The 288,358-nt window shown below is 45.5% G+C and overlaps 1 protein-coding gene across 1 annotated transcript; it reads right to left on the reverse strand.

Moving 5' to 3' along the window:
* Positions 1–44,340: 44,340 nt before the first annotated feature.
* Positions 44,341–210,852, reverse strand: GRIN2B (glutamate ionotropic receptor NMDA type subunit 2B). Its single transcript, XM_059816544.1, has 12 exons — positions 210,442–210,852; positions 160,493–161,091; positions 120,090–120,204; positions 74,312–74,520; positions 73,827–73,998; positions 73,002–73,155; positions 71,335–71,460; positions 68,110–68,339; positions 52,419–52,579; positions 50,124–50,311; positions 48,109–48,347; positions 44,341–46,248 (listed from the first exon to the last, which is right to left on the reverse strand). Exons 1-12 carry the CDS (start codon positions 210,850–210,852, stop codon positions 44,341–44,343), a joined length of 4,512 nt encoding a protein of 1,503 aa, XP_059672527.1.
* Positions 210,853–288,358: the final 77,506 nt, after the last annotated feature.

Below are 288,358 nucleotides of genomic sequence, written 5' to 3' on the forward strand. Positions count from 1 at the left end.
ATAAGTCTGCACACTGTGTTTGCTGCAGGTGCAGGACCACTCCCACGCCAGGGGGAGCCCATGGGTCTGCCTTGGCCTTTGTCCAAGAGTCCAAGTGCTCCCGTCCCAAGGCCCAGCATGGCCCCAGCAAGTGGACAGATGTGGAAAGCAGGGGCTCATCACCCCCCACTCTGCAGACAGAGCCCCGACAACTCAGGGCCACCACAACCTTCAGTGGAAGTGGGAAGAAACAGGCAGTTGTCATTTCCTCCATGAGACAAATGAGCTCGTCTATCCCATTGCTTAAGGGAGCCTCAGTGACAAGCAGGAGGTACTGCTCTGACCAGCCCGTTTTGTCATTTCTCTGTTCTTATGGGTCTACCAACCTCGGTCCAGGAAGGCCACAGCACAGTTGCTGGGGAATATAGCCCAACAGCACAGCCTGAAGAAAGGGCGATTAAAGTGATCATTTGCCTTTTCTCTGTTTGATTGGCAGCTAGGTGCAGGCAAGGAGAGCTGGGCCACAAACAGTGCCCAAGAAGTACTTCACAGAGAAACTGAGAAGATGCTCTTAAAAACAACTCCTGTTCTGGGGGACCCAAAAAGAGGTCTCTGTTTAACAGGCACCACACACAAGCAAACAGTGACAGCTCAGGAGCCCTCTCCCTCCTCTACATATGAATGATTCCTTCTGGTTTCCAGGGGTGAATATTTGTATCTTGATGTTGGAAAATGACATTCTGTTTTGCAGCGAGGTACAAAGCAGCTTCCTCCCACCAGTTCTTCAGCATCGCTGTCTGAGGGAAGGAGCCGGCCTGCTCCACCTCTGGCATCTTCTCAGAGATCACTGACAATGCAATTGGTTCCAGCTATAGAAGTCTGTTAGTTTTGTATGTGCATGAGTGCATGTGCTGACCACCTAAAAATGAGCTTACAGAGCTGGAAAACAATAATTACCCTCTTGCATAGATTTCTTCTCCATCTTCTGTGCAGCCATAGCAGCCTGGGCAGTGGCCACAAGCAAGATCATCTGTTCAGGAACTGGACAGCTCCACTGAGGTCCATTGAGGTTTTACTGCTAGGCAAGGATGGGGGGGAGATACTGCCTTTCAGGAGGAGAGACATAAGCCAGGTTTCTTTGCATTAAGGCATCCATGGGGATTCTCCACAAATGGCACACACTATCCAAACTCTGGCCACATGCCAGCCTGATTTATTGCATCTCAGCTCCCCTTCCAGCTCATGTATTCTCACTTGTGCAGGGACATACATGTGATAGGAGTAGATTGTAGATGCTCTATTTCTGCCCCTAGACCATTCAGAAAAAAGTCATGGTCCCATGTTGTTTGCACTGTAATCACAACAGCCATCCACTGAACCAAGGCAGGTTGATGCCATTCATTCAGGATGTGCTTTGGGAAGTTTTCCTTCTTGTTTTGCAACCACCAGGTCTAGATGCTTACTTTCTAAAAGCCCCCTGAGATTTCATGAAATCACCAAAGTCCAAGCCTGGCACTTTCATAAAATCCTACGCAAAGGTAGGAAACTTACTTCAACAACTTTCTCTGGGGTTACTGCTAGCTGTAAGGTCCTAGTTGCATTCTCTAACTTCTACCCCCAAAAAATTGTGCTTCTCACACTACTTTGTTTCTCTGTCTCATCATCTTTCAGCTGTTTACTTCTGTAAGCACAAGCTGTCTTTGGAGGCACCTCACCTACAGCACCTGGATTAAGGGCACAAACACAACACAAGCAATTCTAATTGGCCCCACAAACCAGCTCCATCCCCCAAAGGGACTCGAGAAGATGGCAGCAGAAATATAAATCATGACTGACATTAAACCCCAGATGCATCACTTCACCAAGTCCCAGGGACTGGTGCAGAGAAATTAGTGAGTTTAGTTTGGAAGCAAGAGGCAGAAGACTTAGCACCAGACAGCCTGAAGGATGTTAAGTACATTCATCTTGTCCACAGATGAATGAAATGTTATCAGTAGAGCCAGAGAGGATAATCTGACCTTTCTGTCTGTCTCTCTCTGTCCCCTTCCCTGCAGCTCAAGGAGAGAAAAAGAAATCCTTCACTAGTTCTATCAATAAACTTCAGTTCCCTATTTGTTCCCCAGGGCCTGAAAGCATCGGGCATACCAAAATGCCCCTTGCACACAGGAGAGTCTCAGGTTGAAGCAAAGGGAGAAGTGGAGGAACAGAGCTGGCAGAGGGTTGAGCCTACTGGAGCTCACAGTAAGAAAGGGATTTTGCTGGAACTCATTGTGGGATACCCAGGGAAAGAGCAAAGGAACTGTTGTGCTCACTGAAGAGCCTGTGCATGGAAAGGCTGGAGAGGGGGTTGTACAATGGGCCTGGGATTCAGGGGTCCTCATATTCAAGCACCTCCTCTCATGCCAAGTGCCTTCCAGTGTTAGAGACATACCAGCAACATGCTGCAGAAATCACAGCACTGGCTGCATCCACCCAGAAGAGCAGGGAAACCAGAGCACCATTGGGACTGGCTATTTCCTCAGCATTGGGAATCCTGTTTGAAGACGTTCCCCCATCCATTCCTAACAGAACCAGACACTCTGAAACATCAGAAAAGGGGGTGTACAGTTCACACAATGAGATGAGGAGCCTGTTGTAGGAATGAAGAGCAAGGGGACCCAAGGACAGCGACAATGGCCAGGCACAGAATCACAGAATAATTAAGGTTGGAAAAGACCTGTAAGATCATCAAGTCCAACCATCAACCCAATACCACCATGCCCATTAAAGCATGTCACACAATGCCACGTCCACACATTTCTTGAACACCTCCAGGGAGGGTGACTCCACCACCTCCCTGGGGAGCCTGTTCTGAGCCTGTTCTGAAGCTCCCTGGGGAGCTTCACCACCCTCTCAGTAAAGAATACCAGTAAAGAATTCCTAATACCCAGCATAAACCTCCCCTGGTGCAACTTGAGGCCATTTCCTCTTGTCCTGTCGCTAGTCACTTGGGGGAAGAGACCAACACCCACCTCACTGCAACCTCCTTTCAGGTAACTGTAGAGAGCAATAAGGTCTCCCCTCAGCCTCCTCTTCTCCAGACTGAACAACCCCAGATCCCTCAGCCACTCCTCATAAGACTTGTGCTCCAGACCCCTCACCAGCTTTGTTGCCCTTCTCTGGACACGCTCCAGCACCTCAATGTCCTTCTTGTAGTGAGGGGCACAAAAGTGAACACAGTATTCGAGGTGCGGCCTCACCAGTGCCGAGTACGGGGGGCACAATCACCTCCCTACTCCTGCTTGCCACACTATTTCTGATACAGGTCAGGATGCCATTGGCCTTCTTGGCCACCTGGGCACACTGCTGGCTCATATTCAGCTGGCTGTCAATCAACACCCCCAGGTCCTTTTCCGATGGGCAGCTTTCCATCCACTCGTCCCCAAGCCTGTAGCGTTGCATGGGGTTGTTGTGGCCAAAGTGCAGGACCCAACACTTGGCCTTGTCGAATCTCACACAATTAGCTTCGGCCCATCGATCCAGCCTGTCCAGATCCCTCTGCAGAGCCTTCTGACCCTTGAGCAGATCAAAACACCTGCCCAACTTGGTGTCGTCTTCAAATGACGTCTGAGCCACCCAGCCCCTTTCCAATTCTTCAGCACCTTGTAAACGTCACCGCTTGTGACCAGCCACCAACTGGATTTCACTCCATTCACCCCAACTCTCTGGGCTCGGCCATCCAGCCAGGTTTTTACCCAGCGAAGAGTGCACCTGTCTAAGCCACGATTCACCAGCTTCTCCAGGAGAATACTATGGGAGACAGTGTCGAAGGCTTTACTAAAGTCCAGGTAGACAACATCCACAGCCTTTCCCTCATCCACTAGGCGGGTCACCTGGTCATAGAAGGAGATTAGGTTGGTCAAGCAGGACCTGCCTTTCATGAACCTGTGCTGGCTGGGCCTGATCTCTTGGTTGTTCTGCGCGTGCCCTATGAGCGCCCTCAGGATGAACCTCTCCATAAACTTCCCCGGCACCGAGTTCAGGCTGACAGGCCTGTAGTTCCCCAGATCATCCTTCTGGCCCTTCTTGTAGATGGGCGTCACATTGGCAAGCCTCCAGTCGTCCGGGACCTCCCCTGTTAACCAGGACTGTTGATAAATGATGGAGAGTGGCTTGGCAAGCTCCTCCACAAGCTCCCTCAGTACCCTTGGGTGGATGCCATCGGGCCCCATAGACTTGTGAGTGTCCAGGTGGCATAGCAGGTCGTTAACTGCTTCCTCCTGGATCATGGGGAGTTTATTCTGCTCTCCATCCTTGTCTTCCAGCTCAGGGAGCTGAATACCCTGAGGATACCTGTTTTGGCTATTAAAGACTGAGGCAAAGAAGGCATTAAGTACCTCAGCCTTTTCCTCATCCTTGGTGACAACGTTCCCCCCGCATCCAGTAAAGGATGGAGATTCTCCTTGGCTCTCTTTTTGTTGTTAATGTATTTGTAAAAACATTTTTTGTTATCCCTTACGATGGTGGCCAGATTGAGCTCTAGCTGGGCTTTGGCCTTTCTAATTCCCTCTCTGCATGACCTAGCGAGATCCTTGTACTCCTCTTCACTTGCCTGCCCCTACTTCCAGAGGTCATAAACTCTCCTTTTTTTCCTGAGTCCCAGCAAAAGCTCTCCATTCAGCCAGGCCGGTCGTCTTCCCCGACGGCTCTTCTTAAGGCACATGGGGACTGCCTGCTCCTGCGCCTTTAAGATTTCCTTCTTGAAGAACGTCCAGCCTTCCTGGACCCCTTTGCCCTTCAGGACTGTCATTTTTCATGGTCGCTAAGCCCAAGACGACCTACGATCATCACTTCTGTTCGTAAACAGCAGGTCAAGCAGGGCACCTCCCCGGTAGGCTCACTTACCAGCTGTGTCAGGAAGTTATCACCTTCCACACATGCCAGGAACCTCTGGGACTGTTTTCTCTCGGCTGTGTTATATTTCCAGCAGACGTCCGGTAAGGTGAAGTTCCCCACAAGAACAAGGGCCTGCAATTGCAAGACTTCTGCCAGTCGCTTGCAGAATGCTTCGTCCCCCTCTTCATCCTGGTTGGGTGGCCTATTACAGACACCCAGCAGGATATCTGCCTTGTTTGCCTTCCCCCTCACCCTTACCCATAAGCACCTGACCTTGTCATCCCAATCATTGAGCTCTATACAATCAAAACACTCCCTAACATACAGAGCCACCCCACCGCCTCTCCTTCCTTGCCTATCTCTCCCGAACAGCCTATATCCATCCATCGCAGCACTCCCGTCTTGCGAGTCATCCCACCATGTTTCTGTGATGGCGACTACGTCATAGCTGTCCTGCTGCACAATGGCTTCCAGCTCCTCCTGTTTGCTGCCCATGCTGTGTGTGTTGGAGAAGATGCACTTGAGCTGGGCTATCGATTTCTCCCACAACATCAGCACGCCACCCCTAGGCTCATCTCTAGGCAGCCTGGTTTCATCTCCTTCCCCCTTCAAATCTAGTTTAAAGCCCTCTTGATGAGGGTCACCAACTTATAAGCAAGAATCCTTTTCCCCCTTGGGGATAGCTGAACTCCATCTGCTGCCAGCAGGCCCGGTGCCATGTAGACCACCCCATGGTCAAAAAACCCAAAATTCCTCTGATGGCACCAGTCTCTGAGCCATGTGTTACCAGTGTACATTGCACCTTGAAAGTCCCACAAGGGTCTGTCAACCAGAATCTCCCACCTCTTCCCCCGCAGCAAACCTGAGAGAGACGCGGCTTCTTCCCTTCCTCCTAGCTTCACCTCACATCTGCCCCCATCCTGGGATCTCCTGTACCTGACACAGCTGATTGCGTGGTCTGGGACCCGCCATGGGGGCCCACAAAGCATGAGCAAGGCTCCAAGGCTGTGCTGTGGGAAAGGGACCCCTGCCCTGGCACAGCATCCCTATCCCTGTCTGCCACGTACCTCTTCTTTGAAGATCCAGCTGTTGCCTTCACAAGTCTGGAACATGGCCATGATTCCAAGTGCTGGAGGAGAAGCCGTTCCTCAGCTGGGTGGTGAAGTGCTCTGCACAAGCTTAACAAAAGCCTCAGCAATGAACCTGAAACACAGCCCAGCCTGAAAGAGGTGGAGGAGGAGGCGAAGTCTCCCCTAGCCGTAGGCGCTGCTCAGTTGTGAAGTACTATTGGTCTGGCCTGAGAAGCATAAGGCAGGACCTCCATCTGTATGGGTCCTGGTCAGACCACAACATACTCTGGTAAAAGTTTTATTCTAAAAGTTATGGCTTCATTTTCTTTTTCTGATTTTGGGGAGGGGGGAGGCTCCAAAATGCAAGGAAAGAGAAGAAAATTGCAAAGCTTCTGTGAAGTTCAAGAGTGGGAAAACGTGTTTAGCAGGAACAGTAGAAGCACTGCATAAGTGTGTCCCAGGAGCACTAAGGTAGAAGAAAGCAAAACCTGACACATCATCTCTTCCATCAAGATCCAACTCACTGTCCCTCCAGTGCCAGCACTGAATGCAAAATCCACTTTTCCTCCAAAAAGCAGCCTAATTGATGGACACAAGCGTGAGCACATTACCAGGAGAGGGGAACGCTGTGGGTCCGTGTGCACACAGGCAGGAAGACAGTCTGTGGAAATGGGGGCAGGAGGCATTGGGAAGTGGGCAGGGATCAATGCCCTCCAGCAGGGCATTGGAGGGGAGCAGGGGGCAGCAGGGTTGGTACAGGGGCTGCAGAGAGAAGCACCCTTAAGGCACTGCACAACAGCCCAGAGAGCACTCAAGTTTCCCAGTGCTCAGAAAAGTGCACAGCCAAAGCAGTTGATGAGAGCTGTTATTTAAACAAGGCAGTTGTTAATAAATGGAGCCTTTTAGTCCTAATTGGTGAAGAACCACAAGCCTGCAAAGCTCCCGGAGCTCTTCAATTATAGATACTGCCTCAGAACTGCTGGGAACAGCTGAGCTGTTTCATGAGTTGCCACAGAGCTGCTCCTGCCCTTCACTGTGCACAGCTCTGACACCACTCTGGCATGTCAAAGCTGCCATGACATGGACCTTTCTTTATATACCCCCCAGAGGCAGATTCACCTCCAGCCAGTCAAAGGCTCTGGATTCTGAAGGAGAATGGCTTTCGGTGCAACTGTTTGCACCTATTCTGCATCCTGTCCACTGCTGGCTTCCTCCTTACATCCCACCAGTCAGCTCACTGGCTCTGATGAGGCCTGTCTGACTCACACAGGTTTTGTAGCCAAACAACCATCAAGTGTTTCCAGTGATAGCCTTTTTTCCTGTCTCCTACACCTCCTGTGACTTCATAGGTCCTCTCCCATGTGTGGAGTGGTGAACAAACCCAGAGGTGCTTTGTTTCCACACCCAAGCAGAACCAGCTGAGCACGGTCAGAGCCCAGGTACTGCCTTATTCCTAAATTATTGCCATTTCCATACCTTCATTCAGAATAAGGAATCTTTTCCCCCTTGGTCTTGCTCACTGCTGCAAGATACCATCTGTGTTAACTACCGTCCCTTGTGTAACCATGAATACAAAGCATGCAGACAGGGACCACTGACAGAGGTGTGAGTGAAATCTTCCTACCCTGCATCACATCAGATGAGGAGCCAGCACACAGCTAGTTACAGGGATTCATCTACGAGGTACCAACATCCACCGAAGGCACTGCAATCCCTCTGGTTTCACCATTTGGAGCCCCTCTGGCTCCACCAGATGAAACACTGAACATGTTTCATTTCGAAAATGTCTAAGGGATAGCTACCATTTGGTTATCAACAAAAGAAGTTTCCTAGCCTGGCTACAGCTCCTGGTCTCCAAGGCAGGAGGCTGGGAGCCAAGGCGAGGGGCAACACAGCAGCTGCTAACTGTTTTCCTGTCCTACCAAACAAATATTTAACATGCCCAAGTCCCATCCATGGATTTATTCAATTGAGTATACTCCTGCCAAACAACAAGAGCCTCATGAATCAGCATTTTCTAACAGAAACACACTGTCAAAGAAATTCTTCACCAAGCCCCAAAGCCCTGCACACCCTGGGAGAGCCTACAATACAAGCAAAGTCTCAGGGGTGGAAATCAACTCATGGTTTTAAATCCGTGACTTGGACCCTCGTCTTTCTCCATAAGGAATTAAGTTTCCTCTCTTCTGGTACAGCTGTGTGCCTTCATTTTCAGAGGTCTCAGTTGTAACTCATGAAGATAAATGAAGGAGTAGAGGGAAGAGGGAGCTCTGAGGTAGTACAACAGGGTCTGGACTGCTTTTCTACAGTCAACCTATTTGTTCTGCTGCCAGTGTCTTGCAAGGACCTTAACTGGCTGCTCCTGAAGGTACCTAGATGTTAATAAGCAGAGTGGGGAAGGGGATGCTATTTATTAATGCTTAATTATGCATTTTTAGACTCAAAGGTAAGCCACACTCTGGATGGGAGCCAAAATCACTCTTCCAGAGCAATCTTTGTGTATATGAGCTGCCTGCCCAACCCAACTGGCAGGACCCCTCAAGGTAAAGGCGTGCTGGCAGGAGGCATCATGCAAGCCACTGCATGGGGAGGGCTGAGCTCTGCAGGTCACAGCTGCTGCATATATGGAGGGCAGAGGGATCTTAAATGCTACTGGTCACCTCCTTTCCTGCTCCTCAGAGCAGTGGAGAAGAGCTCACCTTTGAGACATGTTCAAATGTCACATGGGCACACACATGAGCTAGGGTCAGTTACCCCTTCTCTGCTAGTCTCAGACCTTTTCTCCACAGACACAACTGGTTTACCTACTCCAGTCTCTGTTCATAACCCTTCAGTAAAGCCTTTCTCTCTCCTGCAATCCCTTTCCTCCTAGGCTTGGGCTCTCTTCTCTGACTTTCAAGCTTTCCTTTCTGTGAGATCGGTTCAGGATAGCTCTTCTGCCATTGGCAATGGTGGTGTTAGTGGCTTCAACAGAATTAATCAATCACTAACAGCATTCAGGGCAGATTGCAAAAAGACTCTTGCAGGTGTTCATGCCAGGGCCTTCCTGGTGTTTGCCATATGCCAGGCATATGCCACAACATGGTCTTACTGGCACAGCAGGATGACATGCTAAATGAAATCCACGCACACTCTCCCATGCTCAGAGGTTTACCTCTTGGGTCCTGCTGCGATGTGCTGTTCCAGTTCCCCTCATGTTTGTAGGTCATGGGAATACCAGGCTGGAGAACACAGTGGTGCATCCCCTGCTATTAATATGTTGCCTCCAGCATAGCATCCCTCAGGTTGGGCTTCTCCACATCTGCTCCTTCCTAACCAGGAATCAGCCTTTGTAGCTAAGCAGTGCTGAGGAATGAAGAAGAAAAATCAAGCCAAAACATGGAAACCCTTTCGAACAAATACTTTGGTTTTTAACGAAGAAGCCTTTCAGGCTGCTTTGAAGCGGTTGTGCCAGAAGACTGTGTGCGGTAGCTTTTTGCCCTTGGGCTATCACCTTACTCAACCTCCAAAGAAAGCAGGAAACATTGGGTTGGGCTCATGGAGGAGACTGTACAGAAAACCTTGGGTGCTGCAGAAGGCAGGAGGCTAGGGCCTAAGATGTGGGCCTGCCTCACCTTGTTTCTCCACAGCTTAGCCCCTGGAGGATTTGCCCCATACCTACTGCTGTGGGGTCAGTCTACAGCAGCACCACAGATCGAGTATAACAGGTGAAGTAAAGGCCAGCTCTCCAGATGTGTGGGTGAGAGAGGTCTGTAAAAGCTACTGGGAGTTGCCTGTAAAAGCATGGTTGCCAGGGGCCAAGAGGATGTCCATCCTCAAAAGCCTTTCGTTCAGAGAAGGCTGTCAATGGAGACAGATAGCACAGGTACTGCTGCAGCAGAGGGTTGGTGGCACCACAGCGGGGTGGCTAGGAGAGCCCCAGCATTGTGGTGTCCAGGTAAGGGCTCTGGAAGCCCACCCATCTGTCCACTGTATCCACTTTGCTATTCAGCCCCTCCACAGATGGTTCATCCTGCTTGGGATTTTCACTGCCCACCCTGCCAGCATTCCCTTTCCTGCCAAGAGACCATAAATTTCTTCTCCTTTTTAACCCTTGAGCTCCCTTTTTTGTTGGGTTGGGGTTTTTTTTCCCCCCTTTTTTGCTGTCTTCACCACAACAGGACCTTCTCCCTGCAAGCAGCACTGACCTGCTCAGCAGAACCAGGGCTCCATGCAGGAATGGGGCAACAATGGTATGAAGAGAACCTCAGGCCGAAGCAGGCTTTGTGTTCCTGCAATCAGTCCAACCTGAAAAAGAGCCTCTGCAGCCCTGCCCCACCTCCACCAGCACTGAATCAGTGCTCCCATATGCCAGCATGTACAGCGATACAAGGAAGCAGGTCAACTAGGGACTTGTTCCTTCAGAGGCTGCATTTGTTTTCACATCCTTCATCTCGTTCAGGGATCGCCTGCCCTGGTGCTCTGCGCCTCTGGCACTGCTCACGCTGCTGCTGGTAGCACTGTGTGCTGTAACACAGCAGAGCAGCCATGTCCCAAGCTTGTCCACACAACTGCAGCCTGCAAAGCTGCAGACAGCGGAACTGCCCTTACTTGATACTTTGCGGCTTTGAAATCTACCAGCAGAGGAGATTTGTGTGGTGTCACAGCTATAGCAGCTTGTTGTGCAAGCAGATAATTAGATTCTGCCTTCTCCATCTCTGACTCCTGCAGCCAGCTGCAGAGGCTACAGCCCACAAACTGCCCTCAGGAGTTTCAGAGAGCGGAGAGACACTCACTGTGAGGGGGATGTAGGTCTACATGGATGCTGAAGGGCTCAGAAGCTGGGAAGGTCATGTAATAGGTGAGGTCAGGAAAGAGTTGGGCTTTTAGATGGTTCAAACTGTGTGGGTGGTGATTTGGCAGCAATGATAGGTGTGTCAGCTGGGTGCAGAGGCAGGTCAGAGCCTGTGCGGTTATAGTGGCATGCAGCAGTGAGATGAAAAGAGAAAGAATTTCTGTGTGCACCTGGGGAGCTCCAGATGCTTGTGAGATATGGGGAAGGAAGAAAGAAGCTGTAGAGATGTGCGCGCAGGGATAGGTCCAGTTCTCAACACACCCAGTCATTCACTGTGCTCCAAAAGTCATGCATCAGAGATTTCCTCTAATCTAGGAAGACACTGGTGAGTGATTCCCCATGCCCAGCCAGGATCTGGGAGAGGGAGAGGCAGGTCTCTGTCTTCTGCCTCTGTCACAAACATTAATTTCCTTGAGGAAAGGTGGACACAGACATTTGTAATGCTGCTGTGCCTTCAAAATTTGCAGTTCTGTTTCTGGTGATGGAAATGTGCTTGGGGTACTCAGCAGGCATGTCAGTGACATGAGACCCTGGGCTGTGAGTAACACACAATAGGAAGAAATCAGTGTTCAGCAACAGAAAAATCAGTGTTCAGGCTACCGACAGAGGAAACTGATGCCCAGTCTTGCAAATGGGGTTTACACATTTGTATTCCCAATTCCCATCACATGAGGGGGACCATTTCAAAATGTGCAGACAGTGACACAGACAAGCTCTCATCATTGCAATGCCACATGGAGGACAGGTCACCTGAATCTCTCTTCCAGGAAGAGTGGACAGATGGGGGAGATAGTGTAAAGTGCTGGCAAGTTAGAAATCACCAGTCTCTATGTGCCACTGTGCAGTAGACACCACTTATTACAGCCTCCTGCAACTCTGCAGCTCATGGAAACAGTTCTGGAGGGCTCACATTTGATCCTTGCACTGTTGGTTGTGATAGGAAAGTTGCCCCATTTACAGTTTCTCCTTGCATCGTGGAGATGACATGTGTGTAACTACATGGACAGAGGTGAGACCTGGCATGTTGAGAGGCGGCAGAGGCCTACAAAACAGATCTTGCCTAAAAATGCAGAGGCACTGCAAAACACTGTAAGCTAGGGGTGAATGCAAGCGTGTGCATCAGCAGGATTGCTGTTCGCCAGCGGCTGCAAACAGCAAAACAAAAGTAAGTTACTCAAGAATTTTCTGGTCTGGATGAGAATGCCATTTGGGAAAGATGCCCTGTTTCTACCAGAAACTAGCTGGCAGACTACAACATTCATCATCCTGTTAGAGAGAGAGAAATGTTCATCTCCTGTTAGAGAAGGGAAATAAAACAACGTTATACAAATCTGAAGTATTTTAAAAAGTGGACTATTTGTGATATAATTAATGCTCAAAAATAGCAGTTATTTCAAGAAGGGGACTTGACCACTTGACCTTGGAATGACCACGAGTACTTGTAATGGCAGTGAGAGCTGCGCCTTCGATGGGCAGGATCAGATGACTGCCAGGCCTGAGCTGGCTTGCTTTTTAACATTACCTCTCTCAGCTGAGATGTGTTTGCAGCAGTGGCCACAACAGCACTTGTGAGAAATAAATGTTTATAATGCTCTAGCTGACAACTGCTTGAGGCTGCTTACTGCCCAGACTGAAGCACAAGCAAACACTGCAGGAACAAATATACATCTCATTAAAAAACCCGTGCTATATAAGGCAGGCAAACAGCAGTGACTAGACTGACTTGCACTAAAGCAGAGACAATCTCAGCACAGCGAAACGGCATCCAGGCACAACGACTCTGCGCCGTGCATGCTAGAAAACCATTGGAGAGAAATGTTGTTCTCAGCAGAAGGAAATGTAAAATGAATTAACGAAATGTCTCTGAAGGACAAAAACCTGCTGACAATTTAAATAACTGTTTTGAAACCAGCCTTTACCACAAACTGGTTTGTGATCGACAGAAAGAAATGAACAAAAAGGCAAAGGAAAAATGACAAAGATCAAGCCAAGCGCAGCTACATCACAGCAAGAACCTCTTCTGGTACAAATTATTTTCTGAAATAGACATCAAGGGGGTCCATGTGGCAAAATGAAGTCTGACATCTTTGCATTACCAAGACCGATTACAGAAGTAGAGTTTGTAGTAGGAAACCTACCTGGGCCTAGTTTACAGAATGACGTGCCAGTGAAGACGTTACTGCTCTACCTGGAATATTACACAGAGGAAGAGAGCTCCCTTCGGCACCTACCAAAAGGATCATTGCTTTGTTTTCTCAAAACTCTATTTTTCCCTTTTTTTTTTCAATCAACAGAAATGTATGCATTTTCCTCTGCTGCATGCCAAGAAAAGGCTATTTAGTAGAGCACAAACAAACAACTGAAGGAGATTAGTTACATAGAATCTCTGTGAAAAAGTCAGTTGATAAAAATCCAGGGAAGTTTCTACTAATAGGAAAAAAAAATCTGCTAAAAATGCAGGACTTAAAATAATGGATACAATAATACTTATACAAAGTCTTTCTGCTTTGTTGCAGCTGAGTTGCTGCAATTGAGTTCCTCATATGAAGAAAGGCTGAGAGAGCTGTGACTGCTCTGCCTGGAGAAGAGAAGGCTCAGAGGGGATCTCCGCAGTGTGTACAAATGCCTGAAGGGAGAGTGCAAAGAAGACGGAGCCAGGCTCTTCTCACTGGTGCCCAGTAACAGGACCAGAGGCAATGGGCACAAACTGAAACACACCACAAGGTTCCCTCTGAACATCAGGAAACACTTTTTTACTGTGAGGGTGACTGAGCATTGGCACAGGTTGGCCAGAGAGACTGCAGAGTCTCCCACCTTGGAGATACTCAAAAGCCATCTGGACATGGTCCTGGGCAACCAGATCTAGGTGGTCCTGCTTGAGCAGCAGGGGTTGGACAAGATGATCTCCAGAAGTCCCTTCCTACCTCAGCCCTTCTGTGATTCTGTGAACTCAACGGGCAAGAGGAAAAGCTTTGGGGAAGTAAAATAAGTTGTCAGAGACCACTATTTCAAGATTACAATCCAAGATGTTAGCCAGTGTGAGATCACAGAGAAGGGGCTGTTGGAAAGGCTGTCAGACTATGGCATCTACAAAAAGTCGAAAGAGAAATTGAGAAAGGGTCCATGAATTTCCCAGAGATTACTGGTTGTCCATGGTCCAGACACTGTTGAGACTGAATGAGATGGGAAAAAATCATTTTCATTTCTATGAAGTGACCTGTTAAATGACAAGGAGTGCAAGTAATAAAAGTAAAAAATCATGAGGGTTTTGTACCAAGAAGTTTTGGGTGCATTCCTAGTAAGTAGTGATTCATCTGTGTGTTTCTCTTGGATGTGTCATTTCAAGCATATCCATCAATGCAGAGTCAAATAGGGTAAAAGAGAAATCCATACAAGTGACAGAGTACAGGATAGATGAAGCCCTACCTGATTCATGTGGTCTGTCTTAGCATAGACCAAGATATTTGGCAGCACTTTATGAGATTCACCATTTCAGAGATTTTTGAACAGGAACTCTGCCATCATCTAAAAAGTTTCTGGATCCAAGGTTAATTAATACTAAATTTGCCACAAAAAACCTATGTGCCAGGAGACACAGAAGACCTCTCTAAAAAGAGGGTCAAACTGTTCGTTGCTAGAGAAATGAGAAAGAATTAGATGTGTCATAACCACTAAATGAGACCATGCAGCAAAAGTGACCATGACATGTTTGTATAAAGACAAATCACATCCACAGAGTTTGAAATAGAAGGCTGAGCATGAGTCTGGCTTAAAACACAGCCTGCCAGTGAAGAAATCACAGCATGATCAAGGGTCCAAGGCAGTGCAAATAGATTTGGAAAGGAACTGGAAAGGCTGACTGGTAAAACACGTCTGCTGCCCGCATCCAGGTTAGATGTCTGTGATACCCTTCAGAGGTACCCACCTAAGAGAAACAGAAGATTGCACCTCCTTTTCCAGGACACACAATGTTGCTAATGCTGCTCTGTGTCTGCAGAAGTAACTCGGTCCCTCATGGCATGAAACAAGATTCTCCACCTACTGGAAACGGCCCAGTGGCCAAAGTGGCCAGAAAGGACATATTTGGTGAACCAGGAATAGTTTGGTGATCAGAATAACCCCCTTTTCCCATTATCTGACTTTTGTTTGCTAGCCTGACTTTATCTCTAGTTGTATTTTTGTTTACAGGCTCAACGTGCTCCCAAGTCTTTTAATAAATTAATAGAATGTCACATTAACAAAGAGGGACCAGAATATGTTTCACTGAGGAGTCACTTGTACTTCCACATTACAGTGCCTTCTTCTTTGGTGAATACAGAGAGATTTTCAGGCACACAGGTAACTTCTTTGGGTTTGAAAGCAGCAATGTTGAAGGGTGTGTGTGTCTCAAGGCCCCTCTGCACCCCTTCTACAGGATTAAGAAAAAATGAGACCTCCCCACCCACCAGCTTTGCCTCCTGCACATCCATAGACCCCTCACTTTTATACCTGAAGCACCATCTACGGCATTCGTGTACATGGCAGATAAAACCAGCCATCAGGCTGGGTCTGTTTGCACTGGGCCTGCTGCAGCTCTCCATGAGCATACACGCAAACCTGCTTTCACATCCTTGCAGCCACAAGGACATAGAAGACCATGGAAATGGCTCATGTTCCCTCTGTGCCTGTCACAAGAAAAGCAGTGCCATAGGATGTGATGCCAGGTGACAGTTCCCTGTGAAATATTCTTCTCTCCCAGTGTTTCTGTTCAGGATGCTTCAGAAAAGCAAAACAGTTGAACTCTAGGTGTAAGAACAGTACAGGAGTCCCAGCAAAATTTCTAAATCCTTCCAAAGAGGAAAACCAGCTCTGGTGCTCACCAGCTGATCACATTTATATCCTTCCAGCAGGATGGATCCCATGTTACTCCCAAGAGCAGGGAATTCCCATGCAGAGATGCCTCTATTTGCTAACCCACTCCACAAGTTTGCTTTTGATTTGGGATTAATTTCCAAGAGTACCCATGTGGTTTTGCATGGCTGTTTGTTCATAAAAGCATTCTGCCTGCCCTCTTGAGTTCTGCTTTTCTTCCACTGGAAGATAGAAGCCTCACCAGGGACTGAGTCCCCCCTCAAGTATTTACAGATGTGATGTAGGTGGCTAAAACACATTGCTTTATTTGAGAGGCTCCCACTGTGTTTGTACTATGGCACACCTTTGGAGGTGACCTCACTACAGACCAAGGTCCCCACCTTCTACATCCTGCACAAACACAGGCAAGAGCTGGTCCCTGCCCTATGAAGTCTGCATACCAGAGAGCAGACATGGTGAAAAGCTGCTAGCACAAGAAGACTGCCAGAGGAACATGGCCCACCAGCTGGAGAAGAGCCAGGAGAGCCATCTTAGGGGCCCAGAGTGGAGATCCCCTTCTCAAGCCCTGCACCTGTGCCCTGGCAGCTGACCACTCAGCAGCAGGATAATCTGTGGTCACGTCACACCCACTGTCTAACCCCTGTCAAGGACTTACTTAACCATCACAGTAAGGAGAAGTCTGAGCCTAGAGAGAGTCTTACAGTGAGATGGAAGGGAGAAGGAGCAGACATGTTCCCCTGCTCCAGCTACCTTTCCTCCCTCTTCATGGCTGGTGTAACCATGGAGAGTCCTTGCTGGGTCCAGCACCCAAGGGTACCCACAGCATCCCCTTGCTAATGTCAACAGTGGCAAATCTCATCACAGACACTGGCTGTCTCCACTCAGGGACTTTGTGGTGAAAAAGCAATAACAGAGATGCTGTTGTTTATGTTGTGTGCAGCTACCAGAAGCCAGCCTGCTTTAGAAGGCTGCTTTCGGCTCATCCACCTCACCTCAACACACCTGAGCAATTCCTCAGAGCAGAGACCCTCCTTCTCCTGCAGCTTGCCTTTGCCATGGCCTAAGATGAACCAATAGGAGATGTAATAGTTTCTCTCCCCTACCTGAGCCCTACACTACCCATAATTGCATAATCCTCTAATGTCCTCCTGTCCCTGCTAGAGATTAATTCATGTTTTTAATCATGCTCTTGGTAAATTTCAACCAAGTTCAAACTACTTGTTGGGTCACGGCATTCCTATATAAATCTCTAATCCATAAATTTACTAGCCCTTGTGCTGGTCTGTGACAGAGGTTTGGGTCTGGACAGGTGGAAATTGATGAATTTGTTCCTCTCTGAGGGATGTTTTGAGCAACGAGAACTCCAGCCAGCTCGAGCAATGAGGTGAAGAGCTGTAAGTCTCTCTAAGGACATTGCCCAGGAGCCTTGCTGTGAATAAACACCTGCCTGATTTTCCACAAAATCTGTTGCATTATATTTATTTGATGTATGCAACAAGAGCAAATCCTGGGGACTGATTAATTGCAGGGTGAGAAATGTAAGTGCCTTTAATCTATAAAAAGGAAAAGCATGTAGCCTTTAAGACTTCCTTTTTTGTACCAGCCTGACTTGGAGTGTCTGTTGGCCTGTTCTTGATCATTCATCATGTGCCTGTTTATTACCTTTGTTTTGGTCTCCAGCATCCCTAGTCTCTCTATGCATCAGATCCTTGCTCACCCTCTGACAGCTCCCCAGCCCCTCTTGCTTTGGATCATTTGAATTGCCCTTCACTGGACCTTTATGATTTCTGCACTCCTCATTAACTACACTGTTCCTTTTTTCCCTCCTCATGTTTATCCTTCTGTTTGTATTGGCACACCTCTGCTTGTTTTACAACCACCTGGCAACACATGATGACAGGGTGTTGAAACAGCTTAGCTGCTAAGGGCTGGATAGCCATCAAAATGCCATGTTAGTTACACAGGTGCTGCTGACTGAGGAATTGCCTCAGACATCCAGTCACCTAGAACAACACACATTCAGATTGCCGTATTACTGAGCTGAAGGAGCAGGGAGACCCGACTGGCCACAAGCATCACTACCTCCCATCTGTGTGGATGCAAGCAGAGCAGCAGAAACATTGGAGAGGTGAAAAGCTACAGCCTCCTTCCCAACGTGATGCACACAGAGGAGGAGACAGGGCTTGGAAGAGATGCTTAAAGCTGTTTGTTTCCCGCACCAGCAATGATATCACCATGAGGCTGTGATCTCAATGCCATGCACATGCTAAGGAAGCTGAACATAGAGACTATATTTGCACTCCACAGCTGTACTGAACAACCCTCCCACCCACAGCTGCCTGGTGGCGGGAGCTGCTGTGTCATTGGAAATACCCTCCGTCAGCTGAGCAGCAAGCCTAAGCACCTACTGTCCTTGCAAAAGGGTCGCTGGCAATTCTACTAGCTCAAACTCAAATCCTATGCAACAGGACATACATGTAGAGACCACTTTACTCACCACTAAAATGCACTAACCTCCCACAGTCACTGGTACCCAGGTACTCAGGTTATCACAGCCTGGTATCAGAGGTGGAAGAAGGATATACAGGAGGATACATCTAATTGCTCTGGGAGAGCAGCCTCACAGCTCAAGCAAACACCGCTTTCGGGGCACATGTCATCTTGCAGTCAAACAAGGCTTCTCTTCACTAGAAAATGTTTAACACTATCGCTCACAAAGAAAATGTGCTAATGTAAACAGTTTCAGTGTTGGCTAGATTAACTACACAGCACATCACTGCACTGAGCTGGGCAGAGTACCTGTGCCATGTCTGGGCTTCTGAGTTCATCCACACTTATGAATGGGCTACAGCAGGCAGTTCCCCTGGGCAGGGTTCAAGTAAGAAAATCTGCACAGCAGCCCTTCAATCAAGCACTAAAACAAGGATTGTGCAGTAACTTTTTGGTAATTTTGGAACAGACGTTTTCCTCCTCATTGTTAATTAGAGAATATATCTGCAAAGAATAGGTATCGTCTCACAGAATACTCTTTTGCTGATTGCATCTCCTGAGCTCAGACATATCCAAATGCGCATGCAGTGCTGAGCATGTGGCTGATTACTGAATAAAGAGCAGCATTCAGATAGCTGGTGCAAGGAACGCTATGCAGTAATAAGCAGTCAGTCTTTGGGACATTTGGATAGTTCAGAGTGTTTTCAATATATGGATGTGCAATCTTTCTTTTACATTTTCTTAGCAGGATGTTATTGCGTATAGCCCTGTATAGTACATCGCACAGTCACACAATAATTTAAGCGAAGTGAATTACAGCTTTTGTTGCTGGAACAATGCAAAAGATAAAAAGAGGAATATAAATATGCAGGCATACATGTATATAAAGGAGCCACAAGATACTTAAGAAAAAAAGAAGTTGGTGGTTTGAAGACATTCTTGGAAAAAGATTAAAAAATCCAGCCATACCCATTCAAAATTATAGGTAGAATTTTTAGATAAGGAGAAATTAATTATACAAGCTGAAACTGGGCCAGGACACTGTCCTTTTCTATACTACACAACGTTATCATGTTTGAACATGCTTGTAGCTAATTGAGCGAGAGGACACAATGCTGAGCACAACTTTCCTCTGAGAGAAGGAGCAAGCCAGCACAGCCCCCTTCAGGTCACTCTGGTCCTGTTGTTATGGGACATCATGCTCTTGAATGCAATTTTTCTAGGGCCCCATTGATCACTAAATTAGTTAAGATACAGCCTCTGACTGAACATAACCATATTCAAGCACAAGGCACTACTGTCCTTCATGCTCTTGCAGACGTTTGTGCTAATGTTACAGCAGCTGAGAAGATGGCTTACCAGGATTTAGATATGGAAAACACCTCTGTGCAGCTGACATTGCTGAGCAATGCGCGGGGAGCTGTAAGCCCTCAACTTGTACAGTGCTTTATTTACATCTCATGTGGCAGAAAATGGGGGAAAGGGAGGGGAAACACAACAGCGCAGCGGTCTGCCAAGACTTATTCAGCTTTTTCAGTCCTGACTCAAAGCAGTGAGTACTTCTTATACCAGCTGATCTTCCTGCAGAATCCTAGTTTCCCTCTCCCATTAAGACTTTATCCTATGCAGGACACCACAGCGATGACTTTTGCTTTAGGGTGCCCTAATAAGTCTTCCTAATTTGAGAATAATGAAGACTGAAGGGTTCACATCATGCAGGTCAGTCAAGGAAGAGGGCAGCCCAGGATAGTAGAGGTTGGGAGAACACTAATATGTTTTAATTGCTTGCTAAACTTTTGCTTGTTCTCCTGGGACAGACAGGGGCCTTCTTGCTCCATGATTTTCACTGACAGCGCATGACTGAGTGGTTTCATACCCCACACAGGAGAACGTGGCATCTGGCGCAGGACCTTTACTGGAGCAACCGGATTTCTGCATACCTTGGGATTAATGTTGAAAAGATCTGAGTAGATAGCACTTATGGAAGGCAGTGCACCCAGCTGCACTGAGGGAAGGAGTCAGGAAACCTGCCCACTCCTGCTGGGTTGAGTCCATTTGCCAGTGTTTTCTGAGGGACACCCCCAAGACGTAGTGCAGCCAGCAGAGGAGAGCTGGTCCCCGAGGCAGGAGCAGGAGCAAAGCTCCTTCTCAGCTACAGCTGCACTGACAGTGCTGCAGGGAGTGTCAGGAAACAGGTCCTGAAACATGGCAGAGTGGCCATGGTTGGAACAGACGTGCAGGGATCGCCTTGCTGTATTGAAGGTAACATCAGCCACTGCACTCATAAGTACCTTTGATTCCAGCTACAGTTTTTCCCCAAACACACACATTATTTCTTGACTCCTTTTGCTGCTTATTGATCTGCCATTAAGTGCAGGTTGCCAAGAGATGCCTCAGCCAGTAGAGCTCATTACACTTCATTCTGCTGCCATTTTACAACACTCAGCCCTCCCTCCCCTGTGCCTGACATTTTGAGCTACCCTGCAGCAGAGAACTTGGCCCAGAAGGGAATCCCAATCCCACCTCTGTCCTCAGGGCCTGGCACTCGGTGTAACTCACCAGTAAGGGAGGCATCTATCCCCCAATCACCCCTGCCATCTTAAACACAAGCAGTGGGCTTTGGTTGGCCTGCCCTTAGCTGTCTTCCAGTGAAGATGTTCATGGGTCCAGAATCCCAGCAGAGACCTGCCGAGGCAATGAATTTGGTGGAAGAATTGTCTGAGCCTAAACAGGTATTTGTTTTTAGATTATGTAAATCCTTCTCTAGAGTCCATTGAGTGGACTGAGTCTAGATGCCAATTGGTTTCAGTGAAAACCTAAGCATATAGCTGAGATTTCAACCCCTAAAGCTTAGGTGAGCCACTACACACACACACACACACGTACACCGGTGCCAATCATCTGGGAAATCATCAGGAGAAATGCTCATCCAAGGGCAGTTGTGCCTCAGACGCTGGCTTTAGGCCAGCATAGTTTATGTTTGAGAAATGTCTCCTGCTGTGCTATTACCAAGGAAAGAGGCTTGGAGATGTCCCCTGTTAGACACCTAATGTTAGGGAGGTGCATCCCCACATACGTGGCAAGGGTAGCAGACCCTGGATGGAGCAGTACATAGCTCTTTTCTATCATTGTCTTCCTGTGCTGTGTTTGAGAGCTTTTCTGTAAACCTTGGCTCTTCAAAGAACCAAAGGGGTCAGTGAGTACTGATAACATCAGAATAAACCTATACTTGTCAAACTTGAGTATCATAAGGATAGTGATAATGTGGTTATCTCCCCCCATATTTTTACCCATTTTTTCATAGCTAGTCCTGGGCCACCAGATTCTGGCTGAGGTGAAAGTAAAAAAAAATCTACAGATGAAAGCTAATAAATCTCTTTCTAGTTCCAGCCCATTATTATGTATCTGGGAGATTCAGAGAGAAAACCTGATTTTTCGGTCGCTATCTATCTCATTCACTGATAGCATCTCCAGACTTCTTAAAAATCATTCGCTTCAGCTAAAGCACTGTCAGTTGAGCCATTTGAAAAGTTCTGGTTGGATTTTATGTCAGTGAAATTTACAAAAATAAAAACCTCCTGAGAAATATTTTTCTACTGTTTGAATGCTTTTTCAATCCCATAACAAAAAAAAAGGAGAAAATGCTATGAATGGCATTGGAGAGGTGGAAAGTCTTCCTGTTTGAAAAGATAAAAGCATGAAACTTTGTGAAACTTTCAAACTGTTCACATTTCCCCTGCACCTCCAGCCAAGACTTAGTTCTGGCTAGCAAGTGAAACCTAGTGAAATACCCCACTTTTGACTGGGGTTTGAATGACCTATACAATATTTCAACTATGTGTTGCAAGTTAGTCAGTTTTGATGACAGTGACCTGCATTTGAGTGGGAATTAGTGCAGCTCTGTCCCAAACCTGGAAAACAGATTTTTGTTTTCTTAACAAAAAATATCATGTTCTGTCAGAATTGGCCCAAAACAATCACATTTCATTTTTGCAGTGAGCCACTGTCAAAAAAAAAAAATTATTCCCCATCAAAATGGTGCTGTTTTGAACTCAGAAATACAAAGGTGAGCACCTCTGCCTTAATAGCTAAAGCACATGGGTTGAGACTGAAAAACAAAACCCCAATACTCACCCCTTTTTTTGCCTTCTGGTATCACTAAGGTCACTAAGGTCACTATTGTATTGGTGAATTTTGAGGATGGGAAGAACCACTGTCACAAGACCATTGACACGAGCAGCTGAATCATTTCACGGCAGCAAGCCCAGTGACTTACACCTGATAAGAGCATGGGGCAGGTACGGCAAAGGATGCAGAGCTGTGACAGTGGAGGCCTGGAGCTGAGCCCCCAAGCTGCACCCCTCAGAAAGGCACCCAGTTGGGTCTTAGATAATGTCCCACTTCCTTTGGTGATGAACGGCACTGCTGACATTACCCACTGTCTCCCCAGCTTTGTATCAAAACAGTATTGAGCCTTCCAGTCTCTCCTGTGCTATTATTCACTTACTTTTCACAGTTAGTACTTAACATCTATTTTTAGGGTTCTCAATAAGCTCATATTTATGTGTTTATGTATGTATAATGTATATACAATCCTCTTTACGTTTACATTTTCAACAAGGCCAAGTGTTGGGTCCTGTACTTTGATCACAACAACCCCATGAAACGCTACAGGCTTGGGGACGAGTGGCTGGAAAGCTGCCCTGCAGAAAAGGACCTGGGGGTGTTGATTGACAGCCGGCTGAATATGAGCCAGCAGTGTGCCCAGGTGGCCAAGAAGGCCAACGGCATCCTGGCTTGTATCAGAAATGGTGTGGCCAGCAGGAGCAGGGAGGTGATCGTGCCCCTGTACTCAGCACTGGTGAGGCCGCACCTATAATCCTGTGTTCAGTTTTGGGCCCCTCACTACAAGAAGGACGTTGAGGTGCTGGAGCGTGTCCAGAGAAGGGCGACGAAGCTGGTGAGGGGTCTGGAGCACAAGTCTTATGAGGAGCTGCTGAGGGAACTGGGGTTGTTCAGCCTGGAGAAGAGGAGGCTGAGAGGAGACCTTATCGCTCTCTACAACTACCTGAAAGGGGGTTGCAGAGAGGTGGGTGTTGGCCTCTTCTCCCAAGTGACGAGTGACAGGACAAGAGGAAATGGCCTCAAGTTGCGCCAGGGGAGGTTTAGGCTGGGTATTAGGAAATATTTCTTTACTGAGAGAGTGGTGAAACACTGGAACAGGCTGCCCAGGGAAGTGGTGGAGTCACCCTCACTGGAGGTGTTCAAGAAATGTATGGACGTGGCATTGTGGGACATGGATTAGTGGGCATGGTGGTGTTGGTTGATGGTTGGACTTGATGATCTTACAGGTCTTTTCCAACCATAGTGATTCTGTGATTCTGTGATCTACTAGCCACGGATTTTCTTTCCCTGACTCATAATTTTGCTCCCTTATCAATTATCTGCATTTACTAATGTTTTATTTCTGTCAGCTCTTATGAGCTTCCTTGACTGAACACTGCTTTTCCTGTTCTGAATCTGGCTTGCTGCATCCGAGTGTTTCTGCTGTGTTCCACCCTTTTAATTGCACCCCACAGGTAGTCTAGCATCCTCTGACTAGCTCAGCTAGTCCATTTTTAGCTGCCCTAAAAATAGCTGACTGCCCTCTCACCATTAAATGTGACCTACTGCTCCTTGTTTCCAAAACCTGCCACTTCTTAGCACTTCTTTATAAATAACCTCTTTGGCTTTTTCTGTTGGTTGGACCAGGGTAACCTCTGCAAAGATCCACTCTTACTTCTTCCCCCAACTTCCCTGTAGTCATGGGGGTCATGATTAATGGTTGGTGCCAAGATGAACTGACATAATTGGAGTCTTCCGTACCATCTTTGCCACCTGTCCTCCTCTATAGCCCCAACCTGGGCTTTGTTTTATGAAGACAATGTGCTAATGCCTTTTCACTTGCTGGCCTGACAGGAGGGGTTCAAGACAGCTCCAAAATCCTACAGGTTGTTTAGCAGTGTTATCAGCAGCTTTGTGGTGGACTTCAGCATGCAGCCCCCAGCCAGTTTCCAGGTGGTGTAAGAGGAGATTCAACCCACAGAGACAGTCTCTCATCCATGCCTCTGCCTCAGCATGTGTTTGTGCTTCTTGAATGTGAAAAGTGTTAGAAGCTATTCCTTCACCCACTCTCACCAGGTAACCCCAAGACACCAGGCTCAACACACAGCTACTAGTGAATGCCAGAGGAAGAGCCCCTCACAAATGACATCATCGTATTCCCAATTTCAACTCATCCCCATTTCAGGCTTTTAAAACACAACAGATACAGCAAAATTCCCAGGCATTCTCCAAGTTAAGAAAAAAATGAACAAAGGCAACCAAGAAAATGTTCTGATTATGGGTTCCAATTTTTTTTAAACCCTGATATTCTGTGGTACGTTTCTTTATTTTTGAATATAAAGTGAGAGAAATAATTTGTTGTTAGAAAAGAGAAAGAATCTTTGACTATTTACAGATTTTGTACATCACAAAGATTTTCATGGTTTTTGTTGATTTTTCTCCTTGTTTTTTCTTTTTTTTCCCTCCAGATCCTTTAAACAATGCTGAACTGGAAATCTCAACAGTTCACAAAAAAACCTCTCCCCGGAAAACAAACCCCAATGAGAAACAAGAGAAATCAAAGGGGAAAAAAATCAACTCCTTTTATAGTTCGCCAGGAAATCCATTTGCTTAAATATATATATTTATATATTTATATATATTATTTTTCCCAAGTTCGAACACCAAAATTCAAGAGAGAAAGGAAAAAAACAAATCAAAACAAGTGTCTTCCCCGCCCCCCTCCAGAATCTGTTGATCCCTGCTTGTCCAAAATCAGAAAGAGTTATTTACAGAAAGAAGAACCAGAGGGGGGGTGAGGGTGAAGGGAAGAGGACGATGAGGCAGTGACTGGTGGAGGAAAGATAGTAGGATTTGGGCCTCGGAGAGATGAGGCAAGCCTGAGTTCAACCGCGCTTTCCCTTAGGAAGACGCTACACTGGGGAAGTATCCACAGTGTCCCCTTGCCCCCATGTTCAGTGCAAGGGTGCTGCCTTTCTGGGTCCCCGTCTCAGCCCCACACTAGGTGCTGGGTGGTCATCACTGCCCTTCTCCCCACACCCTCCACTGGTCCTCCCCATGCCAGCCAGCCAGCCCTGAACATCCCCAGACAAAGGTACTACAGGGAGCAGAGCAGAGCATCTCAAGGGTCTTCACTGCACCCAGCTGAGCCCCTTCATGAGGATCAGTGCCAAGGTAACCAGGCCATGACTGCCAGCAATGTTTGCTAGCCCTTTCCCTCCCACTGGTTCTTTTTGCTGCTCACCCATTACACTCCAAGCCTGAAGTCACTGAGCATGCAACTCAGTTCACGGGAGCCCGACCCCAGGGCCACAGCATTACATGAAACTCATCCTGTTGCCAGCTATCCTTGGAATCCTCTTCTTCTGTTTCATGACTGTGGAGTATCAGCAAGTAACAGGTGCTAAGGAAAGACTTCTCCACAGAAAATCCACCTTTGATCCCTATTCCTCCTTCTCTCCCTGTCATATCCTGACTCCAGCTGCAACCTGCTGGAAAAGTTCTGCCAGACAAGTCAAATACTACATTGCACAAAATGAAGCTTATGTTGCAGATGTAAGCCTGCAATTTACACATGATTTGTGTGTATTATAATGAATTAATCAGGAAACACTATGTAAACGTGTGTAAATGCAAACCATGATCTTAAATCAGTTTTGCATGATACAAGTAAGCAAATTAATCTCCCAATGCACTTGTAAATGTTAATAAAAACTTGACATTAACCATTAAGTTTAGATAATGTTACTGGATGAGAAAGCAGTGTTTTATGTCACATGTGCCCTTGAAATGCAGATGAGTAAAATTTACATGTCCAAGACATGCATGTTCTTGAGAGTTCAAATTGCTGTTTGCTGCAAGTCATGTAAGCTCAACTTTTTCTGTCAGCAATTTCTTTTTAAAACACTGCCTCCTCCCAGGAGAGAGTAAACCATCCAAAATTAAATGTAAGGAACCCTTGAATATTTGAAGAGTGGCAGTGACTTTGTAAGCAGGAGTATGCATCATTTAAAGGGGTACTGGCAAGACAGACCTAAAATTTTGGAGCAATTATGAGGCTGAAACTTGAACTAAGCTGAACTGTAACCCTAGGAAAACTGGTTTTATCATCTTAGCCTTTTGAAGACAAAAGGAAGCTAGGTCAGCATCTGTCTGGTTGCATGTTTGTTTGCACTTCAAAGCATCCTGCAAGGTCTGGAAGCAAAGCCCAAGAAGAAGCTGGCCAGGAAGTTCAGTCACTATTTAAACAGACCAGGATGTTTTGGACAAACTTCATCAAGAGATGCCAAGTTGGATGAACATTTTGCATGGTACAAAGAGGTTCTTGATGAAACCTCTCCGATGTGACAGCCCTGATGTGTTACTGCACACTGGTGGAACTGAAAAAGGAAATTATTTTTTATACAATGTTTTGACAGCTTCTCTGTAAACGCTGAAAGTTTGTAGCAGCCTGACAAAAGCAGCAGAGGGATGCTCAAGACTACTTGTGAGAAGTACACTAGGACCTTGATGTGCAAGTTTCCAAGGAAGGAAAATGAGTTGTATTTTGAATCCTAGTAGAGCCTCCATGATCAGCTCAGAGAATTCAGGTCAGGGTGGCAGCAGAGGCTGAGCCCCATGCACTGCATGCATCCTGAGAGAGCCTGTAGAGCCCAGCACCTCTCTGGATCAGCCCCACACATGCACTTCCTCATGCTACCTGTAAAAGCAGAGCTAATTAAAAATACACAGAGAAAATTACCACAGTTCAGGTTCTCTTTGTCCAAGGCTAGGATGAGGTACAGCATCCTCAAGGTTCTGCCCAATGGAAGAAGTGAAATGAAGCTGGACAACCAGAGCACTGTCAGAATAGTGAGACTTCTCACCAAACTCACCTGAAGCAGAAGCTGATTGCCCTGGGCATGGCTTTGCAAATAACTGTCATCCCTTCATGACCTCCAGAGGGGTAAGAAGAAGAAGACATCCTGCCAGATACTGAAGTGGTGACAGGCAAGTCTGGAGTCTGGTGGCCTGCTCCCGTATGGATCATAGACTCACCTCCTCACTGTTCCCCTGCCTGTGTAGGAAATTCTCATCCCCTTACTGGGTGGGGGGAGCTCAATTGGGTGATATTTGCACAGTGCTTCAAAGAGGGAGGTTTTTTCCTCAAATCTCAAAAAAATAACAGGCTGAGACCCTGACTGGCCCTTCAGGTTGAGGTCCAAACATCCCAAATCATGTCTCCCAGCACAAGCCTCCTGCACTTCTGACCACATCCCAGAGATATTCCTGCACTGCTTTCTCTGAAAAGCAGCCATGAACACAATGTTTTTGCTTACAAGAATGCCAAATGTCCTTTCCCTCTGCCCCTTGGCTTTACCATAGTTCATACAACAAGCCACATCAAGTCACCTAGCTTATCATATGTCTGGATGCCTCAATTATTTCCCCTATAAAGTGTACATGTCTCATTTAATCTCAAGAAAATTAGATGCAAATGCATGCAACATTTCAGGATATTTGCATAATATATGTAAACTGTGGCATCTGTCAATTTGCTCGTTAATGTAAATGCTAGTATTAATGCATTTCAGTTTAGCATCAAAATTGCTAACTCTTTGAAGTAAGGACTATGGCAATGCAAAGCATTGACTGGACAAATCTTGTTTGAAAACAGGACCTAAATGTTTCTGATCAATTTTATGTCAGGGTTTCACCCTACTGGCAAAGCATTTCACTTTACTCACTGCTTCCCAGATTAATGACTGATACTGACACTGTCCAACTCTGCAGCAATAGTGGTGGTGTTAGGAGAGATGTAGTCGTTTTGACCAAAACAAAATTATCCCTGAAGCCACCAGTCACTGCTTGTATTCAATGTGCATCCCCAAGCATACCTTTCTGACAAAATCCTGCCCAATGTGCTACCCACTTCCCCCTCTCTGGCAGGTGCTATCAAGGAGGGAGCTCCTGCACCCTCTGAAGGTAGCTTCACATCCTCAGTCAACACAGGGCATCCTCCAGGAGTAGTTGCTAGTTGAGATTACTATCACAATACTTTAGACTCAGGAGAGCTCAACTAGTTTACTTCACTATCAAATACTCCAGCCCCTTCATAAAAAGATTTTTAAAAAGAATAAACATTCTTTGCTTTTGTAGTGAAAATTTCTAAAAGTACCTGAGCAGCTAAGCACTATTGGCTTTCAATGAGTTGCGTTTTGTTTTAATAAATCTCTCAGGTGCTTCTAAAAATCCTTCCCTACTTGACACAAACATGGCACAAGCATTAACTAATTATTTCTTCCCAACACTCTGTGCTGCTGGGCCCCAGGCACCTCCAGCTATCCAGGATGCGTAGTAGAGTGACTTGGACAGAGCCATGCAAGCATCAAGTGCTTGAGACTCTGGACTCATGGTTCATCCCTTGAGACAAGGTGGCAGAGAAAGTACCCCCCCTGTCCTTTGTAGCAGAAGATATGTTATTCCCTCAGTAAAAGTATGTAGAAACACACCCGGAGCCTGTGTCTGGGCACCAGCCAAAGATCTGTCTTATTCTACCGCTGCAAAACAATACTCTACACAGACAGACAATAGTCTGAGTTTCAAGCGAGGGAGGAACCTTCCCTTTCCCCTTTTTCAGGAAATTTTCCCTTGGGGAAATAGATAAGGAGAAAATCAATCCCTTCTTTTCTGCTTACATGTGAGTCTACACACCAATCTTGAAAGACTGGTGAGTGCGTGGTGTAAGTCACTTAGCATTCCAGTGCATGTCCCCTCTGCTAACAGCTCAGCAGCAACCCGTAGCTGAAGGACAGTCACTTACCCAAAGCTTAACCTTGCAGCTGGCAGGCCTCGGTCTCTTGCCTCCTCAGAGACGATAACTAATCAGAGAGCCACAGAGACAGGTCCGAAGCGTCATGCTTCTCCAATTTTAATCTAACGCCTCAGATAAGAAAGCGGCCATGAAGCCCTTACTCTCTGCATATAAAGAAGGGGAAGGTCAGCAGGGACAGCAAACCGGGCTGCCACTGCAGCACAGAGAGAGCCCTGAGGTGGCTTGGGGAGGAAGGAGAACATATGAACAGTTAGTCCCTAAGCAATATGAAGCTGCAAAGCTAGGAGAAGCAGATGGCTCATCACAACTAGCTCTCTTTGGTCCCAAACAGGATGCTTTCACCTGTATCTTAGCACAGCAAGGTGCAGCTCCCAGAGCTGAAAAAATAGCATCTGTGCACAGAAAAGGGCCACCAGAGCCAGTGGAAATGCATTTATCACTTGGAAAAGTCCCTACATGTGGGAAGCCAAAGAGGAGCCCCGAAAATGTTTTCTCCAAGAAGTGAAGAACGTCAGCTAATATCCCCCAGATATGGGATATGCATCTTTGCAGATGCCTTTTCTGTAACTACAATTCTAATACCTTGTTCAAATGTCGAAAAGCCACATTGAATAGCTCTTCTTCACTGACATAATCTTGGCTTCCTGATGGACCATGCAAATCATCTGTGAGGGCAAACAAACCCATCAGCACTCACGTTAACAAAGACACAGAGGTGTTTCAAGGAGAGCGTCTAAGGTTTGTGTGCTCAAAAACTCCAGACTCCTGCCCTTGCTGTACATGTGTACTGGAAGGACTTCTGCCCTCCCTCTGGCCTGGTTGAACGTCTACCTTGAAAGATCTGAAATCTGAGCAGTAAGGTGCAGAGGCAAGGTGGGCAAAATGCAATTTGTTCCACTTCATCATTAGGCCCTCTGGGTCTAAGGTAAGAGATGAGCCTGCTGCTTCACTCCTGTGAAGGGAAGGTGAGTGAGCACGGTGGCTGGAGTAGAAGAATGGCCGCTGGCTGAACTTCCAGCTAGCATGACACATGGCCAAAGCCCAGGTTCCAGACTCTGAGACGTTATGCTTGGAAATCTGAATTTTCAGAGCATTTGCCAAGTTTCTGCTTTAGCTCTGTTCCCCTCTACCTCCAGGGAGTTGCTTTCAAAATGTATTCCATCCAGCCCCATAATTTCAGGCCATGTTTTTCCTCCTCCTAACACCTTGTGCAGTTATCTATTCTTCTCCACTACACTCATTCCTCTGCAGACATTTTCTGGAGAGAGGCAAAGCCCCCAGAGCTGAGGTTTTTGTTGTGACTTTTCCTTGCCTGCTGCCAGAGCCAGCACTTGTGCTGTCACGTCAGCAGCCTGGGCTCTGATGTGCATGATACACTTTCAGCACTGAAGCTGAGGTCCCTGAAGGTGCTCAGTCCCTTGCCCTGTCCCCTGCCTCACATCCTCCATAGGACATCCTCTGCCCAGAGAAGACAAAGAGAGACCACCTGTCAGATGGATTAGAGAAGAAGACCTGGGGGTCATAAAGACACAGTGCTGCTCTCACTTCATGCCACATTCTTTAGCTGGTGAGCACACACCACACACCAGCACAGCATCACATGGTCACCCACACATCACCCTCTCCCTGATTCCCCTTTTCCTACCCTTCTCTGCTGCTACTGCCTTGATCCGTGACTCTGCTAAGGGGATGTGTATAAATAGGAGGCTGCTGGTAGAGCACCAGTCACAGGGTGATTGTCCAGGCTAAAAGCCTAGTAGTCTAGGCTGATCTTTAGTCTTTACTGATTTTCATTCTTCTCGGTCAGTGCTGGACCATATTTTAAGCTATATGGTGTGTTATCTGCCTCCTCCCTTTCAGCTTAGGATGTAGAAGACACTCAGACAGCAAGGACAGGAGCAACAGAGAAGATCCCTTGCTAGCTTATGGGACAGTGTTTTAATGATTGTGTGGGAGATGAGAGTATGAGGGAGGGAAGATGAAATTCATATGCAGGAGACCTGATTCACTCAGGCACAAGCAATATTTTCAAGACAGAACTGACAGAGCAACCTACCAACTTGCCTGGGACAATCCGGAAACCAGCATCTCCTATCCTCTGACAATTCAAAGGAGCAACACCTTGATCCACAGCAGGGTGGGATGGGTGCTACCACCTCCTTGAAGACAATCTAGTGCTCCAGCACCTAGCGTCAGAGCCCCCAAAGAAGGCAAAGGACACTGACACCCCACTTCATTCAGGGAAGCAGACAATTGCCACCATCATTTCTAAATGGGACTTGAGTGCTGAGATGACATACTGTTTTGTCTGGAATTGGGAGAGGTAGTCTGTTTCCTTTAAGAAACCTGTAACTTTTCTTTTTTTTTTTTATAAAGGAATGAAGAATGATGCCAATATATCCTGCAAAAGTACACTACCTTGTTCCCTTACTCAGGAGGAAATGTGAAGAGACCCTGGTCTAACTCCTATCTCCTATGCCTCACATAACAAAACCCAGAACTTTGTCAGCCCTTCATTAATATCTTATGTCCTTCACACCTGCCTCCCCAGAACTGCAACCTCTACTACTCAAAAATCATAAATCAAGCAGACAAAATTCATGATTGCTGTTAACACTCAAACGCAATTCATGGCCATTTTTAATTTGCCTTTTCGTTTTTGAGTCTTTGGGATTCATTCTGTTCTTATTTTCAAGATTTTCTCCACAGCAGAGTTAAAAACATATTTTCATATAAACTATGAGTTGTGGTTTTTCTTTCTTTTTTTTTATATAATCACAAGACTCTGGTTACCAAGATTGAAGAAAAACATCATGTATTGTGAAACTCACAGTAAAAGCCATGGCAGTAGCATCCCTCTCTCATACACCACTGCTTCTCTATCCCTTCTTTTCCCTCAATAGCTAAACAAAAACACCCTCTGCACAGCTTTTATTCTTGATCATTTTATTTTGGTGGTTTTCATGCTACATAAAAATTAGTTTTTATATCAAAAATTATTCACAATATTTCCAAAATAGTTCAAGGGTTTTTTTTCCTTTTTGTGTTTTTTAAATATTTTTAATGTATTTTTTTATTTCTTTTTTTTTTACTGCAGCTAGGGTTACAAAACATCCCATTTCCTCTCGCCACCACCAATTCGCTGTCAGTTCCCTTTTACATTTGCAGATGTAAAAAAAAAAACAACCCAAAACTTTTTTTATCATTTACTTGAGAAATAAAAAGTCAGTTGGCACTCATGTCTCTGTGACTCTGATTTTCACCAGTGGAGTGGCTGGAAGTGGGCGCGTGTGTGTGTGCGCGCGCACGCGCACGTGCACACGCATGTGTGTGCATAAAGGGGATGAGGAGGAGAAAAAATTTAGGCAAAGATGGTCTCAGAAGCGGATAGGGTATATCTGCTGTGTGCAACAGCCTGATGGGTGGCCAGGTTCACCACAAGATACCAACAGCTCAAGAGAAGAGGAGGTAGCAGTGTTGGGCAGTAGAAGACTTATACTAGAGGTGAGTATTTCTTTTTCTTTTGGTTGATAGACTGAGCTCATCAAACATGGTCTCCAAAGTAAATGTACATTAGTTAGAAAGCAAATACAGCTGAAGCTGACCTGTGCCAGCTCTAGAGACGCTACCTGCCTCAACCCTAGTAGACACAACAGTCCTCCACTACTGCTCTCAGCCACTTCGAAGTGCCAAAGGATGAAGCTGCTGGGCTTTCCCTTAGGTGTCATGACATCAAGAGCAGTCCAGAGACCTATGCACCACCTTTAACCCCTACTTCACTGTCTGTGAGATTCCGCTCAGCCTTGAATGACGTTGTCCGAGCCGAGGGTCAGCCCTACCCACTTGCAAATAGCTCAGAGAGGTGAGGCTGAATCCCCCCAGCCTGTTTGGGGTCATTCATTTGTCCTTGTTGCAGACCTACATACCCTGCTCCTGCTCCATTGTGGGAAGGGCTGTGCAGGGGTCTGTAAGCCATCTTCCCCTGCCTGCCCTCCAGCCACGACCCACACAAGCCAGAGGATGATCTCCTGTGGATGCTTATTCCCTTTGGGTCAGGCCCCTCAGCAGCCACAGGGTCCTTTTTCCAGGAATGGCTGTGGACACTACCAAAAAAGGGACTTTCTCCCTCCTACCCCTGGCAATCCTGCATGGCTTCAGGAGGGCAGGACCTGGGAGTCAGACACCCTCCCTGCCTGCTACCCTCCTCACAGCAACCGTTAGGGCAACAGCCAAAGCTCGCTGGAGAAACACTTTTTTTTTTTTTTTAAGGGAAAAAAGAGAAAAAGAAAAAAAGGAAGGAGAAGAGAGGGAGTACCAAAAAAAAAAAAAAAGCAACCCCAAAACCCACCTGTGCAATGGTTAAATAGTTTGCCTTCTGTGACTCCACAGGGAAGTCGGTAAAAAGCTACTTCCCGAAGGCTGCTGCCTCCTCCTCTATATACCAGCCCTCGCCTCCAATTACAGATGGTGCTTTGGTCACCGGCAAAGAGATGTTTCAAGATAGCCCTGCCATTCAGGAAAAACACGTACAAAGGAAAGACCCCAAACACAGCTGAACCATACAAACAATAATTGCACAGAACTGAGGTCTCAGAAAGTTGTATTGCTAAAAACACCTCCCTGCTCCCACTAAAAGGACTGCGTAAAAAAAGAAACGAACAAGAGAAATCAACAGCTAATCAAAAAACATTTTTTTTTTCCCACATTAGAAATTTTGAAAATGCAAAGCTAAAAAGAGCAGTTTGCTGCATTTCTGACCACATGAGAGAGCGCCTGCTCCAAAGATAAGAAAAGCAACCAGACAGGCAAAGAGGCCTCCAAAGCTAGCAGCTTTCTGTGCTAACCTCCGCACTAACTGCTGTCTAGTGGGAAGGTAATTTCCTACAGCACCTCTTGAAGGCTCCAGCTTGCTAGGAGCTTTTAGGTGTATAGTGTGTTGATAATAGGTATAATACTTAAAATACACACACACGTGTACACGCACTCACACACATATATCTTCTTTCCATAAAAGACAAGCCTGGCAGAGCACAGGGTACAATTTGATGGAGAGGAAGGAGTGGCTGAACATGGAAGAAAGCAGACGAGGTGGACAGATGTGGTCTGATAGAAGGAGTCACTGGAGGCCACAGATTATTTTGTTACATTTTATATATATAAATAAAAAGAAACCATCAAAAAGGCCCAGTGACATCAGCACTAAAGGGCTGGTTAAGCTGACTTAAGATAGTGTAGATGATGAGGGTCCTAGACCCCAAGTGTTGCTCCTTCCTTATCATATGACTAGTCATGGCATCCATTCATCAGGTCCTGATTGTCTTTTCTGGCTGCTGACAAAGGACAGCAGTGTCTTGTTCAGCAGTTTGGACAGTTAAAGTGCTGTGCTGGTTGGCATTGTAGGGCCCTCCCAGCAGGTTATCATCTCTGGTGCTAGCAGTGGAGCGACCTCTCCTGCAAATGGACGGGATGGAGAATGACTGCAGAAAGTTCACTCCCTCCCACACTCTCTATTTACTGTCCCCTCTGAAGAAAGTGAACCCCTCCAGAGCTTGGGATTTGCATGCTCCCTACCCAGCTCCAAGCAGCAATGGTGAGGTTCTTCCAAATAGCAAGAATGAGAGATCAATCCACCACAGCTCAGCTTTTGCCTGTGTCTATCTGACACAAGAGCAAGAAAGGACAGGCTAGTGCTTGCTTGCAAGCGGAATTTCAGTGTTTACATTGCCCCAGGAGGCAGCAAAAAGAATAGCAAGGAAGCCTCTTGTTTCAGTCACAGGACAGATTGAGCAGGTGTCTCCCAAAAGACCTTACTGGCCAGTGCATGATTGTCTTCCTGCTCCACCTACCCGTTAAGGCTGAAGTAGATAATGAGTGTGGCACAATGGTTTGAAAATGTGGCACAGCGGATTCAGCACAGAAGTGAATGAATGCATGGAATGGATTTCTGGTGCTGTATTCAAACCATCTCCAGGAGGAGTCTGTGTCCCAGCCTTGTCACTGATTCAGAGCTGGTCCCCCAGAGTCCGAACAAAGCAGCCGTGCCAGGGTCTACCAGGTAAGCAAGAGCAACAACAGGGTTGCCAAGGTACCTACAGGTACTCATCACCTGACTTTAGCAGCATACGGCTTCAAACACTTTTCTCTCAGCTCAGACACGTGCGTACAAACACCTAAGCACACATACAGACTGTGGCACCACACATACAAATGTGCGCAGGCTGCATAAATACACATACCAATATGAACCCACCCCCGCCCCCCACAAGTAGACACGTGCAAGAAATACAAAGTAGCAACAGGCATGCAATGTACACATGGTGATCCCAAGCAGAGGGAACCCCTCTGAGCTATGTTCATGCATGGTGAGTTCCTGGGAGATGAATCCTGGCAAAATGCATTGCAGGAAGAGGCCCACATGAGCAAGAGAATCCACAAAAGGCATTCTAGGCATCTAAACACCTAAGTAACTGTTCCAAAAGCTCCTTGAATTTCACAGGAGTTTTGCTGCCTGTCTCAATGGATCTGGTTCCAAGGCCTGGAAAGAGGGAAAAAGCACAAAACTTTAATCTTACTCCCTTGACTGATTTTTGTCTCTTCAGGGGCAGGTGTAATCTTTCTCCAGCTGACATGGGCCTTAGCAGCCAGTGCCCATGCGCCTAGGTAGAAGTCTTATGTGATGGATGCATTCTCTCTGGGCACCTTGCAAATGTTGCAGGTATCTCATGCTTATGGCACATTGAATAAGCAAAGAAAACACAGCAAGGGGCCTGGTGATGCTCAGAAAGGTAACTCACTATTTTGGCAAAAGCTAATCTAAGGGATGTAGTCCCAAGGAGATGCCTGCCATACAAACACACATCATTGGGGTAGCACCAAATGGGCCAGCGGTTTCCAGCTTCACTTATGTTTAGAGTTCTGCCAGGATTCACTCGAATGCACAAGCATATGCCTCCTCCCAGACTGACAGGTATTTGCAGCCATGTATTCACAAGTACACAGGCCACTGTGGACCATGCTGGGACAGCCATGCCAAGGTCATAGCAAGGGTACATGAGAGGGATGTCTACCCTGCTCATACCTTTGAGCAGAGCTCCATTCCCATGTGGCTGTAGTGGATTCTCCCACCCAGAAATCAGAGATGCAGGCCTGCAATGGCAGGTTGAGCAAGAGTTAGCAGCAGCTGGGAGAAGACTGCTGCTCCAGATAACCTCTGGTCATGCTGACCCTTTCCATTGCTCCCTGCACTGTCTATATGCTTTCATACAGTACAACTCAAACCCTCAGAAACCATGGCACATGGCGACACACATGCACACACGGAGAGGCTGACTGGCGCTTTCTCCCATTGTGACCAGCAGACCCAGGTGTCTTCAGGGATAAGCAGCCAGTGCCATGGCTGTGGAGGATGGTGGATTGATGGATGTTCATTAAGGAACAATGCAAGTCGTCCAAAAGGGAAGGAGGGAGGTGTCTTGGCATCTGCCTAGAGCCCCTACCAGTTTTGCATTGGTTCTGTCTCTGCTTATTGACCACATCACACCCTGTTGCTTTCCTCCTTTACTGACACGACACTGGACCACAAACCCTAGGCAGCTAGTGCCAGCTTATATTGACTTGTCAGACAGAAAGGGACCAAATACTCCCAGACATTCACTCTCAGGTTTGCGACACAGCAGAACATCATGTAGGTGTTTACAAGCCAATGGCCTCTAGGCAATAAAGGAAGGTAGCCCAGTGCTTCCAAAAGATAGCATACTTCTCTCCAGAAGCCTTGCTTTATTCACATAGAGTAAAAGCAAAGAAACTCTACTGACCCTGATGTGGGTCAACGTGGAGTGGATAAAAACTGTCCCTGCTCTAAATTCACCAGTCAGCCATCAAGGACGGAAATGGTGGTCTTTCTCTTGGCTTTCTAAGAAAAGACAATTTCACTGCTTCCTTGCACTGGCTAATTTGCCAGACTGATCATTTTTTATTTCTTGTGTGGGCAAGAGCAGAACACCACCTCAGTGAAAGTGACAAAGAAGTCGAAAATAGCTACTAAATATCATCTTCTAAAAATTTGGTCAGGGCTAGAATTTTCCAGGAAAGGAGAAGTAGAGGCCTTCCCTTCAGTCATCTTCCACACAGCATTGCACAGTCTGATGAAGGCAACAGAGCAACAAGACAGTAATAAGAGGAGCAGAGTGGGCAAACAGCCAGCATAAGTTATTCTGAGGGAAGAGGCGTAGAGATGAAATTGAAGAATCAGTGTGAGTAAAATGAGAAATATGTAGATAAGAGGCCAGGGAGACGAGGTGGTAAACTGCTGGAGAGATCAAAACATCTGAAAATGATGTTCTGCTTAGAGGAAGGAGGGAGAGAGTCAAAAGGAGAGGAAGCAAAGTGGACAAGAATGGTACAGAAAGTCTGAGACAATGCTGCCTCCCCTCCCACTGGTACTGGGAAGGCCACAAAAAGAAGGACATGGGAGAGTTGGTCAGGAGATGAAGGCTCAGAGAGAGATCTCTGTAATCCACAGTAGCAAATGTACTCTGCTGACATCCCAAGGAGAAGACAATGGGGACCAGGGAAAAGAAAGCAATCAAAGACCAAAGCACATAGCGAAGGAAACAGCCCTGTGCCTCACACAAACAGTCCCTAGCAATCAACACGTCTTTTATTACAGGAAATTATTAACAGCCTCTGCTACCCACCACCCCTCACCAATCCCAAACCTCCCCTTTTTGGGGACCCTTTCTTGGCACACACATATAACATCCAGATAAACTTTCCGAACCAGCAAAAGCAACCACTGAAACAACTTCAAACACCACAGACCAATAAAACCACAATTTAGAAGTTAACTTTCCCAAACCCCCCCCATGCCATTATTTAATAAGGAAATACTGTACAGATATAAAACCCACCCTTTTCCCAACCTGAATATAATTGCTTGAGTTAGTTTCTGTACATATATACACACATATTTACACAGTAATGCTGCAGTCAAGAAAGCAGATGATGTAAAAGTCACAAAGTGAATACATAAATTAAATAACTACCAGCAGAACATTAGGAAAGGTCAGGTTGTTCCCACTTAGCAAAAATGCATTGTGGGACAGAGTCATTAAGCGTACTGCAATGTACTGTGTGTGTGACTGTGTGTTTGTGTGTGTGTGTGCGCATACAAGCACGCAAGCCTCACAGCTTCCTGCTGTGTCGGGTTTGTTCATGTGTGTTTCACTTCCCCAGTATGTCTTGCATGTGTGCACGTGCCCAGAGGAACCCCTGTCCCACAGCATGGAATCATTTTCTGACCTGTTGGAGTGTATACCGGTGCTTGCTGTGAACCTTTAATGGCAGGAGGCCAGCAGGTTAAGAGATCTGTAACTACTAACACACCACAGAGATCCTCCTTTACCTCAGCACCCAGGGGACTGTACCCTTGGTGTTGGCAGACATGAGTCTTGCTCTCTGCCATACAGTTTCACTGCCTTTTTCTATACACAAGCAGATTCGTGCTGTGTCAGTTTTGTCAGCAATGACAGAAGGGTGCCAGAATTCACTCAAATGGCATGGCTAGGAGAGGAATTTAGGGATGCTCAAGAGATGAAGAAAGAACTCAAAGCCAATTGCAGAGTGGTTTTTGTTGTTGCCATTGTTGCCGTCCTAATGGCAGACACCCAAGTCTGTCTGCAGTCAGTCCCAGGGAGGTCCAGAGAGCCCGTGATGAAGATGAAGCAATAGTATCCCTATTGCCAGTGAGACAGTCAGCACCCCAGTTTGCCTTTGGAGGGCGGGGGGAGGGAGCTACAGGGAAGTGTAGGTGGGTGAATGCAGCGAGGGTCTATGGCTTGGAAATCTATTTGGCTGCAAATTGAAAATAAGCCCTTGTGGGGACAACAATCAGGTCCCACTAGTTACTATCTCAATGTGCCCTGCAGCATCCAGCAGCATGGTAGGTGTGTTCCATGTGGACACGCCAGGTGTGTTCAGCAGCAGGGAAGCACTTATGGGAAAGAGTGGGTGCAGACGGGGATCGTGGCTTGGAGTCCGTCCCCATTTGTTGCCAGCAATACAGTTCCTTTCTCGCACATGGCTCCCAGGGGCTCCTGTGGTAAGCCAGGCATATGCCACAGAGAGGCAGCGTAATTGGACCCTACCCTTTGCCAGTTTGGATTGAGCAGGAAGGGTGAAGTGTAATTTCTTAGAGCGACGGTGCAGAGTCAGCACAAAGTCCCTTCATCAATACTCCTCATCTTTATCCCCTCCCCTTTTTCTTTTCTTTTTGGCAACCAAAAACACGTGGGGAAGTGCAACCTCCCACCCTTCTTCATGGGAAGGGCTCATCAAAGGTTGCTTTACTGCAGTGGAGGATGTGTGAAAGGCCTAAGTCTGATCATTGGCTGTGTTCCCAGGCTTGCTTCCATCTGTTGATAAGCAATGGAGGTGGGAGGATGTGCCACATTTGATAGAAAGCTCTAAAGCAAAGACTTGCCTATAAAGATCCCTGAGGTATCTCTGATCACTCTAACCTGTCACCACCATCATATTCATTCTCTGTCTCCCCCCTCAGTTTTGCTGGCAATGTTGCTGTGAGAAACAACCCTGATTTGAAGGTACAATGGGGCTTTATTCAAGATGGATGCTAGTGTCTTCTTGGAGTGAGGAGCTCAACATCAGCATGCACTGCTGAAGAAGTCAGAAGCAAAGAGGCCCATCCTGGCAAATTAACTCCTCCACCAAATCTTTCAGGACATCACAAAGGAACCTTCCTCCCCCCATGCGCTGGAAATTGAAATATCAATTCCCTATGGGCAAAGTTCATACTTGCATATTGCTGAGAATTTTGAACCCACTGGGGTTCTTGTCTGGAGAGTTCTGATGACACATGCTGGATTTCAGAAAGAACAGGATGGGGTTTTGCTCAGGAGGCGGGGCCAGTGTGCTTCATTGTCTCAACTGACAATAAGTCCTGACTGCAGCTTTTCTTTCCTACTTATGATGTGACATGGCAAGTTCTGATATTGCCCTCACTGGGAGGCATGATGGGAGACAGAGAACTACCACACCAGCCTGTGTTGTGTTGCACTAGGGTAAAAAGCTGGTGTGAATACTCCAGGAAGGTTTATGATGTGGAGATCCATGACTGTAAGTGCTACTTGCCAGCTGCTTTCCACTGTGCATGGCACATTTCCAATATTTTTTTAATATTTCCTCCGTCTCCTTCATACACATCCTCCTTCAGCTGAGTACATACACTCCAGTACCACTTCAGAAGAACATGGCTCATAAAAATACCTCTCAGAGAGCCATGCCCGGGGCTAGAGTGAGGAGGCATATATCAGAAACATTGCCAAAGGAGCCTAATCTTTCCCAGGAGGCTGGCTGCAAATACACAGTAGAGGTCACCAACCTGTAGAGGACACAATGGTTTTTGCTCAGTATTCTTGTGTGCAGAAACCTTCAGAGAGGGGAAATGTTCCCAGCCACTGCCCTAGAAACTTGTGTTTCTACAGGAGAGAGAGAGAAATGGCAAGGGAGGGGATGTGGAGCTTTGTCAGGCTCTGGTATGAAATCCCATTCTTCTCTGGACAGGCAATAAACAGCACATGGGTGGTTTCCTAGTATAGACAACACCTGCTGCTAATATTACCTGATCGATTCACTTGAATACTTAGAATGAAAATACACCAAATCTAAAATTCTAAATATATAATCAGAGTTTAATAACATCATCAATTTATTTTCTGGATTATGAATTACACCCTCCCCCCCCCCACCTCCTCTCCTTCATCTCTGTCCCAAAACTTGTTGACCTGTCAGAACTAAAATAAACAAAGCAACCAGAAAAGATCGCTTATAGGAGAAAGGATTAACCTGATGGACACGTGGCCTAATCTATGATGGGAGAAGGCAAAATACCAGACTCCTGTGGTTAGACCAGTGGTTCAGTCCAGAATTTCCAGTTCTTCTTTTCTGGTTGCCCTAGAGCATTCATTTGAGTGGTTTGTGGCACAGTTAATATTTGCAGAGCACTCGGAGTGTTAACAGTGCTACAAGAGTATCAACACTAGATAATGATTTTGGCAAACTATCATTTGCCAATCAGTGGAACAAGGGACAGAACAGTTTGGAGAAAATACGAACCGACTTTCACCCCGGAACACAAAAATCAGAACCTGTAAGAAGAGATGTGAAAAAAGTTCCGTTAACTTCTTTTTGGTTTGTTTTCGGCTTAATTTCCCTGCAGAGCCACCCTCCAAGTTTCTTGTTCCAGGTGGGGAGGGACGGAAAAGTACTGAGATAACCGCCAAAGAGATTAGCTGCCCTCACCAGCTGTCAAGCTCCCTCCCAAGCCCTTAGGAAATACCAGAAATTATCACAAGCTTTCCCAGGTCCAAGATTTCTAAACCAAAGTAGCATTGGAGAAGTCTCTTAATGTCAAAGTGATGGTCCAACCTGAGCGGCCAACTTGATGATTCACCCCACCACTATCAAGACAGTGTAGTGCCTTGAGGCCCAAACTCCACAGAGAGATGCTGGTACAGAGAGTTTATATGCAAAAAGGAATTGGGGGTGTTCCCATCAAAACATGAAACCCTGCTGGCAAGGCTTGAAGTGACGTTCCGGCGTCTTCCATTCATGAAGATAAAGGTGACAGGGCGATACAGGGGGCCTCAGGGGACCACAACACACATGGATTTCTCTCTCTCTCTCTCTCTCTCTTTTTTTTTTCCTCATTCATACGGCCTCGACCCGCGTAAACCGCTTCCAAAAACACAGCCTGAAAAGTCGTAGAAAACAAACAGAACAGAAACATACTTGCCCTCCCTCCCACCCCACAACCTGAATATTCACGAGAAGAGAAACACCAATTTGTACAAAAACTCAATAAAAAAGAAATATTTACAAATGAAAGGAACGCCTTCTCGGTGGCTGCTGTCAGAGGCATCTGACAAGCTGCCGTGTGTTCTGGATTGCAGATCGCTCTGTTAATTTGTTTGGTTTCTTTTTTTTTTTTTTTTTTCTTTTCCTTTTTGTCCTTGTAATGAGAGAAGAGGGAAAGAATAAGAAATTCCCTTATAAAGACTCCTCCCCTCTTCCCTCCTTAATTTCTTCAGTGAAATATAAGAAAATATTCCCCTCACCAACCCTGCCCACCCTCTGCTCACACTCTTTGACTTTACAGGCAAATCCCACCCTCCCCCTGCCCCAGCTTTAAAAAATAAATAAAATAAATAGGTAAATAAATAAAAGGCCTTCTGTTGGCTTAAAAAGAGAAAGATAAGATAAAATCAACCAGGGTGTGGTGAGGAATGTGAAAGAGGTGGCTTTCATCTCCAAGAAATGTGGCTCATAAAGACAAGGCTGCCATCTCCTTTCGGAGTCAGTCCCCAGCTGTGTCCCCATGCCCTCAGCACAGGGTTCTCTCAACCATTCCCCTGGTGAGCCACGGTCATCGAGACACTGGGATAGACTCAGGATAAGCAGGAGAGACTTTGCCATATCTCTCAGGATGGGAGAAGTCGGCCCACACCCCCACCTCAGGAGAAAGACGACGTATGAAAGGGGAGTTCAGCTTCTCACTCCTACCATTGCTCCCTTTCCTTTAGTTTAACTTGCATCTAAAATGATACAATGGAAAGAAAAAATCACTCTTATCGATACTAAGTGCACCAGGAAAGCTGTCACTACAACTGCAGGGATGGGAAACCCTAGGCTATTCCAGCTTTGCACCTGTGCTAGTATCTCATTCTCTCACACACAGAGACACACGTACATGTACACACACATCTCAGCCTTGCACGTCTTGTCTTCGGCCCTCGGCACAAGTTTCTGCACTCTCTGGCATTTATTCAAGCACACCCCTTCCCAGGAAGACAAGCCATGTACTTCCCCTGTACATTCATTAGTAAATATACATATGTATTTCCCATGGGTGCACACACCCTCCTCCCATTTCCACATGTGCAAGGAGGCATTGAAACAGTCCACCAGCACCACTGCCACCCCACACACCCTTTCATGGCATTTTTTTTTCCTCTCCAGCACCATGCCAGTGTTGGCAAAGGTCACCCTATTCTCTTTGTTCCAACCTGCTGGCCAAGGGTAGGGAGGGCAGAAGGATGAAAATGTTTTTTTTCCTGCTCTCCTCGCTGAAAGGGCATGCCAAAACAGGCTTGGTGTACCCTGAACTGACAGTGACAAAACTCCCCACCTTCCCCTACTCTTTAGCTCTGTTCCACTGTGTTTATTATCCAGACACCTTATAGGATTGTGGGTTTATTTTGCTTTCTCCACAGATATTTCAAGTATAAAGTTATCATATATACTCACGTATAGGCTAACCCATACTATACACTGCTCCCACACTTGAAGTACGTCACAAATAGTGAGCAATTCACAGCTAATGAACCAACCCTTCACCCCCTTCCCCAAACTCCTCTCATTTCAGTGCAAACCAGCATCCTGTCAGAGATCCCAGCAGCCTCCCTGACTCCAGGGTTGCTTTCCCAAACTCAGACCCCACTTCATTTTCATCTCTCCCACTGGTCTGCTACAGATTTAATGGCTGTAATAGCCATAGTGAAACCACTAGCCAGACCTGCAGACAAGCCTTCTCTCCCTCCCCCCACACCCCCCAGGAGACAATTCAAAATTTTAGTGTAAAATTTCTCAGCATATACGCAAATATTTATATATATTTCAGCCCTAAACCCCCATAGTCTTCACAAAATAATGTAACGAGAACCTCAGTATAGCTAACATGTAAGTGCATCATCAAGTTAGTCGTGTTATTCCCCCTTTACTTTCTCCACATCTTCAAACACTACTCTTTTCCAAGTAGTTTTAGGAAGAGTTGCCTGAGCAAGCATATTTTCCTGCATGTCCATTACACTGTTTCTGCTGTCTCCTCCTGCCACACACGCATATGTGTGTGCACATGCCTTTCTCTGCCAGGAGCCAGCAAAAGTGAAATGCTAGAGTCACTGCCACTCCCCTTCAGCCCACCCCTTCCCTGCCTTTTTCTCCGCTTCCTTATATCACGAGTGAGGATATACAACTCTGACGTCACTGTAAAGTGCAATGGCCAGGAATGGAGGTGAATGGGAGGAACGAGAACATGGAAAAAGAGATAAAAAGGGAGGGGTGGGAAAGTGGAGGAGGAAGAGGGGAAACCAAAGAGGTGGCACTTGTCACCAGTGCTGCACTACTCAGAACTCCAGTATCCCACAAATTAAGGACGACCCAGGAGAGTAGCCGATGGGATTGATCCCACCCACTCTCCCACGCTCCACATACACCCGCAGTCCCTCCCCGCGCTCTTCCCCTCTCACTCAAACGTCAGACTCAATACTGGAGAGTTTCTCATAAACATGCCCGTTGCTGGAGCCATTGAAAGCCCTGGGGTTTTTGTTGTTAGGCACACAGGGGTTGGACTGGTTCCCTATACAGATGTCCTTCTGGAAACGGGCTGGCACAGCCCCATGAAGGGCTGAGACCACCGGCTTGTTGGTGGTGACGATGGCTCGGAAGTCTGGCCTGGCTTTGGGCCCTCCTGCCACCACAGGCTGCCTGAAGAAATAAGATTTGCTGCCGTGGAGCAAGCACTGGTCATCCCCAAAAGTGGGGATGAAAGGGTTTTGGGTGACCCGGTCGGGGTAGAGCGACTTGCTAAGCATGTAGCCCCCGCTGCTGCCGGGGTTGTTGTGGTGGTGGTAGCTGGTGGCGGGCACTGAGGACTTGTTGTTGGCAAAGGTGGTCTCACTGGTTGGCATCTCAAACATGTGGGCGTAGGGGCTCCCCTCCAAAAAGCGGCCCTTGTCCTTGAGGCTGACGCTGCGGGGGGCCAGGGCTGAGTCATCCTTCTGCAGGTCCACAAAGGTGTCATAGGAGTGCTGCCGGCGGAGCTTGTTGCGGTTCTTCTTCTGCACTTTGGAGGCAGAATTGGAAGGGCTCTGAGGATATTTGGAGGAGGACGTGGCACTGGTGGCCACGGGCACAGGGGCAGGTGGCTGGTCCAGCTCTTGGAGCGAGTTGTCCTCACTGATGTCATACAGGTTGCCCGCTTTTTTGCAGGCCTCGCAGCGGATGCAGGCCTGGCGGGTGGAGTTCTGCCCCACCACTGATGGCGTGTAGTTGTGCAGCTTAGAAGGGCAACTGCGGCAGAAATTAGCGCCGGGCCGGTCCTCCCAGTCTAGGTTGGTCAGGTTCTTCTCCCACGGCGCCGGGACCCCACTCACAACACCATGCTTGTGCTCGTTGCCTCCACCAAACTCGCCCGAGCCATGCTTGTGGTGGGCCCTGTTGGTGCAGGATCCACCCCCTCCTCCTCCCGTGTCACGCTTAAACTCATCTCCCCGCTCCTTGTAGATATCCGTCAGGTCCACGTGTTCCCAGTGCGGCGAATTGTCCTTGGCCCGAAACTGGTCCAGGTAGAAGTCCCGTAGCCCTTCCTTGTCCCTGAAGTAGCGCTTGTGGTCGGGTGAGCGGGGCGGGCGCCGGCGGTAGGCCAGCTCTATTTCGTCAAACTCTCTCCGGGACTTGGCAGAGGCCGGGCGCTTCTTCAGGCTGTCTTTGTACTGCTGCTTCCGCCTCTTGGCCGCGTTGCCCTCGATGTTGCCATAGGTGACCGTGTGAGTGGAAATGTCAGAGACATCTGAGCGGATCAGGTCGTCATGGGCCCCACTGCCTCCGTAGCGGTCACTCTTGAAGGAGAACTTGCCGTAAAGGTCACCCAGCTGGCTGTGCTTGGCAGGGGGTAACCCCAGGTCCAAGGGCTTCTTCCCAATGGACCGCGACTGGGCATTGAAAGGTGGGTTGTCACAGTCATAAAGCCCATCGATGGAGCTGGTGCTGCCAATGCTGTGGGGGCGGTGGTGGTGGTGGTAGTGGTCCTGATACACATTGCTGTCCTTCAGCTGAAGGTTGCCAAAGGTCCTTTCCACCTCACTAATATAGTCACTAAAGAGGTTCTCCTCGCAGGGGGGGTTGTTGTAGGACTTGCAGTCTGAGTGGGTGAAGCTGCGGCGGTGCTCAGAAATATCGTAGACCGACGACTCGCGGCGGATAAAGTCCAGGGCACTCTGTGGTGAGCCATTGACCCCTGACAGGTTGGCCATGTTCTTGGCTGTCCGAAGCAGGCGGAGGATGTTGGAATGGGTGTTGTTCATAGTCGCTGTGGGGGAGTTCATTGCTGACTGGCGTTCCTCAATGGCCACTCCATGGATGCAACTGTAGATACCCTGAAATGAGAGAAAGCAGGAAGGTGAATGGTCCTGCAAAGAATGCAGGGGGATCTGGACTGGGAAGCATCCTGTGCAGAAACAGCATGTTCTTGTAGGACAGCAAGGCCTATCAGCCTTCCATCAAGAAGCACAATCAAATCAAATGAAATCAGACCTGTTCTACCAACCCTAGCTCTTCTGTCCCTCTTTCTTGCCCCTCACATTTTTTCCTTCCACTCCATTCCTCTTCCTCTGCTTTGCTTCATGTCATATCTGTAGGATGCAGGAATACCTGCTTGAATCCATAAGAGTTACTCAAATCTAGTAGGCGTAACACAGAATTGCAAATGGGGAAAATAATATCCTTGGGAACACACGCATCAAGACAAATGATTCTGTGTGGATGAGAGGAAGAAAGTCTGTTTTGGCCCTTGAAATTCATCTGGACATCAGTGAATCAACAAGACAGGAGCTATCTTAAAAAGGGAACAGCTTCATTTGTCATAAACTTAGCTACATTAATCACCAGTACAGATTAGAAAAGGAAAGAGAGACAGAGCAGGACTGCCGAATAGGTATTTAAGTCTTTTGCATCTGGTTGAGTGAGGTACAATAGAATTTTTAATTGCATTCTGTTAAATTCAACAGTGATAACAGGCTCCAAATTGACATCCCTGAAAGCGAAAGTCCTCTATTGAACCTCAAATAAGACAGCAGAAGTGCCTGATTCCTGCACATTCCCCACTAGCTCATTTTATCCATGACACAGGCTGTTTGCAAGGGCTACCCATCCCTAGGAGGAGAAGGAAAGGGGCTCATTTATTCCCTGGCCTGCCAAATGGTGCCTGTTGATTAATGTAAATTGTGATATGTACACCATCACATCATGTTACCATGGTTTCTCAGCAGCTAGCAGATGACTTTTCAAACTTTTCACCAACCTGGCCCAGGTCTAACAGATAACCCCAGAATGAAAGAATCTGTACTTAGCTAAGGATCACCAAACACAATCCCCTATCTCATCTCCAGACTAAAGCAGGTTAGAAACTGACAATATAGAAGAGAGTCTGTGCCCCTGCATTCAAAAGGCTTTATCATTTCTCCTCAACAATATGTTATGTAGCAATTATATATTCCTTGCACAATCAAAGTTAATTCTGTTACATTGGACACTGAGGTCAAAAATGCCAAGATTTGACTTCACTTCAGAATGGATCAGCAGAAGGGACCAGTGGCTTGAAAGAAGAAAAAAAAAGCTCCAAATGGGACACTGCTAGCTACACTATTAGCAGAAAGATGACTCAGAACTGACTAGAATCTGCTTTAAATGTAAATATTATACCCTAAGGCAGATTTGCATAAAGCAATTGCTAAGTTCATGTGGTCATCCTCTCTGGAAGGATTTCTGCATGGTTTGGTGCATGGCTTTTGGTTAGGGACTTCTGACTGTCCACGACAGCACATTTCTAGTTAACATAAGGTCAGCTGAACAGCTGTAATATAGAGGACAATGAAAAACAACCGAATTTCTAATCATGTTATATCCACCATTACTTGACTTACTGTCCCCAAATCTGGCCTCCTTACAACTCACTTTGGAGGAGCTGGCAGTTACAGTTAACTTGTCTTTATACTGCATTTTCATTTCCATGTGAAATTTCCATTTCCATGACCATAATCCAGCAGAGACAAGGGATGTCACAGAAAAAATTAGATGCTCTTGCAACATTAACGGTGAAAAGATGCCAGCCTTTATCCTGCAGACCACCACTCTATGCCACCTGTGTACTAGACAGTCTGGGTGGATTTCCCCATCTCCAGTACCTAGGACTGTCTGAATAAATCCTCTGTTCCTCCCCGCTAGCTAATGACACTCACCCTGCTGATGGAGAAGACCACACCGGGCTTGCCAGAGCAGACGCCCATGAAGCAGTGGCGGAATTGCCAGTAGAAGAGATGCTCGCAGATGAAGGTGATGAGACTGAGGGCCATGGCTGCTCCCAGCATGTAGAAGACACCTGCCATGTTATCTATATCCAGCTGGCTGCTCATAACCTCGTTCTTCTCATTGTGACAAATGCCAGTGAGCCACAGTGCTTCCAGCTCCTCCATCTCCCCTAGAAAGACAGAGAGAAGGAAAGAAACAGGTTAGCCAGCCCTGCCATGGCTAAGGAGCTCAAGCTGTGGCAGACAAAGCAAGAAGCTGATCTAAGGACATTTCCAACAGCCATGCTCTTTTTCCACATCTATTATGTCCATGAAATATCCTGACTGTCCTTCTGATAGAGGCAGGTGCAATTTGTCACAGGGAAGGCAACAGGATTTTTCCACAGCCAGATATTAGCCACAAAAAGGTGTACCACAGGACACACCTATCACACTTCCCAAATGTCTACAGTGAGGTCCTGAAAAAGTTGTCCACCAGATGACTGAAGACCTGGCCTCACAAACTCCCACTTTCATATTAGGTCAATGAAGAGAAAAATCAGTGACTGATATTGGTGAACAAAAATGAGTAACTTCTAAATGAAAACACTGTATGTTTCCAGCTCAAAATTCAAAATGTTGATTTTTTTAAATCAAAATGTCTGATTTTGAATTTGTTTCCATCATATCCACAGCTCATTAAAACTAGGTACAATGTTCCCAAAAATATTTGTGCATTTTTACCTGTTTTTCTTCCCTTCAATTTTGTCCAAATTCAACACTTCCAAGCCTTTTGACCAATCAAAATTATTACTAATTTATATCAGCTAGGAACAAATGTTCTGTAGTCTAATTTCATACCCCACTTACTCCCATTCTAGTGTTTTCATGAGGGGAGAGAGAAAGATAAGCACTCTCACACACACACATACTGAGTCGTTCAGAAACAAACTAATTTTTAGGTTGGCAATTCTTTTCATGCTGTTAGAAAAGTTAGGTTTTCACATTTTCAACCTCCAGTCCAGTGACGGGGGAAAAAATCTGTATATTTATGTGGTGCCATAGCACAGTCTTTAAAGCTTTATGGAGAACTTACGTCATCTTCTGAAATAGTATGTATTAGGCTGTTTAGGAGACAGAACACCCTATCTGTCAGGTGGCCAATTTTCTGCTGAAGCATATCAGGGGTATGTTCTTTCCATTTTTATTGCACCACATGTTATTTTCAGATTTCAGAAAATAAGAAATACTTATAAATAAAATAACCTGTGAATTTTATTTATTCAAAAAAAAGGACACAGCAAGATGTAATATGGAATGGAAAGGGAAAGACAGGAAAATATTTTCTAAGAAAGTATTCCTTATCCCATGAATATTTTTTTTTAATAATAGAGATTTCTCTGTAAAGGATGAGATTAACTAGGTAACTATACTGTTCTGATTAAAAACTCACTCCAAAATATGCTTCTGAGTCTCAAGTCCTTCCTTGTTTTTTTTAAAGTTTTGGAAAATCTGAGTTAACTCTTTCATCCAGAAATACTTATCCTTTAATTTTGTAAACTCTGCATGGCTTGATCCAGTCTAGAACTATAAAGCATGGGATGACCATGGAAAGTCCAGTATAACTAGTGGCAAAACCTCAAAGGTAGTGAAATGTTCACAACAGAAATCTTGTTTTTACAAGACATTCTTTGCACAAGATATTTTTCAAAGACACATCTGAGCTGGTTCTATGAAACCTTTAGTGCTTTTGACATTGCTTTTGATGATACTGCTACCCTGCATCAACAACATAAAACAAGTTGACATCCTCACATTTTTGGTGTAACGCCTCTAACAAACCCTTGTTAATAATATCCTGTTCTCAACTCAAATCTGAAGCACCAGAGCTAGGAAATTCTATTTCTTACATGCAAAACTTGGTATTTCTTAGGAAAGTTCCAACTCCTCTTTTTCTTGCCACTTACCATCTCCAAAAAGCTGTAGAATGGCAAGATCAACCTGGCGCTTCCAGCCTGAGTCCTTTTGGATGGCAATGCCATAGCCAGTGGAGGCAAACACTTTCCCACTCCCAATTGTCACCAGCTTACAGCCTTCATCTCTGCCAGCCATGTAGTTTAGCACTGCTGCATCATAAATGAAAGCATCCAGCTTCCTGCACAGGTGCAAGAAACAAGAGGGATAGTACAGAAAAGAGAGAATCTGTATGAGTTCAAAGGTGTTCCCAGGTAATTAAGGCAGAAACGAACCTCTTTCAGATAGACTACAACAGGTTGCATCTTCACCTTCATCAGAGTTAAGTAAAATCTGAGCCTAGAATCTGTTTACAGGTGAAGCTAGATTATAAATGAGGACTGTCTATTTCTTTCTGACTCTTTGATAATCATAATTTCTGATCTCAAAGAAAATTTGGAATACAAACATACTGCAAGATAAAGATGAATGAAGAGCAAGTCAAGGGGATCTGTAGTCCTAAGAATAGCTTATATTTTTGTACTGCCTTTCATCTCAAAGGAACCTAAAATACTTTATAAAATGTATCAATATTAGATAGCAAAGTAGGGGTTGGAGTAAGGAAATTATTATCTCCGATTCAAACTGCTGGCATAACTTAGCTGAGCAAAATGTAATTTTTTCAAATTAAATATCGTCAGGACATCATGTTTAACTCCTCAGTTACTGTGAAAAGCACTACTGGATCTTTACTGATGTCAAGTGGCCACGATAGCAGCTTTATGGTTTACCATGCTGAGCAGCTCTTTGGTAAAGAGTGCTTAGCTGAAAACCACAAGAAAAATTCTGTTTCAACACAGAGAAATCCCTGTTATGGCTGGGGTGGGTAGACAGCACAACCGACTGATGAGAGCCTTCCTCTCACTGCAACAAATTGATTTGGGTGTGGGGGGCAGTCTCAGGGGGCTGCATCTTCCACATAACCAAAGACAGCCAATGAGTAAATCCTCCCACTGGATCTGAAATGAAGCACTTTCCGACAAAAGACCGAAGACCTTCCACCTTGCACATTCTCACACCCACACTGTCTTTTCAATCCACCTCCTGCACATATATTTCCAGTATGGCGATTATCTCAGTTCAAGTGCGTATCTGTGGGGAGGTCTGTCCAAGGGTGGATATGAAGCCAGGATGACATCTACCGCAAGTGATGAGCTCTATTTCATCCATATATTTCCAGGACAGAGCATATTTATTTCCTGGATGATGACTATCCTGGCAAATGTACCTTCCCAGGATGGCATCCAACAATGGTACAATCATTTATAATGGGCTGTGTGCCTCTGAACCTGGCAAACAGGTTTAGGAATATTCAGTCAATCTAGTAATTAAATTGGCTGAACATCTTCATTCATGCTTTGGAATGAACTTTCTCATAAGAGTGCAATACGAGTGCAAGCAAGAATTTTTTTTCATTGAGGCTGGGCTCTGACAAACAAAATGGTCAGCTCTGGGAGGAGGTCTTTAATTATAAAGGACAAAGGCTTGCAAAATGGGGTTTTCATGTAGCTCCTTTACAGATTCACTGCAATTAAAATAGGATGAGCTGTTCAAACATACTTTTTGCTAAAGATTTTTACCACATGTCCCAAATCACCGAAGGAAATGCTCCCATTTTATATACTTCTTCATTATTCAAACAACAATTTGTTCAGCCCTTGATACTAAAATATTCCAGAGAGAAGGGCTACTTCCAAACTATTTGCTTCAAGCACACCTTCCATTATACTGTATTAGCTAGTGATACACTGGGGTAGGATTAGTCTGACAAGGATTGTTTCAGCTTCCTGATTAACATAATCTTTTATACACAGAAGGAGTGAAAACAAAGGAATTTCCAGATGACAGTATAAATGCTCTGAAAAAAACTTTGTCCACAGAGGTCTGTGAGCTTTTCCTGTGTATGCATAAGGACCCATCAGCATGAAACATCTTAATGAAACAAGGTACTCGGGACTAATATACACAAGGCTAACATACACAAGGGTACAGAAGATCCTCTTTTTTTTTTTTTTTCAAATAGTCTTATAAACACAGCAAAACCAGAAGCTCTTACATAGATGTCAATAGAAAAACCTGGCTAAGAGAACCACAAAATTATTCTTCTGTGCTGTGTGTAGTCTTGCTATACTTTTACTGTGGAATAATAATGAAGGCTCATTTTCCAAATCCCACAAAAAATTTTCCAAACAAGCATGCAAGGAAGTCAGGTTTCTGTGGTGAGTAAGCATGGAAGAAGAAAGCCTCACCCAGTCTTCAGCGAGAACAGTGCATCATCCACCCCCCTCTGATTGAACTTCACCATGTAGCTGTGCATTTCAGGGTAGTTGTTGCGAATGTTCCTTTCCGTGCTGCCATTGGGAACCGTCCCAAAGCGGAAAGGGGGCGAAAAGTCATTGGGTTTCTGGAACTGGAGAGACAGAAAAAGAATATTTCTCACAATCTTTCAGCAAGAAGCAGTCATCTGAATGAGAGAACACACTCTCCTCAGAAGGCAGTTCTTATTTTATTTTACTATCATTAGGTGAAAAACATTATCAAGAAGATACTATATTTCACTATTTTCAAACACAAACATCTCCTGTTAGTGCCTAAGAACCAAGAAATGAATCTGAGCAACGTGGTCTTTTTATCCACTCTGGATTAAGTGCATAAAATAGCCGGTGATCAAAGATTAAAAGGAGGTTAGATAAAATGAAAAAGGAAAAGGTAACAGCGGCTTTAGAACACAGTCAAGGAAAGATTTTCAATAAAATCTATGTGCATTTTATCCACAAAGTGTCATTTATTTTCTAAGTATCTTTTTCAGCTCTATGGATGCCTTTGCACTTCCTGATTCTGACTGAAGTAGAAAATTAATGAGGAGAGATGCCTCTCATACCACCTCACACCCACTTCACCAAATGAATGATCAGCTTTCAAATTTTGGGCAAATGTCCCAAATGAAATGCTGTTAGTGGTTGCAAGTCACTAGTAACATTTGAAGCCTAGAACAGAGCTGGCAGAATACTCCAATCCTTTTGCTGCTCCCAAGAAATACATTCATCATAACATTCCCCTACGGCTGCAAGGCTGTGAGATTTTATATGCCACTTGCTTAACTCAAGTCATAATCAATGCTCTCTGGGGTTTTATGAGCAGTAAAATTTAGATTGTCAATTATCAAGACTGCTTAAAACCCCTAGAACGAGCAGATGGGAAGGAGCACAGAATTGTAAGCCGAGAACTGAATAAGCAGTAAAGAAAAAGATGCAAAAGTAGGTTAGATGTAGGGAAGCCCCCTCCTTTCCTGATATATCAAGCAGTAGCTTGCCTGCTGCTAATTCTTTTCCCCCAACTGTGACTGTATATTTGGATGATCCTGAGAAGCATGCTAAGAACATGCTAATGGTCAGACCAAACCCACTTAACAGCAACAGTTCACCTGGTACATGAATATATGCAGTCATGTACTGCCACCTTCTGTAGTGGAAATGTGGTTACGGTCTATAGCTATAGCTTAAAAAAACATGCAGATGAGCCTTGTTATTGAGTTCTGAAAGCCAGTTTGGAATCTCATAAACTCAGCTGAGGAGGCCAAAGCCACTGAAGCAGTGTATCCCATTCACAACATCTCAGCAATAAGGCCAACCAGAAGCTGTGTCTGTGGGTACGTGAACGCACCGTTCACATCACCTGTTTCTATGTACCAGTCAACTCATCTGGCTGTGCAAGAAATCATCTCTCCAGTCTGGATGGTGAGACGAGCTGGCTGTTATGTGCACACATGAGTGTGTGAGAGAGAACATATCTCCTGCTGCTTTAGGCCAATAGAAAATATCAGGGCTGTTTTTTGAAACACAGGTTGGCACATCAAAAAAGAAAAGAGGTTTCACATAGCATAAAACAGGCAGTAAGGTGGCTTTTAGAATCTTGTCACACCTGATAGGGATGAAGACAAATGCATAGTTATCAAAACCTGTAATGAAAGCAAACTTTGATGGGAGAAAAATCACTGCAGCATGCTAAAATTACTGGTTTTTACCAATCTGATTATAGCAGCAACTTAGGGCACCCATCCCAAGAAGGGCATTACCATACCATGTGCAAAGGAACACAGTCTCTCCCCTGACATGCTAAAACAGGAGTTCGCAAAGTGGGCAGCTTGCTTCCCCAGAGGCCTCAAAACCCAGCCCAGAGGGCAGATGGGGCACCCCATATCCCCATAGCGCCCTCCAACAGAGTAAAGTCAGCAGGGCAAGCAGCAGGCAGGACCAACCAACGCTGATGTGACCTCAGCTTCAGCATGCCCTTTGGAAGGGCAGCAGCTATGAGAGCCTCTCTCTGAGCCCAAAGAGTGTCAAGAGAAAAAGGGGCCCACCCAATGTCCATTTTATACCTCCACCCTCCATTCCCAGTGATACAATCTCTAGTTTTGTGTGCTTCTATCACTGTGTCTATGAACTGGAGTAAGAAGGATTATAGAGTCAGGCAGGGCTGTGATAAGGGAAAGGATCCCACTTCTGAACTATCCTTTGTACCCCCTGTGTTCCAGGGCCCATCTTAACAGTCAAGAGGTGAAAGGCTCAATATTTAATTTTTAACCTCCTGAGCAATCAGTAAATAAATGAAAACATTCCTCTTGAAGGAAATTACTCTTTTTGGCAACTGGAAAAGCATTTTTTCTAGAGAAGGAAGCCAGGCTGACAGCTTCTACAAAACCACATACTGTGCATTTGCTCACCATCCCTTAACCCCTGCTCATTCCTCAGTCAGAACAGATCTGCAAATGCAAATGCAAATTATTCTCCACACACCCACACACACTTCAACCATAGCCTGGTCAACAACAAGACAGGAAACAGTCTGAAAGGATCCATATGGGACCCACACCAGCGGTCTTTAGAAGGTTGGCACAGCTCAGTCCAGGGAAGGAGGGATCTCCAAAGAGCTCTCCAAAGCCAAAAACTGCTGCATCTTTCTAAGTTAACTTCTGCCCCACACAGCTCATACTGAAGGAGCAAGAAGACATGCAAGCCTTCCCAGAAAACACACGGGACAGATGGGGAAGGAGTGTGTCCTCTCCTGGCAACAAGATGGAGGAACTTGTGTGGGGGAACTGGAGAAGATCCATAAGGAGGAAAGTTAATTGACACTGTTGTCAAAGAGTTCAGTAAGGAAAGCCACTTGTTTGGCTTCTCCCAAGGGCTGGGAGAGTGGGCCTGGATCAGAAGTGTCAGCACCAGGGAAGCAGAGCACTTTGGCAGGCTGGTCTAAAAGGAGTCTGAGAAACATGAGACACAATGCAGGGGCTGTTACATGGAGGCAGCCTGTGCAGAGGTAATCTCAGTAAACGTCGACAAAGGAATTAACCGCAGATATTGACAGAAAGGGTAAGAATTTAAAATAATGAGAGAGCTCTCCCATAACGTAAATGTTTCTTCTGCCAGAGCCCTAAGTCACAACTACTCTCCCCCAGGCATCTGCAAAGAACAGCCCTGTGCGACTCCGACTCGGCAAAAAAATATGGTGATAACAGGGGAGGGGAAGATAAGAAACTGCACTGGTTGCTGAGCAACCCAGCTGCAGAGAGTCACAGGGCAAACAGGGCTGTACAGGGCCCACACTTGTAGGAGCCCCACCTCACACTTCCCTACAGCAGGAGCCCTGTCCCACTGCCCAGCTTTACCTACCTCGAGGGGTGACTGCCTGGGAGGGAACCTGCAGGGCTCAGCTGCAGCCCTGCACCCAAAGAGACCCCAGGCGGAAGCGTACCCCACCTGCAGCCTCCTGCTTGCTCACCACGGGGCCTCGGTCTCGAGATGCTCCCCTTGTACCCAAGGCGATGTGACACGCTCTCCCCCATGAAAGAAATCCCTTACGGAGCTGGCTTCACATCAAATGTTGGAGGGAGGTGGATGCTAGAAATGGGGGCGGGAAGCAGACACCAAGTGTGAGTGAAGGGCTGGGGTGGCTTTGGGATGTAAGACGCCTGTGTTCAAAGCCCAGCAGCTGCCCACCTCTTCAACCCCTCACTCCAAAAATTGAAATCAAGAAGCATTAAGTCCAAATCAGACCACGGCTTTGGGAAAGTAACCTGTCAGAGTCAGAGAGCAGAAATCTTCCTGCTCTGGAGAGCGATAAACACACAGGCTGGGGGCTATTAGCACATTCAGAGTGGAGAGCCCCTTTACTGCTCCCCCCCACAACTCGCCATGAGAGCTGTCAGCACCAGCAGCAGCAGCGAGAGTGGGTTTAAGTGACTTGTCTGGCAGAGCTGTTTCATTAGCAATTTGGAGCCATGCCATGCAGAAAGCAGCATTGTTCTCAGATGTTCGAATATCAATCTGCATAATGAAACAGTGATAGGAGCTTTTCCCATTCAGGCAGCCATGATTGGAGGGGATTCAGGAATGAGGGGAAGGGGTTATGTCTAATTGGCCACAATTAATTTGATGAGAATTTTTTTTCAATATATTGTCTATCACCAAATGGTTCCTACAGAAAAGCGCATCTGCACTTATTTATCTGCCTGATGTAGGCCCTGTTTACACTGTAAAGTGTTTGCCAATAGCATTGAAAGCAGTTTCCCAAACTCAGCAAGCTCTCACAACAAAAAGGCTCTTTTTTATCAGTCAATCTACTTTTACACTGCCTTAAAAAAAAAAGTCCCCTGCTGGATAACATAACGAGCTGGCAAAACTTGTGGTGAGTGTGTGTGCATATATAGTGCCTTGCCCTTACACAGCTTCTTTGGGAGGGCTCCTTGCACATTGTAAGGCCCAGACCCTCAGTTTAAATTTTCTACCACAGGAAGCTCCACAGTTCTGACAGGCCAAAATAAGGTCCCCAGGTTCAGCTCCTCCGTTAGCTGCAAGTCCAAAAGAGCTTGAGCCCATGTTAGATACCCTGGACTCAGTTCATTTGCCCAAGTGTAAAGTGCCAAGTTGAGATGCCCCAGGGAATTTCACCGTGGGAGCAGGTCTCTCAGATCCTGTGTCGAATTTGCCAGCCACCTGAGGGTATTTTTGGGTACCCAGGTGCACCTAAATTCGCTCTAAACATCTACATTTGCACAACTGAATCTAGCCAAGGGCCCATTTGGCCCTCAGGACAGCTTCTCCCACCAAAAGTACAGAGAGCCAGCCATTGTGGGTAATAGACAGCCCAAAGTGCCCACGACTCTCTTGAACTTGCCCATCAGGGCATCAGTCACAACCTTTTGTGCAGGCACCTATAAGCAGCACTCTGCTTGCTCTTTGGCAGCCATACAACCAGCAGATATCTGTTGTGGCACAGGCCAAATATCTCTAAAAAAAGATGACATTTATTAGTGAGCTGCAACATAAGATTTAGTGACATCAGGCTAGAAAAGCTAAGTCCATGCTCCAGTGCATAATTTTAGCACAACCTCTCTGCATTGCCCAAACATCCTTGATTGTCCCCTCTTGCTCTAGTTCAGCTGCATGTCACTACAGTCATCTTGCACCTTTCTTCATTGTCTGGGAATCCAGTCAGGCTATTTGCACAGCAGCTTTAAAAGAACTTGTTAAAAATTAAAGGGTGGGTCAGTGGTTTTCAGGTCTAACTCCAAGGCAGTTCTATGCCTACACTTAAGTCTTGACAGACTACACATGTCCATAGCAACATGTCTTGCCCTGCCTGCCTTGCTTCTGTATCCTCTGTTTCAGCCAGGAAATGAACTCCTTCACAGCTAATGGATGACTGTCAAAGAGAGGAGGCTTGTCCTTTTCATACCCCCAAAATATGTAATTTTTGTCCCCCAAGCTGCACCGTGAACAATGCCACAAAGTCACAAACCTGGATCTGGCCCTGAGAAGATGTATGCTTTGCCCCTCTCTCTCCAGTGGGTCTCTTCTAGACGCCACAGTTCCGGACAGCTCTTCATTCAGCCTGCTGTGGAAGATGCCTAGTGCTGGAGACCCCCCATTCCCTGGACAACCTACACCAGGGATTTACTGTTAGAAAGTTCTTCCAAGCATTTGAACTAAAGCCTTCCTGTTGCAATCCTGCTGCAATATTTGGTATTATATCTTCACCATGGACAGGAAAATCAGAATAGTCTCTTCTTCTCTGAAGGTGCATTTTATGTTTTTGAAGACCATTGAGCTGTTTCTTCTCCGTGTTCTTGCATTGGGTCTAAAGAGGCCCAGTTTCCTCAGTCTTTCTTTGCAAGCTGGATTAGCTAGACCTCCAACAATTGTTGCTGCTGTCCTTTGGCTGTATCCAGTAGGTCTTTCCTTGACTTACCTTTGGTTGGCGGACATGTTCTCCACCTCCACTGTACCAAGAATAATCTGATCAGGACCCCAAGATGCTGAGAGAACGTTACACTAAAAAAGCTTGCAGCAAGACAATAAAAGTATTGCTAGTGAGAGTTAATACTCATTATTACTCTCCTCAGTGCCTCTCTATGTTATATCCTTTTCGCTCTGTCCTTTAGTCTTGTCATCTGAAGCTTGCAAGTTCTTCAAAGCTGTAACTCTGTCCTGATTTGCATTCAGATGGTGACCAGTTGCTTTCGGTAATGTCAATCATCACTGCCAGTGCCATCTTCAGGATTTTTACTGTATTTTTTTCTTTATCTGGCTTGCTTATGCACATAGGCACATCCACACAACTGTGCCCCATCACTTGTCCTGGTAGAGGAAGTGCTCTACAGATTCCCAGTGTGGAGCCTGCTCTATTGCTATGTTGGTGCAGGGCACTTTTACATTGCTACAACAGCATCCCAGCTAGGAGTGTGCCAGCCCAACAGCGTAGGGAGAAAATCGTACTGCAAACCTAAATCATAGCACTGGTACAATAATCTGTGAGGATAGCAGACTAAAGGGACTGTGCTGCTCACTCCTCTATTACTCATGAATCTCTTGTACAGATACTTCTCAAGCTTCATTCCTAAAGCATCACTTTCCCCTCTGCACAGTCACCTAGCTTTGACATTACAGATATTTTTTGCTTGCAAGGTGGAACTCACAGCCATTTCTAAGTGACTACAAGTTTTCCAGATCCTCCTTTTACCCTAGCTCTGATTTCCTCTCTTATTCTGCATTCCCTCAAAAATACCACCCTCCACCTCCTCAGCAGCAGCTGGGACTCCTCACAGCTCAGAATCCAGTTGCCACATCAACTCTTCCTGATTGTTGGGCCCAGTCACTGAAATCAGCCCTAAGATTGCAATGGCAAAAACCCAGTTTCTTGTCTTCACCAGTCAAACAATACATGCCTTGATTTATAAACAAACAAACAAACAAAAAGGAATTAACAGCATCAAATTCAAAATAAGCCAGTTTTGGGAGGGCATAAAAAAACCTTGTGCTCCCTCAGACTTTGAGCCTTATCTTATTATTCAATACCTGGTGATGTTTCAAATTCTCTGGTCTTGCTTTGCATAGTGCTTTCACCCATGAATTCCTCTAGATAAGTCTGAGAAAGGAGTTATCAGTTAGTGCTGCTGACTGCAACAAAGTTGGCAAAGAATTAGATTAAAGTCACTTTTAAAGGAAGACGTAGGGTGATTCAGACCCACAAACATGAAAAGAAATATCTATGAATGTCTGGTGGTGAAAGAGGGACATGTGTGGGTCAGGGAAGGGAACAGAGCAACCTAGGGACAATGCAGAGGTGAGGGGGGGCAGGTGAAAGCAAAAGACAGGAGTTCAAATATAGCAACTTTAAAAATAGTTGTCCTTGTAAAATAACTGAGATGAAAACAGAGATCCAATCGGTGGAAGAAGCTGCCATCACATGCAGTTATTGCCAGAGCAATGCACACAGTAGGATTGTGCAGCCTCTTTGTAAGCTGGATTGCTATGTGCAGACCTGCTCTGTGCTGCTTCTGCACAGAGCAGAAGACTGCAAACCTTGGGCAGTGCAGCATCGCCCCAAACAGGTGGCATTTCGGGAATCCCATGTCTTCCATAGCCAGACCTACATGCTCGTGCATGGGGACTACACTGCCCTTCTGCTGACCCAGATGTTACAGATACATGAGACCTGTGGGGCCACTCCAGGATCAGACCATCACATGTGAACAGAGTCCACCCACCATCAACAAACCAGGTGTCTTCTGGGCCTGCCGAGTGTGTGAGCATTATGCAGACTCTGTGCAGCTTCTCCATGCGAAATGTAACACTAAGGCTTTAAAACTTCCTCAGGAAACATTTGGCAGGCTATAGGATTCAAGTCAGTCACCCTGTTAGGTATCCCTCAAGCCTGACCAGAGAACTTCATCTGTAGTGGAATCACTGAGCTTCATCAGTCAGAGATGAAAGCTCCTTGCTCAGCCCTAATGTTAGTAGGTGTGGTATCAGATGAGCACAGTCATATCTGTTGCAATTAAGTGGGCTATGGGATCTTAGCTACAATACACTTAACTTTTGCTTGCATGCATGTAGAGGATGAAGATCATCTGTTTATCCCAGCATCAAATCATGCTATGTATTCCATCCTTGGAAGTCAGCTTCCTTGAAAGCTAAACACAACGGGTCAAAAGGCACTTACTGAATAATGCCAAGCAAGCACAAAACAGAAATTACTGAGGCAGAAAGATGCTGATTAGTACACTCATGTTAATATCATTAGAAGTGTAGATGTTCAGTCAGAGGGAGAAAATTAACTGATGAAAAAGACCTTGAGAGGAGAGGTAGCAGCTAGGTACAGAGGAGTTTGAAATCTACTTTGTTTGCACATGAGACAGCTGGTTAACAAATTATGAAACACTGAGAAATTTAGGGGATGTCATGTGGTGGGGGAGCATTTTCACTAAGAAAGGCAGATCAGAGCCTCTTATCTTCCGAGCACTAATAGTAACCAACCTGCTTCAGAACCTTGTATGTGGGTACCAACCACTGGGCAGTAGGGTGAAACCTTGCACAAGTGTGGCAAACCTCCCAAAGACTTCACTGGGGCCAGAATTTTCATCCAAGTAGTTAGAAAAGCCTAGTCATCACATTAGTGCAATTTCTTAAGCACCTCTGCAGGCAGGGAGGCAATGCAAAAAGCAGGGCACTCAAGGCAGGGCAGCTGGGGCATCCCAGCACCATCCCAGAGGTCAGAGATAATGCCTTCCTTTAGCCTTCCGCAGAAAGCTGCCTCCCATCTGCAAGCAGATGACAGCAGAGGAATGAAAGCCGTATCACTCCCTTGAGAGTCCTGGGGCACAAGAGCAGGTACACCTGAAGCAAGCAAGCCTGCTGGGCCATCAAGACTCAGGGGAAGTTTGACCTTGAATAGCCAAGGGCCTGGGAGAAGCAGGGCTCCTTTCCACCAGGTGAAGTAAAAATGCCAGGAAAGATACAACCTGCCAAATAGCTATCAAGTATGTGTATGCATATATAATTTAAAATGTCACGGTCACAAGCCATAAGCAATGAAAGAGGTCAGGGAGGCTGTTGTATTTTTTTTGAATCCTGTAGGTCTCATCCTCCCATCCCCTCCTCACCAGCAATTCAGCCCTGATCTTTCAGATGAAGGAGTCCAGCTCTCATCTCTCAGACTGCCAAATCCTGGTGGCAGGGCCATTGTCTTTTATTTGACTGCAGAGTGCCAAGTACATTTACGGCACCATATAAATAATAAATAAAAATATTCATTGCTTCCCTCTCTGCTGACTTATACTGACGTGAGAAGCAGGACAATCTTTTGCTCCCCCCCCTCCTTCCCCCCATTATGTAACTCTCTGAAGACAGCTTTTTCCAGACTGCCAAACAATTAGCACAGAAGCGACCAAATTTGCCCAGAGCCTCCAAAGGGTTAGCTCCAAGAGCTGGTTAAAAGGAAGATGAAGTGTCAGTGGTGGCCAAGGTCTGGGAAAGGCCAGGATGGCACAGCGGGGGGAATGCAAAAGCTGCAAGCTAAGGACCATGCCGTGGCCCCATCGCTGATATCCCTCATCCAGCAACTCTAACACGTGCTGCCAGTAAAGCCCAAGGGGTTGCATTTCTCCCTTTCCAGCAAGGATGAATTAAGCCTGTGGTCTGACTCTGAGTATCCCCTTCCCATGTATCTTACCTGCTTAAGTTCTCAATGAAACTGCATTTTAACTGGCACTAATCCTGAAGAGTCCCATTACAAATTTTTACTGCCATTAAATCCCCCAAGATCAACAGAAAAGAGAGAATCCTGAGAGACTGAGTCAAGGCTAAAGCATATCGCAGCCTCCTCGCTGCTCTGCACTACGAAGCCCTGAGCTAAAAAAAAGAGGGAGAATGACAAAGAAAGTAGGACTGAAGTGGAGGGAGAAAAAGCATGCTTGAAAACCCACTGACTTTAAACATTTATAGCCTTAAAACTACTGAATCACTTCTTAGCACAAAGGCACAGAGGTTTTTCCAAGGATCTCAGAAAGCATAAAAATTGTGCCAATCCAAAGAGTGCAGAATGACTAAATCTACAATAAATGTACCCATCTACAACTGTAAAAAATTATCTGAGATCATCTTTATGTACACAATAAATGTAAGTCACCAGTTAGAAAGATCTATTACTAACACACGATATGCTGTAGCTATTTTAACAGCTATTTATTAATATGAAGACTAGGATAATACATAATTACACAGATATATACTGCACTACATAGTATTTGTAAATAGTTCATACTATAGTAACTGATATTTACAAAGAGGTGCAAAGAAATCATCAGATTTTAAGGCATAAAATTGCAGACTATCAGAGCTCTGAGTTTTCTACACTTCACTATGAACCAATGTTTGTTATACTAAGCACTAGTCAGTACCACTATTGTTATATATAAAGGTCATATTTAAGCAAAAGACTGAACACAATTCAACTTATCTACAGGAAGATGTCTCCCCAAAGAAGCACTGTGGAAATAAATTCAACAGCATGACAAAAGGTTTAGGGATTTGGGGTTTTGGAGACTTCCTTATTTTTTTGGGCTTTGGTCAAGTAAGGTGCATTGGACTCTAAGCATTTTAAAAAAGGTTCTGACTTATCACAAGAGGACAGAGTTGAAAGTGGCAGTCTTACTTCCGTCTAGCTAACTCATATCTCCACAAAGGTCTCCTGACAATAAAAATCATACTGCTTTTGAAAGGACTGCATATTTTCTGCTTTTGGACACTGCCACATAAAACTTCCTTTGTATCGTGCAGAAATGTGTGAAAGTACCACAAATGTCTGTTGACAGTAAATGCACAATCCCATGGAAGATTTGTACTACCTCCAAGCCATCCGGTTAGACAATCTTCCCCTTACAGACCTTACAAGGTACACGACTCACCCCCATTTTTGGACCCCTTGGAAAATTTCTAGCTGACAGATATACCCGCTTGGTGTTTTTCCTAGACTTCTCCAGAACAGGTATTTGTTGTACAAAAGCTGCAAGCTCAGAAAAGCATTTAACTTCAAACATGTGAATAATAGCCCATTGACTTTAATGTCACCACTCATGAGCACAAAGTTAAGCACACGCTTAAGTGTTCTGCATATCTGGGATCCTTGTATAATTTAGGTTTAATGTGCCGCAGAGTACAATGTGGGAAATAATTCATTTTTCTGTTTCATGGCCAAGCATCTATTACTGCAAAAATTCAGCAGATCCTTTTCTGCAGGTTTTTCAGTGAGACTTTTGCTTTGTATCAACCTGAAATCTTTCATTCACCTCAGAATAACGTGTGTTGTTTTGTCTTCCAATTACCTCCTTCTGTCCCTTTCCTTTGTTACAGAAAAAGATCTTTATTTTCCTTTTTTTTTTTTAAATGTAGGCCATTTTTATGAGTAGTGCCTTTAGAAAATGACAAGTCAAAAATACATGTCGGAAATATCAAACAAAGTATTTTGTTTCAAGTATACTAAAATGAGCTACTTTGGCAAATATCAACATATCCTTCTGCCTTTTTATGCTCTCCCCAGGTTTTTTTCCAGTAAAAATATTGTCCAGTTTTAACTCCAAAACTTAATTTTTTTGAAAAAAAGCATATCTATTGAAAAAAAATCTGACCTATGCTGCATAGAAAAAGGTCCTTTGTCTCAACATTTCATTAACATCTTAAAAAGCAAGTAAGTCAAATACACATGAAATTTCAGCAATCTATATTAATTGGCAGGCATGCAGAAATCCATTTCTCTCCTTTTTATGTCAATTACAAAACTACAGTTTTGATATTTTATTAGCTTCTTTGGCATTTCTGACCAATTTATAGGCATGGATACTATTTTTTTTATTGTTATTAACCTACTGCATTCTAAATTATTTTATTTAAATGCCCTGCTGGCTGTCCACATTTGCTTTTATTCTATTACTACTGTATATGAAGGGAAATTTCGTATAGTTATTAGATTATTTCACACATTAGTTCATTTTATATAATCTTTCCTGTATTTATTGCCTTCGTTAGACTGAAATACTGCAGGCACTTGTTTCTCTAATGTGTCTGAAGCTCTCCCATTATTGGAAATTGGATTATATCTCCTGATTACAGTCAGATGAAATCCAGACCCGAGAACTGACTGCAGTATTCTGCGATGGGCCGTCTTACCAGCAGGGCTTTTGCAGGGGGTCGGGACCATAGCAGCCCTCCACATGGACCCCAGATGGATGCAGCCTGGTGGCACATGCAAGGATGCTCTAGCTGGGCTCGCCGGCACTGCTGTCGAGGGGCATTGCTCTGGCCGGGGAGCTGACCTGGCCAGGATGGCTCTACTCCTGCCAGGACCACATCCAGCCACTCCACTGCACAAGGTGGACCCACAGAGGTTGCAGGTGCTGGTTTGGCATCTGTGCAGGAGAGCAGTTTGGCACACCGCGAGCGCAGGGAGCTGGAAGGGAGGTGCTGTCAGAGCAGCTCTTTGCCTGCAGGTCTCACTGGGCCAGTGCTGCTCTCAGAGAGGAGCAGGCTGCTCCTCCCTCAAACTGCCCGTGGCTGCACCAGTATTAAGAGCCACAGCTTGACATATGATTTAGCAGCTGCAAGGGTTAACATGGGGGAATTAACACCCATTGTGAGGTGGGTTCCTGGGTCAGCTCTGGCACCAGTTTTGGGCCAGCTGAGCACAGAGGGGTGGCGCTCAGCAGGGTGAGCATCACCTGGGCCAGAGAGAGAGCGGCAGAGGTCACTAAGCTCAGTACAGGGAGCCTCCAGCCACCCTCAGTCCAACGAACTACACTGGCACAGAGGTATCTGCTCCAGCCCAGCTCAGATAGGCCTGTTCAAGGACCCACACAGCACAGTGGGGATATGACATTTGTCACTGTCTTACATGTCATTAGGAAATAAATGCTGGGGCACAGCCAACACACCATTCAAGTCCTTAGACAGCTGAAGCGTTTCAGCCCACTTTTCTGGGGAAGTGGCAGGTTGGCAGCCATAGGCACCTCTCAGAGCGGCTCTTCCCAAGCAAGACCCAAGGAAGAGGGTCCAAGGAGACCCTCAGGGTGGCTGTCACAGGGTTTAGCCAGCCTGACCTTGACAAGCATTCCCCAGCCAGGCACAGTAATGGATTTTGTGAGTGCATCTGACATTTTGGCTGCTGTACAGTGCCAGTGGGACACCTTCCCCAGGTACTGTCATGCTACAAAGACATTTGCAAGCAGATCTGAGTCTAGGCAAGTAGGAAGGGTATAGCTTAAAATAACTAGCCCTTTGCCTGTGGGCTTGGATTACATCCTCAGCTGACTCCTTGTGCTGGACACAGCTGCCTTTGCCAGCTGATGTAGCAGGCCAGAAGGTTGATCTGCCTCACTTCTGCTGTGGACACCAGATCACCCACTGGATATAAAAGAGACTGGAAGCTACAATTGTTCCTCTTGGCCACCTGGCATTTGTCAGTGACTGCCTCCTTTAAAAGTCTGAACAGGCTAATGTAAGGAGGCAAGAAAAGGGAGGAAGAGCACACCTCCATCTCCCCTGCATGTGGCCGCACCCTGCATCCCGGCCAAGCAGTACATTGAGGGGGTGAGTGAATTGCAAGTAGTATGCGGGCTTTGGAAGAGGGAAAAGAAGAGATTCAGAAGATTGACTTTCTCCCAAACCAGGGCATCTTGAAGCAGCGCAACAGATGCCTGGATGGCGGCTCTCAAATTCTGCAGGGCCCTCTGCATGTCCAGAGAGTGGAAATCCGTGAGCCCAGTAGATCAAGCTCATTCACTCACATCTTTTGGATGGAGATATTCCCAACTGTCTTTATTCTCCAGAGGCAGCAGTTGGCCTTCAGTTATTACCAGCCAATTTTCAGCTGATTCCAGATGCTCCGGTAGATCTTAATTTTAACTAAATGTTGCACTTGCACTAGCAGCTGTGTTTGAGGCGTACCGCAATGATCCGAATATGCACTGTGGCCTTTCTCTTCCCCAAGAAACAAAGCACATATGCTTTGGGATAGCAAAAGAAAACACAGGTATGTTGGCAAAGAAAAGTGGGAGAAAATGACCTCATTCCAATACACACAGGTGGACCTACAGTGAAATCATATAAAATATGCCCGGTGACCTGTATCCAAAGGCTCTGTGAAGCTCCAGGAGTTACTGCTTTCAATTGATATTTCATGCACATATATCTGCAGGTATGAAGAATATCTTGCAAAACACAAGAATGAAAGTGTGGCTCTCTCCATGAGCCTAGGCACAGCCTGAAACAATAGATCACAGGTATGAACTATCCTATTTAGCTCAGACAGTTGAAAACCTAATGATGACAAACATGTTAACGCTGTTAGGGGTGGCTGGTTTTGAACAGTGCCTTTCAGTCTGAGGGAGTCCACAGCTTCTAAGGAGTCTCTGCAACAACCTCCACCTGGCAGAAAAGCATCCTCCCCCCCACCCCCTCCTCAACACAGCACACTGCAAATGTGGAGACAGCATGAAACAAATTGAGGTTGAAATTAAAACAAATAAGAGAAGCACTTCTGCATGGATTGTATTATTCTGTGTCATATTTCATTCCAGTGAAAAACAACAAAAGGGAAAAAAAACTCTTAAAAATTAATCCACCACAGAATTTCCAGCATGCTGCACAGGGCACCATATACACAGGGTGCCTGGCCACAATTTATTTCTAGACTATCATGGTGGATACAAGAGATGGTAACTATAACCAGTCTAGCAGTAGCAAACCAACACTTGCAGTCCTCTTCTTGCTGCTATCCCCGATAGCAGTGTGTGCAACCTATTGCTCTTTGGTTGCCTACAACCGCGTGACCCCTTAAGCAGCCCCAGTGATTGAGTAACAAATTCTGCATGGGCAGTCGAACCTCACAGCACTGAATTCCTTGTGAGTAACCTCACCACAAAACAAAAATAAAGCAGTGTGCAAAGCTTCAGACCCTCATGAACCAAACAGTTCTACCCTGCATGCATGAGCAATCTCCTCAAAATCCTCAGTGTGAAGAGCCCAGCAAAAGCAAATGCTCTGCAAGAACAAAATGCAGGGCATGTAAACAAGGCAGTGAAACACACTGAACAGGAAACGTTTTCTTGTACTAAGCTTCCAAAGGCCTTGAAAAAATGACAGTGTAACTTGAAATGCAAGCAATAGCAAATCATCAAAGCCACACTGATTTACCCCCCTGGGCAGAACTTGTCCCCAGAATAAACTAACAGATCGTATTTGCTAGCCTAATGGCCAGCATTCTCACACAGACAAGTTATTTCATCCTGAACAAACAGGTTGCAGCCGTTATACACTTCGTCTCCAAAGCTCCATTAATTAATTTCTTGCTGACAATCAAGGTGTGGTTTGGGATCATGCAAGCAAGCACAGTTCAGTTCTGTTTCAAATTCATTCCTGAAATGCTTAAAGCATGTAAAAAAGCAACTGAATACCAACAAAGAGCAGTTGTGCTATTTAAACTAGGGACTAAAGCTGTGATGTGACTGTGAAAAGAACTGAACACTTTCCCAGTAAAAGCAAAGCAGAGAGAGTAGAGCACCCTTTTCTGCGGAAAAGGCTGCTTTGAGGGTTTGGGTGGATCCATTACCTTTTTGTCGCTCAAGCCAGACACCTGGTCCACGTATTCCTCTTGGATCATGAAGGCAGCCAGGTTGGCAGTGTAGCTGGCCAGAAAGATGACAGCGAAGAAGGCCCACACCGACACCATGATCTTGCTAGTGGTACCCTTGGGATTCTGCACTGGCACAGAGTTGTTGAACACCAGCCCCCACAGCAACCAGATAGCTTTGCCAATGGTGAAAGAGGGACCTCCTGGCTCTAGAGTGATTGAGAAACATGATCCCACAGTGAGCATCTCAGAGTAAGTGGTCTGCATTTCTATTCACATATACATCTTGACTTCAGAGTTAAGAGCAGTATCTATTCACATGTGCGATGAATGTCCACAGCTGTGCTCCCCTATGTTCATGACACCATATTTCAGCAAAGTGTGACCCTGAAAAATTATTTTTTTAAAACATCCTCAGGCTTCCATATTTATCCTGTCTCAAAGATTTCCACTAAAGCCTTATACAAGGGCTTTTTTTTGTATCTGACTGGAGTATCTAAAAACCCAAACATTCCCTTTTGGTTCAAGTGTTGTCACCAGAAATAGAGTTTGCTCAGAAAAACTCTATCCTCATTGCTAGCTATTCAACAGTGATGTCGTCCTTGAGTTCCCAGCACAAACCTGTGCAAAACATGGCCTTCACTGTGCTTGTACAGGTGCCAGGAAGAGCACCATCTGAAATAACAGGGCTCTACAAATACCTCTGCAAGGGGGTTTCATTACCCAGTCTGTTGAAGACACAAAAGCCAGAGAAGAACACAGCCCCCTCTCCCCATGTTCTGTGTCTAAGGTACATAACAGTGACATATACTCTGGTCTATCTCAGGAAAATCAGCAGCTCTGCCCCAGACAGTCCAGGAGCAGATCCAGTTTTCTAAAAGCTGCTATTTTCCCCTTATTCATTTCTCAGCATGGAAGCTCATTCATACCCCAAAAGCCATGTGTGCTCATGAAGAACGAGGCCTGAACACTTGTGAAATCCTGCTGGTCTCGCCGCAGTCTCAGATCCCCAGCATACGTTGTTTCCATTATTGGGAACCCAAACCAAATTTTGCTCAACTTGAGCACAAGAGGAGCTGTCAGGGAGACTGCAGTTGCAATTACTCCAAGGATCCTGCTTCAGACACTGAGAAGACCCTCTTAGGACAAAAGCCCTCTGGCACAGTTCAAGGGTCTGTCACTTTTCCAATAGTGCCAACCTGGCTCTGCAACTTTTTGGGTTAGCATCCCATGTTTTATCTTCTCCTTTGGGTAGGCTGACTGGTGCCTAGTGCTGCTGCCTGTGGTTAAAGTTGGCTCCGGCAGAGACAAAAAGAGAAGAAAGTTTTGACACTCCAAACCCTTGAGCAGGGAATAGCATAGATCATCTGAAAGCACTAACTGTGTTACTATAAATACAACTGAAAGGTGCAAGGCACTCATTTTGGACCCTGCGAACTGCACATCAAGTTCAAAGCAGAATCATCACCTGGCAAAACTGGAGCCTCTAGATGCCCGGGAGACAAAGTTGCTATAAGAAACATAGTTTGGCGGTCCTTGCCCTTTTACATGCTGGAGTGGTAGCTTTATATTCCTCTCTACTAATGAGCCGTAAGACACACAGGTGTAGGGCCTGCAAATCATCAGTGGGAACTGTAAGTTGTAAGGAAATCTTGAGAAATTCCCTCCTAAAGCCCTCCTCTCTCCACTGATCACTCCATGTGCTATCACAGTTACTTTGTCAGCCACAAATCAAGACAGCAACGGGAGTCTCCAATCCACAGGGAGGACCTTTGGACCCAGAATCCTTCTGAGCTCTCCAACTTTGAGTGCCCCAACAACAACCTAACATCATTTAGGGATTAGATCAGGGCATGTCCACCTGACCCTGGAAAGAAAATCTTGGTGTCCATAAAGAGAAAATGCAGGTGTGGGAGGAAGGGGTATTCTGTCGTAGACTAGTTTGAACGCAGTCAAAGTAACATTTGCCAGAGCATTCATTAACAAGCATTGCAGTCTCTGCAGCCGATTTCTACATCTTCAAGTTATATCTGTCAGGGATAATATCTGCTTGATCATGCAGTACTGTTCATAATTACTCAGAAACATTGATACTTGCAGCTGCAGTTCAGCTAACTTAATAACTGCATGACTGCACACCTGTACTAAGAAGTGCTTCCAGTTCCACATCTGTGTTAATATATCTCAGGAGACTCACAGGTTTAACAGTATTTACTTGTGTCCACAGATCCATGTGGTTATGACCAGTTGCCATAAAGGCCCTCCACAGCTCTGTGTTGAGAGAAGTTCTCCACTTCCCCATATATGTGGTTCTGCCTGCATTCTCATTAACACTTTTTTTTTCACTCCTTTCTAATTTGATGGCATAAATTCACTCAAAGCACTAGACTGGGGAGCAAATGAGTACATTTTCCAATAACTGCCTCTCTACCACTATTCTGAACGGACCAATAAACTCAGAAAGGTTTGACAGGCTGATTCATCAGAGGGTGAAGATATGGAGATGACAGAAGGCTCAACCTGCTAATTGTCTTCATGCCAATAAGGAAAAAAAAGCTCCCTCTTAGGCTGTCTGTCCATCCTCTATTTAACTTATTGGGCAGTCTTCTGAAGATTAGAACCATAGAGATGGGTCACTCACTTGTTCCCATCTTTCCTGCTGCCCTTGCAAAATAATCCATCACCCACTCCCAGGAAAATGAGCTTCCCCCTTTCTCAGTTGGTCTTAGCAAACCAGAGAGCCAAGTAGGGGAGGGACATGCCCAGGTGTCCAATGTGGAGTCTGGAGGACATAGCACTATGCTGGGAGGCCAGCAGAGCAACTTGCTCTCCAGGGAGATGTAGCACTAAAGGATGGATTTACAGCACTGAGCCCTGATTGCCTCAGAGAGCACAGCACCATAGGCACTGCCAGCACTGGCTACCAGGACCCACTTCCCCTCAATGAGAAACGAGTTGGAGCTGGTGTGTGCTTTAGAGATGAAAGGCGACACAGCTCCGTCTCCCGAGCCAAGCAAATTATCCATTATACACATCTGCTCTCTTCAGAGCCCTTTTTTCACTTCCATTCCTGCCCTCTTTCGTCCAAATGCACAACTCAGAGTGGGCTAGATTGGTATCATGTTCAAGGCAAAGAAAATGCCCCAACAAAGGAGCCGGGATCGGAAGCACGAGAGGATCATGGCAAGGAGGGACTCCCCTTACCTCTGCCATCAGCAAGGCACCGATTATAGCCCACAGGGCTGAAGTACTCAAAGACGAAGACAGCCACCGCAGAGATGATAAGCAGCATCACAAACATCATCACCCATACGTCAGCACTGAAAGGCTCTGGAGAGGAAAAGAAAACCATGGTGAAAGACCTGATACACCACCTCACCCCTCCCTCCCCTCCTTCGCTCTCCAGAGCACCCCAGTGAGAGGGTGGGGCAAACTGGGCTGGGGAGAAACAGAAGTTACAACAAAGCCTTTGACCCGAGTCTGAAAAACTTTTTTAATTGGGAGAAGTGTAGTTTCTGTCTCTGTAATGACTGCATTCCTTCTTATTGTTACGTTTCTGACACATGGCTCCATCTGAAACTACAAGCAGCCATTGTGGCATGCATTGATAAAATAAAATGAATTGATAAAAGATTGTTCCCAGGAAGTTCTCCAGCACCATCTGGAGAGAGGGGGGAAAATCAAGCAGAACTGGCAGAGTTTCAAACAAGCATCCAACTTTCAAGATGCTATTGAGCCAAAGAGCATTTCTAAATTTCTGAGGTTCAGCCGTAATGATAGTAGTTTTTTCAACTATCCCATTCCTGTAGCAATGGGAACACTGGCTCATTCTAGAAATGTTAGCGTTCATATTCTGCAAGTGTTTGATCACTGCCAGGTTTTCTACTTCTCCAAGCCTGAACAGATACAGATAGGACTGAACCAGATAAAAGAAACTTAAAACTTGGCTCCAGACTATAGCCAAGATTGCAACCTCAGTTAAATTGCAATTTAAAATTTTGGAGTTAACTTTATCGTTGCCTTTGCATAACCCAGCAATACTGGTGGGCTTGGCCAAAGGCAAAAACTCCTGAAGAGTAAGTAGTCATGAAAGTCCTACTTAAAGAGGTTTGGAAAAATTTCTTTACCCATATAAAGTTATTTCTGTTCGTAAATGTTCTTAGGATGCTGGCAGAGAGCAGACAGTAATTATATAACTCATATACTGTGTTTGCTGCATCATAAAGATTTTATAAAGCCAAATAGTACATACTAGGAAGGCATGGATGTCTTGGCAAAATGCAGTATCATTTCTGCATTCTCTGATCACCCTCCACCACTGAAGCGTTAGAAATCACTTTATTGGAAAACACAGTGTCAGCACAGAACTGATAGCTGAACTCTTCTTGAAAAGCTCTATTAGACCTCTAACTTCTACCAGTTGCTCTGTCAAGGGAGGGTCAAGTTAATACCTTCTTTACAAATAATGTCTCTCAAAGTGCAACAATTTGTTGCTAATTGTTATCACTAAGTACTATTGCATACCAGCTATAAGGCTTGAATCAATTTTACACTCCTTGAACATGCTATTAGTTGAGTCACTGGGAAACTACATGCTGCAGAGTAGGTGACAACTCTGAGTGAGCCCATTCTTTGCTGGGATTAGGTATACAATTGCTGAGAAATGTCTTGGATCTCCTAGGCAGTGCCTGTTTGCATTTGCCTGGATTTTGCTTGCTTGGGGTTTAGAACTAAAATATCACAGTTTATTTTTATATACCTGTCCCACAGGTACTCCCAAAAAGGGACTTTCAGGCAAAGAATCACAAGCAACCTTCACCTAATTTTTGATGAACACTGGGTGAAGTTTTAATTTTAGATTAAAATGATACCTAAGAAGGCAGAAGGTGAGACAGTTCCATTGCTACGTGACACCATGACGCTGATTCCTGTCTCAATGAAGGGCACAGAGAAATCCACCACTTCTGAACGCTCCTCATTAATGGTGAGGGATCCCACAGCCATATAGGCCCGTTTGGTGACGACCTGGGGGAAGGAAAGGAAGAGATCACACACAGAGCCAAGGCACCTCTCAAGCACCACAGCCAAGCCCCTTCTCACCTTTCTGCCTTTCCACACAGCCCTTTTACTCCTGTAATCCCATTTCCTATACTGTTTCTATCATCTCTCCTTTCTAATCTTTCATTAGGACACCTTCTTCTTTCAGGAAATCTATAGACATTAATCTTCCCCTCAAAGCTGGTATGAGTATAAAAAATAAATCTGCAGAAGTCTTAGGATAAACACATCATCCACTGAGAAGATGTCTTATCTCATTTTTCTGTCCTTGTTTTCTCCTCCCTCTAACACTGCAAAGTCTTACTTCATTCTTTATGCACCTTATATACGATCTAAGCTTAATCTAGGTTACAGCCTCTCTGGTGCATGGATATCATCCTCTTTCTTTGACTGTGAAGACCAAATTTGTGACACTACAGAGAATAATAATTAATCGTTGAACAGGAAAGGTAGTCATGGTCAGAGTGTCAGAGCAGATTAATTCACCCCATGCCCAGAAAGGATCCAGGTCAATCATTTCTGTAGAATCACCTCTGTCCCTTCCCCAGAAGGGGATCCAACAATTATGGGAGACCAGACCTGACCCATCTCACCCAGCCCAGGAAGGAAGCCCACCATGCCCTCCCTTTGCTGCTGACCTCTCCAATCATTCCATTCCACGTCCCATTGATCTTTTTCCCATGCTTGCCGTTAGTCACCAAGTAGAGGTCATAGGTGAACTTGACAGACTTTGAGATTTTCTTGAGGATGTCAATGCAGAACCCCTTGCAACATTTCTTCATGTAATCTGGCTCTTCATCGGTTTTGTTCCTGAATCATCACAACAACAATGGGTTAAAAGACTGGAGAAAATTCCTTTAATTCCCTTCTGTTGTCAGTATGCACTCCCCCTCCCATATGTGGAGGATTTCACTTGTGTTATCTGTGCTGGAGGGTGAAGGGACACGCTACGATGATTTGCCCAATGGGGCCAGTCATGAATGGACATGGGCCAGGCTTGGTAAATGGAGGTGACTTTTCTAAAAAGGATTATCAGGGTATGATGGTATTGGCCCAACAGACTCTCTACATTTTGCTGAGAAGGGAGAGCCCAACAGGAGGAGAAAAACCCAGAGGTGCATACTCAGTCACTATGCGTTTTTGGCAAGGGACTGTGTTCCTCATGCAAGTGCCACTTAGGGGGTCCACATTCTCCACAATGACGAACGGTGCCTCTTCCAAGGTCACGATACTCAGGTGATCATCCTCGCGTTCCTCAGAGTCAGGATACAGCTCAAAGCGGGGCCACACGTAATACTTCATCTGCAACTTTTTTTCCTTCCATTTCCCCACCTGTGGAGACACAAACCACAGAAGATAGGCTTCTAGCTGCCCCATCCCTCCACATCAATCACAGCTCCCGCAGGCCTGGGCAGGAGAATCACTCTGGAGCACCTAAGCTCACAGCTCATGTAAGATGAGGACATTTCTGGGGAGAAGGCTCTGAGTAAGTGGATTCAAACTAGGGGGAAGTGGAGAACAAGAAAGATGTCTGGGTTGTCTCCTCTCTCTGATGGTCTCACCCTCTGGGACAGTGGGTGGATGACCAGGGGGATACCATCACCATGGTCAAACAGACACAATGTCTTTCAACTTTCTCAGCTAAACAACAGGAACAGGTCTTTTTGTCTCCTGAAATGTTGACTTCAGCCTACTACTCACAACAAAAATGGGGTTTTTTCCTGCTAAAAAGAGAAGTATACACAAATGTTGAAATAAAATGTCATTTTGAAACAGGCAAATTGAAATACTTCACTTGAAAAAGTCAAAATAGAACTTCTTTGTTTTTTCAAAATTTTGTCTTCATTTGTTTTCAGTGAAATTCATCAAATAAATAGATTCATTTTAACCGATGTTGATTTTGTCCAGAAATAACTCCTTCTTCTGGAAAAAGATTGCCCATTCCTAGTCAGGACTGAGTTCTTCCAAGAGACAGGCAACTGAAGAGGGAGATGTTCTGCATTTTAGGAGTGTCTTCACAGGAAAAGAACATAGACAAAGATGCTCGCTAACAGTAGTTCTCGCTATCCCCTGCTAAGGGCTTACTGAAATACCTGCTCTTGTCCTTTCAAAGTGACTTGGTTACATACCTTAGCCAGAAACAAGGAATTGCTCTGTGTTTCTGACACATGAAAAATAAGATCAAAGACCATCTATGTTCTTTTAATTTTGCTGTTTTTCCATAAGGCTATATTGCAATTTTCCATTTCTTAAGCAAACAGAGATTATCTCTTCAGCAGTCAGAAAAGGGGGATGGGACTCAATTGCCTTATACCTACTGCCACAAATAAGAATTGTTTTGAAGCCACTCCAGTCCCTGAAGAGATGATACGTGTAGCACACCCACTGCCCATGGTAGACAATTCCTTACAAAAAATCCAGGAAAGAAAAAACATGAACATCAACTATGTTTTCAGCTATCAAAGTCTTGCCTTTGTTCTCAATTCCCCCCATCACAGTTGACACTAATTAGCACCTTGGCTGGCAGCTGAAGCTGAGAGGGCAGCTGGGCTTTAGAAGGAACTTTCCTTCACCATCATCAAATAAAGCCCTCCAGGCCAGGGCTGAGACACATTGACTTGATGGCAGAGGCAGTGTGAGTGTGTGGGAAGCTTGCATGACTGCTCTTAGCGGTGTACCTGCTTGGTGGGTAAAAAGAAAAGCTTCATTCCACTGCAATCCAACACCACCTCCCACCACCCCCAAATTTCAGTCATTTATTTATTTAAATGACAGGATGGGAGGGAGAAGCACTTATTAGAGGCTCATTAGGTGTCAGCAGTTATTCTGTGAAACTCAAAGACCAGCTGGGATTTGGCATTTGAGACCAGCTAGAATTCACATAAAACACTTGTCACCTTGAAAACAAACAAACAAACGCTTTGTCTGGCCATGAAAGAAAAATCCACTCTGGGGGCTTCTGGAGGGACAAGAAAGGCAGAAGAAATCACCCAGAGACAGCAGCCTCCCCACCCATCCCTGCAGCATGAACACAGCACCCCAGTGAGGGAAAGGCAGTGGGTTTTGGAAGAAGAGGGTGAAGTGGCCAGGCAACTGGTCTTGGCTTCCCAAGGGCCCTTACAACAAGCAGTTGGCAAAAAATGCCAAGGAGAGTTTGTCACTAATGTTCCCTCTACTCCTGGAGTCACACTGCTCAGGCCAGCAAGCAGGGAACACAGCTATTTTTCTTCTTTTTCTCTCCTTTTTTTTTTTTTTTGGTTACTTGGGTGGGCAAAGGGGAGTTGTTTTAATTTTTAAATACACTTTGAGCAGCAGTTGAAAGCTGGCAGACTGGGAGCCCCGGGAACTGGTGGCCCCTTTTGTCCACGAAAGACAGGTAGTGTTGTCTAGGGCAGCAGATGGTCTGTACTCATGCTAATATCTAAGCCTGGATGTGGAGAGTGCATTTCTGAGGGAATAAAGAGCATATACCCACATGCTCACCCAGGGTCTGCTCAGCCCTGGACTTACCACTCACTGACCAAGCAGCTCAATTTATCATCATCTGAGCCAGAGATTTCTGCAGTGTAACTTTAACCCTCAAGTGACTGAGCCCAAATCCCCAAAACCAGTTCAGTGAAGCCACCAGACAAGCAAAATAAGTGCACACGCGGGGCTCAGTAGGGACCGGTGATTAAGATGCTGCATAGAACAGCCCAGACTTCAGCTCAGTAACATTAACTTGTCACAGAAATAGGTGGTTGATGAAAGAGACATCTTGCAGTATCTCGGCAGCACTTAGATATCACAGTAATAGGCATGATATAAACCCCTAAGTGATAAATTAGATCAGATAGGCAAAACCAACTCGTAATTACCCAGAAGTTCTCTGGGACAGAAAGGGAGATTCATAAGGCTGTGTGCCAGGCACGTTTCACAGCGTTGTACTACATGGACAACTTTATGAAATTAGGATAACAATGACAGTCTTGCCACAGCCTCCTGCGTGCTGAAGCACCTAGCCTACAAGTACAGTAGTACACATCTCTTCCTTGCTATCCCAATAAAATCATTCTAAATTGTCCAAAAAGGAGGAAAAACAGGATGCAAGGGAATGTTCTGACCTACATTTTCAAATTAACTATGGAGTATCTCAAGAATACATGCAAATATTATGTTCCACTGCTAACCTGAACAATCAGGCATGACATATACCTGCAGACATGTACAGATATGAATAAGAAAAGTCAGAAAAGCCCTGTGAATTAAGAGGGGGCAGACTTCTTTACATGCTCATGCATGCAAGGGTGACATGTGTATGCATGTAGTTAAAGAAGAGTGGGCTTAAGCAACCCATGAGCAAGGACAGTAAGGTTAATAAGAAACACCACATATGCAGAGGATGGAGACAATGCAAGAGAAAGAAAATACAAATGTGTATCATATGCTAGATAATCTGCCATGAGAAAGAAGGAACAATTTACTGTGGGGACAGAGGTTAGCCACAACAGAATTAAATGTCACAGATTTGTCCAGGTAATGATGCCTTCCCTTAAAGAATATAACCTGCCAAGCTGTGCAGAGCAGAGCAAGGCACTTCTGAAGTCTCAGGGTATTTGGTACTAACAGCTTCTGAACTGTTATTACTTAGGTTTTGCTCAGTGTTTGCCTCAGCAAAAAGAGGAAAAATAAACCATCCCAGGCATCCTACATATTTGTCACCCTGCAGTTTCAAGACCCACTGGGTATTCTCCAATCAGAGTCTAGTCATCCAAACTCCCACCAGGAGCCCTAGAGGGTCACAGAATCAGCAAAAGTAAGGATGCTGGAGATCTTTAAAACCTCCCTTCTAATCATATTCTCCAATCCCTAGGTATATTCCTGTATGCCAGGGCAGGGCTCCTAAGAGCCAGAATTTCACCTTAACTTCCCCTTGCTCTGTCTGTACCACATCTGATCTTATCAAGAAAGGAAAGTCACTTTGGTTTAGGGATGAATTTGGAGGTGTTGAGGGAGGGGAGTGGCTAACTTTTACCTTGAATATAACATCCTACTTTGGATAACAAGCTGTTGGAAGTAGAAGTCCAATACATTTGCAAAGAAAGAAAGTGAGAGCTATTGTAGAACAAAAAGTCAATCATATATGCTATTGGTTTGCCTAAGTATATAAACTATCCCATGCAGACAAAAGCTAGAATTGCCTATGCAAGGGGAAAATAAGTGAGAGCCTTCCAAAAGCCTTCCAGCATGCTGGCAAATTGCCTTAACCGTGGTATAATGCAGCCAGAATAAGTGTTCTGCAGTATGTTATTAATGAAAGGTGTATCATACTAGTTCCCTGAAATTAATTCTTAACAGAGGCTTTTCTCTCCTCCCAAGGGAAGCTAAGGCTTGTAACAGCCATTTGTGGCAGATATTTGTCTAACCTGTTCTTACACTGACAGAGAGCCCATGGTCTCCATGGGCAGTCTATTCCCACGCTTAACTATCCTTCCCATTAAACAGGGTTTTTTTCCTGATGTCTAGCCTAAATCTTCTTGCTGCAATTTATACCAGAAGAGTATATGTCCTTATTCTTCTACCTGTGCTCTTTTCAGTGTTATCAGGTCGGTAAGATATTTATAACACAGAGGAGTTGGTAGTTTCATTCAGTGGATACCTTATCTCATTGGCAAAAGCAATCGCCTGTTCAAATGACCAGCACCCAGTCTCACCATTTACAAAATCCTTACCCAGATGGGTAGTACAGACAAGTACAAGCTACTCCCATGAACTTCCAAAATTGTCTATTCTAGCCAGGGCAGAAGCCAATCTCTGCGCTCCTCCTAGTATGCCAAGGCAGGACTTCAAAACACAAGAGCATCTGGAGAAACCTCTAACTAATGTCAACAGATGGGAAAACAAAACCTCCTAGAAATTTGGCTTTCAAGGACTATGCAGCAGAACACAATTCTGGATAAAACCAGAAATGCTCAAATATATTTCTTAGGCAAGATGCTCAGAGGTATTGTATTTGTATTTGGGGTGAAGCCTTGTTTTTCAACAGGCTACAGGACAGCTATGTCTGAGCAAAGTCTTTTGATAGTTTTTATTTCATTCAGGCTCCAATTGGTACTGTGCTTTTCACCACTTTCTTTTCATTTAAAATCTTCTCTCACTTTCTGCCACGCCTGGTATAGAAGAAATACAAAACTAACAAAAGGGATGTGGTTTCATTTACAGAATAGAAGAAAGACCATTCCAAACTCATTTAGGACTTGAACTGCTTTCTGCATTTCCCCAAAAGTTCAGTGTTTCCTCCCTTATTACTTTTTTTTTCCCAGGAGCTGAGGGGCTTCTTCATTCCAGTGGGGAAGCACTAAGACAAGAACACAGAGCATGGATTAGAAAGCAGAAATTCCCTGTTCCACCAAGGACCTCTGGAACCTGATCTGCACCCTTGTGCCTCCACTCTGCGTTGTGTAAACTGCAGATAATGGTATTTTTTCACCTCTGGAGTGCACTGGGTAGATAAATACAGAAAAGGTTATGAGGCTTACAAATAGTATGCAAATGAGGACACACACAGGTGTCTAGAGCTAGATGAGGGAACACATACAGCATCTGTAAATGTGAAAACTTCCTGCCTTTTATCTTTGCTGTCAGATAGTTAACTGGAAAAAGCTTATGTAACTTTTACACCTGATTTTAATACATGGAACAGGGAAGATCAAATATGGTAAAGGTAGGATGGTGGGCAGTGGGCAGAAAAGAGTAGTGTTATTGGTCGTACAGCTGATGGAAAAGAATACCTAACCCCTCTGGGAAGCAGAGAGAGTCCAGGAAGAAATAAGAGTCTTGTCAGTAGAATTCATACAGATACTGAATGAGGACATGGGAAAACCAGAAGAAGTGGGCAGGACCTGAAAAGTGCTACTGTAGGAATAATAGAAACACCATAGAAATATCAATTATAACTGGGGCACTGCCAACGGAAGTATGCACTGCTCAGGATACATAAAAGTAAAGGTAAACCTGGGGGATGCTGTTGTAACCTTAATGCTGCAGTAGACTGTGAAGAAATAAATCATGCATAAATAAAGTGGAATCATTTGGGATTGAGATAGTTCTTGGAAGGCTGGTGCAAGATATTCCACCAGGACTGAACTAGAGGGGTCTACTGTAGCTCCACAGGCTTGGCTTTCAGTCTGGATGAAATGACATCTGGAGATGTCATTACTGTTGTTAAAGAGAAATTGTATCAGGAGCTAAGTCATTATGGGAGACTTTAGCTTCGTAGAGATAAGGTGGAGAACAAATGCAAATTTTAACAGCAGCACCCTGATGTCTTTTTTTCTGGATCTGATAGTTGACACATTTCTTCACCCCAAAATTACTGAACAGGCAATAGGTCATGCTGTTTTACACTCAGTTTGGGCAAAGCAGCAAGGAACCTTACAGAAAAGCTAGTTATCAGCAATAACCTTGGATTGAGTGATTAGGGGACCAGAGAGCCTGCCTTAAAGGAGGAGATTAAAAAGCTTGTTTAACCTAGATAAATGAAGGCCAAGAGGGGATATGACTGCTGTGTATAAATAAAGTGGGGACAGATACACAAGGGAGGAAGAAAAGGATTTTTTAAGCAGAAAAACAATGTTGGTACAAGAACAACTGGTTATGAGGAAATTTGCCTCGAAAATAAGATGGATTTTAATCATCAGAGGAGGGAAGTTCTGGAACAGCTGCCTGAAAGGAGCTGTAAAAACAACTAAAATGGGGTTGAGAAGAAGCACAACTAGTTTGTATAGGGCTATATCATGTTGCTGCCTAGAGCAGCAGGGGTGGGACCAGATGAGCCTTTCCAGTCCAGAGGCCTTAATTAAGCAGAAGCAAGAGGAGGAATTCCTCCGTGGAAAACCTTTTCCTCTTGACTTTTCAGTCTGCCAATGTCAAAACTCAGTCTTAATCATTTTATCTGTCCCCCAACTAATCTACATGAACACAAAGACTCTTGTTATTGATATCTCCACCTCCTGTGCTCATACTTCCCTCATTCAGCAGCAAAACCTTCTCCAGTGCCCTGAGAATAGAACATTCCTCTTAGCCTTCACCCTAGTTGGTTAAGTCATGACTCTCACACTTACAATACTGACATCACAGCCGTTACCACATGTATAATTCCTGTGATACCACAGGTCTGTATCCTCACATAGGCTGGTCTACAGCAGGTGGAGAAGAGATGCCACAGAGAGCAAAAATCTCCTGTTTACAGACACTTAAGATGATTAATTAGCCACATCAGCCAAAGCAGACAAGAAATGGTTGTGAATACTCCACATGCAAAATTAATTAACACAGAAACAACATTCCTTCCTGAACCTCTAGTTCACCTTCCACAACCACCTGGGGAAGGCTGCTTTCTTCACTGCACCTGCAGAAGCAGGAATTGCTTCTAATAGCCTTTCAATTAAACATGTAGGCTGCAGGAGATGGTGGAATTTTCTTCCCTCTATATTTATACAGCACCTGGCATATGCTAGAGAGAGGTTTGGCTTAGAATACAGACACGATGAAGTACTTGCTCTTGCTTTACAACTCATTCTGGGAATAAAAGCTCTTTGCAGAAACACAGTCCCCCAGCTCACTGAGGTCTGGCATTTACACAGCTCTTGCCATTTTTGCTGAAACATTTCTTTCCTGGTGCATTTATATGCTTTTTGCAGTTGCTGAGGTCCTGTCCCCTGCCATGATTAGCCTAAGAAGGCTAATGAGATGTACTTTGAGCACTTCTGACTTCTGCAAAGTCAGTGAACTATGGAGCTCCACTGGTGTCACAGAAAGGTCAGGGCTGTGAGAATGCCAGAGTGTTTGCCTTGGTAAATCATTCCTCCAAACCAGAAGGTACAAAGAGAGCATTACAGGCATAGAGCCAGCCAGGATCGCCTGATAGCTACCTCTGGGAGATGGTGTTGTTCTTGATGGTAGTGTTAACTTGGTAGCCCAGGAAGTGGTTCATCCCGGCAAGGCTGGTTCATGCAGGAGCAGCAAGATTTCCAGGGGGACATACTTGTTCAAAGTCCTCAGTGCTACCTGATGTGCTGTAATCGACACAGGCATAATTAGGAGACATGAGGGGAGAGGCTAGAGGAAGCTGTTCATGGTAGTGTGGACTGTGATCTGAGTAGGCTGGAGGATGTAACTCAGCAAAGCCATAGCTTCTAGGGGGGGCAAACCAGGAGTTAGGATTTTGGAAGAAGAATTAGAAAAAAATTTATATCTTAACAAATGCTGCAGACCAACTGTACCATCCAACATAACCCATCTCCAGCTAACAGGCAGTGACAGCACCTAACTCAGACTCCTACTTCAATAATGTTGCATCCTTAGAGCCATCATGCCCTTCTGAAATGACTCTGTGTGAGGAGACGGAAGCTTAATACAGTGTCCTAAACTCCAGCAACATCAGTCTATTCTGATTCTGGTCTGGGAAATAAAATCAAAAGCCAGGGAGCTTATACTGCCTCTATCCTTGCTCATCTAAGGTGAAAGGAGATTTCACCTTGAGCATCTCTACTGCTCTCCTCTGCAGAACCGTGGGGCAGGGGAAAATGTAGCAGGGATACTGATAAGATTGCATGTTTTTTGTCACAGGGGGTAAGGAGTCACAAAGGTTTAAAGAAAAATGTATTTTTATGTGCATGTATAGGCATCTAAATGCTTTATGAAAGCATTTTGTGGTCTCTAGGAGTGCATCTGCATTGTGCAGGTATGTGTCTGCATTTAGTACGTGTCCATGCATGAAAAGCCCTATCTAATGATTTTTCCCTTTGGCTTTCCCTGTTGAGTGCTGGGCTTGGGTTTGCATTTTGCTGAGCTTTCATTTCTTTCGCTCAGACTTTTTTTCCCCCTAAAACATGTTACACAGTGGGAGGGATGGGCTTGCCAATTCACATCAGAGTCTGGGAGATGATTTAGAGCTTCGACTTCTAAGTGGGCCCTGTACAGCAATGTACAAAACCCCAACATGTGTTCCCCTGTGCTATGACACCTACCTTTTACACACAACAAATATCTCTCCCAGCATCTCTTGGGACCTGAGGCTGAAGGAATGTTTGAAAATGCAGATACAGAGGAAGGCCAAAAACATCTCCTTTTGCTGAGAAAAGCTAAATGCTGAAGCAGGCCCCAGCAGGGGTAGGAGAGGAGGCAATGTGAGGAAAGAGGGGGTAGGTTGCCTAAACTTTTTTTTTCTGAGCTGTGCAAGCAAGATCGAAGGCGCCGCTTTGAAAAGCTTCTCCAATAATATTGGAGAGATCCTTTAACTTCCACCGGGGGGTGTCGCAGCGGGTGAAACACCTCCCCACCCTGAATACATCAGCAGGAGCCCCTGCCCTCCGCACGGCAGCCCCGCATTGCCCCCGTGCAGAGATGCACACCCGCCGAGAGAGGCACAGGCAGGCACGGCCGCATGCATGCCCCTCCGCAGAGAGACGCAGGGCGCTCAGCTCTGCTCTCGCTGGTGAAAAGGGGAGGAACATGCCTCCTCCGGAGCAATTACTGCACATGTTGGGAGCAAGATTTCAGGGAAGGCAGTTACAGAGCTGCACGCCCCTGTTCCTTTCCTCTCCCACCACTGAGAGCTCTGGGCAGGTGGCTGCAAATGCTGTGCCCACCCACCGCACACCCTTTGTCCAGATCCTGGCCCTGGATTCACACTGGCATAGCCACAGTCAGCCCCACCACCTCCACACCTTCAGGGTGCATGTCTACATGCCCTCCCCCCAACCTGGCACATGTTGGGGGGCCTCCTGCATTGGCACTGGGGCCGTCCCAAGGGGAAGCCAACCGAGCCACTGCTCCAGGCTGTCACCAGCTCTCCAAACTGAGTAGAAACACCAGCTCTGCCCTGCACCCTTGTTCCTTGCCAGGTCTCTTTACTCAGATGTGCAAAGGGGCCAGACAGGAAGCAAAGCTGTGGGATAGAGGCAACCAGGGACACCCCTGCTGCTTTCCCTCTACCCTGTGTGTGGTTAAGGGGGCTGCTCTCTAGCATCCTTGCACCTTTTCTTATCTAATGCCTCCCTTGCCTGTCTCTATGGAGAAGGCATGGAGATAACCTCATGCCCTGACTCAGTTTCTCCCTCCCTCTTTCTTTCTTTTAGTCATTCAGGTGGTCCCCAACAAACACAGGGGACAGAGGATGGGGGAGAAACAGGCAGCAGACAGCTCCTGCCTCACCTGTGTGAGCAGAAAGGGGCAGGGGTCCCTCATACCCTGGCTCATCAGCACCCCATCTCCCACCCACCCATGGTCCTGCCCCCCATCACTGGTGTGCACCAGTGGACTTGGTCCCCACTGCACAGAGCTGTCTCCTAACTGCTGCCTCCATCATGTCTTCACTCTGTTGCCCTGCTGCCCCTGTGCCAGGATCGGCCGCAGGAGTGAGACCAGTGCAAGTGGTGAAGAAACCCACAGGGATGGAGGAGTAACTCATGGTGTGATTTCCCCCTCATCTCACATCTCAGCTCTCACTGACTTAGAGCTGGGCTGGGTGATTTGTCCCCATCCCAACAGCGCCCAAACGATAGCCTCACCTCTGTCCTGAAATGAAGTGCTGGCCCAAACCACAGCAGTGTCAGCGCTGTGTGTCTCTGCCAGCAGTGAGCATTACCAGGGTACTTCTGTCCGTGCTGCTGCAGACCAACCCAGCATACAGGAGAGGCTGCCAGGCCAGCCGGGGGCTCCCAGGAGCTGGTGTGGGCTGTTCTCCCCAGCTGGAGACTCCTGCCTTAGGAGCTCATGCTTCAGCCTCTCTGGTGGATGATGGCTCCAGAAAGAGAGCCCACGAGCTGCAGGACCCCCACCTGACCCACTGTTACAGCCAAATGCTTGGCTTTGCTTGAAAACCATGGCACTCTGCCATGTTTGGACAGAGCATTAGACAAGACCTGCCAGCTCTACCTAAACCCTATAGAGAAGACCCGACCCTTGGATGGAGCCCACCAGTGGGACAGCTGGTTCACTGCACGCATGTGCATTACTGCCACGCTGGCTGGAGCCAGTGAGCACTCTCTGAGCAACAGGGAGTGGCTCTGCCAAAGATTTTTCTCCTTTCCCATCCGATACACAGGTGCAGACACACACACACACACAGAGACACACACAGAGGTACCCCCCGCAGCAGTTATCCTAAGCTGATCTCAGGTTGGAGTCCAGGCAGAACTGCCAAGGGCCCAGCTGAGGCCATCTGGGCTGCAAGTCATCTCTGTGTAAAAGTACAATCAGACGTGAATATGGATAGAGAGAGGTAACCTTGAAATCAGCAATTAGGGAAGGAGAGAGGAAGCTATGTATTTGCCAACCCCAGCTAACAAAGAAGGGTTAAGCCAAGGACTGGTTTCTTGGGAGCACGACCTTAGGGAGATAAAATCCTCCCCTTCTTTCAGCCCTGATGGACCTCAGGCACACCTGTTTTTCAAAGATTTGTCCGTCATTTTTGCCTAAACATGTTGACACAAAGCAGGTCTTGTGCCATTCCCTTTCTGCAGCCTAAAGTAGGAGAACAGGCATGACAGAGGCAGTCTTGGAGACACAGATGAAGCTAAGGCTCTCAGCCGGTTGCAAAAGGTCTTTTGTGGCACATATAAGTCCACATGTGGAATGTCTTCTTGCAGTCTGGAATTAGCTGGACAACTTCATAGTGTATTTAAATGTGTGTGTACTGTGTAGTTAACCCTATTATAAGGGGAGTTAGTAGTAAGCCTCTAATTAGGTTCTCTGACACTTGCCATTACAAGAGTCTTCAGATCGGTTCCCTGAGAAAAGCCAACATCTCCATGTTTTGCAACAGGCATTTGAAAGTCAGCAGGGAAAAAACCCTGAGGCTAGGTACATGATTTTTACTTTGGCCCATCAAATTTCATTCACTCTTAACTGCATTATAAACTGTTAAATAATCATAATTTCTTTTCTGTCACTTTCTTGCAGAAATCCTGGCAGACAGCCCAAATGGCATCTGAGCATAAACATTGTAAGAGCTAAGCCTGTCAACCCAGCCTATCAGTGGGGACAACCCCACCAGAACCACAGTCAGTACAAGGAACACCTCAGCTTTGGCAGAGCAAGGGAAAGGCAAAAGCCCTATCAGGCTGCCCGCAAAATGTGGACAAACCATCCAGGTTCTCCTCTGTCTTTTAAATGCGCCCCACTGTGAAAAGGTTACTTGCACTCCACCATTTAGGATGGAGAAGAAAGGCAAACCAGTTTGAGCTGTCATGACTGTCTGTGGAAAAAGTACAGGTTAGTCACTGGGTTGAGCAGTCAGATTTGGTGCTGAAGGCTCAGCATGCATAAGAATGAACAATACATTTCTAGAGAAAAGATTTTGGGTTTTCCGCTTAAAAAGAAAACAAAACACACACAAAAAACCCCACACATAAAGCAAACTACACTAAAGGAACTTTATTTAGGTTGAAATATTAGGAAATGGCAGGTTTATGGTTTCCTTTTCAGCCGTTCTTCCATCCGACTTGTGTGTGGACATTTTTATTCAAGTTTTAATTAATGAGTGCATGCAGCTCTCTCCATGGGGTCCCTGCCTCAGTCCTTGTACTGCAAAGAAACTTGAAGGAGCAGAATTAAAGTGGCCCAGGAAACAAGACTGGCATTTCCTAGCTTGACTTCACAAGCTAAAGATGAAATCACTGTTCTTTTATTTTCTGTATGCAATTGCTTATACAGACTGAATGTGCACGAGCTCTTACAAAACCAATAAACGGGCCAAGAATGTATCAGTGAAGATGGAGAAAGAGCTACCCATGAATCACCAAGCACTGACAGAGGAGAGTGGAATAAAGAAATGGCAATAGACAGCAAACCAATCAACCAAAGTAGAGATTATGCAATCCCGTTTTATGACGAAAGAAGCAGCACTGACCTTGCCAAGGGGTTGAACGGGGCAAAGAAAGTAGAAGCCAAATTGGAAGGGAGCATTAGAAAGAGGTGGAAGAGGGTGAAGCTGGCAGGTCCTTCATGGCCATGGTGCCCAGAAAGTGAGAGGAAAGGAAGGCACTAATCAGGCAGATTATGCTGCAGGCAGGTTTCTCACGTTTCAGCAGTATTCTTATAACAGGCTAAGGAGAGAGAGGGCTGGTCTGCACGGGAGGTATGGACAGGACCAAGCTGGTCTGGTTTGTGTAACCTTAAGAGTAGAAACATGGGGGTGGGCGTAGATGGCATGGGAACACCAATCCAGTTACAGTCCAGATGCTATCTAGCCACGTTAGCCTAGCAGGGCTAAACTGAAAGCCGAGGCAGCTTGCCAGGTTCACACAGCTGCCTTGCACCACGCTGTGCTGCTGCGTCCCTGTGGCGCTGCTCTGCACAGTGTGGATTTACAGTCGCAAGCCTACGCCAGCACAGGCAACGTGTAGCCAGGTTTCGTAGGGCAAACTTGTCCTAAGCAGCTGCGGCAGCTGTGCAGAGTGCAGATGCTTTCTCCCCAAATGCCAGGAGTGAAGGGACCCAAGTGCTGGCTGTTGTCTTGTCCTGTGCTTACTCTGTGACCTTAAGCAAGCCACTGAAGCTTTGTGAAGCTCAGTTTTCCCCTCTATAAAAAGCTCTTAATAATCCATCCCACATTGCAAGGGGGATGAACAGGGATGTAACAGCTGAGAGCAATGACAAAAGCCAGTGTATTAAGGAGATGCCTCAGCTCATCCACCCCAGAGGAAATCGTGCAGCTCAGGGCTGCACCCGCAACACCCTCACACCCCACATCAGAGGAAGGAGCTTTGCTGTAGAAGGGTGCCAGTTACTGCAGAGCAGCCGTGCATGACAGCAGTCAGCAGTGGAAATCATGCTGATTAATGACAGAGCGGCAGTACAGCAGGTCAGGCATGTGGATCGACAGCTGTAAAAGGAACAGTGGGATTTTATATGGTACTCGCTAAGAACTAGTTTGGGATCAGGAGATTAACTAAAGCTCCAGAGCACATTCTTGGGTCCTCTCCAGCTGCTCTGGAAGCTGAAGTGGCACAAGCAACCAGGCAGCTGTCTTTCCTGGCTCTCTGAAGACACCTTTCCTGGAAGAGAGCGCACAGCAACACTCTAGCTGACACAGCCGTCGCTCAGCCCTGTCCTTTCCAGCCTCCAGGAAGCAGGTCCATCTCATATCCCATGCACAACGTAAGGCTCAACCAGCTAATGCCCTGGGGCACAGCTCTCCCTCATGGCTCTGAAGTAGCCTCTCTGCCACCCCAAGACCCCCTGCAGCAGGTCTCCTCAGACACAGGTGAGATGTGGGTGGGAGGGAGCCTGCAACCTCCTCAGAGGGCAGGATAACTTCTCCTGTCCTGCCCTCCTCGTAGCCCTCCTCCAAGGATGCTCCCCAGCTGCGGCTGAGAGCTGTGGCTCACCAACATGGTGCTGTCTTGCACAACGAAACAGAGGGAGCCTCTAAGACCTGGGCAGGAGAAACAGCCTTGGAGAAGGTCCGGCTGATCAGCAGTCCTCAATGACGAGTCAGGCACTGTGGTTGAGTGGCCTGGCCAGTGCAGAGCAGCCCCCATGGCCAGCCGAAGGCACGTACAAGTGCAACATTAGCCCTGCCTGCTTTTCCGCTGTGCCAAGAATATCCAGTAAGCCAGGTCTTAGCCCTCTTGCAACAGAAAAGATCGTGCTTATGACTGAACATTTATCCCTTCTAGTTTGCTGATTATTTCACCAGGCAACCTTAACGTTCCATTAATATCAGTCTTTGTGGAGCTAAATATATACACTAAGCACATATACAAATACATATAAATATGTCTCTATCTAGCAGAGAATCCAATTAAGTGAATATGTTACGCCTTAGCAATTAATGAATTCAACAAGCTGAGCTGCCTCTTGCATATGATCAAAGTTCAAGCAATATCAATCACAACAGCAAAAAGATTCCAGATTTTCCTACGTATTATCTGCAAAGAGATTGTTAACGCTTAAATCAATGGGCAAATTCAAATGTGTTTGCAAACCTCGGGAAACTCATCGTGCCAATGACATACAGCCTGTCCTTCAGCTCATCATAGCCTGTTCTTGCAGGCAACATCTCAGACCATTCCTGCCCTCATACATCTTTCTGCAGCATTTTCTGGATGGTGAGTCTGTAAAAATGCTGGTGTCCTATGGGTCAAAAGAAAGCAAATTCCATGACTGAATGGAGCTGGCTCTTTAATCATTTGACTGGTGCAAAAGCTTTCTTTCTCTTTGTGTTCAGTTGCCATATGTGTGTAAGTGTGCATTTGTGTGCACACGTGTACATGTGTTCTTTTGTACATAAATCTTTTTCCAGGACAAGGCTTTTTTGTGCAGTTTCTGCCTCTCAGCAATGGACAATGTCAAGCCCTCTAGGGACTGTTTATTCCCTCCTTCTCTCACAATACCCCCTCTTCTGCATTCATAATACATTCCCCAGGGGCAAGCTCTACATAAATAAATATTTAAGTAGCCACTAAACCACAGAAGATGCAGAAAAACATGTGAAGGACTTGGCTGCAGTATTCAGGGAACAGAGGGGAAAGAACAGAGGCATGGCTTGGAGGGTTGGGGGAAAACAAATGATGATGAGAGTTTGAACTGGAAACACAACTGTCCCCTTCTCTTCCCTGACCCATCCAGCACAGCAGGCTGCTTTTCACCCTGAGACCAGAGCTGATATAATAAAGGTCTGTGTTAGCACAGCTGCAGAAATCCAAAACCCAAGAATGTGCCTTACTGGGAGGCTAGTAGAGGAAAGAGCCTTTAACTGAGACACCAAAGACACAGCTAAATAACTGTACTTCTGATGTTGAGTCTTCTTTATTTTAGCTGCTCCGTTGCTCTCCTAGCTTGTTGTCACACTGCAGGAAGAGGCCTTGAATGCCCAGGAGCAGGTTGGAGGCTACTTTCTGGGGACCGTCTGGGTCTGTCGCCGTCAGAGACTGGGCCTGAGCCCCAGTCCTGGTTTCTCCTTTGCCTCCTGAGCTGGATACCAGGAAGGACAGCTGGCTGCCCTCCAAAACCCTGTAGCCATTTGCCCACCCTCAACACTGCTATGCGGCTCAGCAGAGACTGTTATCATATCAACAGCTCCTTCCAGGCTCACCAGTTGGTGGATCCTATACCCATGCAGAATTATTTGTGTCTACGCCCACAGCACAACAGATTTCACAAGCCTTTATAAGATAGCAAAGAAAAAAGCTTGGATCTTTTCTAGACTACTTGAGAAACACTGGTTTGAAAGTGAGTATTATAGGGAATAGGGTATAAAATTGGCCACTTACGTCACCCATGTAAGATGGTAGTTTGAGGGGTAATAGCAATATAAAATATGCCATACCCCAGGAAACCACGCACTATTTGTATAATTCCCAACATATCCAGAAGAGCTAAAAAGCCCTCAGAAAATCGTGTCAAGAGCCAGTTTCCTGCAGAGCTGTGGGAGCACACTCTGGCACACAGTGGGCACCGGCAGACTTGAAGGACCATTTATATGGTCAGAGTAGGACATTTTTGGTGCACTGACATGCAGCTGTTGGAGGGTGACACTTCAGAGAGATTTTGAGATCCTTCCTTCAGGAGTATGTCCCAGATTTTTCACTTCCCCAGAGAGCTGAAAAGGTCAAGGAAAGCCCTCTTTCAGGTTTACAAGTTTTATTTTCTCCTCTAGGTATAAAGATGCTGGCTGCTACTCGAGTTGCAGTAGGAGCAAGCCATCAATGAGGGCTTGGGACCAAACTGAATGCAACCAGCCAAAGCCATTTCTTCCCTCTGTTTCAGCAATTTCTGCACGTTTTCTTCTGCCTCAGCAAGATGTTTTTATCACCGTTTTACCCTGCTCCACATCAGTGTCCTTTGGGGAAGGGAGACACTTTGGGGAAAAAACTCCTTATTGATAATGAGGAAATAACATACCCAGTCTGTATACAGACATCAAAAACCCCAGCCTTTGCACATATGCAAACAAGTGTGCTCAACAGGAACGAGAGAGGGGATGGTTTCTTGCAGTAAGTTTCTACAATAAGTATAAAGAAATGTACCTCCTCCCCTAGACAGCCTTCCTGCATTACAGGGAGAAGCGCCCCATCTCTCAGAAATTTGAAGTGAGAAGAGCCAGCAGTATCCACCAGAGCAGCAGACGGAGGTGCCCTGTCAGTGTGGTGTGTAGCACTGAACATGAGAGACCAGCTCATTCCTTCCATCCATTCCCACTCCTCTGTAAGCAGAATGGAAGATGAAAACACCCTTCCCACAAATAGTCATCCAGATGTCAAAGCATAACTGCATTTGCGTAGTTGGGATCCCTTGGGATTTTCACCCCACACAGCCATCACAGTTGATGATTCCCCATAGTGGCTGCTGCATTGTCAGGTTCCTTGCAGCTTGCTTTCTCTGTGGCATCAAGCCCTTTCCACCCATCACCTTCTCCCTGTCTGTGATTACCACTGCCTGTCAGCACTGCAGTAAATGTGTGTATGTTTCCGTGTCTCTCATTTCCCACTTTACAGAATTATCTCTCCTAAAAACGCAGACTTTCCCATCAGAGCAGACACTAATATAGAGAACAAACAGCAATTTTTGACAGGTTCACCTGCTCCACTCACTATGCATGAAATCACCTGCACCTAAGAACTTTTTTCTGCTTCCTGCCAGAGGTTATTACACTTCTGCAATTGTGACATTGTAAAGCTGTTGTTACAGGTGCCCATGATCCTGCAGGTTAAGAAAATGTCAGGTCTCATATGAGAGCTGGACAAGATATCTTCAAAAAACAGAAGTCTGATGACATAGAGGAAGCAGCACAGTGGGACTGAGTGAAGGAGAGCTCTGTGCTCCAACTCCTGGGTTTAGGAAAGCAAACTGTGCTGCTGGACAGACTGGCTTTTTGGAGGGGAACACAACCTGATTCCTGACTCCACTTTGTCATCAGTGATGCAGGTCTGAGTATGGGGTTAGGATCCAGGTCTGTTGACCTTCACAGACTGTCATGGTCCTGCTCTCTCCCTTACTGTAACATCTTTTCACTTTGGCTGTGATAAAGGTCTCTCAGCCCCCCACCCCCTGCACCCCACCCCCTGCACATCCATTCAAAAGGCTGTTTCAGAGATCATTTGGCTATGTATCATTTCCCCCCTTTCTTTTCAGTCTTCCTTTGCCTTCCTTCTCAGCTGCATCAAGCACCTCTTTTCCAAACCACTTGATGCCTCTAATCCCACAGTCAGTATCAAGATGTGAACACTGACCTGCTCCACTTTCTTCAGTAGCGTTTCAGAGACCCATGCAGCTTTCTTCAATTTTGGCTTTCTCCTTGAGGGAAGTCCCATGAATATCAGTGAAGTTATATCATTGCATTTCTTCATACCCTGCCCTAAGTTTGTCTTTAGCACAGATAGCTGCAGGTAATTTACAACAGTCAGGCTGCTGATATGCTAAGCTTATAGTCCACAAAATTTACAAATACTCACGCATTTTCCCCTTGTACTCCCCTAGCAGATCAATGCAAAAATGTTCACTGCCATCAGCAGGTAGAATATGCCATCTCTTTACAGACTCTCCCTAAAGTATGCACAGCAAGGATATTTACTACTGTTCTTAACTTGCCTATGTTCCCTGTGCATTGACCCTCTCATCTGTCTACCTGACCATGTTTTCTCAGCTGATACTCACACATTAAGTGTTTAGTGGCTACGGCCATCATCTTGTTCTCTCTGTGCAGTTCCCAGCACAATGGGGCACTGGTTAATGGCAAGCCCTTTCAGAGACTACAGTAATACAAATCATCAAAATAACCATAAGCTTGCTCTGCACGGTTCATGAATCAAACTAACCAGGGCTGCTTTTTTGCAAGACAGAGAATGACAGCCATATTGCAACCCGAGTGCTATTCATTACGGTCTTTGTCTCTCTAATTACCCCTCCATTTTCACCTGTTTCCTAAACTGCCAGTTAGAATGGCTTTGCACTGAGGAACACCTGCTGCATCTCATCCCAAGAGGTACTGCTGCAACTCTACAGAGGGCAAAGTGATAAGCAGAGCTCATTCACAGAGGGCTCAGGGACACCCTAGGCTAAGGGAAAATAGGAGGTCTCCAGTGTCACAGATTTGCATCTGCCTTACCATCACAAGAGATGTGGAAAGTCTGTCCTGCATTTATATATATTTATATATACTTATATATATCCTGCATTTATATATATTTAATCGCAAATAAAAAAACGGCAGAAACTCAAGAAATGGATTTCTATTTTCTTCCATTCATACCTCTCCCGTCCTTCCTTCCCCCGTCCCAGCACAAAACACGCCCTTTAAGACACCAGTTGCTCACTCCATGCATTTGACAGAGTCTGCTTAAACTCCCAGACAATAACCTTGCAAGGCAGCACCAAACTTGCAGCAGTACAGAATGTTTTCATTATTGGCTCCCAAAAATAGTTCCTTGCCAATAGGAGTCAATCAGTTCAGGCTTTGCCAACATGCACTTCTACTGTCCCTGCCCCCATCCCAGGGGCTGCTGACACAACTTGGCCCCTCCAGAAGGGCTGTGCAGCTCTAAATACAGCCAAGAGTTGTGTATTCATTGCTGAAAATACCTCAGGTTTGTAATATTAATGTAAACCAGGCTTCCACGGGTCCTCCCTGTCTCCATTCCCTGATATAAGGGAGATATGGGAGTCCTGGACTGCAATAGCTGTGAGACACCATTTGGGAGCTTTGGTCTACGACATCTTCCACAGCCTCCAAAGACCCAGTGGCAATGATCATCCTGGGATAGTTATTTTAGCTTTGTCTCAACAATGCCTGCTGCAAGGACTCAGCACAACTGACTGCAAAGACGGAGCAAAGGCTGGGGAACGTGCAGCTTAAGGGAGTGTGTGACTGCAGACAAGCAGATCTAAAGGAATTTGGAAGGAAGACAACGGGGAGGAGAAAAGAAGGTCCCAGGACAGAAGCAAAGAGAAAGGGGACTCTTAATATGCGAGGATGGAGAGCAGCACTGTCAACAAGCCAAACCAAGCCCAAGAATGGGGAATTTTCGGGACAGAAACCACTCCATTATGCCTTAGTACTGTTCATTTTGATATCTACTTTGCAAAAATTTACCACTGACATCAAGCAGTGAACCTACTTTGAACTCAATGGAATTGCAGTCACTTAAACCAGAGGTGAATTTAGCTCCCAAAGGACCTTTCTGTGCAATGATTTAGATAACAACTCTTCAAAGCTTATGTTGCGGCCATAATGTGACAGTGGGAGAAAAAGGGCCCAAAAAGGCTGTAACAGATTAGCCATCTGTCATACTCTAGTCTAGAGCTCAGCTAACCCAGGATGGCATATAACACTGAAGGATGGCAAGAAACACTGGAAGTTAAAGAGCACTCCTGAAGGAAATCTTACTTCCAACTAACAGTACAAAACAGTACAGATGTGTTAATACAGGCGCCTACATGCAAACTGCATCCCAGAATATTTTGCAAAGTTAAATACAAGACAGCAAATGGCATGCGGCATAAAGAATAGCTGGTGCACTGAGCAATCAAGAGGCAGTGCAAATGGCCATATAATTTTGCCTTTTAAAAGCAACTGCATAAAAGCTCATTCATCCATAAAAATGCTGCGTTTCTGTTTTCTGCCTTCCTAGGAGCTTTCTTGCCTGCCCCCTTCATCGCCAACTACAGACTTCAGATCTTCTCAAAAGAGTAATAACAAACACCTGTCCTTCCATGCCCAAATATTGCCTCTACATTTCAAGGCTGGTTTATGTAGCTCCTAAGTATTACCAGGTGGGTCTAGTCAAAGAGTTCACAGGGCCTCAGGCTCATAATATATTTTAAAAGTACTGCACATGACAACAGGCTATGAATATACCCAACAAAAAAATGTGGATGTCCAGTCATTATGTGGTGAATACATTTGGAATTTGAAAATTAGGAATGAATGGGATACAGTTTCAGGTATGGAAGAACAAATTTGTTTCCCAGTTCCTTTGAGAAGACAGAATCTGGTACTCTGGCATCCCATGAAATCTAGACATCATTTTAAACACCATGAGATTCAGCCTTCAAACTTTCTTCAGCCATGATGTCTGCAAGAATTGCCAGCCTAGCTGACAACAGCTAGTCAGACAGCAAGTTACAAGCACCATTCATTATGCTGTAATATAGGTATTTGGCTTCCTCATTGCCCTCAAAATCTCCCACTCTCTCCATATGCATGTTTAGTTTATCTACTCATAGCGTGCAACATCTCCTTTCAACACTTGAAGAGACTGACCTCTGGAAGGTGTTTCTGCGGTGCCTAATAGAAGACACCATAATACCAACATGGAAGATGAGACAGTTGAAATCTGGAAGTCCAAGGGAATTAAAGTAGCTCAGATGGAAGAGGACAGAAGACATGTACAAGAAGTCCAGAAGAGTGGACATTGGGGCAGTATCACAGACAGACAAGCTAAATCACTCTGGATGTTCAGTGGTGATAGACAGGTAGATAGATAAACAGGCAGATAGATATTATATATATATACACACAGAAGATGCAGATAAAAGAAAAAGGCAAGGTTAATAATAAGACCAAGTAAGGCAATAAAGAGCAAAACATGGCTTAAAGAAAAAAATGGAAGAGGTAATATGAAGCCTTTATCCCTCTTCCAGAGTTACAGATGCTGTGCAGAAAATGACCTGCTATCTTTTCACCCTCACTTTGAAGACCTCAGCTGTCACGCAGCACACATTGTGAGTGGCTCTAACAACTATTGGGCCCAAGCAGCCCCTTTGCCTAGGTGCATCCACTTGTTCCAAGTGGGAGAGCTTCCTCATGAGCTCTGCTCACTTGCCCTATTCCCCCTTCCTACCTGTGACAGTCTCCAGTGCCATTGCGTTGACCATCGTCCAAAGGAACTGTTCAAACAGACAGGAAGCACCTGAACTTCCAACTACAAAAACCTCATCATAGAAACGCTTCCTCCATCAAAGACCAGGTAAGAGCACTGACACAGTCACTAATACCGTCACTTAGTTTTGTCAAAGGGATTGCTGCAAATGGGGAAGTTCTGAGATTCAGAGTTCATTGCCTGTTGTACAGTCTTTCCCCGCTTTCTCCCCAGTCCCCTCAATTTACAACTAAACAAGCCCAATTCATTAAATCACTGCTTGTATGTCTTATTTTCTACACCCCTGATTATGCTCACTGCTTCCCCCAGGCTTGTTCCAGTTTGTCCAGATCTTTCTTGAAGTGCTATCCACAGAACTGCACAGAGTTTTTCAGCTTTACCATCACCCAGCAGAGCACAGAGATTACATCATGCACCTTGCAGGCTAAACTCCTATTTATACATCCAAGTACAGCATTTGCCTCTTTCTCAACAACACACAATCATGTTCAGCTTGTGATCCTCTTTTATCCTCCCCCCAATCCTTTTCTGCAAAACTGTGATCTAGTTCATCTTTCTCTGCACAGCATTTATGTAGTCCATTATTCCTGCCAAGGTACTATAGCTTGCACTTGTCTCTATTGAATTACATCCCACTTCTTCTTCAATTTTCCAAGATCATTATGAATTCTAACCCTGTTCTGCAACAAATTCACAGTCCCCCCAGCTTGCTGTCATCTTCAAATTTGATATGCAAATTTTTGATCCATCACCAAGGCTGTTAAAGAAAACATTGAACTGAACTGAGCACAGGACAGACCCTCACAGAACCCCAGGCTGTGCTCCCTTCCATTTTGACATTCTTACTAATTTTGCATGCACTTGTTATTAGCTCTCCTTGAGACATTGCTCCTCTAGATTACTAACAAAGTGTGATGAGAGAGAGGGTAAAAACCTTACTGGAGTCAAAGCAGATGACACCTTCTGTTTCACCTCTGTCCACAATGCCTGTTACCCTGTCACAGAAAGGTATTAGATTGGTCTCACATGACTTGTTCTCAATAAATTCTGGTGGACTTTTACATGTCTCCTTGTTATTGCTCAGGTGCTGACAAGGATTTTGGTTGATAATTCATTTTATATTTTTTTCTGAGGATCAGGGTTAAGGAACAGTGATTCCATAAATCTGCAATTCCGAAGCTCCTTTACCTTCTGCCCACCCCCCCCCCACCCCCCACCCCCCCCCCCCCCGCATTTTTTTAAAGGCAGACATTCATGTTTCTCTAGTATCTGGCAGATACTACCTGGGTCAGCTTTACAGGTACAGATCCAATGCAGTGCATTCACAGAACACCCTTTCCGTAAATTTCCTTTGGAAAAAGGGTCAGGTTGGGTATGTAATGTGTTGCTGCAACAGGAGAAAGGAGGTGGTTACCTTGTCTTGGCAAACACACACCTTTGCCCTCACGCAAGTCTCCCTTGTCAGCTGACAGCAGCATAGAGACTGGTATTAACATGCACCAGACCTCCTGTCCCACAGTCCTGGCCTGTAGCACATCCTGCCATTTCAGCCTTTGACAGCAATAAACAGTTCAGCCAATGCACCTTAGACCCCATCTGTGGCACCTCAACTATTTTAGTCCTTCCTCCCACTCCACGCTTAGTTTTGTCAATATGCCTGTGTCCCGCTCAGCAGGATCCCCAGCTACTCAGTCCTGTTTACCCTATCCCAACCGTGTGCTCAGCAGGGGCTGATATTAAGATGATGGCACCTTCCTGACATGACAGGTTTCACCCGCTCTTCCTCCTCCTCCTTCTCCAGCTCCTCTGAGACATTTCAACCCTGACTTCCCCCTCCCTCCTGCATGCACAGCTGTGTCAGTGCATCTTCCACACTAATGAAGAGCAGTTAATCCCAGGCAGGCAACGAGTTGTGCAGTGTTTCAGGATTATAATCCAGGCCACAGAAACCCAGGAAATTACCTAAGGCCTGCTGCACATATTTCACTTGTAGCAGAGGACAGGCTAGACTGCAGTGGTCAGGAAGCAACCCACTGTAGGAAGAAGGAATCTGAACTGTGCTCTGGTGTGCCAAGTGGAAGTCAACAGCCATGTGCTCGGAGCAGGCACAAGCTCTAGGCTGGAAGAAGTCAAGCAGCTAAGACCATCGGAGGAAGGAAGTTCCTCTGTAACTACTGAGAGAAAAATTAGCTGGTATCCTGGGGAAACAGTGCTGTTCCAGGGATAAGCTCTGATGGGCAAAATAGCATTTTTATGTACTAAATACCATGTGCACTCTTCAGGGCAGACAAGGACGCAGGTGCTCATCAATTATTAATGTTGCTTGAAAAGGCATTTAGGAGAGTGCACAAGAGGCCAGTCTGCAGCTCTACCTCAGTCCCATCTGGGCAGCTCTTAGAAACCCAGCAAGTGAGAAGGGAAGAGAAAGAGAGAAAAAAAAACACGTAAGTAAGTAGAGATGGAGAGAAAGAGAAAAGGGAAGAATCTAGTAGAGCCTTCCCCTTGCCAAAGGAAATCATGCATGCTACAGGAAAGGCCTCCTTGCTGCCTTGTAGTATCGTTCCCATAGTTTCACTCCCTTCCTTCCTGCTTTCTGTGATGAAAACAGCATCTCCTTTTCTCCTCAGGGTGCAGCCCATGCCCTCTGAGGCCGGCTCCTAGACTGCAGACAAGACCTTGGATTGGAGTCAGGTCAAGGCAAGAACACACTGTTGTTCCAGCAGCACTGTTACCACATCCCAACTGCTCTATTGCTCCAAAACTCAATGGACTTTACAGCTTTCTTAAGAGTTGCCTTTTTTACCCAGTTCAATGGACTATGAAACATCCCAGGCTCTTCTGTGACAACTCCCATTTAGGGCAAAAGATAGCTCTTACCCCAAATCAGCTGCCAACATTCAAACTCCTACTTATCAACACACATCTTCACATGGGTCTGCAACAGAAGGCGGCTGTCTCCTGAACAGAACAAGCCCATGCATTCGCTGCAGTTCGCCATGCGTGTTGGCCATAGCTAGCATTTAATCTTCATTATTGCTTTGGAGATGAAGCACAACTCTCCAGCAAGTCACATGTCTAGATGCAGCTCTCTCAGGAGGTCCACAGCTGATGTGCATTCAAAATGAGGAAATAAGAAGAAATCTCAAGGAACAGCTGCAATCTCGAGGAACATACATACACTCACAATCACTCAGAACTTTCCTATTTGTGAACTAGATTTCCTCGGATGTAAAAAGTCACTTGTGAGACTGAAAGAGCATTAAGCTAAAATTTGACCAACCATAGAATTATCCTAGCACTAAAAAGCGTGTATTTTTATTAAAAAGAGGTAAGTTTTTTTCTTCACAATAATATAAATTAAAAAATACTTAGTAAGGTCAAATTCTAAGTTCTTTTTTGTCTGAGATTTTTGTTATAATTTTGAGCTTTTGAAGAAACTTTGGGTCAAGCACATACCAAGATAAGAGTATTTTGTATTATCACGATCCCCAAAAGGCAGAAGTTTCTAAACTATGAGCTTGTGGAGGACTAGATACAATTACAGCAGACAGTACAAGATGTCTGGATTGCTTACATGCTTTGACAAGATGTCAAATTGCTTACAATCCAGGAAAGAAAGTCTTATTTTTTTAATCCAGAACCTTTAAAAAGTAGCTACAAGTTTCTTTTTTTCATTAGTGTCTTTCATTTAGGATCATATGTACATGCTTTTGAGAGCTAGGAAATACTTTTGCTCACACTGGAGCATCAGGTTATGGAACTTGCTGTCATAGCACAACAGTGGGGGACACGGCTTGATGCCAATGAGGAAAGGACTGGATATTCCCAGGATCAGGAGCCGTTCCCAAAGTTGCAATGGCAGTGATTAGAAAGAAGTAAAGACAAAGAAACTTGGGGTTATGGGAGTGGTAAAAACTCTTGTGATACGGATTATAAATCAAGATTGAAAGAAGTGAAGGTGGTGTTAGGCAGTGCACACACACACACATAGAGAGAAAGAGGCAGTGCTCCACACGCACTGCAAGGACCAGTATCTCTAAGTCACATATAGAATTACGTGCAGGAGCAGTACACTTCCACATGTACTCTGTTAAGCACATACATGCACATATACAGCTTTCTGAAGACTCCAAACACCACTCATCTGTCCCCCTCACAGACTAACATGCAAAGTTTTGTCTGCCCTGCAGGCACCTCACTAAACTGTGCACCTCCTGGAAACACTGGGGAAAGAGGTCTAGATTCCCACCCAGTACCAACCACTGGTTGTTCACAGCCATGTTGAGGTTTGTTTCTGGGCTTACATTTGGTGTATTAGGTGCAGCAGCCAGCAAAAGCCAGAGGCTAGCCTGGATGGTGAGTAGTGTCAAGTAGGACACAAGATTGCTGCATCAGACTTTCACACCTGGCATTTTGGCTGCCTGAGATCTTTGGCCATTGAACAGAAGTCCCAGACAGCAGCCAAAACAAGATGGTAAAAAGGATGGAAAAAAACATCAGCCCAAAACTAAAAATTTGGGCTATTTTCTCTAAAGACATAATACTGATGGGGAGGCTAGCCCATATAATTATGTTTAAGACATTCCTCAAGTAAATTTGCCTCTGCTGACCGTCCTGGCCTAAGGGAAAGTCTGAAAGAACAGAGCTTTCAACACAAAATTCTGCCGGAAAAGTGCTTGTCTCCCAGGGGACCACACACTTAAAATATCCAAGGGACAAGGCCTTGTCCTCCGAGTCCAAATCACTGGGCACTTAAATAACTCCACCAGCATTTTTAACTGTTTCCAGCATCTGTGGAGGAGCCTGGAATGACAGCCTGGAGATAAAATTCACTTTGCTCTCCAGAGAGCATAAGCAAAAGCAGTCCTACCTTGCTACTGAGAAAATGGGACATTATGCCTTGAACCACTCTGAAGTCTCCCACATCATTTACTACCAATATTAAAACACAATGAACTCATAACATGCTGCGGAGATGCTACACTCCTAGCCATGGACAGAAAAGCCTGTAGCATAGAGCAGAGGTTTCTCAGCAGCTGCAGAAAAAAACCACTCTTTCTGATAACCAGTGAAAGCCTCCTGATCTGTGTTCACCATGAAGTTAAGCGGCAGAGGTGTTGGACTGAAGGACATCTTTAGAATTTAACACGTTCTTTCAAAAGGTACTTCTCTCTATCATCTCTTTCTCTTGCCACAGTTTAATTTCAGCTTCCATTTCTCCAAGTGCCTCTTTCTCAGCAGCCAGGAAAGCTGGCTTCTGGGCCCTGTGTGAAGGGGAAGGAAGGGAAATTGTCACAAGGACAGCTCCACCTCTCCACCCTCAGCTTCTCATGGGGAGTTTGTGCACAGATTAAAGGTGAAGGAGGAATGAATTGGTCTATACCACGTGCCACTCATCACAGACTGCAGGGGTACTAGCAGAAGGACCTAGAGCAATTGAGCATTGCCTTTGCAGAGGCAGCTGCACCTTACAATGTTGTATTAAATACTGCTGCTGCCAAACACGTAATAAGCAAAGGACACATGCCCAAGGCCACGGGTCAGAAGTTCATTGATACTCAACATGGCTTCAGGACAGAGAATTGCAAAATGTCAAGACATCCCTTTTCTCAAGTAAATTTGCTGGGAATGGAGGTACAGAGGAAATTTTCATTCTTGAACAATAAATCTTGAACTGATTTATCCCAGAAATATGCCTCTTTGTGAACTATATTGTCAAAAGACTGAGGATGGAAATCAGAATAAATAAAATCTTGTCTCCTTCAGGTCGATTTAGAAAAGGGACCATCAAAGAAAGTTTTAGTGAGCTGCATCAAAACAGTTTAAGGATTTCCTCTGGATGTGGCAAACTGCAAGAGGTAAGGGACATTGTTGTGAGCTTTAGTCTGAACTCTTCTTCCATAGTCATGGCTACACAACTGCAAGTATCTCCAGATGCCATGATACAAACAGGAAGGAAAGTGTTATCTCCACAACATGAAGCACCCCTTTCAACAACAAGCGCTGATAAAAGCAGTCTGTGTAGATCAATCTATCCACAAGCCAGAAGGTTCCTCTTTCTGCAGCTGCACCAGCAGAAAGAGGAAACTTGACCTCATGCACTGTTGCAGTGCAAGGGCTTGAGGAGCTCCCCAGGCTGCTGTGCTGGCTCCTCCCTTATTGATCAAGTCCCGTTTCCTGGGACTTCTCCTGGAACAAGCTGTCCACAGCCCATCAGTCAACTTGCTAAGGAAATTAGAGGCATTGTCCTAACCCAGATGAAGGCCACGTTTTCTGATTGGTCCCCTCTCTTTTGACTTCTTGATTAATAAAGGAGTGAACAAATCACTCAAATTTGATCTGTCACTTCATAAATTCCACATTTCACTGTTCCCTACCTCCCTGCAACCCCTCCCGTTGAAATGTGTCTCGCCTGTTCACGGCCCTGCCTCCCATTTCTTAGCATTTCTCGTGCTCACTGTGTGTAAGAGAGAGATCCTGTGAGAACACTTTCTCCAGAATAGAAGCCAGAGAAAGAAGGACAAATAGTTTATTAGCCAACAAAGAGGCTCCAGGCACCAGAGACATAAGATTTGCCAAACCTCATAAGATCATTGGTTTTATTTATTTCCCATTCCGTATTGTGTATTATTTCAATCTCTCCAAGTGCAATAGCAATAAAATTGAAAAACATCCATGAAAACATTTCCAATTAACACAAGGTCAGAAAATGACATTAGAGACCTCCACAGCCCATAAAGAAGAAATATACCCAACACCTCCTTATGCTACCATTCTCCTCAGAAACAGCCTTAGCAAACAGGCAGGCAGTGCGACTTGCCTTAACGGTCAGCAACCTTTGTCTGCATTTTACCAAGGGCATGGAAGAAAGTATTAGTATCTAGCACGCTGTGCCAAGATCACACCACTGGTAAACTATGTGTACAAATCTACAGATTTTTTGCTCAATTAACCTAGCTAATTTCAATCCAGGCTGAAGCATAAAGCTATAAAATACTCAGGATGCAAAGCCACAGAGGGCTCTGAAGAACAAATTCAGTACCTTCAGCTGCACCAGAAACACAAAAGAAGGTAGGCCCACCACTGAAAAAGAAATGTACTGTAGGGTCAATGCATGAGCATTATTCAATGAAATGGTTTAATCTTACTATGACTTCAGCACAGGCTCCTTGTACAGTGCTCTGTGGCACCCAGTAGCAAGAGATAATGACTGCAGCAAGAAGGGCAAAAAACCACAACAAGTAAAATCAAAACAAAGATGTTTTTAAACAGCTAGGGTGCTATTTCTTGTCCACATGTTCAACACAAAATAGATGGGACACCCTGGTACCTGGAGGTCAGCCATACAGGCTCCTTTCATAGGCAAATTGGAACATTGTCTAGTGCTTTTCTGAGCCCTTGTGGTCTCTTCAGTCAAGCCTCAGCCTCAAAAACTACCAAAAAGATGCCCCTCACACTCACATGGAGGTCTTATCCCCCAAACCAAGAGCTCTTGTATAGATAAGCAATCACCTCAAACTACCCTGTAGCTGAAAGGAGCAGAATGGAGGTGTTAATAGAAGGTGTGTGTCTGACTCAGCAACTGAATCCTCGTTATTACAACCTTCACAGCTTCCCTGTTCCCAAACCTAGGCTGAAACAGGTGAAGAAAATCAGAGGTCTTCAGATCTGCTTCTGCACAGGCAACTCATCAACCACCCTCCCCTGCAATGAAGCCCTCTGGCAGGCAGGCAGATAAAGGGGAAGCTCACCTACTTTGAAAGATAGCTGCTTGCAGTACCTCTTAGAGTTGCTCACAGAAGACTGGTAACCTGTCTCCTCCTTTTTCTACAGAGGTCAGGGTGATGTCAGAAAATCCTTGAAGCCAGTTCCAGTTTCCAGCGCTGTTGGTATTATGCTGCAGGTAGATAGCTGACTGGGCACGTGGCAGTAATCGGTTCACTGCTCTGCAAAGTGCTGCAGAAATGGATGACCAGTAACAGCAAAATTCTAAGCAGAAATAACCTTGGTTTAGTCTCTCTCCCAAAATACAAGTTTGTAATCATAGATGCAGTCAATCTGCATTCAACACAGATCTCATGAGAGTTCTTTATTTTAACCTTTTCCCTTCCAGTCCCTTCTCCCTTTTCTTGGCTATCTTCATGTTCGAGCTTTGCTGAGCTTTGCACCACTATCCTGTCCAGCACTGTCTGCAATGACAATGTTGGGAGACCGTGAAAAGACTTCCTGGGCATACTCACCTCACATGAAGAACCAGGCAAGTACTGCCATCCCAATCCACCAGAGGACAAAGATGGGGCTCAGGCCCCAGAAGGAGGGGCTGGGTCAGGAACTGCAGTACCAATTTTACAGCACCAGTATAACTCAGAATAGTCTGGTTTGCAGCAACAGAGCAGCTTCTGGAGTAAGGAAGTGGGAAAGGGAGAGGGTACAAGGCAGCAAGGAAAAGACAAGCTTTCCATGACACTACAGAGGATGATGTCTAGGTGGCCTTTCAAGAATAGAACACCTCTTTTTTGCTTTAGTTTTTAGAAACCATCTTGCAAAGTTGTGATGCTAGCTAAATATTTATCATTAATTGTTATACCCTGTTCCAATAATTTCTATGTTTTTCCTGCCACACAGCAGTGCCCAGGCTCACCATACCCTTCATAATACCTCAACAGGGAAAGAGATCACAGCTTCAGATTTGTCCAGGACCTTGACCTTGAACTGGTATCCATCCCTAGCTGTTTCCTCAGAGGTCAAGGTTCGGTTATTCCCTCAACATCTTCCACAGCTTTGCATTTATCATTGCAGAACCTTCTGGAGCAGAGAAAGATGGTAATTTCCTCTGAAGGAGGTACACTGCCTTAGAGTATGTTCTTTTTTTAATACCAGAATCATCTGGTTCGTGTTTCTGGCTTCCTGAAACACACAGAAATATCCGTTTGCATATAAATGTGAGGAGGTCCCTGACACTGCTTCTTTTGCTGAAAATTTCAAAATAGTATTCAAAAATTTGAGAACAAAAAACCAAAATCAATTTGTGCCCATTTGCAGCAATAAAAGACTCTGGAGTGTCTCTTTTCAAATTTCTCAGCCTTCTCACAAGAAGTTGGAGTGTCTCAAGGAAAACAAGCACCTCATATGAAAAATGTATTTTAACTGAAATACTAATTTGCCACCAAAAAACCTTTCAGAGGATTTTCTGCAAGTTAACTCAATACGAGTTCCTTTTGGGTGGAGTCACTCAAATAGATGTTTGTGTATGTAGGCCTCTTTCCCAAGGCCTACACTTAAATATTGTAACACATCAGCATCAACAGCTCTTCAGATGACATATCACTGAGACAAGCCCCAATGAGCATGATAGACAAATCAGTCTTAAACAGTGCTTCTTCCAGGATAACAGTCACAGTTTCATAATATGAATACCTTCATTATTTTGGTGTATTTCTCTAAATGAAGTGATACTAAAAGCTTGCCTTCAGGGGACAATTTACCACTAGAAGCTATACCAATTGACAAGTCCTCAGCTTGAAGTCTCTTGCTGACCTGCCATCATCCCTTTAGAAAACCTCCACTGCCTTTCACTTCACCTCTGCACAGATGCAATTGTGTCAGAGCCGGCAACTGAGGTGGGACACAGCACACAACACAAGGGCAGAAAGGTAGCATGCAACATCATAGGGGCCTGAGACATGAGCTTCATCTTCACTTTTCATCCTTGTCTATCTGCTGCAACCCTGGCTGCATTGCAGGCCAAATCAAACAGCAACACCCCATGACATCCTTCTCCTGCTGTTGGGCTCTTCAGAAAGGTTCAATAGTCCCCAAGGCTCCCTCTCCTGGGTGCCTCCACCCTGATGCTAGAACCAATATCTAATGTCCCCAAATTCTACTTTTTCCCACTGCTCCCCAGTTCTGCCCTGTGTGGTTCTCACTGTGCCCCTTCACATGTGCCACTTAGTCTCTGAGGGCTTCTCCTAAACCATGTTCTGACCTCCACACTTGGCCCTTGAGCCTCTTCTTAAGGCCCCCCTGCGGTGCCCTCTCTGCTGCAGCAGCCCCCAGGGAATGCGCTCACTTCTTGAGGGACGGGTCATCATTGCAGCTGGCTCTGTGCTGCCAGGAGTCGTCTTGGCCGTGGACACACACAGCCTACGCAGGACCTCTGGACTGCAGTGCCAATAGAGCGACAGCACTTCTGAAGCAGAGAGGAGACCTTACTGGGATCCAGGCTTGTCCTCACTTGTGCCTGCTGAGATTGGTCTTTGCAGGCTCCGTCTGCATCAGAGGAAGTAAAGGTGCTTTTGAGCAGGGGTATGACTTTTAGCCATTCTGAATTGCCTTCTGGAGCAGTCAGTCTCACTACTGCTCACAGGTCCAACATTATAAATTTCGCCTCCCTTTCCCCTGTGGTCACAAGCTCTGAGCCTGCTCAGCAGAAGTGGGGCCAAGCAGCACCCCAGCTGCCAGTGAGACTTTGGGCTAAGTACCGCCTGTCCTGTGAGTCTGTGCTCGGAGGTCCTGCCTTCCTCATCTTCCCTCATCGTCCTCCACATCCTCCTCCTCCTGTAGCCAATGCACAAAAAAGGCAAAAGTCCCCCTTTCTGGAGCAGGACTTGAAAACGTCTAATCTTCCACTCACATTTCTGTCATTTCAGATCCTAACTGAAATCACGGGGGACTTTTTTTCTCCCTTACCTACCCCTCTCACTGCCCTCTGTCAGAATTATTCAGCTCTCTGAAGCGTTACCAGATACACTATGTAGGAAAGACACAGCAGAAGAAATTAAATAGTATTGTTAGGTATCTATAATTACCCCAAGTCATTTTTTCCACAGTGCAGCAATTTCAAATCTCTCGCAGCGCTCTCTTTGGAAACCAGATGTTGACCGTGTCAGCTGTGTGCTAAGAATGCATTTTCATGAGTTGTGCTTCTTGGAGTTCGCAAAGTGATGGTGGTGGTGGAGGGGGACGCTCCTGGAAAATTCCACCCGCGCAGGCGCAGGGCAGGCAGCACAGAGCCCCGCCAGGCTCCTCAGGGTGCACGGGGCTTCTCAGCCCTCTCCTTTTGTCACAGCACAAACTGGGCCCCCTCTCCTCAAGCAGAAGGCAAGGAAAATTTCCTCCACGCTCCCGCTCATGGGAGGGCAGACAAGGTGACTGGGGGTAGAGCATATCTGGGAGAGGGAGGATTTCCCCCAGGGTTGCTGAGCTGCTCACCCTCCAAAGCAACACACAGACAGACATGGAACAATGAAAATGAAAAATTTGGTGGATGTCTCTCCAGTCATTTCCTCTCTACCTCCCTCCCATTTGGTCTGCCCCATCCCATAGTCAACAGCTGCAGCAACCAGGCTCCCAGCATCAGACAACTGGTTTGCATCTTCTAGAAGAGCCCACTGAACTCTGCTATTCAATATAAATGCACTTTTGCTCTACCTCCTGCCTCCCCATTACTCTTTAATTACACTCACTTGGATTGTCCTAAAGAAGCCTTTCCTTTCCTTATTGATTATTCCCTTCAAACACTTGCAGAAAATTATCATACTCCTTATCTGGCAAAAATATATACTTGGGAAAAATCTACCCTCAGCAAGCAGGCAAGAGTCCAGTAATACACAGGCTATCCAGAGAGAGCAGGTTTTAACTAAAGCTCAAGTAACATTGCACAGTAAACCCTGGGAATACTTCAGAGTGTTTATTTGAGACAGGGGACTTCTTAATGGAGAAAGTCCTTAGTGCAGATTTCACTAGACTGTACTCTTTTAATCGTTATTTGTAAGACAGTGTCTCCATTAGTCCCAGGCTGGAGCAAGGTGTCTGGGCAATGAGCAGGAAAATATATACACACACAGGACTTATTCTGGGACCAAACACAGGAGACAGAGCATGGATGAGATCAACTGTTCAAATACAGACACACAGAGCTCTCTATAGGTCTGTTCCTCTGCCATCCTGAAAGCCAAGACCTCAAATAGCAACCATCTCTAAGAAAAAGGATAAGGCATGAAGCTGGTGGAAACTACAGATGCAGGCTGATCTATACACAGAAGATGCTCAAGGAAACCAGCTGTCCACAGATAGCCCCTGTCAGAGGCAGAAAAGCTACAGAAATGAGATGCTATCATAATCCCAGCACTTTTTACAAAGCAAACATAATTAAATGCAGTGATACAAAGAACTCTGACCTTGGTGAAAATGAGCACACATCTAAGAAGGAAAGCAAATAGCTCCCACTTCTAAAAAAGAACAAAAGTAAAGCACTGGCCTGAAAGAAGTGACCTGAGCAATCCTGAATTCTTAAAACACCCAGATGATGCTCAGAGCAAACAGTTAATCTTGGCATGCAGAAGCTGATATTAGGCAGCAGACTGCAGAAGAAGCGATTCTTTCTATTATTCCCAGATCTCCCAGCTTGGATGGTGAGACTGTCGTATGACACTGCTTAGACTGGAAAACTTGCAGAACACTTCTGCTGTCCAGTGCTGCACCCCACATAAGTAGATTTACCATCAAACACTATTTCTTCTCAAAAACCACAGGATTACATAACACCAGGGTGGATCTACTGGGAGAACAAAAAGATCTGCAGCATTAACATGGCAGTGTGCACCCTGTGTTATACAGTGGGTGGCAAGCTGCCCTGCTGTACAGTGTCCCCAGTCTCATAAGGGCCAGCCCTGCATGCTCCAACACTGACCAAAATGGTGTTCTGATTAAGCTGTGCAAAAAATGATTTTTCAAAGCAAGGTCTGAACAATACAGAAAAAAAAAATTAAAGGTGTTGCTTTAATCTAAACCCAGGTTTGTTTGCTCTTTTGAATTTTCCGCTAATCAAACTCGTCCATTCAACACATGCACAAAAATCATGTTCTTTATCAGACATGATTAATAAAAGTGATGGGAATTTGGATCGAAACAAACATCTGCAAAGACACTTCGAGTACTCCCTGGCAAAGGAGTTTCAGTTAAAAAAGAAAAAAATAAATAAAAAAAATCCCAGTCCCAAGGGCTAGCTAGACCTTTCTCCTGAGAGGCGATGGAGACTACAGTTTAAACCTCCATTCTGACTCAGGCAGAAGGGATTTGAATGCAGTTTTCCCATCGCCCAGGAGCCTGTCCTCACTGTCTGGCCAATGAGGCTCTGGGATCTGGGGGAAGATGCTGCCATTTCTTCCTCCAGGTCGCCTCTGTGAATGGTATCTAAAGGCTTTTGTGAGTCTACATGAAAACACCAAAATGTCAGTTTTCATTCACGGCAATAAAACTTCCAAAATAAATCCTCCATATCTGACCAAAATTAGTGAATTTTTTTGTTGAACCTGAACTGTGTTTTTTCACAGACTCATCTGTTCCTCTCACCGTATAGCTGAGGCTTAGGCATGTTCATCTGGAAAGGGAAGGACACAGGCCTTATCATTCCTGGTCTTTAATGAGCCACATCATTTTCCCCAAAAAGAGACTTTGGGGATAAAATTGGCCAGAGCTGACTTAAAAATTCCTTGCCTCCTTCTGCTTGAGACTCCTCTTTCTTACCCTACACGGCTGTGCAGCGCTGTTTTGCATCATTAAACAGCCTAACCCCATTCCACTACACAAGCGGCTGAACGTTACTCATAGTGAAATGTTGCCTGTATGTTAATTTTGCAAAGTGCTTAGGATCCTTCTTGAAGGAAGGAACAATAGAAATGTAAGTCATTATCATGTACAGGAACCAAGAAAATAAACCTAAGGGAAACAAGCACCAGAAACTGTCACACAAAATGCAGACCAAGTCAAAAGTTTAAAAAGGAACAAGAAAAAGGCTGTCAAACAATCTTCCAGGCTTGGCATGGTGGGAAACATTGCAGAATGCAGCTAGCCCAGCAGAAGAAAATTAAATAAGCCTGGCAAACTGCTGACTCAGCAGAAGACAGCACAACCCCCAGCACATTTTAGAAATAAACCCACGTCAGTTAACTGCCAGAGCCTTTCACGAGGAAGAAAGGCCAAAGGATAGTGAGAGAAATTCAGACACCACTATGAGGCAACGAAAGAGTGAGTGCTGGGATCTAATGTTACCAAAGGCAGTCTGAAAAAATTACAGACTCGGGGAAAACACAGTTCAGGCAGAGGGAAAACAAATGACGCTGAACATATTTTATGCTCAAATCGATGACACTAAATGCATGCCAGAGTTCATGAGCAGCAAGAGTAACTCAAGCACACAGTAGCTCCAGTGATAACCACAGTTTTAACACTGGGATACCTTTGAAAAACAGCAAAGAAGTTAACACATAACAATGCGGAGAAAACCACAGCGGAAAAGACTGTCTTGGTCTAGTAAAAAATACTGCCAAGATGCAGGTCGGCATCAAGCCAAGTCAACCACACACAATCAGTGTTCAAACCCAAAGCAAGGAGCGTATGAGAACTGAGCACAGAAACGCTGGCCAGAACCAACACCAGAGGAGAGAAACCAAGCCAAAGACACAACAAACAAGCTATTCCTTACTGAATAAAAGTCTGAGCAATTTCATATTAAGAAAAATATATTTCAAATGCATTCAGAAGCAAATGTGGCCAGACTTCTACTCCAGGAAAAGCAAACAACTGCCAAAATCCTAGCAAAAAAAATGGGGGAGAGGAGGAGGAAAAGAAAGAAAAACAAAACCAAAAGAAAAAGGCAAAAGAAAGAAAAACATAGGGTGCTATGAATATGCAGATGAGGGCACAGCAGCACCTCCCTTTTCTCAAGCCCCATGGAAGGAAAATAGACCCTCCAGTTAATAACATTCAGGAAATGTAAAAATAGAAAAAGCAAAGGATTCACAGGCCAAGCAAAGACATCGTCAACATGAGACAGAGTCTCAAGCAAATGCAACCGAACAGATGAAAACACAACCTCAGGCACTGGGTTCACTCACTATGAGCCTCCTTCAGCAGAAGGTATGCGAGCACTTCCTCCAGACTCAGTTTGGTTGGCTGCTTCCTCTCTGCCCTCATCTCTTCACGAATTTCAAGTCTTAAAGCTGCCAGAATTCCCATGCTTTCCTCAGCTGTCTTTTTGTTGCATAGTCTGGCCACCAAAAACAACGGGAAATAAACTGCCTCTTCCAATGGCACTGGGGCAACCTGTGTGGTTTCTGGCTGCTACAGACTCCCTGAAGCAATTTCCAGTATGTGGCTGGGGACAAAGCAGGGGAAAGTGAAGGTTGCTGTGCTGTCCATCCATCTGGTGTTGTAGGACACACAACCTGCCCGTGTCACTCCTGAGTGGAGTACAGCTGGAGCAATTACTGTTGGGCTGATAAATAGTTCACTCCTAAATAGAGTTTGGGGGAAAAGTCATTCTTGTGCTCAGATTGAAATTAGAGAAGAGTTTTGGCCTGAAGAGAGGGCAAGGGAGAGGATTCTTAGAATGTCAGCAAGTATCAGTTAGACTTTTCACAATGACATGCTTTGCTTAAAAATGGCAATGCACAAAATGAAAGCTTTAGGAAATTTCATTTTCACATGACATTTTTCTATCAAAACTGGTCTATGTTACAAAATGTTTTTACTACATTTAAATGACCTGAATTATATTTTTTTCAGGTCAGAAAAACATTTTGTGTGAACTCAAAAAGAAATATAAGTTTGGTTTCATTCACCAAAAAATATAAAACAGCAGCTATATTTCTTTCTTTCTCTTCTAACCAAATCAAACCCCCCTTCCTGTTTTTTGAGCATGTTGTGGACTGATCAGGGATGATAGGATGGATCCTTGATACTGTGTTGTGATAGGAATATTTAATTACTTTACCCATGATTGAAAGCTCATCTTCCCACAGCAGCTCAGCTATCACCTGTATTAAGATATGGATGTTTATTGTCAACATGCTGGGATAACACATTCCCACAATCAATGAAATGCTCACGATGAAAGGGATGCAGATACATAGCAGCATCTGACATACCACGGAAACCTCCAAGATGGTGGGAAGCAGCAGGGTTTTCGGCCAGAAACAATGTGGCTCTGGCACTAGTGCACCAGCCCTGCACTGAGAGGTGGTGCTGCATTGCAAGACGTAGACTTACCAAAGGTTTTTTTGGCTCTCTGTAAAGTCAGGATTATCCCCTTGCATCTTAAGAAGACTGGAAATATTCCAGCAGCCCTGGGTATTTTTGAATTGTTGCACCTTCTCAGCTGCAGCTCTCCAAGCACGCAAAAGCACCTTTACTGCTTTTTCCCATCTGCCCTTCACTCTCAGTGAGACCCCCATAAGCCTGCACAAAGCCGGTTATAATTCTCTGCTGCCTTTCAAAGCCTTCAGAAGAGTTAGGCAGTTGGTGTGTAAAGCCTGCTGCCTACCATGCTGACTAATGTTGTCTGATTGTTCCCTTGTACTCCCCCGTTGGTCCATCTGTACCCATCTGCTGCCTTTTGTCTCCTAATTAAAGTGTAACCACTTTGGGGCAGGAGCTACCTTTCTGATTAGCATCCACACAGCTCCCTGCAGAGCAGAGTCCCAAGTCCATAACTGGGTGCCGGGGACAGCAATGATGACGCCCAAGAGGTGACTGCATGTACATGCAGCAAGGGGAAACGGTGACTCCCCTCACTGTGTAGCATAGGCAAGTCAGCTGGAAGAAAGTCGCAGACTAGAGCTCTCATCTAAAACACAACCAAGACAAGAGCAGTCTTCTCCCGTGGCTGGATGGTGTTACCACATTAGTATACTAGGCACAGTCCTCAGGGTTACCCTGTCCAAGGAATCAGGTTGGCAACCCCGGTGAGGGTCAGATGGCTTTTATCACCCTCATCAGCTACACCAGCATGGAAATGGTATGAGGCATTCTAACTACGGCCTGGGCTTAATAAAGATCTCCAGATTTTCCAATATCTGATTTGCATTAGAGGACAAGGTGTCTCCAAGAAGCTGTCATTGTTTCAATGTAAGAATTCCCTCTGGTAGCCAAGGAGTAGGGCCTGGTGGAGAAGAGCCAGAATATTTTCTGCAGGCTCATGAATCATACAAATACACTCCAAAATTCAAGCAAGCAAAGTCAGGAACTGCTTCAGCAAGAGGCAAAGAGATCAAACAGCTTATACTGACATAATATATGGTGGTTAGGAGGAGACATCCAGCCAGTGTCCTCTTTGGTCAAAGAGATGGACTAGTTCATTATTGCAGGATGCAGTAATCTAATCTAATGGTCTGATACGATCAGTCAGCAAAGATACCATTTGATCAGCATGTCCGCAAGATTTACTAGGAGGCTTTTTCAGAAAGATTGTTTCATTTATCGCCTGATAAGGAAAACTTTGTGTGGCACTTGCATTTGCCCTTCTCCTTAGGAGTCAGCGTAAGATTAATATCGCCATAACTAGCTACAAATACATACAGTTACATCCTGGACAACCGTGAGAAGCCAGGCCAAATCGTGACAGTGGGTGCAGCATAGGTGCACAAATAAAGCCATCTGGTTGTCTGATTGAATCAGGGTCATTCAACAGAGCCATCAGATGTGACCTAGATCAAGTGTCTAAGGGACACTCACTTGGGAGTGGGGCATCCATAAAATATGTATTCTTTGATGCGAGTCTGTCTAATGAGAAGCAAGGGATTCAGGAACTTATGGTCTCTTAGAGAAATGTCCAGAAAGAACACTTTACAAATAAGGGGGGAAATGCGTTTACAGACTCCCATTCTAATTTCAGCCATATGTACTTTAATCCAGAACGGTTCATCTGCCCTAAGTGAATCTATATCCTTCTAAAAACTGGTTCTATGGGAACAGAATCAGTCACTAACTCTGAGTAGATATAAACAAACTCCTATACCATTTCTCCTCAGGGACAATGAGTCATAAATCCCTATGTACACAGGGAAATTAGCAAAACAAGACTGATTGGCAAAAACAATCCCATCTTGTCTCACCATAAAAGGAGTCAGTGAGATAAAAAACATTTCCTCTCTGAAGTCCCTGGACATGCTGTCAAGGTGCCAAAACTCCACACACAGAGCAGAACCTGACCAAAGGCAACAACTTCTACCCCAGGGAGGTAAGCATACCTGTGCATGCATGTGTAAGTGATCAGAAAGTCTTGCTTAGGTGGGCACCATACAACACAAGGAGGAAACTGTCTCAAATGATCTAGTCACCTTTCCAAAGGCAAGGGAGGGCCTTCAGAGCAGATGCTTGGATTTGTACAGCTGCAGTTTTCACCTCACAACCCTACGTTCTTGTTCCGCTCTTATTTTTAAAGAGCCTTCTTGAGAAAAAGAAATAAAAAAATCTAAATCCTTCCTTCTGCTAGGCAACATAACAGATACATGATTCGTATTGGTTCTTCACGGATTGGACAGTACCACACAGACCCTTACTAAAGGCCAAGAATACTGATCAGATTTTCAGTCCTCTTCCCTCCTCCCCTGTTATTTCTGACACTGGGACACTGAAGCACACAAAGAAATGACAGTGAATATTTCTTTTAATGCACAGAAAGACTTGAGACCAGGCCTGAAGGCTGCATCATCATCAAAAGCTACAGCCTCTTCTGCATCTCTGTGGTGTTCAGTCCTCCAAAGCTGCAGACTGCAGGAGGTGGCAAGTGCCTCCATAAGGGCTTTTTTTTGCAGCCATCCACAACAGCCTTCATGCACCAACTGCCTGCTCATACAAAAGGTACATGGTAGAAACTTGCAGAAATTATGTCCTCACTGGACCAGGCTTAAAGTTTTGCTGATCAGCTTGCCCATAACACAGTTTTTCTTTCCTATCAAGTAAGTGGTCTCTTGTGAGACACTGTTCAGGTTCTTCTTGTTCATCTAATTACAGAAATATAGGCTGGCAGAGAACCACAAGAGATCACTTACTGCATTCACCAGCTCGGAGGCAGGACAAAATAGATTTAGACCCCACGCTGTTGGATATTTTTCTACGTGTCCTCCAGCAAATAGGCCTCACCATGTCTCACCATGCTAACAATTAGACAGCTCCCTACATATCTAACTGAAATCTTTCTGCTTGAAAGTTTAGCAAGATGTCGTCTTCTTTCTGTTTACTGTGGACATGAAAAGCAACTGACCATAATGTCCTTTTTTCAAGAATGATTTAGATGTCCAAAGACTTACCTTGTTCCCCTTCCTCTTCTTTTAGATAAAACAAACCTGATTTTTCCAGTTTTCTACTCTAAATCCTTCTTTCATTTCTGGAGCTCCCTCCCACATGCCGAAGGAACCCTTCCCAGGCACGGATGGGCATAACACCGCTCTGTCCCAAGCAGGGGACAGGGTCACAGAAGTTTGTGAACTCACCTTACGTGGAGTACGATCCAGGCTGAACACATCTCCAGAAAGCCCATGCGGCAGCGAGTAGCAGGACCATTTTTCACCCTGTTGCAGCACTAGGAAGTACTGGAAGTCTACAGTCACTGAGGCAGCTGACAGCATGTCACAGCGAATGGCCACATTCCCAGGGAGCACTAATGTGTGCAATGGTGTAGGGGAACAGGCTAAAAGCAGCCTGCCTGTGTATTTGTAATCATGGCCACACCAATGGCTAGAGGAAGCAGAACAGATGCTGCTAATTGATTTTCAAGAGTTCAAAAGTCAAGCACTGATAATTATAGGAGCAGCAGCAGGCAAACATTTTATCTGCTGAGGGGGGCGAGGGTTGATATGGGCAAAGGATTAGCACATGCAGCAGGGAGAATGAATCTTTCAGTATAAGTTTCCCATCTGTCCTCCTCTAAGATGGCTTGTAGTGGCACCCTGACCAAACCCATCACCTGGGGCTTTGCTCATCCAGCCAGGAAAAGGAGTTACTGGAGCGTGCATGGTAAGAGATGCCCCAGGGAGCCTGCAAATCAAACGGCTCTGTGGGATGGCACAAGAGGTTGCTGTCATGAGCTGCATGGAAAGGTGCTCTGGATCCCCAGTGACACACCTGAGGGAAGAGGCAGAGAAGCATCAGCAAAAGGGAGAGGCTGAGAACAACCTAGTGATACAAGTGATGCAAAACTTGACTAGGAATTAAAGTAGAGAAAGAATCCCACAGAGGGCCTCAGAGATAGCAAAATTTGTGTCATCCCTAGGTTTGATGGGGAAAAGTGAGGCGGCAGACAGGAGGAGCTGGGAGCTAATGGGACAGGACTGCTGTGCCCTGCTTCAGCAGAGAAGGTGGATGTGAGCAAGAGCTGGACAGCAGCACTTGCCAGCTCTCACAAAGGGATCGTGAAGCCAGAAATAAATCCTCATCATATGTGGGATTATAGGAGAGCAGAGGAGAAAGGCAACCAGTAAAGTAAGGAAAAAACCTGGGTGAAAACTCTTCCCACACAAAATATCACAACCCACAGACACAAAACCTAGTGTAGTACCGAGCCTCTGGCTCACTTTGCGAGACCTCTGGCCCCAGCGCATCGCTGTATTGAGGCAGGGCCCTTCATGGGGTGTAAGGGTGGACCTCCTTCACCACCTCCATCTGCATACCCGCCCCTCTATGATAAATACAACAGGGGCTTCTATGCGCCCAAAACACACCTAGGCTGTCTGGCCAGTGAAGCTCTACTAACTAGCTAATTAAAAGGTAGTGAGGGAAGGCATGCAGCATTCTGCCCCTAAGGAACAGAGAGGTGAATGAAATGCAGCATATTTGCTTATCACATGAGGAATCGTTACTCAGGCTACAAGAGCAGAAGAGCTCAGGTTACTGCCCCTTTCCAGAGTATGGTTGCTCTACATGTTCTTTCATGATTGTCAGCCCTACAAGGCTTCAGTCTGTCTGAAGGCGCAGGAGATTTATCATCATCAGAGTCTGGGGATAGCTGTAGCTCTACTGGAAAATGAATTCCTGTTCTGAAATAACTGGTGAGATTTTGAAGATATTTCTTCCCAAACTGGGATGAAAAATCAAAATCTCAAAAAAAATCACAGATGTGAAATCCTGAAACAGTTCAGTCACTGTCTGTACTTTGCTGTTCAGAAAATAGAAGGCTTCATACCTGTTTTAAAACATTTCTTTAAATATATACCCCATAAGATGTACTCCTCACAACCTATTTGCTGTCTTTCAAGAATCAACTGCACTAAGCTGTACAGAGCAGCAAACTGTGTCACTAAATCCAGAGGAGACTAATAAAAATGATCAGAAGATCAGAAAACATGACCTACCAGCAAAGACTGAACAAGTTCTTGTTGAATCTACAGCAGACACGACTGGGAGACAACATGATAGAAGCCTTCAAACATACATAAGGAAGATAAAAAGACGAAGAGAATAAACAATCTTCTATGTCCACTAGGGAGATGCCAAGTATTAACGGGCTGAAACTGCAGCCAGGGAAATCCAGGTTAGACATTAGAAAAACTTTCCAGGGTAAGGAGAAAGAAGTCATGGAAGAGATTGCCTCAGGATTTCATGTAGTTTCTAGCATTGAAGGACTCTCAGAACAGGCGAGACAAACATCTGTCAGGAGTAATTTCAGTCTAGTTGATGCCTCCCTTGGCCACAGGGAGGGACTAAATGACCTCTTGATGTTCCTTCCAGGCACAGCGTCTGATTATGGATAAAAGTGTGCAGCGATGTAATTAAAGACTGAGCTATAGTGAATGCACACAAGTGGACTGAATCAGTGTTTCCCATGCAACCTTTCATCTCTCATCTCCTACCGCCTGAGCGGCTGACTTGGAAACTCTCCTGCGCTTTGCGCAGTTTCTTCTACGTATTGCCTAGAAGTTGCCAGGACAAAGCACCTTGCTAATTTAGCAAAATTAGTGAGAGTTTGGATGATTTTACACTGCAAAGCAATGCATTTACAAAGGTATTGGGATTGTGTGCTGATAATACATGAATAATTTATGTCTTGTATTGTGGCATGGCCTGGGAGCTGCTATTAAAGGCCGGCACTCTGCTTTGCCTGACTCTCCGCAAACATGGAACAAAATTATGATCTTTGCCACAAAGAGCTCTGTTTCACCATTATATTTTAATGTTTGCATTTCCAGTGAATGGAGAAAATTTAGAAAAAGAGTATGAGGTTCCAGGTATGAAAGGTATTTGTCTGTGATCAGAGCATGTTGGAGATGACTTCTGTGTTTTCCAGGAAGAACCTGCCAGTGTAAAATTCAAACAGCTCAGAGTTTGATTATAATAATCTGATCTTCCCACTGAGCAAGACACCCACTTCAAGGTAAATCATTCGTGTTCAGGAAGCACTATGGGCTTTTCATAGCACTAATACCATAGTTCATCATAGTCTCATTTCAATCCAGCCCCAGCTCCTATGAAATGAAGAACTGTTCTGGTTTAATGGATGCCAAGTAGTCCCCGGAGACAGCAAGGCTTAGGCAGGTCCCAGGTCTAATCCCAACACTCTAGCTTAGAAGCATCCCTTACACTAGTTGTCTGGTTCATCTGAGAGACCGTGGATATGCTCTCGGAGAATGAACAACCCCTCTTACCACTAATGGAAGTCCCCGAGCCCTTACTGAGGGAGTAACAGGATAACGCGTGTGAGAAATAGGATAAAAACAGGACTGTGTTTAGCTGTGCCTCCCCAGAGCCTGCAAAGCATTCCAGCAACAGATTCCCCACAGCTAGTCCTGCTAATAATCCCTAGCAGGGTTCATGCTGCTACTGCCTCGTTTTCTTGCTCTGACGATTGAGTTTTCCTCTGTGAGAACAAATTTGGTGCAAGCTAGGAATAAATCGTCATGGACTTTGCCTGGTGGACTTCAGTGAAGCTGTGTGATGTCAGAGCTTGAAGTGAGGTCTCTGCAGCCCGAGCCTTGCCTGCCCACCCCCTGAGCTGCTCGCCTGACTCCAAACACATCCAAGGGTTGTCCATACATGTTGATTCTGTGCCATACATTTCCTCATGCTCCTGTCCCACTGAGACATCTGCTGACTCTTCCAGACCATACACTCTCATCTGGTCTGCACAGTGCCAAGACCATGAGGTAGACAGTTCTTCTGGGAAACCAGACACAAGCTGGGGCCTTTCGCCCTCCTCCAAAACTCCTGCAATTACTGAGAGCCCTTAGTGCCTGCCAGGCAGTAATGCAATGGCTCTTCTGACTCCTTCAAAAGTTGTTTCTCCAGCTCTCTTCTGAATGCACTTCTCCTGAGAGTGCCCTATTTCATTCTCATTTCCCCATGAATTTCTTCCTTGCTTTGGCCATGCAGGTCACTTGCGAGTCCATGTAGGGAACAAGCAGCCAAGGAGAGAAGGCTTTCTCTGCCTGGTGAGGCAAAGGGGAATTTTTCTAAGTTGTACACATGATCTCATCCAGATCGAGCTCTGCTTCATATCTATTGAGTGCTCTGCTGAATTCTCCTTGCTTTCACTCTGACTTCTCATCCCCATCACTTTTTTATATCTTACCTTCTTAGTCCTGAAACTACCCCCTCTACTTCAATTCAAACCCTTTGGGAGCACTTGTTCTGAGCCTGGACCACTGACATTTATGTGGGAGGTGAAATGAACCAAAGCTTTGCACTAACACAGAAATCCACACCATTTCTAAAATGGTGCTTTGGGGTACATGCAAATTATTCAGAAATATGCAAATTTGGATCTTTGAACAACCCAATATCATCTCATGTACACATCCTACTTAATGCACCATGCCATTGCAAATGACAGTGGGCAGATATATCAAACACAGTTAACACTGGCATATATTACTAAGTGTGGCTGTAGGTCAATCACAGTCATTTAGTACAGAGAACTTCACTGCCTTCAAGCCATGCAGAGAAGTATTTTCTGTCTCTGCCATTGAAACCCATGGCACAGAGGAGGTCTCTTCTCTGAAATGCAGGAAAACTTATGTTCAGAGGTTACAGAAGGGAAGCTGATGATTTTTTTATGCACGCTAATGGAAGAATGTAATGGCATCCTGCATGGAGAAGACAGCAGCCTGGGTATTGGAGATACCAGTGGTCCAGGATGCAAGGACCAGACTGCCAGCCCTTGATAAGAAGTACAGAAAGCTGGGGGGGATTGTTCGTCTGGAGCCTTCCTCCATCCTCCTCCTTCCTGAAACAGTTTGAGAATTACCAAACGTGTCCTACCCTCTCCCACTTCCTCTCCTTGGTCAGAAGGATGATCACCAGCTTGGGATGCATCTGGTATCCATCCTCACTGAACGACAAATTCCTGCCTTCAAAGGTGACATTGATCAGGTACCTGCAGGAGAGAGAAAATAGCAAGGAGAATGTTAACGCTTGAGAACCGAACCCAAAACGAGAGCCAGTCTCCCACCCTGTAGCTTACACCAGAATTGTAGAAGCATGGTGCAAACAGTGTTACGAAGCTGGGGACAGCAAAGGAAAATCTAAGAGGAAAGGGGTGGGAGAAGCAGGACGATTACTCCAGGAACTGGGACAATCAGGCAAGGCAAGGCAATTGCCCCCGTTTTGTGACTGGGATAGGGAAGCAATGTCCCACGTTGGCTTTCAATGAATTCCTGAAAGTACAACCAAGAGTCACATACACACATGTGTGCCCATGGTCCTTGATTTCCCCTTGCCCCAAAGGACAGAGGGATCCATAGCAATTATATGCATAAACACACTCCACAGCCTGCACTTTGCTCACTTTCCAAAGGGGGTTTCACATGTCATTTGAGGACAACAATGAGCTATAGGTGAAGCAGCGGAGACAGCCTCCCCCCAGCCCAAACATCGAGGCAATGATAAAGGAAGCTGCAGAGAGCAGAGGAAGGAGCAGCACACCTGTGAGAAGATCCATCCTTATCAGAGTCAGCACACCTCACGAGCCCCAAAGCAATCCTCTGAAGCAGCTTAGGAATAGGGACAGTGGAAGTTATGATAGTCCAGTGAAAGTCCTTTTCCCTAGGGACTATAAAGTCATGCCTTTATACCCAGCAAGCTCAAACTAAAGGGTGATCAGCCCTGCAAATCCCTGCAGCCAATATTAATGATTCTCTTTGTCTGGAAAGGCCCCGTCACTTCTGCGCAAAGCACCCCCCTTTGGGGCATCTCATGTCAGCTGTACAAATGGACTATTAAACAGTCTGGGCTTCAATCTTATTTACTGAAGCGTAAGGCCTCTTCACTCAGCTCTGGCAGTGGGGAAGACCTTTAAGTGGACCAAGATTACAGCTACACTCATTTCAATGCCTTGCTGAATTGTGAAAGCATGTTAAAGTGGTGTTGATGTAAATGAGAATCAGATCTATTGTTTTCTTAACTGTCATGCCAGTGGGGAAGAGGAGGAGGCAAATATACATTTCACAGTTCAGTGGTTTATATGACATCTCCGTGGCTCTCTGATAGTTTCCCCTGTTCATACATTTCACTTCAATTCACAATCCTGTTGCATGAAGTAGATTTTGCCTTTATACACCTGCTCTGGCACCAGTAACATCACGTCACCTTGATAGGTAGAGGTGACCAAGCTGTCCGCAGGGCTAGTCCCAGGACTCTGCCCTACCATGCTTTGCCCATTTCTCCTGTAAATTACACAAGCAACATTTACATTACAGATGTGAGAGGTTCTTCTGCTCTATTACATCATGACACCAGGAAACATTTCCTGATATTCAGCTTCGGTTTGTCCCTTCTGAACTTGATTTGAACCTATTTCAAGGAAAAAAAGAAAAAAATCTGTTCTTTCAGTGGGTTCACACTTTCCCACTATCTGCACACAGAGAATTCCCTGCTAATTTAATGAAAGCATTGGTAACAGGTAAATTTCTTCAAACAAATAAAAAAGCAGGTCATGATTTTAGCTTCTTCCTTTTCACAGACATTTTTGTCCTATCTCCATTAATCAACCAAACTCATCCACTAATTCCCCATTACCAAGTGCAATCAGCAATTATGTTTACTTCTAAAGAAAATTCCATACTTGCTCCATGTTGTGACGTTCAGAGGACGTGCACAGCTTAGGAAAAACAGTCATAAGGGAGCCCAGCATGAAACATTTGCAAACGGCCCATTTTCAAAAGCAAACTGGTTATTTTCCAAAAGCCAGACCCATTCAGCACCCAAACACTGAGAGAACCTCAAAACATCAGCCGGGTGGAAAATCTTAGCCATGCAATTGTTTGCAATGGTGTAAAAGATCCCACATAAGGACTACACATGTTTTTTTTCTGGCATTTCTTCCCCAGCCATTTGCATTACTCTGGTACTGAGGAATGCCAGGCACATATCATCACCAGTTATGTGCAGCCTACCAGACCTATGTAAGGTTCTGATGGTAGGAAAGACCTTCCAGCAGACTTAGATTACAGCTACACCCATTTCATGGCTTCTCTGCACTGGCCACCAGAGTAAAGACAAAGCAAGGCTCCAAGAAGATAAGGATGCCATTAGCCTGATGGGAGTTGCCGCTGTTGCAGGGAGTTGCAGTAGTTAGAAAGCAGTGCCAATATCTAATTAAACAAACAGCAATATTAAACAGTTCTCAACCCTCTTTCCCCTCCCACCTGAGAATGATGCCACTATGGGAATCTCCCTTGCACAGCCTAAGAAGAAGAGTTCACAGAAATCAACAACAGATATGGCACAAAAGGGTGTAACTTCTGTTCATTTTCCACTGGAAAGATTAGAACCACTAATAATAATCAAGGAGGGATCATCAGCGACTCCGATCCCTGGAGCTGCCTTGAGATTTGCACTTAAAGCGGCACTAAAATCCCTCGCTTCGCACCTTAATGACTGAAATTAGTCTCCAAATTTGGCACAATAACTCTTCAGAGGGTTTTCTCACGAACCCTTTAGCAACACGTTTACCAAAGTTTGCAGGAGGAGTGCAGTAGCAACAGCTCCCCTCAGCTTTCCCTGCACTCCTGCGGCTTGCTGGATCCTGCTGCCTACATGGGGATGCAGGGCTAGAGCAGCACCCCAGGCACTGTGGGTCTTGCTCAGGTGCAGTGGGAAAGGGGACACCTGCATGACAAAGCGTCAGGGCTTGAAGGATTCCCTGGCAGGCCAAGTCAGCAGAGTGCTGCAAGGCAGCCACACTCGAGTGGCTCTGCCTTCCATCCCTACCGCAGCGAGAGTTATCCCCTTCAGCAGCAGGACTGCCCCGGCACGCCAGCACTACTGCTACCAGCTCTGGCCAAGGGGCATTTGTTTCCTCCCTACAGCCTACACACACTCCAGTCCCCGAACAGGCAACCAGGGGGCTGGGAGACTCCCTGGTATGTCTGCACTGAGCCACCGGCTGCAACAGGGGCACAACCTGAGGCTGCGCAGGCAGGTGAGGTAACCCAAGATGAAATGTGTGTGTAAAGGGTTTAATCCATGATTCCCTGGATGTTTTGCTAGAAACACCTTTCAGCAAAGAATTTTTGCTTATGTGGGCATTTCTGGAACAGCTTGGTGCAAGCACAAAAGGGTCAAGCATTTCCCCAGCCCAGTGGAGATGCAGCAGTTGCAATGCCCAAACTCAGTCAGGTGGGAGAAAAACACACAGGACTCTGTGGAAACAGGCTGATATTGTGAGCCTCATGGTACAGACAAGCAGGCAGGAACAAAGAAGGAAGTGACATGTCCTTGGGCACAACGCAAGTCAGACTCGGGGGGACCTGACTCCCCATCCTGTGCTCTGACTATTAGGTAACATCACCCGTCCTAGATGCGAGGCTGACAGCCCTGCGAGCTAATGGAGAGTGTTTCCAAGGCTGGTTGACACAGGAAATAGAGCATTAAAACCACATCGAATGGCCAATTTGGGACCAGTGGAGAGATGATGACATTTTAAATGGTTTCAGATAGTGATGAGGAAAGCCTGGACAGGCGAATGTGGCAGGTGGAGGGGACTTTGGGGGAGCTGTCCCAGAGACAGCTCTGAAGGAGATGTATTTGAAATCAGCACTAACCACTCCTACTTCTGCCTCCAGTGCCTTGCTGGGAATCAGCTCCTCCTGAAGCTGCTGACTGGGTGGGCAAATTTGGACAATGCCCTGGTTCAGTCCATCGCACTCCCTGCCTCACGTGTGCACACACTCACACCCCTGTGCCCTGTCAGTGCTTGTTATGTTCCAATGAGACAAGCAGTCTGTCTGAAATGGCATGATTATCCTAACATCGACCACTTCCCTCAATAAGACAGGCCATATAAATAAAACAGCCTCTCCACCATCAGCATCAGGGAGTCATCTCAGCAGTCCAGCACATAAGGGAAAAACAGGGTGTAGGTGGAGGGTGGAGAAAGAAAGGCTATGCGAGACCTCAGCTGGAGAGGATTTGTAAGGTAAAAGATAGGTGGAGTTCAATGCAGGATAAGGGGATGGGGATGCAAACTATCATCAGACTCTGGAAACTCCCTGTAGCATGAAATACTGAGGCCGGTTCAGCAGCGTAACAGCAGTGAGGTGAAGGCAGTGCAAGGCCTTTACCCTGCAGAATCTGCATGGTGAAATAGGCTTTTTTTTTCCCCCAGAGACAGCACTAAAAACACACCAGACAGAGGTACCAGGGACAAGCGTAGCTGCCTGCCCAGACCCACTTCATGCCCAGGAAAGAGCAAAGACGAGCACATTACTGCATCTCAGTACAAGTGCCCACAGCTCCAAACCACGTTCCCTCGCCCAGCCCCAGCAAGAACTGCCCAGCCTGGGCTGATGCAAACAGCCTTGGCAGAATGCATCAGTCCTGCCCTGCAGCAGGTCCTGCCTGCCTCACACGCCTGCTCCTGGAGGAGGATGGACAGACAGGAAGGTGGGTGGACTCAAAGGACAGGGAAAAGTGAGTTTAGGACCATTATATTTATCTACAAATGGGAATTTTGACCTTCAAGTGGCAAGTGATTGACAAATAAAGGTTTAACCAGCACTAACTATGCTGTTAACAGCTTCTGCTCTTGTCTGAGAGAGTGAAATAGTATAGATTTTTTTTTAACAAGAAAGCTGCAACTGATCCCTTCAACTTCTGATTTAAACCTCCATTCTCCATACCCATGGGAAGCTTAAAATAATACAGATATTTTTTCTCCATACCATTGCTCGACATTTCTATGGCTGCCTCTGCCTCAGAAGACAGCCAACACAAGCACAACAGCCATCCAGACCCAACTGCGAGTGTGTGAGGTCTCTTAAGATAAGACAGTCTCCATGGGATATCAAACCCAGTTGCTCACCCGCAAAAAGTTGAGAACAGGCTCCAACTGGGCCTTCGATCAAACTTCCCCATGGCTGGTACTGACCCTGGCTGAGCTTTTCAGAGGCTCTCCCATCACTCACTGCCCTATGCTGCCTGAGCCTCCTGCGCTGCTCCCGCTGCTGCAGTGCTGGTGGCTTCTGGAGTTGTGAAAGGCAGGCACATCTGGCTGTGTCTGTGTAACATCTGTCCATTGTCAGGTACGATTTACAGTGAAAGGTTTCCACGCAAAGTGCACAAGTGCTGCTGATTTTACATAACAAGGGGCATGGACTCTGTTCCTTCTGCTATCATGAAGAACAAAACCAAAACAAGATGGGAAAAAACATAGAAGCAGCCATTGACTACGAAAATTAAATCTTAAAGGAACAGTATCTCACTCGTCTCCATTTACTCCTTTCTCTCTCGCTGTCAGTGTTACCACTGAATCTGGGGAAATGCACTGCAAGAAAGAAAGCAGGTGTTGAAAAGAGACCAACCAAATTCCAAATTGTGCAAGCATCCTGCACCAGAAAATCCATCCAGACTACAGCCATTTTATACTACTGGGAACCAACCTGCCCAGCAGGCTTAGAGAAATGCCCAGAGCTCAAGATTGTTTTCATTAAGCAAAGAGGTTAGGAGAGCATGTAGATTAGGAAATATGCCTCAGGCTACAAGATAACAGAGATATGAGAGATTAATTTGGTTTCTCCCTGCTGTCCACACCTTTTTAAAAGACAAGAGGGCAGATACTGGGCCAGAATAAATCAGTGATATTCAGCTGACATCTATGGAATGATGCTGTTTGATCTGCTGAGATTCTGGTCCCTCAACTCTAGGCAGCTGAATTTTCTTGGTGTTTGATCCTGACCTGTGAAATACCCATTTCTGGTGGAAGAACTATCTACTGAACTCTCCTTGCAATTTCTCCATCATATTCAGCAAAGTTGTTTTGAAAACAATGTACGTGTGTGCTGAGAATTCCAGCTCCTATATACAGCGGAAGGATGAATCTTTTCCACCACTCCCTCTCTTAATCATTAAAAAAATGGTACTTACACTTTATTTCCAATTTCTTCTATTTATCTACCATGAATCTGTCATTTCAGAAAGACTCTGAGCTGACAGTTCCTGGGGACTGAGGATATATCTATCCCTAGAGCATGTAGAGAGCCAGAGCAATGGCAGGGCCACTTTCCTACACGCATTGCTTGATCCTAATGAGACGGGACCATTCCTGAGAACGAGAAGCGAAGCTCACTTTCCACAGCCTGTGCAGTCCCCAGCCTCCCTCCTCAAAATGTAAAAGGAAACTCAAGCACCATAGCACAGGGTTTTGCAACACGGACAGATGTCCATCAGGAAGCAGACAGAGGGGGTACTCATTGCGCAGGGTCACCAAATTACCCCCCCACTGGGGAACATGGGGTCACCTCCAACCTGGAGCAGAAATTACAGTAATGACACCTAGGTGAAAGGCTGCTCAGTGAGCTTCAGAGTTTCCACAATAACTTTTTCTTCCATGTACCTAATACAATCTAGGACCTGATTTCCAAATTGCTTTTGGTCCTATGCAGTCACTGCCTTTGATAGAAAGGGGGAAAGAGGTGCTGCCATTCAGGTCTAGTGGCATTTTACACTCCCTTTGCCAGGGTGCTCCTCACAGTACAAAGGCCAAACTGTGAGAGCTAGGTCACTTGTAGAAAATGTAGATGTAAATTAGGATGAGGTGACCTGTTTATGGAAAAAAGGGCAGGATAAATCTTCATTTTTTTCCCATCTGCTATGTTGGTCACAGCAATATCTTGAAAACCGAACCAAAGCCAAATTTTTCTCACATACATCCTGACTGACCTATTTTCACAAATGCCAAAGCCAGGAAAAATTACCTATCAAAACCACTTTTTAAATGGGAAAGGGGGATAAGAACTTGGCAACAACATTTTCTCATGAGGAGGTCAAAACTTTGTCAGAAAGAACAAGAACCATAAGATCTGAAAACTGTAATGATGTTGGACAGAAAACAAAGCTTCTGGCATGGTCATGGTCCCACACAGTCTGGTCTGTTGTGTGACGTCTTCTGCCCTTTCTTTTATGGACAAGAGCCCCAGTTAAAATAGATCTGTAATGTGCCACCCTGAAAGAGTCCTACACAAGGAATAGCATCACCTCAACAGGGGAAGGGATATCACTGGAGATTTAGTCCGTCCAAGTTTCATGAAGGAGAAACAGGAATATAAAATTCCCATGCTCCTAATCACAAGAGATAGCAAACAGGATTTCCATGTCAAAATATTCCATTTTAAACCCAAAATATTTGATCTACAACTTTTCTTCCAAAATAATATTTTTTTGCTGGGAAATTGTCACAGTCCTAACTAGCTTGAGAATATACCTCTACACCTTCTGGACTCACTGGAGATAAAACAGAAACAAGGAAAAATGTTTTAAGAGCATACTCTGGTTAAAGCTGGAAATATCTATAAACCTCATAGGAAATCAGTCTATTCTCAGGAAGTTTTTTTTATCCAAAAAGCTTTAATAAAAACAAATATACTTCTGAATTGACTCACCAAACCTTAAAGTAATAGAAAATAGCTAATAGAAAAATAGCTTTAAGGTCAAAATTGTTACAGTGACTGGATAAAATAAAAACTAAATGTTCAGTCCAAAATTGGATCAAGCTGCAAAGCTTTACTGCGTTAATAAATTCCTGCCAATTACTTTTTTAAAGTATTATTTTTATTTCTACGTCTTTCCGTCCTTCCTTATTGACTAGGAACAGATAACATCTCACTTTTCTCCAAAGTAAAACTAGTCTTCAAGGTATTTCTCCCATTTGAAAGGACCAAAAATCTGCTTACATGGGGCAGTAAAAGCACAGAAAATTACATTTGTCAGCAGAGCTGACAATGGGTCATAATTATGTCTTGGCATCCACCTAATAGGTCACTGATGGAAGCCATTCCACTAGGAACAGGCAAATACTGAAAGGTTAAGTGATGTCCTTCAGATCTGTTTATCTGTCTTAGGGCACAGTCATACAAACATTGATAGGACAAGCAGTCACAGAACAGAAGTCAAATGAGGTTCTTCACAGTGATTTTTCACCCAGGATGATGTTTTTCAAGCTCTGTCAACTTGCAGATCCTTAAAAAATATTCCAGTTGAACTACTGTCCCCATATAGTGAATTTAATCCCACTGACAACAGCCTTACTTTTCTTAACCATTTTTGCTTATCCGTTAGCAATCTCCCATGGACCCACGTGGCTGTGAACCACAGCTTAAAACAACTGGCCAAGTAGACATACATGTCAGCAGCCCATTTGGTCTTCTGAAGGTGGCTGGTGTGCTGGGAGTCAATCATCAGGACATCTCGGTATTTAGCCAGAGCTCATTCCAGTTTCTGTCCTGGGACTCAAGACCACCAAGCAGGTGAGCACACCAATTTTCCTCTAGAGTTTTTTCCTTACTTGCGGAAAACCACTCAAATCTGCCAGAAAGGTCCCTCTCGCCAATGCCAGAAGCCAGACAAAGCTAATCTAGCTGGAGAGATTGAAATAAAACCCTTTGTTATGTTCTTTGAACAGCAGACTAACTTAACTTTTTCAACGCACCAAGAAGCCACAAGCAATTTTGTGGTTATTCAACATTTATCAAGTGTTGAAAGCATTCACGCATTTGCAAGGGCAGCAAATTCACAGTGCTTGCAGGAGCAGAGCCATTGCCCTCAAGGAGACTCAGTCCAAAAAGTGTGACTGTATTTTCCTGGGTCTGTAGCAGTAAGGCCAAGATAGCACCCTATCTCCTTCTTCCCTCCCCTATCACATCTCCATGGGGGGGTCGATTAAAACAAACAAACAAATAATCACTCCCATTCATAACTATGTGGGGGTCTGGAGGCTGCTTCTCCTTTGCCAGAGGAGCCGCTCTCTCTCCACTGCTGCTCCCTCTCTCTTCTCCCTCTTTCTCTCCCTTCGTGGGTTGATGTTTCCATGGAAACGTGTTCTTTAGTGCTGCTGAAATTACATTGCATTTAAAGCATTAACCCTTCCTTGAGCTGAGGAAGGTCTCAGAACAATTAAGTTTCTTCTTATTTTTTGTTCTCCCTCCCCTTTAAACTTCCTTGTGATTTTTTTTCTTGCAACATTAGGAAACCCTCCTTCCTGAGAAGACCTCCCAGCTAGCATTTGTCTGACAAGGGGCACAGCATGCATCACCGGTGGGATAGTGTCTAATTTAAGATTTCTTCTTTTTTTTTTTCCCCCTATACAAAAACGCTGACACATTTCTCTCCACACTACATGCAAACAGGGTAAATGCTGCAGTAACAAAGAAAGTGAAGAGTGAAATAGAAAGAGAAACAAGCAGGCAATGAGCTGGCACATGTGGAGAACACGGCTTCAGTTAATACCAGAGCTGAACCCCTTGTAGCCCCGCACTGAGCAGCAGCTTCTTCATTGCAAAGTGCCATAATCACAGACCTCACCACTCCTCCTTGAGCCTGCCTCCTCTTCCTCTTCACAATAATGTCTGTAATTAGCCACCCTTGCAGTTAGCATCCCAAATGCTACTGTAACACTTGCTGCAATCAGTTCCCTCCTCACCACCAGCACTCTTCCTTGTGCCGCTGCTTCTACACCCAAACTGCCATCTCTGCTGTCCTTCCCGTTGACTCTCTATTGCCAGCCATCACCTTCATCAGCACTTCCAATGCAGCCATTGCTGAGGCACCGCTGCCTTCATCGCTGCCAGCTCAACCACACGACCACTGGCACTTCCTGGACTCCCACTGTGGGCCAGCAAGGCTCTGAAAGCCAAGAAGTCCCCATCCAAGTGCTCCCTGGATCCCAGGTCCCAACTCAAAAATTACTCTGCAAATCCTCAGTCCCCAGCCTTTGCTTATCCCCACCCTGGTCATAGCCATAACCCCTCTGTGCTCTTCTTCCACTGACATAATTCCTTTTTCAAACACTGGGAAAGTATAAAAGGGAACTAAATACCAAGAATCTCCATCCAGTCTTTCATCAGGGTTTCTACACTCAGGCATGCCTCCTTTCTTCCCCAAAGTCCCATGACTTGATAGCTTGCAAACCCCTTTCATTACTTCTCCCTGTATAGCTACAGGGTCCATATTCCCTTGCACCACCTATTTTGGGTTTCCCAACACACACTGAATGCTTCAAGCATATCTCACTGCTCTCAACTCTTGACCCAAAAGTCAGAGTGTGAAGCCTCCTGCTTTGAGCTGGGTGTATATGTAGTGCCGTGAGGATGGATCAGTGTGGGAGGAAGATGTTATTCTAAAATGCATGATAAATACGGATAATAAACTCAACCTAAGTCTTTTCTGCCTGTCTCTAGTGGGTTCCTAATATGTGAGATAGAAATATCATGGGTACATTTTGAACACGACTGGGAGCACTGCCAAAGTCCTACTTAGAGTTCACACATTTACATCATTTATATCACATCCAACTTGTGCCGTGTATTGTTAACTTTGTAGAGTGTTTTGTGATGTAGTTTGTAGTCCAGGCTCTGAAATAAAGTTACACGGCCTCTCTCTCTTTTGGTAAAAGAGAGAGTGATGTCTGGGGCTCCACAAGGTCTTGATAAGCACAAGAAGGGCGACTGTGTCTGCCGATATGGCCAGTACATTCCTACATTCTCACACAGTGCTCTAGAAAACCTTTTGGGATCCATCCCTGAGTCCTGAAAGATGCAAAAAGAAAGGAAATATTTGCCTTCTGGTCAACAGTTCAACTCCTAGACCAGACTGGTAGTGACTGAAGATTTTTTCTCTGCTGCTGGATGTTCGGGAACCTCTGTGAAACACACAGATGGGGTCCCCCTGACAGGTGCCCAATGGGGCACTGCGACTACTCAGGCTTCTTCTTCAGCAGTGTTGGAAAACAGGTTGAAGACAGAAGGAGACAAACAATCCAGGGCATGGGACTGAAGAAATTATGTTCATCTAGGACAGAGTAAAGACATATCAACAAAGAGAGAGGTAGAGCATTGCTGACAGATGAGGCTTTTTACTTTCTGCAGGAGAGACCACAGTCTGTGGCAGCTGAAAATCCATCACGTTCCAGGAATTCATGCAAAAGAAGAGGAGCTACAATGACCCAGCACTGTGACTTTATGGTTTTGTAAACCAATAATTTTTCCAACAGCCTGAAAAGACTCCAGGTTATACTCCATCACCTACTCCACATGCCCAATCTAGACTCTGTGACTATTATGGCATCTGAGTCCAAGTGAGCAGCAAGTGACTCAGATGCCTGGTACACACAGACAATGGGGAGAGGTAACCACAATGCATAGGTTAGGTGTCTGCAGCAGGCTGCCTGAATGTAGTTGTCTATATAAAAAAAAAAAAAAAACCCAAAAAAAAAAAAAAAAAAAATGTGCATCCTCAATGTTTCCTGAACAAGAAGAGAGAGAAAGAGTCAACTTCAGCCCGTGTGGCTGCATCTCCAGTGAAGTAAATGTGCCATTTTACTCTACAGCTGCATTTGATCTTGAATTACTCTTCTGCTTCTTCTCCAGGAAAAGGTCAGTTTAAAGAAGCCTCAGGCATGATGCTAACATCACATCCAATAAAAGACTCTCAGGAGGTCTGAAATAAGTACAAGGTCCAAATTTGGGATATATTATCTGAATCCTTTCCCTTCTCCATCCTGAACAGTCAGAGTGGGAAATCTCCCAAGAATATTTCTTTGCTCAGGAAACTTTCAGGACTCCTTGGACCTAGAAATATGTGAATAAGGTTTTCCAACATGCATCTGAGGATCCCCGGCTACAGTGCCCACTGTGGGAAGCTTGAACACAGCGCAGATGGAAACAGCAAGCGTGTTGGGAGTGAGACCGGAACATTTCCATGGAGAGTGCAACAGAGGGTCAATTCCCACAACTATTACCATAGCACAGCTCCCTCCAGTTCAACCAGCTCTCTACCCAGAGCAGCAAAGCTATCAGAGTATCCCAGTGCTTTTGAGAGACATCTGGGCGAGTTTATTTAATTTGAGCAGAAACATAACTGATTTCACCTTTGAATGGTGCTTAAGCTAACAAACTAAAATGTAACCCACAAACCTCACAGACAAGTCCTGAGAGAGTGTGGACATACCCTGAGAGCTTGGGAATTAGCATGAGGACCAGGTGGGATAATGTGGGCTTTAGTTCTGGTCTCATTCAGTACCTTCAGCTGCATCATTTCCGCAACTCTTGCTGTGCACATATTGTAGCAGCGTATGAGTTGTCTGCACCCTTTTCTGTTGGCAGCAGTCACTGTGATCGCTTCAGAAAAAGCAGCCTCCAGAGGAGGCACCTTTCAGAAATCTCTCACTCCTCCTTTTTCTCCAACATGTCTCGAGTGCTTAAACGTCATTGATTCAGACTGCAGACTCCAAATGACACGGTCTCTTCAAAAAAACGGTCATAACCTCCGGTGTCACGTAAGCACTTCTCAAAGCCATAACCCTGCTGGGGTGCCCATCAGCTGGAGCTCCCCTCTGCAGCTTCCCACCACACTCCCTCCAGGAGGACCTACGAGTCCAAGACAGAGACTTCCTTCTTGCCCAGGGACCAGGTTTCAAAGAGGCAGATGGAGCCTCCCCTACCCACCATTAAACTGAAAAGCAAACTTCTAACACCAAAAAAACCCCAACCACCCAATAGGTAGGGGGGGACCTGAAATTCTTTGTGGATTATGACTGTTCCATGGCAACAGGCTTGAGAAACAGGAGGGCTGGGGAGGGCGGCAAGGAGAGGGAGGGAAAGGAAGGCAGAGCGCTGAGAAGGGAGCAAGCAGCACTGGTACATTGCCATGGAAACCTTCTTGCATCGGCAACCAACTGCCAAAGTCAGTCAGGATCCCAGAAATGGGTTTGGAGGGGGGCCTGGGCGGGGCTGGAGGGTGGGAGCCATCACCTGGCCAGCCCCAAGGGTAACCCATCCCCACAAACCCCAGCTCCGCTCCTCTCTTCCTTCCCTGCCAGCCATGACACTCCTGGAGCCCTTACCTCTGCCAGACAGAGCCAAATTTGGCCCAGCTAAAGAGTGGGAGAAAATATGGATCAGCAAACTAAACAACTGGGGCGGGCAGGAAGGAGCAAGGTGGAGAGGAATAATTTTTCTGATAGCCATTGGTTTGCTTTCCACCTTTCTGGATCGATTTGGACCACGCAGATGTATTTGTTTTCACACCCCAGATGGCTGTAGAAAGAGGATGTCACTCCTAATCACTGAAATCAAGATGGAAGTGTTAATTCCCTGCAAACTTAGCTACTGAGGCAAGAAGAAGGGCTGTGTCTGACTAAAAGTTGCCGGGTCCACATTTGCATAGGGTCACATCCCTTTAGACTGTGTCTATCCCACTCAGTACAGCAAATATCCCAATCTATCTCCAAGATATGACAGATGCCACCATGTTGTGGCCAAGTGAAAAATTAGAGGAGATTCTGCTGATGGAAATGAAGCATACTGTGAAAATGAGTTAATACTGCCTTCTAACCCTCTTCTGCAACACTCGAAGGGCAGGCAGCTCAGTGAAATAAACAATCAGCCATTCACACCCCTTTGCACACTGTATTTCATCAGAAGCCTTTTGCTGCTGTAAGAAGCAGTCAAACACAGATTTTGGAAAAAGAGCTTAAAAAGGGCTGGCAACTTCTATGAACCCTTGCTAGTATTTATAGTTGTACCCCTAGGATGGTAAGGGATGGATGAGTCGTTTCAGGCTGCAGACGGCTGCAGACGGCAGGAAGGAATTGACTCCTACTCCAACCACACAACTGGCTAAGCAAATTGTGGAGGAAGATTCCCTTCTCTTGAAGCATCTGTTATCACCCATCTGATTGCACAATGAATCAGTAGTATGAGGACAGGCTGCTGTGAGGGTGGGGGAAGAGGGAGAGTAAGATTGCAAATCAGACAGTTATAAAGCAAGGAGATGCCACTTTCCACTTTGTCACAGGAAAGGACATGGACCAAACAGAAAGGGCCTGGTTTGTATACTTTTAAGCTATGTGTTTGGATTACTACTGATAGTAGAGTACCAGTGAAGTAGCTTAACTTTTAATGCAACAGTAGCTTCGTTTTCCCACATATCTTTCAGAGCAGGTGATCCCAAAGTGCTCTGCACTCTGACCATTCATATCTCTAAATCATCTGTACTGATGCAATAAAGCAGGCAGCCTATACTGACAATGCAGAAGCAAAATCCTTAACCCTGCGCTCCATGCACAGAGCCCAACCACAGCTCTGCTGGACCACTAAGTGATTCATCTGCACTGCTCTGCTTATTACTGAGATTGGAGCCCAAGCCCAGGCCACCACACCACTTCTAAGATACTCTCACCACCAGTCATGTTACCTAGGATAAAGGGAATGAGCATGGATGGTGGCAGAATTTTTCCAAACTTTCCTGACAAGGGAAGAGCAGCTGACTGACTCTTCTGAGCTCCATAACTTCCTAGGTGTCTGATACAAAGCTACCACAATGATGCCTTCATGAGCTCAGCATCAGGGTGAAACCTGTCAATACTGGCCCAGGCTCCTACCTGGACTGTTGGTGGGACCTGAAACCAGTCTGCATTTTGGAAGAAGAAAAAGAACATTATAATAATGACCTGTTATGGACTTAAGTAGTAAATTAGTCAATGTGGAAAAGAATCAGCACAGGATTAGTTTTTTCACTTGGGCAACAACCAGTATGTCAAGTCCAACTCAGTGCTGATTTCCAGATCTATAGTGAGAAGATCCTGGTAAGCCTGTTCAGTTGGGACCAGCTTCAAACAGGTGAGCTCACAAGGGATGTTTCTATTCAGGCTAGGACCATTTAAAAGCTTGAAGTAAGGTGACAGGTGTCATTCTGTAGGCCAATACGAGAGATGATATTGGGGCAACATAGTGGGCCCAGATGAGTTCAAGTTTGGGTTACAGCTAACTATGAGATGTGGTCTGATTCAGAGCCTGGACAAGGTACCATGCCCCATGGGCAGAAGAAAGCTGTTAGGGCTCCCTCTTTGCCCTAATTCTGACCTGCTAGTTGAGACAACACTGTGATCCCTTCCCAAAGGACACAAGTTCCCTTCTCCAGCAAAGCTGCATCTTCGACTTCATGAAAGGTGATGGCAGTACCCAAAGGGCACTGTTCTCCTCAGAGGACAGTTCTCAGCCCACAGCCTTTCACTGTGCATAGAACAACTAACCATGCACTAATAAAAGGAGCCAATCCCAAATATTTTCTTCCTGACCTCACCATCGCAATTACTCTTCAGGAGTACTCTGCAACACAGGATGCACAAGTCAAAGGGGAAAAAACGATTTCTTGTGGCCCAAAGTCTTGTTCCAGAGACCTTCTACTTCTGAGCTCAGCAGGGGCTCCCACCCAGCCCACCCCCATTTATTTACTGGACAGAGACAGTACCAAACAGGAGCCTGCCCTGGAAGCTGGACTGCTATGGGATACTTGGTGCCCTGCACTGAACTTCTTTTATCCCTGTATCCCCTGCGCCTGTGTCTGCCTTCGCAGAAATTGATAGGCTATTAAATATGGACTTGTATCACTTACAAGAGCTTTGCTGGCCCATCTGTTAAATTGCTCTCTCTCTCTTGAAGGCGTGCGTAAGAGACATTCTTTTCCTGCCCCCCCCACCCTCCATTGACAGATCGGGTCTGTCAGCTTGTCAGCTCTCATTGAGCACTGTTTGACATCAGTCCACATCGGGGCAGTGAAAATCTGTTTGCAGTCAGCTCTTCCAATAGCTTCTGCGGAAGAGGGGAGGCTGACCCGCTCCAAAATATGCTGCCTCAGCTGGCTACAAAACGGCCATGGATGATAGTGGTGTTAGAAAACAGCTTGAGCCAGGGTGGCAACGCTACAGGTCTCTTTATGGTCTGTTGGGCAGGGCAGGGGGAAGCCTGAAAGCTGGGATGGGGACCTCATGGTTGCTGGATCCCACGCACAGACATTGCCACCAAGACCAGTAGCCGGTGACTGAAGAAGAGGAAGTTTTCATGGTGGAGGTTGTGCAGGGATGCGGCTTGGTGGCCTGGGCTGTGGAATAATGTTCTGAGCATCCCTGGCCTCTCAAGTTGTAAATGTCATCTGTCAATCCCAGGCTCAGTCCTTCCGGACCAGTTCTGACAGGCATATCTGAGAAAAGACATCAGAGCCTACCTAGCCCTGCAGTGCCTCCAGAGGGTCAATTGCCATGGTACATCAAGTAGCCAGTCATTCAAAATAGGGTTTCTTGGCCCTGCTTTCTTAATGTCTAAAAAATTACACTGTTTGATATCCTTGAAAATCTTTCTCAGAGTCTTTATAGAAAGCCAGAATCAAGGCTGTTGTGGCTATCACAGTGTTTTGGAAGGAAAATATTAAATTATTAGGAACATTGAAGTCACCACCATGACCCCCTCCTCTCTGATTCATTTTATTCTGACATGGGAAAAACCATGCAAGAATAGCTGGGTTTCTAGGAAGGAGCTGAGGTGGTATGATGGGCATTTCAGAGACTATGAAGACCAAGTGCAGCCTGCAGAGATTCTCAAAGGGAACCATTTTTACAGGTAAAGAGGGAACTATGCTGAAAAAATCACATATGTGTCCAGTTTCAGTCCTGCAATTCCACTTCCAGCTGCAAGCCCTCATTTAGCAAACACTCTGAAAACGTAAAGACTTTGACCCCATTTGGCATTGCAGCCCTTGATTGGCAAAACACTTCTACAGATGAGCTCTTCAAATTGTAATTTTGTGCTTTCCTGAAAAGTAAGATTTGTTTAGGCTGTGAAAGGAGAAACACTTGATTGGATTTCTGTGCCTAGACAGCAAGATTCCAGATACTGTCCAGTCCCACCATGTCAAGCACTGTGAGACAAGCAAATAAAAACACACCTCAGGACAAAAATGTCACTACAGCAAACAAGATTTTTAGAGTTACAGAGAAATTCAGGTTAAAAGGGACCTCTGGAGGTGACCTGGTACAGCCCTCCACTCAAAGGAGGGCCAGCTTAGGTCATTTTTTCACATCCATTTTCCAATGAAATAACCAAATATCAAACTATGATCATTAACTTCCTTGTCACCTATTGTTTCATGTCACAGTCACCCATTGTTACACACTTGGCACAACACCCACACAGAGCTTTTTAGCCTCGCCTTCAAACAAGTGTGAACCGAAGAAATAGGTCTTTTCCATTACTCCAGCAAACAGCATAATAAAAAACAACTAAACAAACAAAAATACTAAATCACCCTGCAGTCAGGTATGATGGGTAAAGAGTAGGAAGGAGGCTGTACCAAGAAAGGAAAGAGTAAGAGCAAAACACAGGACTGTAGGAAGGGGTGGATGGAGAGGCGGGGTGTTGTGCAAGGGGAACCTCTGGATCTGTTTTAGCAGTGGTAAGAAACATTTAAAACTTTGCAAGCAAGGTTTAGTTTTTCTGAGTTTTCTAGCACAGCACTTCAGAGACAATGGGTATGGACAGTTGAGCTAAGTAGCCATGTTTTAGACAGTGAAGGGAGCCTCCTTACTTTTAGACCCTCCTTCCTGTAGAGCCTCAGTGGGAGCCAGCTGCCCATTGGGATCCCTGACCACAGTATCTGCTCTCCCACCACTTCAGTCAGGAGCTACCCTAGGTGTAGGCACCCATGGGACCCATGGCAAAATGGCTCAGGTGCACAGCTATAAGGGTGAAAGAGAGCTGATTATGACATTGGAGAGGGAGCTGCAGTTCCCTTCCTTATACCAGGACACACAATAGAAAACAAAGAAGGATGTGAGTCCCAGAGTGAGCAGTGAGCATATGGCCAGGCTGAGTCATTTAAAGATGAGCCTGTTTTCCACCTCACAGCCCTGCCCTGTGCATCAGTTTCATCATTATCCATGACAATGGTGACAGAGGATTCCCACCCTGGAACAGAGCTATGAGAGCATCTGCAACTCCCTCCATCACCACCCAAATGAACTTAATCCTGTCTCTGCAGAATTGATGCATGAGCCTTTATTGCTCCTATCAAGCCCTGTGGGCTAGTGCTATTGAGAAAGCTGGCTAATCTATTCTGGTATCTTCTTAAGCTATTTGCCATAATATCCCCTTAAAGCAGCTATTTCCATACTTTATAATTAGACACTGTATTTTTAAGTCTTCTCCTTTTAGCTTTTTCCCTTTCATTCATTTTATATTTGTTGTATCTTAATCCCAGGAAATACTATTTGTTCTTGGATTATTGAAGAAGGTATGGGAGGGTGAAGCAAAGAAATGTCAAGAAATCAGTACTCAAATGGAAGAAATATAAGCAAACTCTTTCAAAGATAAAGGTGGGGGCAGCTGAAGGACTGGGAAATACATGTAAAAGAAACAAAGCCTTGAGAGCACCCTGCAAAAGGCATCATCATGGGGTGGGGAGGAAACAGGAGAGAGAAAGGATCCATCTCTTGGTGCATGCTCTGGTCAGTGCCACTTGACAGGGAGACATTTTCCCACTGCACCCATGGCAGTCCTGTGCTAGGCTTGGGAGAGGTGTATCTTTGCCAATTCCCTTTAATAACAGGGCCCTCTTACCCATGACTACCCGAAGAAATTTACTATAAACCACAAACCTGGAGAGTTTGCTTTTTACTCCTACCTTCCAGTCATTGATGTCGATGTTGAATAAAAGGAGCTGGGGTGGGGAGGGGTGGGAGAGGGCTGTGAGCCCCCATGCACAATGCAGGGTACCCCAGCTCTGACTGGCTCTTCAGGGATGGGCAGCATGCTTGAAGAACCAGCTTGCTATTTCAGGGAGATCTTTGGGCAACAGTAAGTCCCTGCACTCACTTGGGACTAAAAACAGAGCACTTCTTATTAAGGAGGCTGATGTAAAGCCCAGAGCAGGGGGGTGGGGGGATGATGCTCGAAGGGAGAACATGTGATTTTCATTCAGTAAAAGAAAACCAACAGCTAAAGAATGCGCAAGGTTAATATCAGCTGCTTTTCATGCCCTAGAGCCTCTTGGTGCTTGGAAGCCCAATTGTCTGGGGTGTTTTCTTCACACACACACACCCCCACACACACCGGAAACATGCACCACACACCCCATCAGTCTCAGTCTCAGCCTCCCGCAGTTGGAAAGAGGAGCAGATATCCAAACCGTAGACTAAAGTTAAGAGGTCTGCAGGGAGAAGTGCTTAACTCAGAGCAGGACTGATCCTGGCCCAGAAATCATCACCCTCTCCAGCTCCAGGGCTGGGGGCAGCTTTCCTGATGCCAGCCATCTCCACCCCCCCCCCCGAGGAAGCATGCAGCTGCTCACTGCAAACCGGAGAGGAGCCACAGTCCTTGTAGGAAGCACGTGCAAGGTGAGAACACCCACGTCTTCCCCATATCTATCTATCTTCGTTACCCCCCCTCTAACCTTCCGACTTTCCCACTGTCTTGGGGTGCTAGAGGCTCTCCCACTACAACAGCGTCCATGATTCAAGAGACTGAGGGTGGCACAGCCTCTAGCTCCCATGTTCCAGCACAGCAACCTCACCGACAGCAAAGGCCAAAAGAAGAACCCTCTCCAGGTCAGAACAGCTGCTAATCCCCAGCCTCTAGCCAGTGTAGCTCTGGGTCTGGTCACAGCCAGTCCTTCAGCTCCAGCATGCATGCTCAGAGCTATCCCCACTGCTTTCTGCATGGTTTATACCCCGGTCAGATGCTTCTCATCATAAATTGGTCCTGCTCTGCCTTCCCCTCTCCCCAAGGCACTCTGCAGCCTCTTTGCATGGTGGTACATGGCCTAGAATCCAGGAACACTGCTAACTACATTTGAAAGGGAGAATCAATGGGGGTAACAAGAAAGTCCATTTTAGCTTCAAGTGACAGCCAGGGAGAGCTAATGAAGACAAAGCAGCAAAGGTGGCAAAGTAAGACAGATGGACAGACAAGGAAGATGGCACAAAATTTATATTTTCTATTACCTGGATGTAAATGGATTTGTTGCCCTACAGCAATTTACAATACCTGGAAACTGGTCCACAAAGCCCCGGAGGGAATTAGGATGCTGTAGTGTCCCAGAGAGCTGAAAAGGTGGATTCAGCGCTGAGCTATTGCTCACTAAGAGTCCTTCTAGATTCACAGCCCAATCAAAATACTGGTCTCAGTATTTTCGTCACACCATGACCAGAATGACAGAAGAAATCTGCTCCACTGACCACCTTCCTCCCCCCACCTGACTTAGCCACATGCATAAGGAACTAATAATTCAGTCATGCATATTCACCACGCTCTCACTGCAGCCCACATGCTCACCCACCTGCTGCCAGAATAGCCCCACCCCACCCCCCCCCCCCATTGCCAGAGTCGGCCAGGCATGTTTCTTCTCCCACTCACAGAGTCCCACTCAGCTCCATCCACACCCCAACTCTGTCTGCCTTTAACATTTATCTCCAGCTCTGGGAAGGAGCACTGCAGATTTGCACCCCAGCCTTCCCTCTAACTGCTCATTCGTTGCATCACAGAACATGCCCTGAGCTGGAATGAAATTCCACCCTTTGCACATCTTTACTTATTTACACTTGCTGCCCATGCTGGTTGCCTAAGGGATGGGAAGGAGGCAGGAGGGTGTTTACATGCTCTTTGACATGGTACCTCTTAGAAATAGAATAGCTACTGCTATCTGCATCACTATCTTTCGCTTCAGTGAAAATCAGGCAATGGACCCACTCAGGACTCCAGTCCTGGCTATTTTTCTATGCCCAGATGGTGTTACATGGCACACCAAGAATTGGGGCTCAGCTGCTGGCCCATCATTTCTAAAACCTAGTGCTCACACACTAGGCTCAAGTTTTACAAGGTGTGAGATGGAAAGTGGCTTCAGACACGCTTCAGAGCTCAAGAGAAGGTGATGCTCTTGTGGAAACACAGCCTTTTACAATTCATGTCCATTCTTCCACATCATTATTCACAGGCCTTCAGATGCACATATCCTCTGCTCTCTCCACTGCCTTCCTCAAGTCAGTCACCAAGATCTTCCTTTCCCCTCCAAACAGCCCACTATTTAAACCCAGTCATTAAAGCACAGGGACCTCAAGTCCTAAATGCCTGACTGTTCAGATGAGGATGTCAACCAAGGTCTCCCTGGGAAGGCCCTCTAAATTTGAAGTTGTCACATATAGTGATATAGAAGACTTTCCTAAATCCCTTCTTCTGAAGTAATTTTATATCATAGAAAATACTTAGATCTTCTTTGAAGCCTGAGTCTGTGGTATCCAAGCAGAGTACCCTCACAATGGGGTATAGAGCCAGCCCCAGCCTGGCTAAGGATAGATGTAACTGTACTGATAATGAAATACATGTGCCACCCCTACAGCGGTTACTCCTTGAGGTCACAGAAGTACCAAGTAGGATTTCTTCTCTAATCCAAGCATTTCGTGTGCATAAATGATACCAGTCAGTGGGACGAAATCAGTCTTTTCTCCCACAAGATCTTCCATCCTCCTCCACTGGTATGTAGCCCAGGGCAAACAGGAATGTGAGCAAAAAAAAAGAAAAATGCTCCAACTTTTTTTCCCTGGATACTGGTTCGTGACTGTCATGCTGAGGAACTAGAACTACATCCTTTCACTAATGCCAGCTCACTGAGTTCCCCTCTTCACTGCTAAAGCCACAGAGCCAGATTTTATCTCAGCTATGCATGACTCCACTTAGTTTTCTTCTGCTGCCCAGTTCTTCTGTGGCACTCAGTCTTCCTCATTTTGGACACTCTGGTGTTACAGATTTATACCACGATAATAAATGGTAGAGCCTGAGTCTGTCTCCACTAAGGCAGGTTTGCTGTAAAAGTGTACAGGGACTTGCACTTCATGGGGCAAAGAGATTCTATGTCCCTAAAGGATCCCACCTGAGACAGAAATTGTGTTTCCAATTCATCTGATTGCTATAGTTAAATGTTCATACCACTCCATTACACACATCTTAATTAATCCGCTGATTGTTCCCACACTCTCCCAGATTAGGATACCCTCTCCTAGAAAACATTAGCTTATTAACCCCAGCCACTCCTCCTAAAGTAGTCCCAGAACAGAACATTGCCTACCCACTAAATGCCAAGATATTCATAATGTCCTGATTTATGAAAAGGCATTGCAAAATCTCTCAGAAGTATTTGAGCGGAGGAATAACACACTGGCACTTTCAGAAGCATCATTAAAACCAGACAAACCTTTCAATCCATTTAGTGAAGTGCCTGAAGGTTGCCTTTTCAGAGAGGGGAAACAGAAGTAAATACAGCACACTGAAATTGAATACATGCAGTGCCACAGGCACCAGCCCTCTTGCACATCATTTGAGATGCTGATGTTTTTTCCTGTTTCCTCTTTTTCTTCAATCTATACTCAGTATATTTCAGGCTCGTGTGAGGAGGAATCATAATAGCCCTGGAGATTTTTATTTATCCCTGAGAAAAGTATGAAGTGGGCAGCAGCTGGGGAAGTTCCCTCTGCTGTCTGCTGAATGCCAGCCAGAAAGGATCACTTACCTGCCCAGAGAAGGCAGCTCATAATTCAGTCCTGCTCAAGCCCCTGCCCTTTTGACCGCGGATGACTCACAGGAACTATCTGAGAAGGGGACTGGCTTAGGAGAGGGATACCGTCAGCTCTACCGGACTGAGATAGCTTGTTCATCTCACAAGTCTCACCGCATTGCCATTAGTAGGCAGGAATATTTAGTCAACGCTAGTGGTGTGGTTCAAGTCTGTGCCACCCATTCTCCAGAGCCACAGGGCTTCTGTTTCTGAAATCCCCTCCCAGAGGGGAGAATGCCTGTCCTGGAGTCCACGGAAGTGATGCTTTCCACTGGGCTTTCTCGAAGGAGAGGCCAAGGGAGGATGCATCAAGTATCACAAGATGCTTGGCTGTTGAAACAAATTGCCAAATCTCTCTCAGCACCCTGACCCCAAACTTGTCCCCTCTTCTAGTCTCCCACACTATGTAGCACATAGCCAGAGCTCTCAGCTGAAGCCTGTAACCTCACCATGCCACTGGGCTCCTAGAAATTTTGTACAAAAAGTGAGGAAAAACAGGAACTGTGGCATTGTTTTCTTCTCGTCAAGGCTTCTCATGTTTTTGGACGATTCATGAGCTGCATGGGTTAATGCACTTTGGTGAAGGCAAGACTGCAAAATACAACCCCATAGCTGAACACCCATGGCTGAAGCAAGAAGGGAGGGAGAGAAGGAGAAAGAGAAAGATGGCCTGTGGAGGAATGGATTTTTTCCACTCTTTCACTTGTTTGTTCTAACTGCTTGGCTAGTTGGTTTTAGTTCCACGCTGGGGACTGGCACTGATTTTCTTTCATTGTGTGACATGCATCTTTAAATGAGCATTAAAGGTGCTGAAAGCCTGGGGTAGGCACTTTTTTTTTTTTTAAAGAAACCTTGTTTTTAGTTCAAACTGAAATATAACAAATCCTTTCTTTGCGTGCTGACTGAGCTCCAGGTTTAAGCCCCTACAAGGACATGTTCAGCCAGTGAGCAAACCTTCCTTGATCTCCTAAAAATGTTTCAGGAAGCCCACAGACAGAGGTGAGATCTGCATTGCTGGGGCTGGTACTGCTGTCTCTTCATGCCACCCTCTGCTTCCTACCGTAAAGCCTTCCTTACAGATTCCTCCAGCTATGCCAAATTTTATCTTTCAGATTGAAACTTTTAATGTATCAGATGCTTATCCCAGGTTTGATACCTGAGGAAAACTGAAGGAAAAGTGGTCCATCCATTTCCAAAAACAAGCTAAAGGAAATGAGTTATTTTACCAATGTTAAGAAAAAAATAGCGACCTTTTTAAAAATCTCCAGCAAGTTCTCTGCTTTCAAGGGACTTTAATTTTGATGAGAAGGGAAAGAAAAGGTTCCTTTCATGTCACGTGCTGATTTTTGCCATACCTGTGAAAACCTAGACAGGTGATAAGCCTTGGGAAAAACCGCAATTTACACTTGTTCAACAGAGACTTAATAGAGCTTTTTTAAAAAAAAACCAAACTTCTAAAATCCTCTCCTCATTGGCCTTCTGTAGTCTAAGGAACTTTCTCTACACATAAGCTCAAGGAAAGTGTACCTCTGGACTGGGGAAGCAAGCAAAGCAGTACTGCAGTTCTCGGGTTTGCATCTCCCCTGATCCTGCCTGCTCCCTGAACACAGGGATCACTGGAAGAGGAGGCTGGCTAATTCCAAAGTAGTGGAAAAAAGCCAGGAAGGTGATCAAGATACATTGACTTGGGACACTGGGAGAAGTATGGGGCTGAAATGCTGCACAGGAGAAGAAAACTGGGAGGTGTGGCAGCTGGACCATTTCGGCAAAGAGACTGACACTTGCTGGGGCTGAGGGGAAGACATACGGGACAAGGAGCCAGAATGTGAGACAAGTGGAAATGAATGAAAACAAGGGGCACAGAGTCCAGAAGTGGAAGTTGGATCTTTTTAGATCCAGGGTCTAGAGCTTAGATGAGAAGTCTGTGAGGCAGATCCTAGCATTGCTAGGTAAGAACTGGACTGGGACAAGGAGCCAGAAGGGCAGAAGAGACAAGGCAAGGTGGAGGAGACAAGGTAGAAGAGATCAAGTGGTGTAGAGAAAAGCTGAAAAGTCTGTGGCCTCTAAACCATGCACTTTGCCAAAGTTTGGGGTTAGTTATTAAACAAAGTCAAGCACTGCAAAATGGGGAAACATCAGCATTACAGCTGTTCAAGCAACCTGAATGCAGCCCTTTTTGCATAACCACTATGAATCAGTCCTGAATGACATAATCAACAACGATTTTTCTTGCAGGACCCCTCTCTCATTCAGTGCACCAGAAGGACTGAACTGGAAATCAAACTTAGCTGTTTGGAAAGTGGGCAGTAATCAAGGAAGAAGCAGAGAATGGCTGGGATAAACAAGACAATCATACGGCGAAGCCAACTGAAAGCTGTACTGCATGGCTGGATTCATCTGTACCTCTGCACAAGGGTCATGGTGATGCTAGTAAAATCTCTCAAACCAGATTCTTTGCAAGCGGTCACTAAATCTGTCCGCCTCATTCTCTGGATGCTTGACAAAAGCTGGAAAAATCCTCCGGCTACCTTTTTGGTGTGGTGGTAATTACAAAAAGAATAAGTACTATACCGAGAGCCCAATTTTGGCAAATCAGAAAGTATGAAGTTTTGACTTTCTTGAAACAAAACATATAGTTCGGCCCACTCTCTTTTGAATCTGAACATTTTCAAACTTCCTTTTTTGAATAAAAGTAAGAGATTTATTGAAATGATAAACTAAATTCAATAAGAAATTAAATGTTTCATCTAAAATATATCAAAAGAAATAAATCAAATTAAAATTTAAAAAGGGAAACAATTTGGAGACTGTGTTGTTTTTCTCCTGGGTTCAAGACGATTTCTGCAAAACAAACAATTAAACAGGATAAAAACAAACAGCCCATATAACCTGCACATCACCAAGTCTCCATTTTTGCATTAAAAAAAAATATCAATGAAAAATGGTGTTCAGTCCTAGTTAAGATTTGGCAGGGGGCAATTCGAGGAATTGCTGAGTTGAAGTCAAAGAGAAATTTGCTTTGAACACAGAAAGCATTCTGTAATGATCAGTACTTTGAATAACAAGATTCTAGTTGTCTCAGATGTGCCCTGAAAAATTAATAGACATTTTGACCTTAATCTTGCTGCACCTCAGTTCTCCGCCTATACAATGGATTTACATAAATCAGCTTGTGTCCTCTCATCTCACAGGAGTAGGGTGAAAATCATGACGTACTGAGATACTGCCCTAAGGTGTGCCACAGATAACACCTTGAGACAAAGAATCCTCTCTTCTCAGCAGCCTGTGAAAGCAGGCACAATACAAATCTTAAGGCTACACATTAAACAAGGTGAAGAAAACAAAATACCAAATCACTGCTCAGTCAGGAAATGTCACCCATCCTGCGTATGGAAGCAGACAGGGGTCCTGTGTTGAAAGGTAATATGCAGTCTTGAAACTACTGCTCTCTAATGCGTAGACACAAGAGTGCCAAATTAAGATTGCAGCCTTAATTCTGACATTTGCTTCCATTTTAAGTGCTTACCTTTGCAATCTAAATAATATTTGTCTGACACAGTTGTGTGTACGTAATATACGAAAGGCTTTTGCCTCGGGGGCCTTGGACTTCACAGAACGTTGCAGCAGGCCCCCTGAGTTTTTCTCCCCGGTTATTTTGCTTCCAGCTCATACCAGTTTTGCAGCACTGTATTAGAGCCTGTCTTTTCCTGTCTCCCTGCTTTACCACATGCCCTTCCTCACCTCTAGCCACCCACCCAGCCATCTCCCCTGCGCTGACTTTCATTGCTGCATTGTTAATTATTTGCTTGGGCAATCATGATTGGAGAACTCCAAGCACAGACAGAGGTCTCACTACATTAGATATAAAGCAGAGTATACAATAGTTAGAGGTTTTCTAATTTCAGGGCGGAATTGCAATAGCGTGAGCGTTGCCTTTCTGCATCCTTCCCTGATCTGGTCCATGCTGCAGAGGTCCCTGCCTCCATCACTTTCTTCTTTACAACCCTCCACCCAGTAACTGTACTGGTGGGAGGCAGAAAGAAAATCCTTCACTTGTCACACCTGTCTCCACTTGCAGTTCTCAGGCTCCTTCTAGCTCCAGATTCCCTAACATTTTCACTGCTATCCAGCTTCTGTGGTCTTGTAGTTTTCATCCATATCTCTTTACCTGAACAGAAGCTGAACCATCCCCTACTTCTCACCTGAAGAAGACAAAAACTCTGGAAACTTCTGCTAGGGTAGAACCCCCTTCAGAGAACTTCTGGTATGATTTTGTTCATCCTGCAAAATGTGTTCAAAGCCTTATGTAAAAGCCATGCAGGCCACACGTTTGAATCAAACGAGACAAAGGCACCATATAAGGGTGGGAGTAGGGATTGATGCCTAAAAAAAAAATCTATGCAGAGGGAAAAATAATTTGGAAATTGCCAAAAAGGAACTACTTAAAAAAAAAAAAAGAGTTTAGGGCTTTTTTAATTTTGAACATTTTTTTTCTACTAAGAATATGTTTCAGAAGTTGAAAAGATCAAAACAATACAAAAAGACCAACCCAGTCCAAAATGTGGATAATTCTCTTCTCCCTGGCATCATGACACCAGTCAGGGCAAGATTACTTCTTTGCTGACATCCCTTGTCCTGTCCTGTTGTAAATTACTGTCCTCCTCCTTTTTCCTGTTCCCTCTCTCCCTTCCTCCCTCTCTCCTGGCTCTCTCCTCTGGCTCTCCCTGGTGAACAGTGAGCCACAAGAAGCATTCCTGGGCTAGAAATTAACATATTAATGAAGAAAGAGCCTTGAAGAAGGGTTGAGAGATGAGGAGAAAACAGAGAGACAAGGCAAGCAGAACAAAATAACAAAGGGAAGATATAATGAAGAAGGGACACAGAGCCAAAGCACAAAGGGAGAAAAAAATGCCTTTCTCAGGAACTTGTGCTACTTCAAACACTTCCATGGGAAGAAAAGATGAAAGAGAGGAAAGAAAGGGGGTGGGGAAAATGGAGTGGTTCTTCTGTTTTAAACCAAGATTTAGTATTTCTATAGAAAAGAATCACCTATTGAGGGAAGGATGAGAAAGACGGAGCAAGGGAAGGTCACAGGCACACACAAAGACGACATGACTGGTAACAAGAGCAGTGGGTACATCCCTGGCTGTTTGCAAATCACCATAAGCATGGAGGCATGGATACATCGGTGCAATCTTAGGGATTTGCCTATGGGTTATTGCCTCCCCTGCAACCCTCCTATTCTCTCCTTCCACAATGTATTACTGTAAAGCCTGCCCCAAGATTATGTTGAAAAAGGAGAAAAGGTCAATTAGCAAAGACTACTCGCAAGAGTCCCATTTCCAGTCCCTCTCAGTGCTTTCTCAGGCAAACAGTGGGAAACCCATTAGGATCAGTGGGTTGAAGATGAAGTAAAAAAATTGTTAGTTCAAACATCTAAGTACTTCTTCAGTCACCTGTTCCTCTACTTGACTACCCACCATTTACATCTTTGGTTAGATGCACTGCAGAAGAACATATTCTGAATAGTGCAGAATTCTAAATTTGCTCTTGCACCCACTGGCCAGAACAAGCCCACCACTCCCATGCCTGCTAACAAGACAAGAGGGCAAAAAAAGGATTCCTGGCCTGAAAAAGGAACATAAGGAAACAGCATCTCTAGAGGTGAAATACACAGCAGACATTGCAAAACCAAGAGGCATAAGGGCTCGACTAGGAAAACAAGCTTTTTGGCGTAGGTCTACATCGGTAAAGGTGTGAGCTGTTACCAGAGAGCCATTCCTGTAAAACAGACCTCCCTCCATTTATTGCCGTCTTTCACAGTCCCACCAGCATGTGCCACAGCAGAAGAACGTGTTCCACAGCTTCCTAGTGGTACCAAAGTGGCTCCTTGGCACCTTACCAGAGCACTGCTATACTGAGAGCACCCTCAACACCCTGAGTGCTGAGGGCTCGTGGTCTTCTGCAGCACCTTCCTGGAGGCGTAACCATTAAGTAAATAGCCACAGGCACAACAGCGTTTGTCTCCTTGACCAGCCCCACATCTCCTTTCTTCTATAATGGTGAGGGGAGAAGGACCAAGGACCATTTCTCACTCAGCCATCTCCAAATGAGACCCCTAGGTGCTACCACACAGCTTTCCTTCCTGAGGCTTAAAAAAAACTTCAGCATGAGCCTCTGTCGCAAATGTGACAAATTTACATTGCTGCTTTCCCTTGACTTCTCAGGTGACAACAGAAGGCTGCAGGAATTCGGTGGCATAGGAGTCCCCGCTGCCTGGCTTCAGCAGAATGGCCACAGCCAAAGTCACAGCAGCCGTGCAGCTCTCTGGCTTTCAGTGCTGCTGCTCTGACCTGTGGCAACTGAAAAGGTAAGCTATGAAGCACGGGGAGGAAAAAGGTCTGTGCCATTCACAGCGCTTCCACTTGGGTAACCTGCTGTGTGCTGAGCTCGGCAGTAGCCTGCACGCCCTTCACAGCGAGTACCGTAAAACCAAGCCCAGTGATGCTTTTTATTTCCCCAAATGCTCCTCCTTCTGCACCACATCTCCACGCTCCCTCACTGCCTTTCTGTCAGTGCCCTTCTCTAGGGACCTGCTTCCACGCTGCCGACTGATGGCTGCGACAAAGGTTTCAGAGCTGCCGCAGCTGAGCACCAAGACATAGGATCCCTTCTCTGGGTTTTGTGAGGATCCAGAAGTAGGTAGCAAAAAGGGAGGCAACCAGCAACAGTGCAAACCAGGCTGATCCCCCATGGAAGGTGGCGGATACCTCTCACCTGAGCAGCTCTCCACTCCCCTGTGGCTAATCCTACCCCTGAATGACTACATACCCTCCATACTGGCTTACATGGTACTTCCAATGCCACCCACTGTTGGGAGTGCCATGCTCTTCTCATTTGGCTTCCTCACTCTACCTAACTTTCTTGTTAAGCAATTTCATGGAACTATAATAAACTATCTCAAATCAATTTCACAGCATTGCTAAGCTTGTGCCTTCATCAATTCAAACTTGAGCTTTCCATGAAAAAATGCTTGGAGAAAAAAATACAAATCAGTAAATTAAGCAACCTTCTCACTCTAGCCAGTCAAACTAGGGCCTTTCCCAGAACTAGCATCTTTCCACTGCCACAAGAGAAACTGTGACTTGGCACCATCTCCCAGGTATTTGTTTCATCTGACCAATAGTCTCACATTGGCAAGACATCCTCCTCCTCACAGCTACATTAAAACCAAAATAGATCTGCAAGTAGAGCTCCCCCAGTATCTCAACTACATACTTGCAAAGAGAGACAAGGAAAAGGAAACTGAGATGAGGGCAGCAGAACATGTAGAACCCTGAAAGATCAGTCCTGCTGCACCTTCTGGATCTGGGCAAGTCAAGTGCTGGAAAGCCCAGCATCCCACATTCCCCCCCCCCCCCCCAGAACAGCTATTTCGCTCAAATACATACTAGGCATACTGAAGAGCGGTTGCTAGATGTTCAGGTTTATTCAGAGGCTGTAAGCATCTGTACTTTGCACCTCAAAGTCTTCACAGTCCCTTGGTGATGCTGAAGAGCATTTCATCATGGCTTAAGCACCAGCTTTTCTAAGCTCTCACCATTCCACACATCACCACTCAGATGCAGAAGGGCAGAGTCAGCATCTTTGAGAAGAAGGTGGAAAGCATTTCTTGTAGCAGTCTGTGTTTGAGGTACCTCATGTCACTCACAGGGCTTAATTTGCCAGTGACACATTATTTTAAAGGAGAAGAAAGCGATGAAAAACATCCTTTTGGAGGGACCATCTTTTATTTATGGCATCTATTACCTGTGTGGCTGCATCCCCCCAGAGCCTCATTGCAGTTGACCTTTTTGCTCCCCTTCCAGTTCTGGTTATCAGTTGTCTATACCCAACAGCAGGTCCACAGCAGCGTTGTTGGATGTCTCCCTCTGCCCAGGGCTGAGTTTCCAGGGGAAATAAGCAGATAATCAGTGTAGAATCTAGGTACATCTGCCCAAAACATGTCACGGTCTTGTGACGAAGGAGGTCTCTGAAAGCAGATATCATCTGCTGGTGAAGTCTGCACACTGGAAAAGCTGCCAACCTCCTTCCTGAAAGCACTTCTGGAACTGCTGGCTGCCTGCTTCACACAGGCACATAAGAGGCATATGTGGCACTGCTGCTAATCCCTTGCGCTTATTAAACAGCCCTGATGTCTTGGCAAAAATCCACCTCTAGCAATTTCATTCTGCCAGCTGAAATTCCTCTTGCAGCTCCAGTGAGGTGCGGTATTCATCTCTGCTTTATACCATGTGCAGTTAAACAGTTGCTCTATTTCACCCCAGAGATGGCTGAATTTTAGCGGTGAATTAAGCCATCCCTTTCTACTTTGTAAAGTGCTTCGGAAATGCAGATAAAAGATACTAGAGCCTGTCATAAATAAATGTAACATGCTGACACTGCTACTGGAGGTAGCCATCTTGCTGAAAAATGATTTCATTTGTGACACTAATAATACAGGGAAGAACGCCGGGCAAGACAGTGAAAACTCATTTCCATCTCATTTAAATACAGATTCAAAAACCAGAAAAAAAGTCAGCCTCGAGTAAGCATTTGTGTGTTTTTAACCGCTGTCAGGCCACAGAGATTCATGGGTTTTCAGTCCAGTATGGCAGTTCTCTTCCACCCTGGCCTCACCATCAGTGGGTGAACTCTTCATCCGATTACCTGCTGTCTCGCAAGAGCCTCGATGAAGACCAACCCTAAGTTCACAAAATCTGTTTTTCAAGCATTTCTCATGGTGTGCTACTGCAGAGGGGAGCTCTAATCACCTTACAGTCTTTACTCAGTCAAGACAGGTGTGGAGACCTGTACAGTGTGATATAGCAAGCACAGAAATCTCTCCACGGGGGTGGAAAGAGCTTTCTTTGTAGGAAGATGGCTGGTAGCATTCAGTCTGATTGATCATTTCAAGGGCACTATGGTTAGATATTAATATTCATTTTATATTAAGGTGCTTGCAGGCTTGAGTAGGGACATTTTTATTACTTAAGTCAGGAGAGAATACGCTGTGGGAATGATAGAGCAGGTAGCAGACTGGACAAGCTGATGGGTCTCTGCCATTTCTATTTTCTTTGTTACTATTTCACGCACATTTAAGCATTTTAAATACCACATTTCTAGATTATCTTTCATTCAAATACTTCAAGAAATATAGTGCACAGTGAACATACAATACCAAAAAAAAAAATGACACTAAGGTAACATACGCCACCTTCAAATGTTCATATTTAATTCAATATCAAATCTTCTAACATTAACAAAGCAGGAATCCCTTGTCTAACACTGCAAAACAATTTTTGAAGTTTGAAGTGAAGCTAGCTTCGAGTTATATGTCCACACCAACAGAAACCCCACTGCTGGATAGTTATTTGAAAGCAGAACAAATGCATTCATTTCACATTCTCATAACTCAAAATTGGACGAACAGGGGTTTTTTCTCAGATTTTTCCAAAACATTCACCTTTGGACTGAGAATGAAAATAGAATTTGCAACATGAAACAAAACATACTTGAAAAGTTACAGCTACTTGAAAACAGGCCAGTGGAGAGGTCTGTGAGCTGCAGAGGGAGGTCTGGATTCTGCACAGGTAACAGGTGTTCAAAGCCACAGTTCAGTTTTGTCCCTTTGAGATAAGTATTCAGCTGTCCCACAGATACGCAGATCCACATTTTCCCCAAATTTGGATGCAAGACTCGAGTACACCCTTAAAGCAATGATTTTGAGAGGAATCTTATGAGCAGTATCTAGTCAGCAGTGCTCTAAGCCTCGATTCAGCAAAGCACTTAAACATGAGCTTAGCTTGAAGCATGCACCATGATTTCTTAGACGAAGCATATATGGCAAAGACCACTGAACAGTAGGTCCTTCTGGAGGGGAACAGACCAGCTGTTTGTCAGGGCTCAGCTCCATCACACAAAGGTATAGGACAGAAAGGGGAAAAGAATATCCCATTGAAAGTTAAACTGCAAGAATGACATTAAGACTGCAGAACATAACAAATAAATCTCATCTTGGACGTGCCAGGGTTAATGCCTCGACTGTCTGCCAAGAAAGGCCATCTGATTTTTTTTTTTTCCCCCCTTTTATTCATGAATTTCTGTCAACGGTGAACGCTGTGGCAGCCCCCCACCCCCCGGGAGGGAGCCACTAGGTGGCGAGCTGAGCTGGTGTCTTGTCAAACCACAAACCCAAATTGCATCAAAGAGAAGAGAAGAGAAGGCTGCTCCAGAGTTGCACAGGGAGCCATAGCAACACGGCAGTTCCTATTTTTAAAAACTTGAAAGATAGTAAGAACATTAAGTCTGAGGGGAGAAGAAAAAAAAAAAAAAAAAGCACGTTTCTAACAGAAAGAAAAAAATGCACGTGTTCCTTACAGGCTCTAGTGATGAAACCGCATATGGCTAACCGTCAATTTGCAGGTGCACAAGTCAGAAAATATCCACAGCCCCATCAAGCCAGTCCCTGAAGGAAAGAGGCTATTTCTCACCTTCCCTCTGCTGATCTGCTAAAGCAGGTTTTCAAATTCCCTGGGGCACTTTAAAACCCATAGGACCACACCTGCATTTTGTGATCAGGGGAAGATCCCACTGTAGCTGACGCTAAACTGTAGCCGACGCTAAACTGTAGCCAGAGCTGGGTTTGTGGTTTTGCATTGCTTCCTTCAGCTCCACCACAGAGGAAAGATTTTGATTCACTTTTCACGAAGAGTGGAGAGAGCCTGAATGCACAAGTTAAAGCATATTGTCACCAGCAAGTGAAATTGCCATGGTATTAGCACTAATTGGACTTGGCTGCGGAGCAGGAGATGTCTCAGAGGGCTGGAAGCAGAACATGGACATTTTCCCATCTGGAAACTGATGGCGCATACCAAAATTCATTCCCAGTTGGTGGATTTTGGTGGCCTTTATGAAAGAGTCTGTCCTCTAATCAAAAGATAACCATTGCCAAAACCCCATCACTTCACTTGAACCCTCCCATCCTATTTTAATTGCAGAGAGAATGAAAAATACAGCTGTCCACACAAAACAAATGCCTCCTCTCACCCTCAAAGACCTTCTCTGCGGGACCAAGGCATCCTGGGGCACCTGCTGAGGAACAAACATTTTTGCTGTCTCCCCATCACATACTCCCTTTGAGAAGAAGCCTGAGGTCTGCAGTATCCTACCAGCATACTGAGTTGGCTTGATGTTAGACCTTCCCCTACAAGACAGCAGTGCCTCCCACTGCCCAAGCAGCACTGCTTAAGGGCTGGGCAAAGCAAGGAGGACAGCCAGGCACAGACCGTGCCCTTCTGCATAGGGCACCTTTAGCAACCCACCCGTATGGGGGAGGTTTGGGTCAAGAGCACTTTACAAAGCTGCCCTCAGCATCCCCCTTCAGGGGACAGGGAAAAAAAAAAAAAAAAAGAGAGTGAGGAAGCCAACATTGCCCCTGCGATGTGTTGGCACATAGATAAATGCTGCTCACCTCCTGGGCAGGCATGGTGACTAACCGGTAGCCCCAGTGTAACAAACGCAGTGCCTTTCACCAGCACTGAACTACCACAACAAGGAGCAAGGCACACAGGGCAAATGAAATGCAACAGGAAATGCAAGGTAGGGAGGGTAAAAAAAGAAAGCGATGGCAGTATGCATGCAGCAGAGAGTGAGGTGATGTACAAGGGATGTGGGGAGGCAGGGAGACCCCAACAGAGGCGGGAGGCACGGGCCAGCACTGGCCTCCAGCTGCTGCTGGAGCAGTGACAGGAACAAGCAGATTTCAGCAGCAGGGATCTCTAATCCATCAGCCGCGCTCATGCCACGTGCTGACAGCTAGCACCAGCCTAACGGCAGCCGGACGCACCAACCAGCGGGAACATAACAAGCTGCTAACAAGACACCAGCTTAAAGGCTCCAAAAGGTCAAAAGTTACATACGCTCCCTCACCCTCTAAGTTTCTGAAAAGAGCAGTTTCTGCATCCGTGGGAACATGCCATTTATACCTTCTCTCCCCTCCTCCCTGGAGTTAAGAAGCAAGACCCAGCACCATGCCTCCCACCCCTGGAGCAGCACTGGGTTTAAGGGCTGGAGCAGGGCTTCCCAGCCAGCTGCCAAGTAGGTAGATGCAGCCTGACGAAGCCAGCGAGACCTCAGTGCTGGCCAGTGTTCCTGTCTTTTAGCAGGAGGTTAATTCAACAGTCCTACAAATGGAGACAGGGCAACGCAAATGGTCCTTTCTCCATTCCTGCTCTCAGCTCCCTTGCTGCACTGTGTGAAGGCGTGCGACTCACTCGGCTGGGAGACAACACACTGTGGCTCCATGGCAGTACCTGCAAATGACATATGATGATCCCTGTGTCTGACGTGGCAGGCGATAGCTGCTGTGACTGGAGAGGAGAGGGCAGGAGGGTGGATTGGGAGAGGCCCAGGAAACAGGGAAGGTGCTGCCTGGGCACCATCCTTGGCATTGACCTGGGGAAAGCAGGTCCAGGATGCTATGGGCATGGTGCTGCTCCCAGGTATCAGGGTGGCACAACACCCTGAAGGGGCACTGCACTTCTCCAGGGATACATATAGCTCCTATGGTCTTGAGTCTCCAGGGAAACAATATATTTGTACAGTCCTATTGCAAGCACTTTCTCTGCTCACTGACTCACTGTTCAGCTGTCTAAGCCCCAGCAATTCCCAGTTTCCACTAGGGGAATGCAGCCATGTGAGAAAAGAGCTTGCCCTGGGTCTTCTAGGGAAAATAGTTTCCAACCATTCATCAAGGGCTCTTTTGCATTTCTTAACTGATTGGCATGGAAAGCTCCAGATGAAAGTTAGTATTTCCCCCAAAGTGGAAGTATCATATCCAAACAATCCACCGAGATAGCTTGCCAGCTGTTTTCATATTTGACCAATCTGAGGTGCAGAATTGAACCTGCCTTTGTTCCCCTCTTAATGCATTTCTTTGCAAAGACAGTATAATTCCACATTTGTATTTTCATTCCAAAGCAAATGCTTCACTGCACTTTTTATTAAAATGAAATCTGGTGTGTGCAGCCTGGTGTTAAATGAGAGACTATTAAAGCCAATCAGTGGAGAACTCATTAGTAACCCTACAACAACAAACTAGTAGTTATGGCCCAGCATCCACAAGCAGCCATGACAACCAGTAGGAAGAACCCAGGTCTCATTGCAGGCTATAATAAAAACATAGCTTATGTAGCCCAAGGACTGTGAATATCCATACAAAACAGCTGAGCTTCTCTTCCTCAAATATGTGCCAGAAATCATAGTCTTTTCTCATGACTCATCCCTGAATTCCACTCCCAAGAATGCTCCTGTCATTTAGTTATTTCTTCCCATTTCTAAAATGTAATGAGAAGCACCAATCCCAAGCTCAAGGAAATCTGTGCCATCAATTAAAATAACGAAATAAGTAGAAGGCTGCCTATAAACACATCCACCTCTGCCCACTCACTCCTCAGCAGCCATGGTGAAGGGAGAATAGATGAGCCTAGAATGCTAGCAACTCTCCTTGGAAGGGCCAGGAGGAAAGAACTCCACATCTGAGCATCTCTTCAGAGGAAAACCCTGTTAGAAACTCCTTCCCAACCTCTGTAATCTTCTCATGCAGTAGAAGAGAGCAGAGAGCACAATGGTTTGCTTGGATGCCCAGGACAAGACCAGCCATTGAGATAACTATAAACTTGGTAGACCAGAACATTCCAACCATATTTCTTTCTGAGACAATGAAGGGATAAATGAACAGGTAATTATTACAAACAAAACAAAGAATTAAAAAGAGTGTAACTGAACTGGAAAACAGCATTTAGATATTTGGACTCCAAATGATCACCTAAGCCTATTATCAGCATAAATTGAGATAAATCCCTCACTAAAGGAAAACTTCCTCAAGAATCATTCAAAAAGAAAACTAACAATTCTTGTAGAACAGACCTTTCTTAAAGTATCATTTTCCTACTAGTTAGTGGAGTTATCTCACCAGAGGGCTCATTTCTAGGACAAAATCTGCAATGTTCAGTGGTCGTGATCATACTTCTGCAGTTCCAGCCTAACACAAAGGAGAATCAGTTTCAAGACAGACAAGAAACAGTTGCTATGAGACCATTATTAATATGAGAAGATGCAGACCAAACACTTACACTGGCAAGAAATGGCATTTAGATAACAGTCCATCTTGTTTCTTTTTGTTCTTGCACCCATACTTCAAACAAAACTTTGTTTGCACAAGGGTGTCAACATAAGAAGGGGGAAAGACATGGAGAAACTGATATTTCTTTCTAAATCTGAGCAACTTTCAGTTCATTTCCTCCTTACTCCATTATACACTCAGATCAACCACCAACTGAGACCATGTTGAGCAAGACCATTTGATTTCAGCTGCATTCAGAACTACTGCACTTCCAGAAAGAAAAAAATAGTAAGAAATGGTCAGAGTTCAAAGGCAGATCTTGGGAAATGACTAATTCACAGTCTTAGTGTATAATGTGTCCCAGCTGAACTAAATTACACATTTTTTTAGTTGGATATGTCACTCTCTAAGAATAAAACGGAAAAATTCCTTTATCGCACTGCCTCCCAGCTACGAATTTGAAGCAAATTGGACCACTTTGGATTAGCTTCAAGAGTTTCTGAAACACCAGCTACATGGTGATGTATTATCCGAGGTCACTTACACTTTGCAGTCTCCCCAGACATCAAGCCCACATACATACTTTTCTCTATTCTGTGTAGGCACGCGGAGGGGGAACTGTAAGTTGCAGATGGCTGAATATAGTATTGCTGGGTCCAGGGCAGGACTAAAATTAGTTTTCCAGAACCTTCAGTCCAGTCCAAAGAGAGCCCAGATCGTGTCCCAGGTATTGCTGCTGCCTGCTGTGCACAATGCACAGGTGCTGTGGGATCTTAGTGGGTGGAAGGGGTTAGGGAAGGTATGAAGCAGCCAAGTCTGCAGAATCTGTAATACCCCAGGACAGACAAAGCATTTCAGGAGAGATTTAAAGACCTCAGATAGACAAAGTGTATCAGGAGAGGTTTAAAGCTTAGCACATAGTAAATTCCAGCGAGTTCAACGGGACTTGAAGTTATGAACACAGATTACAGCCATTAATCTCTGTGGGTTTTGGTTCAGTGAGGTGAACTCACATCTTCATGTCTGCTTCTTTCCACTTCTTGTCCCTCTCCTCTACCTTTCCTCCTGCCCAAACTCCAGGCTGTGAGGTTGAGCTTGAAGCTATCACATTTCTATTGAACCTTTGGATTTGTAAAAGCAACAGCTTATTTCAAACACCACTAGCTTTTATACATCAAAAGGTGACTGAAAGTAATTTCACTTAAACAGAGAACCAAACAGCCAACCCACTGAAGTCACACTTTTTAACCACCTCACTCAGAAGTACAGACAGGGTGGAAACATTTGGGGGGGTCAGAACCCCAGAAAGGCAGAGCACAGATCAGCGCTGTGTGAGGCAAAGCGAATATTTGCACTGTGGTCACAGACGCATCTGCAACACAGCGTAATTATTTCTGAGCTAGCTCAGGTGCCTGCAGCAATCTAGGCAGTGGCAGAACAGAGCTTGGCATGGACTAATTGACTCTGCTTCTCAGCAAGACTGATGTCAGTACCCAAAGTAAGCGGGTTATATCTACATGTATCTGCAGTCATTCCTGTGAATGCTGTACCCAAAGCAGACAAGGGAGAAGGAAGAGCATGATTTGGGTGATGTAGGTGAGAAGAAAGTTAATATCTTCAAAAGTGACAAGAACTGCTTTCATGTGGGGTGCCCAGGCTTCAGGGCATAACTACAATGCACTACAATACTGTCATATCTAGAGACTCGGGAGTCTCTGAGCTAGTGACTTCTATAAAATGCAAAGAAGTGCTATGCAGGAAGATTACACTGGGTCCTCAAAGCAACGTAGCTATATACATATGATGTTATACACAGGCTAATACACTGTCAACAGAACTAATTAGCAGAAGGTCTCTGCAGAACACTGCATCACATAGCAGGGGACAACGTTTTGTTTTCTGTGTTTTCTAGCTCCCCCAAAAAATACCTATTCATTTGGAAAGGTAGAACAACAGCCTGCATTGATGCTACTTCTTATAACTTCATATATATTAAATATCTTTTCCCTGCTTAATCATTCCAGGGATGACTCAAAAGAGCAGCAGAAAACACCCCTTACGCCTAAGTCTAGCTGGGAAGGAAACTGATAAATGCTTTGGGCACCTTTAGTGGTTCCAACGTTTTCAGACAGCAAAAAGCCAGTATGGGGAAGAAGAAGTAAAGGCAGTAAGGCGTGGTAATATGCCAATGGATCATAGAGACAAAAACCAAATAGCAAGTAGCATTATGGATAATATAATGGGTCAAAGAATAGACTTTTCTTTCAGTCCCCAACTTTCAGGCAAAGGAAAATCTGCTTTCTTGTCTACCAGTCCCTGTATCTGCCTAGTACAGTTGACAGTGAGGGGTCACAGCACAGAAACCAATCCATCTCATTTACATTGTTCCATGATTCATCATGACAAACGAACAAAGATGCTGAGCTCTGTGTGGCCACCTCTCCTGATGGCTAGTGCCTGGGTTCCCCCTGTCCTACCACCAAGGGACCAACCTGCCCAACGATTTTATATGTAAAACATTGGAGAATGACAGCTGAGCAGATCAGGGGGCATCTGGCTAATTGCAGATACCACCTCCCCCAGCTCTTCCCATGTCTAATTATCTGGGTTGCTTAGTGACATACTAAAATTCCAGCTGAGACAAAAAGGAAGATCTAGTAATCAGGGAGCTGTTCTAGAGGTTGTTCCACCACAGGCTTCCTCTATGACCTTAAAGAGGCATCTTACCTCTGTTCCTTAAGAAAATCTGAATCTGGATCAAAAGAAGATGTTTATTCAAACAGGTTTTCCCTATTTTTAAATGCCCTTTTCCATCTAGAAAAACTTGCCATTCCGATAGAGGTGCCTATGCTCTCCGCATAATGTTCACAAGAGAGAATGGGACCCAAAACACCCAGCAGACAATGGCCAACAAGATGCCAGTGAGCAGGGTGATAACACAAGTCCTCCTCTGTGAGGTAAACTGGATCTTTAAGACACCCAAGGGCTTTAAAGGCTTCCAATATAAAACAGGAGCTGAGCAGAGCTGTTGACTAACTCTTTTTGCAGCTCTAGTTCTCCAGATCTCTCTGCACCTCCTTCTCTCCTGTAATTCAGGGTGAATGGACAGCAGAAGGACATTTGGTCCTCAGGCAACAGGTGCCATGAAACTATTCCAGGTGGGTTACACAACCATCACCTATAAAGGACACCCATTCACATACTGCTGGTGCCTGGAACAGAACCTGGTGCCTTCTAGATTTCAATACAAACATCCCCGCTGCTTGCAGCAAGAACCTACCTGAGAGTTACAGACCCATTCATGCAAAGACAGTCCAAGAAGTTCAGCGCTGTTATAAAAGCAAAATTTTGTGCATTGAGGGACACACTCAAATTTTTGTACTATGCCTTCATTGTTCCTTTTCCTCATGCTGGCTCACCCCATGTTGTATGGAGGCTTTCTAAGGGGGTGACAGTACTGGCACTCATGGCGCACAATAATGCGGGTCCCACCATCAGCACACCTCCCCTTGCCCAGGTTCTGGCCAACACTGCCTGCTGCCATGAAGCACCATGTGCCCTAGCAGAATTATTGTGGTCTCAGAGATCTTCTCTGACCCCTCTTTTGTAAGGCTGGCCCAGACCTTTCCCTTACCTGTTGAGCATGTTGGACTGGTAAATCCTTTTCTCCTGGGTGTTGTAACAGCTGCTCTTGGGCTCAGGGATGAAGCTGTGTTCAGACAGCATATCAGAAGCAGCCGTGGTGATTATGGCTATTCCATCCCTCACTCTAGCAGGAAGACCGTAGTCCCATTCATCATATGAGACAGAGATGAGCCCAGTGGGGAACTCAGATGGCACTGTGTCTGTATCCCCTGCCACCAGGCTGGGCACAATCCATGTGTAACCATAGCCTGTCAGACCCACAGAGTTGGCCACCTCAAAAATGTAGGTGGCCTCTTCCTTTGTGCAGTAGAGGAGGATAACAGGGCTTTGGAGCTTCTTGAGCTGGTTCTGGATCTTTGAGTCCCCATCATCCAGGGACATGTCCAACAGGAGGACCTCCTCCAGTTCCCAACCCACAAAGCTGTGCTCAATGGTACTGCGGATCTTGTTCACAAAGTCCTGGTAACCAGGGAAGTAAGTAGTGACAATGGAGAAGATGTACCAGTCATATTCTTCCATGATGTTGAGCATGACAGAGGCTTGCTGTTCTATTGATGGGCCAAACTGGAAGAACATGGATGACTCATCCTAGAATAGGAAGCCAAAGAGAGGAAGAGAGAGAAAAAGAAAACAAGAATAGGTCAAAGGAAATAACCAGCATTCCTAGTCAACCCATTGAGCATGGAGGGGGAGGCATGCAGTCAGAATCTAACACTTCATGTCTTGGCCAGAGCTTAAGGATTTTTAACTTTTAAAAATTTAAATTTTAAGTGAAGCAAGTGGGAAGGAAGTAAAAGCCTTTTTATGACCAGCTGTTCTTACTTTATTTTTAAAGGCAGGTTGCCGAAATTACTTAAAGGTTTCAAATGTTAGGCGTGATTCTAACAGACAGGAACAAGTGGTACACAAGTGAGAACAGAAAAAGAGAATATGTACAAAATATTCCATGGCTGCAGAAATTAACAGCTTTAATCCCAGGATTATCATAACCTTATATGTAGTATAAACAGGATACACAGCAGCTTTGATACGGATTTAGTTTGAGACAGTCACTCTAGTTTGAGTATCCAGACTGAAGTACAACTAGACTAGGCAAAACCATTGGACACAAATAGCTCTGAGAACCTCCACTGCAAACTCCTCTCAAAGCAAGCATTATAACAGAGTGCTACAACTGTGAAGGCTCTGTCTCAGAACAACATAAAATATACTAAAATGGAAAAAAATAAAATTCTAAACTATCACAGGTTTTGTTTATACCATGTTTTAGAGAAACGTCAGCTCAATATTTCTCTTAGTATTGCTTTCATATCCTTCTACCATATCAAGTTCATCTTTGCAAGAATCAGAACTTCTACCATTTTATAACCTCCAAGATTCCAAAAGAGTTGGTAGAGATCTCAGCTCTCCAATGGCATACTGTAAGCCTTTTTCATTCTGGGATTTCACAAGATACCATGCTTTCAATTTGTGACAGAACCAGTAAAATCCAAATCCCTGCTTTTGCCCAGTTCATGATGGAAAGGAATGGAAAAAGCATTTGCCAATATGCTTTCTTATGGATTGATCTTCTATCTTTTAAAATCAACTGCAAACTCCCACTGACTTCTGTAGAGTAGGATTAGATCACAAACAAACAAAAAAAAAAGGGCAGAACTAAATTATTTCTCTCTGCAGAGATTCCCATTACAATAAGAAAGTTCTCCAAATCCAGTCAACTCTTTTAGGAATGAGATGGCAGCCCCACCTTCTTTTAATAAGCCAGAAGAGCTGAACCAGAGATCCAAAAGGAGGTAGTCAGGAGTTTTAGACCTGGGGAAACCCATTGTGCAAATGCCACAAGACATTACTTCAAGATACTCACATTCAGAATGGCTCTCTACCAAATCCACTCTCCTACAGCCTGGCAGGTAAAGCTGTTTTTCAGCAGGGATGCCAGTTAATCATTCATCCATCCATCCACCCATCCATCCCTTCAGTAGTCATGGTTTTGATTACCTATAGCCATTCTCTCTATTGGGACTCTGATCCTGCATCCAGCCTTAAGCTGTTTGTTTCTCTTTTCTGAACTCCCTATGGGTCATGTCCTATACAAAAGAGTCCTTGCTCCCAGATCCTCATGACTCTCCTATGAGGTTTGGTGATTAAACTCTGTTCACTTCATCGACTTCCTCCACACAGCTCCCCACTCACTTGTGAAAGTACTCTTAGGGCTGCTTTTTACTCACTGGAAAAATAAATGTACATAAAAAGGAAAAGAAGGCAGCAACAAAATAAAAAAACAGGAGCAGCAACTGAGCCTCTCAGTCTGAGGCAAACAGCTTATACTTTCTATCACTGGAATTCACCCCCTTCTCCCAGAACTGTGCTCAGGAAAGTAACTTACTCTTCCAATAAAAAGATACTTTTTATCTTTGAAGCTTATGGAGAAAATCAGGAAAGCCAGAGGAAAAATTAAGCTATTTTCATGGCATCTGCCAGAGTTTGAAGAAAGCCTGAACAAATATCTCCAATACCCTTCATTGCACTGTGCCTTTGAAAGCCACTTGTAGCAAACTAAATGCTAGAGTGCAAAGACTCAGCCTTACTGTCACATGAAAAGGCAAGACAGCTACACTGATGACTAGTGTTTATTTTTATATTAAATTCAACAATATCTTTTCTATACTCATGCATAAGAATCTCTGAACTGTCTGCGAATTTCCGTAGTTTCTAGCAGAGAGTCTAAGATCTGAAGGACCTGGCTATTGAGTTATGGTAATATTTGACACACAGCGTCTTGAAGTCTTGTCTGAAAAAATACTGGGTACTTTCCTCAGTGACAAATAGGGGATGGGAGATGGTAAATCCACTAGTATTTCAAGGCTGCATACACACACACGCAGGAGTTGGTAGGCGTGATAGCAAGGTGCGGGAGGTACTGCCCTCCCTGTGATTTTAAACAGGGTCGGATGCTCCAGCTGAAGCACCCACTGATGGTTCGTTCCACCCAAGTGTGCAGCCCAACTGTTGAAAGGAATTCAGCCCCAAGGACTTGGGAAGAAAATTCAGAGCTCCTCACTAACCAGAATGTATCAGAACATCAAAAATCAATACACCAAATAGATACCTCTATCATAACCCAGCTAAAGAATTCCTCTCCACCGAGAAATGTAAGCACCCCTCCCTAAATCAAATAGCACAGATCACATGGCTGTACATGTAATAACTGCTCTTGAGCAACTGCTTGCATTTTTATTATAGAAGCAGCAAGAAGAGGCAACTTCTATTCAAAATGAGAGCACTAAGGAGGTGCAAGCCAGTCCAGCTTTTGGACTGGTCTCTTGGCACTTGATCTCTTGGCACTTGATCACCCCAATACTTGGGCTAGCCAAATGTTCTTCATTCCCTAACCAACTCAGCATTCAGAAAAGAGAGGGGTGAGGGAGGAAGGATGAACAACACTGTAGAAGAAAGTGTCCCTCTCATAATAAATCAGGAGAATTGCTGATAGTCCTGGACAGGAATCTTAGTGAGTGCCTTTTGGGGGGACAAAAAGCAAACTAAGAAAAATGCCTGAGAGCCACAATTTCCTTCCTCTCCTTTTTTTTGACCACACCTGATGAGAAGTCAGGGAAAAAGAGAAGGAGCTTAACTGACAGAGAATCACAGGGCTATCAGAGCAGGAATTTGACCTCACTGTGGTGTTACAGTGAAAGCTTTTAAACTAGGCGGTAGGTCTAAGGGGGTTTTACCATTCTTACACACATATACCCCATAGAATCATTATTGTTTTATTACAGTCTAAAACCAAAAAGGAATATTTTACCCCTCCAGACATTAAAGGCTTTTACAGAACATTAGAAGCTCCTATTTTTCTCCGGCAGAAATTTCACACTCTCCACCTCCCTTTTTCACCTTGGAACAGCCAAAACACAGTTCAACGTTGCTGCTGGGAGACAGATTTAAGTTTGGTATAGGGATAGGTTGAGTATGAAGCAGGAGTCCCTTACCTTGCACATCATCCACATGAAATACAATCTCCTGGCTACAGGAAAAAGCTTGTCTTTATCCTACAACCTTTTCACCTGCAAGCCCAGTCTCCCCATAGCTAACTGCTGCAAGAAGCAGCAAGAGGCTGCAGAGTGTCCCTCACCCAGTCTGAAAGAGTAAAGGCTCCATTACAGGATCTCAATGCCTCCAGAGATCCTAGTACTCCCCCACTGTCACCCTGCAAGGTCAGAGATCTGTAATTTGCAGAGCTGAGCTGGAGGTGGAGCTGATCAATTGACACAGCACCACTCCCCAGCTGACAGATGGCTTCCCACAGAAAATCTGCTCTGAGTTTACCACTGCTGGGACAAGTATTGCCTCCCCCTCCCGCATATTTAACCCCTCAGATAAGATGGCTGGATTGCACATGGTGAAGTTGCAAAAGCACTCACTGTGAAGCCTCCTCTTGGAGACTGGTGGCTAGTGAGTTCCTGGGTGGATGGAAGAGGGTTTGTGGTGGTGGCACAAGGTTTAGAGAGCGACCAAGTGTTATTGCCACTAATTCTAAATTGCCCAGTGACTTTGATCCCTCAAGAGCAGGCCCATGCAGATATTGCGTGAAGGCCAGGTCTGATCCCCCCGCTCCCTGGGATGCAGGCCCTTGGCGAGGCTGTACCAGTTGAAACCAATCACTGCCATTTAACGAACCATTTACCTCAGATGTAGCAGGAGAGGTCCCCAGGGTGCTTTTCTCACAAGTTCCTTCCTAACAGCCTCTCTGGATTCCCCAGGCAAGCAAAAGCAAATACTGCTGTACAAACAACATCTTACTATCCAGAGCAAAACTTGCTTCTTGGCATGGAGCGGACTCGAGAACATCTCTAAAGCAGAGGAACACAGGATCCCCAAAAATGGTTGCAGTGGGCCAGTCATCTGGAAGAACTGGAGAGCCTTCCACCAAGCCGTAGTATAACTGCTGACTTGGGGAGTGAGGAGATCAGCATGTTACGTTTCCTCTATGCAGCCTATCTGAATGTAATCTGGTTCTGTGTGCCATGCTCTGGTGGCTGGGCCATGAACAGATTTTTGCTAGTGGTGGCAAGTTCCTTTAGCTCCAGTCCAAGTGCCAGACCCCCCAAGGGCCAGGTGTGTCAAGTTATGCACAAGGAATTTGAGTGAGGAGCAAGTCAAGAGCGTGTGTTTGCTTCTCGGATTTGGAGAAATAAACCATGTTTTTGCAACATACCCTAGGCTGTTATCTCTGCACAGGTGCAGGAGAAATACAAGTTGTGCTGCTCTGGGAGTAGCCCCTTTTTATTAGGCTTTTGGGAACATCAGCATATCTAACCCCATTTGCTGCTGCATTAAGCTTCCTGTGCAGCTGTAATTTGACAACTGGGGTCTGCCCTTCCCTTCCTTTCCAGTTTGCAAAGGGGATCCTATAAGATCCTAACAACTCAAGCCACTATCACGTTCCAAAGCCCTCTTCTCATTTTCCTGATTTAGAAGAAAAGCTGTTTGTGTGCCTTTAGTACAGTCTTGATTTGCAAAATTCCTCTATGACCTACAGACAAATCACATAGGGCTGCCTCCTGTTTAGACTTTGGCCCTGCCTACCACACACTTTGTGGGGGCAAAAAGAAGAGAGCAAGCACCAAATAATTTCTGGGAAAACATAGGCCTTAATTTCCCTACCTATGTATTTCTTTTCTTCAAAATAGAGACACCACTGTGTACCTATTTGTCACAGTCCTGGTGGGATACCTGATTCACTGGGAGTTTTATTGTTCGTGATGGAAAATGCCGCAACAGTTCAAAGTCTTATAATTAAATTTTCTATATTTCTGAGTCCCGTTTGTTATAACAGATCTGACAGGAAATCAGGATCTTTGTTGCTTAAGTGTTCATTTACTCCTGTTTATCCTTACCACAAATGCATCACTGCCTCAGGCTAGCCTGCAGTCAGGATCTTCTGCCTGTTTGTTTTTTCTCCCCACATTTAAATTTTTTATTTAGTTTTCAACAACTCAGTACAATAAAACTGTTTTTAATATTATGTGCTGCATCATCCTGTGCCAGTCCTTTCCTTGAGTGCTTGCAGTACGGACTATGAGAACACAGTGACACTATGGCCCTAACATAATGTCCCTGTGGTGGGACTGGCGTCTAGAACAGCATCTCTGTGCCTCTCACACACATACACGCTCACATTTCCACAAATACACATATTCACAGCAAAACCTACTGACAGTAGGGTTGGAGCACATTGGACTGTATCATTTCTTAATGACTCTCTGCCTTGTTGATACTATTTAGTAGGATTTCAAAACTTCCCTATCTTACTGGAACAGGTTGCCTGGGTTATTACTGATTTTGGCTTGCACAGCAGATGGAGCAGATGACCTCCTGTAAACCTTTCCCAGTGCTCTGATTCACTGATGAGTGCATTGTTCTTGGTGAAAATCCTCACAGCTTCCCTGTGAACGTGCCGTCAGTGGGAAGTTCAAATTCATTAGATACAGAAATGTGGTTTACATAACTGTATCATCTATCAGTTCCCTCCCTTGTTCTCATAATAACTACTGAACACACTGGCCTTATTTGATGGAAGGATACACATAGCTCAGAGATGATGGTTACAGAGAAGTGATTACAGAAATTGATGTGATGAGTGAAAGGGAGAGACCCAGTTCAGTGTCCCCACTGATGGAAAGGCAGGCGGGATATACTGTGATAAATTAGTGGAGGGATGTAAGAGGCCTCTCTTACAGGAGTGTGCGTTGCTGTCCATCTGGTCCCTGCTAGGCAAGGCATACACAAGAAAGAAGGTCTGTGGCAATTGGGAGAATGGTTGTTGACTCTCTAGGTCTTCTCTGGAAGCCACAATCCCTGCTGACTACCAAGAATAATTGCAATAAGGAATCTAGAGTTGCTAGTGTAGCTCAATTGTGTTACTCTGGTAAACGGTAACAAATGTATCAAGATTCACATATATAATGACATTAATTATACACATAAGTATCATCATATACACAGATCCCAGTCATGGCTTGGACGTTAATATCTCTGTAGCAGTGGAAACAGATCTGCTGCAGAGCCCTAGCCCAGGGACAACTGTGTAAGTGCTCCAGCACCCAGGAGTTCCTGAAAGCTGCGATAAAAAGGTCTCTGATTAAAGATGACTCAAGGGCTGAAAACAGCTAAGTGATTTCCACTTTCCACTTAAGGGTCTACAGAAATCATTCATTCTAAGCATTTTGCAACAGAGGAAGCACAAGATACCCTAGATTCTATAGTCTTCATCTTGGGACTTTTTCACTCCATACCACATGCAGTTAATAAAAAAGATGGGAGAGTCAAACACACCAGGGCCATTGTCTGATGTATACAATTCAGAGAAAAAAACCAAAAGTTGTTTGGCTAAGGATAGGGTGCACCATTTGTGAATTTTATATACAATCAGTGGCCAAAGCAGGCTAATATATGATGGTATGCCATACCAGCTTCTCAGAGCATCACATATGGATGCCAGCACTTTTCCACAGAGGGGAAACAGCAGTTAGCAAGCTGCCAGGATAAACAGTTTTCACACCAGGCTTGTTGCATTTCCATTTTCACCTCCGTATGTGTGTGTTTCCTTGTTTGATGAGCTTACACGGATGGATTAAACCACTGGTCACTCTGGGTAGATTTGTCCCATCAGGTGCCATATTATACCACACTGACAATCTAGACAGCCCAGGCCTAGCTCCCCTGTCCCAACCCAGACAAGCCCACTAGGTTGGCTTAATATCCTGACATTGCCAGCCCATTATCAGTTAGCGGAAAGTCAGACTGCCCCATTACTCATCCATCCAATTACATCGTGGTGTTTGCTTGAGGCTTCTTTTCTGGCTATCTTACCCTTCAGACTAAGGACTGAATTTTGACTGTAAGCTGAATGGGATGTCATTGGTATAGCCATATTAATCAATAGCAGCCATAAAACTATCCAGCACTCTTAAAAAGTCCAGTCACAGTATTTGGCAAGATGTCATTGAATAAATTTCTCAAATCAGCTATCCAGGGTGAAATACTATTTCTTTTTACCATTTCTAAATTAACTGCTCTTCCATTTCATCAAGTATGCCTTTGGTCTCTTATTATGAGCAAACCTTATTATTAGCTGAATCTCCAAAGGTTCACAGAGTCTGTTTAGATTAGCCCTGGAAGTTCAGCATTGCATCCAATGCCCTCTGAGCCTCTCAGGAGCTGATCATCTCCTCTCACTGTGGCCCAGCTGTGGACAGGTCAGAATATGTCTGTGAGGGCCTCCATTCCCCTTCTGTCTCATGAAGTAGTGATAACCCTTTTCACTCAAATTCTGCATCGCTTATTTAAGCATTAACCTTCTGCAGGCAAGGCTGCTAGTTGCTCTGCGTCCCAACATGTGGCAGCTGCAGTCCTGGTGATGCCCAGGTCTACTCAGCCTTTACGGACAGAGTGAAGTTGGCTGTGCCCATGCTCTGAGCTGGCCAGACGAAGCAAAGTAGCCAATTTAAGGTAATGTTGTGCCAGGACTTAATCTTTTCTTAGAGGCTGGCCTTATTAACCAGTTTAGAACATTTTCAATGCATTGATATAGTTGACATACCATTTGGATCAGAGCTGGCTTGCCTCAGAGTGCAAGTGAGCAAGCAGCTGAAGGCAAAGCCTGTGCAGATGTGCCCTCCACTTTCCTTAAGGGCAGGAGCAGTAAAAGGCTTCAGCCTCATCCATTCTGCCCAGCAGTAAATAGGAAATGCTCTTACTCAAAAGAAAAGACTAAAAAAAACTGCAAAAAAACCCCACAAAATGGGAGCACTCTCCAGCAACGGGACAAAACCAAGACCTGAGATCCGACTAGATTACACAGACTCCAGACTTCCCACTGCCCCATACCTGGCTGCCTCTTCTCTTAGAGGGTCATAAGTGATGCTCTGAGTACAAAACAAAAAAAGGCAAAAAAGAGGAAAAAAGAGGTCCGCGCTTTGGTCTCAGTTCAGCAGCAGAGTTTCCCTGGCAACCACGCACACGTAATGCAGCCATGGCTGTAAGCTCCTTACAGCTGACGCTGGCAGCCAGCGGGGACAGCCCCGCATTGCTCCCTGCAGCCCATGGATCCCTGCAGCGCTGCAGCAGGTACGGCACGGCCTGCCGGTGTCGAGGCTGCGAAGGCTGGGGCTGGGCGCCGCTACCCTCACCCCAAAAAGGGGCTCACCCCCTGGCAGCCTGCTGGGACTGCAGAGATGCTCGGGAAGAGGAGGGGGGGCTGACGGACCACCCACCTGCACCTCTTGCGCTGGGTGACTATGGGCAGGCAGGATTCAAGTCAAGATTTCGCCTCATCCTGCCCACCCAGGCCTCCTTCTCCATGGCTGGTTCCTGACTGCCTCCATGCTCCTTGGTGCTGTTTTGCTCTGTGGTGTGAGAGGAAGGTGTGGGGTGTATGTGCTGCTGTCTTTGCTTCCCTGCGTTCATGCACAGCTCTTACCTGGGGATTCAGTCCCACAAATACAGCAGGTTTATTCGTTTAGCCCAGGTCACTGACTTCATGCCGTGAGGTGGCCCCAAAATTCAGAAAAAAGTGATCCCACCTTTTCTCCTCTTGAGCCTGGGAGTAAGCATTCAGCCAATTCATACTCACAGCTTTCTGAGACCGTGAGGATCCATGCTACCCTTTCACTGCACCCTCCAAATCAGATCCTATCTCTTTGGAAAGGAGGTGCTGCTTGCTCAGAGTACACATCCTTCCTGCTCTGAGCTCTCCCAAACCTGACTCACCCCAGCTCACTCCAAGCTGTGTTTTATAGCATGGGCTGGGACAGGGGCAGTGTGAAACCCTTGCTGTGCACCAGGTGAGAAGGCAGCTCTGTGTGGTGCATTTTAAGAGGTATTTTACCACCTTCCTTATGCTGCCACAATAGTATAAAAGAGCCCGGGCATAAAATGAGGAAACCGTACCTTGGTCCACTTTTGTTTGGACATGCTGCTGGCAAGCAGCTGCCTCATTAACAACATAATGTGTATGTCTGCACCAGGCAATAGAAGGCATGGAAATTGTGAGCTGGCCCCAAGACATCCATGCGTTAGCAGTGTGTGGAAACTTAAGTTCAGGTCCAGCAGAGCCGACATGTCAGGAGAGTGAACTAGTTCAAATCCTGGCCTGCACTGCCATGATGACACTCCTGGTTTCAGATCTAGCTGGGGACTCTCTAAGCCTAAGGAGAAGAACCAGAGGTGGATTCCTGAAGCATTGGACCTGGACTCTGGATTCAGCCCCTGCTTTGGAAAGCAAGTGTATCACTGTGTAACAAGAGTCCTTGGCTGGAACAAGCAGTAAGGATTTCAATATGCAGCCTCATTTGTCATGCTTGAAAGCCTGATCCCCATCAGAGCTGGCTTTGGCCATAGCTAGTTACCTCTCATGCTCCAGGATGGATGAAAGCATGGCAGCACCTGCCTTCTCTCTACCCAGCTCTCCTTCCTAATCAACCAGTGAGCAGTGTCTCTGTCAGGAAGCTGTTGTCATGCCTGTCTTGCTCATCTAATTGATTCACAAAGTTTTAAATTATTATTGATTCTCCTCTTCCTCACTGCGGAGACTTTGAGACCAATAAAGCACATGGAGTTATTTACACAGATATTAGAAGGGAAAGAAGCTCCCTCCTCAATGTTCTTCTTGAGCTCCCATCTATTAAGTCTCAGAAACTCAATAGGAGGTTTCCTATAGCTTTACAGACAAAAACACTCACAAGTGTATGAAGTCCTCTGCACACATACATGCCCATCCAAACATTTGCAGGATGTTCTGCCAAATCCACACCTGCTATATTATTGCTTCCTATTATTTTGTATTGGGATCATAGCTTTTTAGTTTCTTTTCTTTGCCCTGGTGATTAAGAACCATTTGCCATACCCCTTGCTGCTGTGAGACTGAGGCAGAAATTGCGTCAAACCTCCTATTCAAGGAAAAGCCATTTCTGAACTCCAATGAATTAGAAGTTGTTCTTGGTAAAAGACTGGACCATAGGAGACTTGCAGAGCTAGAGCTTGTAATCTCCCTACAGTTCCAGAAGCAATTCACATTCATGGTTGCTACAGTGATTGGTGCTGTAAGGACCATTATATCCATCTCCATGATCTAAGCACATGAACGTTTACACTCCTCAGGGTTTGATGAAGAGGATTTGGGAGAGGGAATCAGTCCATCTGACTTTGCAAGAAGGGTGCTATGAGTTTCAGTTCTGTATGTCTTTTTGCTTGGGCCATGAAAGTCAACAAGCCCATTTCTAGTCAGCTTAACTTTGTGCCAGAGCACACATAATCGAATTCACTGTTTTTCCTATACTTACCTGAACATTAATAGAAGATGCCATCTATATATTCAATATGCCCTTGACATAACTTAAAAGCAGCAGCATAATAAATAAGATGCTCTTTTTGTACTTGAATTCAAATTTTTCTATCTGTATTAGGCTTTGTACTTTTTTAAACAAAACCCAAGGCTGGGACTGAACTGCCATATCTTTTTCAAGATCACACATGCACATGAAGCACTGAGATTTCTGTCGAGGATCGGCACAGCAGAGAAAGGGGTTGATGGAGCAGCAAAAGAATTTGCCTCTGCTGGCCGCTAATAATAAGAGTAACAAAAGCATCTGAGAGAATAAAAGCCAGGGTGAGGCATGTTAGGTATAGAAATAGCTCTTTGACTGACTCAAAGGCAAAGCCAATGCATCTTGGTTTCCTGCATCTCCCTTTGTCTGTCCTCTTTCTTAACCACACACTCCAGCACGATAGGGGAGTGGGAAGTACATGGAAGCATCAGCAGGAGCTACAGCAAGACGGGGAGAAATGAGCTATTCAGTCCAAACATTGCCTGGCCAGGGCCTGTGACAAAAGATGAACAAATAAGGATATGAGAAGGGAAAGAAAAAGCCATGTCCAGGACTGCATCTCCCACAAGGAAAAAGCCGTTGACTGTGATGCTTTATCTTTCCTTTCCACTTTGTATCACTCTGTCCCATTATTTCTTGTCTTCCTGTACAGAGCTGCCTCCAGGTTCTTCAGTGCATGCAGGTATATACATATATATACACATGCAGGATGGCTCAAGATAGGCAAACTGCCTCATCTCCAGTATGCCAGTTCCACTCCAACTCAGGCTGGCAGCACCTGAAGTGGATTAGCATCTGACAATGATCCCTATGAAATGAGGTGATGGTGCCGTCCAGCCTTACGAAGATTGGTGTCTACATCACCACACATGCATTCAGAGCTAATTAAGCCTCTGGTTAGTGCTCTCAGAGAGAAGCCAAGGATTACACAGGCTGCTTCACTACACAGCCCTGGCCACAGCCCAGAGGAAGAGAGCTTGCATGCCTTCCAGTTGTGGGTGAAAGCATTGAAGACATGGTTTTAACAGACTTTATTCTTCCTGACAAAGTATAGTCCTTCAGGACTCATCTTTCGCGGAGGCAAGTAGTCATCCAATTAATATACATCAAGATGATCTGGGTTAAAACAAAACAAACCAAAACTGTCTTTCCTTTAGGCAGGTCAGAAGAAGCAATACGTGTGGGAAGGGAATAGCCACAGAAAGGTTTACTTCAGAGTGCAGCTAAGCAATTCTGGAAGCTGAGACAAAGTCACCTCTCTGGTCATCTAGCTTCAGGATACTTTTTGTTGGTAGTAGGAAGTGCCTTTTCTCCTTCTCATGCAAAACCTCTGAATATCTGCCTCCTGAGAAGTACTGAGCTGAAAAACCTTTCCTTCAAGTCTCGTGGCTCATGCAAGAAGCTCAACCTTTTCATTATCTCAATGGATGCAGGATGTGTACATTCCTACGCTAAGCATCTGTCTGCACTGTGTAGGAGCCTGCAGCAGTCACTGTGAACCCTTTATCTCAGAGGATGTTCTCTTCTCTGTGCTAAGAGTAGAAGAAACAGTTCAAGAACTATGTAGGTTCATCATCTTGGCATCAGTGCTCTTCAAGGCATGCAGCCTTACAGACTGGGCATGCTTGATGAAAAAAGCACATTGTATGGGAGATATCAAACCAGTACTCTACAGCTCATTTTGTGTCCAGCTGCTCTTGTTATGCTACCCAGTAATTTCTAAGGGCTGATAGTAGCTCTCTTTCTCCTTTCACTCATCAGGCTAATCCCACTAACTTCAAAGTCACGCCATACTCTCTAGGTGGAAGCGAGAATGTGGTCAGGTTCCTTGTGCATTCAGCAGTAGGCTATGGACACAATCTCTCCATTCATCAGTGGGAAAACTCAGCCTTTACAGATACCCCTCACTGGCCTTCCTTCCCATGGAATATCTCTTTATAATGTAGCTCTAGGATATCCAAGGAAGGAAAAGTATGCAATATTTTTACATACTTGCATGTTTTAAAATGCACATACTCCATCCATACATAAAGGGCTGAGGATCCTAAATCCCCTTTTTTACAGGGAACTTTCAGAGGGTCATGAGTTCCCCTTCAGCTGTCTGCTCTGGGGGACTTTGCACAGCCCATTGATAATTCTTTTATTTCATTGCTATGCAACAAGCAAATTGATGGGTCTCCAGTAGATTTTCACTTCACTCTATAAGCACCAGCATGTCTGTTTCAGCAGAGATTAATCATGCAAGCCCTCCCGGCCTTGGACTCAACCCTTCTCGGGGCTCCTCTAAACAGGGCAGATTACTTCCTTACACAAGGTCAACTGTGTGTCTTGGACTTCGACGAAGGAAGACCTCAGTCCTCTGGGCACACTGACAGCAACATTTTAACAGTGCATAGTGATGCTACCCAATGGTTTACAGTCTAAACTATAGATGAACAACATTTCAGACTGAAGTGGCAGGAGGACTTTAAGCAGGATGGTCATATTCCCTCCTGCTGGGATGTGGACAGTAGACATAAATGGGTCCCATTACTGGTGAGTCTTGGTAGGGAATTTTTCAGGACTGTAAGCAGGCAACACCTACCATCCTACAGCTTGCACCAAATCACCTCCTCAGAGTTTAACAGCATCTTGCAGTCTTTATGGACTCAGAAGGGAGATTACTGCCTCTTGAAGTGCCAAGTGCTTTTGCTACAGCTTCTAGGTTTTCCCTGAAGTGCTCCCCTCCAGGTATTGAATGGACTAGGTATTACAACCAAAAAGATTTTCGTTTAGCAAATTTTTCTTCTCAGCTGATGTACTCAATGCAGAGGGAATACGATAGACGAGATTTCTTTGCTCACCCATATCTGCATAAGCTTGTTTTAAGCACATTGTATGATTGATTCAACTTCCTAACAACAGCCTCCTCACACCTCCAGGCCTCTCAAAACCATGCCTAGATTGTGTAATGCCACAGCCCCACATCAGAGATGCCAGAGCTAACCTGGACAACCTAGTAAGCCCACAAAGCACACCACCACCTTGCAGATATATTAGCTTGGATCCCTGAAGCTGAAGAGTGATTTCAGTACAGTCCCTGAGCTAAATTTGTGATGACACGATTGTAGCACCCCTGGAGCTAGCCTGCTGGGTGCTACTTAAATATCTACAAACTGTGCCATGCAGCTATGACCTCCTGGAGACTCACTCCCTTCCTGCAGTACCTGGACACCCCAATATCTCCAGGTGCTTCCCACCACAGCTGCCATGGGAGATTTGCCCTTGCTGCCTGCTCCTTGGGCTCCTTTTGCCCCCACCACCTCAGCAGAGGTTGTTCTCTGCTACCCAGTGCCCAGGGAATATCTTAAACCTCTTCTCTCAGGCCCACCTTGGGTCCTTCTCCTGCAACCCCCAGCCCCACAGGGTCCTTCTGCATTGGCTCCCCTCCCACCTGCTGGGCAAGCATGACTGTGCTGGGACGCGGGCAGCAGGAGGCGAGACCAAACGAACAGCAGACAGGGGGTTCACGTCCACATACGCGCATCCCGATTAAGGATCCTGCTTTGTTTCCATGGCAACCTACAGAGCCACGCACCATGGTCTGTTCCTGCACGATGTTGGTGGCTGCACTCTGCACCGCTAAATCCTTGTGCTGCTCCCAGCTGCTGCTGGGGCCTGCCGGCAATGACCCCTTACGTGCTTTCCAAAGCCCAGCAGATCAGGGCTCACAGATATCCCACTCGTGATGTGCCATCCGGAAACAAGCAAATAAGGATGCATCGACTAATAGCAGTAACAGAAATAACACCACCCATTGCAGTTGAGTTGTAAACCCCTTAGAACACCGTTACAGAGAAACATGTTTTCTTTCCTGGAAGCTGGCAATGATAATCCACGGAGCGCAGTTCAGGGAATCAAAAGAAGATATTTTTTCGTACGTGCAGGTAGCTCCTTAGCATACAGCCAAACAGCCAGCACTCCCCTGGATCTACTGCCAAATGCCACTCGCAACCAAAGCCAACTCTACCTTTCGGACAGGCTGTCCCACACAGCCTACCTTCCCATGGGACAGTACTAATACTCCTTCCAAACAAGGGTAAATCCAGGCTGTTTGGCCGCTCTGCTCGGCCCCCACAGTAGGGAGGTGAAACACAAGAGAACTCTGAGACACTAGGTCTGGGAGCTCACACCCTTCTCAGCACCTCTCCGGGGAGAGGCATGTTAGAGACGGCCAGATGTTTCTTCACGCCTTCTGCAGCCAGAAAATCTACTTGCCAGCTTAGAACTGAATCACAAGCAGGACTGAAGTGCTCATGATTTCTTGGCCATTTCTACTACATGTCTTAAGGGTTGTCTGCTGAGGAACGATTGGGAAAATTAATCCAAATTAACTAAACTTGTGAGTTTAGCATGAATTCATTAAATCACATTAGCCTTGAATGGACACAGTTCTTCCAAATTAAAGTAACCCTTAGAAGAAAATTGAACTAAACTGAATTAAGGTCCTTTTAATTCTGAAGAACAGAGTGCCTACATGGGATTTGATGTAATTAAGGAACAGCAGTCTGGAAGGGATGTCCCAGCCCTGGTCTCCCAGACAGCCTCTCCATATTAGTCTTTTCAGGAAACTATCATGCTCCCACTGAAGAGGGGTTAGGTTTCTTCCTTTCCCTGTGCGGTTTGGAAGCTGCAGCAGAAACTTACTGTACCGATGGCTTTCTGCTGAAGCCCATTCCTGGCCAGTTAATACCTAGTTGCTCTTAACCTTGAAGAGCTCTCCTACTGCCAGGATATGTTCGCCTCACTCTTGCTTTAATGGAGGGCAGCCTTTTATATTCTCTCAGCCTGCATTTTACCAGGTTAGATAAGCTACTTTGTCTTAGTCTCCTCTGGTAAAACATGTTCTCCCCTCTCTCTACCAATCAGACACTCTACTGACTCCATTTTGCTTTAATTGGGAAAACTGGAATTATACACAGAATTGTACACAGAGGAAATTACAGTAGAGCCTTTTACAATGATACTGATGCTTCCCTGCCTTGGCAGGGAATATCCTGCCTGGCACCTAGAAACATAATTGCCTTTTATGCTGATGTCTCATATCAAAGGCTCAGTCATCACATCAGTAAATAATACTCCCACTTTTTCTCTTTTTCATTTGCTTCTAACTGATAATCCCATTGTTTTGAGGATCAATTCATACGAGTAACAAAGAATCTTCCCATATAGACCAGCAGACTGTGCAAAGTCACACAGACCAGCTAGAAGAAATAGAAATATGTTAGTGCTGCACTCTCCAAAAAGCTTCTGCTGCTCAAGTCCTTCAGATCTAGTGTGAGTTCTACCACATGGCTCCAAACCAGGCACTGTAGACCTGTCTATCTGCATGTCCCTAGACTTCACACAGGTGCATTTCACCCTCTTTCTATCCGGTAGTCCGCAAGACTGTCCAGTTCTTCCTGCTTATTCCCTATTTCACTTTGTGTTGATCACTCTACTCCCAAGTGTGCACAGATGTCCTCATGAACATGATCCTTCACACTCCTACACCATAAACCACAGCCAGACATTTGGAAACATTTACAATTCTGTGGTTTAGAAGGTTTCAGATTAGCCACACTACACTTCATCTCATTTCTGATGTGGGAGGAGGGAGCAAGGGAGACAGGTTGGAAATGGATAGCTAATGGAAGCGAGACAATTGGGTCTCCCATTCAGACAAGCACTACCCATTGCAGGACAGAAGCACATTTAAAGCAAGTGTCACATGAATACAGCCAGTTAAAAAAAAAGAAAACAGTCTTCCTACAATATATATATCCAAGCTGGGGACTATATTACTACAGGAAATCATTGTACTGAGCAGAAGAAAGAGGCAAAGAGGTAAATTATTAGGTTCTGATTCAACACGCCATTATTGCCATTCAAGATGCCATTTACCAAGGACCAGGTTACTTTGCTGTAAAATTAGACTTTTGTCCTGGTAATTTAGGCCCTTTAAAACTATTCATTCACATTTTTTATGTAAAACTGCTTAGAACTCACTTGTCTGTGTTTGTTTGCTGTCAGTGCTCCTGTATAGGAGTTTTATCTGCATATTCATGTATGGAAATGTGCAAAAACTTGCAGAAGTGTACATCTTCCGTGTTCATATGCAAGTATTCAAGCCAGAAGTGCTTGTGTGCTCATTCAACAAGGGAATAGAAACAATACCAAATAGATCTCTCTGACCAACCATAATTAAGTAATGCAGCCTGTATCAATCCATAAAGTAAATATTTTCCAAGAAGTTCACTGAATAAATTCAAATAAATTTGAGAAAATTATGATCTGCACAATTGATATTCCATGAGCAGAAAAAGAAGCTAAATTCACTGAATAAATTATGTGTTGTGAATTAGTCCCCCAGTTCTAGCAATTACTATGGCTGGATTATTAAAATGGATGGATAATTTAGCATCAATAGTACTATTTTTTGTCCTGAGTACTCAGATAATAATACTTAGGTTTTCTATAGCACTGCTCAAAATAAATTAAATGACAGTGTCCCCTTTTTTTTCATAGAGGACGAAAATAAAGCAGAGAAACAACCTTCCTGGTGTTGGTATGTACCAGCTCAGCAGACTGGAGGAAATACAACCCACATCCCTGAACAGACAGCTAGATCCTCCCTCCAACAATAGCACAAGAACTAGTTGGGACGTGATCCCTCCTGCACATCCCTAGTCCCTGTGTACGAGAAGATGGCTGCATTCGGGATGCAGGAAGAGCAGGGATCCTATTAGCCTAAAGCAACAGACAACAGTTATTGTTTGAAAGCGTCTCACCACATTTAATGGGACAGTGAGCACTAGATTTGCCCTTTTAGAACAGGTCCTTTGGGAAAATCCATTTTTAATTGTGATCTCTTCTGTAGTGTCACTGAACTATGATGTTCAGCAAACCATACTCCAGTCTGAGGGGTAAATTAGTTATCTGGAGAACTAGAAATGAGATTGAAATCAGCCCGTTACCACAAAATAATTTGGGAAGTAATCTGCAGGATCTTTGCCTAGCTCCCTATTGATGTCTCTGAAACACCTCCTTCAGCGCGACGTGTGCAACTGCTACCCTGTTGCAGGAAGGCAAAGGGTGGAGGAGGTCTGAGCTGCCCACTGCCTCCCAGGGGGGCTTTCCTGGAGCAAGAGCAAGAGACTGGCCCAAACCAGGAAAAATGGGAGGGCAGCTGCGGGGCAGCCTTCCCTCGTGCTGTACCTGGGATGGCAACTAAGAAAAGAATTTTTTGCTGCAAAAACCATCAGTTTGGCACCTTGCACCAGCCTCAGAGATACTCTGGTTAAAAGAAACAAGGCAATTTCCTGATAATTTCACTAAAAAGAAAATCCTGAGCCCTCTGACCCTCAAGTAAAGCCATGGGTTAGTGCTTGTCCATTCTTCCCTTCCCCAGGTGCTGTGCTGCTGCCACACGCGAGATTAACAAGGAGGTTATATTTAAACTTCCAAGAGGAGCTGCTGTGTGATTATGGGTCTATTTAAAAATCCTCCGGGCAGCTGCAGTACATAATAACAAGTCAGCGGGAGGGAGAGAGAGAGGGGAAGGAGGAGAGGGAAAGGAGGGGGTTTGGGAACGTCACGGATTGTCTCCAAAAATTTGATTGCCAGAAGATGGCAGGGGGTGCAGTCAAGTTAAAGATGCCCCCCGTGGGAAGTGAAAGGAAGAGGGGGGACGTGAAAGAGAGGTGTCAGCACTAGAGGAGCGTGCTGAGAGCAGGGGCATTGGAGAGGCCGGCATGGAAAGCTGCCAGACCTGAAACCTCACTGCCTCGAGCAAGGACGTCATTCCCTTAAACCCACTCCACTCGCTCCGGAGGGCTCTGTCACACGCCACTGGATGCCAGACCAGGCTTCCTCAGATCACAGGCATTTGAATGAGTAAATAGCTATTATTAGACCATCCTCTCCAGCCTGCCCACACAGACACACCTCACCCTTAGGCCAGCACAAAACTAACCCCAAGAAAACACACACCCCCCAAGGGCTTTACCCAGTCCTAAACTTTGCTACATCCCTTGGGAATCTGTTCCCCTGTCTAATCTCAACTAAAGAAGAAGGGTTTCCTCACGAGACCAGAGCAGGGACCCAGATCTTCCTGCCTCACCATAAATCACATTTTCTGTGTTTTTTCCCAACTCTCTCACCAGCTGCCTGCACCATCCTCTGTCACCAGGGATGGGACAAGATGGGCTGAGGCCCCCTAGGTGCTCATTGACAAACATTCTCAGCTCCCTGTGACAGCAGAGCTCAGTGACATCATGTCTGGTGAGGTCCCACAGGCAGCCTTGGGGCAGGTGAGGTGCAGCAGTGGCTGGGCAGATGGAGGAGAGCCAGGAACCAGTGCTGCAGGAGGCTGTGCTGGAGGTACCAGCTCTGGCCGAGCTGAGGAAAGGGGCCCTCAGCACTCCACATCACTGAAGGACGGAGGCTAATTCATTCTTAATTGCAGGAGTGAGACCTTTCAGCCACAGATGTGTTTCAGATAAGTCCCACCCCATCACACAGGCTCTCATCTAATGATTTCCCTTTGCTGGTATCATAGCCTCCTGCCTGCCCTCTCCTAAACAGTCAAATTTCCATGTCCTTTCAAAGACTTACTGCAATCCAGCCAAGATGACTGCATTTCAGTGCTGACTGGAGCCTTTGCAATGCAGTCTATGAAACACTTTGGGAGCTTTCCAGAGGAAAAATGCTCAAGAAACATCAGTCATAGCAGTCCACACATCTTCTCTGATACTGTCCTTTGTGACCCTTTCCTACTCCTCTCTTCTTTCTTCCCCATCCTTCTGTCCCTACACAACCATTTTCAGTACTGGAGAGTGGTGCTACCAGGCAGGGAAGGAGTGTCTCTCCAGAATGAGATTTGCCTCAATTTCCATCAGCAACAGAGAAGAGGGTAAAAAAATGTCTAAATTAAGCTGCTTGATTACTGAAATTAATCCTGTCACTTAGCATCCCTGTTCCACAGAACGGGGCCTTTGATTAGCCTCGTTGTTTCAGAGTATTACAAGCAGACGTTTATTAAGCAGAAAGCAATTCCTCTGCAAGGGGAGAGGGGCAGCTGATTCTCAAGGGGAGGCTGCTCTTTGGGTAAGGGATGGCCCCAGCTTCACCCGCATCCCTGGCAAGCGAAGGGGTGCTTCTCTAACAACAAAGAGAGAGCCCCCCAAGGATTCTCCAGGATCCTCCCTGCAACATATGACTAAGGCCCATCCTGTTGTTACTGTCATAGGCTTGGTATTTATAAGGCTGACAGCTCTTGCAGCAAGTTATCACTTATTATTACCGTCCTCCTGACAGCCCTCAGAGGTTGTGAGGTGCTATGTCCCCCCTGCCTGGCTCTTTCTGAGCACTAAGGAAACACAGCCAGATGGGGACCACTTGCCGAGGCCACTGGTGGACCAGAGGACCTGCACACGGGACCTTCGGCATCCGCACTTCCCTCCCCGTTTCCTCTCCGGCTCCACACAGCATGACAAACTGCATGGCTGTGACTTTGCGCATCCATGCTGTCACAGGCAGCTATGTGCTTTTCCACTCCATGGGGCACACATTCAGAAACCAGTGCCTCACTGTAAACGTGGACCGCACTCACTGACCCAATGCAGTGTGCCATACTTGCTAGGATGGCTGAAGGGAGAGCTCAGAGAGGGCAGTAGGTTGCCCCAGGGATGCTCTTGCAGCACGCAGGGAATTTCAGAGCCCACCTTCCTCTAGGAGGTGCCATCCAGGAGCTCCGGAGCCCAAAACTGGCACTGCTGGTACAGAAGTGGGACGAGAGAGGGTAGAAGGTTGCCCCCTATGGCTTCTTCTGACTCTGCCCCCCCCAGCCAAAGCATGCTCAGACACAGTTACTGGCATAGGGACATATTCACCAGCATCCCAGGCAAATCACTGGCAAATTTTAAGTAGGCTAAACTGATCGCTGGGTTTCAAGCTGCACTGGTCAAAGTCAGCTAGCACTGAAAGGCTGTAAAATCAAAGATCAACCTTTATCTTCCTTTTCCTTCCTATACAAGTGATGGTTTTGGTACTGCAGGCCTAATGCTCCCAGTATTGCTACTAAAACGACTATATTCCAGCCTCTGTGTGTTACTGCATCACAGTGCCAGTGCTCCATCCTGCAGGAGAAATATAGATCAGAAGGAACATGAGCATGAGGCCTGTGTAAGCTTTAAGCACAAATTTTTACAGGCTGTTGATCTGGAAGCTGGTAAAATTTGGAGGTTTTCTAACCACTGTCTTCAGAAGGCCTCAAACTACTTTCCAAACATTAACTAAATAAGTTTCACAGTAGCTCAAATCCTCCAAGTTCTTGCTTGCACTCACCAATGAAGTCAAACTTGCCCAGCCTATGGGGAGGTATCATTATCATCTCTGTTCTATAGATGGGGAAACCGAGGCATGGGGAACCCAAGTGATTCAGAAAAGGTCATGCAGATGAGCCAAGAGCAGAAGAGAACTTCTCTTGCTTTGGGTCTTCCTTAGCCCTCTGCATCCCCACTCTTTGCAATACAACCACTCAGCTTCCAGACTGCATTCAGCGGCCTACATGTAACAGCAGATCAAAGATCCTAGAGCTGACCAAACTTATTTGAATGGCCAAAACTACTCTGAGGAGCCAAGATGGAGGCAGGGACACAGGTATGTAACAAGCTCTAATTTTAGCTGATTTGGGCTCGCTCATCCTTTCCTCCCCCAGGGTGGCGGGCAGGGCGTACAGGCTGAATGAGGAACCGTGCCCTGATGAGGCATCTACAGGTTGGTGCAGTTTTGTTTGTGGATTTGCTGTTTCCTGGGTACCAGGGCTGCGTGAAGCATTGAAATTCCACCCTGAGCAGCAGTGAGTGGCAGAACCTGGTTTCCATAGCACTGCCATGGAAACCGCGCTCTGCGAATCTGTGCCTTCGGGCCCCTCTGCGGCTAAAACATCTCTCTGCTCCTCCCCAGCACCCACCTCCACACTACAAGCCCCCAGAACTCCTTGTATGTCTTGGATGATTAAAGGGTGCGGTACATCATAGGAAAAGCAAGACCCTGTTTGGCTCCTCCCTAGATCATAATATGTAAAAGTATCCTTTGAAGAAAAATACTAATAGCATGCTTCCTTCCCCCTTTCCATACATAAAAGTAGAAAAACCTACAGTTAAAATTCCTCAACTTGAAATTGCACAAGTAAAATTTTGCCTGGTAATATATTAAGGTACAAACCCAGTAATCTCATGCAATGGGTTCTTTTGTCTTCCTTTGTCTGCCTGGAACACCAGCTTCCAAAAGTGAAGGATTTAATTAACTGTTAGAATGTAGAACAGGCTCCCCTTAATCTTCTTTTCTGGTTTGGGGGATTTTTTTGCTTCCCATCCCATGGCTTATAGTAAAAAAACCTCATAAAATGGAGGGACAAGTCAGACAACGGGTGTATGCAAGATCTGTATTATCTCCTCCCTGCATCTGCTGACTGCTTGGGGACATGCACACTACAATGCACATGGAGCTGGCATTTTAACTTGTCAAAAAGATACAGCCTATGAGCATTAGCAAGCCATCTCCACTGGCTGGGATTCCACAGATCTACCCAGCAGCTTGATAGGTCAGTCCATAACAGCCCCAGTCATCATGAGGTGTTTGAGTTAAGTGCTTAGACCCTCTACCCCAGGAATGCGACAGGAAAATGAAGGTCTACATTTCAGAGGGACAGCACCAGAGAAGGAAGTGAGAGTCAAGACCTAACTGCAGGGATCAAAAAGCAAAAGCTTCTCCTTATGGCCCTTCAACCATGGCTCTTGAGGGAAGAGCCATATCCAGAGTGAGAGAGAAATCTAGTCTCTGTGCTTTACCAACACCCAGGTCTCTAGTACAATTATGGAAAAGGATGCTATGTTACCAGGATAGGCCAGAAAATTTTGTTCCAAATGGGTTGGAAATCACCCACAGGCAATGATACAGAGTTGCTTTATGTACTGTCAAAAATGGCAGCTCTCATCTGGCATGCACGGAGCAAAGTGAGCCCCTGGATGGGAGAGGGACCTGTTCTAACTGACTTAGGTCAGAGTCCATCAAGAGCACAGATCCTCACATCTTTCTTTCCCAAGCAAGTATCAGAATAACAGCAATTAACAAATATCAACATAATACCAAAATTTGCATATTTATAACCTGTCCACTGCCTACTCAAACAAGCGCATTGTGTTACTCTCTGAGGCAACCTGTGTTGTCACGTGAACCAGCTTTTCTCCATGTGTGGACCAGTGTTGAGTCTATCAGTCACGTTGTGACCAGGGCCACATCTCTCACCTCCTGTGGCTGTAACTCATCTGAAGCCTTGCTGAGCAAAATGACTGATTCACTGCATTCCCTTACAGAGTGTGAAGAAGGTCACCTGTCTTCCATCATATGCGTCCACCTGACCTGACAGTCCCCCACAACAACAGTGTTTTCCCGTGTCGCCAGGCCCACTTCTTGCTTTTCTTCTCCAGCATGTATATGCATAATATCATTTCATGAAGAAAGGAAGCTTCTCAGACCCCAAACCCTTTGAGCTTGTCCCTTCATATAACTAACTACAAATCCCAAGTGACTATGACCCCAGTTCTGGACTCCAGTTTTCTGTCGAACAAAAAGCCTGCAGGAGGCAACTCTCATTCCGTTGATGCCATGCTGTGATTTAAAAGAGCTTAATACAGATCAAACTATAACCCCAATCCTTTTCACTCTGTTCTTTATTATTTTAAAGAGGTTTTCGACCCATCTGTTAAATCATGGATGAATAAAACTAGCAGTTGCATGTCAAAACCCATGCAAACTATTTAAAATTCATGCCTATTAAACTGGCCTATAGTCAGATGTTACTAAGTCAGGTGTGCTGTGTCTGGAAAAAAAACCTGGTATGCATGATCACCTACTTAGCTGGAGTGTCTTCTAATAAGGTTAACTTGAGGAAGTGAGAATAATAGCTTAGGACAAGTACGTACTGAATTGTTTTATCTTTGTGTTGTTTTTTTCTTCCAAGCAGCAAGAAAAGATCAGTGGCTACTTCGCTGCAAGGGGCCAGTTTTCCTTGTACCACTAACTTTTTCATTTGACAGGGCCTACATTTTTGGTATGTGTATGAAAAGCTTTGACAGTCTCTTCAACATCACTGCTCTTCTGAGCTCAGGATAAAACCTCTTTGGCCCCTCTCAAGTTCCTTTTAAATCCCTAAATTACCTTCATATAATCTTCAGTCTCTCATCTTGTATTCACTGGACATCTTTGCACAGAACTGCTGCCAGGACCAGGGCTGCTGAAACTAAATGAGGCACTGATTTTTCTTACAAAGATCGTGGTACTTTTTCCTTGTCTGTGGGGCAGTATTGGCTATACTGTGATCTACTCGCATTAACAAATCTTCAAAGTATGTAATTTACACTACATTGATAATGGTTTCTCACAAAGTTTCTCAGATCATCTGACAATAGCTTTATGGAGTTTTAATGCAGCTCAAAATCTAAATGTTCATGCCCTTGATATCAGAATTCCTCCCCTCACAGTAGCAGGAACTGATCTATTTTTAAACATCCATTTACTTTTTTAGATCCTATGTGTCCAGCTTTATACACTTCATCACCTGATGATTTCCAGAGGAATAAACTCTTTGATTTACTCTAATCTTCACTTACAACCAAAAGGGAGTTTTCTAGGGTCATGAATCATGGGCTGACTTGGCTCCTACCACTCTACTCTATAGCCAGGCAGCTTCCCTCACCCCAGGAAAATATCCTCAAAGGGTATCTTGAGGACACTTTAGCTTAGCTGATTTTGAACCATACAATGATAGTATTATGGATCATTCCTTGTCAAGTTTGTTGGGCTTTTAGCCATACTTTTAATTCAGCCGCTTCCCTGCAAAAGACCAACTCACTCCCATACATCCTGAATTTCCCTACTTTATCGCTTCCCTCCATTAGTTTTTCTTTCAAGGCTAACGTCATTTTTTCTGGCATCAGACTAACATACTCCTATGAAATTTCACTTCAAGAAGTATTCCACTTGCTTTGACATTGACAACAAAATCATCTGCTATTGCAAAACTGTCCTCTGAAGCTACAAAGAGCTGCCCAGTTTTAATGATGATGTTGGCATCTTCTTTAACCATATTGGGAATGCATTTTCAAAGTAAAGCACAGCACTGCAGTTCTTATACCCTTTTCTCAAATGTCGGCACTGTGTTGGTTATTGCTGTGCTGCAACATCAGTAGTTCCCTGTGTCATTCTTGGTGGACGCTGACTTTGAAGCAGAAAGGTGGCCAGAGCGCTTTCTGTAGGTTTCTCCTTTGGAGCGTATCAGATTCCTCACCAAATCCAGGCTCTCTCTGGACTCAGTGATTCCTCCCCTCAGGAAATTCAGAGTACTCTTCCGAGGTTTACCATGAAAAGTCTTGTGCTTGTGTTCTCTCTGGTCACCCTCACTGAGTTTTGTCCCCTCCTACCACCATCCAGTCTTTTATCAGGGACTGGTTTAACCCCTTAGAAGTGCCAGATGGGGTCTTCATCCTTTCCGCTTTCACAAGCCCTCTCAAGTTTTTTGCCTTCTTTTTAATATTCTGGTTCAAAAGCACAGGTTGAATTTGCACTGACTGCAGGATCGCTCCATTTATATGCTCCCATTCCAAATGAAACCTCATATAGCTGAAATCCCCTGAGAACAGCCCATGCTCCCAACTACCCACACTTTTCATTTTGCTTGCAGGTTTAGGATTGGTTACCATGTAAGTGTTCCCTTGCATCACCTCCATTTTCAGAGAGACGTAGCTCTGGCAAGGCTTTTGTCTGCTCTGTTCTTCTACTCCGCATGTTTTCTTAGCTCATTATACTCCTGATGCCATGTGCTTTCCAGCAGTTGCTCAGAGCCAAGGAGCCAGCTTCATTCAGCATCCATTCACAGGCTGCTCCACAGGAGTAAGGGGAGCATCCCTGTAAGACAACAGCTGGCTACACCTGGCTCCTGCCAAAGCATCTTAAAGTTGCGTGTCCCCACAAGCCCTGGAGAACGTGTCCTCTGTGCAAGGGCTTGCTCAGGCAGCTCAGAAATGACTAGTCAAAAGCCACTCAAAATGAAGCACACATTCAACATTACCCTCATGTGCAGGATTTGCCCATACATGGTCTTTTTTAGAATACATTTCTGGTGATGGTCGAGCCTTTCTTGGAAAGGTCTCATGATCACTCCATTTTCCAAGGGCTTCTGGTCATGCAGAAATACAAGCAGATGCTATTGGTGAGTGATTGGCCATCCTCACTACAAACTCGGGAAGCAGATTCAGTCACCCACGCAGAGCTGCAGCACAGACTGCCTTTAACAGTCACATCTGGCTGAGTTATTTTATGAGCCATGCCCCTCACAGAGCTGTCATTTCTGCACCCCCATATTCCCTGGATATTATCCATAGCAATGTAGTTTGGACTGACATTGCTTTGCAGGTTGACCAGGAAGATCCACAAAGGTCACCCTGCTCACAGTCACACAATGCGTCAAATTGCAGATAAGTCCAACTGCAGAAAGTAAAATTATAAGCATCCTGGACAATCACCATACAGAGTCCAAGCAAAGCAAATCTCCTACACGCTGTGCTACCCGTGAGGACTTGGAGAGAAGAACACAGACCTATATGGGAAAAGGATATAACTCTTTCATAGGTGTGGTTTAGATATACTAGGCCCAGGCAGCATCATGTTGTAGCAAAGTCAAAAAGCATCCTTTTTTTATCTAGGCTTTCCCAAAGATATATTTGCAGACACAATCATGCAGACGTGACATCTTGGACCCACACAAGCTCCCACTGAATGCAGCAGAATAAAACATTTCACAAGACAGCAGCACTAAGCGCCGAGAACAGCCCCTCTCCAACATACCATGCACGTGTCGTCAGAATGGAAATGTCTTGCTTCTCTGCCCGTCCTGGCCACCCATCCCATCTGCCTTCCCCAGATCTCTGACAGCTTCAGCTCAAATGTCCCCTCACTGCTCCTAGAAAACACAGCCTCTGTCTCCCCAGTATCACTGTCACAGACTGTATCATCCTGTGCTTACAAATCCCTACTGCCACATCTCCTCCCCTCTCTCCCCCCTACAAGCCCCACAGGCCACTGCTGCCCCTCAGAAGAAGGGATATGGGTCCTCAGACCAAAGGGGGGACTCCCAGCAGAGAAAAAAGCACCAGGGGAACCATACATAGTATTTTTCTGCCACTGTCCTCCACCCCCCCATGCTTTCTGTAGGTAGCCAGCTCTTCCCCTTTGCCTCATCCCACCCTATACCCTGCACCTAAATATCTCCTCAAGATGGGGAAGCATCTGTGCAGTGGGTGGTGATGGAGGGGGTGAGGCCAAAAAGGCTGCAGTGTTTTGGGCTTTTGCTGATGAGAAAGGCACCAGAGCAGTTTGAGGGACATTTCAGCAGTGGATTTTGTCTGAAGAGGAACAAGTGGGTAATTGCGCTGCATTTCTTGAGCTGGCAAGAAAATAGAATTGCTGTTTAGTTTGTAGTCGGCGCACAAAAAGTTCTCCCATTATCATGTAAAAAAGTCAAATATTTGACATAATTTATAGAAGAGAAATACCTGAAAAACTCCATTTTGGGACATCAGAAAAACATTATTTTTTTTTAGCCTGTCATCTACTCAGCTGGCAGGTGAGGGATCCAGAAGAGCCGCATGGCCTCGCTGCAGACCGACCAACCTGCCTCATTTCCATCCATGGTTGTGACAGGTCTGACATGTTCCCAGGGAACTTTTCAATACTGTAGAATCAACATTTTCCAGAAGAAAATTGTTCCACTGGAAAACCTCTCAGGCAAGTCTACTATACATTTAGAAACATCTCGTATACACCAGTATGCTGAGCGTATATTCATACGCTATTCACATTCTATGATTTCCAGATACTCTAAGTGCCTGTTCCCAAAGAAATAACAAAATAGAATATGCCCCTTAAAATGCCAATTGCAGTTAAAATGACAAATGATCAGCATGAGATTTTGCAAGAGGAACTCATAACTGGACTCTAATTTTCATTCTTTCCCTTCACCTCCATCCAAAGGCCCTGTTTCCCTCCTTGGTTTTGGTTTGCAGCATTTAGCTGCCTTGGGCTCTGATCCCACTGCTGACTGCATAGCGGTTTCTGCCATGCCTGTGAATAGTGTCACCGGAGTCCGTAAGGATCTGCCGAAGAGCTGGAGATTCATGCATTATATCAGCACGCAGAATACAAGTGTGCCGTCCCTGTACATTTTCTGTCATACAAAAGCATGTGGATATTGCACACGCATACTGGATGGCAGTCTCAACTTCATCTTTTTTTGAAAGCTCTCCTCATCCCCACGAGATCTCTCCTGTGGGACTCCATGGCTGGGAAAATCAAAATTTTGTTTCCTTCAAATGCTACATATCTGTTTTTCCTAGAGGAGGCTACAATTCTTTCTCTGTGATTCGAAATTGCAGGAATAATTGTATTTCCTATTTTGTTCACTGTAGTTGACTGCTTTGGCAGTCATCTTTAAGCACTAATCCACACATAAAGAGTCATCTTGCATTTTTCAATCCAATTTAAAGGGAACTGTTTCTCAAGGAAAGCAAGGGGGTGAAAATGTCCCCCTCTGGCAAAAACTTCAAGTACTTGGGTATTACATGCAAGAATTTTACTTTATTCACTTATTCATCATTGCATTTTACAAGCACTGATTTACATTCTTTGCACTTCTAGGGAGGCCTGAGAGTTTCTTCATGTTGCTTTTCCCTTAGTCCTCCCTCAATTCTCCCAGCCACCCAGAGATAGAACTTCAGTTCCCTCTTTCCAGATGATGCTCAGAGCACCGAGTGCTCTTGTTTTGTTCTTGTTTTGTTCTGTGGCTATTTGTTTGTTCTAGACCAGGGCAAAGGACACAGTAGAAATTAAGGCAGAGATGCAATAGGAGGTAAGGGAATAATTATTCATTCTTGCCATCAGCTCATTCTCTTGGTTTGATTTGCACAAGTTGCCCAAAAGTTTTCCTTCTAATTATTTTCACTGAAATACCCAGAAGCCTTTAATAATGGCATTTACATGTATAATGTAGCATTATTAATGTTAAACAAAGCCTTTGAAATCCCCTTCATTCTGCAAGCCCCATACCCTTTCAGAACAAATTATTTTCACGGTAACCTCTCCCAGACACACACACTCCCCACCACTATTTTGTTAAGTCCAAATACTTTTTCCTGTTCCCCATTCATTTTCAACCTTAATATTCAGTAAGTCATGAGGATGCGAGAGCAGCACAACAATGAAGATGCTGGGGCCAGAAACAGTTAGGGTCAGGGCAGACATAAAATAAGGTGACTTGAAATTCAGCCTTTAAATCCTGCACATTCCAACTGCTGAAGCTATCTCTGCATTCCAGACAGGGCAAGCACCTGAAATAATAGCATTACAAGAAGGACAAGTTTCAGGATATCTCAGGAACAGCTAGAAGAAGAAAGTACTGGAAGTTTAGGAAGCAGAATTGGTGTTTGGGAAGCATCCCGCCTCCAGATCTCTGCACATCTAAGTTTTCAGCCATCTTTCTAGCTTGCACCACCAAAACCTGCCCATCACCTGAGGAAGCTTCAGATACATCTGTTGCAATTACAGGAAGTCTTAGGAGCTTTGCTCTGTTCTTTTTAATTGTTGTTTTAATTGGCTTTTCCCTCTCTCAGGCATGCAATGATTCAGGCATCAGTTGTTACTACAAGACCTCTGCTTCATCCACCCATGACCCAGCTGCTGCTCTGTTCAGCAAACCAAGCTCACTCCAAGCCATGCCCCATGCCTTGTTCTCTGCTGGTGGGGACCTGCTCAAGTGTCCCCGTGCAGCTGGGCAGGCAGCGCTGGCGTGCCACAGACAGGCTGACGGTAACATCAGGGCGCTTCTATAGCAGCTATTCAGGATGTTGCAGCTTCCCAGGGATACAGGAACTGCTCCTGGGTCAGCAAGTGCTAAAAAACTGCCTGCTCAGCATCTCAGCCCAAAAGCTTGCCATGTGCTTGCTAGAGGAATGCAGCAAAGGAACAAAGACCTAATAGATCAGTGCCAGTATAAACTGAAATTGCAGGGAAAAAAGAGTCACAAAAAGTTTTTGTACCATAAGGGCAAGTCTAGAAAGTTTCTGCACCCCAGACTCAATTATCACTTCTGCACCATCTTAATGCCACTTCACGGCATCACAGGAACGCTGGCAGGACGGGGCCCTGAAGGATCCCCTCGCAACGAGACCACCAGCAACACTAGATCAGATCAGCTGTGGCTGACCTCAGGGCCCTTGTTCCAGCACTGCACCACCCTCTTACTGAAAATGTTTTTCCTGATGTCCAAGGAGCTACCATGGTCTTTCATTACACTGCCTGACACTACCAAGAACAGCTTGGCTCCATCGTCTTTGTAACTGCCCTTCAAACAGTGATGGGCACCTACACCTCTTACCCACATCTCAGAGGGCAGAGCCAAAAACAATCCCTCAGGACAGCACAGGGCATGTTATATCTGTGTCAGGGCCAGCTCGGTTAGACACTAGTAATCAGACACTCAGTAGCACCCATGGTCTACAGATCTTCGTTGTTTCCGCTGGAGAGTCTCTGTTGAATTCCTTCCCCAAAGGAATGCAGAAGAGGCAAAAAAGGTATGAGGATGGATAACACAACTGGAAAGGTCTTCCTGAGAATCAACTCAATAAATTACAGTTTTCCTGCAGAAAAGTGACAACTACGGGGCAATATGGTAAGGACTTCAAAGATCAGGGGCTGAATAGAGAAGGTGAAGAGGGAATAACTGTTAGCTACTTTTTTCCAGTGAAAGAATGAGGGGATATCAAACAAGAATGCCAAGTAGCAAGTTTCCAACAAAGAAGAACTTCTTCACCCCATGAGCAGTTAAGTGCTGAAACTCCTTTTCTCTTGGATACTACAAACGTGCATGGGTTCACAAATGCTAAAAATTAGCATGTGAGTTAGTGTATGGAAGAAAAATCCATCCAGCACTACTAAATACAAAAATACACTGACTAGCTTAGAAAGTCCCGAGCCATAACTCACAGGATGCTTGGAGAATATTCTGAGGAAGTACCACTAATTGATCCTCTATTGGTTGCTGTCGTATATAGAATACTGGGCTAAATCAGCTTTTGATCTAAACCAGTTCACACATCATTACAAAAAGGTTTCTAAATCAACATTTACTGGACAACTTTAAGTCTACTGGAACAGTATAGCAAAGCCCCTACTGCTATGGGTCAAACCAATTTACAAGTCCACCTACCTCTTTTTATGTAAACGCTGCATCATTAAAAAGAGTCAAGACTTTTGGCTTCCTGGAGTAAAGGAGTGTGCCTGATCACCCCATCAGTCCAGCGGGACATTACTGCCGTACCATGGCAGCCTAAGTTGCAGTGCACCTGGGACTGGGCCCAAGGACTTCAGCCATGGCACATCACTCTGCTGCGCTCTTCACTTCACAGCCAACTGCCCTCAACTCCAGAGCATCTTTTATGAAAAACAGTAACACGATGGAACAGGCCATTCATCTTCTCAACCAAAACTTCCACTTTCATCTCCACTCCAAACATTCACAAGCCACTAGTTTCCCACACACACACACAATTTTCTGCCCTCTGCTATACATGAAAGTCCCAAAATATACTACAAGGTTAAAAACTGGTCTTGGGGTAGCAGCCCATTTGGCCAGGGGAAGAATGAGCAAGGAAACCTCATCATATCACCTTTTCATTTCTGCCCTGACGGGTAGAAAATGCTGGACCGTACTGCTCTGCCATGCATCACCCCACACTGTTGTGATGACAGTCCTCTGGGGCAGCGGATCTGCTCCCAGCCCCTGACATTACTCAGCCACCCGGACCTGCCCACTACGGCCGTGCCTCCATTTCTGCGAGCTTCTAGTGCTGCCTGTGCCAACTCCTTCCTCTTCCTACTCCCTTGGGTCAGAGGCATAGCCCAGGGAAGACAGTTTGGCTGGGGGCATCCCTGTGTCAGACTAATCCTAGCTGCCACAGGGGCCCTGGGAGTCTGCCAGCAGCCAGAATAAACAGAGGTGGGTCTGACTCACACCAAATCCCAAGCCAACAAGGGGAATATACAGGTGCAGAAGTGGTGTAAAGCCACTTGTCTGCTTCAGTTCACTGACACGTACCAGGCACAGCTCAGCATATCCAGGGGACAAGGCCCAGCAGCACAACACCCCGAAGAGACAAATGACTCCTATGGTCTCGCTGGGGGTGCCTGCCCCATAGAGGATGGGACCTAGGGGACCTAAGGCTGTCTGACAAATTTGTGCATGCCAGCACATTTATGTTCACCCTAGGTTTATTCCACTAGCTTTTCTAATCCTAAGATATATATTAAGCTAAGCAGCTCTCACCCCAGCACCCAGCTCCAGACAGCACTGGCAGCACCCAGGCAGAGATGATGCAATGGTGTATCAAGCAGGGAATAAGCACACCACAGTCACACACTGCCGTAGCCCACTAACATCACCACTTTTACACCTCTCCTACCCCTCCTTGCCCTGATCCTGCGACAGGTTCGTTGAGGAGCGCAAAGTTGGTCTTCACAGAGCTGGCACATGCCAAGCTGGCACGGGCTTCAGAGGAATTAATTCAGACGGGCAAAGTCTGATCCCTTTCAGGGAGTGTGCGAGAGAGGAGGCAGCGCTCAGCACTTCAGACATCAAGGAAGAGTAAGAGAAAAAGAGATGAGAGAAAGCCTCACATAGAAAAGGCAGCAGGAAAAAATGTCCTAATTTGGAGAGACAGGCCTTATTGCCATGGCAACACAGAATCGCCTCAGAGCGACCAGATCCGACTTTGTATGTGGTGTTAAACGATTCAACCATTAAGGGAAAATACTAAGGGGAAAAAAATAATGGGGCTGTGGAAGGAAAAGTATTTGGCAACAAAGAGTTTTCCTCTGGGGGTACTCAGGCAACTGCAGTGAACCTTTTGAGTCTAAAGTTGTACTTTTTTCCCCCATCTTTAGGAGCAGACACATATTTGTGCATTTGCTTGGTTTCTGGAGAATGAGTCACTCCTTCCTCACTGCACTACCTTCCCTCCCCAGCCTGGTGCTTGCCAGCAGTGGGACCAGATCCTGCTTCCTGGGCAACAGGGGGAGAAAAGGCAACTGGACCCCCCATTCCTTTCTTTAAAGCCCACTACAAAAACCTCCCAGGACAAGGCAGAAACTGGGAACGCATGGCAAAGCACATGGGGACAAGTCAGGGTGGCAGCATATGTCACCAAGGAGGTAGCAACAGGATACAGGGTGACAGTAGCCATCAGCAGCTGCAGCCTCTGGTCCGTGGCCTTGAGAAGGCACATACAGGATGTTTGCAAGAAAGCTGAGGGCTGCTGAGCACATCTGGCCATGGGTTAAGTGAGAGAAGCGTCGGGAGAGACACACTCACCAGAAGTCACACAATGCATGTATTGCTGGCTGAGAGAGGAAGATGCATCCCTGCAGTCATTAATTAATTATCTGATCTCACCCTGAGAGCTTTCTGCCTGCTTTAGTCTGTGAATTACTCTGAACATCATGTCAAACCTCCTCTTCCCACACCCTCACTGCCTTCCACCCTCACTCTAAGCCCTTCCTCCGCACTCCTGCCTCTTGTCTAAGACCCCCATTCAGCAGGTCTCCTCATCCTTTTCTAATCCCTGGCACAGTTCTGTCACCTTTTCTTAGCCCCCCATGAGAAGTCCCACCCATTCTGCAGGGGCTACCCCTCAAAGGGTGCTAGCGCATGTAGATGGACCAGTACGAAGAATAAGGCCAGGTGAGAGGCAAGGAAGGAGTATGAGAATATGACTTTATCCTCTGGAGGTTCCCTCCGTGTAACTGAAGGAACAAATCCCAGGGGATGAGTTCCCAGAGGACCATCCCCTACAGATTCCTAAATGCAAAGAGGTAAATTGATTGTCACAACAAGATCCTTGTCACCTCGTGTCTAACCTACTCATGTCAGCTCATTTCCCTATCCAATTTATTCATCAAACAGCAGCAAAATGTTTGGCCAAAAGGATTCCTTGCTAGCAGGGATGCATGCGGCATGGAGGAGAACAGGACTTGCTTCTGCACGGGCATGATTACACAGAGACACAGCCATACATCTTCCACATGCTGTTACTCTTTTCCACACAAAACCACTTCTCCCTGGCCACAGAAACCCAAAAATGCCAAGCAAGAAAATCCTTTTCCTAGTTTTGCAATCTAGACCAGACCAGGAGAGGGGGAAATGGAAAAACTAAACTCACTCCTCTACTGCCAAACAAAAACACCATCGATGTATGATTCGAGAGATTTGTGTATTTTATAGCAGCAGCACGGCAGGAGCTGCTGGCTGGCTATTGGCACTCTGGAAGCACAAAATGCTTCCCCACAGCTTGTATTGTATATTACTGAGTTTTATTACAGGCACGTCTTAAGACATAGAGCAACACACTGCTGGACCAGTACAGTGACCAGTGAGCAACACTGTAGGGCAGAAATGTGGCCCTAAGCACAGCAGGAGACAAATACCGCTCACAACCTCCGTTTCTCCTCCTGGTGGTCACTATCACAGCATGTTTTTGCCAGCTCGTTTTGCCTCTGGTGAGAAAGCTGCCAGCCACAGCTTCAGTTTATAACAGTTAAGCAGATGAAACTTAAGATCTGCATGTGCGCATAAAATCTTCCAAGGGAGCTCAGGCAAGGGCAGAGGGATCAGACAGAGAGAACAGCTGGGACAAGCCCTGGTGAAGATGAGTCCCATGGCCTCATGCCAGGACATGGAGACAGCAAAGGTTAACGGCAGCATGGCTCATCAGGGGAGAATGGACCATGGGCACGAGGAACAGCACAGCCTCGTGAGGTCTCCAGCCATTCCCTAAATGAAGCTGTTCCACCACCTGCAGGCGAGCACACTTTGGCATTAAACATTTTGCATGAAGACCTAATTAATGGAGCACAAAGTGACTTATTAAATCTAAATTGAGGAACCAACTGGCTAGCAAAAAAAAATAACATCTCTGGCCAGGTAACGGCCATATCAAACATTCGGATGTGCCCAAACCCCAGCAAAATTCTCCTGGCAGATTCCAAATAAGCAAAAATTTACCAAAAGATAATCAAAGAATTTTAAAACAAAAGAAAGGGAGGCCACATGAGTTTGGGGATTCTGCCAGATGAACAAAACTAGCAGAAAGAGAAGGCTGGCTGGTTCATCCTCTGTCCAGTTCCTCCCTACCTCCTTCCACCTCAGCAGTACTGTCTCCTGAAGGCAAGCACACACTCCAAAATTTTTTCAGTCCCATTATAAATTATTTCAGTGTTCAGACCGCAACTGCAGGAGATTAGCCCATAGAGCCAAGGAGGATTTGCTGCTCAGAGACATGTCCAAAGTTTGCTGTGCGTTTCCCTACCCCACATTTCATCTCATTACACCTTTCAGACCTTCCCATCTCTCTCCTTCCCAGGGGTTCAGCCTTTCCAGCACACACTCTCTTCTAGATCAAGGGATACATACTCCCTTATTTTCACCTTCAGGCTGGCTTCTCCTCAGCCCACCCAAGGCACCCACTGGTTAGCACATGCCCTAATCTCCTTCAGTGCCACCTGAGGAACCCAAACCACCACAGCTTGCTGTAGCCTTGCCACAAGGCTAAGAATAAGGCTAGACAGAAAGCTCAGCCAGCCCAAAGGCAGAAGAAAGTGGGGCAGAAAACAGATGTCTGCTTGTCAGTTATGAAGAAAACCAAGGTGTCATTCACATTTTAAGTGGAATTTTTAAGTCTCTGCATTGAAAATATAGTTAAAGGCACATGCCCTCCTCTTCCACAGAGGGTACTAACGGAATAATCCAATTACTGCTGCTGTCATCAGGCTAATTTCTTTTCTCAAGAGGTTTGGGTTTGGATAGAAATATTAAAGTCTTCAAGCCTTGCACCATGTTCTCCTTCAAAAGCTAACCGACAGAAACACACAACACTAAGCAAGCACCTGTTCATGACTATGTCTCATTTGCTGCTGCGATCCAAGCCACCATGGTGCGGTAGCGTGAGTCACAAAGCGCACACATGTGTGCCGAGCACAAGTGTGAACCAAACATCCAACCCCAAGAGACAGCAACACTCGTATTACATGCTCATCTATGCGAATCACTGAGCAGGACTGCACTGGGGTGAATCAGAGTGAGTCACCACGGGAGCGTGTGGCAGAGAGGGCAAGCATGCTGCAAGCATGTTTGGGACACGCTGCACATGGGTCACTCGTGCAGAAAACACAGCTCCCGAGAAACTCCGACGCAGGGCTTTGCCCACCTTCTGTGTGCATTTTTAGCTTGTTTCCTTTAGGATACGAGGCTCTTGCAAACATGGTATATGTGTGTTTGTGTGTACATGAGTCATGCTTTCCAGTAACTTTTAAACCTGCTGGCCAATTTCATTTCCACCTGATTTGACAATGGGGCAGAGGACTCAAGGAGAATTAAATTCTTACAGTGCTGTACAAAATACAGCCCGCAATGGCATGCTGTCCCAAAGCCCTTGTCTGGCCCCACAGCAGTTTGTATGATTCACCCACTCACAGTCAAAGGCTCACTAGGCAATCAAATAAATTTCATCCTGACCTGGCAGCATGCCTGTAGTGGGCAGCCCCTATACAGAGAACCCCCCGGGGCACCACAGTACATCTCTCTTTTGCCCAGCCAGTGGGTATAAAAGACACAGTGGAAACTGGGAGAAAAGCAATAGAAGACCTGGGGAAAATGGGATTATTGTAGGGAGGACATGTAGCCAGCTCCTGAAAAACTGAAGCTGTTATGGGCACACCCTTATTTGGACTGGACATCTTCCCGTTGAAACAGGACAGTGGATGGAGAAATGAGATCCTTTTAATGCCGCCAGTCCTCACCATTGGGGGAAGGATGAGTTCAGCTTTTCTGAAATCTCTTCACCCAGCTCAAGTTCTCTCCTCTGTGGACTCTCTTGTGTCTACTAAGGGCTGAGCTCACATTACAGTCTTAGTATATAATTCAGTTAAAGAGTCAATTAACCATGAGATGTAAAACCACTGAAAACAGGGTTCATCCATCCATTTTGGAGCTGACAAAATTACTTGTACCATCGCCCTTTCCCTCACTCTGTCTTCTCAACAAGCTGTTCCAATGTCAGGTCATAAAATTCACTTTCGAGCGTGCCAGATCGGGGCTGGGGGGAGGGGTGGGAAAGCCTCTAGCGTGGATTTGCAAAAGCAATGAGTGACTCTGGGTGTCCATTCAGAGATACAACATGAAAGACCCAACTTTAAAAAGGTGGAGATGCCCAGCATTTTTTCAAATTTGGGCTGCCTTAACCTGTCTCGTGTTGGATGTTTGAAAAAAAAAAAAAGGCTGTTCACATTCAAAACACTTTAGCCTACTTCTTCGATTGCCATCACTTCCTGGAAGGTGGGCAGAGCCCATACAGATACCAGGTGTCCTGTGCCTGGCAGCTTGGCAGGCAGTGCCATGTGGAAAAGGCACTCCACTCCACCAGCCCAAATGCCACCTGTTCCCAACCCTCCCACCACCCACCCAGCCCTGCCACACCGAGGAACAGGCTGAGCCTGGCCCACAGCCCGGGCCATGAAGGAGTCCAAATGGAGCCAGGCAACTTGTAGACACAGAAGGCAGGCTATTCTGAGAAATGCTCTCTCCATACACCGTTATCTGACAAATGCACCATTATCCAACAAGAGCCTCTCTCTCCACTTCCCGAGCGACTGTCTCCTTTGTTAAAATCCATTGACCCCTCCTTTTTATCTACTGTACCTTCAGAAGAGTATCATCTTCCTTACGTTTCTCCTGAGCTCACTAGATGGTTTGTGGAGATTTTTTTAACTGTCTTTAGTAGATAACTAAAAGGTATTAGTAAACATCTGTTCAGCGCGTCCGCTGCAGGAAAGCGCGTACTGTCCTCTCTAAACCTCCTTCCATATTGCACCAGCAATGGGAGATTCCCTGCTCCCCACAAGCCTTCATGAACTGGAAGTGATGGAAACACTGTATTTCCAATGGGGGGAGTCTCAGCAAGAGGAGGTCTTCCCCTTCAAAGGAAAAACTCATTTATTTCAAGAGGGTCAGAGCTACATGCAGCCACTTGCAAGGAAGAACATTTCTAGCGATAGTAATTTTACCTCACGCTCAGCCCCATGCAGAGTGTGTGAACCCTATGATTTGGTAGGCTTAAATAGAAGTTAAGTCAGTAAAACCCTCCCAGATCTCTGACCTTTGATAAATGTGAAGAGCTGGTTAATGCAGCACACCAAATATTGAAACTTCAGCTCAAGTAGGTTTGTGTTGGAGGGAGCCCCCACCAGCCAGGAGCCACGAACCCTCACCGCACACCGCGTCCTCGCGGGCAGCTCTGCCACAGCTGAGGTTACACCACACATTGCCCCTGGCCAGGTCCCCACGAGCTCAGCAGCCTCATCCCTTAGCCCAGGGGGAGTAACCAGTGATGTGCAGGGCTGTCACAAACCTTTCCCCAAGCTTCGCCACCCCTTACCCACTCATCCGTGACGTGGTATAGACAACACTAGACTGCCTGTTCGGCTGCGGTGAGAGGATCACCAGCATGTCAAGGTGGTGATGTGGAGAACAGTATTAACTGAGTAATTAAATCATTTCTGTAATTACTCTCACCCAGCTATAAATAATGTAAGCCCACACGTTCTCTCTGGAAGCCACAATAGTGAGAGAAGAAAGGGTGAGGGATGCAAATGAGAAAGCAGAAATAATAATAAAAACACTTAACATTTATACAGCACACCGCATTTTAAAAGCACAGTGCAAACAATAATTAAGAAATGGGTAGAGTGACAGACAGGAGAGGGTGAGAGGAAGGGAAGCGGGAGCAGGGAGAGGAGCGGAAGCGGGGAAGGTGTGGAGCAGGACTTGAGAGCCAACAAGGCTGGCAGCCCGGTGGACACACTACCCAACCCCATGGCTGGACCACACCATGTGGCTCTTCATCCCGCACCTCCGTACTGCTGCAGCAAGCCGGCGGGGTAAGGACACCACTCTGCCTCTGCAGAAAGCGAGCAGCAAAGCAAGCGTCTGAGCAGGAGCCAGGACAAAGCGCTGCACTGGATGAGCACACACCTGGAGGAGCCGGCAACTCCGTCACAGAGCATCCTCCTAATGGCTTCTGTCTCTCCTCTCCAGCGCAGAGGCTTGGTGGTGACCATGCTGGTCCGGAGCCAGGCAGCTGGTGGAGGCTGCGGGGGGCTTGCCCCCTCCTCGCAGGAGCTTTTCCCTCTCCCCACCAGGCCTGGGGCCCCAGCCCAGGGTGTGCTGGTTACGGAGGGGCACAACCGAGCCAGTCCCAGGCACGCTTTGGGAGACCTGCTGGCCTTCCCCCAGGGGGGAGCACTGATGCCAGTGTCCCTGTCCCCATCCTCGCCCAAGGAGCCGTTTCTGACTCCCTTTGTGTCTCAGTATGGACCGTGGAGGGAATATTTCTGTCTGACTGGAGTGGGAGGCAGAGCTCACAGGGAAAGCATTGCTGCCCAATCCCACTGCCCTGTGCCCTGCATCAGCCCAGGCCTGCTCTCCTCACCCAGTTTCCACCCAACAGGCTTTCCGCTCCCGTTTCACACCCCACGTCCTGTTTGCTCCGCAGTGGCTGAGCTCTTGTTCCCATGGCAAGCCAGGCAGCATCACCTGTGCAGGCACCATCACCTGCACAGGCACATCTCCTCCTCTTTCCTCTCCCTCTCCACCTTTCCCTATTCCCCACCTCCTGCTTCCCACCTTTATCCAGCCCCCCTGCCCAGCTCCCTGTTCCAGGATCTCTTCCAGATGCTCCCCCTCTACACTGGCTCCTTGTCACACCCTGCATGCCCCCCCACCTCACCCATGTTCCAGCTCACATCCCCTGCTTTACAATGCATTTCTCCTGGCTGGATCCCACCAGGACCCCACAGGAGAGCTCCAGCCCCAGCATGGCCTGTGCAGTCCCCAGGTCCAGGTGCAGTTTTGAAGCACAGTTTGCAAGGACAAGATCTTTTCAAGATACATGGCTAACATCTAAAAAGACTCTGCTGCACATACACAGTTTCTCATGCTTATAACAAGGCCAAACTTGGGGCAACTTAAGCAGTGGTTGCAAAAGTGTGTTTCTGGTTAAAAGTCCTGCAAAACACTCCTCCAGACCTGTGCCTTTGCTCTGAAGACCTGTGGTGGTCAGGCAGAACCTTTGGAGGAAAACATGCCAGTGCTTGCAACACCGGTAAATCATGTATCTTCCTGTGCCACATTTTCAGAGAGAGCCTTTTTATTTTCCAAATAAAAAGTGAAATAAATCAATCAGCTTGAGGCATACACCTGGCATATGAAACTTTGCTCAAACATTCATAGTCTGGCAAACTTATAGGAAACCCCCAAGAGGACCTTATAATGAGGAGTGCTGGGCAAGCTTACAATAGATGGTACCATCAGCCCTGCATACAATAAGCTCTCCTGCATGCCACAGCTGTTCAACCACCTCTAATGGGGGCTACAGCTTCTCCTCCTACAGTCCAGATTTTCTTATCAAGCATTGTACTTACTTCAGCTAGAAAAATCCATTAATTGCTCCCTAGCAATTAGATAGCCTTTGCCTTTTTTAGAGCTCAAAGTACTTTACAAAAATATTGTTACAGTTTTCCTTCAATTGCTGTACACAGAAGCTGAGCAACTGTCTTAAAGTCATGTTCTAGAGCAGAGCTGCAATGAGGATTCTGGTCTACCAGACCTGCTTGATTCTGCTGGCACCCTGTAGATCAGTCCTCCTCACTGCGTGGACCCACCTTTTTCACTTTTTTCCTGCCTGCCTTTAGACTCTCCATCTCTTTCATTCCTTCTTCCCCCTTTCCTCTGAAACATACGTTTATTGTTATTATCAGGAACCTCATAAACACACAGCTAGAAGCTATTGCCAAAGCACAGAGAAAAATTGCCTTGACAGAGACTTTAGGGTATTTTTTTTTTCCAGTCACCCTTAGAAATTACTTCAATCAAGCCCTCTCTTCCCCCCGCTTCTTTTTTTCTCACAATCTAGATTCAAGAGAAGTTTTCCTGTCTCTCATCTTGTTCATCCTCTTTCTTCTCCACTCTAGCTACATAATACATTCTCCAGTGCTTAGTTCAATCCTTGTTGAAAACAGCTGAAGCAACGCAGTTTCCGTGCTCTTTCCTAAGGAGACTACAGCACATCCTAATAAAACTCAGTGTCTGAACTTTTTTCTTAATACACATATATATCATTTAGTATTATCATTTAACATATAAGAAATAATTTAATATCTTTTCTCAACTTTATCCTGTCACTCCTACTTCTGGCAGCTACACCGAGCATTATTTTCTCTAATCTTAGTCTACCATTATTTACTGCACATATAAATCATACCCTGACTCATTGTTCAGCCAATCTACAATACACATGTATAGCTGTTTCAGTCTTTCTTCATATATCAGTTCCTCCAGACCCTTAACAGAGTCACAGACTACAATTATATCTTTTTCTGTACCCTGTTTCTTTCCAGCCTCCGTATATGTAATTCCTTTAACTTCCTTCATAATCCATACCCTCCAAACTTGATTGATGAGGCAAGTAAAAGGCAAAAAGAATAAGGGATTCCCTGGAAAGAATTGTTTCTCTCTGTCCTGCGGTTACTGGGGAATGACACGTGGATCTAAAGCAGCAGCATTGGGCAATTTCACACTCCATGTTTTCAATTTCATTTTGAGGCCAGTTCAGGGTAGGGACAAATTTGAGTGTAATTAATTTAGATTTTGTGAGACAAGTAACCACTTGGGGTTGTAATAAAGGACTGCCTGCTCCAGAATGAAGAAACTAATCTCCTTGTCCGGCTGGGGATGGCACAAATTGATTTAATACTTTTGTGTTGAGTTTTTTATTTTTAAGAAAGAGGTTATAATAATGATTATAAATAACTATGGGTCAGATCTCATCAAGCTCCCAGATTTTTTTTAGATAAGTGATCGCAGATTTGGAGATCTACCTAAACATCATCAGTGTGAAAAACCAAGGTTAGAAAACTAGCAAGAAAGAACTTTTTCACAACAGCCTCATTACTTGCCAGGTCCAAGCTGGGTGGAAATCAACCCTTTCTTCACAGATATTTCAATACTTCTATTTCCAGGCAGACAATAGCAACCCGCATTTAAACATTAGTAGGAAAGAGGTTAATTCAGCTTCTCTTTCCCTCAGGTAGGTTGCAGTGGTTGTGTTTAGAGCTAGGCAAGGAAAGATCTTCTGTCACCCGAAAGAAAACATCACTATAATAACAGAATAAAACTAACACTCAGTACTCCTCGAAGAAGAATTCTATGACCCAGAATAAAGCAGCTTATAAATAGCTACAAAAGGCTGATGTAAAGGTTTCAGACTTCAGTTTCGCTTGGTGTTTGTTGTCTGGGACAACTTCTTCCGAGGAAAGGCATCCATGCCTCTGTATAGGTTTCTTCTCCTTCTGCATCCTACCCCCGCCCCAGCACTGCCACTGCCCAAAAGCGCCCCAAGGCACCTCGGCAGGGTGTGAGGCTCACCAGGGTCCCTCCAGGTTTTCCCCTCCCCAACCCTGTGACACAAGTGAAGACGGTACTTTCAGGCTTCAGGTTTCCAAGGCTTTGCATTTCCAAGGCTCAGGGCATATATGAAGTGCATCCAGTAGAAACTATTAGGGGGGAAAATGCAATGGGGATATTTCAAGGGAAGTTACACTTCCATAAAATATTTTGGCGATTTCTTGTTTCTTTGGGGTTTTTTAAGTGACAAAAAAAAAAAAAAGAATCAAACTCCCTATTTTTTTCTTGTGACTCCTGAAAACCATACACCCAAAAAAGTGAAGGCCTTGAAATGGAGTTATTTTCAAGCAAATGGGAGATAAAGTAGAGGGAAATGATAAAAATTAAAAAGGCAGACTATTTTAATAGGATATTTAATAAAAGAAACAATACATTTCTTTGAAAAGTCTTTTTTTTTTTTCATTGAAATAATATTGACGAGAGTACTTGAGCTCTTGTTTAGAAAATGAGAGTTAACATTGAAGGATTTAATGGCCCTGGGGAGAGGTTAAAGCTCTTAAAAGTTCATTTCCAGGTTTCCTAATATCTGAGGGATTTTAAGTGCTGTAATTTATTTGTAAAATAATAAAAATTGTTCTAGGGAAATTCTCAGATGTTAATTAAACTCCACAGAAATTCGCTACCTATATTCCCTTTCTATATACGAAAAAATTTAATTTTGTATGGACAGATTAGACACAGATGTAAACATAAATTACAGCTCCACCTGGTCTGTTATTACATGTGCATACTCAAGGGAAAAACAACATTGGCATACAATACTGGCTTTTATTCTCTATATCTCTGTGACCTACCTTTCTTCTCCCTCCCCAACTTTTGCAGCAGACTCATAGTTTGAGGACACATGATATTTAGTTCATTATTTGTGAGCTACACAGAGCTTTTGTTTGGCAGCAAAAGGAAACTAGGTACCAAAAGCAAAAGAAGTGTATTATTCATGTCCTTGATAATATTAAAAGCTTGAAGGGAAACCACTGCATTTTTTATTTTATTTTTTAAAAATCAAACTCATCTTTACTGATCACTACATTAGTCTAAGAAACATTTAAACTATTACTATCATCAAGTGCAGTTTCAGAGAAAGGAAAATGCTTGGTGAAATTACATGAACTGCATGGAATTTTGCTTTGGAGGGGAAAAAAAAGGGATAGAAATCTTCTAACAACATTGAACCATACTCTTTCAATGTTTGCAGATCAGAATGTGCCTTTACACACACACACCCCCTTCTAAGCACCATTTTGTTTGGAATTTATTTCACTTCATTGCATATAATCCATTCAAAGGGAACTTTTTCTTTTGTTTTTTTTTTGTTGGGAGGAGGGGGATTTATTTATTTTTTACAGAATTTCCTTCACACAAGGGCTCTAAAAATTTCAGATGTCATCCCTAATGGAAATGAAACAAGTTTACATCTGAAAAAATGAGGTTTTCATTCCCCATGCATCTTAATTATTTAACCTTTGGAAACCTGAGAGTCAAAGTGCTTTCCTTTTAATTACAGATGTTCTGCTTTTAGCAGCACTGTCCCAGTGTCTTTGACTTTGTCCTGGTTTCAGTGTGTATCTAGGTGCTCAGCTTATCCAACTAGTTTTGGCTTCTCTGTACCTGCAACATCATTTTTCTCCCCTCTGATCAGCAGCTAGTTTTCTTCCCTGGTGCTTTACACCTATTGTCTGAGTTTGGACTTGCTCCCCACTGAAATACCAAAGAATATCCTTGCTGCAGGCCCAGGCATGGAGCAATCACAGCAACCTTCAGCTTTGAAAGAGAAAGAGACAACATGTCTTGGAAACCTTGACAGAAAACAAAAAGAAAGGGGACAGGGATTTAGGAAGTGGGGGTCGAAAGGCGGAGAAGAAATTTCAGCTTTGGTGTAAATGGGGAAAAAAGAGAAAGGTAGTGGAGGGAATAGCAGAAAAGTCAGGTCTATGCTGTGTGAGAAAAGGAAGGAGAATCTGGCTTAGAGAAGATCACGGATTTTAGATTTCAGGTTAGTTTCATGCAGCTTTTATACAGATTTTATTACAGGGACAGCCCAATTTAATAGATCACTCTTTCCTACCATTTTATTTCCATCATTATGGCTACCCTGTCCAGGCAAGCCCTGGAGAAAATAGCAAGGGATGCAGAGACAGATGAGAATATGCTTTGCCAGCTGAAAAATCAATCATCTTCTTCCAATATTTTTCCTGGGTGCTGCCTGTGCACCATTGTGTTACTGTAAAGCTGCACAGGACAAGAAGCTTTGGCAAAATAATCTGACTGTGGAGAAATAGCAAGGGACAGTTCCACCAAAAATTATGGTCACCAGCTGTGCTATAAAGAGAACCCAAGGCATTTTCTGCTCTTATCTTTTCTGCTTTCATTATCACCAAGTTGACTTTTTCTGTTATTTTAAAAAAATAAATAGTCTATCATTACAAAACAGACCAGTCAGCCAAATAGTGTGGTCATTTTTTTAGGCAAGAAGCTAAATCTTTTCCAATGCAGTAAGTGTCCTAACTAAATATGAACAACAATTCCCTCTGCTCTTAAGATACCTATAAATACACATTGTTATAGTTTTTTCCTTTTCTGTGACTGCTCCTTTACCTCCTAGTTCTGAGCAGAAGTAATAGTAGGTAATATTGAAAATACAATGAAGAAAAGCCCAGCCAAAATTTTCAGTCTCGGATCTGCAAACACAAGATACTGGTTTATGTGCTTATCTGAACTGAAGCTTGGTTTGCAGTCTTGAAGGTTTCCTTCCACCGTCAGCCTCCTAACACAGAGCATCCTCATCTGTCAGCTATTTGCACTGTGGTAGGATTGAATTTCTGTTTTCAAAACAACTAGGGAGAAAGGAGAAATTATTTTAAACAGTGGAATGGGAGCAGATATGCTCACCTGTCACAGTGCATTGCAGTCCTCTGGACAATGCAAACTAATGCTTAAGATCAGGCAACACAAAGCTATGAAAAGAAAGGTCAGTGTGGTGACTTCAGGGAAACTGAAGAGACCAGACAGTTTCCACAAGCAGAGTTTTTGGATTACCAGAACCTAGCATTGGTGGTGGTGCACACTTCTCCCCTCTCCATCTCATCTATTCCAGATTAAACACAGATCAGTGATCTGTGCTATTCCCTTTCTCATCAGGGGTCATCAGTGAGATGATGCTATGCTCCTAGTCCTTCTTCAAGGTGTCAGCACCAAAACAAGGACCAGGTGCTTCCTTGTAGGGCTGAAGCAGTGCGGCCACTCTTCTACCCTGCCCCACAGCTGCAGGGCTTGCTCCTCTGAGAGGAGATAACGCAGGGGCTATCGGACACCCTCAGCCATCACTCCCAGGCCACCCAGCCCAGACAAAATGACTGCTGCCGTTCCCACTGTTTGGCATCACTGATGGCACACTCGTCAGAGACTAAGGGGACTGAACTGGCTATGACAAGACTCTCCCTCAGCAAAGTGGTCTCTCCAGAGCTCGAGTGAGGCACATCGCGTGTCTTCATCGTTTTCCTGGAACTAAACCCAGATCGCAGTGTGCACACAGATCATCTGGTCATTTTCTTCTGATGCCAAATTAGGAGGGATTAAATGTAACACTTTGTAACAGCTAAACAGGTGGGATTAGAGACATGAGCACCCAGGAGAAACAGCAAAAACATATGCAAATGACTATACTAATTTTTCAGAGGAAAGAGAAAAACACTGGGAAAACAAAAAGATATAAACATTATCTACAAAATCTAATCAAATGAAACATTAAAGAGCACGAGTTTGAACAAAACAATCAGGAAATCCAGATATTACATTTTCAGCAACATACCTCCACCTGCTATGTTACACCTAGGGCAGGATTCATGGCATTTAACTTGAGGCATCACGAGCAAGTCGAGGTACAGCCTTCTTCAGTAATCAGTGGGGAGACACAGGAGTATCCCGCGGGCATTTCACTGCACCCTGAGGTGGTGGGGTGAATTGTCCTCAGATGGTGCCTCCTTCCCCACTGATTGTAATGATGCCTAGACATCCATCTGGCAGGTAGCAAACTTCCAGATGCATTTTAACTGAGATGACGCCAGCCTATGGTGCACATTATAAAACATTGTTGTCTATATATACAAGGGAGAAAGAAAACTCAGGCTTGAAATCCCCTTTTTTTTTTTCTTTTTTTTGCCTGCCCTTTTGTGTCTCAATTTACCAGCTTCACAGTATATTACAAAGCCCTTTTTACACATAGACCCAAATTTCCTCCCAGGCACACTTATTAAATCCTCACTGAAGGTGAAACAGAATTTCACATGCTACTCCCGGGAAGGTAGTTCGACTGAGGTTTTTTTGCATTAACCTCCAGAGAAGAGGGGCTTATCTGTCACACCAAGGCATTAGTGGTTTGTAGTGTTCTTCAGGTAGGCATTGGCACCACTGATCACAAATGCTCAGGGAGCATAACGAAGCTATAAGTGCAGGTCTGAACCTGTGAAATGCTGAGCAAGTTCAATCACAGCTGACTGCTGTGGGTGTTGAGGGGATGCTGAAAGAAGCAATCCATGCTTGCACGATCAAACCCCAGACACACAACTCATCTGCAAAGAACATGACTGAGAGTCACTGAAAGAAAAGCCTCTGAAAAGGACCTTTGTGGAAAATAGATTGTTTAAGGACTTACCAGGCTGACTTCAGTATTTTTAGTAGAATATCAATGTATTTACTCTCTACCATATTTTAATTTAATTCATCAAATAAATATTACCCATTAAAGATTATGCACCTGTGAATCAGAAGCTGTAAAGGTCAGCCTTTTTCAAGTTATGTTTAAAAGAAATCTTGACCTTTCCTAAAACTGAAGATCTTTGTATGTAACCTGCGTCTGTCTGCAAAGCTACAAAAAAAAAAAAAAAAAAAGAGTTTGATAAAACAGAGGTCTCCATTCATAAGGCTTCCACCTTTGAGCTCCCCATGGGCTGCCTGCCCACCAGAACGCTCTTTAGAAGTGAGCCAGTGGGGTACACAGGGCAGTCACGAAAGATACTGCCTTCCCAAGGAGAGACTAGAGATAAGTGGAAAGAAAAAAATCTTTGCAAAGTTCAGTAGGCCAAATTCCTCTTTGAATTACACAAATCTGATCTAATCCTGCCAAAGGCAATGGGGCTATGCTGAATTTACACTGCAGGAATCTGAAATCAGAATTTGGCCTGCCATGTTCAAAATCACAAGGATCTTTTCCCAGTGCTTAGGAGGTCTGGCATCAGTAACACTTACGCTTGTTCAAAGAGAATGTAAAATGCCACCATAAGTGTGAAACGCAGCACTCAAACAATGCTTCAGACCTGTTTCACACAGACATCGATAACCGTGCAACACAGCAGGCAGAAGAGCATCAAGTTGGAGCATTGTTGCCTGACTGTCCTCCAAGATGGAAAAGCTTCATTGTGGGTGGAATGGGGCAGAATGACTTTATCACATGTGCAACTATTCAAGTAGAGAGAGAAAAAAATGCCTGTGATTATTTTATTCAATGACTATTTTAGTTCAAAGGCTGGTATGAGAAAATAACACTGCATATTAACTGTACGTTATCTGGCAACTGAACGGTTGGTCAAAAAGTGAGAAAATAATTTGTTATTAATTTATTCTCATCTACTCACCTACAATAACCTGCACTGGATTATTTGTTTACAAGGTAAATAACACAGAAAGTGCCTGGATTTCTCAGCCCACTAGATCTCTTTCTAGGGAAAGTCTACCACAGTGGCCAACTTAATTCTCCCCCTTCATTCAATTAGACCCGATTCTGCCTAGCTAAATGTCTCAGATTCGCTTAAGAGTGACCTGTAAAAGAAAAAGGCTTGTGTCCCTGTTTACTTCTTTGCGATGCACAAAGTGTGGTTAAGAGGATCTTCTCAATAAAGGGGTTGGCCACAACTCTGTCTGACACTGAGCCTGCTGGGAAAAGGGCAGCCCACTTCTCTTGGATATTCCCACTGGCCCACAGCAGCTCAGAGGCCACTGTTAGACACACAGGCTGGCCAAATGCATACTCAGGTGTGAATTGCTGGGTTTCCTGTTACTCCTGGGGGGAAGACTTGTATCAGGTCCAGCTGCACCCCATGGAGGCTCCCCTAAGCTGAGAGTTATCCGCTGGCCAAAGATGCTGCTCTCTCTGAACCTTGCCCTGTTGATAAGCAGTGGTGGGAAGGCTTGTTTGTGTAGTAATTCCCCAGAAGACTCTCTGGGGCCTGGGAAAACAGTGAAATGTCAGTGATACGAAGGAATAAAGTAGTGCAGTGGAAACAAGAAGGATTTAGCTGGACTGGTTCAGACTGGTTAGTTGCTCTAGCTAACACCTGTTTAACTTCAGGAGCTAATGAACAGTTCTGAGAGAGGATGGCTTTATTAAAGATTCAATTATTTTCCAATTAAGATATGAGCTGTATTAAATGTCCCTGAAAATACCACAATGTCCTCCACCTGCATGCAGGAAAAATCCAAACCAGCATCCTTGGCTCTTCTAAAGTAAAACACAGAAAAAAAAAAAAAACTTAAAAAAAAAAAAATCACAATTTTCAGGGGCTCTTTACCCTTCCTAAGGAAGAAAAGGGCTGATTCTTTTGCAGCTGTCTTCTACCTGCTCCTTTCCATCCTTGGTTTTTCTCTGTTACAGGTAATTCCACATGATTAATAGGCTCTTCTCAGCTATGCTACACACAGTTAGCTCTTTTAATCTCTCTTTGAATCTGAGACTTTCTAATCCCCCAACCCTTCAGCCCCATGAGACTACACCTGAGGATCACAGAATAAGATACTTCTTTCTGTTTTAAGTTTCAGTCTGCAGGTCTGTGATAGAAGAAAGCTCAAATTTACCTTATCTGCCATGATCATAGAGGAGCCTCCATGGATGCCCAGGATGGGAGTGAGGGTCTGGGCAGAGATGAAGTCCAGGATCTGGGCAATGGCTTCCTGGTCTGTGTCATCCGCAAATACGACCCCTTGAATCTTCCGGTCTGACATGAGGTCACAGATGCGGGTGATGATGCTCTTGGGATCTGTCTCATTCATGGCCACCAGCTCCACCCGAGGCACCACTGAGAGGTGGTGGAAATCATCTTTCTCGTGGGCATCTTTGATGGCCACTTCGTCTGAGGTCCCCACCAGGATGACCGCAATGCCAATGCTCGGGTGGCTTTTCTGGGCATGGGCCCTGCTCCCTGTTGTCGCAAGGACTGCCAACACCAGCCAAAACCTTGGAGAGTAGCACTCCACCCTGGGCCTCATCTTCGGCTCTTACGCTCCCTGAGCGAGGAAGAAAAAAAAGGAAAGGGGGAAAATAAGAGAAAGGGAAAGTGATTAATTGACAAGTCAATCATGCACTCAGCCTTCAAGGTAGATCCATTGATATTCCTCAGCCACTAGCCCTCCTCCCACCAGTCCTTCTTGCCTGATGCCCAGCCCTTTGGCTACATTCAGGGCTCTGTTAAAATCAGGGAGGGGGGCAAACCAGTCCAGCCTCTACTTCAGAGTCTGGAGTCACTTCAGAGAACAGCTGTCAGCAGAACATGGGATCATGTCATCTCTCAGGTCCCATGTCTCTCTGAGACCCACATCAAAAGTGAAAGAGAGTTGTCCTTTGACGGCTGATCGACTGTCTTTGTGAAACTAATTGCTTATGTCAAGCCCATGTCCAAGTGCTCACCCTCAACACAAAAGAATTACTGGTGCTTGTAATCAGTTTGGCCTTCTGCTGGAGGTATTGGCAGGGAGGCTGAAGGGACCAGGCAGATAAGAACTCCCTCTTACTTTCTCAGCACAGCCCCTCCAGAATAAAGTGAGGACAAATGGGCAAGACCATTGAATGTATATGTATGTATGTATGTATCCATTACATACAACCTTCCTACCACCAGTACACACACAGCTCCAGTCTGTAGTACAGTCAGCCATATGCCTTTCACCCATACAAGGTTCATTTCTTTTTAAAAAAAACAGGAATACAAAATTTCCCAGTGGTCGTGGCCAAAACTGGATCAGTGTAGTGTGGGGAAGACATTCCCTCCAAGCCCATGACAGCTATTTTTGCCCAGAAGCAGAAAGACCCACAGAGCTTACAAAGGTTCACTTTCAGCTACTACAGCCAGGGATGTTACACCGAACTTTTCCCTAAACACGTCCACTTTATTTTGTAATCGTAACAGTAGAAATGGAAAAACCCAATGAGGTCATCTCTCGAGCCCCTGTCTGAGTGAGACTGTTCCCTGTGGGATTGTTCCTAGGTCTTTCTTTATTCAGTCTCGTTTTAATAATAGTTTGCATTTCCACAGCACTTTTCATCCTCAAGGCACTTTACAAACACTAACAAATTTAATCCTTGCAGCACCGATGCAGTTTAAATATCAGAACCCCCCCTGATCTGGGGACAAAAACACAGTAGTGTCCCCCTGCCCGTCTACCACCCCTGTGGGAGGCAGCACTGCTCGGTGTGCCCACCCAGGGCCATGCTACTGTCCCAAGGAGATTTCAGGCATTTCAAACTAAAGACGACTTTCCCCCAGTGCAAAAGGTCCTGCTCAGCTATACGTGCCCATAACTCTGTTCTCCAGCAGCCAGGCACACTTGGAATAAATATACCAGCCCTGCGCTGCTTTGCACTACACCTCTTGGAGGTCCAGGAACTGGACCCTTCCATACTGTTCGCTGCTGCACATACCTCTATCAAACGAACAGAAAGCCACAGCAGCAGAAACAAGACTGGCAAGACTCGGGTAAACTAGAAGTCCATCCAACAGCCCTACCTAGCACCCGCCACCTCTAGGGAAAGGGCACAAGGGGCCCCATCTTACCCTGCCCAGGAAAACACGGAGGCCCAGCACCTGCTCCCTCATTGCCATGCTAAACCAAGAGAACGTATCCTGCATTGGTATTACCAGATAAATAAGCAGATAATAAAATAGATAATAAATATGCACCGGAGGAACCAAATCCACTTAGGAGGCTGAAAGGGACTGCGGGTGTGAAGCACCGATCGATTCTAAACTCTCTGACGGATCCACTTTCTGAGAGATGCTCACAAGGAGAACCAAGAGACTTTGAGAGTTTGGCAAAACGAACAGCTAACTTCATTCCGGCAGGACTGTTATCCTCCAATTACAAGTCACTAAATTAGATTCCTTCACAGTGAAATGCAGTCCCCACTCCTGCAATGCTTTATTAACTTTAATGCACTCTATACGCTCTCTGTCTCTCACTCTCTTGCTCACTCACTTTAATGCTGTATTTGTTCTCTTTAAAATATGTCTCCTGCGATCCCTCCACATAGTCTCACAAAGTATATTACGCTTGGTTAGGCAATGGATAGCTGTGATGCCCAGGGAGCAAAGTGTAGGTTTTTCCCAGGCCCTCTCCCACCAGGAATACTTACAAGGCCTTCCAACCCAGGGCTCAGATAGCAGCAATGCAGGAGCTATGCAGATGATCATGGCAGCTGTCTGCCTTCACACCCAAACACAGACTTCTCCCACTGGGAAAAATGCCAGCCAAGAAACCCATTCCCTTCTCTTCACCTGCATCAAAGCCAATAAATCTCTAGCATCTACCTCCAAGCAGCAGAAAAGAGCCCAGATACTGAAGAGCACTTAGGTGTCAATCTGCTGCGTGCCTAGCTTATGGGATGTGCCCCCAAGTGAAATTTTTCCATTCGACACAAGATGATGGAGTTCCCTGTACAGTGGAAGATCCTCAGGCTTTGGCCAGACGTGCAGGGAGCAGCCGGGGCTAGGAAGAGGCTAATGCAAAGAGGAGGTCACCAGTGCCTCCACAGCCAACCTGACATCTCCAATTTCGATCCTCAGCTGTGAGCAGGTTCAAGCAGAGCAATGTTTAGGTAGCCTGTGTTGTACCACCCAAGACGCCTCTACTTCCATCTCTCACTTACACGTAACTCTTCTGTCATGCTCACAGTGTGTTTCAGGTGCTCCATGGGCAGTCTGGATACCAGGGACCAGTGTCCTTCTGAGGGAATAAGGAGGAACCAGGTCCAGGCTAGGCTCCCTGATAGGATGGGACCCAGGAATGTGATAAGGCAGGGGAACTCCAATAAATCACACCCAAACCAGGGTTGGTGGCACCCTGTTAGCTGAGGGGTGGCCTCCACCATTCAGCCCCAGCACACTCCCACAAGACAGCACCAGGTTCACAGCACAGAGTTGAGCTGCTCAAAAACTGCAACAGGGGTGCTCGTGGTGCTTACAATTCCTTCCCTACCCTCCTTGGGGGTGACTTCTGTTTACAAGCAGTAGCCACTATCCACATTTCTGCTCACACGCAAGTGCCGGCTGTTTGAGAAATGGAGAGACATCCCAGCACCAACCCCACCTCTGTTTCCTCCTCTGGTCGGGCCCACTACAAGCCCCTTTTGAATGTGTGCTAGTAGAGAAGAGGCAGGGGTGAACCAGCATAGACTTATTATCAGATTAAGGTGACCCCAGAACTATCATGAAAATGTGTTTTTGCATACACAGCAGCAAGTTTTATGCATTAATTTCTACACTGTTCAAATGCAAAAGTTTGAGGCACCCAATCAAGGAAGCACTGGAGGCAGCATGCAGACCTCCTCCTGAGTGGTGTTCTTGTTTCCAGTGAATATTTGCAAATACACATGGAGAAATTCACAAGCACCTGACAAGGCTGCTGTTGTAAAACAGGGCATTTGCCCTTAGCTGTTTCAAGTAACTTCAATATTGTAAAGTCTAATTTCACCAGTCAAGAATGATTTTAAAAACATGTCAGTATATTTCATTATAAAGTATTTTACATGAGCAGGTTTTTCCCTTGGTGATGGTGTGGGGCAACACAGTGTTTGGAGTATTTTCTGTGATTTTGCCACTCCAAAACAATTCAGCAAATCCCAAACTCCAGTCTGGCAAGTAAAATCCTTTACACATTACTCCACACTATTATATTGTCCCTTACTCCCTGGAAAATAAAATATGACAGGGCCATTAGATAAAGTGGTTTTACAGACATATCTATATTTAGGTATAAACATGCCTGTAAAACCATTATACCTCTGTAATCTCATTTTACTTACCAATAAAACATATCCACCACTGTAGAGGAATGCAGCATCTACTTAGTGCTGCAGAGCAATGTTACACAATCAGTGCTAAAAAGGGAAGGAAAGCTAACTTCTCCAATTGAAAATGCAAGAGGAATGTAGGTAGTCAGACAGTAATTATTCAGATTGGAATTTGGCCAGGACCAAAGGTTAGATTGTTTAAAAATATCATGAGAACCTTATTTGACACTGCATTTTTATGTGGATCAGATCTAAGATAAGTATTAATAGAAAACTATTAGGCTGCACAGGCAAAAAACAGCTCAGCATTTACAGATATTTCTGGACGATATTTCAAAATACAGAAAGTACACAAATAGGTCACTGTGCATTCACAACCAGGCTATCTGTAAAAAAAGTACTAATCAGGCAGTGTACAGCAAAGGTAGGCAATCTTCAGGCCAGATAAAGAAACTGAGGCAGAACATGGGCGGGTCCCAGGAGTCTGGGGGCAGTTCTGTCATTTGCCAATGCTGGTACCTCCTTCTGCTACAGTTGTGCCAGCTGGGCAGCCTTGCACAATAGCCTCTTGGGAAGGTATTTGCAGGCCCCCAAAACCCTACCTCCAAGCTCAAGACAGCAAGAGGAAAGGAAGTGCTGTAATACTGCAGTCCCAGACAAAAAGCTGTCTGGAAGGCAGTTTTCCTTATTAGGAGGGAGATGGTGCTTGGGACAGGAGGCGGAACAGCGTGCACTAGCCACCAGCAAAGGGAACTTTGCAGGGACATTGGCTCCATACTGGAGGAAGAAGAGCATCACCTACCTCCAGCCTCCCTCTCCTGTACTTCTCTGGAGGGCTATGGGGAAATTCATACTCCAGTGCTTTCTGGGTTCTGCTCATGGGAACTCTGGTGAGGTCCCAACACTGGTGAGAGGACTTCAAGCCACAGAATCTGAATTCAACAGCTGATTTTGCATCTGCACCAATGGCAATGCTAATTACCAGCCCTACTCTCATCATTGATCACTAGTCCAATTCCAGGACTCACCACCACCCTCAGTCCCACTACTACCTAGAGACAGATGTCCTGCCAGCCCCAGTGTTACTGTACCCTTCAGTATTTGCTCATCTTTGACAGCATCTTAATTCACATTGGCTTCATTTCTCAGACAGCTTGAGCTGTATCAGACAATGAATCAAAAAGCAATCCTTGTGTTTCAGGCCCTAGCTGGGGATAGGAAGAAATCCATCTCACCTGTGAGATACTCTACAAAGCTGGAAGGTGCTTTGTGCCTGGTATTCAACACTCCACCAAGGAATAGCAAGTGCCCTAGAAGAAGCTGTAGGGAAGTTAACATTGCACTAGACATGCTGCTTGGGCTTTCTGGCAAGGAAATACCTACACGTTCAGACCAAAGAACAACACTATTTCTGTGTTTACCAACTGCAGAATGCTGGTGCATATTTAATCTTTTTGTGTACTACCTGACTTACAGGTAAACTGCAGGAGCTAAGACGACCTGTGCAAAGAAAGGGGCAGGACTGATTGCAACCCCATAAACTGTTACTCTTAAGAGCTGGGGTTTACAGCTATAAATCACACCATAATTTACACCTAAGTTTCTCCAACTCCCTGATTTTTGGCAACCCATTTTCAGCTTAGGACAACCTCCCATTCTCATGGTTACCGCCATCTCACCAGTCCAGACATGCTCCATATTGTATACCTCTGAAGAAGCATTCCTCATGTTTAACACTGCTTTAACCATTGTCCTACCACACCTTCACTCCAGGCTACTTGTATGCTGACAACTCTTGCGCTGCTGTTCCCCCTATTACTGCTTACCAGGTAGGTGACATAAGTACCCATATATCTTTTTCTGGCTGACAGCCCCGTTGTTCCAGGAATTTTGTAAATGGAGACAAAGAAGAGGGGGATGGATCTGGGGCACGATGGATGTGTCTTGGAAGTGCCTGCACACTTCAGGTGCTGATAAACAGAACGAATGATACTGCAGGAAAATCTCCATACATTCAGAGGAGGAAGATGGCAGAGACTAGAGACATCAGAAAGTGCCATGCACAGTGATGAATGCAAGAGCAAACCAGCACCTGGACCAAAATGATTCATTATGGTGACTCTGAGTGAACAACCCCCCAAGGGCATTTCAGTAGTTTTAGATGAAAACTGGTGCAGTTCAGTTTATTTTAACTAGCTTTGAACATCACTCATATTCTCATTCTGATATAGAAATGTTCCTATGACAGTAGTAGAAACATTTCTCCAAGGCTTTTTGGGCAGGGTTTATTTCTGCTCTTCACAACCACTCCCTCTCCAACGTGTACCTTTGTCCATGCCTGCAATGTCCCACAGACTCATTTCTATCTAACTTACAAAATGCTGCTTCTTTTCCCTTATTTCTCCCAAGTCAGCCTTTTTCTTTTGGGGAATGCATCACACACCCCCAGCCAAAGCCTTCAAAGCCCTTGGAGCTCTCTCATTACCTCACTGTTAGCTTTTCTTCCATGGGCACTGGGAGGAAAGTAGCACATATGTTTAATTCTATTCTCTATTTTCTTTCAAGCTGTTCTTTCTTTATTAAACCAGGTACAAACTCCTCCCTGGCTTGGGCAGTGTCACATTCATCCTATATATCACATATTCATTCCTCCCCATCTCTGATGGCTAGTTTGCCTCTGTCTATCCAACAGGTCTATCCAAGGATAACATGAAAAAGTGCTTCCCCTTTTTCTGCCCCACACAAAGGAGAAGAGCAGTTCTCTCCCTACACTCAAGGCAGTACAAAGAACACTTTGATCATCGATTAGACCCATATCATTCCCAACAGATGAAGAACTAAGTCTCATTATTGTAAGCTTGCCCAAGGGTAAGTTCCCAGTGTCCTTCCCACTTCCTCCCACCCACATATTTTACATATCATGGGTGATAGCTGATACAGCCACAGCCTGCAAGCTTCTGTTGAGACCAACACGAAGTGATTCATGGAAATTACAAATTAAAATCCTCTGCTTAATAGCCTTGCCCTTCCCCCAGACACTTCAGGACTGCTGTCTATGGCATCTGCTTTAGCACACTACCTGCTCTGAAACGACTCAAACAATAGGATTACCACCACTAGGAGACGGCTCCAAGGCTCACATTTAGAAACGTTCCCCTAAACTCAGCCTAAATATTCCCTTTGCTCAGCTATTCTGTTATTTTAATAACGTCTCCTTTATTCAGCCTAAACAATTTCTCCCTCTCGACTCACCATTTCCACCCTGAAAACACTTGTACATGGTTATCTGATCACCCCTTGGGACTTTCCTCTGCTGTAGCAGAAGTTTAGCTGTGTTCATCCCCCCTCATAAGTTGAGTCACCTTGGGTCTTCGGCAGGATGAGCATGGGAGAATGAAAGTAATGGTTGAGCAAGGGAGAGCAGGAGTGAGACTGACCTGCTTACCCAGGCTGGCACACACATGCAGAGCTGCGGGAGTCAGTGTCACACACACAAAAGCCATTAAGTGAGACAGCAGGTCAGTCTGGCATTGCCCAGTGCCAACTTCTAAATGCCAGGGCATAGAGGCTTGGCATGGCCATCGCTCTCTGCGAGTCTGGCTTGCAGAGCCAGGCTGGAGCCACTGTTCCCCTGCCAGGATGTCACACTCCCCCAGCATCCCACTTGGACAAGTTCAGAGAGATGAGACAGGCCCTCCCTGCCAGAGACTGAAATATCCTCACCACCTGGAGGGTTCAGTTGCCACAGCTGTCGCTCCGTGCATGCTCCATTTGAAACAAGGGTTTCAAAGCTTATGAGACGTGCACTGTTTCCCACTTTCGATTGTCACCTGCCCCATCTCACAACCAGATCCAGGCTCAGAGGGAGATCATCCAAAGCAAGGGATGTGTCACTGTGTACATTTGGCCCCTCCAAAGCGATTTCAGCATGGTTGAAAGTAGCTTTGCCTCCTGAAGTGCAAGACTAGGTTTAACAGGCAGCAGAATGCTGCACCAGAGCAACGCCGGTTTTGCCAATTACATCGAACAATTTGATAATCCATGCTGCAATCCCTTCCTTCCTTTCTTCATTCTTCACTTCCAGGTTTCATTTCCATGCAGGAATCGCCAGCACATTAATAACATGAGGACTTTAAGACTGTGATTTCCAAAAGCTAGGGATTTAAATACCTCTGATCCATTAATATCCATGAGAAACACATATTTAACTTCAACTGGATGATTTGGAGAAGCATGTCCTCTACATTTCTCATTATTTGCTGTATTAATCTGAGGTTTTCTATTCAACCTTAATCAACTCTGCATTTTGCATATTGGCAGATTGTTATACTGAATTTCAAAATTTAAAAAATGAGGAGAATTTTTACTTCCAAGGATGGAAGGACTTTCCCATTCCCTAGACTCTCTCATGCACCTCACTTAGTACCTGTTCATTCCCTGCATCATTTCCTTAAAGGGAAAACACAGAGCAGGCAGACAGAGACTGCACTGTCTCCTAAAGGCAGCTGCCAAACACCATGCTAGTGCTGAAATCCCATGGGTTACACAAAGTCTCACATCAAGAAACAGTCTTAAGTTCTTTGGAGGCCAGATGTAAACACTGCAAAAGCCAAATCACAAAGGTTTCTTAAAACATACCATAAGTGGGAAAGAAAATATGATTTTTCTTTTTTTAGGCAGAAATTGAGTGATTTCTTCTTCTACAGTACTGAAAATCCCAAAAAGGGCATCTGAACCAAAGGGACACAGCCTTAAACTACATCTGCGCTTTGGATATAGCCATCCATTTTGCTGCCAGTTTCCTCAGATATAATGTATGACACAGGATAAAGCTTTGAAACATAAACCTGCCCATCCCTTAGGAAAGATCTTCATGGGTGCATGTTTCAGTCTTGCAGCCCATGCTGCAAGGGCAAACTAGGAGAAACTCACTGCACTGCCTCTGATAATTGTGGCATCATTATAGCAAATCTTGAACAGCCCTAACCAGAGTGCCAGAGCTCACCAGACCTGATCAAGCCCTCATAAAGTTGTTACAGACAGCAGACATGGCAAAGAAGGCAGCTTGATCCCTGAAACAGCAAGATGTGAGCCACTAAGTAGAGGCAGCAGGGTGGAGAGAAGGAGATGCATCCTAAGAGCTGATCTAGGCCAAAGCAGCAGTGCTACAGACACTGATGGGCCATGGTTTGCAAACTGCCAGCATCCCTCAGGAGCCTCGTGACCTCTTGATTTCTGCTGGTATACAGAATTTTGGAAAATGGGGCTTAGTCATCAAGGGACCCCATGAGAATACCAGCCTTGCTCGTGAAATGAGACAGGGAAATAATCTGGAAGTGAGAGGGACCAAGAAGTGTTTTTAAGCATGGGCAAAAAGGTATGCCACAGCCATCGGAGCCAAGAGGGGTCAAAAGCTGGCTCTGGTCAGGCCACTAGAAAGGATGGATGAGTACCCAGAAAATCTTGCTGTGAGTCTCCTTCCTTGTAATTGCCTGTCCCTTGTCCCTCCCCTTTTCCTCACTCTGATCCTCGGTAAAGGACTTTTATGTTCCTATTACCACTACTTATAGAAAACCAAACCAAAATCTACCTAGAAGTAGTAACAAGGGAAAACCAATGATGTGTGACACCAAAAAGAGTACCATTTAAGATGTTTGAAGTTGTACACTCCCAATCCAGAAGCATCCCAAAAAACAGTCATCCCTTTAGAAAAACTTGATCCTTACAATAAATACTAAAGCCAGGGTGAAGGGAGAATTGGAAACTGCAAATCAGGAATTTTTTACATGGTTTCATTTTTCTTCTCCTTTCCCTCTTTATTCTCCCCACAAAACACTCTCTTCTTTCCCTATCTTTCTCTCCCTGAGTTCAATGACCAGAAAGAAACCAGCCATCAAGCCGCTGGATACAATATGCTTTCACAATACATTAGTGCTCTGCACCAGACCATGCTGTGCCTGTGATTGTATGACAGGTCAGGGCCGATTTGTCTTACTGAGACCTTCAATCAATAGGGTCCAGAAAGCTTTCCCAGCTGGAGGGACCCAGCCCAGCAGCTGCTGACCTCTCCCTCTGCTCAGCACTCGATCATATTTATAGACTTGCAATGATGGAAACATACACAGGCAAAGCCACATCTGGACCACGGCTAGTCACTGGCTGTTGATGCTTCAGGGACAGGGACAGCAAGGCCCAATCCAGCGCAAGCAAACAGATTAGATTTGGCTCAGCTGAATGCTATTTCCATGCATTTTTTCCTCTGTCCTATGTTTGCTCCAGTCTTTTAAATTCATTCATATGAGCTGCTTCAGCCACCTTTTAGCTCACCTAGCTGTTTATTCCTCCATGTGCCAGCCAATGCATACAAGGACATACAAGCCCATGCCTCCTCCCAGTCCAGGTCCACCACTGGCTTCCTCAGTCTTTCCATTCCTCATTTTAAGTACTGTTATATTTTTGGTCCATTCTTGGTACCTCATAGCTCACCTGTATTCACACTGTTAGGTATCTGGTTTTAAATCTTGAAAGCATGGAGGGAGTGAACCACAACAAATGAAGTCTTGTTCTAATCCCTTATACCACCATCTAAAAATCAATAAGCATTCTTTGAAAGTGTAAAAACCATTGTTTTCTTCCTCACCCTTCACCTTATTCTTCTCATCAGAAAGATGGAGATGCATCTTGTCTGCTTTCTAGAGTTAGAAGGTTTAATTATTTATGGTATTTAAAATACTTTTGGCTTTCAAGTGATAGAAGCTACAGGAGCTGAGATTATTATTGCTTTCCATTGCACTTCCCCAAAGGCAGCAATGTCTTCTTGTGAGATCATATCCAACATTTCTCACAGGATCCTAAGAGAGTGTATTAAAACCTGTATGTCCAAGATCTTCACGACAATAAACCCTAGTTTAGCTAGGAGCAGAGCGAAAGGAAATGCTGTAATACCATAAATAGTTGTTGGTTTCAAAGCAAAATCCCTGATACTCAATAACGACTTTGCCACATTGACTCAAATTACAAAATACTGCTGATCAGTAGTTTCTGATGAAACAACATGTTGTCAGTAAACACTGGTTTCTTAAGCCTATTCTCATGAAAATATTTCAACTTGTGACACATTTTCACCAACTCCAAAGCAGCTTCTTTGCTGGCAAGGAAGAGCAAGAGCAATGCAGAGCTTTGGAGAATGAGGCAGAGCTGCAGCAGGCAGCCAGCCTCCAGGGTCTGGGCTGGAGTTGCAGCTCGTCTGAGGACCAGGCCCCTTCCATCTGGCAATTCTAATCCAGACCTGGAAATCTCCTGTTTCATCAAGAGATCCACCCTCTGGGTCTGCCATGTATCCAGGGAGTCTGGTTCCAGCAGCAATTGGACAGTGGAAACATAAAGTCCAGCTCCATCTTAATTCACTTGCAGAAACTCAAAATACGAGATCTCCTTGCTGTGGGTCTCAGCAGTGGAGACCCTTGGACCCTGGATTTAAGGTTGCCAGACAAGAGTCACCAGGCTTTTATAGCATGGCCAGAAAGTCCTGGGAGCTCTGGTTACCCCCTAAAAAAAAAAAACCTGGTCTTACACCAGGGATCCTGGAGACCCTGAGAGTCCTGGCTGGAGCTACAGTGTCAGAGATGACAGAAATCTGAGATTCACAGAGAAGTCCTCAGATGTAATTCTGAGAGGCCACGATCTCGGGCCAGGCCATTAGTGAAAGTGCCCCACAGCTGCAAAACCTACAAGCCCTGGGATCCAGGGGAGAAAACTAATAGCTTTGACAGTTTCACCGCAGTTCCCTTTTATCAGTTCCTCTGAACTTGTAGTTTCCCAATATTTGCAGGGAGAGGGAGGGAATTTTGCCATTAAGTTCAGACTAAAACTAAGTTTCTACCTCTGAATGTCCCCGTGCCTGGAAACCTGCTTGCAGCCTGTTGCACTGTGATTCTGTTGGACTTCACGAACTACACTGTGCTGTGCCTGCTGAGCACCTGAGTGAGACCTGTGGAAAAACACAAGGGGTTTCGAGGGGTGCTGGCAGCCACAGGGTATCTATTGTCATTGATGAGTTTACCTAGAGTAACTGCTCTGCTTTGGGGGATTTTTTTTTTTGACCAGAGACAGTCAGTAAAGACTGGAGTAGTCCTGGAGTCAAGAGAAAAGATGTTGTAGTCCACTCCAACCCAAATTCTTCTTCCAGTTCCCATCATGTCCTGGGTTACACTGCCATACAGCAATGTTAAAAGACTAGTGTGTCCCCACTCCAGAATTAAGTATAGAGTAAAATAAGGGTGTGTATATGTATTTTTTTAATATATACACACACTATATATATATTTATTTGTATATAAATATATACGTATTTATTATTGCTGGTTATTTTTATATATATATAAAATTAGTATACATGCACTCCATCTCATCTTGGACCAGCAGACAGGCCTGCGTTTCTTTGAACAAGGAAATCGAGTGGAAGAAGGAGCTCTTTGCAGGATGGCCAGTTACCCCTTTCCTGCCAGACCTGAAATGCCACCAGTTCCTGAGGGCACTAAATCCCTGTATTCCTGAAAACAGGAAAACTCAAAAACAACCGTGGGGAAAAAAAACAAGAAAGAAAGAAAAAAAAAAAAAAAAAGGTAGAGACAACATTCAAGTTGCATCCCTTTTACATCCAGGCTGGTCCTTGTAGGAAATCACCTTCCAAGATAGAAACCCAAACCTTGCTGCCATGCCAGGGGTCAACCCTTGGCACAGAGCAGCTGCTCTCCCTCCTGAGGGTTTTTTGCGGGTGGAGGCAGAGGCATCACTCACCCAGGAGGTAGAGGATTAATGGTTATGTTGTCAAAGCTGTTTTCACACTGCCCATCCTGAAGTGCCAGAGTAGCACCGAGACGCCAGTCCTGTTTTGTGAGGGGCTTTTGAACAGTCCTGAGGTTATAGCGCCATATAAACATCCAGATAAAGCATTCAGTTAGTGACAGACTGCAGTCTTTAGCTAGATCTCACCCTTGTTTGTATATGACAGTACCAATATTGATGTCCTGAACAGCCAAAGATTGTATGATGCAAATATCACCCGGCCCCTAAAATGAACTACAGAAAGCAAGCCAAGTAGCCTATATGAACTGCCTCTCCAAACTTTGCCTCAAGCACACCACTCATCCCCCTGGAGCTTCCTGAGGCTATGCTCACTTTGGGGTTTCCTTGTTTCTCCTTCTCATCATAGCTTTGACACTTCTCCAGGACAGGTCCAGGCCACAGGGCTGAACCGCAACCCCACATGGTCACACGTTTCAATTAAAACAGAAAAGAAAAAAATAAAAGTCAGCCCTTAGATGCCATGCTGACTTCCTGCAAAGCCTCTCTGACACAGCTCCTGCTTTGGTGTCCTGTCAGGATGACACTGTTGTAGGATCTTGTTTCCAAGCTAGGAGGCATTTTTGCATGCAACTGCATAGATTGTTACATATATGAAGATGCCCAAGTACAGTAAAGTTCCCGGAGGCCTTTGCACTATGCATTTCCACTACTGCTGTGCCAGAGGGGTGTAAAGCCCCTCTAATCTGATGTGGCAGCATTTTAAATCCACTTTGCACAGGTGTTAACACCTTTCTGAGGCACTGGATGCCACGGGAGGGGGCTCGTGATCTATAAACACAGCACACAGCCAGAGAGCAGCCTCTTCACACTTCCAGTGATATTTGTCTCAGGAGAGAGAGGGAAAAGCTGGAACAAACAAGCCATGTACGCATTATCACCTGACTACATTGCCCCGGTGTTGCTCTGGGATCCCTTTCCTCCGGTTTGTACTTTATCTTCTGAGCCTGAAAAGCTTCAGGGACCCTAAACCACCTCCCTGACCATATTCCTAGCACAGCCCTGTCACCGCCCCATCCAGAGGCCAGGGATACTTCAGCAAGACTAAAAGCAATACCCATTTATCACTTCTACTTTCAAAATCAAAGAGATCAGAGGACATATCAGACAACAGTTGAGCTCCTGGCCCTGGAGCTGAGGTGAGTTGGTAGGCAAGCCGTGTAGCCCCTCCGGCTGATTCATTTACACAGGCTGGCCTGGCACGTGGCTAAGGGACCATCCTCTCCAGATCCACCTGCCTTAGAGCTTCCCCCACTGCTAAAATTTTAATTTATTTATAAAGAGCAATTGCCTAAAAGTATACCTACAAAAAAAAAAAAAAAAAAAATCAGGTGCCCTGACATTAGGGAAAGAAAAAGCACTCAGGCAGTACACAAATTCCCCAAGGGAGGTGCTCAGGCGTGAGTTACTGCCAAGATGGCATCTGTAGGGAAATAAGCCACCAGATGCAGGGGAATGGACTGGAGGGGCCCAGGGCAATGGCAGGGAGGAGGAGAAGAGAGAGAGAGAGAGAAATAAAACAAGAAATTAAGCAGGCTGGTTTGTCCATCACTAGTTATTATGCTTTACAGAATTTACAGGTGTCTTTCACTCCTTATCTCTGCTGAAGCAGCTTCCCAAATGTCCCAGTACCTGCTTCAAATCATGTGGTCTGCCATGTCCCATCCCAGCAGACTCCCAGCCAAAAAGGCTTCAGTGCCTACTGCAGCAGAGCAAAAAAAGAGCCACCTTCTCTAGCCACTGTGACGTGACTCTCCCCTCCATCTAAAGGGTCCCCCACTTCTCTCATAAGCAAACATAATCTCATGCACAAGCAGACACCTCCCAGCTTTCAAAGATATATACCTCCCCAACCATCCCTTTGGCAGCAGCCATGTCTCATGTCTTCCATCTCCCTCATGTCCTCAAGCCCACACTGGTGCAACAGCAGTGGTAGTGCGAACAGAGGATATGTCCCATGCCAACAGAAATGTGACATGAAGAGGATGATGTTTCACCAGGTGTCTTCAGACTTGTCACAGCAGGGAGAAAAACCCACTTGGAAAACCTGGCCCTGGCACCTATCAACATCTCCTGGACTGGTAGTACAGGACCACTGGAGCAGTTGGGGCTGAGTACAAGATGTGAGACAACAGGAATGCAGAGCAGCAATCACACAGGGTGAACATGGAGGCAGTGAGAACCATAAGCTTCCTCGGGGACTGCAACGACATGTTCAGGCAGGCAGCATGCTTGGAGCAAGAGCAGAGGGAAAGATGCCCATACCAAATAGTCAAGGGAGCACAGTAACAAAAAGTCAAACCATCTGACCACAGCTTATAATGAACAGCATCAAATCATTGCAAGCAATGGGTAAAAGGAGAAGAGCAAGCTCTAGAGAAGGCTCTGCAGCCTAAAGCATGCAGTGCATCAGCCTACCTACAGAGCTCACTAGCCCAGGAGACTTTACCCTCCCCAACCCAGTATCAGCCCAGAACCACTGCTAGTGCCAGTGATCATTCTTGTTTCACACAGCCCCTCTAAAGCACCATCTCCTCAGACATCATGCCTGAAAACTCAGATGATCACCAGACAACTGTACTTTGTACAATTGAAACCTGCTGTTGTCCAGCACACTGAAGGAAGTGGAGGAAGGTCCTTGCCCCCTCTGCACTGCTTGTTGTGTTCCAGGAGACAACCCTCTGCCAGTACAGAAAATACCATCACATATTGAAACCTTGTCTAGAGATACACCTTTTTTTTTCCCCACATGTTCATTGGATTTTTGGTTTTGATGGGCCTCATCCCAGCACTGGGGGTATCAGCCAGTTGTGTGGGCACAGCTGACACAGAAGTCTGCTGAAAGTCCACAACTGGTGGGACAAGGGGACTCCATGGGAATGGGTGTGACCATGCTTCCAGCTGGATGACTGAGCCTATGTACTCTTCTCCTAAAAAGATTTCAGCCAGAAAGGGGCTAAAAAGAAAAAGGCTGTCCAATAGTTCACAGTCCCAGAGCAGCAGTTGCATGTGCCAAGAGCAAGACAGATAATGCTTGCAGACATATGAGCTGCATCACAAAGAGGGATGACAGAGATGCTTTCCCTTTCCTTGTCCTCAGGGTGCTTCCCTGAGTCAAGGGGTACCCACTCCCCAAAGAGGCCATCAACCTGCACCCTCCTCTAGTTGTGCGTACTTTTCTGAGGAGGTAGGAATGCTCGGTTAGATGCAGTCAGTGCCTCCACTCTTCCATCACAGGCTGACATCCATTCCAGGTGCAATGTACACAACCACAAACCGGTGAACAATGATCAGAGAAAGAGGGGAAAAAGCCAAGGGGAAGGTAACAGCAAGGCAGAGAAAGTGGGGACAAGAACAGAAGTGAAAAGTGAGAGGGACAGTGAGAAGAGAAGATAAGGATGGGAGAGAGAGTAGAGAGGGATTTCCTTTGCAAGTGGTAGCTAAAAATCTCCCAACGTTTACCGCAAATGATGCATGAAATACACTGTCAGGAATGCGATGCCCAGAACCTATTGCTGCTAAATATTTAATCTGATTGGCAGGGAGCCATTAAATCCTCAGTGTCTGGATCTCAGGCTTCTACAGAGCAACAGGTAAAGTAAATACATCAACATGTAGTGATTCACCTGGGGTGCCATCAGCCTTTCCAAAGGTGTCAATGGATATTAACAACAGCAGAAACGGGCTACAGGAAAGACACAGCTTATGTACCTTGGCTCCCACTGCAAGCTAGAGACAAGTGGAAGATGGATATGCTGAGTGTCTTCTTCAGAAATGACAACACGCTGCTGCGAGGATCTCGTACAACACAGTTCATACCTCTCAAGCACTATAAAGTCACACGGAACTGTGGTACATCAAGGCTGCAGCTTTAACAGCCCACACTTCTCTGCATGTAATCCCTGAAGCCAATCTGCGAGCAGACCAAAGGCTGCCTCCAGCAATCAGCTTCAACCGTCTGTCGAGCATGAAGCAGGTCGGAATGTCCTATATATGTGCCTCCTAATGCCAGCACACGAGAGCACAGCAGGGCTGGCGGGGTCCATGCAGGTATGCAGCCCTTTGGGGTAGGAAACCTCATGAGCCGGTACTGCAGCTTAGTGAGGGGACAACAGGACAGCCAGCTGCTAGCAGGGGCATATACATGCGTATGTTTGCCCACCCAGTGCAGGCTCCCACTTTGCCCACACACTCTATCCACACAACCTTCAGAGCGGCTGCTGTCCGTGACAGCTCTAGTGTCCCTGAGCCACCAACTGAACTAAGTCTGTTCTCCCAAACAGCCACTTCTTTGCAAAGGAGAAGGATTATGTTTGGGCAAAGCTTTTGCAGTTTCAAACTACAACTCCGTTCTGACTCAGAGGCAAACCTGGCCCCTAAGAGATATTCTGGGAAAAGAAAGACTTTCTTAATCATTTTGAATTGTTCAAACCAACTCATTTCTAGAATGAAGGTGTTTGGGGGGATTTATTTATTTAGGTATACTGTAACATTTTAAATTTTCCAAAGCTAACTTAAAAGGTAGAAATATTCTGCTCTGCTGTAGAAAGCTCTAGACCAAGTTCCTCATCATCATCCAATACACCAGCAACAGGAGTGCAATTCTTCCTAAGGACTTTACAGGTCCAAGGCATATGGTTGACTTGCTGCACTGCCACTGACAAGTCACAAACTGCATGAGTGGAAAGTCATTACAGAAATGTAGGAAAAAGCAACATGCCCCACACTTGTTTCACAGAGGACATGGGATTTGACTGTATCCAAAACCCATATCTCACAGGACATCTGCAAATCTAACACTGGCTGCAGAGCCCTGGAAGTCTGGGATGAGGTCTTCGCAAGTAACACAGCACTGAGTATTGAGATCTTCTCTAGGCATAGATTTTGCAAGACTCATCATAGACTGGTATTCACCAGCATAAGTCTCCCATCATATTCCCCTCTCTGTATTTCTGGCTGCTTCCCTGTCCCTGTCGCAGCTGTTCAAGGAGCTGACTTCATCAGAATATGCTTTGCGAAGTGCTTTTCTGCTCTGTACGATGTTTTTGCTTTATTTCTTGCAGTAAGTGCCAAACCACTGAAGAATGCCAAGGGTAGAGCTCTGAAAGTCAAGATCAAGTAAAGAGTAAGTATTTTTCTATCGCATCATCAGCTGAGAAGTCTCAGGGCACCTCACAAACACAAAAGAAAATGTGACTTTTGAATACAGCTGTATGGTGTGCATGTCCGTCATCCCAGCTCACAGATGAACAGGTATGCTGAGTGACTTGTTCATGGGCTCTGACAAACCCTGCTATTGTTTAAGACTTATCCAACCCCAGCTTGCCATGCTCATGAGAAGGTACTGCCTGTAGCTGGCAAGGTAGAAGGAGACATGTGCCTGCATTTCAGCCACTCCAGTCAACAGCCTGACATGCTATCCTCAACCAGCAAGGAAGGTGGGCTTGCCAGACCACTGAACTACTGCAGGAACAAACAGCTGGGGCAGGGAAGGGAAATTACTTTATTGACCTTTGCTTTAAAAGGTGCTCTTCCGAGTTTACAGCAAGAACCTGTTTCTCCAATCCTTGGCTCCTGTCACTCTTTGAACTCCCTCTTAAAATTGCCCGGGAACTACTTGGGTCACTAGGACACAGTCACTGTCATACAGGGACATAAGCTAGAGCATTTATTTTACAAACAGCCCTACAAACAGGTACCACAAAAGAATCAATTTAGGATGCTCTTCACATCAGGCTTGACAGAGCCATTTACCCAGAGAGACTGGTGCCACCAGCTGAGATACAGCACTGGCTTATGGCTCTGTTTCTTACCCTCACCTCTTCATTTCACTTGGAAATGTGAATTTCCTTACCTGCCTTTAAGACTGAGCGCATTTCCAGGTATGGAATATCCTCCTAGCATCTAAAGATGGACTTTGTATGGAAAAATGTGCAGAATTTCTTAAGTACAACTGGATGAGAAACACTGTGTAAGAGCTCTTGCTTCATGATATTTTCTCATGTGTCTCAAAACCAGGAGATAGAGTAGTGCACAGAGACTCTTTTTTTAAAGCTAATTAAGCTATTTCGTACCTCAAAAAATATTCACACCAAAGGGGGCAAAGAAAAAAAAAAAAAACCAGCTCATCCACACTCTGCTGGAACTAGCCTCCTCATTGCATTTTCTGTAAGAAGTGTGCATTTCATCCGTAGTCTCTCCATTGCAAAAGGCAGCATTCAAACAGATCCATAATCAGAGAAGAAAATGTAATTAAACATTAACAAACGTGTCCTGAACAAATAACCTGCAAGGAAAAAGCACCACAGCATGGGCTCGTTTAGAAGCTCAACAGCCTTTTAAAGACTACGAAATCATACGAAATCTTGCTGAAACAAGATCGGTTTCCTGATGCCTGTGTCATCCCCTGATAAGTGAGTGTCTAATGTCATCCCTGAGTATCTATACTCTCGGCAATTCCCACCCTGCCCCCGCAGCCTCCTTGTCACCCGACACTTAGGCTTCTCCTTTATATGGATCCCGCTTTTCCCAGCTTCAGCTAAGGGCCCATTTTCTTCCAGATCTGCCCTTAGTGACTAAAGAGAATAATTGGCCCCTGTTCTCTCTTTATAACAGTCCTTTACAGATTTGCAGACAGTTAGGTTTCCACCCACAGCTATCTTTCCTCTAGACTGAACGTGCCTAGTTCTCTTAGCATTTCTTACAGGACTGTGTCTACTGCCACCTACCCTTACCCCCTTGGTTGCTCCACCTCCAGCCTGCAAACTGTCTTTTTAAAAACACCACACCCCGACATGGATGCAACACCATGCAATCACAGCGAAAAGGATGGGGGAGAAATGATCTACGGATCCTGCAAATTGGAGGGGAAGGACTCTTGAGGGAACACCACATCTTTTCCCCTTCTCTCCTGGAGAATTTTGGACACTCCTTGTAGCAAAGCTCCCAGGGCTACTCTCATTCGGAGACTGCCATCACTTCCCTGGGAATGGTACTTTAGCCTCTACCATGCTTCACAGCAGGAACTGTGTTGTCTATTCAGCGCGTCCTTTTGTTGGTTTGTTGCTATTGTTTGGTTACAGATACTTCTCCTTCAGTTCTGGTTAGGCTCCTACACAACTCCGCTAGCAGTGCAGACCAGGCATCTAACTACCACTCCAACAGTGCTGAACAATCCCTCATTCTCTTTCTCTCTCCTCGGTGTTTACATTCTTAAGAACACACTTTAAGGCAGTCATCACGTCTCTCTTTTAATTGTCATTTGGCCAAGCTAAATGTAATTAGTTACTTCAATCTTCCCTCTTAGATCAATCCTTCCAGCATCTTAATCATTTTTGTTGCTCCACTGAATTTGTTCTAATTTGCTGCCATCTTCGGGGCACTGAGTTCGCCAGAAATGAACTCAGTAGCCTAGGTACACTCAGACCAGGCGCATGAAGAAAACATGACTAGAAACACATAGAAAACACTTCCTTGCTTCGAGACGCAATAGTTCTGTTTATGCAATCCAGAAATCACATCAGCCTCTTTGCTGCCACATTGTATCGTGAGCCTATATCTCAATTGCTAACCAGTGTAACCCCAGTGTCATTTCTGGCATTACTGCTTTCCAGGGGTGTACTTCTCATCTCCGCTTTCTTTCCGAGCGCAGTCTGATTTTAACTCCTACTATTCAATTTATTATCCACTCTGCTAATCCCCAAATCCTATTCTGAGGTATGACTGCTTAGCCAGCTATGTATCTCAAATCTCTTTGATTTCCAAAGGAAATATTCTCACAAAGCAAAAGGCACAGGGTTTGTCATCGGAGTAAAGTCAAGGCACATTCCTAAACTCACTAGACAATATGGATTTTTCACATGCCTGTCTCCAGCATCAGTCCCTCACTGAAAAATGCCAAAGGGTTTTGAAACGCTGCAATTTGGATTTGGTGGCATACCAACATTGTGCTGCTGCGTAACAGCTTTGCATCAAGCCCTGCTGCTCTCAGAAAAAGCAGTGGTCCCTGGAGACCCATGCAAAACCCTGTGAGAACAACTGGGAGCACTGGGCAGGTGCCCATTAAGGATCACCCAAATGTACCACTGCTGGAGTACACTTCTGTACACTGCCTTTCTCTGTACACACCCTCAAAGTGGACATGGCATCTTCCTAATAGCCTGCACATCAACTTCCTCTGAACGGTGGTGTCAAAGGCTCCCCTCCTCCTTCATCCCAAAGCGGGGGTGGGGGAGGCTTCTTCAGAGCCTTTCTGTGAGACATCACATTGGCGCAAAGCACCCCAGATGCTGCCCAAGCACCAGGCAGTCACAGATGCAGTGCCTTGGTGCAAAGAAGGTTTTTTAGGGTGTGGAAGAAAAAAACACCTTCCCCCTCCTCCAAACCTTTTCCCTCTGAAATCTCCTCCAAAACTCTTCCCCTGCTTCCCCACCCCCCTCCCCCAGCTCCTCTACAGACACCAGAGCCTCCAACACCTCCCAAACTAGTTCAAAGGCACTGAGACAAGGTGGCTTTGCCCCCCAGCAACACCCATCACCTGCAGGGCTGCTCTGACCCTGAGCTGGGGGTGATGGCATGAAGTCCAGGTGGGCTTGTCTAGCCTGGAGGAGGAGCAAAAGGAAGGTGGGATGCTGCAGGGTCAGGGGTGGATGGAGAGCTAGCCCTGGGCAGCTTTGATGCATTGCCTCCACAGTTGTTCAGCTCTGTGGAGGAGATGCTGCTTAGCCCAGTCCTGCTTCCACTAGCCAGAAAGCAACTGTTGCTCAGCAGTCTCTAAATGAAGAGGGTCGGGGGTCCTTGCCATTGTGCCTCTGGCCCCTCTGCTCTGGGCCCCAGGTGAAGGGGGTCACATGTACCCACACACAGCAGGCTGTAGCACCCGTTTCCCTCTCCCCAGAAGACAGGGGAAAATAAAGCACTGGCTACTCCCTCCCACCCTCTTTCATGCATATGTGCTGTTAGTGCAGATAAATTTATGAGTCAGCTCTCTCAGTCCCTCATGGTCCAGGCTTTCCCAGGACTGGAATGCAATTTACTGCCAGTGAAAGTGCAACGAGGTGTATAAATCTGCCCTCCTGCCACCACCTATTCTCATGACCCATGTCAGCCTACTTCCTCCTCACCAGCGGCAAGAGAAGGTCTTCTGCTTAACTTTCCTCACTTCTTTCTGTTGGCATGCAAGACTGGAGAGAGGCTTAGCACAACTCAAGTCACTTGAAAAGCCACAATGTATGTGAATTGCCTGGATTTATGACAGTGTTTAGCACCACCACAAAGATCCTCGCTGCAATTAACAGGATCAGCTTGAGCAGAAGGAAAAACAAAGTGGACTGAATAAAAGTACAAAACGGCAGAGTACTCATCTTTTGGATGTTCAGAAAATGCGACATGGTGCAGATATACACATATACCTCTCCCACCTCTACACTTTGCACTTACTTGAAGCCCATGGGTCCTCCTTGCAGGAGGCTAGTCCGCAAGATCTTGGGATACTTCTAGCCTGAAAAGAAAGACCAGACCTATGCATACATCTGGAGGAGAGGAACTCCAGATAAACCACCTGAGCATATCTCCTGGCAGAGACTAAGGATGGGCATTTTCTGCCAAATGTTGATCAGCATATACTAGACCAGCTCAGCCAGGAATGGAGGTGGTCAGCTTGGCTTCAGTCAACTCAGAGCTGACTATGGCCAAGAAAAATCTTAGCATTGCTCTTACCATCTTGCTCTAGCAAGCAATGAGACAATTCTCAATTACATCTTCTCCAAGCCGTCCAGTTTTGCACCAAGGAACACCACCCATTCAGTGCACTGCAAGTGGTGCTCAAGGTTGTAGGGCTTGTTCTTCTGTCTACTGGTATGAATATATAATGTTTCATTTCCGGTTATATTAAGAGGCACCTCTTTGCATTGCTATGCTGATCTTTCATTGAATGGACTATCTCTAGATGCTTTTATCCAAGTTCTGTATTTCTTTAGCTGGTGTAATAAATGCAGCATTTCAGTAAAGCCAAGGTTCAAGTTAAGTCTTTTGCATACGAACGTCTCTAAACCCCAGGCTTCACCTAAAGAACGTGTAGATTTGTCATATCCAGGAGGAGCACTGGACCAAGCACTGTCTTTCTGCCATCTACGTTAAGTTCACTAAATATTTAGACATCCTATAATAAAGGAAATGAGGAGTTTTAAAGGGAATTTAGGTCTTTTAACTCTTTCTTTTTTCTCTCCCTCTGGATCTCTGACAGTAAAAAAAAAAAATATCAAGCTCTATGATTGTCCATCAAGTTCTGGGCTGCAACTTTTAAACCATTGTTTTATATTACTCTTTCTAAGTCATTCAGATTATGGGAAAATACTGTTAAGTTGCTTTAAAAGTCTCACATTCTGTTCAAATGGAAATTTCAGCTATGCCAAATACAGCCATTTTAAGCAGTTCTTACCAGAGAGTCATTGATTTTTCTCCTCCAGGCACAGTCCATAAGGATTTGGGGGAGGAAACTGGACACAACTTAATCTGATCCCAAAATGGAATGTCAACCAGATTCTATACTTACTGCTGTTTTATACTGCAGGAAAAGCAATACATTAGGTGATCAAGAAAACACCTGAAAACTTATACAGCAAAAGAAATTATGACGAATCTGTTGGTATCCTTAAAAATCACATCATTTAATGCTTGAAAAACAAAGAAATCATCAAATACAAAGACAAAAAATAACACACATTGTACACAGCTAACATCAAGGATTTATGCAACATTCATTGCAGGCATCAAAATAGTAACCTAGACAGTACCTCAATAGCTCTTTAAGATGTTCCTCAGATGACAAAAGTGAACAAGTTTATAAACAATAATACTTTGAAATGAAGCTGATTCAAAGAAATATTGCAAGCCCTTGCATCTCATACCACAGAGCAGACACCCAAAGTCAATCCAATCCTCACCACAGCCAATGCCAAGATTCTGCCCAACTTCAAAGGAACAGCAGATCCAGCCTCTGGGCTGCAGCTGAACCCTTGTGGAGGTACACATCACAATTTGTCCTGGCACAGTTGCCAAACCACAGTATCACAGAAGAATGTCATGTCAAAGAAGATTTCTGTATTACCCTGTGCACTTAAAAGGACACAGTTAGACTTCCAGGGCAAACCTTTTCTCTAATTTTCTGGTTTGTTCCATTTTTATGCTTCATCATGCAAGCAATATTTTCTTATTAAACATCTTCCTTGGTGGAAATGGGCAATGCTTTTAAATGCATGCAGGCAAAGATGTACAAAGATATATAATTAAATGTCATTCTTACACCCTCTATAACCACTGTGTCCCAGGAGGGAGAAGAAGCAAGCCCTGGTTATAGAAGAAGCAAGCCCTGGCCATCTCTCCTTAGCCTTTCTGCAGCATCCTGAGAGACAGTTCTCTGTGGTGTGCCAAGGACCAGCCCTATGATACCTGGTCATGTCAAGGGACCTCTTGTGACAACTTGCCACTTTCTGGCTTGAAATTAAAGTTTGAGAAGCCCAGAGATCATGGATCACATTCAGGAACCATTTACTTCAGATCCAGACTGAGGGATCTCCAAGACTTTACGTTCAAAAAGAGATGGACTATCAGGTAGCCAGTTTTCTTACGGTGTAAAAATACAAGACAGCAGACCATGGATTAGGAGACTTTAGATTCCTCCTGGATTGTGACTGTTTTCCAAACTGGGTGGTGAAAGAAGGGTAATTTAATACAACTCCTGTCTCATTCAGCCTTCAACCCTATACATCCTTAACATGCATACACACAGAACAAAAGAGAGACTTAAAACGCTTTAGGAAGCTCACCTATGTAGGCTGCCTTTGTAGTCAACAGGGATTAGCTTCTCCAGAAGGCAAGCTGGAGCATATCCATTGGGCTCCTGCTCTACACTGCCCTTCAAAAGGACCCCCTCTTTCTCCACTGACTCCCTGGAGATCCTCTGGAAACAAGTCTCCCACACCTAGTGTTAGCTTCCGGAAACACTCCCCTTTCCATAAAAAAGTCAAACATCTCACCAAGCTTATAAAAGTAAATGTATAATGGACAACGAGAGGGGGTATACTGAGGGATACGAACTTCAGGAATGAAAATCCCAAGTAATTTTAAAGATCTGGAGACAACTTTAAAGAGCTACCTGCACATTTTAGGAAATGATAAAAATTTTCATTGAAGCCATAACTCTCATTTCCTGTCACAGAGTCTCTGTAGTTCTCAGCCCTCATCCTTTGTTTAAGAGCATTTGCTTGAGGATCAGGTCTTTGTTCCCTGGGAATTCACCTCCTCCTGTCACTTCTTCTCCCACCTGGAGTCAGCACTGGAGCAGGGTGCTAATGAAGTATTTTGTTGGTGCTGGGAAATACAAATGCACCCAAAGCAGAACAAGAACAAACCTGCACTGCCTAATTTGGAGGGAGAATTAGCTCCGGTGTCTCCTGTATCTCAGAGGGCTCCACAGCCTCGGGGCTATGGAGCCTGCTTCTCTGTTTCTTTCATACTGAAGTCATTTCCCTTTATATAAGTAATTACTTTATATCGGGCCAAAGAAACAAACTACCTCCTCAGCCTAGTCGTTAGAGCACTCCCTCTCCAGCACAATGAATAGGCATTTATATAAATTAGAACAGCTCCAACTGGAAAAGCTCCAACTGAGGAAGCATTACTGCAGAGGACCCAGTAGTCTGGGCCCTCATGTTGGCTAGGACAGCCTCGGGGACAAATCCCCCCTCCAAAGTATGCAGAATAGGAATGCATCTCCCAAAACCCAGTTACTTTTTTGCTTACCAGGCTGCTAGCTAGTCTGGTCTTTTCCTCAGCTTTTTCATGAAAACACATCAAATGCTCTAATTAATTTCAGTGCAGAACTAGCAAAATCTACAAAATGAATATTCTTTTTTTGTGGGGGGCAGTAAGCCCATTTCCTGCCATGTTCACTCCATTACAAACCTCTCCTGTCAAAAACCTTAATCACCATCTCTAACATCAAAAGCTGAAGTCAGGGATCTCTCTGACAAGCTGTGAACAAGGAACATGATTTCACCTCAATGTCCTAACAAAAAAATGTATAAGAGTATTAAGGTGCGATATGTCGTTAACCAACAACCATCTCCTATTGTGTGTCTCCTGGTTTCTGAAAGTTATTCCTCCCTCCAGTAATAAAAAGATTGCACAGAAAGGGTTGCTCATGTGAGACACCCACTGTGGGCATCCAGCTTCTGCTTCAGACTGCAGAGGCACAGGCACTCAGCTCCTGCAAAGTTCTCTGAGCCCTGAAGTTCAGAGAGCCTTTTAGCCCCTTTGCTCCCCATTGAAATGGTGCAAATTAAAAGTGGACAAAATACGATCCTTCCAGCTCTCTCTGAATCCCTAGTTTGAAAGTTTGCAAACTTTCAAACCAGGGATTCAAATAGAGCTTTCTGTAGGAGTCACGATATCGTTCAAGGCAGCCATCCCACAGCTACCCTGTTTTTCTAAGCTACTTAGTTTTTATCTCCTCCTGTTTAGAGTACAGGGCCCCCATCATGTAATGAAACGATCGGAATGCCTTTTCTGAGATTCCATTTATGCTTTTGTGGCATTTACCACTTTGCTACTTCCAGATGGAGCCTTAAAAGCTTCCTCCCAGAATACTCAAATACGTGGTACCTCAGACCACATCCAAGCTGCTTTTATAGTTTGACTTTCAATATTTCAGGACACTATCTTTGCAATTTTAATTATATATAATATTCACTTTTTCAGTAATAAATTAGAGGGTAATTTCAAGTTCCACCAAAAACATGGAGAGCTGAAGAGGAGAGACTGGGAGAACAGATTATGTCATTCTATCACTCCCATTAGACTCTCCCTTGGGGATTATCAGCCTCTGATGTTTCAGCTTGACTCTGCTGAAACACGTCTGACATGAGGGGATCTCCCCCGAGATGCTTAGGCCACTGACTACAGCAGCCAGCAATGCCAGAGAATTATCGAGGAGGAGAGAGAGGGGTGCAGGGATACGCAGATTCCTCCTGCATGCTTTCCACGCAAGCGTATGCCTACGTGCAAGTAGCTGCAAGCTAGTGCATTTTTGTGCATTTCCTCTGCCACAATGCACTTCAAATGCAGAGTCCTGTGACAGAAATTCCCCAGCAATCCAGTCATGTGCAATTAATTAACATCCCGCTTTACCTGGCACAAAGAGATTCACAGCAGCTACCCTTTCTCCATCCTCCTCCTGGAGCAGCTGGCAGCATCTCTACACCTCTCCATGCAGCACTGGAGCCATTCTTCTCACTGCCCAGGCTTCAAAACCACCTGCCCCAGATGCTGTGAAGATTTAGAATTGCCCTTGGAATCAGAACCTGCTTTAGGCTCCTAGCAAAACTTCTGCAATTCATTTCCGGACAGTATTCATTTAGGGCCTTCACCTTCCACATTCCAAACATCCACTGTGTATCCCCAGAACCTCATTCCCAGCTGGGGATGCTGGAGTAGCAAAGATCCCATGTGGCAGAGGAAAACCACAGTCCCTTGTTATAACAGACTACAACCTCTCGCCTACCCATACCCCTCTGTGTCCTGTTCACAGCCCACAGCCAGAGGCAATGCATGGCCACTGCTGTCTTCAGCTATCATTAGGCTATTATGCCTATCACCTGAAAACAATTTTCTGTTCATTAGGCAATCAGCTGTGATGTAGGACATGGCATTTGTGCTAGTAAATTATCAGCGGGTTCATGACACCAAATCTTATTTGTCTCAGCTGGCTCCTAGTAACCATCTCACCATCTAGTCTGTTTTGAAATAGTAAACTTAATAAGTTTTACATTTGTTTCCTTTTGCAAAATCCTCCAAATACTTCAGAGGTCATACATGCAAGAAACAATACATCCACAAGAAGGAGTTACATATATTAGCTCTTCAACAGTGCATGGCAACCCTAACAAAGAGATTAGGAGAAGAGGTGAAATAAAAATGTTAAATCCAAGTGTAATGAAAAAAGGGAGCTTAACATGTAATTTCCTTCATTTGAGTTTGAGTTTGTCCTGGACACCTGTATAGAAAATTCCTGGTTCTTATGAAAAACACCGGAGGTCAGGATTACACGCTTGTTGCTCTGCTAAAAAATAGTGTAATCCACCAGCAAGGTTGTACCGCAGTCCCCGCTTCTGCTCATGCACAGGAGGATATAAACTGGCACAGTTAATACACAGGTACACACAGTACGTTCCCAATGCTGGCCAAACTCACAGTCTCAAAATGGCACTTTCAGCCCTCTCAGCTACCGGCAGGGGAATCTCTACTGACTCAAAGTGGGGAGATCCCTCTCTGAACCCATTAATGAAGCCACCTATCCAAACCCCAACCATGCACAGGAAGCTCCTCCAACTCAGGGCACAGAGAGGTGTGACCGTGAAGGCTGGCTAGTGAAGCGATGATTCTCAGAAACCACAATGCTCGTGGCTCCCCAAATCCCATTTTGTCTTCTGGAAGCAGCAAAGGTGAGTAAACACAAGGCACCTTTAAACCATAGCTCATCTTGCAAGACGAATGACATCATGAAATAGCAAGGCATGTATTATCATATCGTTCAGTATATGGTGATATACGTCACCTCCCCTTGCAGTATCAGGTTTTGGCACACTAGCTGTTCAGATGCTGTGATTGTGTAAAACCTTGAAAGCAATGACTACAGACGGGTGACGCTTCCTAAGGCAAGGGACATGGTCTCAATCCAGAACAGTCCAGCTTATCCCAGGATTCAAGAACTGCACCTGCAAATGCTAAATCATTGTTCACATGGGACAGGTTTGTAAGTTTCTTCTGCACAGATTTCTATACTGAAGCTCTAGCTGTCCCCCAGGACAGGACGTGCTGTCACAACATACCAGAGGTTTTGAAAACCGGACATCTTTGGGGATGTCCCGATACGTTCAAGCTGTGGCACCAGCCAACACCATCATGTTGACTCCTACAGATACCATATGAGATTTGGAGCACAGGGCCAAACCCACTCAGGTGGGGAGGGTTTCCTCCAATGGGACAGTCAGTCCTTCCCTCCTCTGCACAGAACAGATCGACCTCAATATCTTTCTTCCAAAGTTGTTTGGTTAGGCATGCAAATACCGTGATCTATGGTTCACTGGAGACAGACTTTATTAGATAAAAAATCCTGATAGTTCAGCACCTACACCTAGTTTTAAATATCTTCAGTCACAGCCGTTCCACCACGTTTATCAGCATCTTCTACTGTCACTAAACCATTATTGCAGTAAACATTTAATTTTATGTTTAATCTGCATTCTCTCTGCTTCATCTTAAACTAATTTATTTCCTGATCTGTCCTCAGTGGCTAATGAAAATAATTGGCCCCTGTGCTCTTTCTGTAATGGTCTTTTATGTATTTGCAGACAGTTAGGTATCCACCCACAATTGCCTTTTCTCCAGACTCAGCTTGCCTGGCTCTCTCAACCTTTCTTTACAAGTCTTGATTTCTCCAATCTGTGACCATTATCTTTGTTTACTCCCCACACTCTCCATAGCCCTTCCCTCTCTTAGAATTGCAGCCCCCAAACAGAATGCAGTTATCTAAGCAGGGTTTAACCACATCTGTAAATAGGATCATTTCACCATTTTGAACAAATGAGGATTGCGTACGGAGCTCACACATGGGCTGGGCAGCAGGTCCCATAGAGGATGGTGGTAGCTAGAGTGATTAATTTCTTGATCAGTGGTTCAAATCCAGACTAGGATTGCAGTAAGTGAGAATTGTTCCCGTCTCACAACTAGATAGCTACACACAGACGAAGTAGCATAGGCTGACTGCTACCTTGAGAAGTAGCTTATGAGTTTGTCACATGAAGAGTTAACTGGATGTGAGCTCCTATGTGCCTAGCATGCCAGGGGTGAGTAAGGGCAACAGAACAATGTCCCATGGGTTATTCAGGTCAGATAAACTGGTGGCCCCACACCTGTTTTGCTGGATGAGCAATCAGCAGAGACAAGCCACCAAACACGCCATGAAGACCAAATCCCCATTTTTCCCCTAAAAGTGTTTCTTCCTTATAAATGTTTCAGCACAGCTATGCACACCAATATTAATGACACTGTATGTGCTCTGGGAATACATTAACATCTGCAGTATTCAGAGCTGGCAACCTAACACTTTATCTGAGCCACTTTCAGTGACTCTTTTCAGTTTTGAACCTTCCTTGTGGATGGGGTTAGAGGTACAGGGAGTGAATGCTACAGAGGTCTCAGCTTAGTATCCCTTTCACTTTGAGCCAGTAACCACACTCTCATTCATAAGTTCTATTTTCCCCAGATGCTTAATCAATCCATCTATGTTGATGGCTCTGGAACATGGTCTTTGATTGCTTGTGTTAGAAAGGGAAGAGAGCCACCCAGCATACTTTACAGTCTGCAGATATCCTCTGTATTAGGAAGTATCAGCTGACAGTGAGTCTCAGAACATGCACCCTTTCCCTCTCCCCTTTTTTAGTGGCCCTGAGTACAGAAAAAGCAGTATTTTTATTTCCCTCACATTAAGCATATTCAGCATATGTGTAAAAATTAAAGAAAGGGAAGACAATCCCTCCTCCTGCCCAGAGCCAGCCTTCTCTCCTGGCTTCTAAGAAAACCAAAACACTAAACAAAAAGCAGGCTTGCCTTGAGAGGTCCAGATTAGCCATGGTTTGAATTGACTTGATTGGAGCACAGTTTGCGTACTGCCTAATGCCATGCATTTGTTTCTGAGCACATAAAGAGGTTTTGTTCTCTGTAGTTGACCTCAGGCGCATGGAGGTACACCGCCTGGCTTGCACAGATCACCACCATGCATTTGGTTGACTTTTACACACACGCCAGTTTACATGCCGATGCACAATTGTAGCTGGCAGCTGATGGTTTGCAGCTTAAGGAAGCCATGAGCTCTTGAACTATAAAAGGGTGGGTTCATCTGGTTTTTTTTTTTCCACCACGGAAGGGTAGCTCTGACATTTAACCCAGCTGGGTCAGTCTCCTGATTCCCGGGCAGTTAGCACCGTACCACTAATTTTGCTAGAGCAAGCACTAGTCCATTCCTGCTAGTAACCTCCTCTCCTGTCTTCAGATGAACACAGACAAGCAAGACGGATAAGTCAGAGGGATGGTGGCATCCCCTTCGTGGATGGAGAAATGGTCTTTTTAGTTCCCGTTATGATGCACTTAGCTGAAGCAGAAACACAAGGCTCAGAGGAAGGGACAAGGCAATGGTAGCAGGAGGGCCATGCTTAGCTTTAAATATCTTATTTTCCTCTGGTTCCCCTTCCATATATTTCACTGCTGCGATCTTCAAACTGCCATTATGCAGTGAGGCACCCAGGGCAGTAGCTAGTCCATCTGACTGCAGCGAAGCAACAAAATAAGTAAGTTGATTCATGTGGTTTAAAGAATTCTTGTGGACAGGTGGGTGGAGGACAGGTCAGGGTAATAGTAGATAACTTATCAGCCATGTTTCTCCCAATCACTCCCTGCTTTTCTATCAAGGATAAATATATCTCCAAGAAGGTTAATCACAGAATCACAAAAGAGTCAGGCAGTCCTAGAGCCCCGACGTCAGGCAGAGTGGATACTACCAGCATCCCATTGTAGATGAGGCAATCACAGTACATGGAGCCATCTCTCTCAAAAAGATCGTCTAGTCCATCTCTCCTATTAACTAATCCATTTCTTTGTGATGAATTGCAGCTTACACAAAGAAAACACAAAAAATTTTAAAAAACCCTCTGCATATTCTCCAGCTGCAAGATAGCTCTTCGTCCCACTGCCCACCAAGCCATTCTGGTAAGTAGAGTACAGGCAGAGTAGAGCTGTGGCCTTCCTAAAGGCCAAGCAGGTTAAACCTCTAGGGACCAGCTCTCAGCCTGGACTATCTCACAGGCAGCTTTTGCGCATCCTAAGGAGCAAAAGACAGGAGCGGGGAATGGAGCCGATTGCAGAGACAAGCAGTGCTGTCTGTACAGCACTCCCATTCTCTGCCAGCTTGGGGAAATGAGAAAACAGCAGTGGGAATCAAATCCAGACCTCCCACATGGTACTGCAGACACTGATTCCCAGTGCCAGCCCAGGCAACACGAGTCCAGCGTGGGAATCCAAGCGCAGCTCCATGCTCTAGCACAGAATGGCTCCAGCGCCGGAGCCGGGGTCCACCTGCCCTCTTCCAAACCAAGCACAAGGAACAGTCCCAGCTGAGCTCCAACAGCAGATGAAACACAGAAATTAATGCTGCCGCCTTTTCCCCCTGTAGGTAAGAGTTTGAGGATGGGGTGCCAGTTCATAGGTTGATAGGGGTTTTATACAGGAGTGGTTGGTAGTCCAAAATGAGGATAAAAAAATCAAAGCCTAAATGATTAGATGAGGATAGAAGGTTGGGATTTTTGCCCCTGCTCTGTATTTTCCATCTCCTCACAATCTCTTCATGTTCTTACATGCACAGGCACAATGTAAAACTCGGCCATCAGTGCAGGTATCCAGAGAACCCTGCCCAGCCAGGATGGCTGTGGGCTGCTCCTGACACCTCCCCTAGCCCAGCTACGTCTCTTTGACAAAGGGATCGCAAGAGGCACCAGGCTGGTGCAGGCTGAGACGGGCTGGTATGGCATCTATGTGTCACCAGGCCAGAGTCCAGTGTCCCCAGGAAGAGGTGTAGTGGCTTTGACCATGCTTCTTTCCTTTTCCCTGCTGAGATCTGCCTCTGCATACCAAAGACAGAGACAAGGGGAAGATGAAGAGGGTCTCATCACCCCCAGGCTGCTTCCCCACGCCACCCTCAACTGTTGCTCCATCCTGTCCCAACCCTCTGAGACCCCCGTCCAAGACTGGGAGACAAGCTGGTGTGGTGGAGGACCAGAGAAAACCAGAATATGCGGAGGCGACATGAGCTGCTGCTTTGGGGCGGCGTGGGTGAGAGCTTGAAAATCACCCATACCCACACCTCCCCTCTTACAGAGCACCCTGCACCCACGCATGCACTGCCATTCTCCCCAGAGCTGCAGTTGGGGCACACCAGGTCACCCCACACCCTGGGGTGCTGTGTCCCTGCTCTGCTCCCCAAGGGCTTGGGCAGTGGGGCAGCACTGAGGGCCCCATGAGTTGGGGGTGCTGCATACCCAGCCCTCTCTGCCTGCCCAAGGGGCAGCTCAGGGGGAAACAGCTGCCCCCCCTGCACTGCTTGCAAGGCCTGAGGTGGCTGTGCTTGATGGTGGGGGCAATATTAGAGGACGCCTCCTTTTGGCCATGCTGGAACTGGCAGGGAAGATGAGAAAAAGTCCCAGGTAAAGGTAGCAGCAAGAGGGACTGGGAGGTAAAGGCAGGACGAGGATGTGGGCGCATGCTCCCTGCCCCCACGGCTGAGCATCAAAGCTGCAAGACCCCTCCCCAGCTCCCATCCACCCTGCTCTACCTCTGCCCAAACCTGGCCCGGGTCACGGTTGGGAAAGGCCATGGAAGGGATGCGGCACCCGCTTGGGCCCGGTGCCCTGCAGGCAGGGCTGGCGGCTGTGACGGACACCGAGCAGACAGCGCTGGGCACCGCTCTCTAGAGGAGCACACAGCCCAGCCCGGCTGCCGGGGGCTGCCGCCCTTGCCGGACACCCGAGGTAACTTCCCCCCTTTCCCTCCGATCTGCCTGCAAAACCCGGGGCGGGGTACAGAGAGGCAGGGGCTGAGCGGGGCTCGCCCAGCATCTGCCCCCCTCTCCCTTTTGCCCTGCTCCGTGAGGGGTGGGCGTGCATCCCACCCGCACGCTGCTGGCATCCCCCCCCGAGGCTTTTAGAGTCTCTCACCGGGAAATGAGACCCGAGGGAGAGGGCTACACCCACCCCCCCGGGCGCTGCTGGGGTACAGGGTGGATCCGGCAGCAGCCGGGAGCTGCGGGGCCTGAGAAATTCCTCCCGAAAACGGGAGAAAGGCTCCCACACGCCCTCTTCTCCGCACAGGTAAACTTTCTACTCCCACTTGCGGAGGGAGCGGGAGGGAGGGAGCGCTCTGGCAGGGAGGATCCAGGCGCGGATAAACCCTGGGAAGCCTTAGATATTTATAGAAGCGCAGCCAGAATATGGCAGGAAAGGTAGCTCTCAACGCCTCGACGGCGAAGCGCTCCTGGTTTTTAACAATAGTCCGAAAAAAAACCCTCAGAAATGCGGGAAAGAGCCACTGGAAGGACCAAGGCGAGGGAGGGGATGGGAGAGGCGCGCCCCCGCCGCAGGATGCTCCGGGTGCCTCAAGGGCTGGGGGCCCCCCACCGCCCCGATCCCCCGGCTCGCCCGACGGCAGGGCTGGGGGGCCGCCCCCCTCCCTCCTCCTCCTGCTGCTGTGGGGTGAGCCCACTGCTGTGTATTGCCTCCCCCCCGCCCACTGCCAGGCCTCCGGTCTGCTGTAGGGACGAGAGGCGGGGGGAGGCTTGTAGGGGGGAGCCCCGGCGGGGGCTGAGGGTGAGGGTAAGGGTGGTGGGGGTCTGCCTCGGGGGGGGGGGGTGGTGGTTTGCAGCAGCTCGCCCCTGCCCCCCTGTCTCTCTCTCGGCGCGGGGGCGCGCAGCCCCAGGCGTGCCGGGCGAAGCGGCGCGGCGGGTACGAGCTGAGGCTTAAAATAACCCCGACACGTTCAACACCTTGTGCCCGGCCCTCGCGGCGGCCGCGGGCTCCCGCACCCCCCGGCGCTCCGCTCCCTTTGTCTTGCCACCATCTTACGGAAAGACTCACATGTCACGTTACGGTCGGGATGCACCGGTGTCTCTCGCGCATCTACAGCCGAGCGGCACGATAGCCATTTTGCATCCCTCCCAAGTGGGCTGGGGAAGGGGCTGCCTGCGTGGGGACGCGGGGTGCAAGGCACGGGGGCGGGGGGGCGGCGGAGAGGCGCCACGATGCCCGCTGACAGCACCAGGGGGACAGGGATAAATTAAAACCCGTGAAGTTGCCCGAATAGAGCGCCTCGTAGGTTCAGGTTAAGTCTCTTGACGTGCTTGGACTTAAAATAGCCCTTCACCTCCACGCAAGCAGGCGCACTCGCCCCGGCGCTGGGCGGGCTCCTGCCGCGGTGCCAGGGGCGGCCCCGGCCCCCCCCCCCCCCCCGCCCCCGGGGGCCCCGGCCCCCCGCGTTAGGCCGCTCACGATCGGGAGGCCGGCGTGGGTTTTAAGCAATGCACCACCCTCCTCGGCAACAAGCAGGTTTCTATGTACTGTTATTCCTAACGAGCACTATTTTCACATCAAAGCATGACAAGGAGCCGCTGGACCAGTGAAAAGAAAGAGGCAATTTGCGGATGGATGGATGGATGGATGGATGGGAATTATCTTCGTTTTCACCCCTTTCCAAAGCCGTGTTCCTCCTCCCGTGTCTCCCCCCACCCCACCTACCCACCCCAAAAAAAATCACAAGGGACTTTCCCCCGATTCATGACACGGTATGTAACTCAAAGCATCCCTCTCGCCTTCTCTTCATGTTCTATTTGATGAGCCAAGAGGGAATCAACATGTCTGGTGAATGTTTCCTCCTTTTTTTTTTTTTTTTTTTTTTTTTTTGCTGTATCTGCTTCTAAGAGCAGCATCCCTAAACCTTTTGTTCTACCGTGAGTGGTCTTTCCTGGGCAAACCCGTGTACCAAAATGAGCTGCCAGCAAAAACACAGTAACAGGAATTTCCCTACCTTGGTTTGTAGAAGCAGAACCTCTAGACGGACAGATCAAGGGAGAGAGCATGTTGGGAATGTCCAGTCTCCTCTTCTTGCTTGCATATCCACATAAGAAGAATAAGGGTCGGGGGGGGGGCAAATGTGGGGGAATGAGTTAAAAAAAATCCTATTTGGCTGTAAAAAATATAGAGGATTCTTTGTGGCAATCTTGCGTCTTGAAGCGGTGCAAATTCAAAAGCCGGAGAGAATCACTTCAGAGGATATTCAGCGCGAGTGGTGAGGATCGACAAATGCAGGTTCCAGAGTAAGCATTCCTTTTGCCTTTTTAATGATTCTTCTTATAATTATTCTTTCTTTCTTTTTTTTTTTTTTTCCTGGAGCCCTAGTGGAGGAGGTTGTGTTTAAAGCAACTGGAGGTCGGTGCCGTTCTTCTGTGAAGCATGATTATCCTCAAAGCGTCCCCTTCCTGAAGGGAAAAATAAGCATCAATTTTGTATTAGAGGGATCTGAAGGGGATAAAAACTGCTCCCCAACAAAGACATTAATGTATTGAGAAGAAAGGGAGGCAAAACGCATTTCCCAACAGTGCACACAAGCGGAATAAAAGAAAAAACTGAAAAAAAAAAAAAGCTGGCACGAGTCTATAAATAATTCAGATACGGGCTGACTACACCATTCCCGGGATAGGCATGCATACGAGACGGGAAAGCGGGCGCGATGTGAATCGCGGAAAGAAAGCGAGCCCCCTCCCCTTCGCGGCCCCCTCCCCACGCACGCACAGCATTTCGCCCACCCCCGGGCCCAGCCCCCGGAGGGCTGGCGAGGGCCGTGCCCACCCCTCTGCAGTGCTGCCGGCACCGCTGCCCGCCGCGCTCGGCTCAATGGGCAGCGTGGGGCGCGCAGCCGGGCGCACACACACGCACTGCCACGGGGGGGGCTGTTTCACCAGCGACGTGGCCGGTTTGCACTACGCGGCTCCCTCGTCGCCCCGGGAACACAACCCTTGGCTCCCTGGGGTTTGGGTTGGGTTGGTTGCTTTTTTTCCTAGGGGTGGGTTGACGGCTGGGGGTCTCACCCCACCACCCCCTCCAGCACACGCGGACAGGGTTTACAGCTATGCAGGCATTTATTCAATGAACTCGCAGGTATTTTTTCCTTTCCCCTCCCATCTCGCACGGAAAACAATTCACACTTAGAGCTGTCATAAAATACAGACCCACATACATACCAGCAAATCCTGCTTCGAGCAGTCGGGCTGCTCTGAGCAGCTACTGCCCTCCTCTCTCCCTGCAAGGCTGATCCACCTCAGACATGCTCAACTTCTTCAGCCTCTTCTCTGACACTGCCGGGGTAGGAGATATGGGGCGGGGAGAGGGAAGTGTTCAGAGCATCACCCTAAAAATACATTTAAAAAAAAAATCCTCTGCAATATGAAAGCTCCAAGAACGCTTCCCGGAGGTGGAGAAAGCACGGGAAGGTGAACTAATAAAGCAGCTTAATGATTAACAATAATAAAATATACACGCGGAAAATGGTGGGGAGGGGGCAAAATCAAGGCTCGGGCTGGGGGGGGACGGGGGCTGTGCGAGTGAGCAGTGGGGAAAACGGGGGGAGAGGAGGAGGAGAGGCCGTGCGGGGAACGGGAGACCAACCCCTCCCCGCCGCCGGAGGGGGCAGGTCCCAACCTCCGACGCCCGGCGGGGGCGAAGGGGGAGCCCGTGGCCGGGCGCCGAGCCGCGGGCGGCACCGGTGCCTGCTGCCGCGCCGGGGCTGGGCCCGAGCCGCAGCCGCCGGGGCCAGCGCCGCCCAGCTCCGCGGGGAGCGCCTGGGGCTCCGCGGGTCCGACCCCCCGGGAGCGCTACCCGCGTGGCTGGGAGCGACTGAAAGAAGGAATGCTTTTAAAAAAATTAAAATATTAACAATAAGCATAAAACAGTAATAATAAAAAGAAAGGAACCAGCACCCAGCCAGCAGGCAGGCAGCAGAATTGGATTTGAACGAAAAGAAAGGAGTGAGAGCAGAGATAACGCCAATATCCAAATTGGATACTCCACAATTAAGCCCGGTGCTTTAATTGCTATTCTCAGAGCCCCCTGGAAGCTAAGCAATGTGAAGTCAGTCTGAACAGAAAGCAACGTTTGTTTGCATACTCCTCCAAGCCTGCACTGCCCTGCCCTGCCCATGGGTGTCTGCACCCTTGCTGCCCAGGGTGCTCCCAGCCTCACCCCTGCAGTGCGATCCACCTTGTGGTCACGGATCCATCCTTGTCCCCTCCTATGCTTGGCTTTAGCTCCAGTGGCCTGAGCAGAGCAGAGTGCCCACCTGACCTTCACAGCACTGCAAAGCAGCTGTGGGGGAAGCCTGCCCCAAAACAGGGCAAGCTGGGGAGGATAACAAGGCAGACCCCCTCCAAGTGGACATGCCAAGTGCACCCTTCAGGACATACAGTCACACTAAGGTCACAAACATCCACCCTGCCACTGTCTGGATCTTGGTAGGAGGTTTGGAAGGGCTCAGCCGGGCCTTGGTGATCCCCAGCTACACTTGTCCTGCGGGAAATCAGACCCCAGGCCCAATGCAGAATCACAGAATCGTTAAGGTTTGAAAAGACCTATAAGATCATCAAGTCCAACCATCAACCCAACACCACCATGCCCACTAAACCATGTCCCAAAGTGCCGTGTCTACACGTTCCTTGAACACCGCCAGGGAGGGTGACTCCACCACCTCCCTGGGTAGCTTGTTCCAATGCTTGACCACTCTCTCAGTAAAGAAATTTTTCCTAATATCCAGTCTAAACCTCCCCTCTGCTTTGGTGCTGATGCGGGCTGCATTGTCCAGCCTTTGCATCCCTCTCACCGAAAGCACCCTCCAAGGAAAACACAGCAGCCTCTACCTACCTAGGCATGCTCTGCATCCAGGAGTGGTGAGGAAGGTACCCCTCAAAAGATAGGCAAGGAGGGCTGGATCCCACATGCCAAAGAGTTGTGCTCCAGCAAGCAGCCAAGCACTTTCTGACTGTGCTGGCCCTTTGTTGCAGGTATGTATCTCCAGGGCAAAACATGGATAAGGCAAATGTTCACACTAGCACGGATGAGGTTCCTGAGGCAGAAAAGCCCCCTGAAAGCACCACAGCAGGCTCAAACCCCGTGTCCTGCCAGTTTGTACCTCAGAGTCCATCCACATGGTTCAAACAGGGTTTGCTGGTGTGTAGGAGAGGTTATGGATGGCAATGTGGCTGTACCATCGCATGCAGGTATCAACATGCCATCTGGAGCTTGAATGAGTTGCTGTGTCCATGTACACTGGCTGTACGGTGGTATTTTCCTTGTAACTGCAGTGACCACAAGCAATACCAATCTGTGCTTGAGCTCCTTGCCAAAAGCAGACATCAAGATTTTAATTTCGACAGCCAGGATCTTCCTGAGTGTGCTGGTAAGGTCTGTTCCGTTAGAAAGATTTTCCTAACATTTTTAGGCATGCTTAAAAAAAGTGACTATGATCTTTCTCATTCTAATTTCAGTAAAAATGGAAGACATATTAGCCAAAGCCTGAAGTAATCTGAAATTATCTCAGAACAGTTGGAGGAAAGAAATGTAGAGTGATACTTACATACAGAAGTTGCTAATAGCTGAAAAGATTAGTCATTTGACTTTCCCATTCCTTTCACTGATAATAGTGATACAAGAATAGCAGATAGGATTTGGCCAAGGGATGTTTTTCCTTTCTGTATGGAAAGAAGGGATAAACTAGGACTGTGCAGGTCCTCCTGCATTCTTCTGGATGAAAGAAGTGGAGAAGCAGCTTGACAAAGAAGAGAGGGAATGGTTTTCATCCAGCATAACACAAAATGGAGAGTTAAGTGTCTTAGGAACAGTTTCTGAAAAGGAGCCTATCAATCAGAAGAGAACAGCTGCAATTATTTTAAGCAAGTCAGCAATATTTAAGATTATCATTCCCTGTGACCTTAAGACGAAGGAATTCATCAACCGCAAGTTTTCTTTGTAAAACTACACAACTCCACGGTTACATGGTACATGGCAGTCTGTGTTATTGCTCACTTTTAAGGCTAAGGCTAGTTGCCTTTCTACTTAATAGATGTATATGTGTATCTTATATAAACATTATATAGATGTGTGTGTATAATTCTCTCTTAAATAAATCATAAGGGCCAAGTTCCCTAATGATTAGGGGACTGAGTGTCCGATTTGATCCTTATTTCAGAGAAAGGGTCCATTCAATCTTATTTCAGAGAAAAGTCCATTCCCCCTGACCAAAGAAATTGGGCTCACTTAGAAGTTTGAAATTGGGCACACAAAAATGCCGGTTGCTTCAGAATTATCTTCTTCTCAAGATTCTGCACAGCATCTAACCCCCAAATTACTTTTACATTAAGATGTAATATTTATTGTAAATAATGGGTGTGGAGGTAGGCTCCAAATAAAAATTGTTACAAAATCTCCAGCAGCAGAGGACTGTGACAGGGTTTACTCTCACTAGCTGGGGTTGGCTTTTAGTTTTTCTCCAATCAACTAAGATGAATGAACTGCATAAAATGAAACAAATAGCATCTCTGACAGGAAATTGTTTTTTCAAACATCTCTTCAATTCAAAACCACTTAAATGTTATTTGTAAGACAAATTGAGGGATTTATTTTAAATGTGTCCATGCTTACTATAAATTAGGGGCCATATTATTCTTGTCCTGCCTAAGATAAAAGAATGTGGATGAAAGTTCTTATATCAAAAGCAAGCAGGGCTGGATGTGGCAGTGACAGTGTTGGGAAGGATGCGGAGCAGCAGAGCCATTGTGCCACCACAGAACAGCATCTGCCAGCACTGACAGGGACCGAAGGCCCTATAGTATCTTTAAGCCTTAGTAAATACCCTGCTGACTTCGTAAAATCAGAGCTCACTTCCAGTGCAGTATGTTCCTAGATAAATGGGGTCTGCAGCAAAGGGAAAAGACTGGCAATTCATGGGTCAGCTGCACAAACATAGATGCAATTGCATTAGTGCAAGAAAACCCATGTCTATGAAGAGCAATTCCTTATAACCAATGAAATGGATCAATTGCTCTGGATAATTCACACCATAAAAAGGTTTTTCATAATAGCATTCCTTTGAGTGTTTGCATATGGGCTGCAGAGCATGGTAACCAAGTCTCCAGCTGCTTTTATATGGTGCTCTGTGCCCTGCTCCATTCAGCCAATCTGATTATAAAGTGGCCAAATACCTCTATGCCTATGTCCCAGATCTTCCCACTGTCTGAGACACTGTGGGAAGTCCTGGTGTTCAGGTACTAGGCCTATGATGTTTTTGGAAGATCACCATAGCATTGGCTACACAGACCCACATGCAAGGATGCCATGTCATGCTGCATAAAGAACAGCGTGAAGAAATTTTATCAGATAATTAAAGGGAAAGAAAACAAAGAAACAAGCACATAAACCTGACAGTGTCACAACCACTTTGCTGAAGGACTCAGCTGAATTTTGGCATGAAACCTTTTATGCTTTCTTTTGCACATGGCTCAGGGCCAAGAGATGCTAGGGCAGGCCTGAGACAGAAGCCACTGGGGGGGTTCTAGTCAGTCACTTGCAAAGACACCTGGACACAAGGAGACCGCTCGCTTTGTTTGCTGTCTCAGAGGACACTCATCCTGCCAGCAGCCCTGCAGAAGAGAATCATGAGCACTGTTGCATTTGCTTTGAAATGATATACATGTTCTCTCAGCTGTCATCCCAGGACACTTAGCTGAACTCTCCTTATTTTACATCGCAATAACTGCAACATCTCCTACTGTCTCTGCCATGGTCAGTCTGTCCCCAGAAATCCTAAACAACTAACAAACTTGTTTTTTGTCACACGGAATCAAAAAAGTGTGAAGTACATTAAAGGAGAAATAGCTTTCTCTGTGTCTTTATAGACTTGGTTTATTCTTTTGAGTATGGAATGGCAGGCTCACTGAAATTGGTTTTCCTGGATCATCATTTATATGTGAAATACATACACAAACTAAGAAACCGTGGAGTTCTCTCTTTCAAATGGAAATGTGTTATTTTTAAACTGCAAAAGCACAGACAAGATTTCAAACCGACACTGACACTTTTTAAGACAATATATGGTTCCTCTACCTATAGCACACGCAGAGAAGAACCTATCTGTCAAAAGCTACCGCATCTATCAATAAATAGTAATTATCATCAGACATTGTATAGTGTATCATCAAAGCACAGTACAAACATTAGCCACACGTGCCATCCCTTTTCATGTGCCATTCAGAAGCATGAAGGAAAGGTCGAAGCACTGCCTTTGCACCACTCTGAGGAAGAAGCCTTTCTCCTCCACCTCTGGGGTGCAAAGATCATTCCACTAGCTGCAGATTTTGTCCCACCTCACTGGTCTTAATGAGGCAGAGTTTCCTGACACACTTGAATGAATGGGAAACCATAGCCCTCCAGGCAGTCATCTCCATCTTGTTCCAACCCTAACGAGACAAACAGATTATCTGGGGTTTTTTTCTAAAATCAACTTTGTGCTTGATGAAAACCTTATTGGTTCTCTCCAGATTTAAGTGATGACACTCGTTCTTCTCTTTACTGGAGGAGCTGCAAAACGGATTAGGCAGATTGCCTTCATGGTTTAAAGGAAACTGGAAAACCACTTTCAGTAAGAGATAAGGTGTAGCTTTTGCCAGCTTATCATGATGAAAAGCTAAAAAAGAGTGTCTTCAAAAAAGTGCCTGCATTCACCTATTCTCCATACAGGGCATACAGCAGCCAGGAAAATCACCCTTATGTCTGAAAGCCATCTTCAGTGTTCTAGCAGAGAATCCATCAGAGCATTCAAAACTAAATTAAAATCCCAAGGAGGAATAGGGGATTTAATTCTAGGATTAAGCTTTGAAGTTGCTCCCAGGAAATAAATTATTATTGGGTGAGAACCAACACACCAATTATCTAGTTTACTGCTCACGCTACTGAGAGCTGCTGCACACATCCTGAGGGACTGGATACCACAGCTTTACCTAGTCGGTCTCGTCTTTAACACAATATCCACATAAAGGCAAAAGCTCAGCTAGTCGCATTCCAAGAAACTTAGCTTCCCAGCTCTCAACAGGGAAACTGTCCACTACAAAAATATAGGGCAATAAGATTCAGTCAATTAAACTTCCTGCTTTTCGCCTTTTATCTTGCTTTGTTGTAGATAATAGAATAGTTAATAACATGCCACTTCTTTGCTCTGTATGTTATAGTCTGGTCAAAGTACTACAGTATCGGTGTTACCATAAATAAGCACATTTATTTTTCTTACACAGAAGGGTACACGCTAGTTAAGTAGCAGACAAGCCCTACTCCATTCAGATAGCACTTACTTAGACAAAGCAGTGGGACATATCCAGCATTTCACTTGCTGTTCCACAGATTTCTTCAGGCTACCCAGGATACCTCACCTTCATTTACGCAGCCTGAAATCCTTAATGCTTGTTCAATGGGACATTGCTACAACATGAACCACCTCCCATGGAAGAAATAAGTAAAATTAAATAGCTCCAAAACTGATAAAAATGTCTGGAGCAAAGAGGAGTACAGACATCAGAACTGATATTTCACTCAAACTAAATGCTACCAGTTAATCAGTGCTATTATAAACTCACTCAGAACATTAAGTTACTGCGGGTAAAAAATAAATCTTCCTGATGGAAAATATACGTGTCACCACTAAGGCACAAGCTGGCAGCAGCCATGTACACAAATATTTGGTTTTCTCCCAAAGAATGTATTTTTTGTTTAAACACCTTATGACCTAAAAATACTGCCACCAAAGCATCACTACTTTTTTCCTCCCAAACACAACATTCATATCTTTTTTCCATGGATTCCTTTCAGTCCTTAACACAGGAAAACAATGTACGCGAAGCAAATATGAAATCCCACCCACCTCCTATGTCAGTCTTCACCTGCAAGCTCTGTCAGAAGTTTTGATACCATTTAATATACACGTGTAAGTATGGAGTGCAGCATATCCAGTGAGTGGATTGACTTTAATGGCAATTGGCAAAGTGGAAGCACTGGTTAGTGTCACCAGCCAGGCTCCCTGCTGGTGCAGCACTTCTGACAAGCCCCATTGCTCACCACCTCCTAACAGACCCAGCTTCTTTCAGAAAAGTTTGGGGTTGATAACAGCACTGACTCTCTCTCTGTTCCTCTCATACCTCTTTCAGGTGAAGCAGATGGTATTGCAAATAACTCGCCAAGCGGGTGTGGGGGGAAAATAGTGCTGAAGGAAAATATTATTCGTACTGAAAAGGATTCTGAATAAGGAGCTGCATGATGTCGTTACTGGACATCTTGAAAAACAAGTGTTAAAAACAAGTAAGAAGAATTAGAAGAATGTAAAGAAGATACTTCATAACAACTGCACCTGGCACTTAGACATATTAGAGATAAAGACTGTCTTCACTAACTCTCTGCTAACTAGCAGTAACGATTAACACAAGGACGAATCTTAGAAAAATAGAATGGAATGCCAAAATAGTGCCCTAGAGTTAACCTGTCTCATTATAATCTCATTATAATGCTAAAGAACACACCTCCTAGCTAGAAAAGCCCCCGACACAATTAAGCCCCTACTCTCTGAGCATGCGTGGAGAATTAAAAGAGAATTATAACTTTAAGGTGAAGTAAGAAAAGTATTAACCAATAGTTAATTAAGAGGTAGAGCCAGTAGGCATAACTAACTTTGTTAATTGTTTAAATACCTGTCATGATTTTAAGCCGGTGTGCATGTTAGGAGGAGAAATCCCCCATGCACCCAGCTGCAATAAACCAATGTCGGCTCTCTAAACTATCATTTTGTTTGGAGAGTTTTCTTCGTTACAATTTTCGGTAATGTTAGAAAAGCAGATCACTTTTCTAACACAAAGATGTGGGTCTGAAAGCATTCTTTGAAACAGAAGTAAGAATGATTTCACCAACGTGTCAAGAGCCTGTGAGCTGGGGATGTTCCCCCAGGGTTTGGGTTAAGTGCTCACCCCAGCATTTATTGTACATTTGTATTGACTAACTAATTTAAGACAAATGTTTTCTGCAGACACATTTTAAAGTGAAAAATTATCTCAGTTAGCATGTAGCTGTGGTCCCCAAGATAGCTCCTTGCCCAGAGGCAAACAGAAGAGAGATGTTAACGAGCTTAAAAGTAGCTTTGAAAACCGCTGTGACCATGGTCAGTTGAGAGCCAGCAGGATCAGGGTCACCTTCTCCTGTGCCCATTTATTTAGTAGTCTCATTAATTGAAAAGGTGGGAAAGCACGTGCTAAACCTGAATATTCACAGAACAGGGAGACAACAACCCAGCAACTGAGGTTATCATGCGGCCCCATCACCACCGCACCTTCCTGAGAAAAGATACCTATCCTTGGCAAATTACTTTATGCAGATGGAGATAGATTTCCTCTGCCTGAGCTGTTTCCAAGTGAGCCAGCTGACTCAACAATTCAGCCCTCTGGCTGGAAGAAGCATTAAGATTTCTGTCAGATTGCTCTATATTCTAAAGAAAACTGCCACCTTCTTCTCTCCTTTACTTAGACATCCCCTTACTTAGACATCTAGGAAGAGGCAATAAGCAAAATACCTCTGGTACACCTCAGCTGCCTCTTTTAATCTACCATCAAATTGAAATGGAGGACATTTACCTCACCTGCTTTGAAGCCCAGCAGCCCATTTGTGCTCTCATGTTAGGTCTGACTCAAACTCAAGCCTCAGCAGCTTGATTGCATGCACTACCCACAGATTGTCTCATGGTCTGGCCATTTTTTTTGCCATACATCAGCTGTAAACCTGATCTCAAGGTTTACCAGGCCTTACTCAAATGTGAGTTCTCTTTTACCTCCATAGTGATTATGAACTCAACAGAGTGAGGTCTGTCTTCAGCTCCATCAGCTTCTGGTGAGCCTCCATCTTCCAACAAGCCTGCAAGTTTGCCCTATCTCCGACATGTTACTGCCAGGACCCAAGCACTGATTGTGTTTCTATGGCTTGGCAGTGGGAAAATGGAAAGCATGAACCCTTACCATACATGGGGTATGCCTTTTCTTCATCCCTCACTTCCACCTAGAGCTTTGGCCACACTGTGCTGGTTTTGTCTGGGGTAGAGTTAATTTTCTTCATAGTAGCTAGTATGGGGCTGTGTTTTGGATTTGTGCTGGAAACAGTGTTGATACACAGGGATGTTTTAGTTATTGCTGAGCAGTGCTTACACAGAGTCAAGGCCTTTTCTGCTTCTCACACCACCCCACCAGAGAGTAGGCTGGGGGTGCACAAGAAGTTGGGAGGGGACACAGCCGGGACAGCTGACCCCAACTGACCAAAGGGATATTCCATACCATATGACGTCATGCTCAGCATATAAAGCTGGGGGAAGAAGAAGGAAGGGAGGGACATTCGTAGTGATGGTGTTTGTCTTCCCAAGTAACCATTACATGTGATGGAGCCCTGCTTTCCTGGAGATGGCTGAACACCGGCCTGCCGATGGGAAGCGGTGAATGAATTCCCTGTTTTGCTTTGCTTGCCTGCGTGGCTTTTGCTTTACCTATTAAACTGTCTTTATCTCAACCCACGAGTTTTCTCACTTTTACTCTTCTGTTTCTCTCCCCCATCCCACCTGGGGGGAGTGAGCGAACGGCTGCATGGTGCTTAGTTGCCAGATGGGGCTAAACCACAACACACACTCTGGCAACTTTCCCAGTCCAATGACAGAGGCTGGACATTAGAGCAAGGCAACATTTGTTTGGACAGACAGCTCAAAGCAGCTCACAGTGAAAATTTTGACTTCCTCTGGCCCTCATAAACAGGTTTGCCTGAGAAGGGGGAAATCTGTGATTACATTCTGTGCTCTTTTCACGCCATTCCCCTGTATTTATGCTGTTGTGTTGTTTGGTTTTATGACAAGGCCATTTGTCCTTTGTTGTGCCCTTTAGACACAAGTACATAAAATTCCTGTGGAGCCGTCGCTTGTTCCCCTGGCAAAAGAGCAGCTGGGCATCTCTACTCCAGCCCCTGTGTCGGTCAGGACTCGGTACTCTGGGCTTGCCGTGCTACCAGGTTTTCTCGTGCTGACAAAGAGCGAGCCTGCAGGCTGTTGTGTCCTTGCTGGTCATGTCCTTATTCTAGGTCAAGGATGGCCATGTGTTTTCATGCTACCTGAAGGAACTGTATGTTTTTTCTTGTAAACTGATCTGTGTCTCTCGCATGACTCAACTTCCATAGACCCCCATCTTCTTGCCTTTGCCAGCTAACAGCTTTGTCAGATTGGAGCACAGCCTCTGCAGAGGACACTGTTTCAGTGGCACAAGGGACAGTCCATGACCTAATGAAGGAAAAGCACGGGGAAAAGGGGGTATCACTAATGCCACTTTTCCCACATATTTTTATCTTCAGAACCATGAGAGGAGGTCTGTGTCTCAGTTATATGGTTCCCTGGTGGCACCTCAAGGGATACAGAGAGAGCAAGAGAGATGCTGGGAGAGGGTAATGAGAATGGTAAGACGGAACAGTATTTGGCAAAGCCATGAATCGTTACTTATGTTATAACTGTGAATTATGTTATCATATTCCCATGGACACATCTATTATCAAGAGGGTCCTTTCCCTACCAGGAGTCACACAATGCTGGTGGCTTTGTTGGGTTAAGTAAAGGCAGACTCGACCCCAGCAAATCCAGTGTTGATGAAATGTCTCCTTGTTGGCCTCGCTGTCCTGTGTTATCCAGAACAGGCTACAGAAATGTCGGCAAACCTCAGGATGCTGTTACAGGTAACTGGCTGAACATGCACATTATGGCAATTCAGCAGGAGCTGAAGGCCTAGTGCAATGTCTGTAATGTCCAGGGATGTTCAGAAAGAGATGTAAGAATTAAGGTAAGCTGCATCATTTCGAATACAGGTTGTTGGTAGTGTGCTACAAAAGTTCCTGTCCACAGTCAGAAAAAAGCCTGACCTGGCCATGATGACAAAGACCACTTCTGAAGATGTAGGCATCCAACACACATCCAACATTGCCTGTGTTAATGCCCATGGAGTGGGTCAAACATCCTATTCAATCATCCATCAGTCCCTACTTTATAACAGCATAGGACCCCTTTTGTTCATTTGGTGTCATCACCTCAGGTTGACAGTTTGTAGAACCACAGCTCCAGCAGCTGGAGAACCCATTTTGAGTAAAACTGTTAGTGCTCCCCCTGGGACACTACAAGGTGTGCAGTGCCATGGGGCACATCAGAGGGATAAAAAGCGTACACCATGACACTGCCTACTACTACTATGACCTCAGTGATGAACTTTGCCTCAAAGTCTGCTACCCACCAACAGAAGCTGATAGCTGTCCCTCTGCACCCTTGGCCTTAAAGGCTGTATGCTGACAGTCTGAGACGTGCACAAGCTCACAGCACAGCATGTCAGAAGATCTTCACATGTATACAAGACCCCTGTACCTGCTGCTGCTGACCTTCCCAGAGGCAGAGAATAGCGTAGTCCCATGGAGCATTGGTCCCTGTCTCCCAGAAAGGATGCTCTACAGCAGAGAGGCAGGGATCAGCCAGTCAGTTGCAGTCAGGCAAAAATATAAATCGCTCCCTAAAAATGATGGGGCCAGAACTGCTTTTTCTCTGTTTCCAGACATACTGGGTCCCAAAGTTGAGGATAGATATGACTCTGCAAAAGGCCTTGCTCCTGATCAAGGTTCTCACCAGAAGAAGCGCCAGCAGCCCACACGCGTAGGATCCCTGACAGAAAGCATGCAAGAGGAGAAGATGGGGGTCATACAAGGCCTGAGTGCAGGCATCCAGGCAATGCAAAGTTGGCGGATGGGTTCAAGCTCTTCTCTGTTCCTCAGGTGATTCCCACTGTCTCCCTCAACCTTTATGCCCCAAAAATGCAAAGTGAGCATTTTTTCCTCTCCAAGCATACTAAGGAAAGACTAGGGGACCATAACTGCCACAGAGAAAGTTTGGCTTCAGCTAGCATTGTTCCAAACACATCTCCAAAGAAAAAGTTAGGAGGACTGCACAAGTGACTACAGGAATCCTCATCTGAAATAGCAATATTTGGCACAGAACACTAGACTTATGTGGGCCATTCTGGTCACCAGGAGCTGGAGGCGGGCTGGTGTTTAGTAGGTCTCCACTACACATGATACCACTCCGGTGCTCTGAAAGGACAGCTGTTCTGAGAGGCACTGGTGCACTTGAACATGACGCCAACATGGAACAGAAATAGGTAACTTCTGACTTCAGGGCTGACTGGTAAGGCAGCCATGGAAATTGTGAGCAAGGAAACTGGCTATGATCATCTGTCTCTACAGTACTCAGGGAAACAAGTCCTTAGGTACACCAGCTATAAATAAATAAGCTGACATAAAATATACACTGAGTGGTAAAAGAAGTTTCTTTGCTTAGTGGAAACAGCCTGGCAAGACCACTGATTCTTCCTGGGCCACAAAACAGCAATACCCCAGGCAAGTGACAGCCCCATCCCCCCCGAACTGTCACCAGGATCTGCATTACTCTTCTGTGCATCTACCAGTATCCGTAGCTCAGCTGAATAGAATTGAAATAACACGCAATCTCAGGTAATAATGGTAGGCCTCAAGCTCTATGACTGCAAGCATCTAGCATATGTACAGATGATAACTGTCCCCTGGAGTTACTGCTCAAAAGATCCATTTCAGAGTTTTCATCAGAAAGGACTATCTCCTTAAAAATCTGTTCTGTCTTTTGAAGTCCAACAGAGGTCAGAACTGCTTGGTGTCTGCATGTGGTGCAATGAAAGGAGTAAAATCTCCTTTGAGGGGGTGAATAGGAACAATTGGCTGCATTATTAACTGCATACCTGACTGTCATTGCATCTGTGACATTGTTGTTTTCAAACTTCTCTTGATGGCCACAAGGGCTGGAAACTGCAGAGGTGCTGTATTGATGTGAAGTGCTTGGTTCCATGCGTGTCTTACAGTGCAGTGACAGAGGAACAACAGTCCCATGACTTCCTCACTATCAGGAAGCAGGATCATAGGATAATTCAGGTTGAGAGGGACCTCAGGAGGCTCTAGTCCAACCTCCTGCTCGAAACAGGGTCAGCTGTGAGATCAGATCAGGTTGCTCAGGGCTTTAACCAGTTGGGTCTTGAAAATATCCAAGGATGGAGACTGCACAGCCTCTCTGGGCAACCTGTCCTATTGTTTTCCTGTCCTCAGTCAAGCCCTGCAAAAGTATAGAAGTATGCTCTGCAGGGTCTTTGAGCTCAAATTTCTGAGAAAGTCCATGTTGGCTGGACACACTATACCCCCCACATTTACCAGCGTGCCTTCACAAGGTCATGGGGGGCATGCTCCAGGCTCTGTCGTGTTCAAGCCCATACGCTCTGAGCACCATGCATAGTTTTAAAAGCAGCTTTTCAGGAGGGCCACAGGAGAACTGTCTTCTCTTGGAGTTATTTGTGTTTTGCTTCATGTCACATCACACATAGCCCAAATCCCAGGCCCCACTAGAAAGACAAAGATCTCCCTGTCATGAGCATTGAGTGGCATCTGCACAACCAGGGAGGGCAATGAGGAAACAAGGTCGCAAGAAGAGCCGGTAAGATTGGTGTTTTTTCCATAGAAATAACTTTATGGAAGCATCTATACAACCATTCCTCACAGAGGGATTTGGGCAAGGCTTACTCTTACAGAGAAGCTATAATTTCTGAAGAAGCGGCAGTTAACTAGACCATTCTGTTCCAATATCTCATCTATGGGCCCTGTATAGGGATGATGGTATTATCCTGTTTTTCCTTCCCAGCTAGTTAATAGGAAATCCCCTTTCAAAGGCAATTTCCATTTTAAATCACCCACAATGAGAGACATGTTTAATACCAATAAATCCGCTTTCTTAAAAGAGACAGAGAAGCCAGGCTCATCAGCTGACTAAATCCTCTCCCCCACCCCCATTCCTGCCTTGCAATCTGTAGATCTTGCAGAAGGGCAATCTAAGACAGCTGTAGTTAGCTAGCTACACTTCTGAGCACTAAGCTGCTCCTAGCTTTGTATTCACTTCATGCCAAAGCAAGGTCACAGGGATGCGAGGAGCTAAAAGACTTTTCTTACTACAAGGGAGCGGGAGTCTCAGCCAGAGATGCTCCAAGGCTGGGTTTGCACACACCTCCTGGAAGCCTCTCCCTACACCAGTCTCCCAGTGTAAGTCAGTGGGGGGTGAGTGCTCTCTAAGAGCTTTCTTTTTTTCTTTTCTAATTACTTTCTCTCCTCAAAGCTTTTTGTAGCACACCTAGGATAACTGGCCACTGACTCCCAGAGGCATCCCTGTGCCCAAAACACATGCCCTGAGGGCTGCTCCTCTGCTGTGGGGACACACCACTCCATCTTCACCATCACCACTTCCCCTCTCCAAAGTGATTTCTAGCCTCATGGCTCTTGCAGACCATTTTACCACACCTTTGGCAGAGAAGCATGTGGCAGCCTTTCCAAGACTCTCTTGTGTGCCTAAAGAAGCAGCCAGCAGTGTGGGCAATGCTAAGGCAATGCTCCATCAGAAGCCAGAGGAGGGTGACCTTGAAGGACCCCCCCAAGGTCAGGACTGCACCAGCACTGGGGCAGTGGCACTGGTACCTCCCCCATCTGACAGGAAGAGACACAGCTGACTAAGGGGGGAGGATGGGAAGCTCTGAAACCTGAATAAACTCCCTCCTGCTTCCTACTGCTGTGACAAGGATCAGGAGCAAAAACTACAGCCAAAGTAAGATAAGGCTTAGGAAAAAAGAAAAAAAACACAAGGTACAGCAGAAAACCTTGGCCTGGCTACACTTGGTGCTGCCAAGAACAGACCCAAAGTCACCCATATGATATTCCCCTGTCTCATCATGCAGCTCCAGTAGCCAGACCTTCTGCTGGCAAGTACAGTGCTGTGTTGCTGCAATGGTCTCTCCTGGGACAGAACAGCCAGCTCCCTTCATTGAGCTGAGACTGTGACACAGGGGTAGGTATCCTAGAAAATTTCAAAGTAATTTTTGCCTGAAGCACATGTTGGAGATAACAGTATAATTTATCGTATGTTTTTCCAGTTGAAAGTCTGAATGCTTTATTTGGCAAAATAATTTTTTTTGTTGTTTTGTCAGCAAATGGGTCCATTTGCTCTGGACACATCCCTGTTTCCCCACCAAGTATGCAGGCTCCAGCTCTGCAAGCACCCCTATAGGCAAGTATAGTTATGCATACGCATGCCAGAAACAGCATGACCATCAGCAAGTACCTACCTGTATAAGGTAGGACCTGTCAGAGTGGAGGACTGAGCCCACTGACCTAGAAGGTCCCTTCAGTGGTGTCCCAACCCTGCAACAGGACCCATCCAAGTACATCTTTCCCTTCCACTGCTCAGACAAAGCCTGTTGACAGAGGAACATTTCACAAGCAGCTTCTTTCTTTAAGGAGCATAAAGGTAAAAACACAGGAGTCTTACTACTTTTTTTTTTGCTTTATTGTTTAAAGAACCTTGGCCTCATTTTGCTCCATGAGTCTATGGCTGACTGGGCACTGCTCAGCAGCAAGGACAGCTCTTCTGCTGTGGGAAACTGCCCTGCCTTTACTGGAGCAGGAAGCCATCCTCCTCCTCCCTCGCAGCACTCTTTCCAGTCTAGATAGCATGGATAATTATATCTGTTTCCATGCTCTGCTTAGCCAAAGTGGTATTTCTTAAACAATTCCATAAAAACAGAAAAGACCACTTCTCTTTCAATCTTGCACTTATTTTGCACCTGATATTAAGATTGTTTCTTCATCTGAGAGTGAATAATGCTTAAAAAATAATTATAATCCTTAAAAAATAATTATAATTGACATTGTAGTCAATGGGGAGAAAGAAGAAAGGGAAAAAATGAGTTGGGGGAGTTTCATGGCTTATTGCTCTGCAGCTTGTCATAATAGGTCATAGCAGTTAGGTTACATTACTACAGAAGACCAATGATAAGTAGACCAGGGTAAAGCATACAAAGATAATATAAAATTTATACAACAACTTGTTCTAAGTACTGCTGCTACCAAAAAAAAGCAAGTTAAGGGAAATAACAGGGGGAGGGAGAGCACAATCCTCATTTCTGTTATTCTGAGATCTTTTTAACCCATTCAGTGAACAAAACATCTCACTTAACCAAAATATTTTTACTTTTAAAAAAAAAAAGATTAATTAGTACCCTCAGTAACTTCTGCCATGCCCCAGGGTGGAGTTAGGTGTGTGCTAGAATGTTCCTATCTGCACTGAACTGTTAAGCAGATGCTCACTGAGGAGAAAATAGACTGCAATAAACTGGCACTGACACAGATCTGAATCGCTGGAACTGCCATAGAGATAAAATTCATTTAAGAAATGTGGTTTCAATTTTCTTTTTATTAAAAGCTATTGAAACATTAAAAATACCTACTATTTCAAACAGCACACCATACACATAAGAGAGGGAACAGAGACTTCATTTTATTGATGTAAAATCCGAATTCATCACAATACCGGACCTCATGGAAGTGCCAAATTAAAGTCCCCTTTCATAGCAAGGAACAGATCCTGTCCTCATGTACACAGCTGACCTCATGTACACAGCACTCAAGGTCTGGTCCATTTTAGAAGCCTAGTCAATATATGACACCCCCATGGACCCTAATAGGAGAACCACACATGGGAAAGAAGAGAGCATACAGAGATCTCTACACTATGCTAATAGTGAAGTGCCCTTCCCTCCCTCAATGAATCTGCTCTTTAGTCTTACTCTGAGCAGTCTACCCCAGCCACTATGCAATGTGAGCCCATATATTCTAGCCACTTTAGCACTGCTCTTCCCAGAGTGGGGCAAGACCCTAAAGCAGTATTCTTCAACCATGGTGCAAATCCTTCTGAGTTCCACCCAGGCTGCTTCAACAGCATGTAATGAGCTCCTGGCCTGCACAATGAGTAGTCATAACAAAGCCCCAAAGTTACATATATAAATTGGTTTCTCCTCATGATCATGAGAAGAGCTCAAACAATTACTCTGCTAAACTAACCTGCCCCCAAATCAAGCTTTTGGTCCTGCACTCTAGGAAGATCAAAGAGCATGAATTGGAAGTACCCTTAATACTTGGATGAGATCAGAAGCAGGAATGGAAAGCTATAATGGAGAGCCACATGCCCCTGCATCCTCTCCAATAACCTCTGTAAGCCAGGCTGACAGCTCCAGAGCCGGTGGTTAGTTGTCACACCAGCCTTCTACAGATATGTAAAACCTGGACAGATCCAGCACCCTAAATGTCTGCCATAATGTACCAAAGAGAAAAATTGCCATGATAGCCTAATTGGTGATCAGGTCTTCTTTAACAATGTGAATGAAGATCACCATGGATACTATACATCACTGCATACTTTCAACTCTAAAGTAAAAGAGGAAAAATCTGAAAAGAGTTTTAAATTCCATTTTTTCTTGGCTATGATCCACAGACACTCTGCCTTGCATATTTCTTCTGGAAACATTCAGCATCACAGTGTCCCAAGTCCCATCTCTTCATGCTCCCTTGTACTCACTGTCACAGGGTGACTAAGGTGCCTTGCACTACCCTGTTGTGGGAGAAACATGGTTCAAGGTGGAATCTTTTCTATGTTGCTGCAGAAAGTTTTCAGGTCACTAGAATGAGAGGACAGCAATCCAGAATTAGCAAGAACATCAAGATTACCAGAAAAATAGTAGGAGCCTCATAACTATACTGCATTTTTGGCCTCCAGGAAGAAGCTAAGCAGCCTTTTCCACGTAACCACATTTTGATACATGAACATACTTGCATTGGCTTAAGGAAAGCCAAAGAAGTACCAGTGCTGCTTCCAATCATGCCTAGAAAAGTACCTGTGATGAAGAAAAGGAAACTGCAGTACTTTAGGGAGGTTCCTGAGACAAGACCCAAGCATCTCCCAAGACCACCTACTTTTCTTCAGGCTCTCGGGGAGCAGAAGGTACAGGCTGCTCCACAGGGAAAACCAAGAGAGGATAGGGACTGCAGAACCATGCTGTCACCAACACAGGCAAGGCCAGTACAGCAGTCATTCAACAACCTCAAATCAAGTCCAAGGTCAGTCCAGAAAGCCCAACCAGATACATTAAAGCTGAGAGCATACCTGCTCACTACACAGCTCATGCACAGAGCGAGGCTGAGGCTATATAGCACTCCCAGGCCAAGGAGCAGAGTGTGTGGGTGTGGGCTCCAGGTGAGGCTGCTCAGGGCAATTACAGCTCATCAGGGCAGTCAGGGCTCAACAGCGGCTCACTTTGGGCACTAAGCAATACTTAGTGTCTCTATTTCCCATGTATGGGCCATGAGTCAGCTTCCATGGCTGCTGCTCTGAGTTTTTCACCTAGCAACAAGAGAGACAGATGGATGGGGGGGTGTTAGGAGAGACACTGAAGCAAAATGAGATGAGAAAGACAGAAACTAACTTGTCAGGGAGAATAAGGGGCAGATGTGGTGGCTGAAGTTACTTGAGTTTCCGAAGAACAAAGACCAGTTTGTGGATAGCAGAGTCCCTTCTGCACTTTAGTCTTCCTAGGAAACCATGACCAACTCTCATGGGGTGAGGGACACATCCAGCTCTCCCTTGAGCCACGCTGTAGATCAGCGGGTTTTGACCTGTGTGTCAGAAGCTCTGCCATGGCTCAGCTGTGACCAAAAGGCTTTGCCATTTGCTGTGCATGAGCTCACCCCGAGCCTGCCTCTTACTAGGCTGCACAAAATGCTCTGTCAAAGGGTAGCCACAAGGCAGTCCTTGCCATGCCCACTGAAGTACAGCAAGTGACACCGCCATAGCTGATGTTCAGTTGGTTGAACTGAAGCCACTGGGAGGACTGGAAGGTGTGACACCAAATGCTCCCCAGGGGACAACCCCCATCAGGGGCCAGAGCCCTGCGCCCTCTCCCAGGACACACCATGCTGCAGCCATCGCTGCTGGTGGCAGGCTCAGGACCAGGCAGAATGGCCGGGCTGCCCCACCACCTCTTCTCAGAGGAGAGGATGCTCTCAGAGACTCGGGGGTTAGCACTAGGGAAAGCTGTGCCTCCTCAAGCTCTAAAAAAATGACTGTTCCTGCTCAGGAATTTTTTTTTCCATCTGGGCTAAATCCACTCTTAGAGAGAGATAACTTTATCTCCAGGGAAACAGGCTCTCTGTGCTCACAGAGACTCAGCCAGCTCCCCCTCTTCTTTCACCGTGGGGTCACTCAGCGGCAAGGCTGAGGCACACAGTCTCCATGGGTTATTGGGCTCATGGGGCCACCTCAGGCCAGGAGCACTGCAAGCGCAGGATGCTCTGCAGCAACCTGTGTTGGTTTCCACGCTGGAGCCAGGGCCACCACAGGACCTTCGTGAGCCTGCCCAGTCCTGGAAAGCTCACACAGGAGTGATTACAGAGATTGACTGTGCTCAGAAGTCTCTCATTACTGAGACTGACTTGTGCAGTCTGCTTTGAATCTTCTTCTTTTCTGCCCAAAATAGCTCCATGTTATCAGCACCAGTTTTCTTCACAAACTCACTCACTGCCCTCCCTCCCACCACACAGAGCCAGGCATGTCCTGCTCACAGAAGTCCTCCCCAGCTGCGCTACAGCACCCCCGTCCCCTGACACAATCCCCCTCCATCCTCTCCCCAGCTGGGCACTGCAAGGCCATGGGATGCTTTGGGCAAGCTGGGGGGCCAAAACAGCTCAGAGGGAGAGGGAGTGACATGACAACAGGCTGAGCTCATTGCAGAGCCCCACAGGCCCCTTTTCCAGCTTGCTCAGGCCTCTAATCACGTCCTTTCCCACCTGCCTGACCTCTGGGGAAGCAATTCATGTCATGGTGGAGGAAGGTTTCACCCAGCAGTTTCTGTATTTCCCATCTCTAGGCTCAATCCTCAAATCTGAGCCCCAAAGAAATTCCCACAGCAGCTAGGTTTTGGGGTGGTTCTTTATTCCCACAAGCCAAACTTCATTTCAGAGAGCTGCTCTGCATTAGCATCTGAACTGGAAAAGAAACAAGCCTACAAGGGTCTTCTGGGCTAGAGTCCTTCATCCACGGATGGCCACGAGACCTCTCTTGTGGACACCATCACAGGTAACCCAGCCCTTTCCTGCTTGGGGGGACCAACTCCCAAACCTGTGACTGCTGCTCCTGGGTACCTCTTCCTTGCTCAGAGGCAGACATCCAATGCACCCCACATCATGTTGCAGGAGAGTTATACCCAGGATTCCACGCAGCCCTGCCAGCAGGTCTGCCCTGCTGGGACCCCAGTCAAAGAAGAGCACACACTGGCAGCATACATGCATGTCTCACTGCCTTCCTGTGCCCCAGACTTTCAGGCATGGCACAGTGCAGAAGCCCAGCCCTGACACAATGCCCACACAGAGTTCGTTGCAGGATCCATGCTTTATCTCGCCTCAGCATCTGAAAGCAGACTTTGGCTAAGTCCTACACGCTGCTATTTAAAGTAAGCCAATTTGTATTCATTCTGCTTGCTACATTCACCAGTTGTTCTGAATTGTGTTTGAAGCTGAAGGGAAGAGGAAATGTACAACAAGAAAAAATTATACACTGGTAAATCTTGTTCTAATCCCTTCTCCTCCCATTATTGCTTCCCCTTTTTTGGGTTTCTTTTTTGTTTTCTGTGTTTTATGTATTATTAGCTTTAGCATAATTTTGACTGAGAAAATATGTAGCTGATAGGATGGACTAATTACACTACCTAGAAGAATTAATTACACCATCTGTGACTGACAGTGGAGCCTGACTCGTTGCTTCCTGGTAGATGGAGCTACACCACCAGCTGCCCTGAATCTTTCCCTGTAGAAGGCAAAAGAGGAATTACTGTAGGAAACATCATTTAAAAGCCATTACTTCTCTCTTTGAGCAATATAACATCATTGGGTGACCAATAATGACTGGCCAAGTCAGGGATGAGGCTCGTCTGCCTTCCCTTGTGATCTAGAAAGGAAATACTTCTACACCTATCCTGGCGTTCTGCTGCTAGCGATCAGCTGGCTCAGTCAGTCCTAGGAGCTAACATGGGCCAGGGCCCATTTGCAAGGCAAGTGGCACAGTATGGCTCATGTCCCTCATGTCTCCTCTTGTACCCCTTCACACCTCCTGGGACCAGTCCCTGGACAAAGCTGTCCCTGAGCAGGAGCCAGGCTTTGTGAGTTGACACAAGCTAAATTTGTGCCAGGGGCTGCACTAGCAATGTGATGGCCAGGATGATCCCAGGACAGCCAGTGCCCTGGCCCTGCCTGGTCTACTCACAGAGACTCCCAAAATCAGCATTTGCTGTCATTCCCCAAGTCCAGCAGAGGTGGGAGGGCAGGCTGCTCTCTCAGCACCCACCATGGATGGACAAGAAAGCACAACACATTGGGGGAAGCGGGGGGGTTGGAGGCAGTGAAGTTTTGTCTCACTGGAAAGACTGCATCTGTTATAGGTTCACCCACCAAGTCCCATCAGGCTGCTGCTAGCATGTTGTCATCAACAGGCTCTGGCTGCAGCCCTGGAGGGATGGTGGCAGCTTTGGTCTCTGCAGCCAGCTGAAAATCTGTCCTGGTTTCTGTCCTGTCTTACAACAGACCTGCTGAAGATTGTCGTGGCCAAATGTGGGTGATGGAAGATCTGTTCAGATGCACAGCCTTGAATGTGTGTTTTCAGCTAAGGGAGGGGAGTGGTGCCTACATGGGTCAGGAAACTTTAGTCATGCTCTAAGGCAGCTGTTCCTGCCCTTTTTGCCTCCAGCTCTGTTGCAGTTCTTTTCCTCCCACTCCTCTTTTAAGCCCTCCCAACTTACACAGGATAAGCTGTTGTAGTTATGATGTTAGAGCAAGCCTCTTGAATGCATAAACACATCCCTAACTAAAATTCAGGACCCCAAGCATGCAGTTGTACGTATACCCCTTTGCTATTATTTGTCAAGTGAATGTTACACAGATGAGAAAAACTGGACTCCCCAGCCCTTGATCCCTCGTTTAGACCAGGGATCTGGTTTCTCTCAGTGCTGAACAACCCAATGCAGTGATCTGAGAAATCCTGAGATTTCTGAGATCCTGAGTAACCAGAGAAACTTGAATCCTTCTCTAGGTAACCAAGGAAGAGCTCAAGACATCCACTCAGACCTGATGTTTGCCTGACTCAGTTTTTACCACAGATCTTGAACAGCATCCAAACTATGTTTTGGTTAAGCTTCTAGGAAACACACGCTACCTGGACATGGAGAGATCCTGGGGAATTCCCAAGCGCTCACAGGGTAGGCAAGCTTTATTTTGGACTGGGTATTGGGAAAGGTCCAGGATGGTGACAAGGGTCTGTCAATGCACAAAGATGATCTGGCCTCATCCTGTAGGCAGGGTGCCAAGAGCAGCCCACGACTCTCTAAAGGGCTTTTTTTACATCATGAAATTCCTTGGTGGGGTCTGAAGTACCAAAGTACTAGTCCTGCACTGCCAGAGCAAGGACTTATGTCTTGCTCATAGCAAATATTTGCATAGATGCATTTCACATGGAAGAAACTTCCTGAAATCCTCCTCTTCTGGAAAGGAGAGGAGCTACGAGAGCAACAAAATTTGATCGTTTTTCTTTCCTCCTCCCCAGGTAATCCTTGTGCCTCTCATTCTCATCAAAAGGAATTCTCCACCTCCAACTTGGGAAGTGCTTTTCATTGTAGCCTATAGCCACTCCCAGCTCCGAGGACACACCACCAGTTTCTCTTGGAATGACCATTTTTTGCAGCTTGCCAAGTTCTGTATGTGCGGGTCAAGGGTGGAAGAAGAGCAGGCTGGATGAGAGTCAGAGAGCAGAAAGGAGATGTGGCAGTGAAGGAAGAGGAACAAGAAGCCAGAAGGAGTCTAAGGAAAGTGTGTCTGTATGAAGTAAAAGGACATCTGATGAAAGGGAACAGAGTCACTGGGGAACAATAGGGAAAATTTGGAGAACAAGAAGAGAGATGCAATGAGTGAGCAAAATGGCAGAGGAAAAGAGGAGCAGATGCACAGAGAAAAGACAAGGAGATGCCAGTCTGCTGTTTGCAATACTGAAATAGTGATGGGGTGAAGGATTTGGATCTGGTACAGGATATTCATGCACACATTTTTCAAGAAGCTGTTCCTGCATTTTCAGCTGGGTATTTCTGTGACCTTGAACTGTCACTTTATTTCTTTATACCATAGCTTACTTACTTGTCACTTGGAGGTAGTGATAATATTTCCATCACAAGAACATGGGTATGCTTAAACAAAAAGCTTCAAGATCACAGGTGGAAGTGTGAAGTATTGTCGCATCTAGTTGGATTTCACATATACACATGTACAGACAAGCTCAGATGACCACATATATCGGTAACTATACATATGTAGATATAAATACATTACGAAGTTACATAGCCCTTTTTTATTTATATAGGCCAAGCTGACATTTCGTTGCTTAGTTACCAGAGAACAATAATGAGAATCTGTTTAGTATATATTGCATGAAGAAGGGAAGGGAGAGGGCAGCTGGGTATCATGTCAGACACAACCACTTGTCGGGCAGATTAGCCTTTTTGGTGGGAAATATGAAGAAAGGCAAAAGAGATGAAAGCTGAAAGGAGTTCAGACAGGGAGGCAATGAGCTGGGGTGCATGGTGCGTGTAGTTCTTGGTGTTCCCATGGCACCTCTGTGAGCATGAATCAAAGCTCAGGTCATCAGGAGTCATGCAGTGTTCATTAATTTTGTGATATATGCCAGCTCTCAAGTTAAACAGACATTAGAAACATCGTAAGTGGTTACAAAATCTGCTTGTCTTTATACCGGACCTCTGCTTTCCTGCTCCCCATCCACACCAACACTGGCACCCTTGCTTCAAAACAAATGCCTTTGCTAACTGTGAGGAAGAAAGAGGTTTTGTTGGTCAGAGCAAAAAGCACTGCAGTAATTAAAAGCACCAAAAAAAGCACATTACACCTCCCAACTGCATTCATTCTCTCCAAGATTTGCCTCCACTGCAGCTCCCAAAATTTACTTGGCCTGATTTTGTAAACGCATGGAAGAGCCTTACAGCTCATCTCACTGTTTCACTTCATGCTAAAGGCAGTCTGGGTAAATTTTGTTGATGGAAAACAGCTTTTCCAGATTGACATCTTGTGTTGCCAGCTCCCACACAAGCCCAGAAAGCTTAATGAGGGAGCTTCAATTTGTCCCAGGACACCATGAGAGTGGTTTATGGTTCAACATTCCCTTGAGAATAGAGCTTCTGGAGTTCAACCTTCCCTGATGGCATTTCTAACAGCAGACAAGGAGGTTAAGATAAAATTAAAGATACAGTGTATTTGCTACAATTCATATATTAAAAATAGAATTACTAAGCTTAGAGACAGGTATACAGCAACTAAGGAAAACCAGATTTTTGCTGTAGCTGAGCTGCCAAAAGTCCAGTCTCTGCTTTATCCACTTAAAAAGACACAAGAACACAGTCCATGTATCAGGGATCCAAATTTCAGGCAAGACCCTTGTCCTGGGTATTGCTCAGACACATATTGCATATGTTACTTATCTTAAATACATAGTTCGCTCACAGGGTTCCACTGAGAGTAAAGCCTTCTTCCCATTCTCCCCAGTCTCCAAGAACTCCCTATGACTCATAACATTAATATTTAATCAAGGTATGTTAACATTTCTTTCAAATTATCATTGACTGCCCTAACTTTAGAGATGCTGTTGTTGTCCCTTGATCATATCTAGGAACAACGCCCAACAAGATAGCGAAAAAACCTCTCTGCTAATGAAGTTAAACACTAATATTTAACTTGACTCCAAACAAGCTGTTTGCATGTTCTCAAAGAAATATTGCTTAAGACTGTCAGAGCATATGTCTGGTACTGGACCCACAGGACCACCCAGCCCAGTGCTCTGACTGCAACAGGAAACAGCAAAGGCTTAAGCAAAGACAGCACAAATATACAGTGATCCTTCTCCCACTGTATTCTCTGAGCAGACAGCTATCCATGGCTGAGAGATTTCCTGAGCCAAAGATCACATTTAGTAGATCTTAATGGTCTTTTTCTTCCATAAATGTGTCAAGATTGTGTCAAGAGTCCCCCAGGTTGGACTCGATGATCTTACAGGTCTTTTCCAACCGTACTGATTCTGTGATTCTGTGATTCTGTGATAATTTTGCCCTCCATACCATCCAGTGAGTTCCACAGTTTCAGTGTGCACCAGGTGAAAAAAGTGCCTCTTTTTGGTTTTGACTGATAATTTTACTGGGGATTCCTACTTTTCATACTAAGAGAAAACAGACGTTTCCTAACGCCCCTCTGAGATCCTCCTAGACCTCTGTCATGTCCTACTCAGACATCTCTTTTCCAAGCTGAAAAGTCCTAACACCCTACCAAATAAAAGGGAGGGTTCAAATCTTACTGTCTTATGAGCTGAAACATTGAAAAGCGTGCAGAACTGTAGAAAATTATATAGAAGTAGTATGAAGCAGATATACATTATACAAACATATTAATGAAAATAGCATGTGCAGTCTATTACCGGTTCTTGATGAAGATTGGACAGAATAACAAAAAATCAACCTCAGGGAGAACAGTGTGCTTGGGACAAACCATGCCTGCCCTACTATGAAGGATGTTGTTACATCAGAGCAGTAAAAGCAAACATTTGCTCATAGTTCAAGCTACTTTCAGCTCAGCTAAACTTATCCCAGAATCAGCTGCACTGCCACAGAGATCAGATGTCTGCTATATTTCTATCAATCAAGCACATAAGTGTGTTCCACATGAGGCTGAAACCCATTCAGCAAAAGTAGCTCTAACTGCCTGAAATCTGATCTAAGTTACAGCTCCAGCAAGTCTTAGATCAAGCTTAATTGAGTGGGTTTTTAAACTACCTTGAATTTTGGAGGCATATTCTCCAAGCCTGGAGTTTGTTTTTTTCTGTACTCCTGCACCCAGATAAGTACAAAATACTGCTTTTTAATCCCCTCTGCGGGACATAAGTCCTTTTACTGCCTTACCAACCTACCTTCTGGGCTGTGCCATAAACCATGCTGGAAGCAAAGTGTACGACTTATAGGAGCTAAAGAAACTACAAAAGAAAGACAAAGACCTGAAAACATCCACCTGCAAATCACAGCTCAACTTTGTTCTGCTGCCTACACCCTCAAAGATTGTGGCATCTAGAGCCGGATGCTTGTGAGAGATATCGAAGTGACCCTTGACTATTACACTGCCTACCTACTTAGCAAGACTTATTTATTTCATGTTCATCATGCAATCTGAAATCATCCAATAATAAGTATTCTAAAAAAGCCAACCACGTTTTCATATTTAATGTACATACTGTAGCTAAATAAAACCACTTTCAAGGGGTAAATAATTGCAGAGGAAGAGAAAAATTCAAGAGCGTAGGCTATGAAGATGCACTTTCAGCTGAAATGTTTTAAAAAGTGATTAGTTGAGGCAGAAAAGCAGGAAAGCTGTTCTTATATGGCTAAATCAACACTAGAGGAGGCTTTCACACTAACTGTGGTAGATAAGTAGAAGAAAGCAAGGTGATACACATGAAGGAAAGGATGGGAAGCAGGTTATAGTCTAGCAGATATAACAGACAAGAGCAAGGAACCTGAATCAGAAACTTCTGACCCTGGGTCTAGGGGCAAGTCCCTTAATCTCTTCTGTCTGACAGCTTTTCCATTTGTACCGGAGGGGTGGATCTTACAAATGAGGTATTGTGAGGATTAATACTGAGAAGAGGTTTAGGAATATAAGTCCAGTACAGCTCAACACAAGGAGTGAAAAAGAACAGGAGCTGGACTCCAGAAAAGTCATTACAAGGTCTTCACATTTTTTTCTTCTGGAAATGCTGCTGTGTTTGAACTGCCTTTGGACCACCCTATTCCCAGCTCCCCAGCATGCAACATTCATAAAGTCACCAGCTTTCCCAAAAGCAGATGGTGACTTTGGATCATCCTTGCAGTGACTCTGTCTGGACACTCAGCAATCCAGAAAATCCAGCTCCTTCCCACAAGTGTCAGTGATTTTCCCCCCAGGCATCTCCCCATCTGCAAGACCACTAGTGAATTATTCACTTCCCAGCCCGACCTCTCCCACCATTGTCCCAGCTTATAGGAGTTACTTCCCACTTCTCCCCCTTACTCCTTGGCACACCTCTGCCATCTTCGCTCTCCTACCCCTACCACAACCTACTGCATGGGTTGCGGTGAAACACAGTGGAATGGGATGGGGTAAAACAACACAACCACAGCAGTGTTCAAGCATTCCTGCTTCTTTCTTGCCCAGGGGAGAAAAGAGTTTGGAATCTCCCTTTTCCACTTTTCCAAGCCTGGTACTACAATGCTAAAAGTGAGTGGAGCAAAACAAAGTCAACCTATTTTCCCTGAAGGTGACAAGGGAGCAGCACTGCGCAGAACATCTGCTCCCTCCGCTGTCCGCTGACAGGACGTCCGCTGTCCTTTCTCCCAGATTAAAACCCAAGGTTTTCCAGTCTTTTTCAGGATCTACAAAAAAATATCTGCTGAGTGAAACAAGGGTCACGGTTGGGGGCCGTGACCTGGCCAGAGATGTAAGACAGCACAGGCCCAGACCACAGAGAAGTAGCACGAGGTGATGTGGGGACCTTTTCCAAACAGACCTGCCAGGTGGGCAGGCTAGGCAAGGCCAGGAAGGGATGTGAAGTAAGGAAAGTATGCAAAAATCAGCTCCTGAATCAACATAGGAATTGCTCCATTGTAGAGAAGGGGAGAGCAAACCTAGAGAAAGGTGTTGCAATGGACAAAGAGGATCTGACGTAAAAATAAGGGCTTTTCTGGAGGTAGAATTGAGTCAATTGGCATGCACGAGTCACATACTTTACCCTACCTGTAATGACAACACCTCAGGGTTTGGCGCCACAGAAATAGCCCAGCCGAGATTTGGCCAGCAGCAGGACAAGCCGCATGAGGAGATGAAGCAGGAGCTGTGTTGGTGGCTCTGCAGACAGTGCTCTGCCAGTGGAGACAGCTCTGGATGAGCATCTCCCTGAAAGACTGTAGCTGAAGATGCTGTCTGCCAGCTGGCCTCAAATTCTTCCCAAAGCTTTGGAGTTTGTCGTGATTTCCTCCTTTTTTTAGGGCTATGATGTCCTGCCTCATGCAAAATGAGGCTTCGTCTGCTTTAAGCACTAGTGAGGCAGACAGCTTGGAGAGTTCTCGGCATGGGAGACTGCCGTTTTCTCTCCAGCATTCGCAGGTAGCAGTAACACTGCTGACACCAAAGGCAGCTACCACACACTGTTGTTTCCAGTAGGGATGAAGCATGTCTCCCCAGGTAGTAAGAAATTTGCCAGATACCCTGTGGGGAGCAGGCTGGGTCAGGAAAACATTCAGTTCAGGAAAAGAGACTAGAAAGCAAGGAGGGGTGGTTTGTAAAGCCAAAGTGGAGTAGGACCATGTCTGATCTCAGGTGAGGGGGCCATCACCAAAGCAACATGATATGCAGGGGACCAGAAGTGGTAAAAAAGAAGAAGAAAGAGGAGGAGATCAACTCGAAAAAGGAGGATGCTGCGGGGCAGAAAAAATGCCAGATGAGATAGGAGAATGCAAGCTGGATAAACGCTGTTCTATTCCCCCCTCCTTACTGAGCAAAAGCACTTCTGAAATAAGTCATTATTATTATGAACATAAAGAAATAATCCCAGTTTTGCTCTATCATCTGTCCGTTCGGTTGAGAAATGTCAGATGCTCGGGGAGGGGAGGAGGAAAGGTTGACATCAGACAACATCCATTTGTAAAATTGTATCTGCCAGTTTCCCAGCAGCTGTGATCTCCAGTTAATATCAGGAGTGAATGTGAGAGGCTAGACAGAGGGGAGCTGGGGGTGGAGGAACGATGATTTTCAGTTCTCCCTAGCAATACTTGGCACCAGAGCCAGCACTTGATAACGAATTAACTCAGTCACTAACTCACACAGGCTTCCTCTCTAGTAATGGACTCCTCTCTCATTAGCAAATACAATTGACAGTAAAAATAAACACACTTGCACCCTCCCCCTCTTGTGCTGATGACACAGCCCTGATTGACGGATCTCACAAGTACATCAATGAAAGGAGAGGACAGTTGCTGTTATCAGCCGGCTTGAACACAGGACGGAGCTAATAATATCTTACATTTACACAGTGTCTTTCTGTCATGATCCAAAGCACCGTAGAGCACAGAGAGAGGTCTAACAAGCTCTGAATAGTTTGCAGTAGTAAATTTGAAAAAGGGCTCTCGTTCTAAACTTCTCTGTTCCGTTGCTCAAAGGAGCCATATTTTAAGTTTATTCATTTTCTGTTAGCACTGACAGTGAATAATACCCAGAGTTAACAGCCTAGAAAAGAGAACAATAGAAAGCAGCCAGGCTTTGTTTTGTTTGCAAAGTGAACAAAGTCCCAAACAGTTCCTTTGGTTCTGAAGCACGACTGCAGATACCTGTGCCTCGTCCCAGTGGAGAAGTATTCTGGCAAGCCTCAGGAAAAAACTGCAAAGACGTTATGCCTGATTTATCTGAGAATGAGAGGGGGAGAGAGGGAAGAAAGCGTATTTGCTGCTTTTAAACAAATAATTAATCAGATCTTTTTGCACTGAAGTGTAAGTAGTTGAGATTAACACTTTGGTGAGGAATGGTTGATACACCAGGTCATAGTGAAGGAAAAATCTTCATCATTTCAGAAGTCTATCTAGGCATTAGCAATGGACACATGCAGTAACACCAGAACATTATGCACAGAACATGCCCAGCAGTCTGCAATGGCAGATGCAGTTTTGTGCAGAAGCAAAGCCCCTTCCTCCCATCAAACATTATACATTACAAAAACTTCAGCAAAGATCCGTTATGCACATACTCCACAGTCCATGTCTGAAGACACTATTTTGAGCAAGAGCCGTATGTAAGTCTTCCAGCACACAGTGTTCTGCATGCATTATCCCACTTCATGTTACTCACTGCACATATCCTCCTGCCTGAACTGTCAGCTGCAATCTCACCGAAAAGGGCAACAGACTTGAACCCATTCCTCTAGTGTTTAATATGAGGGAGTCCATCCGCTTTTCTGGGATTCAGTTTCTCTCCTGGGTGGGAGGGTTTCTGGCAAGGCCCCACATTTTCCATAGCAGCAGAATATCCTACGGAATACATTTTATTCCAGAGTATTTCTTCTTAAACTGCAGGACTGCATTCTTCAGGGAATAACGTTCTACTTTAAGATTGTAAAGAAACCTTAAAATACCAAACAGATGTAATCTGATGCCACGCTGTCCTCCTGAATCCATGGCCAGCATGGAAGCATCCTTTTCCATTCTCTTCCAGGGCGGTTTTATGCCTGAGCCAGCTCTGTGGCACTTCAGCACTTCTGAGAAAGGCATGAAACTTTACCTTTTCCTTACTGGCATCTAATCCTAATTAAAACAAAACCATTAGTTCTATTAGGTTCATCTTAATGGAGAAAACAGCTAAATGAACCTGGGGTTCCTTAGCCACAGTACAGACAGTGGCTGATTTACAAAACCCCAAGTTACCATCACTTCTCTCATTGCCTTCCCCGTCAGCTGGTTCAACAGGGAACTGCAACCAGTGCAAAAACTCATTCCGTCTTGAAAACAGAGATGCTATGCAAAACAAATTCAATACAACCTCAATATTTTTAATGAAAAGGACACAATATTAACCAGAACATTATCATTTTATATGTAAATACATGATTATTTTTTTTAGAATTGCTCTACAAATTGCACACGCTGTGGAAGGTAGGGAGTTTTCCAGCAGCATTAAGACCCAGTCAATGGAAAAACATGAGGTTTGTTTCTAGCAACTGGGTGGCAAGGCCATTGCAAAGAGTCCAGCCTGGCCATTTCTTCCCCAGTCACTTCTCTCTTCTACTTACCCGGCACACCCCATCTGCTGGCATATGTTCTTCACCAATGCTTCTAGACAGGAGTTTGTGGACGTCAACATGTAGACTTGAAGAAAAGGGCATCAAACTCAGATCATCTAAACTGGCAGTAGTGAGTAGCATTAGGGGCTGGAGGCTGCCAAAATCTCAGTCCCTTGGAGGCTGGAGAAAGGATTTTCTGCATGGAGAGAGGTCCTAGAGGAAATAGAGAAGAAGTGAAAAGGCTTCTTTAGGAAGGAAGAGGAAGGAGACACTAGCCGATTCGCACCTTTCCATTCAAACCATCAGGAACACATCTATTCCTCCTGAATGCTCTGAGGCTTAGGTGGAAAGCCATCATTTTTCCTTCCCAGTCTAACTGTGGTACCATGTTTTGCACAAAAACCCATCTGTTGTTGACATTCAGTGTGCTCGACAGTTCTCTGTTCCCCTCCACCACAAGCTGTTGCTGTAGGGTTCAGTTCTTCTCATCCCAAATCTCATTTGCTTTCTGCAGCCAACAAGCTGCAGCTCTGAATGACTCCTAAAGAGAACAGAAGACATGCAGCTTCTGATCCTGCTGATGGAAGTATCTGCTTTGTAACCTTTATCTCTTTCTGCTAGCATACAGAAATTCCTCTGTGTACAAAGACCCCTTTATTTTTGTACCCACCTGCCCCAGATTTTTGCTCTTCCAACCTCCTGCATTGCATTCAGCATTTCCTGCCTCCTGGGCCAGACCCTTCTGATAACATCAGGTGAATAGAAGAGCAGCAGCTCTATAATAGCAAATTACGTTTGTTTTAAATCTATATTTGTCATGCCAGCACGCAACAGAGAAGATTTAATTAGCCAGTGAAGCTCGCCTTTGGTGTGTTTTCATGAATACAGTAAGAGTTTTAATGCGTAACTTCAGGCTACTACAACAAACAAAGAAAACACACCATGAAATTAAGAAACATAATAATATACAAGAGAAGACACTTGGCTGCTGTTACACATTTCACTGAGAAATGGGCCACCACCAAACCTGGATCAAGCTGCCTAATTCTAGGTACATTTTTTAATTCAGATCCAAATTTTGCACTACAGTCTCAGTTAAATGCTGGTAAGAAGTTAATCGCACATGAGATGACTGCACAGGACCCTGTGCAGAAATGAGGAAAAGAAAGCATGAGTGACTAAACGAATGGCCCTGATGTGACACATTAACAAAACCCCAAGGCTGTTTTGCATTGTTTTGATGGCAAGGACTACAAAAAGGCTGCTGTGCCAACCAGGACACTACCAGACCACAGCATGACCCTGTCTGTATTTCTGCCATGCTCCCTATTACGGGTCTGTACAACTCTGAAGTGGACCCACCTAGCTACACAAGTGTTCACACAGCTCTTCAGAGCAGAGGTATGTCCTGCTGGTGTCAGTGATGTAGTGCAGATGAGTAATATTAAGAGTCAGCATCAAGAGTCAAAAGCTGGGTTCTCCATTGACCTCTTCTAAGCAGCTGCAAAATGGCATCCTTGGAGTAGCCAGACCACATCTCAGTGAAGGAGGTCTTCAGGTCTGCCCAGGTATACCTTTGACCAGTCCTAACTCTGTCACACATGTCTTGCCTGACCTTCTCTGATGAGAAGAAGTTAAATGATACATTTGACTTTGCAGGTATGTTATAAGGATTCATTATTTAACATTTACAGTTCCCTACATGCACTGCTGTGTGATGCCATGTATTATTTTTCAGACCTCCATTCATGTTAAGAGGAGAAATCAAACAAACATACCCAGTTTCAGACCACCAAGAGGAAAACTATCCAGCTCCAATTTCTAGCAACTTCTTTCAATTTTATCTATCGTGATTTCTAGCTGATAGACTTCTCTCACAGCTTTCAGAAATGCTGGTAACCTGCAACCTGAAGGAGAAGCACTACAACAGCAAGCTTCACCAGGTATGGTTCTGCCGGCAAATTCCTTACAGCTTTACTGTGCTGACAGCACCCATTAATGCATATCTCTCTTTGCCGCTACTATTTCCAAATAGCACAGAGTAAGAAAGAAGATAAAACCTGCAAGCAGACACCTGGGGTTTGCATTCAGGTGTGAGCAGCCGGGGCTTTTTCATGACTCAGGTTACAAAGAAGCCACACTTGGGGCACACGGATGAGGAGCCGTGTGGGAAGGTCTTACCAAGACTGGCTCTGTCACTCCAGGGCTGAAAAGAAGATTTCATTCTCCAAGAGCTGCCAATCTAGTACTTTTTTGCTAGTGATAATATTTTCTAAGTTTAAAAATAAACTTAGTGAAGTATGTGCTACCTAACAATGTATGTCTCTTCAGCCTCAGGAAAAAAAAAAGAAAAACAGACTGAATATCAAGCACTGCAAACCAGTATGAGGTATAACCAAATTGTAGTTTAATATGTTTCAGGTATCCCATTTAGAGCTTCAGATCTTTCAAGGAAATAGGTTTTCCCCACTGAGAAATGTATATGCAGTGAAATTAAAGCAACTTTAGCCTCATGTGAACCAAAAGTAGGTTGGGTATCTATTTTAAATAATCACCCAAATGTTAATTTTTCATGATGGAAGAAAGACCTGAGAGGAGAGGAACTCTCCCCACTTCTAACCTTCCAAACCATTGTCTCGGCTACTCAAGCCTGGGATGTAATACAGCCCATGGTTAAATATGTAGAACACTGCTTTCATTGCTATTTGCCATTTCCAGAGACAGGGCAGGGCACCAGTGGCCTGGAGAGGCCTCTTTGAGTATTTGGGGCACTGTCCAAGTGCCGTCTAGCATGAGAGGTGAGCAAGATACCAGGGTGAGAGGGAGACTCTCAGCGTATGTCCAAGCATTGATGCCCAAACCCGTCTTCCATCTGACGTCCATCCTCCCTCTTACCCACTTGGGAGGCAGATCCAGCTGGAGCGCTGGCAGCCCGAGTGGCCCTGGGGCAGGGAGCTGGACCCCGGCTGCGCGTGGGGCTCCTCCGGCTCCCCCCACACTGCCCCTCCACGCACAAGAGGGAAAAAAAATCCGCAGGCAAAGGAGGAAGGCAAGTGCTGCTAAGTGGCTCATTGGTTTCTATGGCAACTGGCTCCGCTCTACTCCAGCTGCTTACCCCACAGTCCCTCTGTCACCCTATTTTTAGCCGAAAAATCAAAGAAAGAGGAAAAGTGGTGGGGGTTTGAGGAGGAGAGATTTGGGAGACCTTGGTTTTTGCGGAGAGGGGATTAATGCGGATGCAACCTTGTCTTGCTTTTAATCACAAGATAAATCCTCGCTGCAGAGGCTTCCTATAGGATTCCTCAGACTTGACGCGCAGTCAGGTCCCATATTTGCCAAGACCATGAAGCAGCGTGTGAGCAAGGCAGCCCGGCCATCCCCCTGTGCAGCTGGGCTGTGAATTTGACCTTGGCATCAAAACTGGAAAGAGCAAAAGGTTTTTCCATACTTGGGGAAAAAAACTCTCCCCTTCCCCAACCCAACATAATGAAGGAGTGGGTGTCAGCACACCAACGTTTTTTTTAACTCTTTGGTCTGAAAAGTTATTTCCTTTTATTTAAACAAAGTTGAGTCTGTCCATGATTTCTCCCTCCTGCATGGTGCTAGAAAATTCTCACAATGGATGCAACATGTTTTGCTCAAATATCTCATCAATGGAAGACCCAGAACCAAACTTACCTGGGCTGTACTGAGGCTATACTTTAGTTAATGCATTTTGGTACTGGGGACGTCAGTTGTTGAGCTGCAATATACCTGCTGGTAAATCTAGAGCAAAAATATTGTGGCCTGCAGTTTTAGTATGCATAGGAGTGTGTAGTCACAAAAGCATGGGTGCCTTAGTCTCTTCTGACTGACTACCTGCCTTTCTGAAGTGGATGTAGACAAACACTGTGAGATACAGCTATTTCAAAAGATATTTCTAGCTTCATTCCCCTCCCTCCCCCCAGAAATTCTGGAAATTTTATAACAAAATGTTGCAATTATCCTCAAAATAATAATCTTTAAACTCCAAACCAACGCAGATTGATGTCATAAACATCTATATTAACTTTTTTCATTTTAACTGCCATGACATTTGATGTTGCCTCCAAACTGTTCCTGCTAACAGGGTTGTGGAAGTCTACCTTTGTAACATTCATTTTCATTTGCTGCCATGAGAAGGGATATTGATCTGTGTATCTGTGCTCACACAGCAAGGCTTCCCATTTTGGAGCTGTGATATTGTCAGACTAAGAGGACAAGGAAAAGATCAATGATTTCTAACAATGATCACTTTTAAGAGGAAGTGCATTGGTAAAATGACTTACTAGTCCAAGTATCGCATTTGCAGTCTCTGCAACCAGTTCTATATCCTGGCAGGCATTAACACTCTTGCTGTAGATAAAAGCAGTATATTGGGAGGGAATTGTCCACTTTAAAAATTTTATTGGCTATGGCATGTGATGGTACAGACTGTACAGGGCTTAAGAGAAACCACACAAATGGAGCAGGACACAGCCGACAGATTCTAGCAGTGTCCACACCAAACAGCGTAAGAAGTGTCAAGGCACTGGCAGGGCTGGGGCGTCCCCAGGGACATCCCACTGCTTCAGTCAGGGAGCAGGGCAGCCGGGGGGGACCCAGAGCAGCCCCAGCCTTCGGCATCAGGTACCTCCCTGGTGCAGCGAGACCTGTGGCCAGTCAGGGCAGGGCTGTGGAAAGCAGCCATGCTACAGCGTCACTGGGGCAGGGACTGATGGCCCTGCGGGGCTGAAATGTGGTCCTGGGACCTGGGCAGGGTGGAAGGAGCCCCAGGAGACACTGGACAGGGGCAGTCTGGCTGGTGGTGCCCTCGGAGCCCTGAAAAGAAGTTGTAGAAGGAGGCTCAAGAAATATTTTAATCTCTAGGAGTTTGGAAATGTGCTGACTCTGTAGAGCCACTGGGATTTTTTACTTTAGTTTGTGGCCTCCAGAACACCCAGCGGCAACATGCCTTGTGGTTTAATTACCACTGTGTGAAGTACTCAAGTACTCTATTTGCCAATTTTTCCCTGAATGGCCCTTTGTTAGTTTCTGGAGAGACACAAAGAAAAGGTGTTCCCGACAGACCTCTTCTGATACATGTTAGTTTAGACACTTTGATCAAGTCCCTTCTGATGAAGTTTCATTTCTTGAAGCCACTACCAATCCCACCCACCCAGGGAACCTTGTAAAACCCGTTATCAAAATCTGCCCTAGCAGGAAACAATACACTCACCTTATAACCCTCCTGCATCCTGCACCTCTGCACAGTTTGGGGGACTGTCAGGATGAAAACCCACACAAGAAAGCAGAGAGAGGACTCAGAACTACAAATCTTCCTCTGACAGCCACGGAAGGTGAGAGATCCCTGAGAAAAGGACAAGGGTGGTAGAAGAGGTACAGAATACCCAAGCACACAGTCAGGCCTGCCCGGCAAGGAAACTTGCTGCAGGAGGCCTCTGGCCAGCCCAGAAGACGTGCAGGGGAGAAGATATCCTTTGCAGTGAGGGGCACCAAAGGCAGAAGCAGAGGTGACCTGAAGGGAAGCAGCAAGGCACGCCTGCAAGGCAAGGAGGAAAAGAGAGATAGAGAAAATACATGCCAGTAAGCACACATGCACAGCTAGGATGGACGGCAGCCTGCGCTGGGTGGTGATGGATAATCTCATGCCCTGAGCAATAAATGAAAGGGTGAAAAATAATCAAATGTTCATCCTCACTTGCCTCTGCAGGTTAGGTAGAGAGGTGGAAGCTCTGTGACTACCAGACAAGTGACTTTACTGAGGAACTGTGTCCCTTTTCCAAAATTGGAGGCTATGATCCTGACCTTCCTTATAGAGCATTTTCATATCTACAGATGGAAATCACCAGTTCTAGGTGGTGATTTTGATGGTTATTTATTCTGCTTTCTTACAAGAGGAGTGTACAAGCACTTCCAGATGAAGTGTGTGTGCACATTTAATATTAATTTATGGCAAGTAGTCATGTGCAGCCTTGACATTTGTTTTCCATGTATATTAGCAACAGGAAGCTTGAGCCTTTGAATGTTTATGAGAAATGAGCACACATGCAAACAATGCTGACAGAAGATGATCTTCTTTAAAACCTGCCTATTTTCACTTCTTTTGCATTTCTCATTTGTCCTTATTCAGCACATTTTAACCTGCAAACTTTATCCTCAAAAGGTCATAGGAAACTCATTGTCAAACAAAGCTGAGGCACTGCAAAGATGGTACTTAGTAACACATACAGACTGAGACTGATAGAGATACATGGAGAGAAATCTTAAAGGGGTCTGACCATGGTGGAAGGTCTGATAAAAGAATCCTCCACTCATCAGTGGGGACCCTCAGCTCTATCTCCACCACAGACTAGAAGACCAAGTTAAAAAGAGGAAGTCATAACAATTATCAAATGTGAACCAGCCCCATGGAACAGCCTCTTGTATCTGTACCTCCAGATAGTCCATGGCAGCAAGGTGTTACAAAACTCCTCAGTGTGGGTGACACAGCCTAAAACTCAGGGCTGACTCCTTCACTGAAGTATCAGGGCTGTCGACAAACACATGTAGAGAAGCTACAAGGCATCAAAATCTATTTGTTCTGCAGAGCTCTTGGATAAATCCCTCCTGATAGTGGTCCTCAGGATGACTGAGCTACAAAGCTACCAGTCACCACTCCAACACCTGCTATCTCCCTAATGATCTCAAATCCCTCAGCCTCAGGGGGAAGCAAGATAAATCTAAAACACAGACACAGAGAAGGAGACTCTATTCTGGAGAAATAAGCTCTTTGGAGTGTCCCATCCAGCAGTTCTTGTTCATGGGAGATACTCAAGAGAAGAAAGCAGAAAGTCAGATAAACACCTTTTGCTCCTTCTTTGTAAGGATTGCTAAGCTATTTTGCATCAGAGAGATGTTCCTTTGTCAAGGGTAACTCCATGGCCATCAGATCTCTTTTAGAAATGTCATGCATGGATGTTTATCACCTGCTGTGTTAGACCTTGTCCGAGCTTGGTCCCTTTACTATCAAGCAAGAGTGACTTGTAGCATCTAGTGCAGGTGTTATGCCATTTGTGTGCTCTGGGTTCTGGGCACAGAAACATAGAGGAACTGAATCTCAAGGCTGCTTGTTTCCTCATCAGGTGTTATAATGAAGCACAATAATTCCATTACTCTATACAGAGGGGACAGGCAGTCTATCTTGTCCTTCTGCGCTCTGTTTGCTTGTTCATAATTTGTAGTGGCGATCTTGAAAAAGCTGGTATAGTTTACAACGAGGCAGTCTTCGGAAAGGAGATACATCACTGAGAATTACTTGCTTAAGCAGGCCACTCTCCCCATTACCTGGTGCAAAAGGCCTGTAAGCTATTTTCCACTCTATCTGGTGTCCTAAGTCTGTGTCAGTCTGATGTTTGCAGTAAAGGAGTTCATTCAGTTTATTCGTGTCCTTAAAATTCCAGCTACACCTTGGTATCCAGTGATCCTGGTTGCCTTGGCTGCAAAGAGATGGCAGGGGCATTTCAGGATCTTGTGCCAGCAAAAAAAGCAGCATTAGAATGAAAAAGGGAGGAGGATGCTGTGTTATACAACACATCCAGGATAGAAATTATGCAGGACACTAGCAACATCCTGCAAGACAAGCAGACTTGTCTTGCAAGGTATTGTTTCAGGTACTGGCAGTATCTGAAACATCACAGGATGATGATGCGGTGACAGCTTTTGTGCTTCAGCATCTCCGCCAGGAGACAGCTCACAAGGTGCTTATGCTGAAAAGCAGGAAACAGCTGGCTGGAAGTTAGGATTTCACAGCAGCAGTGGTCCATAGGAGTGATCCAACCACCAGGCAGAAGTGTGCACTGGAAGAACTTGAAACACATGTCTTACGAGCAAATGTGGCTCACCCCTCAAAATAACCTTTCAACTGGATCAATGAAGACTCAGTTCAGAGAAGTGATGGGGTAACATATATCCTGCTGAGTTTGTCAGACGCTAGACTTCTTTGAGGATATTGCTGCTCCCTGATATGTCTCCCCTGCCCCATCCTGCACAGGCACATCTTTTTCTTCCCTAAGGCCTATATGGATGGATCCTCAAGGACTTTTCTCTCTGGTGTACTACTTTGAGACACCTTTGCAGCAAATTACATGGCATCATTCAGCAAGAGACAAAGGTCAAATAACCAGCATGGGAGTGGGCTAGTAATATACTGCACAATTCCGAAAAAGGGCTCCAATAATAGGGATAATGTAAGGGACTGCTATAACAGCAATCTGAAAATTTAGTGTTGCTATGCAACTTGAGTTGTGAACAGACTTTTGCAGTTGCTTCTTGTTTGTCCATTGAATGCTCAGTGACAGTGTCTGGCAACCTTCGCCTCTCATCACCTTACCTAAAGCAGCAAGAATTCATGTGCAGGTTTTGTGCCAAGGTGCCCTCCTCCAGCCACTAGTCTGAGAAAACTGACATTGAGATACCTACAATGCTTTTTCCAGTCTGAATGAGATTCCTGTTGTGAGACACACACACATAAACAGCTACACACATTCACACACATTTCTCCTTTCCTCTGATTCGTTGCATATCTTCCCCTTTTTCCTCCTCTCCTACCCTAAGGTCATCATGTTGTCAAAGAAGAGCACTGTCTTTGAAAGCTTCTCCCTTGCCATGTCCCAGCTCTTGTCAAGCCAGTTCACACTCTTTTCTAACTTTGTACACGAGGTTCCTTCAGACATTTTCATCTTTCTTCGAACTGTTTTCTCAGACTCGTACAAACTGGGGATAGATATGGCTATTTGCTCCATCTTGTTTTACTCTTCTGTCCTGATGCTGCCTTGACCTGTCTTGAAACTTTGACCAGTTTTAAAACCCTCAAGCAATGATGCCTGCAGCCCTTTCCTTGGGACTCTGACAGTCTGACAAAAGTCAGTGGTTAGGGAAGCTGACCTGCTCATCTCCCTGGCTGAAACCTGACTACTCCTAGTAACTTCTCTTTGTGCCACCCTCAAAAGTTCTCCTTGCATACTGGTATCACCTGAATATCAAGGTGATGGCTAGTCTGCATCACTATTAAACACTACATATTCCCTATAATCTTTGATATCACTTCCCAGACAACGCTAGCAGTCCTCACTCAATTTGTTGCTTTTCTCTGAATTCCTTTGCTTTCCACAATCTGTTTTGTGGTGTTGCTTGTGTGATGTTTAATAGCCACAGCTCAGAGTTGGCTGCATTTCAGTGCTAGAACGGGAAACACAGTGAACTGTGAACTGAAATTCCATATAATGTTGCTAGAGATGAGAACAAGTAAAGGAAAGCTTGCTATGCACACTATCTCCAGAAAAACATCTTTGCAAATGTGTATCTGTGCAGGCATTGTGGAGACAGGGATTGCTTTATGCAGAGGGGAAGAGAAGCTGACTGACAGTAGAGGTTTGCAGTCCATATTGATGTTTCACAATTGTGCATCTGTCTGCAGAACAGACATGGAGCTCTCGAAGTCATTGCACTAAAAAAAAAAAAATAAGGAAAGACAAATCAATAGCTTCACTCACCCTTTTACCACAGCTCAGAGGGTGGAGGAGGAGAGTGTTATAACAGCTCACACTAGTGACAAAATTTTAATTGAAACAGTCTTCAACCAGAAAATACTATTTTGATAAAATCAACATTTTTCACAAAATCATAAGTACAAATGAAAAATCCTTAGGTAAAAGGAAGCTCAAACAACATATTCTGTATCGGAAAGTTTGCCCTAGGGAAAAAATGCCAGATTTTCTTTCAAATTAAAATACTAATTTTAAAAGCAACCTTACATTTTCTTATCATATTCTACTGCTTGTATTATTTTTACATTCTTCAGTTAATAATGAGAGACACTGATGTGTTCAATATCCTGCCATTAGCCTGGAATCAGGTTTCTAGGATATTAAAAACAATTGGTCCCTAACTAGTACCCAGCACATTCCTTCTTCAGAGTGTAAAAATTTAAATTGTTTCATTCAACACAGACCAATAAAGCTGGTACAGCTTTTGATAGAAAACTCATTACTTGGTAGAAAAATCACTTGTTTTGAAAATAAAATATCACCGGTACTAAATTATAAATCAGATATTTAATTGTGATATTCATGATATGTAACTGGCAAGATTGCTTAACATGCCCTCATATGAGTCATGATTTGGCATAACCTAACTGTGCATTACAACTGGCATGTGAAATGC

This window comes from Gavia stellata, chromosome 4 (genome assembly GCF_030936135.1).
Source record: "Gavia stellata isolate bGavSte3 chromosome 4, bGavSte3.hap2, whole genome shotgun sequence".
NCBI classification, from domain to species: Eukaryota; Metazoa; Chordata; class Aves; order Gaviiformes; family Gaviidae; genus Gavia; species Gavia stellata.

Excerpts from the sequence above, each read along its gene's own strand:
- GRIN2B (XM_059816544.1), bottom strand. The coding sequence starts at position 210,852 with ATGAGGCCCAGGGTGGAGTGCTACTCTCCAAGGTTTTGGCTGGTGTTG. Across the intron at positions 161,092-210,441 it reads CTATGATCATGGCAGATAAG|GATGAGTCATCCATGTTCTT; the intron begins GTAAATTTGAGC and ends TTCCTATTCTAG. Across the intron at positions 73,999-74,311 it reads CAAAAACGCATAGTGACTGA|GAACAAAACCGATGAAGAGC; the intron begins GTATGCACCTCT and ends GTGATGATTCAG.